The sequence below is a fragment of the Cydia fagiglandana genome, chromosome 19 (genome assembly GCF_963556715.1).
Source record: "Cydia fagiglandana chromosome 19, ilCydFagi1.1, whole genome shotgun sequence".
Lineage (NCBI taxonomy): Eukaryota > Metazoa > Arthropoda > Insecta > Lepidoptera > Tortricidae > Cydia > Cydia fagiglandana.
Window position 1 is genome coordinate 13,999,196 of NC_085950.1, and position 231,039 is coordinate 14,230,234.

Consider the following 231,039-nt stretch of genomic DNA (forward strand, 5'->3'; position numbering starts at 1 on the left):
TTAAGTTTCAAGATACTCAAGAAACTGAGCAACAGAAGTTTACCAGGAGCGTGTGTAGTTTTTCTATTCCTTTCTTTTTTCGTATGCACTCATAGCGACACCTACCGTAAGAATGTTCTATCTTAAAGAGAATATGGAAAAAATCTTGCACTATGCGGTGAAAACGGAAGGAACGGCAGAATTCGCACGCGTCAGGCAAGCTTCGGTAGCTCAGTTGGTTCAGAACGATTGGACCGGTTTTCTGGTAAGGGGTCATCCATTAATTACGTCACACGAATTTCTAGGTTTGTCGACCCCTCCCCCCCTCCTTGTCACGCTTGGTCACATTTGGCAAACCCCTCCCCCCCCTAATGTGACGTCACATTTTTTCTACGAAATCGCCAAATGGAATTATGTAAGTACCTAAGTATTATTAATAGTTTATATAAATATATTTGACGATATAAATATTAGTATTGTAACCCAACACTGCTTAGGAAAGAAAATTAAACGAATAAAAACGATTATCGTTTTAAAAACTTCTTATTTAAATGTACAGCGAATAAAATAATTTAAATAAATTTCCGGTTACTGATGAAGTTAAAGTGACGTCACAAAGTTTGTGTCTGCCCCCTCCCCCATGTCACAATATGTCACATTTTCTTGACCCCCTCCCTCCCCCTAAACGTGTGATGTAATTAATGGATGACCCCTAATTGAGTTACAATATCCTAGTATATACCAAATTTATGAAAAGAGGCTATATTTAAATTTACTATGCATATTAAATTCGAAGTAATGTTTACAAATGTCATTTATTAAAGAATAATAACATTATAGTACATACTTAACGCTATAACTTGTCGGAGCCATTAGCCTCGCCCGTCTCTGATGGCGCCTCGGTCGCCGCTGTCACTTCCATCGCTTCTGATGTCTCTGTCGCGTCGACGTCACCCTCTGGTACATCTGACGCCTTCTTAAACTTATTTACATCTGTAACAAACAGTAATCATTTAAATGTCACCCAATTATCGAAGGTTTAACCCTTTAACCGCCAGAGTCTGATATATAAGACATTACATATCCAGCTCATTTCGCCACAGTCTGATAAATAAGACAAAGATCTGATTTGGTTTTTATAGCACATTTATAACTCCCGTAACTATGCCAACCTTAATCTGCGTGGTACAATTACTGTCGGTGGCGACACGAGCACGCTCGATCAAAAATTGCTGGCGGTTAAAAGGTTAAAGCTGTCAGTTTAATTTTACCTATCAATATTTGTGACAGGATGGCTACGCCAATTATAGTTCGTTTTTTTAGCATTAGAAATTAGCTAAACAATCTTGATGTGTCTTTTAATTGAAAAACACATTTAAAAAATAAGTTACTGCAAATATGTAACAATTATGAATCTAATACGATCATTTATATTCTTCTGCTTTCATAAGTAATAGTTATGAATTTTAAAAAGCGTTTTTCAATTAAATGACATGTCAAGATCGCTTACCTTCTTGCAAGTTCTTTCTAATGCTAAAAAAAACGAACTATAAGTTTGAGTTTTAATCTTATTACTACACGGACTATATTTGATAAATTTGGACCCCCATAAGCTTGAGATCGTGCATGAATTTTCTTTATATCAATGGAGTTGGCAACTGTCAAAGGTTTGCATAGATGGCGCCATCACAGCTTGCCCCTTCTTCTATGAGATTTGGCTTATTATAATCATAATCATTTTATTTACAGACTGCAATGGTCCACACAGTATACATAATATTAAAGGGCTGGCAACCAGGGCATAAAATCCCACTTAAAACAATTGATAAAATTCTAGGGATTGACAGGGCAAGCTATGCTGGCGCCATCTGCTGAATACTTCGACCGGACAACCCCATTCAAATTGGACCTTAATCTTATTTCAACCCGTACCATATTAGGTAAAGTCAGTCCCATAGAACCGCAGTGCACGATGACAGAATTACCCAACAGCTACTGGCCCAATAGTTATAAAGTTCAATAGGAATTAAGAACAAAGAAGAAGAAATACATTTTTGTTAATGCTACAACATAGTACATAAGAAAGTCATGCAGACAATTAAAAAAAAAAACATTTGGACGCTAAAATAGGATCCCACTTAGCCGCGTCAAACCGTGGCGCTGGTTTTCTGTGGGCACCCGACTTAAACTAAAGTTGATACAATACACGTACGCCAACGACACAATATAACATAATAATTAGATGTCACGACCTCTCCAATCAAATGTGAACCTTATCATTATGCCCTTACGTACCATATTTGCTAAAGTCAGCCCCGAGCAGGCGCAGGTAGTGCACGGTGTCGGGCGTGGCGGTGTAGGCGCGCAGCGAGTGCACGCCGCGCCAGCCCACCAGCGCGAGGCGCAGGCTCGACCCCGGGGCCTGGTACTGCAGGATACAACTGCCGGTTGCTGGAAGCATATTATGTTTGGTTTGTTTCATTACATCTTCAAATCACTTAAGTCTAATTCATTCCGATCGGTTGATTTGTTTGTTAGCCACAGAGCGAGCTATTCTGCCTCCACGCATAAGTTTCAATGGTCATTATGCGTGGTAGGGTAGAGTCGACATCACAGTCATATAAGTTTAAATTTAGAATTTAAGGACTCTCAATAAAATTAAATCTATAACAAGAACTTTTCGAAGAAGTATTTTTCGCACAAATATGTCGATCTTACGCGAACTCGACATCAAAACCAGACTCTCAACCAAGGTCAATTGGCATGGTTGATGGCACACGACCTAGAGGCCGTAAGTCCGTTCCACCCTGGACACCCGAATGCATTTCGCGCTTCACGATGCCAAAAACAAACACAGATGGCGGGAGACCGTCAAAGCGAAGCTGATTTCATGACCCTCAGCAATGAGGAACACGACTATATTTCATAGAAAAAAATACTTCATTCGTGTGCAAACTGCTTCTCATCCTAAATGCATAAACTATGCCGGTTTCGTTGTTGGTAGTAGTACCGATGTACAGTCAGCAGCAAAAGTTGCTAAGCGGGTGAGGTGTTCAAAATTACCTTGACATGCATTGACATACTTGACATATTCTCTTAACAATAAAGATAAAGTAGCGTCAAGATCATTTAGAACACCTGGCCCGCTTAGCAACTTCTGCTGCTGACTGTACCATCGTCCCACGCTGTTAACAGAGTTCTTAGATGATAGGTTTACTGATGGAGAATCATCAATGTTAAATGTTGCTGTTAATATTCCCTATAAATAACGATAACTATTTTTTTTTTTATTATGAATGGGTTTACTCATGGCCACAGACTAGCCGAGGCGTAGACGTGGCCTACGATGGAGCGAGCTCGCCCAGGAGGTGCCTGTTCACTCTTAAATATTGAAATGTTATCTCGATATCCTATAGCCATCTAGAGACCTATAAAAAGGTCTCCTGTTCCATTCTAATCTGAACTTTGTGTTGACCAAATAAAATTTCATTTTGCTTTGGCGGCTAGAGGATATAGAATACTCACCGAGATCCTTGAGCTGCGCCTGCGCGTGCTCGCTGAAGAGCTTGAGGTCCGGGGGGCTGCTGGGGTTGTCGTTCTGCAGCACCAGCACCAAGTCCTCCTTGAGGATGCGCACGCGGCGCCGCGGCCCGATGAACGGGGCCACACTGGCCAGCCCTTCCTGGGATAGCCTGGGAAAATGCAAATTAAAATTTAGATCACAGATCATACTAAAGAATTTTTTTTAGGATTCCGTACCCGGTAAAAACGGGACTCTATTACTAAGACTCCACTGTCCACGTCTCCACGTCTGTCACCAGGCTGTATCTCATGAGCCGTGATAATAGTTGATACCGGATACCGGATGTTAAAATAATATCCGGATAGGCCGGATACCGGATAGTAACCGAATATCCGGTGCATCACTAAGTTTACATTAGCTTGCTGGCGCCCGAGACCTTGGCGTGTGAATGACGTTTTTAGGGATCCGTACCCAAAGGGTAAAACGGGACCCTATTACTAAGACTTCGCTGTCCGTCCGTCCGTCCGTCCGTCTGTCACCAGGCTGTATCTCACGAACCGTGATAGCTAGACAGTTGAAATTTTCACAGTTGATATATTTCTGTTGCCGCTATAACAAATAATAAAACCATAATAAAATTGATATTGAAGTGGGCCTCCCATACAATAAACGTGATTTTTTTGCCGTTATTTGTTTAATATTACGGAATGGTACGGAGCCCTTCGTGCGCGAGTGCGACTCGCACTTGGGTGGTTTTTTAAAGCCGATCCAATCTTTGCTCGATGGGATCCCTCGGTTACCACTGACGCTATGAATAAAAAAAAAAAATATTTTATTCAGTAGCTTGAAAAGCAAATTACAGTAGCTGCACTGGTGTCTCTTTTTAAGTGAGAAGACACTTGTGCTAAGAGAACACCGCTCTTCCACGCGGTTAGTTTACAATAAGTATAATTTTTTTACAAAAATTACAAAATATGACTTATTACAAAAAAAAAAAATTACAAAATTAACTACTCCTTATATTATATTAATATAAATTTAATGTGGTATAGGGTACTTAATATAAAAGAGATGTGTGCGTGTGTGTTTGTGTATGTATATGTGTGTGTGTGTGTGTGTGTGTGTGCGCGCGCGTGTGTGTGTGTGTGAGCGCGCGCGTGTGTGTGCTTATATAGCAATGCATAATTAGTTGTATAGTTAGTTGGTGTAGTGCAATGATATTACATACCTATAGATAGGTTATACTCGTACTTGAGGAGCATAAAAAATACTTATTTCTGTACCTACGAAGAAATCTGTTATTTTTGATTAATTTTCGCATTTCATCCATCTTTGTCATACTTGTTGTTAAACATAAGCTTGTCTCTTTCTCTTTCGGTGTGCGGCAGCTCATTACCACGTGCACACGTCTCTCTTGCCCAGGTGCGACTAAAGGCAACTTGTAAAATTTGTCACAAGGTAAGCGCTTCAATTTTGGAACGTCTATAACCTATCTTGGGTTATAAATCATTGGTGTAGTGTGTGTACCTGAAGGCGCAGGTCATGTTCTTATTGTCGCAGCGCACGAAGGTCTTGACGCCGGTGTTGATGATCTTGATGCTGTTCTCGTTGCGGCGCACCACGTCGCGCACTACCGGGGACACCAGGTAGATGTTCTTCTTCTTGCCCACGTGACATCTGTGTTCAATACATAGACAATGTATTATATTAGTTACATTACACTCCAATCATACATAAAACGATAAAAAGTTTGAGAGAGAGCCTTGGAAAATGATTAGAATGGATATATAGAACTGGCGACGCAGCGGCCGAGTGTTATATTACACGAACCATTTGGAGCGACTTTTGAACCCTATGTAACTCAAAATCAAAACATAAGCATATTAAATTTGATTCATTTACCCTTAAGGCTACCTAGGACCCCAGTCTCATGAATATAGCTCAAACAGTTATTAAGGTCGGTAAAATGGAGATTTTTCTGACTGAGTGGCTGACTAACATAAGAATTGAAAAATCCTGTTGAACCTTACCTGGTCAGCAAACACTTGGAATCAAACTCCGCGCTCAGATCATAGAACTCCTTAATCGACGGGAACACATCCTCATCATCCCCCTTGAAGAACACAAACGGGTCCTCCCTGTAGCCGCCCATGCGCCTCCTCTTGGCCGGCGGCTTCTCCTCCTTTCTCTCTCTCTCCTGGGGCTGCTCCGTCTCGCGGTCCTTCTCCCACGGGAGCGGCGCCGTCTTCTCGAGCACGGCCACGAAGAAACCACCCGTGTCTTGGTGGTGGGGCAGGATTCGAATGCTGAAAGGTTTTGACTTGGGTTATTTAGGAAAATGTAACATTTAGTTCGTTGTTTGAGGCGATTGAATAGATAATTTTTTGCGTATTGTCACGTATTACAGTGTACCTAATAACATCAAATATCTCCAGGACCTGAATTGTTGAGGAAAACTGGATACATTTGAGGAGGTTTTTCAAATGTGAAATGTAATGATCCCCATCCGCTTTGGGCTACCGTGGAGAATTCTTACATCCCAAGAACTCTTCTGAAAGGCGCAGCTATCGGGCGCAAGCAGATAATGGAGATTTCTTGAATTTACAGTTTGGTATGACATCTCTAGTTGTAACAAAGTTATCCACCTGAGTTTTCCCAGCCATGGACAAAAACTAAAAACCGGGCTAGTGCGAGTCGGACTCGCGCACGAAGGGTTCCGTACCATAATGCAAAAAACGGCAAATAAAAACCAGTCACCCATCCAAGTACTGACCCCGCCCGACGTTGCTTAACTTTGGTCAAAAATCACGTTTGTTGTATGGGAGCCCCACTTAAATCTTTATTTTATTCTGTTTTTAGTATTTGTTATTATAGCGGCAACAGAAATACATCATCTGTGAAAATTTCAACTGTCTAGCTATCACGGTTCGTGAGATACAGCCTGGTGACAGACGGACGGACGGACGGACGGACAGTGAAGTCTGAGTAATAGGGTCCCGTTTTACCCTTTGGGTACGGAACCCTAAAAACGACACAAAGTACGTAGCAATTTCTACCACACTTAGCAATACACACATTTGTGTGTGATTTTTTAATGAGATTGATGATGTATATTACCATCTGTCCAGGTGGAATTTGTCCAGGTCCTCAGGCTGGGGCGGGAACATCTGCGGGCGCACCACGGTCTGCCACTTCTCCGGGACCTCCTCGTACTTGTCGTAGAACACCATGTCTTTTGACGCCGGCCGCCAATGCGTCATGCCTGAATAAAGTCATTGAAATAATTCAATTTTACGTCACTAATTTCTGCCAAAACCTCGTTAGAGTCACACCAAGAAAAGTGTGCAGCGGATTTGATAGCCCACGCAGTGTATGGGTTATTTATACGTCATAATTTTATAGAAGTTTGACGTTTAAAATGACACTTGCACTGCGTGGGCTATCAAAGTCACTGCAGTCTTTTCACGGTCTGACTTTAGTTAATGACTTGAGCGTGTTAACCTTTTCGACGCCGTGTCAAACACAAAAGCTGTCACTCGGACGCCACGTCACCGAAGTGTCAAAACTGAAATTCAACTTTATGTATATGCACGTAGGTCTATGTTGCTCTGTGGCCTGTGACGGATTAATCAGTCTTTGGCGTTAGACCTGCGGTGCCGATATATCTGTCATTGGCGTTCAAAAGGACCTTGTAAGTCCTAATGTCGTTGGACTAAAGTTTACTAATATTCAGTTAACAGAGACAACGGATTGCGGTCAAAGGAGTAAGAGACAAAGGCTGAATTAAAGTTGAATCTGGCGAATGTTTCATTCGTTCTCAAGAAGATATACAGTATTATGCATGTACTAGCTAGGCATGTAATTTACAAAAATCTGTAGGCATTTCACATTCAGTGCCAGCGCGAGCTACGCGCTACGAGCGTAGCCGATAACACGGGAAAGACCGTAAGTAGCGAAAAGCGACTAGGAACAGTGAACCCTCCTAGCGAGTCGCTGGCACTGAATGTATTAAGAGCTCTTTTACAAGTCAAGGTGAACTAGCAACATAATGACCTGGGTGCGACTTCAGTCCGCTGAGCGAGGCCCGGACGTCCACTAGGGCGATGCTGCCGCCGGCCTCGGCCAGCATCCTGTGTATGACGGCCTCGTTCTCGACGGGGTTGAACGAGCAGGTGGAGTACATGAGGCGCCCGCCCGCGGCCAGCTCACAGAGCCACTTACCTGGGTGCGACTTCAGTCCGGTGAGCGAGGCCCGGACGTCCACTAGGGCGATGCTGCCGCCGGCCTCGGCCAGCATCCTGTGTATGACGGCCTCGTTCTCGACGGGGTTGAACGAGCAGGTGGAGTACATGAGGCGCCCGCCCGCGGCCAGCTCACATAGCTAGGGTTCTAAGTGACAAAAAAAGGTCGAACCTTTTTTTTCTTGATTAAAGCATGAAACTTGGCACAGTTGTTCCTTACATCAAAACAAGCCGATTTCGATCGGTAGCCCGCAGGAGCCTCCCCTCTGGGGCCCGAGAGGGGGGGGGTCAAAGTACCGCTCCGCCCGGCTTCATTCTTAAAATTCTAACAGGCCCCGTTTAGCTAATAAGTCATATTTGGTATCAATTTCGGATAAATCAATAACGTAGAATTCATTTCTGGTATAAAAATTTAGCGATTTGTAGAAAAAAATAAAAAAAAACTCATAGTATCTAATTTTTCAAGTGTAATTTTTGTTTCTTATTTATTGTCAAAATTAAACTGCCTGGTTTTTCTACATTAAAAAAATATGATGATAAAGCCTATTTAATGCAGATTTTAAAAACATAACTTTTACATACCTTTATTTAGAGGAAATCGCATAAAAAAAACTTATATCGTCTCGCGCCGGTGAATATCTTTCTACTGACATCGGCATCGATATAGACAACATCCGAAGTACACACTCTGGAGACCGATTAAAAGTATTGTTTATTGTTGTAGATCCTATTATAGAGATAGAAAAGCGTACAAATATTATTTTATGTGTCGTTCAGTGAAAAAAGGGACCTTGGAACAAATTATCACAGAGCCTCGCGTTTGTATAGAAGCATACTCGTATTTAGTTAGTGCCAACCACTCCATGGACTCCATGGTCGCTGTTCTCAATATGGGATATTACTGCAATGTTCTGCCGCCAGAGTGCAGCACTACCGACTCTAGTAAATTCATAGACTAACTTATACATGTAGATGTAGATGTAGTGTAGGGACGCCCGGTCAGAAGCAGGCGGGCTGTCGATCGCTTGTCGCGTTCATTCAGCCCAGTTCCCTAGAGTTGGAGCTTCAGGTTACTGTCCCGGCGGCATTCCCACACTATTCTCCTCAAATCTTCTTGTTTTCCTGCAGAATAAAAGGACATCTTTGAGTTCGACGTCCTTTAGTTCGTTTTCTTTTAGTGTGTCTCTACCGCATGTATTATATCGCGGTGCCGCGTACATAGTACATTCTGCTAGTAAGTGTAAGCTAGTCTCCTCCTTACCACAATGTGGATAGGAGGCGTCTCTACTAATTTCCATTATCTTGAGGTGTCTGTTGAGAGTATTGTGACCTGTAATGATACCTGTCAATAGTCTCAGACTGCTCTTACCTAGTTTCAGAAGATACCTGGTTCTCCTGTGGTCTATACCTTTGATCATCATCTTCGACTGTCTGCATCCAGTCTCTTCTTCCCATTCTCTCTGTGCTTCCATCTCTTTTACCTTCTCTATGACTCCCTTCGTGACATCCGCTGACATAGGCAGAGCCGGTTCCGGACCTATGTATTCCGTCTCCGCCCTTATCCTCGCCAGCTCGTCAGCTTTCTCGTTTCCCGTTACTCCCTGGTGTCCTGGAACCCATGCCTCCGTGACACTTCTTTGCTTGCCTATCAAGTTGAGCTCCTCTCGATATTCTCTCACGAGAGAGGAGGTAACTGATATTTTCTTTAGTGCCTTTAGTGCTGCCTGGCTGTCTGTGTATATTACGACAGTACCCTCTTGTTTTACGCTCTTCTTGATTATGCTTGCGCAGCGCGTTATAGCACATACCTCGGCTTGGAACACGCTAGCATATCTACCCAGTGGTACTGATGCTCTCCCAGTTTGAGGATCACTATGCCCGCTCCTGCTAGTTTCATCGAGCTTCTTCTTGAGCCATCCGTGAAGCAGATGGTCGTCGGGTGTCCGACTTCCACCTTCCAGTTATCTTTGTCTCCTATGTGTATTCTATATTTCTTGTCAAATATCTCCTGCCTCTTTATAACGTCATTATTGGCCATCAACATTTCAAGTTTTGATAGTGCCTCTCTTTGTATCAGCGCGTGTCTCTTGCCTACGCAGCTTCCTCTCCATTCGTTGCATGCTTTCATTCTGTACCACTGTTCGGTGGCTCTTTTCTCTACCTCAATCCAGAGTGGCTTCAAGCCTAGCATTACCTCCATCCATTGCGTGTGTCGGGGTCATTCTCATAGCCCCCGTCATCATGAGGCACGCTAATCTCTGGACTTTGGTTAGGTCTTAGGTCTCTTTGGTTTTCTTTAATATGTGCTCTATACCACCATGTCACGGCTCCATATAGCACCCTGGGTAGTATTATCGCCTTGTAGATCCAGTGGATCATTCCTGGCTTCAGTCCCCAGTTCTTTCCTACTGCCCTTTTGCATTGGAACAGTGTTCTTATAGCTTTAGCCGTCTGCTCCTTGATGTGAGTTTTGTGCCTGAGTTTACTGTCTAAAGTAACGCCCAGATATTTCAACTCCTCCACCATGTCTAGTTCTATACCTTGTATCTTTATGGGTTTCATCTCCTTTATTCTTCTATTAGTGAATAGCACCAGCTTTGTTTTCGATGGATTGAGATCCAACCCTCTCTCTCTACACCATCTCAGTACCTGTCTGAGACCTCTTATCATTATATCTCTTATCGCAGTGACAACCATTCCTCTCTCTAACAGCACTCCATCATCAGAGTAAGCCTGCATGTACATGCCTCCTCTGTTGAGCTCTTTTACCATTGAGTTTAGAAGTGGGCACCACATCAGGGGGGACAGGCATCCCCCTTGTGGGAACCCTCTTCTTGGACTAATCGTCTTTGTTACTCCTCCCAGCTCCGCCGTAATGGATCTACCTCTTAGCATTTTCCCTATCCATTGCGCTATTGCCGGTCAGATGCCCTCACTCTTCAGACTTTCCTCTACGGCCTCGAAGGTTGCTGTGTCAAAAGCCCCCTCAACGCTCAGTCTGTCTTCTTGGGAATGGAAGCAAAAAGCAAATGACTGTTTCCAAACTGTTCTGACAACCCTACTGTGGCCAGAATATGATTGAAACTGACATATATACTTACAGTTTACTTCTTATTCATTGAGAACAGCGACCATGGAGTCCTTGGAGTGGTTGGCACTAATTAAATACGAGTATGCTTCTATACAAACGCGAGGCTCTGTGATAATTTTTTCCTAGGTCCCTTTTTTCACTGAACGACACATAATAATAATATATGTACGCTTTTCTATCTTTATAATAGGATCTACAACAATAAACAATACATTTAATCGGTCTCCAGAGTGTGTACTTCGGATGTTGTCTATAACGATGCCGATGTCGGTAAAAAGATATTCACCGGCGCGAGACGGTATAAGTTTTTTTATGCAATTTTCTTTTAATAAAGGTAAACAAAAGTTATGTTTATAAAATCTGCATTAAATAGGCTTTATTGTCATATTTTTTATATGTAGAAAAACCAGGCAGTTTAATTTTGACACCAAATAAAACATAAAAATTACACTTGAAAAATTAGATTATTTTTAATTTTTTTTAATTTTGTTCGACAAATTGCAATTTTTTAATAACAGAAATGAATTCTACGTTATTGATTTATCCGAAATTGATACCAAATATGACCTATTACCTAAACGGGGCCTGTTAGATTTTTTAGAATGAAGCCGGGCGGAGCGGTTCTTTGACCCCCCCTCCCTGGCCCCAGAGGGGGGGGTCCTTCGGGCTACCGATCTAAATCGGCTTATTTTGATATAAGGAACTGCTGTGCCAAGTTTCATGCTTTAATCAAACAAAAAAAGGTTGTTGCACTTAACATCCTCACTAACAGAGCCACTTACCTGGGTGCGACTTCAGTCCGGTGAGCGAGGCCCGGACGTCCACTAGGGCGATGCTGCCGCCGGCCTCGGCCAGCATCCTGTGTATGACGGCCTCGTTCTCGACAGGGTTGAACGAGCAGGTGGAGTACACGAGGCGCCCGCCCGCGGCAAGCTCACAGAGCCACTTACCTGGGTGTGACTTCAGTCCGGTGAGCGAGGCCCGGACGTCCACTAGGGCGATGCTGCCGCCGGCCTCGGCCAGCATCCTGTGTATGACGGCCTCGTTCTCGACGGGGTTGAACGAGCAGGTGGAGTACACGAGGCGCCCGCCCGAGGCCAGCAGCTCGCAGCCGCGCTTCAGCACGCGGTATTGGATGCTATGGGGAATGTAATTTGGGATCAAAAACAACGGACCGATAACAAATACGAGTGTTTAACACATCAATATTAGTCATTAGTAAAAGTGGTAGAAACTTACACCGAACATTACTATTTTCTAAACCTCTAATGGGGTTCAAGTTCCTAATATTGGTAAAAATTAACACCAATGAAATTTAAATCATAATGAAATGGAACAGAGATGCTTTTGTTTTGTTTCGTGGGATTTTAAAACATAGCAAATTCAACTCTATTTTCGAATACCTTTGATTGCCAATTTTCCTTGTATGGTGGGCCGCTAAAGGTTAAATTAACCTGGCACTTGTCCCACCAAGAACGTGTAAGCGATTGACTATCGGCGATTTTCTCGCCCAAGAAATGAACAAAAGATTAGGATCCTGTGTTAGTAAAAGAGACACATATATTAATAGTTCATCCCTGGCTGTTCACACTGCCGGCGAGGAAACTCGCTCTACTAGTTTGTCGCCGCGATAAGATAAAACTAGCTCAGCAGTACTCGCTCGGCGATGCTCGCTTCGTAGTTTGAACAAGTCTGCGACGTCTGCGTGTTCGGCTACGCTGCACCGCCCGAGCGAGTGACGCGAGTAATAACCCGTCGCACTCGAACACTCGTCTATAGCCGAGCGACAAAACTATTGGAGCTAACACTCGCTTCTCGCCGCTCGCCCACTCGTTTCTAGTTTATCGTTGTACTCGCGTATCGCTCATCGCCTGCGGTGGGACAAGTGCCTTGAATAGAAACGAGCTCAAACACAATAGAGCTGCGTTTCTTTAGTAGAGATTTCCCGAAGTCACTATCATCAGACAGCAGTTGCGTAGGGCGTAGGTCGACTAAATGTCAGCTCAACCTGACACCAGGAACTGGTTCAAATCTTACTTGCAGATTTTGATAAACATTGCAAGATAAATATAAGCTTGTGAAGACAAAAGAATATATCATTGCGGATTTTAAATTTGACAGACCCGTGTAGGTTGTTCCCGTTGCCCGTGGACCATTTGAGCCAGATGTCGGGATTCTTCCGCAGCGTCGCATCCCCGGAGCACGGCACGTCACACAGGATCCGGTCGAACTTCAGCGGGACAGTGGATTCTGGGTTCTGCAAATAAATAACAACATTCACAACTGTTGGATTTCATTGAACAGACGGTCTCTGAATACTTGCCTCGCCCGAGACATCGTGCAAGCGAGTGTGTTTGCCGGGCGAGGCACGGCTTTAGAAACCGAGTTGCTTCTCGCGGCGATTTGTTCTCAAAGCTGGTCGTTCAGTTTGGACCTGCCTATAAATGAGTCGTACAGGTCAGATGGCGATATATTACGTAAAAATTCGCCAATGGAGATAATTGCCGAGCGTACCCCTATTTAATCGTAACAAAAACTTGGAACATGGATTTAAAAACCGGGCAAGTGCGAGTCGGACTCGCGCACGAAGGGTTCCGTACCATAATGCAAAAAAAAAAACAAAAAAAAAAGCAAAAAAAAAACGGTCACCCATCCAAGTACTGACCACTCCCGACGTTGCTTAACTTTGGTCAAAAATCACGTTTGTTGTATGGGAGCCACATTTAAATCTTTATTTTACTCTGTTTTTAGTATTTGTTGTTATAGCGGCAACAGAAATACATCATCTGTGAAAATTTCAACTGTCTAGCTATCACGGTTCGTGAGATACAGCCTGGTGACAGACAGACGGACGGATAGCGAAGTCTTAGTAATAGGGTCCCGTTTTACCCTTTGGGTACGGAACCCTAAAAATGATGATTACTACCTTGGGGTCCGTGACTTGTATGTTGGGCATGACAGCAGAGTCGTGGTTTGTGATGACGATGCAGGGCGAGTTGAGTCTCTTGGCCTGGTGCACCAGCATGTAGCAGCGGCTGTTGTCCACGTCATTCGCCATCACGAAGCCTGAAGGTAACGCATTATTAGCTTAGTAATATAAAACTAAAAAAAAAGTAATTGACTGTGCCAGAGACAGGCAGATAAAATAGACCTATAGGGAATATTAGGCAAAGCTCTGCGTAGGTGGCGCTAGTTGTACACATACAGTAAACAAATATCAATGACACATGGCCTACCGTGAAACACGACAATCGAGGGTTTGATTTCTGCCTCTCTATGACTCTCGCATATTCAAGCGATAAAGAGGCGGATAGCTAAATTTCGATTTTCGCGTTTACCGGTAGGCCCTTGTTAACAAACCGCCTTGATGCATCAATGTCATATTTTATTGTCTGTGAAAACTTGTCAAAAAACAGTGTAAGGCACAGTATGTATAATAGTCTATGAATTTACTGAGTCAATAGTGCTGCACTCTGGCGGCAGAACATTGCAGTAATATGTGCTATTCTACCATTACCTGTTGGCATCAATGACACATGGCCTACCGTGAAACACGACAATCGAGGGTTTGATTTCTGCCTCTCTATGACTCTCGCATATTCAAGCGATAAAGAGGCGGATAGCTAAATTTCGATTTTCGCGTTTACCGGTAGGCCCTTGTTAACAAACCGCCTTGATGCATCAATGTCATATTTTATTGTCTGTGAAAACTTGTCAAAAAACAGTGTAAGGCACAGTATGTATAATAGTCTATGAATTTACTGAGTCAATAGTGCTGCACTCTGGCGGCAGAACATTGCAGTAATAAATATGTGCTATTCTACCATTACCTGTTGGCATTTTATCCTCATCTGCATGTAGGAACTCAATCAGCTGAGCTGTCTTAGAACCAGGGGCTGCACACATGTCCAGTACCTTGAAACATATATATTTAGATTAATTAGATAGAGTTCTTTTCCTGATCTCTTCATTTCTGACTTATCACTATGAAGAGATCAGGAAAAGAACTAAACTTGTGGATGCCCTAAAACAAACACTGCGTCTAAAATGGCAATGGGCTAGTCATGTGTCAAGATATACAGACAAAAGATGGACTAAGACTGTGACTGAATGGACAGGACCACCTGGAAAAAGACATCAAGGAAGGCCACAGAAGCGCTGGTCAGACGACATAGTTCAAATAGTTGGAAAAACAGGAATAAATTGGATGAAATTAGCTACAGATAGAGAACAATGGAAGGGACTCGAGGAGGCTTTTACCCAATAGGGATCAGTGAAAAGAATTAACAAATAATACAACAACATATAAACAAACATTATATTCGCTGAAATAAATAAAGCTGTAATAATAAAAAAAAAAAAAAGATAGAGTTCAACCAAGATTAGTCTGTAATGATTTTGATAGAACACGAAGTGCAAGTGTTATTAATATGTCATAATATCATATAAGTTTGATGTTTAAAATAACACTTGCGCAATGTGCGCTATCAAAATTGTTGCAGACTTGTCCTGGTCTAACTCTAAGTAATGTGGTAAATCATATTACTACAAGGTCTACAAGTATGTGAGGTGTGCAATAAAGAGTATTGTATTGTATTGTACATATATTAAGATCTTTATAGAATTAGACCAAGAAAAGTCTGCAGAGATTGTGATAGCCCACGCAGTGCAAGTGTTATTTTAAATGTCAAACTTCTATGAAATTATGATGTATAAATAACACTTGCACTGCGTGTTGTCAAAATCGCTGCAGACTTTTCTTGGTCTAACTCTAATTACTTGCTAATATAGTCACTACTCACTTTGTGATGTGGCTGTACATCCAGCACAACAGGTGGTATCATGGAGACAGCTTCCTGACGGGACACACCGCCTGCAGCCGTCTCCGCTACCAGGAAGTTATGCAGCTTGTAGAGGGGCTCGCTGCGACGGATGTCTGTTCTGGACAGGCGCAGCTGCCATGCCAAGCCATTTGGGTACCTAAATAATGATGATATGATAATTGACATAAATTTTGCGCGCTTTATCATAAAAAATGGACTAAGAGTTCCCTAATGAGTCCTTTGCGGACAAAGTTTCACGCAAACAATAAAAATAATGAAAATCCAAAGTTTCTCATTACCAAGGCAAATTCATAGGTTTGATTTCCTCTTCCTCCTCTCCCTCGGTCTTCAGCTTGACATTGAGCAGCTCCGAGAAGTATTCACTCTTCACAATGTTCATCAGTGCGTCAGCCTCACATTTGGAGCCAGTTATCCGGAATGCGGTGGGCAGATTTTCCTTAAGTGCCTTCATGAATGCTGGCCATTCTTCTTCAGGGCATACTTTTTGACCCTGAAAAATATAATCTTATAAGTTTAAGGCTGAATTAGTGAAAGCCTTTGCTATGTAAAAGGTTGAAAAACATACCTTGTAATATTCTTCGAAAGTAGCGTTTTCTCGGACTATATCTTCATAGTGCTTACGTGTATCACCTTCTGGCTTTGCTTGAGGGTTTTTCTCCTGCGAGTTGAAAGCATAATTAAAGTTAACATGAGATTCGGCACAGATGTAAACATAATGTTGTTATTTAATTACCTGTTCCTTCTTGTCCCGTTTTCGCTGTGCGAATTTATTGACATTACGGTTTCGTTTTCTATTCCCCATTCTTCTAAGGAGGGCACTGAGTGTTGTATAGGTTTTGTGTGATAAATATGAAAAATTCAGCATTCAACAAACACACCAAGTAGACGTGACGTTGACAGTTAAAAAGTTAGGTTACTGTTATGAGAGCGTTCATGTTAATCAGTTTTGGCTGTTCACAATGGTTCACAATAAGTAGTTTAGGATTGCATTTATTATTCAATAAAATAGATAAAGGATTAATAAATATGCATTAAAATGCCACATCATATTTTTAATAATTAATTTAAGAACACTTTGGAAAAAAAATTACAATATTTTTATTAAATCTGAACACAGCCCGAGTCTTATTATCACTAATGTCACTGTCAGTCAGCAAAACAACCTCGTAGTTTATCAAAAGTAAACAACATTTATTTAGTTTTAAGCTTAAAGTGAAGAAGTCTGTACGTAAGTAACGGCTTTTCTTTATTCAATACGAGTAATTCATTCTCCCCGTCTAAAGAAGAAGTATGTTAATAATGATTCGTCTTTTAAAAATCTTAGTTTATTTTTTTCCTTCCTCATTTGTGCAAATTGTGCACCTAGTATGTTAAACATTTCACTCTTTGCGAATAGTAATAAAGTTGTATTTCGTGTGGCACAACAACTAATAAGATAATTTTGAGACCCAGACAATATTGGTTTTCATCTCATATCTCCACGGTGGAGGAAGATAAATTATTGCCGTATTCAATTTAGATATTGAAATACAAATAGCTATTTGTTAGAAGGTGAATACTATCAATTGTTTCATTATCTTTAACTTGTTACCATGTACTTAAGTAGTTTTTCTTGAAGGCATTTTTACTGCTGTGTCACATCTTTTATGTATGTTTAGTCCCATTACATTCACAATTTATAGTTATTTATTTTACTATTATCCTCGTAAGTCCCCGTGTACTTGTACAAGTAAAAATTTAATTCGAGTTTTGAACTCTTAGGCCCACTTGCACCATTCCACTAACCCGGGGTTAACCGGTTAAACCTTACGTTACCATGGTTACCAGTACAATTTGACATTAGGTTATCGGTTTAACTGATTAATCCCGGGTTAGCGGAATGGTGCAAGTGGGCCTTAAGGAAATAAAAGAAAGTGCCAAATTCAAAAGCCAAAAATTGCCCTGGGTCTTATGAGGTTAAGCTTACTTTTTTGAAATGCACTAAATTGTTCATTAATAGTTAAAATGTTGCTTTCAGATTATATACAATGAGTCCGCCGGGTTTTCAGTTTGCTATTGATAGAGGAGGCACATTTACAGATGTGTTTGCCCGATGCCCTAATGGCAAAGTGCGGGTTATGAAACTTCTCTCTGTGGACCCACAAAACTATGATGATGCCCCAAGGGAGGCTATTAGAAGGATTCTTCAGGAGGTCTGTAAATAATGTTTCAGTTGTGCTGTAGTTTTATTATGAGCCTGGTTATTTGTCCCTGGTGTTTAGTATCCTCACAAATCGTCAATAGTATAAAAAATGAGTTTTTTTTATAGTCAGGTGACAAACAAAAGTCACTAACTAACACCATTGAAATTATTGGACAATAAAACGTGTTGTTACAAGTGTAATGTTACAAGTGCATTGTTACTTTAATTTTTTGATAGTGACTTTTGCTTGTCACCCGACGAAATATTGAAATGATTTCATTTCATATCACTTCAACTTGGATATAAGTACCTACAGTATTTAACTTTTTTCTCTGTCTGCCAAAGGAAACTGGTAACGCGGTAGATAAAGACGGCAAGGTGAACACCTCCCTCATAGAGTCCATCAGGATGGGTACTACAGTGGCCACCAACGCGCTGCTGGAGCGCAAGGGGGCCAAGATGGCGCTGGTCATCAACAAGGGCTTTAAGGACCTGCTGCTCATTGGCAACCAGGCCAGGCCTAACATTTTCCAATTGGTAAGTTTTGTGACTTTTACCACATTGTTAACTCTTTGAAAGCTACGCCTATCGTGTGCGGTGCGTCATTGTAAACCTTGGCGGAATGCACAAAGGTTGATACCTATTGGCCCGTAGCCGGACAGGTCACTTGACACCTTTGGTGGTCAAATCGTGAAAAGTCTCGAAATGCCCAAAAAGTTTTAAAAACTTGATTAATTGTGCTCTATCATTTTGCACTACGATGAAACACACGTAATAAAAATACAAAGACATTGATAGATTTTTTAAATCATAACCCTTTCTGCTGACTATCCCATAGTTGGGTAATAACTAGCATTGCGGCCAAGGTTCAGATGCTAAAGTCGAATTCGCCAAACAACAACATTCCGTTTCGTTACGCTCCATAATTTTAATTGGCTGACAGTAAATTATCGATTAGATATTTTCTCTTACGACCCGACCCGAAAACCCGCAAAGAGGCACAATCCACCTGATGATGCCGACATGACTCCCTGCTTCAGCTGCCATAAATGCGGTCGCAAATGCCGGTCCCGCATTGGCTTATACAGCCACGAGAGACGTTGTTCCTCGCTAACAGACGCTGCATAAATCATCTGTCAAGATGCTAAAGGCCTGAATGATTTCCTCTAAACATTCTTTATCTAAACTAAAACCGAAATATATTTAATGCCCTTCCGGAAAACATCAAGCCCCTGCCTCTTAATCCATTTAAAGTGCAGCTATATTGTGGCTCAAAAAACAGGTGTTTTACTCTGTGAGTTTTTCGAAATTTAATAGTATTAATTAGAAATATGAGTTAGATTAAGACTATTAAGAGTATGTATAGCTTCAAGACAGCATTTGCATGCCTAACCAGCAAAATATGTTCCTGTACGGGAATATCTTTCTAATAACTCCTTGTTATTACCAAAAAGAATAGATAGTACCTTCGAGCAACACCGGCTTCCGACACGTCGGAAGGGAGGGGCCCAAGCGATATCTCACCGTACAAATCATTCTGCCATTTTTCGCGGGGGGAAGGTGCACACAGTCGCACTTCTCACACACTTACATACAAAATCCAATCAAAGGCCCTACCGCGAACCACGTTCGACGTGTTGCCTCTCTATGGCACTTGTAAATTCATACGTAAGTGTGACAGGGAGGCAACACGTCAAACGTGGTTCGCGGTAGGCCCTCTGTAATGACGACACAAATACATAGAAAATGACACACGTCAAAGACAAATCTTGCAAACCTCGATCTCTTTTTGTGTACGGACGAGTGACTAGTGTCACAACACGCACACTAACACATTTTCGTTGAAGTATGTCATTGTATTCTGAGAGATGAGAAGTCGGATTTGTCGCTCGACCGATCCGCAATTTGTACTGAGCGAGCAAAATCGATAAATCCAACAATTACTTGAGACTAAAATATAATAATTGTATTTAAATGTAATTAAACGTATGATATGTAAAAAAAAATATTACATGTGAAATGTAACACTTTCATTTTGTAAATTTGATGTCCCCGACCTCTTTTTATAACAAAAAACCGAGCAAACAGGCATTTTTGTGCAGCAGTGTTCACGCGCGCGTCTGGACTCGGTCTAGTGAAAAATCCAAGTGCAACTAGTTTTATTACCCGCGCTAGATTATATTGACGTGCTAATCTTGTACCTCGGCAGAGGGGAAATAGTGGGAATGCCGCCTCCCTTCCGTGTTGCTCGAAGGATAGTACAGAGGGGTCCTGTCATAGTAAATTTTGTAGTCACTGTAAATTTACTGCCATCTATCGACACACGACTAAAACTCAAAACGAAAACGTATAAAATTATCAAAAAAATGAATGTATATGGATAAATGTGATGTCCCACGGGTAAAGGTACCTTATGGCGGTTGGCGCTTACGCTATTATTAGCGCCGCTCCAATATTATTGCGGCGCTATGCGACGTAAGCGCCAGCCGCCATAAGGTACCTTTTGCCGTGGAACGTCACAAATGATTTTAGTATTTTTATATCATTTTGATCCGTGTTCATTCACTGATATCCATGTGTTAAAATGGTTAAATATGAAACGGTGTCGTCACGCCATCTAGCCGAGCATAGGCTAAAGGTGTGTGCGGCATCTATCCGAAAATGACTTTTTCTTGATTTCCGAGGCACGTTTTTTTCTTAGCCTTTATTCATGTTATACGAAGTTACATATGTCTTTGTTATTACCATATTTTATGCAAATAAAGAATTTTCATTTTCGTCATACCGCCAGGACATAAAGCGACCCGACGTCCTCTACTCTGACGTTATCGAAGTGGACTGCCGCGTCATCCCCGCTTTATATGACCGCTGCCAGCTCGGAGACCTCAAGAGCCAATGGCGCCCAGTCACCGGCATCACGGGAGAGAAGATGCTCATCATGAAGGAGTTGGACGAGGACGCAGTCAGGCGGGACTTGATGAGGCTGAGGGAGAAGGGGATAGAGAGCGTGGCCGTGGTGCTGGCGCATAGTTACACGTATCATGAGCATGAGATTAGGATTGGGAAGATAGCTGAGGAGATTGGTGAGTTAATGATTTGGTAATTTTAGCTTTATAGTTCGTTTTTTAGGGTTCCGTACCCAAAGGGTAAAACGGGACCCTATTACTAAGACGTCGCTGTCCGTCCGTCCGTCTGTCCGTCTGTCTGTCACCAGGCTGTATCTCACGAACCGTGATAGCTACACAGTTGAAATTTTCACAGATTATGTATTTCTGTTGCCGCTATAAGAACAAATACTAAAAACAGAATAAAATAAAGATTTAAGTGGGGCTCCCATACAACAAACGTGATTTTTGACTGAAGTTAAGCAACGTCGGGCGGAGTCAGTACATGGATGGGTGACCGTTTATTTATTTTTTGCCTTTTTTTGCATTATGGTACGGAACCCTTCGTGCGCGAGTCCGACTCGCACTTGTCCGGTTTTTTAGCATTAAAAAGAACTTGCAAGAAGGTAAGCGATCTTGACATGTCTTTTAATTGAAATACGGTTTTAAAAATCAGTAATTATTACTTATGAAAGCAGAAGAATATAAATGATCGTATTAGATTCATAATTGTTACATATTTGCCGAGACTTATTTTTTAAACGTGTTTTTCAATAAAAAGACACATCAAGATTGTTTACCTTATTTCTAATGCTAAAAAAACGAAGTGTTGGCCAATCAATGAGTTCTTTTGGCACAACCACATCCGATTCTTTAAAAAATTTAAAGATACATAGCTCTTGAGATGCGGCGAATAAATAATAATTAAATATGGATGGAATAACGTACTTGCAATTATACGAGTATATCGCTCAGGCAGCCTTGGAGACGACTAAACGTGTCACATAAGAACCTACCTGAAAAGTACTAAAGTAGGTACTTTGCAGTAGGTACTGCACCTGCTAATTGTATAGAGCTACATACGTAGCAATAATCAAGTCAAGGCTTCACGTACATAATTCTTACAAATAAATTCTTGGTTTTGCTTTGTGTGCCATTAAAAGTTAGTGTAGATTTGTTGACCCTAAAGGCCTGTGCACACCGGCTGCGTGTGCGTGACGTGCACGTGTGCGTGCGGCGTTGTAGTATGCAGATCCTTATGAGAGACGGCACACCGCTTGCGTGACGTGTGCGTGTGCGGCTCCAACATTTTAGCGCACTCACACGCGCACGTCACACACACGCAAGCCGGTGTGCACAGGCCTTAAGGCTTTCCAGTATTCCGCGATTATGGCTATTATCTCTGCATTTGTATAACAATGTACCAGGAGCTCATAGGTACTAAGAAGTTTATCCCCCATAGGGTTCCCTCTCGTCTCTCTCTCGCACGCGGTGACAGCCATGGTGCGTCTCGCTCCGCGTGGCTACACGGCCGCGGCCGATGCGTACCTCACGCCGCACATACAACGCTACCTGCGCGGCTTCGCCCGTGGCTTCAAGGACGAGTTGAAAGGCACCAATGTACTCTTCATGCAGAGCGACGGCGGACTCACTCCTATGGACTTGTGTGTATCTGACTCTCTCTAACACTACACAATAGTTCCTAAGGGTGGTATTCCAAGTTCTTTGTCCAATGTCATGGCGTCTCACTCTCTCATTAAGCAAAATGTGAGATGCAAATACACACTGGACAAAGATATTCGACAGATGGGATACCACCCTAAGGAACCAGCGTAACTCAGCATCATCAGGCCTGATGATGCATGACAAATTAGCTTTTTATGTCAAAAGGCATGTTTGACACCCCGCTACTGGTACTGTTCATTGATCTGACAAGTTGAGAGCTATTTAAATAACTCCAGGTTTAGGTAAGTAAGTAAATACACTTTATTGCACCACCAAAAAAATACAATAACAGATTTACAGTGTAAATAATGGTAGCAACAGGCGGTCTTATCGCTGTAAGCGATCTCTTCCAGACAAATTACAAATTACGTATTACAAATTCTAAAATTTCTAAAATTCTAAAATTCAAATTGTCTGGCGTGATAGTAAAATTGTATGTATATTAAAGCCATTAGTTTACTCTGTGATAACTACATTATGATGATGTCATTTTCACACTACGTTTGCTATTTAATTTGCTAAACGCTCATTTCATTGTTTTGTGTATATCAATAAAACCATGCTATCGAGTTTGTTGCATGCTATTAGTAAATACTAATGTAAATAAAGTCTTTAATAAGTATTTATTTAACATTTTCGTGGAAGTTAGTGCCGGGAATTTCAAATGAGATGGATAATTAGCTATGTGACTTAGGTATTCTATTTTGAAACTCAATGCCTGATGAAACGCCGAATCATTAGGTTGTAGGTATGTAGCTACATCTCGCCTTAGGGCCTACCGCGAACACCGAAGTTTGTAGTTTGAAGTTTGCGGGCCTCTTTCTGTTTTCTTTCAATTAAGGCGTAATTAGAGTGACAGAGAAAGATCCCCTCAATTTGCGAACTTGGGTGTTCGCGGTAGGCCCTCTGGTATTGACACGTTCGTACTAATAACACAACACTTAATTGACGGATCTTATGTCATCGGTATAGGGTTGGAAATGCTTAAATTATCAATTCTATTCATAGGTTCAACGGATCACGAGCAATTTTGTCCGGCCCTGCGGGCGGGGTGGTCGGGTATGCCATGACGTCATACCAGAAGGAGACAGGACTCCCAGTTATAGGTAATGGACAGTATGGTCACGGTCCTAGTACATACGGTCACCTAGAATATATTTATCTTTAACAACGAAGCGCGAAGAAATAACTGACGCAGTGTTTTAGTGCGGCATTAAATAGTAGAAATTAATAAAATGGAACAAAAAAAATCCATACTAAATTGATGCCATGTGTAAGCATTTTACGTCAAAAATGTGACAGTTACGTAGAAAGTGCCGCCCTCAATCATTTTCAACAATTTCTTGTCGGACTATATTTGTAGAGCCATATCAGGGGCATTCCACGAGACTGTCGCTTACATAACGCTTTTGCCTTGTATGGCAGCTACCTCAATAAAATACGTGAATCTCGAGAATATACTGCCAATTTGTTAGCCAAGTCATGAAATATTACCTGACCCAATATCGCTTACTCAGCGTTTCCAGAAGTATTAGAAGAATTGCGTTATGTAAGCGACAGTCTCGTGGAATGCCCCATCAGCGCCCAAGTGAATGTGCCATCTAGCGGTCTAAATCGAAAACTTAAACATGACTTTGACATTTCGCGCCTATACACGGGGTTTCCGTGTTGCCCTTTACAGCTCACACTCGCTTCCTATTGCGCATATTATTCCATTTAACCGCTAGACAGAGAAGCATGGCGTTCCTTAGTGTCAGAGGCCAAGATCCACTTCGGGTCGCTGCGCCACGGCAGTAGTAGTCATCATCATCATCTCAGCCATAAGACGTCCACTGCTGAACATAGGCCTCCCCCTTGGATCTCCATACGTGCCGGTTGGAAGCGACCCGCATCCAGCGTCTTCCGGGGACCTTAACAAGGTCGTCTGTCCATCTTGTGGGTGGACGTCTTACGCTGCGCTTACTAGTCCGTGGTCTCCACTCGAGCACTTTTCGACCCCATCGGCCATCTTCTCTAGCAGTAGTAGTATGTAGTAATATTTGAAAGGAGGGGTTTATGTGTTCAGATGTGGCTATTTGTGGTCCTAACGTTGTAATGTTTTAGGGTTCGACATGGGTGGCACGTCGACGGACGTGTCGCGGTACGCGGGCGCGCTGGAACACGTCCACGAGGCCACGACGGCTGGAGTCACCATCCAGGCACCTCAGCTAGGTGAGTTTATCTATAGACCAGGGATGTTGCGGATATTCGCATCCGCATCCGCGAAACATCCGCATTATTTTCAACATCGGCATCTGCATCCGCATCCGCATAAAATTGGTGCAGAGCATCCGCATGATGCGGATGTCGACCAAGTCGGTAACAGGAACGTATTAGCGGCGGCGCCGGCGGCGTAAGTGCTAGGTAATTTCGTCATTATATATAACGAAATTGTTTAGATTCCGAAAAGTCGGCCAAGTTACTGTTTATTAAATAAAACGCACCTATATTATTGGTCAACTACTTAACGTTTCGTTTTTTAAAAAAAAAAAATGCAAAAAAAAATATATTTGACGTTTTTTAATTACCAAATCTTGACATCCGCATCCGCATCCGCGGATGTGAGGCTTTAAATAGCCGCATCCGCGGATGTCAAAAAATCTGCATCCGCAACATTCCTGCTATAGACCGACCACTTAAATTACGTCCTAAATCCTCGCCTGCACCGTACGTCTGCCGCCCGCACCTTCCCCGCCCTTAATCGTCCCGCCCCGTCGCCCCCGTACCGCGCAGGCGAGGACTCATTTAAGCGGTCGATCTGTAGTAGACGTACGAAGATGGAATTAAAGTTGTTGTTGTTTATATTTTTGTGTGTGACTTATAAGTTACTAGCGACTCGCCCCGGCTTCGCACGGGTTACAAAAAACCATAACAAATTATGCAGCTAAACCTTCTTCAAATATCACTCTATTGAGAGGCGAAAACTGCGTGAAAATTCGTTCAGTAACCGGGGTGCGAAAATCCTCCCTTCGGGCAAAGTCGGCTCCGCTCGGCTCAGCATTGCTCCGAGCAATTATTAGGGTTGACACAACTTGACGTCCCTTTGCGTGCACGACCACAGATAAGATAAAGGCTTAAATTTTGACAACCCTAAATAGCCGAAAGGGATATTGCCATATATTTATATTAGAAAGGGACAGTACCTATGATTCGACACTGAATCACTGTCAAACTTCAGTTTGTAGAAAGTTTCCTTTCTGTACGGTAGTACTATTATTTATTGTGTGTCAGTAGTTAGAAAATACTTACACACAAACAGACAGACGCGGTGGGGGACTTTGTTTTATAAGGTCTAGTGGTTACTATAGTAGACCCAACCAGACCGGGGTCGTAAATCTTTTCATACACACACGCATGGTTGAAGGTGGGGTGAGAGAGATAGAGATATAATCCCAGTCGTCCGTTTGGTTTGGGTCTCTCTTCTTCTTCTCCGTCGAATTACTCTTGGCAGAGCAGTCGTGGTCACGTTGAACGACGAACGATTCTACGCCAGTTCTCCCTGGCAGATGCTTCTCTGGCACATGTGTTAAGTGGGGTGTTGGTAAGGGCTTTTATCTGATCCGTCCAACGCATTTGTCTACTTTTGTTTGGTTTGGGTCTACTATAATTCCATTTGTTTATAGATATAAACACAGTAGCGGCCGGCGGCGGGTCGATGCTGTCGTTCCGCTCGGGACTGTTCGCCGCGGGGCCGGAGTCCGCCTCGGCCCACCCCGGCCCCGCCTGCTACAGGAAGGGCGGCCCGCTCACCGTCACCGACGCCAATCTACTTCTGGGTAAGAATCATGCTTTATTCACTGCTTGGTGGAGGCCTCGTCAGCACCCCATCTTCGTCAAATCTTCTGGTGACTGGCAGGTAGACTCGTTCCCTTTGAATTAGGTAACTTATACATCTATAGTCCGTTTTTTTAGCATTAGAAAGAAGTTCGCAGAAGTTCGCTTGTGGTTCTAAATCTGGCACTTTTAGCGGTAACAATTTGAAGTAAATTATATGTATTGACCATGCTGCATTAGATAATTCAATAATTATTAACAATTAACGAACCTGATAAAAACTGCACGCTTGGTTCTGCGGAGTTCTTTCTAATGAAAAAAAAACGAACTATAAAACTCATAGCAGAATTGGTCCTTCCAAAATGTCTTCACCTTTTGAACGCCAAACGCATCCATTTTCCGTGCCACTGACGCCAGGGGGGTAAAATTTAGTTTTGTGAATAAATAATGTCAACCTAAAAGTGGGGTGTTTTTCAGTAGATTTTCTTCAAAAAACGATCGACGTCAAATGCCGTCTTACGCGTCGTTATCACGATTTTGCGTTGACGTCAATTGCCGTCTGTGGCGTTCAAAAGGTTAAGATAGTATAAAACCCACAAGTTCTCTTACATTTTATTTAGGATTTTTCACCTGCACTTTTTTCTAGACACTTGTAATAATCTGTCTAAATGTTCACAGGTCGTCTTCTGCCTGAATACTTCCCGAAAATCTTTGGTCCGAATGAAAACGAGCCTTTAGACAAGGAAGCAACTATTACGGCTTTCAAAAAGATGACAAACGAAATCAACAGTTTCCTGAAAGCCGATGGCGGAAAAGAGGTAAAACATTTACTACGGAAATTGCTTGTTTATTACTGGAAATACTTCTAGTTTGTTGTTTATTAAAGGTTTTAATTTTTAGATGACCATGGAAGAAGTAGCTATGGGATTCCTGAATGTCGCCAATGAAGCAATGTGCAGACCTATAAAGTAAGTTTATCTATAGGTAGCACTTATATAAGCTTATTGTTTTTGGTGGCACTATCCATATAAAAGATAAGATAAGATAAAAGATTTTTATTCGTGACGATCACAAAACATGTACGAATATGTACAGACAACAACAGCAAGAACAGAAAAGAACAATAAGTGTGCATCGCGAAATGGACCCAACTCAGCATAATGCTAGCTATAAAGCCAGCGCTGGTCTTCCGTAGGGCCCATTCGGTGATGCCACGACAGATAACACAAAAAGATACATATTTAAAACATTGCAAAAAATACACAGAAAAAATAATTAAGAAAACAGAAAATACAAAATACAAGAAAACTAATTAAGAAAAGAAACAAAACAAAATGAAAAGAAAAGCATAAACGGTGCATATGACATGCGGAATACACCCACATTTTGCAATTTAAACCATCGTCGTTTAGAAAACAACTTCATTACATTAAATCTAATCTCTGAAACCGCAAAGAAAAACCGGAAATTCTTCTGAAACCGCAAATAAGTATCATTTGATAATTATCAGTCGCTTCTCGGAGAAGGAAAACATCGTAAGGAAACCGGACTAGTCCCAATAAGGCCTTGTTCCCCTTCTGGGTCAGATGGCAATCGCTTTCGTAAAAACTCTACGCGGTTTGCTTACGCAGTAGCGTAAACACTACAAAAGAATTATCTTTGGATTAGTTGCCAAGCGGACCCCATGCAGCCTTCCATGAGTCGTGGCAAAATGCCGGGATAGCGCGAGGAAGATGATATAATGATTAACCATTCGTTCCATTTAGGCTCTGGGGTGGGGTGCAACTGAGGTGGATTTGTTAAGGTGACAGTCCATTTCCAACGACAGCTGCAGTAACTGTTCATTTTACTACGAAAATTGACAATGACAGCGACGCGTTCAGTACCGCGTCCAGTGCAGCTGCGGTTAGAAATGGAATGTTACCATTATTCCTTGCGTGTCGTGTGCAGCGCGCTGACGACGGCGCGCGGGCACGACGCGGCGCGGCACGCGCTGGCGTGCTTCGGCGGCGCGGGCGGCCAGCACGCCTGCGCCGTGGCGCGCAAGCTCGGCGTCACCACCGTGCTGCTACACAAGTACGCAGGTTAGTCCATAACGCCGTAAACAACTATGTCAATAAAACTCTGAAGATGTATGTATAAATCAAATCTCGAAGTGGCCAGGTTAGTCTAATGTACGATTCCCACCGACCCGCTGGACTCTAATATGTCCTATACATTATGCATGACATACGCGATGGAGTCCGTCCAGAGCCGTCCGCATCCGCAAGGAGTCTACCCGCTAGCGGCCGTACGAATGTGAAATTGCGCTCCGACGCTGCCCGACTCCAGCCGGTCGGTGGGAATCGTAAATAACTTGCCTCCTTGCTTTAGTCCAGCGGTCGGCAACCTGCGGCCCGCGGACCGCATGGGGCTTGTGAACCTGTCACTTGTGGCCCGAGTGCCGCCTTGGCTATTTTGTGTGTAATAGTGACAAACGACAACGTCTCATACAGTCATAAATATTAACAAAGTACGGCCCGCGTCACCTCCGTTAACTACTATGTGGCCCTTGGCTGCTAAAAGGTTGCCGACCGCTGCTTGAGTCCAATCGTTTTTTGTGAATCGCAGGAATCCTGTCAGCTTACGGCATGGCGTTGGCCCATGTAGTACACGAAGCGCAGCAGCCGAGCGGCTGTGTGTACGCGCCGAACAACTTCCAGGACATCGACCGACAGTTGGACGTGCTGGCGGCTGTGTGCAGGGACAAGCTGAGGAAACAGGTATGCCCGCTGTCTAAGAAATCCGTCTTTATAAAGTCACGTATTCACGAATCATGCTAATCCACTCTAATCCACGTTCTCTTTATCATACGCGTTGCCTATCTTAATGAAAAATAACCATTCCCGTTTCGACAACCATAATAATATACACTAGAGATGCACCGGATATCCGGTTACAATCCGGTATCCGGCCTATCCGGCCATGATTTTAATATCCAGCCGGATATCGGATAGTGACTAACTATCCGGCCAGATAACGGATAGTAAAATTGCTTGATTTCGGAGTAAACTAATTGGATTTAAAAAACAGTCTTTGATCATAATCGTACTTGTTTATTATTTTAAAACAATTTAAACATTCCGCTGACTTGCACGTGCACTCACGCGACCCTAGAAATGTGTCCGCGCGAACGTTTACTAGGAAACAGGTCAAACTTGCAGAATGCGCACCTGAAAAACCGAAATGTAGGTATAGTTCCGCTGGCCGAATATTCGGCGAACGGATACCGGATATTCGGCCGATGGTCAGGCCGAATATCCGGTATCTGGTATCCGGCCAAACAACTATCCGTTGCATCTCTAATACACACATGTAAGTGTCAGAGATATACACATACAATTAACGAAAACTGATGCAATACTTTAATTCCTGGCAGGGTTTCTCGGACGCACGCATCCAAACGGAGCCCTACCTGCATCTGCGCTACGTCGGGACAGACTGCGCGCTCATGGTGTCCCCTGTGCCGGCCACCACCAAGCCTGCCACACAACATGGCGACTTCTACAACGCGTTTGTCACTAGGTACTTCTGCTGTAAAATGAGTCGGTGTCCGTGTTCGTCATCCTCATTTTCATTCACATTAGTCTCATTACATATTTCGCAATAGTATGGTATGTGACGGCAAAATTTGACACTTATTGTTGCGGACGCAACCTTTATTTGCAGAGAGCGCAACTTTGGTGCCGATGACGTCATTATGACGTTAAGTCGCATATAGGATGTTTTTTTAAAACAACATTGTAACACCTCAATGATTCTTAATAATGATAATATATATATATCATTGTTTATTTATAAAAATGCTTGGTAATTTACACAAAAAATAATGTAAACATTAAAAAACGATACGAAACGATCTCCTTCTCGTTCAATATGCTTTGTTGTTTTGAAATGTTTCTCTATATTGCTTGCTTTTGCTGTTAAATTTTGGTCACATTTTTTCATTTTTTACAATCAGAAAAGGAAATTTCTGCAAATACGGCTGCAGAGACTCAATAGCGACTTCAAACAATAATATTTCGGTTATATTTTACTAATAAAAAAATAAGTAATCAGTAATTGGTTGTAATTTCCAACAATCTTGTTTTTAATATGACAAAGACAGTTAGTTATGTTTTTATACGTGGCCAGTACGTATAAAAACTCTCAACTCAAGTTTCAATATCAGTAAACTAAAGAGGCCAATAAGTTGTTATTTGTTTAAGTATCTATAATCTAGATAACAACACTCTGTATTTAGCTTCACGTCATACGTCTGTCATCGGCACCAAAGTTGCGCTCTCTGTTTAGTTGTATAAATCTAATGCAGTAGCTAAACGCAGCCGTCGGGCTCGGCTAGTATTTGGAAGCTTTTTCTAAAGCACCAATAGGAGCGCTCCACATACCCGGTATCGTGGCCAATATTATCCTGGCACCTAAACCTAAACCACCATTTTGTACTGTTCAAATTATGCAAATCACTCTTTCCACAGCCTCCATACAATTACCACACCACTTCGACATCTAACCGTTTTGTCAAGAACCCTTGTAAATCAGTACTTTGGAAAATTATTATAGTTTACTTAAAATCGAAGCTTTTTATTTGAGTCGTCGAGATCCTGACCTGCACGGCGGCTACACTTACATATCTCGTAATAGTATGACTTGAGACGGCAAAATCTTACACTTTTTTTCGCCTAGCCCCCATCCGGAAACCGTCCGATAAGGAACTTCCTTCCACTATAATCATACTCCATACCATACAATGTTATATACGTAAATAAAGTGCCCAATATATATACATATATAATTATATATAATATTTTATATACCTAAATAAACTGCATAATAATACATTCATAAAAACTAATGAAACGAAGTAATAATAGTTATAGGCCGCCCGTATTGAAAGCGAGGACCTACAACTATAATAATAGATAAAAAAAAAACTCCATACCAGAAGGTTTCATCATTCCAAGCCCCTCGTCACATGGCGACCTTGCCAGCTGCGAGATGTTCTATAGTAGAAGATAGCTTTGGAAATAATTTGTATTTATACTGCCAAATAAAATGTGAATTGTAAATATATGTATATGTCGGAGCGTGACTCCAGAAGGACGTATTGCAGCGTTACAGTTCATAGTTAAAGAAGCCTGTATAAAGTCGATTAGCAATGTTTGGCTACGTATTACTGGGTTGTAACGAACACCCGCCATCCTGTGTAAACACCCGTGCTGCCTGGTGCCCTCCGTCATATATTTGTGTTTAAAGTTATTGTAAGTGACTTTTGTGATATACAGGTACCAGACTGAGTTCGGGTTCACACTGGCTGACAGAGATGTCATAGTGGATGACATTAGAGTTAGAGGCATTGGATTGAGTGAGGCAAGTAAGACTACATGAATATTAAGACAGTGTAAATATAAAAAGAAACGGGAGGAGCCAGATTATCGCTGGCCAGACTTTAGAGAACGTGTTTCTTTATACATGTAATAAGCAGTTTTTCATCTACAGGTGGTAGAAGAAACAGCGCCACCCAGCGGAAAGGGGACTACACCGGTACCTGAAAAGGTTAGTGAAATATGTGAAAGATCGTCAAGTTCAGAGGACTGAATGATCTGATCTGAATGGTCCCCAAAATTTTGTAATACATTTAAGGATACTTAGGTCATACTGAAAATTCCTGGAACTGGCCACTTAGAAAAAAATAAGTCGTCTCATTTATCAGAATCCAGACACTTTCAGTATGGCCCACGTATTTGTTGTGGTTTCAAGCAAATATTAAAGGCTCTCATCTTCTTCTTCCTCGCGTTATCCCGGCATTTCGCCACGGCTCATGAGAGCCTGGGGTCCGCTTGACAACTAATCCCATGCTTTGACGTAGGCACTAGTTTTTACGAAAGCGACTGCCATCTGACCTTCCAACCCAGAGGGTAAACTAGGCCTTATTGGGATTAGTCCGGTTTCCTCACGATGTTTTCCTTCACCGAAAAGCGATTGGTAAATATCAAATGATATTTCGTACATAAGTTACGAAAAACTCATTGGTACGAGCCGGGGTTTGAACCCGCGACCTCCAGATTGCAAGTTGCACGCTCTCACCGCTAGGCCGCCAGTCGCGCGTCACCATTAAAGGCTCTCATGACACCAATTATTCAATTCAATACCTCAATTCAATTTCGGTCAATTCAATTCAAGGTCAATTTGAATACCTTGGCCGTTTAGCTATTTCTTCTGTTTACTGTACCACGTTTTCAGAGGGTGAAGGTGTACTTCGAAGGCGGGTACCAAGACACGGCCGTGTATCTCCTGGACAAGCTGCGGCCGGAGCAGGTGGTGCCCGGGCCTGCGATCATCATGGACAGCCTGTCCACCGTGCTTGTTGAACCTGGTGAGGAATGTGTTATCTATCTAATTAGGAGATTTATTTGAATTCAGATAGACTGGCCATTTGCACCGACTCGACACCGGTATGGCAGTAAAAATGCATACTTATCTCATAGGTACTTGACATGAAAACTAGGTAAACTTTATCATTACACTTGGACAAAGTACTGTTTGTTGAAGTGAAAACTTCTTTAGCGGCGCTGTGTACTTTTTGAGGTGGGGAAAAAATGTTAAACTCGAGACAGCGTAACGCGTAAGGTGCTTGCGTGACGTCATGTGTGACGGACAATGTCATTGTTTTTTGATTTAAATGCCATCTAGTGAGTTTCCCTCAAACTGGTATTAATATAACTGTAGTAAGTTAAGTCAAGTAAGTCATACATAGTGCTGCAGATATTTTGCACTAGATGGCGATGTTATTAATATTTCGAGTTACAATGTCGTTGAGTTTTCACTTCTGCCGGCACTCCCGGAGTGCACCCCGTTGTTTTTTTTAACTGTACGCCTTCGCTTTTGTGGGCATAGCCTTCTCTTAGCTAATGTTTAATAGCTTGGCTATAATAAGTATGTGTTTTCATTTTGTATTCGATTATCGTATAAATGGAAAACCAGTGAGTGAAAATTGAGATATTCAGAAGCGTGTTCTTACGAGTAGTATACTTTGGCTGTTCCAGACTGCCGCGCGGAGATAACCAAGCTCGGCGACATTAAGATAACCATCGGCTCCGGGCAGCCGAAGCGAATAACCACAGCTCTAGAGCCGATACAGCTCAGCATCTTCTCACACCGCTTCATGTCCATCGCTGAGCAAATGGGCAGGTAGTAAACCTAATATTACAGTCAATACAAAAACTACAGTGGGGGAGAAAAAGGATGATAAGGTTTTTCAAGTAGGATGTTTTTCGATAGATCGATTTTGGAATTGTCTCCGTGCAGGGATTATTAAGAGCCAACAGGAGTGGTCATTTCTCCATACAAACGTACTCGACTATTTCCTCCGTGGGTTTTGATGCTAGAGCAATGATTTTATCAACACAGATTAATATTGTCAATATCTGGGTCGGACCGTTTTGCTTTTTTTGATATCTTTGTTTTTTAAGGCGCTAGAGCTTTTCAAAAATGGCCAAAATTGCCTAATTGATTATGCCGCAATGAGAGGCGTAGTATTCAAAACTGATATCAATTAGCCAAAAAAGCAAAACGGTCCGACACAGATAATTTCATTATCATTTATATTTCCAAGTTTGGTTTGGATTGGTTAAGTTTTGGAGGAGGAAACAGTCGAGTACTAAACCTCGAGTTTTGAGATTTTTACGCGGGATTTTTCGCCTTGTCCTTATCGCACTAGTTTTAGGAGCCGCTTCCGTTAGCGAGACGGGTATATTTACCTAAAATATTTAAAGCTCAGCTCCTGTTTCGTCTTAACTCCCATAATTCCGGAAATTTAGAAGAGTTGTACAATTCCTGAAAATGTTTGTTCCTTTGGTTTAGTGCAGGTTGCACCTTTAGAGTCACTTTTGTGTGGTGTGACTGTTTCTAAAAATAGTTTGATATCCTCAGAATTGATTTTTCAATTTTTTTTTATTAGCTTATGTGTGTGTCCCACTGCTGGGCAAAGGCGTCCCCTCTCCCTTTCCAATCCTCCCTGTGCTGAGCACGATCTCGCCAATCCCACTGGAATGCATCCAGGTCGTCCCGCCATCTCTTTCTCGGTCTGCCTCTGCCTCTATTTGGGTTTTAAAAATATTTTGATTTGTTCGCAGAGTACTGCAAAGAACGTCAATCTCGGTGAACATAAAGGAGCGGCTGGACTTCTCTTGCGCGCTGTTCGGGCCGGACGGTGGGCTGGTGTCCAACGCGCCGCACATCCCCGTGCACCTCGGCGCCATGCAGGAGACCGTGCAGTACCAGGTACGGCCATTCAGATTGTATAGAATATCTATTCTAAATCGCTGCCTCTCCATTGCCTAGTAGTACCTACTTTTAGCCGGGTTCTGAACGTGCCCTAACAGCACAGCTGTCAACTGTCAGCTGGACGATCAAGCGAGCTTCCCGCGCTAACGTTAGCGTCGGCCTGTGCAATGTCATGTACCTACTTAACCCAAAAATAAATCATTAGATCTAGTGATTTTACTGTCTTACTACGTACTGACACAGAACGGGTTATGATTTTACCAGTCTAAGCTTTTTTACGAAACCTAGTTGAGTTAAACATTTCAAGTGTTGCTTGTTTCTAATGTCTCATGGTAACTTGAAAAATGTGCTAAATCTTTTGGTTAACCTTTTCGCCGCTGTGTCAAACACAAAAGTTGTCACCGAAGTATCAAAACTGAAATTGAACTTTGTTCATATGCACGTAGGTCTATGTTGCTCTGAGGTCTGTGACGGATTAATCCGTCTTTGGCGTTGGACCTGCGTTCGGATATATCCGTCGTTGGCGTCGAAAAGTTTAAGACATAGGTATACTATTTACGCCTCTCGGGATGTTGCCATTAACACATATTTCGGTTTGTTTAGATGAAAGTCCGCGGTGATTCCTTGAAGCCGGGTGACGTGCTGCTCGCCAACCATCCCAAGGCAGGCGGTTCCCATCTACCGGACCTTACCGTCATTACTCCCGTTTTCCACAAGTGAGTGTTAGGCCCACCCCACACTAGCGTCTTCCGAGCGTCGGTGTCTAGTCAACCTTGCTCGTGCTCGTTGACGAGACGCCGTCGCTCTGATATAGGGCAGCCTGCGTTGGAGTTTCGAAGAAAACTCTTGAATACAACCCAGTTTATTCAACCAAAATACACTGCACAAACTTACACACTAAAAGATTTAGTATATTACTAGATCTATGTTAAAGAGTAAATTACGAGTAAATTTTATACAGCAATATTGCTGTCAATGCTTCACCTACATTTTAGTTTTACCTGGTAAGCAAAATAATTATGAACGCTTTTGTAAGGCAGGATATGGAGAACATAAATATTTTGTACTATCTTTGTAAACCTTACCCATAACCATACAATTTTTTTTTTGATTTTATAACAGCTCGAAAGACGCTAGTGTAGGGTCTTTTTTAAGGATCGACCACACTGAAACTTATACGCAGTATACGCAGTGGCCTGCGTGCGTTTGTGCATACACTTTGTTGATGATGTTCTTGTAGATAAAAATCGAAGCCAATAATATCTATATCTACCAAAGAAACCATTCCTCACTCACCCCTCTTACAGCGGTCGCGGCCATCCGATATTCTTCGTGGCGTCCCGCGGACACCACGCCGACATCGGCGGACTCACTCCGGGCTCCATGCCGCCCCACTCCGTGTCTCTTAAACAAGAGGGGGCCGCCTTCAAGTCATTCCTGCTGGTGGATGGCGGGAAATTCAATGAGAAAGAGCTTACGGCAGGTTAGACCTTATTGAAGAAGCATTAGAGCTTAGTATAGTAACATGTACTTAGGTAAGACTTTTCAAGTCATATTTGTTTTGATAAATGGAAGGATATTACCATGTGGAAACATGTTTAAGTCATATGGGACTGGCGTGATAGTCAATAGTAATTCTTTTTCTTACCGCATGGTAGAAAACTGTTAAAAGAGTACTGTTCCAGACCTAGCTATTACTTGCCTTAAGTCCTATTTACGAGGGTCGCACTGAAATATTCGGGAATGGGACACTTAGAAATAACATAATAGAAAGAGGCATATAATTTATAAAAATGTAACTCTTTATAAAACTTTTAAGGTATATTTCATTTGGTTGTCATTTGTATTTAAGAATTACTGGCAATTTGAAAATTGTATGTCGAACATTATTTGAATTTTTGGCAAAGTGATTTTTCCGATCAAATTTTTAAACGGTTTTCAATATGCCCTCAGCGAACAAATAAAAGTTACAATGGGCTTCTGTTATTTTTTTATGAACTAGAGTTCATCGTACGCTCGTTTGCGGTTAAAATTAAATATGAAAGTCACTTTCATTTTATCCCATAGATGATCTTAAAGAAGCATGTCATTCCAAAGCGACGTCAAAAATTAAAATCGCATTTGTGCTGTTAATTAAAAAGACTGCCAAAAAAGTTGCATATCGGCAGATTTCGACATTCCTAAATATTCATATGACAACAGTAAAAAAATATTATATATATATATATATGTAAAAAAAACTTCAATTCCGTTGGCTACTCCACGAATTTCATACAAAACCACTAAGGCTCCAAAATCGCCATACAAAAAGGACTTTGGGATTATGAGCCGTGTGCATTACAGAATGATTACTTTCAAAAGAAAATTTATATGCGTGGTCAGTTTGAGATTAAGTATGCATTAAAATAAAGATTGACTGTCTAGATGCGACAGTATTCTCTATTCCCGACATTTTCAGTGCAACCCTCGTAGACGGAGCGCGAACACGCATGCAATTTTAGTTACATTGCGGACTGTTGGTTACGTCCAATTCAACCGACCGATTAAAAACCGCAATGTAATGAAACTCGCATGCGAGTTTTCGCACCGTCTAAATGAACCCTTAATCTAGATGAGTACTGGGCCAGCGTGGGGTCTATACTGCCCTCCTAAGCTAAAAAGCGGTATTTGCATTAAATTTTCATTGAAAATACGACCTTTTAGCTTAGGAGGGAAGGACGTATTTTCAATGAAAATTTTATGCAAATACCGCTTTTTAGCTTAGGAGGGCAGTATAGCCCAAGCCACAGAATAATAGTACTACCGTACAGAAAGGACACTTCCTACAAACCCGAAGTTTGACAGCGATTCAGGGTCGAATCATGCTATCCCTTTCTAATATATAGAACACTATTCCTTTCGGCTATTTAGGGTTGTCAAAATTCAAGTGATTATCTTATCTGTGGTCGTGCACGCACAAGTCAAGTGGTGCCAACCCTAATAATTGCTCGGAGCAATGCTGAGCCGAATGGAGCTCGACCGAAGTCAGGAGTGTCTCCCCACTGCCAAAGCCTTCTCGCGTATGAGAGGGCCTTTGCCCAGCAGTGGGACGTATATATGCTGAATGATTACTGTTCCAGAGCTGATGAAGCCCGGCAAGGAGGAAGGCTGCTCGGGCACGCGGAACCTGGCCGACAACCTGTCCGACCTGAAGGCGCAGGTCGCCGCCAACCAACGGGTAACCTATCTATTTAATTATCCCTTCAAGATGTAAGATATAATAATGTTTTGAAAAGATGTGTGTTCCGCCGAGTTTGTTGCCGGTCCCATATTGGGATACCCTCCTCCAATTGAGGGGGGATTTAAATCTTCTCCAGGCAGAGGTGTAGAGTTGGAGCCGGTATAGCTTTATTTGACGTTCATAAGCGCATTGTAATATGCCTACTTGAATAAACTACTTTTTATCTTTCAAGGTTTATATGAAGTTAAGTAGCCGACACAGTAGAGTACGTCGTTGGTCTTGTAAATTAACTTTTGAGCAAGTGCAAACAACAATTAAGCGCAAAAATGGCGCTGTATAGCCCTTTTTAACTGGATTATCATTATTATCAAACAGTAACAAACCTATATAGTTACCGCATTTACGCTTGGCTGCTCTTCCATACGGGCTATCGGTTTCAAGTAATTTTTAAGTGAATCAATAGCAACCAAATTAAAATGTAATAAAAAATATCTTGCTCCAATAATTTTCGCTTAACCAGGGTATCCAGCTAGTGGGCGAGCTGATAGGCCAGTACGGGCTGGACGTGGTGCAGGCGTACATGGCGCATATACAGAAGAACGCAGAGATCGCCGTGCGGGACATGCTCAAGGTAATTTGGAGTTTGTCGGTACAGGTGTAGGGTTGAAATTATACTGCTCACCCGGGTTATGGTATGGTCCGGGACATGCTCAAGGTAAAGTGGACTTTGTCGTTATAGGTCTAAGGTTGATAGTTGACTACTGCAACTTTTGAATATGCAAAATTCACAAATCTATCGTCCTTGCCACGTAAAACCATGGTTATGTCGCTCACAAACTAGAGTTATTCTACAGGATGTTTGGAACATCGTTTGCCAAATTAAAACGGCAGATAGGTTGAGTCATTCGCTATCTGCTCATGTCTAGAAAAAAAAAATTGGCCATGTTTTTCTTTTACTACTGCTCAAGTAAAAATTTGAAATTTACGAAAAGCTGCCATAGAACTGAAAGAAAAAATGTGCGCAAAATTAAAAATATCTAGGCCTGGGAACATAGCAAATGACTCAACCTATTTGCCGTTTTAATTTGGCAAACGATGTACCAAACACCCTGTATAAGTATAATGTTGATAGACAGGTTTGAGTCGCTAATCCTTATTGTTATCTTTTGCATGAGCTAAAGACTATCTGGAGAACTTCTAATAGCCAAAAAAGCTTTCTCACTTCACTATCCCAATAAAGTCCACGTTCTCTGAGTTAAAACAAGGAATAATACATGTCCCACGTCCACACAAACTTACCTATCATTCGGGAGAAGACTAGATATATCCTTAACTGACATTTCAGGAAATAGCGCACAAGACGTACGCGAATACAGGATCAACTGTATTAAAGGCGGTCGAGTACCTGGACAACGGTACACCTATAGCCCTCAGCGTCACTATTGACAAGGACACGGGCACGGCGCTCTGCGATTTCACGTGAGTACAGCGTATGAAAACTAATAAAACCTTCGAGCAACACGGAAGGGAGGCGGCATTTGCACTATGAGGTACAAGATTAGCGCGTCAATCTAATCTAGTGCGGGTAATAAAACTAGTTGCACTAGGATTTTTCACTAGACCGAGTCCAGACGCGCGCGTGAACACTGCTGCACAAAAATGCCTGTTTGCTCGGTTTTTTGTTATTAAAAGAGGTCGGGGACATCAAATTTACAAAAAGAAAGTGTTACATTTCACATGTTATATTTTTTTACATATCATACGTTAAATTACATTTAAATACAGTTATTATATTTTAGTCTCAAGTAATTGTTGGATTTATCGATTTTGCTCGCTCCGTACAAATTGCGGATCGGTCGAGCGACAAATCCGACTTCTCATCTCTCAGAATACAATGACATACTTCAACGAAAATGTGTTAGTGTGCGTGTTGTGACACTAGTCACTCGTCCGTACACAAAAAGAGATCGAGGTTTGCAAGATTTGTCTTTGACGTGTGTCATTTTCTATGTATTTGTGTCGTCATTACAGATTGGATTTTGTATGTAAGTGTGTGAGAAATGCGACTGTGTGCACCTTTCCCCCCGCGAAAAATGGCAGAAAGATTTGTACGGCGAGATATCGCTTGGGCCCCTCCCTTCCGACGTGTCGGAAGCCGGTGTTGCTCGAAGAATAAAACGCAATGAATTTTAAATCTATGCACACGACATGACGTGATGTAGTTTAAGTCACTTCCAGACACCGCGCTTTGGCAAGAGACTAGCCCGGACCGAGTGTTAGAGTCAGACCGTGAAACGTCTGCAGCGATTTTGATAGCCCACGGCTCTCGATTCTCGGCTCTGTCACTAATTAGATTATTACGTAAATACTCTAGATTATTATGATTAACATATTTGAGAAAACCCAACATTCACATTGCACAAAATAATTGAATGGTTTTAATTTTATAAATATATTTTTCGTCATACTACTATGAAATTATGACGTATAAATAACAGTTACACTGCGTGGGCTATCAAATCCGCTGCAGACTTTTCTTGATGCGACTCTATGCCACTTATGCCATCTATTTAGTTGGACCTACTTTTATTTAAGGGGTAGACCTCGGCGGACTTTCTCTGATCAGATCGGGGAAATCCTGAAGAAAGGCCAGGTCAAGAGCACCCTAAACCGGCGAGCGTGTATGAGAAATGTTATGAATGTGAAGGAAGCGAAAGAGGTATGTCAGGATCGTAGCAAGTGGAAATCCGTAGTCTCTGCCTACCCCTCCGGGAAATAGGCGTGATTATATGTATGTATGTATGTACTTTTATTTTGCAGGGGCACGGGCGTGGAGGTGTGGGGAAACCTGAACTCGCCGCGCGCTATCACGCTGTCAGCGCTCATCTACTGTCTGCGTTGCATGGTGGGCCACGACGTGCCGCTCAACCAGGTACGCTTTCAACAATGTATCAATAAACCCTGATTACTATACTCAAAGACATATGTAACTTCGTATTAGATGAATAAAATCTAAGAAAAAAACGTGCCTCGGAAATCAAGAAAAAGTAATTGTTGGATAGATAGCGCACACACCTTTAGCCTATTCTCGGCTAGATGGCGTGACGACACCGTTTCATATTTAACAATTTTAACACATAGATATCAGTGAATGAACATGGGTCAAAATGATATAAAAATAATAAAATCATTTATCCATATATATTCATCTTTTTGATGACTTTATACGTGTTTATTTTGAGTTAGTCGTGTGTCGATAGATGGCAGTAATTTTACAGTGACCAAAAAATTTACTATGACAGGACCCCTCTATACTATCTATTCTTTTTGGTATACTGAAACACGGCGGGATTATGCCTGAACGCCTCTAAGGCCGAAGCCAGCCTAGCCGAATCGGGCAAGGATATGCTCACTGTGGAGCCCCGAGAGTCGGGAGGCTCTAAACAATGTGACTTTACTAGACTTTACTAGTGTCAAAGGGTATAGAGGTGTCCTGTCATAGTAAATTTTGTAGTCACAGTAAAATTACTGCCATCTATCGACACACGACTAAAACTCAAAATAAACACGTATACAATTATAAACGTTATAATACAACTATAAATATTATCAAACTGCACAACGGGACTTAATCGCGTATTTAAGTCCCGTTGTGCAGTTTGATAATGTTTAATAATCGTGAAAGTTTAAATCAACTATAAATATATAATAAAATCATTTATCCATATATACAATTACGTGTATATATGGATAAATGATTTTATTATTTTTATATAATTTTTACCCATGTTCATTCCCTGATATCTTTGTATTAAAATTGTTAAATATGAAACGGTGTCGTCACGCCATCTAGCCGAGCATAGGCCAAAGGTGTGTGCGCCATCTATCCGAAAATTACTTTTCCTTGATTTCCGGGGCACGTTTTTTCTTAGACTTTATTCATTTATACGAAGTTTTATAATTATGTCTTTGCTAGTGTGTTGTGTATAGTAGAAGAAAACTAGCTTTTGTCCATCGGCCCTTCCGTTGGAGAGCTACGATGCCACAGACAGACATTGGCGTCAAACATATATCACCCCTCTTTTTGCGTCGGTTAATAACTAACCGATTCGTTGCGTGTTCCATTTTCGAAAACTTTTGGCTGTGTCGCGGAACAATCATTTCATGACACGGCAGCCATGCCATGCGCCATAGAATATGATGACACTTCTCCCGTGTCATACGCCACACGTAAAAAACATTGAAGACACGGCAGGCGTGTCATCAGCACCGAATCGGTTAAATAGCTTGATTCACGGGCCGCTGATGTCAGTACGGCCCGATTAATACTGAACTTTATAGTGTAACTACATCTTATCGATGTGCAACTATCGTGGCACTGGCAAATTATATTGTTGGCAGGGTTGCCTGACCCCGGTGCGGGTGATAATCCCCCCGGGCTCCATCCTGGATCCGTCGGAAGGCGCGGCGGTGGTGGGCGGCAACGTGCTCACCTCGCAGCGCATCGTCGACGTCGTGCTCAAGGCCTTCCAGGTAGACTGACATGTTACCATCTTTACAGTTTCATACATACCCGAAGGGTGACAATCACACCGTATTATATACAGGGTAATTTTTGAACCGTTAGCCATATTATGCGAGGTGATTAGGAAGGTCATACTGAACACCTTTTTCTATGGGACCAACCCCGAAATTCCAAAAAAAAACGTCGACATCCTCTCGACCAAAATGTATGAAACGGCCAAAAAATTTTTTGTGATTTGTGGATTCGAAATTTAAAATGTCGCTGACAGTTTTATGTCTTATGATATGCGTGACATCTCTCCAACTTATTTTTTATTTATTTATTTTATATTTTATAGCAGGGGTGCGAAACTCCTCCTTTCGGGCATTCTCGGCTCTGTTCGGCTCAGCATTGCTTCGAGCAATTATTAGGGTTGGCACAACTTGACGTCCCTTTGCATGTATGACCACAGATTAATGACCAAAATTTTGACAACCCTTAATAGCCGAAAGGGGGGTATTGTCCCTTTATATACATAAGAAAGGGACAGCAAGATTCGTCCCTGAATTGCTGTCAAACTTCGGTTTACTAGGAAAATTCCTTTCTGTACGGCAGTTTAGTACTATTACTTGTTTGTTTGTTTGTTTGTTATTCTGTGCATAAAGTGAGAATCGCTTGGTAGTGACGACACAAAGGAAAATCCCAAGTAGACGCGTCTGTTATAGTATGCATGTTTCAGGTGTGTGCCGCGTCTCAGGGCTGCATGAACAACCTGACCCTGGGTGAGGACGACTGGGGCTATTACGAGACCGTGGCGGGAGGCAGTGGGGCAGTAAGTTACCCTTTAAATAGTTGAAATTTCTTAAGACGTTCATGAATTTATTCTTACTACAATCCAAGATGGTTTGTAACAATTTACGTTCAACTTGAATTAGATACTTCTAGTCTAACCATGTATGTAATATGGTATGGCAGTATGTGCATCTTGCCCTTCCTCACCTACGGTGCCCAAACCTGGTGTCTAACTGATGCGCAGAAATTCCGGCTCAAGTTTTGCCAATGGGCAATGGAGCTAAGTATTCTGGATGTCCGTAGATCTGACAGGGGAACACAAGAGCTTCGCTCTAAAACCCGAGTCGTTGTTGTTGGGGTGAAGACCGCCAGGCTAAACTGGGACTGGGCTGGACATGTTTGCCGTTTGCATGATGACAGATGAGCCAAAATAGCCACTTGCTGGCATCCCCAGGGCAGTCGAGGCAGATGTAGACCGAGAAAGAAATGGCGGGACGTACAGCCTATTGTATTTCTCCGTTATGTATTTATTATTAGTGATGCGTAGCCTCTGCTATCAATTTGTTTCCATACAATTATTTTATGTGAGTTGTTCTTGCTTAGGGTCCAGGCTGGCACGGATCAGGCGGCGTGCACACGCACATGACCAACACGCGCATCACGGACGTGGAGATCGTGGAGCGGCGCTACCCCATGCTCGTGGCCGAGTTCTCGCTGCGGCCCCACTCCGGCGGCCGAGGTAACACTAAAAATTGTCATTCTATGGAACTTGCTAACTATGTAAACAAGCTTCCATATTGAAATTGTCTTAATCTAATCTCTATCTAATTATCTTAGGTTTAAATCACGTAGTCAATATCCTCTAGGGAAATTTCGCAATTTTCCTAGCTTAGCGCACGACATTATACTTGTCGTCATAAACATAGATATTGGGATCTATGTGACCTATCTAGATTTGGCGAATTTGGCGATCCGTAGTTTTATTCTCACTAAGGCGATTGGTGCTAGCATTGATTTTATTTGTCATATAAAATCGTAAGAAAATCTTTGACTCGGGCCCTGAGTCGACGGAGCCCCGCCACGCGGGGCTCCTATTTCTGGGTTGTTTGCTATCCTGCCTATCTATTGGTTTAATGTGACTATCGTCAAAACATTATTGTTGTAAAAACTGGGTATTTGTAAAATAATGTAAAAAGAGATGTTTATGACACGAGTGTTTTATTCGAAGTAAGGTAACTAAGCAATTTTAAAATATTTTAAAATATATCAAAAATAGAAAATAGAAGACTTAACGTTTGTCTAATAAAGAAGGTTACAAACTACAACAGCCGCCCTTAATCGAAGTTGTGACAGACAAACACAAACAAAAAAAAAGACTTAAGTCTCTAATCCTAAGTTAAGTATACACCGTTTATGTACTATAGGTCCTAGTGGCTTCGTTAGTACATCAGCAGGCATATCACTACTTTTAATATATTCTAATTTAACAACATTATTAGACACCTTTTCCCTGATAAAGTGAAATCTGGTATCTATATGCTTAGTCCTGTTGTGGTGTACAGGATTTCGAACGAGGTTGATGGCACTCTGACTGTCAGAAGCTAAATTAACTATATGCAATTTACCTGTTATCTCATAGATAAACCGTCGTAAGTAGCATGCTTCCTTCGTGGCAGACGCTAGTGCCATATATTCCGATTCGGCTGAAGATAAAGCCACTGTAGGCTGCTTCTTGGACTCCCAGGATACTGGACCTCCACTTAACTTGAAAGTGTATCCAGTGTACGACCTTCTGTCAATCGGACAATTTGCCCAGTCCGCGTCACTAAAGCCTTTTAAAGGTTCTCCACTCTTCCTGTAAACCAAGGAGTAATTTAAAGTACCCTTCAGGTACTGCAGAACCCTTTTCGCAGCATTCCAGTGTTCCTTAGTAAAACACGTATTAAACTGGTTTAAATAGCTCGTAGCGTAAGCGATATCGGGTCGTGAGTTTACCGTAAGATACATGAGGCATCCTATTAAGTTTTGATACGGATAAGACTCACCTTCTTGACCATCAGTTCTTCTTTCCATATTCTTTTTAACTAGAGGAGTATCCACAGTCTTACAATCCTTCATGTTAAATTTTTCCAGTATGGAAAGAATGTAACTCCGCTGATTTAATTTAACACACTCGGAATCGCATTCAATTTGTAAACCTAAATAACATTTTAATATTCCGAGATCTTTCAAAGAAAAATATTTCGACAAATTCGTTTTGACAGTGTCAAACGTCGAATCAGATTTAAAGAAGACAATTATGTCATCGACAAAAATACCCAATATCACGAGTTCCTTACCAAAAAGTTTCGTATATACACAAGGCTCGGAAGGAGTTCCTGTAAAACCTATTTTCAAAAGTGTTTCATTCAACTTTTTGTTCCATGCTCGCGGTGCCTGTTTAAGGCCGTAAAGGGATTTCTTTAGCAAACAAACCTTGTTTTCTTTGCCCTTTTCGATGAAACCAAGAGGTTGCTCCATGAAAACTTCTTCTTCTAAATCTCCGTTTAGGAACGCGGTATCGACATCCAAGTGCTTCATTTTTAACCCCATCTCTGCAGCTAAAGCAAATAAAGTGCGGAGGGAAGAATGGCGAATCACAGGTGCAAACGTCCCATCGTAGTCTACTCCCTCCACTTGATGAAAGCCTTTCACGACGAGTCTCGCTTTATACTTGGTTATATTACCGTACGCGTCCTTTTTAATTTTGTAAACCCATTTACATGGTATCACCTTTTTATTAGGCTTATCTACTAGGTCCCATGTGTGGAGTTTTTTCAGTGAACTATACTCATCAGCCATAGCATGCCTCCACTTATCTGCATCATCGGCTTGAGTAGCTTCAAGATATGTTGTAGGTTCTCGAGAATCAGCCGTAGACACGTTGTAAGTTAGGAAATCTGGTGGTTTCCTATCTCTTGAGGGGTATCTTGGCTCAGTATGAGATTCCTCTTCCACACTTGCTGGCTCTTCATCCGCACTAGGTAGCCGTGGTTCACTGAAGGGCTCTCGCTCTTCCATAGATACTAAATCTTCGGCACTTTCTAGATTTATCGGCGAAGGCGGTGGTGCAGGGTCGTTGCTCTCGTCACAGTCATAAAATTGACAATCTTGACAGTTTTCAGACTCGGTTTCTCTTTTATCTTCGAACAATAAAATAGAATCTGACTGTACCTTAGGTTCTGGTGACCTCTGCTTCAGCTCTGATGTAAAACAATTCTCAAAAAAGGTTGCATCTCTGGACATAAACATTTTTCGTGGGTAAGCAGGATCCCTAAATATATAAGTACCTGGATTTTCTGAATAACCTACGAAAATCGCTTCCAGTGCCTTGACAACTAATTTCCTTCTGTGACACGAGGGTATATGGACAAGTGCTCTACATCCAAACACTTTCAGGTGACTAAGATCACCTCTACGACCATACCACCTGTCATTTGGAATTTGTCCACCTAAGGCTCGATGAGGAGACCTATTCTTTAGGTATACGGCAACTTGAAAAGCGTCTTCCCAGAATGCTTTTGACAGTGAGCATTCAACTAGCAACGTCCGCGCCTTTTCTGTAATCGAACGATGTGTGCGTTCCGCGACTCCAACCTGTTGAGGACTGTAAGGCGTCGTCGTTTGATGCTCGATACCTTTCGAAGCAAGATAATCAACAAACTCTTTATTAACAACTCTTTACCTCCGTCAGTCCTAACCGCTTTTATTTTCTTATCTAATTGATTTTCAACAAAAGTTTGAAACAGACAGAATTTATTTTTTACCTCTGTTTTGGAAGAAATGAAATAAGCAAACACCTTTCGCGTATAATCGTCTACTATCGTTAGCATATACCTATTTCCTTGAAAAGAGGTTGTAGACACTGGTCCCATGAGATCCATATGGATCAGCTCTAACGGGGAAGTAGCCCTATTAAACGCTACCTTCTTGAAAGGTTTCCTCGCTTGTTTACCTTCCACGCAAGCGATGCAACTATTTTTATCTACTACTGAATACTTTACGCCTACCTCGTGATTCTTCAGTTGGTTCATGCCTATGCGACACAAATGTCCTAGCCTCTTATGCCAAAGTTGATAACTATCCTGACAGTCAGAGTGCACATCCTGTGTCATATAATTATCTGCCACATTCTCGGGAACATTAACAGTACCGTCTAAAACGTACAGTCCACCACAGGGCGAGGCATGAGCAACAGATTCACCTGTAAAACGAAAATTATCAGATTTATAAAAGTTACATCCATTAATATCAAAAACACATATAAAACCCTTTTGAACAGTTTTGTATACAGACAACAAATTAGCTTTTAAATCTGGTACAAAATCAACATCACTGATCTTGTTGACCACGTTCTCGGGTGTGTTTATTGATATGTTTCCAATTCCGCAGCACTTAATCTGTTCTCCGTTTGCGACAGTAACGGTACCTTGATTCTGTATCGTAAGACTCTGAAACCAATCTCGTCTAGAAGTCATGTGTCTAGTACAGCCCGAATCTACATAAATGATGTCCTTACTTGAGCTGCCAGAAGTATTAAGAGCTGTAAATGTCGTATCGTTGACAGTTACCTCATTGGCTTTCTCCTTCTTGCCTCTCATCGGACAGTCCGGACGCTTATGTCCAGGCTTTTTGCAGTTGTAACAAACCAGATCCTTCTTCTTTGACTTCGGCTTCCTTTTCGCATGAAAAACCGATTCTAATGGTATAGCTGCATCCTTGGACATTTCATTTAGCAGTTTTGTCTTAACTAAGTCTGTAGTCACATCGACGTTACAGTTTTCTAAAGCCATAATGAGAGGTTCGTATTTTGGAGTGAGACCTCCCAAAAGTATCGCAGCAATAGACTTATCCTCTAAGACTACATCTATATCCGCCAGATCCTGTGCGGTTGACATAACTGCGTTAATGTACAGTTCCATATTCGAAAAGTCCGACAGGCTCAACCTGTACAATTTTCGTTCTAAAGAAAGTCTTCGTCCCATTCCCTTGTCCTCAAAAGCTTTCTGCAAAGATTTCCATGCTTCGGCTGCGGTTTTCGCACATCTAACATGAATGATTGCCGCACCATCTACTGTCAAACATATCTTTGCCAGGGCTTTCGAATCTTTTCGTACCTTTGTAGAGGCAGGGGTCGTGTCTCCTTCAGGGTAGCCACCGATTGTCTCCCACAGATCCTCGTGCAATAGATAATTGCGCATCTTAAATTTCCACGCAGGGTATCCATCTTTGCTCCTCAGGCAAAACGACGGAATAGATGAGCTTGAATGGGAATTAGAAACACTCGAAGCATCTCCCGATTCGTGTGACATATTTACGATTTTTATTATTTTCATCACACAATCACTACAACTCAATATTTTACAAAAATACACTTTACACTAAACTTTGCGTTATAAATTATAGCATTCGTGCTGATAACGTGTTGTAAAAACTGGGTATTTGTAAAATAATGTAAAAAGAGATGTTTATGACACGAGTGTTTTATTCGAAGTAAAACGTAGTGATTATATGCTCTTTGTTCGAAGTAAGGTAACTAAGCAATTTTAAAATATATCAAAAATAGAAAATAGAAGACTTAACGTTTGTCTAACAAAGAAGGTTACAAACTACAACAATTATACAGGAACATTACGACCTGCCTGATCTTACGATCGGCCGCCGAAATAAACAAACTGTCGTGCTACATGAGACGCTTTTTCTATTATCTTTTATAATTATATTGTGCGTGTGTCTAATACTTGGCTATGTGCAGGACGCTGGCGCGGCGGTGACGGCACTCGCCGCGCGCTGGTGTTCCGGCGGCCGGTGCGCCTCTCCGTGCTCACCGAGCGCCGCGCCTTCCAGCCCTACGGCATGAACGGTATATCTCGTAACTAGATTTCATACACCACACCACACTTTCGATCAGTTCCAGGCAAATTTTAAATGCTAACTCTTACTTTCCATCCATCTACTTATTCAGCATTCCCAAGTAACTCTCTATTTGTTCTACGTGTACCATGTGTACTTATACACGGTGTAACATGAGGAAACCGAATAATTTTAACCACGCATTTCTGAGGTCAAAAGAAGTAAAAAATGTAATACGAGTTTAGGTCAATTTCGTCAAAAAAATTTTTTTTTTTGTATTTTTTTTTCTGTTTTTTGAATGCATTTGTACATAAAAAAATAATGTTATTGGTAAACTTGTCACTTAAAATTGATTTTTACATTTTTTTTCGTAGAGCCTACTTTTTGCAAAGTGTTTCTTGTCACTTTTTGACATCTATCAATAAGGATATTTAGACTACGTCCCATAGCAGCAACATCACCATCAAAAAGGCCTTTTACACTACGTAACAATAAAAACTTGTTTTTTTTTTAATTAATAATATCTCTGAAACTAGGCGGATTTCAAAAAGTTTATAGGACATTTTTGTCTCTAAATATGATCAGGAATACGCTGTTAAAATTATTCGGTTTACTCATGTTACACCGTGTATAGGGAGTACGCGTGACGTGTATGGGACAACGCAGGAATGCTCTGTTTATTGACGTGAAGCTATTAATTCCAGTTATTAGGCCACAAGATTGCAGACCCTGTAACGCGCGCACTTCCTGTATTAAGCATATACATACCTAGTAGTAGCTAAGTAGTGGCATCGTGTTACAGTACTGTATTCTCTGTTTTTGTAGGCGGCGAGCCGGGGGAGCGAGGCTTGAATTTGTTGCAGCGAGTGGACGGACGGGTCATCAACTTAGGAGGAAAGGCCTCAGTTGAAGCCTACCCAGGGGTAAATGTTCACTAAGCTTCGTTACATGAGCCGTTTCCGGACAAAAAATACCACTTCCTCATACTGCCGTACTCGAACTTCAAGATATTCACAAGAGACGACACGTTCTAGATCCATTATAGTTTAGATATCAACTAGTTCTCTTTTGCAGCGCAATTCGGGCAACCAATGTCACTTTTACGTTAGATAGAGTAAGATATCTATTAGATGTGAATTGGATCTCTAAGTCATATTCTGTGGAAATCGTTCAAGAGTATCTCCAGAATCGCGCAAATGTCAAATTTGACAGGTTAGATCTAAAACATATCGTTATCGTATCTTGGTGATGTCTAAAAGATATCTAATAGATGTCTATTTCCAAATCCGAATCGGGCCCATAGTCTTTTTGGTATGATGAAACCTCATATTAATTTGTCAAAAATGTATACTGTAAAATTAACCTTTTGGCCGCCGGACCTAGTCCGCAAAGACGCTCACTCACACGCCAGAGCAAATTTTAAGTAAACAACTAATAAAAAGTTTAGGGATTGCAAATAGTGATATCGATATTTACAATATTATGGTAAAAATCTTTTTAATTTAGCTTTGTTCTTATCCTGTTTTAATTTCATTCCAAATTGCCAAAATTAAACATATGTTTTACACCCGAAAATGTTTAAAATATAGGGATTTAACATAAAAAACAACCACTAAACAATGTCGATTCAAGACGTGATATCGCCGCACTAGGCTGTACGAGAAGTCTTTTATACAAGACAACGGCGCCCATGGACTGCCCGCAATGCAGACCGACAAGGACTGTTTCCGCGCGGATCAAGTAATAATAGTCTCTAGGTCAACGGCGTAAGCGCTTGTCGGAACGTAAACTTTATTGGCGTAACGTTAAAGCTGCGCATCATGTGTCGATAAAGTCAATATACCGGAACTGTTTTAGTGAAAATTACACGTGGGTTGAATTTTTAATGAGTGAAGATATTATTCCGGAATTAGAATCTATCATTATAATTTCAGTTTGGTTTACATTAATCTATAGGTAAACTCTTATCAAAAAAACGTTCAACGACTTGTTACAAAAAAATTACACATTAACTTCAATGTTATAACAATAAAAGTAAAGTCTGATAAACAGGTATGTCCCTGTACCACACTTGTGCGAAGCGGTCGCTGCGGTGTATCCCTTCCCACTAAGCTATAAAATAACATCAATTATTTTTTTTATTTATCTCTTCTGCAATTAAATAGTCCACAATCTACAATGGCAAATTTACTTGTCTGACTCTACTTTATAGAGCTAAAGAAGCTACCTGAACTTTAAATATAGTTATGCCTATCTGACTTTCGTTCTACGTATTCTAGTAAGTAGTTACCTACTATTCGTTGAAAAAAATTGGCGATTAACAAGTGTTCAAATACTTAGATAAAATCATATTTCTGACTTTATATTTACTTTAAAAATTCCCATATCGAGTTAACATTCCCATCCCTAGCTGTCTTTTATACAAGACAACGGCGACGAGGAACATGAAAAATGTTGAAAATTGGAGCAATTTTTTTAAATGCCTTATTATAAAAGAAGGGATTTATATAGCGGCTTAAAAAGCAAATAAATGAAAAAACAAAGACCTTAAATATGAACACGAGTGTAAATGAAATTGCAATTTTTATTATTTTCACATTAACTCAGTGGTTGAATTTGTGTCTTGTATACAAGACGACGGCGCCAGCGTATCGTTCTATCGTTGTCTTCTATACCGGACAACGGCGGTCAAAGGGGGATCTTTCTCACCAATCAACGCCCACTTAATACCATTTTGAGCGTTTTTTAGTGGTCATGACCTGAATTTATTTAACCTTACGTAGTACCTATTTGCTGTACGGCTACGCTAAAAAAACATTGTGTGTGATCGCAAACTAAGTTTGATAGCCATCTATATTTTATAAACAAATCCGCACATTTCTGATCTTGACCCATATTTCAGGATAAGTACATAATGAACTCGCCTGCCGGCGGCGGCTACGGGCCGCCTTCGGAGTCGCCTCCCGCCGACTCCGGCGCCGAACAACGCAGCGGCTTTCTCGAGCGCGGCAGCGTCTACGAGTACCGGAGCGCCCAGGAATCTGTCTAAAGTTTCACAATTGTGAAATTTCCTACTTACCGAAATGGAAACTTCACTTATTTCTCAGTTAACGCCGCTTGCACTTGCTAAGCGGTTAAACCGTTAACCCAGTGTCAAATTGTACTGGTAACCATGGTAACTCCAGGTTTAAGGCCTGTGCACAGCGGCTGCGTGTGCGTGACGTGCGCGTGTGCGTGCGCTGAAATGTTGGAGCCGCACACGCACACGTCACGCAAGCGGTGTGCCGTCTCTCATAAGGATCTGTATACTACAACGCCGTACGCGCACGTGCACATCACGCACACGCAGCCGGTGTGCACAGGCCTTTAATTGGTTGACAGTGCGATGGTGCAAGTGGCCCTTAGTCTATATTTTTATATGAATGTTATTAGCTTTTTGAAAGCGAATTTCAATAAGTAAAGAAACTAACTCCGGGTTTTTTATACATGTTTTTTATGTATCATTGTTATTCTAAATATAGGTATAATGCTTTTGTAATATTAATCGTGTAATATTTACAACAAAAATAAAGAAAGAAGTACAATAAAATCAAAATAATTATGCATTTAATATAATATCAAAGATTTTTCTTTAGGAATAACCCAAGTTTTTATTTACATGTTATTAGTTTTAATTCTATGTTGTTAACTTGTTATTAAATGCTATACAAAGTATTGTTAATGTTGTATGTTTTTAATCAATAAACAGACTATATGAAAGTTTGAGTTTCTGTGGTATCTTAGTAAGATAAGTTTCTTAAAACCAGTTTTTGTTTACTGATCCAACCCGATCTGATAATATTTAGATCACTTTGGATGAAATTTTCTAAAACTCCATACCTAATTTAGATTACAGAGTAGGTATGTACCTTAAATTAAATTACATTAGTCTACTTGAATGTTCTTTCTACATCATTAATTTTGCTGAATTTTTCCAAGTATTTTAGAGTCCTTTTATCATAGAAAAAGAAACTCCTACACCTAAAATCGTCGCAAAATTTGTCTTTTGTGAGCTACATCAGCAGACACTAAATGTAAACCATGTAAAATCTATTCAACTTCACATCCGAATGACACCTTTTGATAAAGTAGAACCGCTTTACAAGAGGTAGAACCTCTCACGAGTACGTAGATTATGTAGAACCACTCTAGATGACGTAGAACCTCTCTAGATGACTTAGCACCTCTCTAGATGAAGTAGAACCTGTCTAGATGACGTAGCACCTCTCTAGATGACGTAGCACCTCTCTAGATGACGTAGAACCTCTCTAGATGACTTAGTACCTCTCTAGATGAAGTAGAACCTGTCTAGATGACGTAGCACCTCTCTAGATGACGTAGAACCTGTCTAGATGACGTAGAACCTCTTCTCGTCGACGACGGGGTGCGCGGCGCCCTGTCAGGAGTGGTCGGGCGCGGCGGCCAGCGCCTCGCGGTTCTCGTACGCCCAGAACCCGTGCAGCTCCAGCAGGATCGATACCGCCGTGTGCCCGTGACCGCTGCAACAATAAGTTTTTGGCAAAAATTTCATTTTTGGTACAAGCTTTTATCGCTGACTGCACTTTTCTTACGACAGACATCTAATACTCATCGAGACAATTCTAAAAACCCCAAACACAATTAGGTTTCGTTGTTTTATCACAGAGTTCCTATGGCCACCTCCAGTTTCCATCATCAGATCAGCTCGATGGTACCGGTCAGGTGAAACTAAATAAAAGCTTGTAATAACAGTAAGATTGTGTTTACCCTTCAAATTCCATTGTTCAAAAATTCAAAGTTGTGACCGCTGCAACGATAACAAGGTCCATCTCTGAAAGCTCTCTCCTCCATCACAGAATAAATAATAGTACTAGGTATAGATGGTTCATTCTCTAACAAAACGTTTATTACGACAGATATGACCGCAAGGTAGCGCAAGCGCTGGTGTCCGTTCCGTAGCGGTGTGCGGCAACTACTACTGCTAGACTCCAAAATTGGTCAGCGAAATCGAAACGGAGTGAGTCACACCTGCCTCCATGTTACCTACGCGTTACTTCCCATCTCCTCAAATAGTTGCTGTTGTGGCAGACTTGATAAACTATAAGACTTCTGGCCGAAGGGTGTGGTGTTTCGGCGGTACCGGGGCAACCTACCGAATCCTATACCAAGTCAGACGACGCAACGGAGCCACGCTGTTACGTCGTCTCCCAAATCTAATGTTTAATTTGTCTTTGATTTTTATTTGTAGTTTCTTTGTACTTATTGTATTTTATTTTGTAGTTTCACAGTGCCTTGGTTTTACTGTAATGCTGTGTTACTTATTTGACAAATAAATAAATAAATAAATAAGTGAAATAGGTTCAATACATGATAAAAGGTGGGCATTCAATTTATCAAAAGTCCTTTGCACACAAATTAAAACAAATTATGACTAAAGAAAATGCGGACAAACAATATATTATAACTTAAAACTTCATGGGAAATAATAGAGACCCTCAGAAGCGGGCAATGAATGACTGAAATGATGATGAATAGGATACAAACCTGCGTATGAGGTCCTGCAGGGTGATGCGCGCGGGGTGGTCCGGGCGGATCATGTCGAAGATCTCGTCCTTCACGTCCTCGAAGTTGACCGGCTCCGCGCCGTGCGCCACCATCTGCTCCTGGATGGCCTGTGCAGAGAATAGTTATCATTGACATACCCTTTTTCAATCGAGACAGAAAACTGACCTTACGTCTGAGTATTTACTCGTACATCTTATACCTTTAAGTCGTCGGAGCGTGGATCCGCGTACGAGGACAATATTAGAAAAAAATAATCACGGCACACGAGAGGTTAAACGAGCAATTCTTGTATATTTATATATTTCGGGGATCTCGGAAACGGCTCTAACGATTTCGATGAAATTTGCTATATGAGGGTTTTCGGAAGCGAAAAATCGATCTAGTTGTCTTATCTCAGGGAAAACGCGCATTTTTGAGATTTTATGTTTTCCGAGCGAAGCTCAGTCTCCCAGATATCTCTTTTTATGGTGACCGGAGTTTGAAACTTCAATAGCGTCCACCACTTGTGAATTGCCCTTTAGTAGACAATAAGAACTGAAAGAGTTTAGGGGAAGGTCAGTAGAGGATTATTGTGCATGAAGAATGTTTATCAGAATGAAGAAAGCATAAGACAGTACCTTGAAGAAGTAGTTGAGCGTGAACTTGTCCAGGTAGCCCTGCGAGTTGATGTCGAGCAGGCGGAACAGGTAGGCGAGCGCGGCGGGCTGCCTCCTGTTCTCTAGAGCCAGCACTAGTTCCAGGTAGGTCTTGTAGTCTAACCTTGAAGAAGTAGTTGAGCGTGAACTTGTCCAGGTAGCCTTGCGAGTTGATGTCGAGCAGGCGGAACAGGTAGGCGAGCGCGGCGGGCTGCCTCCTGTTCTCTAGAGCCAGCACTAGTTCCAGGTAGGTCTTGTAGTCTAACCTTGAAGAAGTAGTTGAGCGTGAACTTGTCCAGGTAGCCTTGCGAGTTGATGTCGAGCAGGCGGAACAGGTAGGCGAGCGCGGCGGGCTGCCTCCTGTTCTCTAGAGCCAGCACTAGTTCCAGGTAGGTCTTGTGGTCTAACCTTGAAGAAGTAGTTGAGCGTGAACTTGTCCAGGTAGCCCTGCGAGTTGATGTCGAGCAGGCGGAACAGGTAGGCGAGCGCGGCGGGCTGCCTCCTGTTCTCTAGAGCCAGCACTAGTTCCAGGTAGGTCTTGTGGTCTAACCTTGAAGAAGTAGTTGAGCGTGAACTTGTCCAGGTAGCCCTGCGAGTTGATGTCGAGCAGGCGGAACAGGTAGGCGAGCGCGGCGGGCTGCCTCCCGTTCTCTAGAGCCAGCACTAGTTCCAGGTAGGTCTTGTAGTCTAACCTTGAAGAAGTAGTTGAGCGTGAACTTGTCCAGGTAGCCCTGCGAGTTGATGTCGAGCAGGCGGAACAGGTAGGCGAGCGCGGCGGGCTGCCTCCTGTTCTCTAGAGCCAGCACTAGTTCCAGGTAGGTCTTGTAGTCTAACCTTGAAGAAGTAATTGAGCGTGAACTTGTCCAGGTAGCCTTGCGAGTTGATGTCGAGCAGGCGGAACAGGTAGGCGAGCGCGGCGGGCTGCCTCCTGTTCTCTAGAGCCAGCACTAGTTCCAGGTAGGTCTTGTAGTCTAACCTTGAAGAAGTAGTTGAGCGTGAACTTGTCCAGGTAGCCCTGCGAGTTGATGTCGAGCAGGCGGAACAGGTAGGCGAGCGCGGCGGGCTGCCTCCTGTTCTCTAGAGCCAGCACTAGTTCCAGGTAGGTCTTGTGGTCTAACCTTGAAGAAGTAGTTGAGCGTGAACTTGTCCAGGTAGCCCTGCGAGTTGATGTCGAGCAGGCGGAACAGGTAGGCGAGCGCGGCGGGCTGCCTCCTGTTCTCTAGAGCTAGCACTAGTTCCAGGTAGGTCTTGTAGTCCATCTCGCCGTCGTACGTGAGGCATTGTTGGAACACGCGCTGGAGGAACGCGCGGGTTAGGGTGCCGGAGCCGTAGCTAGAAGGGACAAAAATATAACGTTGTTTGTATAAGATTCTGTACTGGTAACTTCTTGGACCGCATCATGGCCCGCATGGACACCAGTCCTTTACTCTTTCATGCGACTATCGGCCCGATTCATGGTAACATTCCATTTCTAACCGCAGCTGCACTAGCGGTACCACACCGGTACTGAACGCGTCGCTGTCATTGTCAATTTCCATAGTAAAATTGACAGTAGTGCAGCTGTCGTTGGAAATGGAATGTTACCCTCAAACTATAAGATTCTTCAAACAAAAACGTCACATTTGACACTGACACATCTAATCCATATCGTTTCTAGATCTATTAATTGACGTATCATAAAGTTCGAATCGTTAATCGGGCAGTATGCTTCTATGTACGACCGCGTTTTGGTGCAGATACAGTCAACAGCAGAAGTTGCTAAGCGGGCGAGGTGTTCAAAATTACCTTGAGACGCTCTTATTCTCTTAACAATAAAGTCGCGTCAAGATCATTTTGAACACCTAGCCACTTCTGCTGCTGACTGTACATTTCAGTACCAAAGGTTGTTTGAAAAAATTCGAAGAAATCTTAGAGAAAATAAGAATTCCCAAGCCGGGCACTGGATACCTCGGCGCCCAACTGTCTCTTTCGTATGTGAAATCTATTTCAGTTTTAAGGCGGGATTCCACCAGTGTGCGGCATCTGTGAAAAGGGTCTAGCAGGCTAAGCGAACAAGAAGTGCCCCCAACGACGGATTTGGTCATTCTTTCAGGTGGTGTACTGGCAGGTCCTAAGAACACTCTGTGTTTAATATCAGTCCTCGATCTTCTTTTGTTTACGAGTTATTCAGGATAATGTAAAGTAATCAGTGTATCATTGAAAGTGACATATTTTATTTTGTAAACTGCTATCACGGTTCATGAGATACAGCCTGGTGACAGACAGCCGGACGGACAGTGGAGTCTCAGTAATAGAGCGTTTTTACCCTTTGGGTATGGCACCCTAAAAACGGGACCCTCGGTGGGCGAGTTCGACTCTCACTTGTTACCCTTTGGGTACGGAACCCTAATAGAAGGCCTTACCCGGCCAGCTCCGAGATAGACAGCATGCCGTTGTGGTCGCGGTCCAGGTTGAGGTACTGGCCGTACACGCGCAGGGCGGAGGCCGCGCTGAACCAGTTCTGCTCCTGAAGCTCCATCGGCAGGTCTTCCTCGCGCAACTGCAAAGTCACTTGTTGATTCGCTTTGTTATCCATTTGTAAGAGTATGATAGCATGGAAAAGAATTAGAGTCCGTTTAAGCTAACTTATGGACCTATTTGGAAGTGGAAGTGTCAATATAAACGTAATATTTTTATAGGAACTTGACGTAAATAATAGAAGCAGTAGGTTACTCCGACACTGCAAATTCTATGCAGAATTGGCTTGGCCCGATTATAGCCTGGCCCTGTAGACCACATGCCAATCGCTAACGCTGCGTAGCGAACGAAACGCTGTCTGAAACTGTCACTGTCTTACCATGTAATATGGAAGAGTGATAGAGAGACACAGAGCAATTCGATGGCGAAGCGCAAGCGATTGTCACCTTGCCTTGCCGCCAGTAAAGAGAGAAAATGACTGATATCATACGAGTACCTATCTCATTGCACTTCCATTATTGGGAGGAATCTGATGTTAAGATATGTCAAGAGTCCCAATTTCTTTGTCAGATTAAAATAACCTTACATAATTACTATAATTGAAAAATTTTGTCTCGTTATTACAAAGACAACATTATTGAGTTTTTAGCCATAGTGGTCTAGAAAGTACAGGAAATGTCTCTCTCTCTTACTTCGAGCAAATCGTCTAGAAATGAGCAGGACAACACGTCCCGTATCCTGACGCGGCCCACGCGCAGCCGGTCCAGGAAGAACAGGAACTTGCGCGCCGCCGTGCACACGTAGAAGGAGCTGAACGAGGAGTCTAGGCCGTCTAGTATCTCTCTCTCACCTCCAGCAGGTCGTCCAGGAACGAGCAGGACAGCACGTCCCGTATCCTGACGCGGCCCACGCGCAGCGGGTCCAGGAAGAACAGGAACTTGCGCGCCGCCGTGCACACGTAGAAGGAGCTGAACGAGGAGTCTAGGCCGTCTAGTATCTCTCTCTCACCTCCAGCAGGTCATCCAGGAACGAGCAGGACAGCACGTCCCGTATCCTCACGCGGCCCACGCGCAGCGGGTCCAGGAAGAACAGGAACTTGCGCGCCGCCGTGCACACGTAGAAGGAGCTGAACGAGGAGTCAAGGCCGTCTAGTATCTCTCTCTCACCTCCAGCAGGTCGTCCAGGAACGAGCAGGACAGCACGTCCCGTATCCTGACGCGGCCCACGCGCAGCGGGTCCAGGAAGAACAGGAACTTGCGCGCCGCCGTGCACACGTAGAAGGAGCTGAACGAGGAGTCTAGGCCGTCTAGTATCTCTCTCTCACCTCCAGCAGGTCATCCAGGAACGAGCAGGACAGCACGTCCCGTATCCTCACGCGGCCCACGCGCAGCGGGTCCAGGAAGAACAGGAACTTGCGCGCCGCCGTGCACACGTAGAAGGAGCTGAACGAGGAGTCTAGGCCGTCTAGTATCTCTCTCTCACCTCCAGCAGGTCATCCAGGAACGAGCAGGACAGCACGTCCCGTATCCTTACGCGGCCCACGCGCAGCGGGTCCAGGAAGAACAGGAACTTGCGCGCCGCCGTGCACACGTAGAACGAGCTGAACGAGGAGTCTAGGCCGTCTAGTGCTGCTAGAGATGGGACTAGCTCGGCGATGTAGCTCTCCAGATCCTAGGACAGAATTAAATGTCATAAAATCGAGATGAACACGATTTTAGACTCCATCACGGAGGTCATACATTTTGAAAGTTAAAAGTCATAATGAGAATTACTAGAAAATCGTAATGAGAAGTTCTGGTGTTTGGTGGTCCCACATGTTCGGTGAGGTGAGGACTGTGAGGTAGCCCTGCTCGGTGACGTCGTAGAGCGAGAGGCCGATACGCGTCTGTTGCAGCCACACTTCACATCACGTAGTTGAAGACACTTCCACAGTGAAGTACAGTATGTTACATTACTCAGATGTTCGGTGAGGTAGCCCTGCCCGGAGACGTCGTAGAGCGAGAGGCCGATACGCGTCTGTTGCAACCGCACTTCACATCACGTAGTTGAAGATACTTCCACAGTGAAGTACAGTATGTTACATTACTCACATGTTCGGTGAGGTAGCCCTGCCCGGTGACGTCGTAGAGCGAGAGGCCGATACGCGTCTGTTGCAGCCACACTTCACATCATGTAGTTGAAGATACTTCCACAGTGAAGTACAGTAATTACAGTATACAATATACATTACGAACATGTTCGGTGAGGTAGCCCTGCCCGGTGACGTCGTAGAGCGAGAGGCCGATACGCGTCTGTCGCAGCCACACTTTACATCACGTAGTTGAAGATACTTCCACAGTGCAGTACAGTATACAATATACATTACTCACATGTTCGGTGAGGTAGCCCTGCCCGGTGACGTCGTAGAGCGACAGGCCGATACGAGTCTGTTGCAGCCACACTTCACATCATGTAGTTGAAGATACTTCCACAGTGAAGTACAGTATACAATATACATTACGAACATGTTCGGTGAGGTAGCCCTGCCCGGTGACGTCGTAGAGCGACAGGCCGATACGAGTCTGTTGCAGCCACACTTCACATCATGTAGTTGAAGATACTTCCACAGTGAAGTACAGTATACAATATACATTACGAACATGTTCGGTGAGGTAGCCCTGCCCGGTGACGTCGTAGAGCGACAGGCCGATACGAGTCTGTTGCAGCCACACGCGTCGCATGACGTAGTTGAAGAGCGACACGCCCCGCACGCGCCCCGTGCCGCCCTCTGCTGCCTGCAGACGGCCGAACACTTCCGCTGTGAAGTATGGCCTGCGAAATCAAGATCTTGTATTAAAATCACAAAAAACGCTAAACTAATGTGTAATTTTGTGGGTACATTGTACGAGTAGCAAGAAGTGTTTAGGACCAGACCTAGCAACAAGGACGAATTAAAAGCATTCTTTGTCAGAGGTATAGAAGCCATACCCTGACCGACGTTACGTGCCGCCATGCACAATGTTTTAGTCTGATGCAGAGCTTGAATTAAAGAGCGTGGGCATTGAAAACAAATAATTTTTCAGTAGTAATATTTAAACAATAAATTCCTTAATATCTTTAAACAGATTTATTCATTAGCAACAAGTAAATGTTAAGAAAAATGGATTTATTAAACTTTGTGTAGCTGTATGTATAGGTAATTTTGCTGTCATATGTATTGTGATCATACCTGTACTTGGGCCCAGCCTCATCCCTGATCTTTTTAAACTGGAAGTAGTCTATCATCAGCTCATCATTGTTAGATGTGCTGTAGCTTCCGTTAGACTTCTCCAGCAGACTCCAGAGGTGCTTCAGCTCACTGTTGTCCAACAACTCCTTACTTTTCTTCTGCAGGAACTGCGCCCGAGTCTCCTCTCTCAGCTTTTGAGCCAACACCTCGTCGGGACGAGGCAGTTTGTAGTAAAACTTTGGTATTTTCTTATAAGACTCTTCGTCTCCTTCTAATTTCGGCTTGTATAGCTGTTTGAAAGTTTCTATTTCTATTTTCCTACTTTCCTCCTTAGTGATGCTGGTGTTTGTGTCTGTAATAGTAGTATCACATTTAACACCCAAAAGATTTCTTACATATTGTGTCAAAAACAAAACACCATACCTATGAGTTGCCATATTTTGTAATAAGGTCAGTGTGGGCAAAAACAGTATACATTTATCTTGAATTTGTAGACATAACTCATTTACAGACAGTTGGTAGAGCAGAAGGCGTGAAGCTCTGCCTTTCTTACTGTGTCTGAGTGACGAATGCATACAAATATGAGAGTTCTTGTCCTATGATGGCCTTCGCTGCAATTCTTATTTGTTGGTCTTCCCCACAACGATAGAGAAATATAGTAAGAATTTGTGCTCACTCAAGCAACTTTAAGGTTTCATGATTGTAAGTAATTTGACTGTAAATACTTAATAGCAGTCAATAAAATAAGCATCTAGACACGCGGCAGCGTGTCAAGCCAAGTTCAAGCAAAGGAACTGGCTAGCCAGCGCCGAGTGTAATATTACACGAACCACTTGGTGCCACTTTTGACCCTTCTATAACTCAAAACATCTTTGACGTAAACACATAAAACTACGTGTGTTTAATTATATCCATAAGGATATCTAGAAGCCCAAATTTCATGAAGCTAGCTCAAACGGTTATAAAGATATGAAGGTCAAAAAGTCGTAAATTTTAAGACTGACTTATGACTTATAGTACCTAAACCTAACCTACTTCCAGATGACCTAGAAGGATGAAATTTGGAATCCAGCTTGGTTATTGTGTGTAACAGTAGGAAAAAATCTAAAAATAAAATAAAGTTAAAAAATAGGGGGGGTCCCCATACAAAAAAACCATTTTTTATTGGGACTGACATATAAGTACCTAAACCTAACCTACTTCCAGATGACCTAGAAGGATGAAATTTGGAATCCAGCTCGGTTATTGTGTGTAAGCGTAGGAAAAAATCTAAAAATAAAAAAAAGTTAAAAAATAGGGGGGGTCCCCATACAAAAAAATTTTTTTTTATTTAGCGTTGGAACCGTTACAAGCAGATATTTGAAACTACCCCAATATATGTATTATTATATTTGCTATATTAAAATAAAGTTTAGTCAAAAAATAAGTGGTGTCCCCATACAAAAAACTTGTAATACACTCTAAACAACCGGCCAACGGTGTGTCGTCGGCGGCGCGCGGCACCACATAATTATACAAAGAACAGAAGTAAAAACCATACAGCGGAAACACAAGAAAAAACATTAAATCTCAATACCTGTCTAGTATTCTTTACAAAAAGTATTGATATCCCACCAAAAACATAAATGTAAAAAAGGAGAGCCAAGTTCAATACAAAAACTAATGCTTGGCTGTGGGGCTCGCCGCAAAAAGAATGGAGATCTAAATGAGTGCCACTGCCAAGTTCTATGCAAAATCCAGATATGTATTTATAGGAACAAAATAACATTATAAACAAACAACAAAATGATTGATGTAATGAAAACTGGCCAAGTCAAATCTAACCTACTTTAAGATCTCACATTTATTTAAATAACAGCAATTGTTATAGGTATCCAATAAAGCAAAGAAATAGAGTTTAATACTTGTTTATAATGTTATTTTGTTCCTATAAATACATATCTGGATTTTGCATAGAACTTGGCAGTGGCACTCATTTAGATCTCCATTCTTTTTGCGGCGAGCCCCACAGCCAAGCATAATTTTTGTATTGAACTTGGCTCTCCTTTTTTACATTTATGTTTTTGGTGGTTAAATATACAGAAAGGGAAAGTTTTGAAAAAAAGGTCATCAGCATAAATAAATTGGTGCTGTCAGGAGAGTGAGGAGTGTCTTTTTAAAAGGGCTTATTCCTCTATGACACCATACAATAATTAGTCCTATAGACACTTCACATGTGTAAATAAAACAGAAGACAATAAAACTCAGTCAAATGGCCTGTATTTAGCTTAACTTTCACCATTATTCTGGTTACTTTAGAAGTGCAGTAGCCATTGAAGTAGTTATACCAATATAGTGACATAGGATTTCAGTTTGATTTAATAAAAAGGTGTACTATTTTAGTCAGTTTCTGTAAAGATCGGAATAATAAACCACAAGCTCTCACCGTCCAACTTTTTGATGTACTTCCGTAAGCGATCTTTTAGCATGTTGTTAACTTTGATTTGTGCTTCGTCCAATGGTTTCTCGACCGTCTGTGTATTTTTGGAGTCATCATTTTCACTTTTACTGTCTTTTTCAGACATATTGTATTCAATTTTATCTTGTGTCGTTGCAGAACTAATTCAGAAGTAAATAAATAAATGCACGTACCGTACACACGTACACAACCAACCAACCAACCAACTGTCAAGTGTTGAAGTGTCAGTGTTAATGTCATAGACATAATATATATATAGACGGTGTCTCAGCGAGCTGTCACTGTTGCCACTTTTGTTTAGTGTACGATTAACAATGAGGCCCACGTTGCTGTAGCCATGTCGATAAAGTCATATCGATAAACTATCGACATTTCTTGCAATTTTAATTTTACTTCAAAGGCTTAACGATACCTAAAATGACCAAAAACGCTTTTATTCTTTATTGTGGTTATCAGATCACAATTTCATAGTCACGCCCCAGCAGGGAACCAAGGGAAAGTTCAGATATTTAATTAAAATACATAAATACCTCCTAAAATAGGTGTTCCGCAATAATTGAATTATATTATTATATTATAATATATTCATTATCCATTAGCATTTAAATTATGTTTATGTTTAACGAAGATATTGAAGCTTCAATTAATCGCTATTTCGTTCCGCTGTGTAGCGTTAACGATATATAACATGATTAAAATCGACTTTTCACATCCCTAAAAGAGCACACATATACGCTTTTACGCACACATACACAGCCTGGGCGCATCAAGAAAGGCAACACTTGATTTGAAGTCCACCTTGTCAACAGTATGGTTGTCCTTTTTTGACAAACGGCATTTTAAAAGAGCGAGGAGAGAGAAATGATACTAGTTGCTGCGTCGTGAAAGAGAACAGAAAAGGTTGGGCCCTTGGTTAATGTCAAACGCGTTTCGTTTCATGAATTACTTAAAAAACCAACCACATTATTATGATCAAACTTCCATATAGTCATAACTTTAAAATGTGTATTGATACAAGCTACAAGCACAGTATTAATTTTTTATTAAAGTAATATTAAATAAATGCGTATACTAATGTAGGGCGGTACTTACTTTCATTAAAATAAAATCGTGTAGCGGAACGTTTAGGAAAATTTTATATTTCTATTGGGCAACAGATGGCGCTAGTAAACTTTTAAAATCTCTGATAATAAAGATGTTATAACTGTTATATGGCATAAACATTGTTTTAATACAAGCTTTGCTAACGGTAAGTATTTTTTATCGTATTAAGTGAATACGATCTTACTGATATTCAAGTTAATCCCACGACCGGAAGTGGGCTTAAATCGACTTATAAGATTCCGTTACGTTGCGCTGTTTAGCACAAGTTAACTTAAGGTTTGTAAAAAAAGTAGAGCATGATTAAAAAGCTACAGCTTTTTCATATCTAAATGTGTATGCTAAAGTTAAGTTAGGAGCTAGGTTGTGTAAGTTAGGAGCTAGGTACTTACGTACGACGAAAAGTTAACTCGGCTGATCATTTCTATCAACATTTTCTAATCCTCCCACATTAACCGCTTACAACGTAAGCTAAACCCAATAATTTAATAACTTTTAATAAGGCGCGAATTACAAGTGGTTATCAAGTAACAATAACCGCTGTTTTGGAGCAATCTGCCTATTAGCGGCCTAATACTACACGACGACGCGTTAAATGCGAGTGAAACCCCTTTGCGTGCGCGCACCTAGATTGTATGGATATGGTAACAAAAATATAGATAACTACATCTGCCGGATAGTTAAGTCGTAGAAGCCCTGAATGTTAAATTTAGTAACCTCTTCTATTTCGTCTTAAGGAGTTAGAGTTAACACAGACAGAGTTACTTTCGTATTTATAATATGGCTACAAATATAATGACCACCAAAAAATACTTTGGTACCCTAAATAAAAAAATCACGCTTACCAAAAAAAATTACTGAACACCAAAAAAATAAGGCCTAAAAATACAAAAGTACCACCATTTTAATTACGACTGCACTTCAAATTGTATTCAAATACCAAATATATTGAATGACCACCAAAAATCATTAATGATCACCAAATCTTGAAGACCAAATTAATGCGATATTTTCACCTAAATAAACCACTATGATTACCAAAAAATGTATACATATTACCAAATAAAGTAAACTGATGCCAAAATTACTAGCCCCTCCCGCTCAACCCCCCGTAGCCCGCACCGCATACCTACCTAACCTAATCTAAAACTAAACTAAACTGCCAAACTAAACTGCTAAACTGGTTAAACTGCTATCAGTTAAGTGGGTTAGGTTAGGTTAGCACTGCGACCCTTACAGAAACGAAATGGCACTAGAAAAGTAGGTTAGGTTAAGTTTCAACTGCTACCCATACAGATACGAAATGCTACTAGAAAAGTGGGGTAGGTTAGGTTTCAACTGCGACCGTTGCAGAAAAGAAATGCTACTAGAAAAGTGGGTTAGGTAAGGTTTGAACTGCGACCCTTACAGAAAAGAAATGCTACTAGAGAAGTGGGTTAGGTTAGGTTTGAACTGCGACCCATACAGAAACGAAATGCTACTAGAAAAGTGGGTTAGGTTAGGTAAGAACTGCGACCCTTACAGAAACGAAATGCTACTAGAAAAAGGTGACGAAATGGATTAACTAATTTAATAGGATAACGATAATATATATTAAATATTTGCACATTTTTAATTAAAATGCGGTTACAATTTTTGTGATCATTTACTATTTTTGGGTTTACAATGATTATTTTGGAGTCCTTTGCTTTAAAAGGATAGCAAGATTTAAAAATTTGGTTATCATTTTACATTAAAATGGAGTTCAAATTTTGGTGGTCATTTACTATTTTTGGGTTTACAATGATTATTTTGGTGTCATTTTCTTTAATAGGATAGCAAGATGTAAAAATTTGGTTATCATTTCACATTAAAATGGAGTTTGAAATTTGGTAATCATTGACTATTTTTGGGTTAATAAGTGGACCCCAAGGGGACCCGCAGGACTCTCAGCTCTGGCTTGCCTTCATTGGCCGTCCAGAGAGGAGTCGTTAGAGCTATATGCTCCAGGGGTGGAAGTGAAAGATGCATAAGACGCGAGTTGGCACAGTGGCTGGTAACAGCCACTGGGTAGAAAGCGGCGCACACCTCTCGACACCCCTGAGCCGCTCACATCGATGTTGCTCCTGGTCGTCTTTACGACGGCAGTTTCAGGGGCCCATCTAGTCAGCGGCGAGTCACCGCCTGCCTCGATGACGGTGTTAACATTGTTATGGCAGGTGTCCGGACCTCTTTTACAATAGCCCAGTCTCATTGTCCACCCAAACATCAATCCATAGACCGGAATACTGTTCACTTTTTCTACAATAGTCCCAATGCCTGTTGCGACCGGTTCATGGGTGTCTATTGTTGCGCCTGTGAACGGGTTCCAGCAGGCGTTCTACATGACATTAAAGCTCTCCAAGGGGCCTCTACGTGTTGGATCTGTGTCCCCACGCAAGCCTATCAAAAGACCGGGATTTGTAGGCCCGTGAATTCCAAAATTAGTTTGGTGTCATTTCCTTTAAAAGGATAGTAAAATGTAATAAAATTGGTAATCATTTCACATTAAAATGGTGTTATAATTTTGGTGATCATTCATTATTTTAGGGTGGTAAAATAGATTTTTTTGGTAGTAAATTTTACTAAATCTGGTGATGAGTTAAATAGCAGCCTTATAATATTAGGGTCACGTTCCTATCTTTCCTGGATATCGGATTAAATAATCCTACCACACCACAAAATGGCTTGGCTTGTGGCTTGGGGGCGCCACAAGCCTTCAGTAAGAAGTGCATATACTAGGAAAATTTGACCTATGCCGCTGTGGCCCGGTGGCCGAGTGGTTCAGGCATCTGCCACGATAGCAGAGGACGCTGGTTCGATTCCAACCCTGGGGCACTGGAGGCCTTGGTCACTTTTTCTTAGTATATATATGACATTTATTTCAGTTTAAATAATCCTACTCAGGATATGATTCCCAACAAACATGATCAAGACGTCACTTCGCTCAGTCCATAAAATTAAGTGAAACGTAATCATTAGATGATTTGGATGGTTATTCAATTGGTGAATCAATTTTTCGTCTGGATCACTCTTTAAATCCTGGCATTTAAATTAACCAAATGAACATAAGTACATTTTTACCGAAAAGCCCTCTCCGCAATGGCCCATCTACCAAGCACGATAGCGTAGATAATATAACGTGGTACAAGATCGAATTCTTGTTATAAACTGTGTTACTATTATCGCCTGGCTGATGGGACAAATAACAACAAGAAATAGTTGATTCACCCGAACACAAGTTCACGGAGTTTTGTATTTTCTTGTCTCATCTAGAAACCCTATATCCTAGGCGGCATGCTGTGATATACCTGGAGAGCTCGTGGTTTTATGACGCTTTCTGAACACCCTTCAATCCACGGTTTCACTTGTTTCAACAAATGTCTTGTAAGCCTGTCATTTCGCTTTCCTTTCCTAATAAATCACGCTAATGAGACTGAGATATTTATTTATTTAGGCGACAACACACGTTAGATACCCTATTTAAGTGTCGATGGAGAAACCGTCGGTAACTTTAGTTAGCCCAAAGAAATTTATAAGGAAGTGGAGTCCGACCAAGCTAACTCTGCATGCCATTTGCAATGACAACGTGTAGTACATCATTAATGCGAAAATATGACGTTTATAATGACACCTCCACACTTTATTCTGTTGAAGTCGGTGCAAAGTTAGCTTAGAATTAATTGCCCTTACTTAATACATTAAAGCAATATCGACCTAAATAAGGTGAGCTGTAAAACACTACAAGTGTGATGAAGACGGAAGACTGTTATAAACTACGACAATGAAGTCGAGATCGGGTTAATGAAAATGGTTTTAAAATAGTCGTATATTTTAGTAGATACTTACCTAATAAATTGAAATAATGGCAGAAGCTTGTATACTCGTATTTTACCTCGAAGACACGGAACCCTAAAAATCTAATACTCGTAAATCTACCAATGCCAGCAGTTCTGTGCAGCTCAAAGCTGCTATTAATTAGTCTTCGGGGAACCAAACGCGAGCACAATTCATTACTGCTCTACAACAATAAATTCATTGTTCCAGTTGTTGCACGTTAAATTCAAACATTCTAACATTTCTAACGCCGCTTTCAATCCATTATCGGGTTCGACTCGTGGTCAGTAAACTTGATGGTTACTGCTACGCTAGGCTACTGCTACAAAAATAATGTATATATTCCAATTTAAAATGGAGCTATAGTAAATATGTATGCTTAATAAAAAAAAATCGATATAACAATCTTCCAAAATCACCTTTGTATGAAAACCCCTCTCACCCCAAATACAAGGCACTCTGGGGTGAGGTGGGAGGTGGGTTTTCCTCTTTATCGTCAAAGTTATGAAATGGAACTACCCAAAATAAAGTAAAAACTAAAATACAAACGTCCGGAACACTTATTATACACACCATTTAGTTTTCATATGTAAAAATAAAATGTTATCGAGGTTTGAATTTCAGTTTTGACCCTACTCACCCCATTTTACGGTACCTTACTTTTCTTTATTCTCAAAGTCCGAGTAAGCTACTCGTAACTTTGCATAGCTCGCGCACATAAATTTGACCCATTGCCGCACTTTGACATTGTAAATGCCATGCATAATAGTTCTCTTGGTCAGACTCTAACCCAACGGCGAGGGAAAGGAAGACAAGAGTTTTTAGGGTTCCGTAGCCAAATGACAAAAAACGGAACCCTTATGGATTCGTCATGTCTGTCTGTCTGTCCGTCCGTATGTCACAGCCACTTTTTTCCCAAACTATAAGAACTATACTGTTGAAACTTGGTAAGTAGATGTATTTGTGAACCGCATTAAGATTTTCACAAAAAAAAAACCAATAAATTTTGGGGGTTCCCCATAGTTAGAACTGAAACTAAAATATTTTTTTTCATCTAACCCATAAGTAAGTGTGGGGTATCTATGGATAGGTCTTCAAAAATGATATGGAGGTTTCTAATATTATTTTTTTCTGAATAGTTTGCGCGACAGACACTTAAAATGTGTCCCCCCCCCCTCCTGTAACATCTAAAATAAGATAATGATAAAACTAAAAAAAAAGATGTACATTACCATGCAAACTTCCACCGAAAATTGGTTTGAACGAGATCTAGTAAGTAGTCAATTTTAATACGTTATAAATCGTAAACCGAAATTTTATTATGTTACTTGCTGCTACGGAACCCTTCATGGACGAGTCTTCCCTTCTCGCACTTGGCCGCTTTTTTAAGTTCAGTTGCATTAAAGGTTGGAATGTAGGTACCTACAGGCAAAAATTATGTTCAGATTTTCAGATGTCAACTGCATCTGTATACGCGAAGAAGTATGTAGATAATATAGGAATATTCGAAAACAATTATTTAATTTAACTGATTTTTTCGAGACAGCATAGAAAGTAGTAAGATTCTATGGAGAATTACTTCGAAGAGTTTCATTACATCTTACACGCTATGTTGCGGTAAGAGTGAAATTGAGCGAGTATGAACGCCTGCTACGAGTAAATGAGCCGCGAGCGAAACATATTTGCATCAAACACTTATCATTACAAAAAGTCGTAAAGTGTGCGTTTTCTTTACACGTTAGATCGTTCCGTGCGATCAAGGTTTATCTGCATCATCTGTTCAACATACCGACACCACATAAGATGCTGTCTGAATTAATTACTTTTTAGAGGTCCGTGCCTCGAAACTAAAGCAGTATGCTCAAAATATTCTTACTGTGTTCGCACGTCGGTAAAGGCCGATTCGTATTATTAAACAATAGTCGTATTATTAAACAATACTAGTCAATAGGTTCAGAAAATAAGCTTCCCACCAAAAACATTTTAATTTAAAATGTTCATCATCATCATCATCATCATCATTTTAGCCTTTATACGTCCCACTGCTGAGCACAGGCCTCCTCTCATGCGCGAAAGGGCTTGGGCTATAGTCCCCACGCTAGCCCAATGCGGATTGGGGACGTCACATACACCTTTGAATTTCTTCGCAGATGTATGCAGGTTTCCTCACGATGTTTTTCCTTCACCGAAAAGCTAGTGGTAAATATCAAATGAGATTTCGTACAGAAGTTCCGAAAAACTCATTGGTACGAGTCAGGATTTGAACCCCAGACCTCCGGATTGAAAGTCAGACGTTATGTCCACTCGGCCACCACTGCTTACTTACTTAAAATGTTGCCAAGACGAAACCATCAAGAGGCTCACACTGTTCAAAAGTTATCAGATCTCTTGTAGAGCCAAGCTTCTAACTCTACAAGTCCTAACTTCACAAACTCTACACATTAGTCAAAATATGTGGCTTGGCCGTTTCGTTACCACTTACATGAACTATTAGTGTAATAAAAAATAATGAATACTTAGTGAATTTATAACAGAAAAGTATAAGAGGTTGGCAGAAAGGTACTTTTGGCGCGTAGTTTCTTTCGCTACCTACTATTGATGCTGACTGTACATCTTCTCAGAAAGGAACGAAAACATAAAGTCGTGTAGAGTATAATTATTATATTGAAAATGTCCAAATGCGAGCCGTTTCTCAACAACCGTAGAACGCTACAGTTAGTACAGCAGCCCGATTCTCATATAACAATTCGATATAGAATTAAGTTGGTTTTGATACGACATTGAACATAATTCTCGCTGATAGCTACGCTAGCATACGAAATGAAGATAACCAAGACGATCGTCAATGTCGTATCATAACCAGTTCAAAACCAGCATGAAGCGTAACGCGTGGCGTGACTCTAAAAACAGCGAATTCTTCGCTTCCTAGTTGAACGTGAGACTACGTTAATAGATTTGAATTTTGGAAAATTCAAAAAGTACCTAAGGTAAAGGTCCTAGTCCTCGACATGCTAATGCCATGCTGATGCCCAATAAATTTGCAATAGAGCATTGTTGTGTAACGATGAGAGTCTTTGCGGAAAGAGCAAAGTCAATCATACCTGGAATATATTGGTTTCCTTCCCGTGTAATTCACGATTCTTCTCTTCCCGCATAGACTCTATGTACTGGGACATTGACGATCACTATTAGGACGTCTACCTTGTTGGAATAGAATAACTAGTTAAAACTACGAATAAATACCACGTAGGATTAATTCGAACGATGCATAACGTTAGTTTAAACTAATGATAAGTTATCATTAATGATAAGTTTTTTGTTGGAATATCTATTACTTGTACCACTTGCATTCGTGTGCATCGGGCAGCGTTGAGGATTTCCGCCTTTTCGGCATCATTTAATGCTAAATTATTAACCTCATTATAATCATTATTATGTGAACAAGAACGCAACAACAGCCAGTCATAATCAACTTGTAAACAAATCGCATCTAGATCTTACGTAAAGTGCGATATGAAGGAACGATTCAAAGTTTTTTATTAAACTCTTAATTAGCAGAAGAAATGCATTGCACAATCGACTTGTATTTCTCCTTTCAAACGTAACTTTTGTATGAATCAACTGCAAGCATTAGTGGATGATACACATATTATTGGTATTCATTATTATATTTAGGTAATACCTACGTAAGAGACGTTTATTTTCCTTTCACTGTTTGGTAATAAATAACTACCTATCATAGGTACATTAGGTAATGACGATAGCCCTTTATTACATATAATTCAAAATTGCAATGTTACTATTTATTTTATTCATCATTTCTCTTAGGCTAGGGTTTTTATAATATGAATATAAAAGTAAAATATAAAAACACTTACAAAACAAAAAAAAATACATATAAACACATTATAAAAACCTAACCTAGGGTGCCGCCAGCAGCGGGGCAAGGCCCAAGCTACCGGTGGTCAGGGCTGCAGAGAGAGGAACCGACGTACTATCCGCGCCGTGTCCAAGATCACCGCCTTCTGCATCTGTCCCTTGATCCAACCACCTAGCGAGAGTCTCTCGAGATGTTGGTCGAGACTCTTCGCTATCCGTTCACTGAAACGACTATCGGGACAATGATCGTCGAATCAACATCCCACATGGCGGTTATCTCGTGAGCCAAGTCTAGGTACTTACTGGACTTGTCCTTCTCGGCCTTCACGAGATTCTCATCATGGGGGATGGTGATGTCAACGAGCACGGCCCGACGTTGCGGTCGATCTATTATCACAATATCAGGCTTATTGGCTACAATAGTCCTGTCAGTGATGATAGATCGATCCCAATAGAGCGTGGCACGACCATTCTCGAGAACAGGCGCAGGTGAGTACTTGTAGTACGGTACTTCGCGGTCCACAAGGCCATATAGAAGGGCAAGTTGCTGGTGAATAATCCTGGCTACGAGATTATGTCTGTGCAAGTACTCGCCGTTAGCAAGATGAGAACAACCGGAAATAATATGCCTGAGTGACTCTCCGGGACGGCGGCATGCCCGACAAATGTCGACCGTACCGTCCTTCAGGATATATTTCCGATAGTTGTTCGTCATCATCACTTCGTCTGCAATTGCACAGGCAAAACCCTCGGTTTCTCCGAAGAGGTCCCCGAATCGTAACCAGTTCACCGACGCGAGCAGGTCCACATCGGGTCCCGTGAGGGCCTTGTAGAACCGCCCGTGTAGCACCTTACTCTCCCATGCCGCCTTGCGATCCGCAGTACTTAGTACCACAGGTTTGCGCCAGTTCTCGTTTGCCAAGGAAAGCGGCGTGAGGTTCCTATCTACTGCCACCACATCACGATGCATCCCACACTCGTTGTTAAGGAAATAGTTCCTGAGATTGTACACCTCGCGGTTGTGGAGATCCTTGGCGTTTAGGAAGCCTCGGCCTCCACACTTCCGTGGGATGTACAATCTCATAACTGACGAGCGTGGGTGTAGCATGCGATGTGTGGTGAGCAGTGATCGGACCCTGCGATCTAGGGCGTCCAGCTCGGTCTGAGTCCACCTTAGTATGCCAAAGGAGTATGTGAGTAGAGGCATTACCCAGGCGTTGAAGGCGCGCACTTTGTTGCCTCCTGACAAAAGACTGAAAGACAGAGATGTTACTTATTATTACATACATACATCACTGGCTCAGTGACCCAAAGAGGATCTTGGCCTCTGACACAAGAGAGCGCCATTCTGCCCTATTCTGCGCCACTTCACGCCAGTTGGGTATTCCGAGGGCGGACAGGTCTTTTTGGACTTATTATTAGTATAATTTATTTAACTTAGATAGCCTTTAATTCTCCTAATTTTTAGTCCAATTAGGTTTGTATTTTTTAGCATATAGGTGTTGATATCAACACCTCAAGTGTCAATTGATTAAAAGCAAGAACGACAATTCCTACGACGACTTACACGACGAGATTTCATTATTAATGCATAGTTTTATTAATATGACTTTCAAAAGAATATATGACGGTAGTTTGCAACGTAATAAGGCTGTGTACTCTAAGGGCGTAGTTACACTACACGTTAGTTTTTAGGGTTCCGTACCCAAAGGGTAAAACGGGACCCTATTACTAAGACTTCGCTGTCCGTCCGTCCGTCCGTCCGTCCGTCCGTCCGTCCGTCCGTCCGTCCGTCCGTCTGTCACCAGGCTGTATCTCACGAACCGTGATAGCTAGACAGTTGAAATTTTCACAGATGATGTATTTCTGTTGCCGCTATAACAACAAATACTAAAAACAGAATAAAATAAAGATTTAAATGGGGCTCCCATACAACAAACGTGATTTTTGACCAAAGTTAAGCAACGTCGGGAGTGGTCAGTACTTGGATGGGTGACCGTTTTTTTTTCTTTTGTTTGGTTTTTTTTTTGCATTATGGTACGGAACCCTTCGTGCGCGAGTCCGACTCGCACTTGCCCGGTTTTTTTTCTGCAGCACAGCTAAAATAGCACAGTGCAGTAGTCTCTACAAGGCTCAATTACACGGGTAGAGTGGACCATACCAGCAAGGTAGAGTAGTAGTAGGATTCGACCGCTACTCTAGAAATATTACGCTACGTATGTGGTTTTCATATAGGGAACATATAGCCTATGCCTACCTAACCGCAAAATCATACTTACATCGGTTTGAAATACGGACATCAATTCATAAATTTCAATAGTATTACGATACAATAAAACCAGATCGTTGCACCATCAGAGCTACCGACATATTATAGAGGCATTAGATGAAAAGTGAATTTTATAGCACAGGTACCTAGACTTGTAATGTTAATAACAGCCAAGTAATGTTGTTACATAATTTGGCATAAAAAGATTATTCGTTTGACAAAACAATAAGGTAACGAAACAAACCGGACCATCCGTTGGGTGCGCGCTGCGCGGCGCGGGCGACCCGCCGGGCGAGTTCCGCGCCCCGCGACGCTGCGCCGGAGTCAGCGCCAGCCTCAGTAGTGCCCGGGCCTGCGCGGGGTGTGGACTTACGCCCTACTCCACACACTAATAAGTCGCCGTGCGTTCGGAAACAGTGAATCTGTGCTTAACGTTACCGTGATAACAAAAGTTCCAACTGACATAATAGTGTTTCATTTTCATTCACCTCCTTGGATAAATGCAAGCGAGTTTTATAAAGGTGAGTTTACGCGGCCGAGTTGCGAAGGGCCGAGCCTCTATAAGCTAGTTTACTAGTTAACTTCTCCGCTAAAGGGTTAAGTAGGCAACTTTTGCAAGTCGCATTCTCGGGTAACATTTGTCAACAATAAGTTACGAAATCCAATTTAAATGTTTGATACTTAATTTATTGCGGTGATTGTTTTGACACGCCTAATTTGTGGCCCGCTTTTTTAATTCAATAAGCAATCTCTCCGGCCTTGGTCAGGGAACGGAATGTGGCGAAGAAAAGGTGGCCCGAACGCGGCTAGCACGAGTTATTGAACCACGCAGCCTCCTGGATTGCTCAACGAAAGAACTCACTGACAAACATTCAGTTTAAATTAATTTCATTTCTCTTCAGAGTGTCTTCTAGTCTCTATTTACTAACAATATTTATAGATTAAGATAAAAACAATTGGATGTACACTTTAAAAAGGTTGACAATATCCGAAAAAACAATTGTAGAGTCGGTGCAGTCAACATTCTAATAAGCCTAACAATACATTACCTTGATCAAGCAAAACTGGTTCCTAACCAACTCTGACAGGTAATCCGACTCTATTACAAAACATCTAACTATAACTTTACCTGACTAACTTATCCTTATTAACGCGACAGATAAATTCCAAGCCAATGACTCAAATTCTTATTGGAATTTTAAATGGAATAATTTAACGGAAATGCATTTAGGAGCACTCAGATACCTATTCGTGGGAATCGGTTGTCGTTTTTGCTCCCAAAGTACCGAAATGATGGCTCTATTTTCTGCTTGCTGCAAAGACTAATCGAGTTTTTGCAGAGAAGTAGGCTAATGTCGTTTGGATGTGCTTCACGAGACCTTGGCTCCGGTCAACCCCCTTCTGTTTAAGAATATTGCATTAGCCTACCTATTTGGTGGCAAACTGCACTTTTGGGATATCGCAAATTTGAGATACAATACAAATAAAAGCTAGTGTGAAGATCGATTGTGGTTAAAACTTTTCAGGTATCTTGAAATATTGAGATTCCGAATTGAATCCATCTTGGCTGACTGTTATGCATCCACTGTTAAAGCTAACTACTAAACCAAATTGCTCGTTAAGGTTTCATGGTAAGTGAAAAAAGCTCCAGTTCAAACTGTCCAAAATAGAGGGTTTAGTACAATGTTATTAGAATTCCATGTAATGCACTTTATGCACTGTAATATAAACTAAGTAGGTATTTGTAGATTTATGTAATGGGTACATTGCTGACATCATGAAGGTTAACTTCATCTTTAGTTTAATAGCTGCCTATTTTTTATCAGTAGAACATTAAACTTCCTAGTTGATTTTTGCATGCGGTAGCTTTTTGATCTGGTGGTGCGAGATGACACAAGCTATTAACTACCCTAGCTTTTAGCCTTCTTCTTTCTATAATTGCTTGAAAGTTGTGTCAGTCAAGTCGTCACATCACGACCGTAAGAAGGTGTGTGTGTTTCTTAGAGTAAAATGATACCTAGGTATTAGGGAATGCTCCCGGTGCTGAGTTTGTATGTCGAGAACCGGAAATTCCCGGTTCCGGTACTGTGTTTGTATAGACAACCAGTACCGGGAGCACGTCCTACTAGGTATGTGCCATTCACAGTATATTCAACAAATTATTAGTCCCTTCTGTCTCTTGAAAATGAGCAGCAAAAACCTCGTTGGAACAACTCACATACCCGAAATACGTTGAAGAGTAATATTGGGAGCATTCAGCATAGCAGTCCCCGGACTGACTGAGTTGACGGATTTTCAAACGCTTGAGCAGAACAATCAACCCATCAGAAACTTAATGTGCTTCAAATCATAAGTTTCCAATATGATCTCTATTCCTACTGGCAACAAATAATAGCAAAGGTGCGGCGCTGCGTTGCGTGTCGGGAGGACGTTAACTAGCGCGCCTACATGCACCGAAATCACGTAATGCACTTATTCGACGCGTTGATTACTCATTGATTGATTAACGAGGCTCCTGTTTCCGTTCGCTTTTGCTTTCGAAGATTCAACCTTCGAGCTCGGTGATACCAGCCTAGTAATTCACAAAACATTCTGTATGCTAATGCAAGTTAGCTGCTTGTGTAACGTGACCGCTGGTTTGCAAGAGCAATCCGTCAATTTTATAATGGTTATTCCAGTAGCGAAGTGGTCGATATGCTTTATGAATTTAGCTCACGTACGTTTAGACTGATATTTCTGATCTGGTGCTTGTTTTCTTGGTGTGAACGGAGACAAACATGATCTAGATGAAAATTACGTTGTTAATTACTGCCTTAAGCAATGCAAGATTGCTTCAGAACGTGTTCTTCTTTGGTTACACCTTAGGGGTATTCCACAGCTTGATTATCTTTAGAATGATTGGATTCCTATTATTGGTCTTGTTTTTATGATTTTAAGAGTTTTATGGTATGGTTGAATAACATATGTTTATCTACTGGAATCCTACGATGGTAAATCATTCTTTTCTTTTGTATTATTCATCAGCATGTTTTAATTTGTGGGAACGTTGTTAAAATAATAATGATTGTAGTCTCATATTGACTATACTTATGTACTTTAGTCATCCAAAAATAATCAAGACAAGTAAAAAAGCGGCGCAATTGGTAGGTACCCCGTTACTTTTGCTAGATTTGTTGCATCAGATAAAATTAAATGAAACATTCAAAAGTATAACAGAATATGTTTCACCCTGACCAACAAACATTAGGCACGCATTTCAGCACTGCCGTGCCGAATCGCGCACAAAGCATAATAACTCGAACAATACGCGCATTGATGATCTACGAAAACAAATACAGATGGAGAGATTTGTCTATAGACTCACAAAAAACGAAGATTGGAACGAAATGTGTAGAAAGTATGGTACCGAATTAACTGATCTACTAGCGTGGCTCGTAACCTCTTTAGTATTGTTAATCCCATGAAATGAAATAATTTGAAATAACAGATTTGTTAGGAAGCAATTCAAGCAAATACACTTCAGGTACCTATTTATAATAATATCTACATACTCTACCTTAAAAAATAACTGTTTTACCCCAACGTGTAAACGCCTCTAGTTTTGGAATCAAAGTAGGACCACAACGTAAGACTGATCAAAGCCGCAAGTTTTCTTGGCTCTACTTTATCTAACGCGCCTTGCTTAATTTCTCAATCTGCTTGTGATTACACATGTCAACAATGCCCTTAATCGATCTACTAAAGGGATCGCTGTTAACTGTCAGAACAACCGATCTGTGCTGTCAAAACACTGACCAACCCGTCAAATGGAATTAATGTCATGTCAAAGGGCTAAGTTAAGCTGAACATTTGCCAATAGAGAAACAAAATAAGTCTTCCGGTGATACCTGTTGCACTAGAAAACCTTGTGTAGTTAGAAACTACGCATAATACTCGTATTCATGCTTATAATGATTGACGGCAAAATCATCGATCTTTATTTTTTATATGTTACAGATGATAAAGAGATTTACGTAGTACGCGAGGACATACGTTAAAATAATTGTATCCTCTTTTAATAATTAAAAAGATCAAATAATTTAAGCAATTTATTTTACTCCAATTAAATAGGTATATGTCTTTTGCGGTAACATTTAAGTAGTTCAGCTTCCTTATTGCCCGCTATTATTTATTTAGACATCTCGTAATGGTCGAATTGGATGATGAATAATTTGATCGAACACAAATGTTTTAGTAATTATTTTTAAATTAAGTTTTCTTTGTGACTAGGAATCAAGTGTTTATTCACTGTTGGTCGGATTGATTCGAAAATTCGCAAGAATACGCGAATAGATGACAATGCAATAAGAAATAGAGTGACCAGCTAAGCTAACGGTTAGCAAAACTTTTCTTTTATCTCTTGAATAAATACCTAGTCATTACAATATACTTACTTAAATAAATAATAAATAAATAAATATTATAGGACATTCTTACACAAATTGACTAAGTCCCACAGTAAGCTCAAGAAGGCTTGTGTTGTGGGTACTCAGACAACGATATATATAATATACAAATACTTAAATACATAGAAAACACCCATGACTCAGGAACAAATATCTGTATCATACAAATAAATGCCCTTACTGGGATTCGAACCCAGGACCATCGGCTTCGCAGGCAATAATTTCTAAAAATACGACACGCGTCTATTATTAGCACGTACTTATATCAATTTTATAGCAAAATGCATCAACTTTACGACGAAGCCAATATGCTCACAAAGCTGTAGGCGGGCGTGGGCGGCGCTTAAACCGGGGAATATGCGCCGATTATGATTTTTGATTTGGCAATAAATCCTCTATTGAAGCTTAGTGTCATACAAGTAGGTAGGTAACTGTCGCAGCTTTCCCAATTTGGTGTCAGTGATCGAAAGTCAGATATTTTGCAAGAAATCAGAATGTTCGATCCCAACATACGAAAAGGTCCCCAAATTTAGAAAAATCAAGTTATGTAGAGTCAAGTTTTAGTTTTGTAGGTAGTTTTAATTTTAGGTTACTTTTTAATCTAAGTTTGTTATTAATTATGTTCATGGTTTTAAAAAATAAAAAAATCCTACCAGTTATGTAGATACATTTTGTTTAACCCCTTCTGTATTTGTGTATTAAAGGTGTTTTAAAAAAAAATTACTCGTATTTAAAAACATTATCTTATGATATTTTTCTTCGCTCTGCGTTTGCGTTTACTTACCTCACACTTGTAGCCAGCTGTTTTATAAGTATAACAAATGCTTTAATTTGCGATACCTACCACAATCGCATGTTAAGTAAGCACCGAAGAAGATACATTATCTGTACGCAATTACAACGTATGTGTTACGTCGCTGGGAACGACACGATTGACACGATAACAAATGGAAGCGTTTTTGCTGTCAAATATTTGTGTCTTTCAATTAATGATTCTGATGGTATACATTATACAAGCTTGTGAACGAATCGAGTGTCTCGTTTGTCTTATGAAATTATGACCGAGCGCATACGACGCGTGAGCGAAGCGTCTCCGTTTCAACTTGGGCAAAAATGGTTTCGTATGTCCAGCTGTGCTCTTCTTATGTCATATTTGTCAACCGATTCTCATGAAATTTTGCGAGTATTTAATGGTTCGAGCCATAAAGTTATATATCTGACAGAAGGAATGTCGCTTAAGACAAACTGTGACACTGCAATGGCGGACGGTTTGAAAGTGTGCGTCTAGACGAGTGATATCTACCATGTAACACAAATTCTCCCCTAATGGTGAAACAGTTATTTTCCATATCGTCCTTGTTTTCAAATATTAAAATAGGACAGTTTTACGGTAGACAATAAAAAAGTGTGTACCTAACTGATTTTATAGGTCTTGAAAATGCGCATTGTTGCACAATTAGGTACTTTGTGCAAATATTATTTTCAATACCTAATGATATTTAGCATCGGAATGAAATTATTCTAGGTCCATGGTTCGAGCAATTATAAAACATGAATATTCTATGAACGATATGAAATGATATGAACATTGAGGTAAACGCAGTTTGTGAATGTAAATTTTTAAATAAAATACACCAGGGGGCGCAGCACGGTTCCATTTTTATCGACTATCACTATGCGCGTCCCTTTCGCACTTACATACTTGTTAGAACGTGACAGGCATGGTGACAAGGGATAAAAACGCGACCGTGCTAGGCCGCCAGGGCAAGGTTAAGTACAGAGCAGAGGACACTGTCTTCCCACAGTTTGTGTATAATGTTTCGAGTATTTAATAATGTATATTGCTCTTTTGACCTACTAACGTTCACAGGATGTGCGTATGTAAGGTCTCGTTACAACGGGGCAGGAAACGCAGTCAACGTAACTACAATATTTGAAGCGATAAGGCAAACGAAGGCTGTGTGGTTTTACACTTTGTTTTGTTTTTGCCCATATTTATTAAATAATTAATAATGAGAACCCAAGTGGCTAAGATCCGGGGGCCTAGCCAATCTCGCCCTCGGATGTGATGCATATGAATACAATATCTATACTATTCAGTTAAAATAAGCTTATTGTTGCTTCTAATATCTATACTATAATATAAAGAAAAATGCGCCATCGCAAGTTTTATAGCAAGCGTGTTTGAACAGAGAACCCGTCTAGCGGGTCGCTGGCAATATATATGTTAAAAATAACTACTTAAATCGATTATGTAACAAGCGAAATATCATGTAACATAGGTACTTACAAACGTGCAAAAGTATCTGTCACTTTTTGTTTTTGTTATAGTTTTTCTTGCATACTGTACCTGCTTGTTTGCCAAGTTATGCATGCATGACGATTTAATAATGGAAAGTTAAGGACCTCTTCTTTTTTGGGAATCGATTTATAAAATGTATTTACAGTACATATGGCCCTATTTTCCCGCACTATAGTTCGTTTTTTTTAGCATTAGAAAGAACTCCACAGAAGCAAGCGTGCAGTTTTTATCAGGCTATTTAATTGTTAATAATTATTGAATTATCTAATGTAGCATGGTCAATACATATAATTTACTTCAAATAACCCATACAACCATTTCCAGTCGCCGTTACGACGCGGTGTAGACACATCTTGTGTCGACACCGTCTGTTTCGGTCACAATTCCAGTCGCAGAGTCGTCGCCGTGTCGACACAGTTACCAGAAATGGGGAAGGGTCGACACATGACACAAAGTGACATACGTGCCGCCGTGTGCACACATTGTTACTAGTTTGCGACTACTTTATGCCAAAATCATTCGTTCATTCGTTCATTTCGTTCCTGTCAAATGGAAACTGTCAGATGGAAAAATAGTTAAATAAAAATAAGTGACATTAATACGCCATCTCTAAAACGGATTACAAGACGTAATTATATATTGTTTGCATTTATATTACAATAGGACTTAAATTATTATGGGGAATTAAATTGCTCGAGTGATTTGATAAACTAAGTGTAATATAATCAACGCGCCACCACATCGTTTTAGTTTAGCCGGAAATGAAATTGTTTACTTCTCAGTGCTTGTGTTCATAAATATATTATTTGATGCATTTTTAGTACTTCGATGCGTATACTATACTTAAATAACAGAAATAACGCTTTACATACTACGAAACTTGTTAATTATGATGTATAAATATGGTTTAAGGCTGAGAAATATTGCAGTCACAAAGTAGTCGCAAATGTTTCGACTTTGTGTCGACTCTGTGTAGACACATGACACGCGCTGTCAAAAGTAATAACAAAGTTACTGGATTTGCAAAATGGCTCCTTGTGTTCATTTGTTTTCAGATATTCTCAAAGTGTAAAAATGACGTGGTCAGAGATGGGACTTAGATTAACTGTTTATTCGACTAATTAATGGAATAAAAAAGTTAATCCTCAAATTTTAATCACGATTAGTTTAGTCGACATAACATAGATTGAAATTGAATTAATATGAACATTAATCGAATAAATTAACGATTAAATCTCGGTTGGAAGTTGACAGGGGGCCATTTTTGTACGTAAAAATAATAGAAATGTCTTGCATGCAGATGGTAGCCAAACACTTTGTCATAAAAGTCGAGATGGGTGTCGATTTATAGGTTTTAGGGAGTGACGATTTCGAAAATGATGACCATTTTGGAATCCAAAATGGCGGCCATGCACTATGCCATAAAAGTCGTCAGGGGTGTCGTTTTATAGGTTTTAGGAAGCGCAGAATTCAAAAATGATGACCATTTTGGATTCCAAGATGGCGGCCATGCACTATGTCATAAAAGTCGTCATGGATGTCGTTTTATAGGTTTTAGGGGGCCCCGATTTCGAAAATGATGACCATTTTGAAATCCAAAATGGCGGCCATGCACTATGTCATAAAAGTTGTCATGGGTGTCGTTTTATAGGTTTTGGGGGGCGCAGATTTAGAAAATGATGACCATTTTGGATTCCAAAATGGTGGCCATGCACTATGTCATAAAAGTCGTCATGGGTGTCGTTTTATAGGTTTTGGGGGGCGCAGATTTAGAAAATGATGACCATTTTGGATTCCAAAATGGTGGCCATGCACTATGTCATAAAAGTCGTCATGGGTGTCGTTTTATAGGTTTTGGGGGGCGCAGATTTCGAAAATGATAACCATTTTCGATTCCAAAATGGCGGCCATGCACTATGTCATAAAAGTCGTCATGGATGTCGTTTTATGGGTTTTAGGGGGCCCCGATTTAGAAAAACATGGCCATTTTGAAATCAAAATGGCGGCCATGCACTATGTCATAAAAGTCGTCATGGGTGTCGTTTTATAGATTTTGGGGGGCGCAGATTTCGAAAACGATAACCATTTTCGATTCCAAAATGGCGTCCATGCACTATGTCATAAAAGTCGTCATGGATGTCGTTTTATAGGTTTTGGGGGGCGTAGATTTAGAAAATGATGACCATTTTGGATTCCAAAATGGTGGCCATGCACTATGTCATAAAAGTCGTCATGGGTGTCGTTTTATAGGTTTTGATTTCGAAAACGATGACCATTTTGGATTCCAAGATGGCGGCCATGCACTATGTTATAAAAGTCGTCATGGATGTCGTTTTATAGGTTTTAGGGGGCCCCGCTTTCGAAAATGATGACCATTTTGGAATCCAGAATGGCGGCCATGCACTATGTCATGAAAGTCGTCATGGGTGTCGTTTTATAGGTTTTGGGGGGCGCAGATTTCGAAAACGATAACCATTTTCGATTCCAAAATGGCGGCCATGCACTATGTTATAAAAGTCGTCATGGATGTCGTTTTATAGGATTTAGGGGGCCCCGATTTAGAAAATGATGACCATTTTGAAATCCAAAATGGCGGCCATGCACTGTCATAAAAGTTGTCATGGGTGTCGTTTTATAGGTTTTGGGGGGCTCAGATTTAGAAAATGATGACCATTTTGGATTCCAAAATGGCGGCCATGCACTATGTCATAAAAGTCGTCATGGATGTCGTTTTATGGGTTTTAGGGGGCCCCGATTTAGAAAAACATGGCCATTTTGAAATCAAAATGGCGGCCATGCACTATGTCATAAAAGTCGTCATGGGTGTCGTTTTATAGATTTTGGGGGGCGCAGATTTCGAAAACGATAACCATTTTCGATTCCAAAATGGCGTCCATGCACTATGTCATAAAAGTCGTCATGGATGTCGTTTTATAGGTTTTGGGGGGCGTAGATTTAGAAAATGATGACCATTTTGGATTCCAAAATGGTGGCCATGCACTATGTCATAAAAGTCGTCATGGGTGTCGTTTTATAGGTTTTAGGGGGCGCAGATTTCGAAAACGATGACCATTTTGGATTCCAAGATGGCGGCCATGCACTATGTTATAAAAGTCGTCATGGATGTCGTTTTATAGGTTTTAGGGGGCCCCGCTTTCGAAAATGATGACCATTTTGGAATCCAGAATGGCGGCCATGCACTATGTCATGAAAGTCGTCATGGGTGTCGTTTTATAGGTTTTGGGGGGCGCAGATTTCGAAAACGATAACCATTTTCGATTCCAAAATGGCGGCCATGCACTATGTTATAAAAGTCGTCATGGATGTCGTTTTATAGGATTTAGGGGGCCCCGATTTAGAAAATGATGACCATTTTGAAATCCAAAATGGCGGCCATGCACTGTCATAAAAGTTGTCATGGGTGTCGTTTTATAGGTTTTGGGGGGCTCAGATTTAGAAAATGATGACCATTTTGGATTCCAAAATGGTGGCCATGCACTATGTCATAAAAGTCGTCATGGGTGTCGTTTTATAGGTTTTAGGGGGCGCAGATTTCGAAAACGATGACCATTTTGGATTCCAAGATGGCGTCCATGCACTATGTCATAAAAGTCGTCATGGATGTCGTTTTATAGGTTTTAGGGGACGCAGATTTCGAAAATGATGGCCATTTTGGAATCCAAAATGGCGGCCATGCACTATGTCATAAAAGTTGTCATGGGTGTCGTTTTATAGGTTTTAGGGGGCCCTGATTTCGAAAATGATGACCATTTTGGAATCCAAAATGGCGGCCATGCACTATGTCATAAAAGTTGTCATGGGTGTCGTTTTATAGGTTTTAGGGGGCCCTGATTTCGAAAATGATGACCATTTTGGAATCCAAAATGGCGGCCATGCAGTATGTCATTAAAGTCGTCATGGCTGTCGTTTTATAGGTTTTAGGGAGCGCAGATTTCGAAAATAATAACTATTTTGGAATCCAAGATGGCGGCCATGCACTATGTTAAAAGTCGACATGGATGTCGTTTTGTTGGTCATGGTCATCATTTTCGAAATCTGCTCTTCCTAACAACTATAAATCAACATCTATGACGGCTTATATGACAAAGTGCACGGCAGACATCTTGGAATCCAAAATGGTCATCATTTTCGAATTCTGCACTCCCTAAAATCTATAAAACGATATCCATGACGACTTTTATGACAAAGTGCACGGCACACATCTTGGATTCCAAACTGGTCATCATTTTAGAAATCGGCACTTCCTAAAATCTATAAAACGATATTCATGACGACTTTTATGACAAAATACGTAGCCGCCATCTTGGATTATAAAATGATCATCGTTTTCGAATTCTGCACTCCCTAGAACCTATAAATCGACATCCGTGACGACGCAAGTTATCTTTATTTTCAGATCTAACAAATTGCTACAGAATACAAAGGACAAAAAAAGAAGCGAGGAGGTAATGAAACAAGCAAAAATACAGATGATTCCTCGACGCAATGGGATGCTTTTTAAATTGTGTCCAGATTTTTTTGTCATAAAAGTTTTTATTTTTCACGTATTACTCTCACAAGTTCCGTGACATTTCGACCTTGTAATTTTTTAAGTAAATGTTTTTGTTTATCTGTGAGGATCTCACTAGAATAATATAATCAAGGTATGTTTATATTTGATGATTGAAATAGTAACGCAAAAAAAAAAAATATATTTGTGTCTTATATTCCTGCCGAAGACTTTTATTTTTCCTTTTCCTTCTACACAAGTTTGGTCAAGTAATAAGAATTTAGGGCTCTCAATTTTATTTTGACTTCTACAACAGTAAATCTACGAGGCCATGTTTGGTATCGTTTTCGTATAAATTCGCAGTACCAAATTTAGTTATGGTATCACATTGACACCATTCCAAAGTAAAAACATATAAACTTACTTTCTTTTAAACTCCTCTTCACGCTTAAACTGCTGAACAGTTTTAATTTAAATTTAGTACACATATATTTTGAGTCCCGAGACAGGACATAATAAGTTATCTCAAAAATCATCCTTCAAAAGTGTGAAATGAGGTGTAGGGGGGAATTCAGAATTGACTTCTTGAAGTTAATACTGTTTAAGTTTAGGTTTGAAGTCATGTTTTTTTATCATTTTTAACTAAATCAAACATGTAGACCATCCCAAATATAATATAAATCGGTTCAGCGGTTATTGATTTCCCGTACAAATTTCCACGCCGCTTTTCACACCTTCAAAAGATGATTTTGGTTATAAGATCTATCCTATGTCCTGTTCCGGGACGCAAACTATTTCTATACCAAATTTCAACGAAATCGGTTCAGCGGTTAAGCGTCAAGAGGAGTTTAAAAAAACCGACCAAGTGCGAGTCGGACTCGCGTATTAAGGGTTCCGTACATTAAGTCCGACTCGCGCTTGACTGCACATTTCTAATAGGTTTTCCTGTCATCTATAGGTAAAGAACTATTTTGTGTATTCAGACAGACAGACATACAGACGCACGAGTGATCCTATAAGGATTCCGTTTTTTGCTTTTGAGGTACGGAACCCTAAAAAGATTTTTTTTAATTTTGTGGAATGGTGTCAATGTGATATCTTAAATGGATTCAGCAACCCAGATATATACGAAAACGATACCATACACGGCCTAGCACCTTCACTGATGTAGATATATCAAGATAAAATTGAGAGCCCTAAATAAACTTTCAAGAGCGGATATTTCAAAAACTATTCAACATATCGAAAAAATTGACTGAATAAACTTGTAACAAATTAAATTAACTTTCATTTTGTATAAGTGGCCATGTCGCTAAGATGCATAGTTTCCGAGATATAATCGAAAAACCGGAAAATGGGACCTTCAAAGCCGCCTCTCTTCCCCCCGCTCAAGGGCTACGGCCGGGGACTTTTGATATGTTCACCTCCTAACTTGTCCAAACCAAGTTACAGAGTCAAAAGTTGTGTTCCGAGCATTTCCCTCTACAACTTTTTTGAGCATTCGTTGGCTGACCTAAGTAGCTTATTGCATTTCTTTAAAAACTTTTCTGTAAAAGGTTGACGGGTGTTGGGTGTTTATATGGTTTTGGTCGATTATTATCATTTGCATCGCCCACGATGACTTACTAGAATTACTTACGAGCACACGAGACACTAATAGTAGTTTGACAAACCTTGGTTTTCAAGAGGTATTTTATATTGACATTTGCTGTCACAAATTTGCTGTCAGATTTAGTCGCAAACCGCACGCAAAGTGCACACAAATGTGTCGACACCTTGTTACGGAAAAGTGTACACACGGCGACGACACTTTGTTTCGAAACAATTCTAGACACATTGTGTGGACTCTGTTACGACACATCTGACATTTAGTTACCACTTTGATGATTCTGCGACTGGAATGGTTATATGGGAATTACCGCTAAAAGTGCCGGATTTGGAACCACAAGCTTACTTCTGCGAAGATCTTTCTAATGCTAAAAAAAACGGACTATAGTGCAGAAAACATCCCTTTCCGTTGCGTATATCAAAAGTATAAATGGCCATATGTACTGTAAAACGTTGTACGATACACTTGCGGATAGTTAATTTCCTCTTTTCCGCACTTGTATCGCAGATAACTAGAGTTTATTTAATTGTGGTTAAATATTATATTTAGGTAACTAGTGGAACGTGGAATTATGATGATGGATGATGGAAACCATCCTGTCCTTCTCCGAACTTAACTATCTTCATATTTACTTAACTACATCTCAGTCGGTTCTGCGGTTTAAGCGTGAAGGGGTAACAGACAGACTTAGGCATTATAATTTTAGTAGGGACGACTGGCGCCTCGGCTCTTGTTTAATGATTCTAGAGAATAATTTACACATTTGCATAATAAATGGTTATTGAAAACTTACGTAAGTACCCACTGTACCTACGTACAAATAGGTAATGTTTTAAATCATATTTCACAATAACATAAAGCGACCAATTTGTTATACTCGTAAAATAACACCGTGCGAAAGAGTTTCGCGAGGACTTCTATCGCCAATTATATTTATGTTTCAACATCCAATCAAGAGCCGAGACTACCTGGGGGTCATCCATTAATTACGTCACACGTTTAGGGGGAGGGAGGGGGTCAAGAAAATGTGACATATTGTGACATGGGGGAGGGGGGAGACACAAACTTTGTGATGTCACTTTAACTTCATCAGTAACCGAAAATTTATTTAAATTATTTAGTTCGCTGTACATTTAAATAACAAGTTTTTAAAACGAAAATAGTTTTTAATCGTTTAATTTTCTTTCCTAAGCAGTTTTGGGTTATAAAATTACTAATATTTATATCGTCAAAAATATTTTGATAAAATATTAATAATACTTAGGTACTTATTTAATTCGATTTGGCGATTTCGTAGAAAAAATGTGACGTCACACTAGGGGGGGGGGGTTTGCCAAATGTGACCAAGTGTGACTAGGGGGGGGGGTCAAAAAACCTAGAAATTGGTGTGACGTAATTAATGGATGACCCCCTGGCTCAGATACTCGAATCTTCTATAGAGAATAGTCGTATCTGCTACTAATCTTATGTTAATTCGCGACATTTTTCTAAGAATATAGTTAATCGCGCTTCGTTAACGGTGGGAAAATAATTAATAACCACAATTAAGTTGGCCGGGTTAGCTTGATGATGTCAATGATCCATTACTGAGATTGGTAACTTATGCATTTTTATGCTTAGAAAATGGTTAAAAATATTTTATAAACAATACAATATCTACAATTGTATTTATATTCGCTAGACCATATTTTGCAGAATATTGTATGCTCTTCGATTTTCGGGTAGAGTCAGTAACTTCATTAAAGTATGACGTGTATAAATAACACTTGCACTGCGTGTGCTATTAAAATCGATGCAGACTTGTCTTGCCCCAACTCTACGCCGTTAAGTATTCCATACTTATTTAACGGTTTACTTGACAACTCTTGGCAATAATTTGATCGGGGACACGGTGTATAGCAGCAAGCTTTTTATTGCTCATTTTTCCTCACAATTATGACGTAAATAAAGTGAATTGCTAAAAATAAATGTGTTCTTGGGTGAAAATATCATAAGCAGCCGAATTTACCGCGTCCCAGTTATAACGACGGAATATAACATCAACACCCGTTAAACGGTAGCACTGCGAAGTGTAAAATTATGACAAGCGTAATTTGACAAATGGTAAAAAAACAGATCTGCCGACTAAAGGTACAAGTTGGAACCCGACAGCAAATAGCAGCTGCTCATCTGCGGCTGCTGTCTGCGGTCGGGTTCCTTGAACTTGAACCTTTATTTTTAAGGATCATGAAAGAAAACTATGGGAACAACGTATTATTAAATAGAAACTCTATTAAAAGCAGCTTAACAACATTATCCTAGATCATATTGGGATTACTCAGATGTTTTCCTTTACAAAAAGTAAATGGTTCATTAATAACTTTTCGTACCTACACAAATTCTGAAATCTCATTGATCTGCGTAGACTCGACAACAATGTCACGTTTAGCGTCACATGAAGATAGAGATAGATAGGTTAGAAATGAAAGTTTAATTTAGAAAAAAATATTTAATATTAATTAAAATTAATAACAAGTTAGTTAGGGTCGTGAGTCCGTAAAACTGAGCTGACACAGAGAAATCAATATAGAAACAAATCCTTAAAAGGAGGCACTTTCCTGAGGCTCTACATCGCGGGCGGGCCGTTGTAGTTGTAGATGGCTCCGCAGTACGGCGCAAAAGTCTCAGTTGGTCCTGAGTAGACTAGGATGGCTTCCCGCTGTGCTTCCGGATCCTCAGCTCGGAACGGAAACCTTCCAGATAGCAGAGCTTGCGCATAGCGCAACCCGGGGTAGTGCAGAATAGAGGGTTTTCAGGCAGGGTGCAGGCAATTTTCAACCCCAGACTTGATCCCTAGTATTATTGGTCATATTAGAATATGCACACAACAGTGACTGCGACATCCGGCCCACAAGGAAAGAAATATCAGGAAAGTTAACCTTTCAGCATTATTTTAGTGTTCACGGATGAAGCAGTCAGAAAATAACAAATTAGTTAACAGCATGTTAACAGTATAAAAGAATACAACGTAAAATTATTCCTAGAAGTAACTTAAATGAAATATTCACAACACTTACCCCATCCGGGGAAATGTACCTACACAGCATAATACCAATAAGGCACGATCTAGATAGATTAACATAGGTAAATTATATTATTTTAGAGATATTTAGTATCTTATTTGCAAGAAATTGTCGTAAATGTTCATCAATTTTCTTTAAGTGACAGATTCCAGAAAACTATTTAAAAATGTTTTTAATTTTTTTTTACAACCGGCCAGCACAAAACGCTTAGCGCAAACGAGGTTTTATAGCAAACCGTTACAACAACACAATCGACTCCCACGATTTATAATCAATTATAAATGTATAAAAAGAAATATTCTTGTGGCAAACAGACAGAAAGAGAAACTAGAGTGGTCAAAGTTACTGAACCCTAAAATATTTCCAATACAAAGTCATGTCCCACCGACGTACGTTATTACCATACTTTTATTTTGGCGTCTCAATAAAAATACATGTGACTATTGACAATAAACGTCTCAAAAGTCCGGTTTTGAGTTCGTTGCCCGCGTGACAAGTTACTAAAATCAACTTTTTGGCTGTTTTTAATTCATTGATAATATTACGAGTTCTTTTAATGTCTCCTTTAATGGTTCTACATAACTGTACTCTTTGGTTTGCACTTGTAAAATCTTTACGATCATACCTACTTGGGTTAAGGCTTGTCTCAATTTGACTGCATATAGCATTACAGCAACGGACGCAGTATATCGCGGTAGGAATGTTCCGATGGAGACAATCATTAAAGTCAGCGATTAATTACACTTTTTTACGAGCGTCATCATTTCTTGTTAGCTTACTTTATTTATTCGAGTTCAAGTAAAGTTTTACGAGACGAGATTTGCGCAAATTAAAGGGTATATTTTATAATGGCTACGTTGGTAGGTCTTCACTAAATTATACAACGAGCCGGCGTATTATGGATAGCTTTATCCATCATTTTTATCCAAGTGATAAAATAACTGTTACTGTTTAACACCGCGGGATAGAAAGTGACGGACACCGTTTTATCACGCTGTCACGTAGACAAGGACGACCATCATATCCATACAGATCATAAAACGAGAGGCATATTCCATAGATTAGATCGATTTGTAACTTAACTTGGTGTCCTGTGGTGGGTAATAGTTTTAATAGTCTAGTCTCAGACTTAATGTTCACTTTATGCGCTAAAGTGCAATTTTATGCACAAAAACGAATTTTAGAAGCATGATAATTGAAAAATTAATACTCAAGTATAAAAACCGGCCAAGTGCGAGTCGGACTCGCGTTCCAAGGGTTCCGTATATTAGGTACACAATTTTTAACAAACTAATATAATAATGTATTTTTTATGTGAACGTGAGTGAAATCTCTTTAAAAAATCCGTAGGGGTCGGATCAAAAACTGTAATTAAGTCCGACTCACGCTTGACTGTACATTTCTAATAGGTTTTCCTGTCATCTATAGGTATAGACCAATTTTATGTATTTTTTTTAAATTTTAGACCTAGTAGTTTCGGAGATAAAGGGGGGGGGGAATGGTCATTTTTTGCCTATTTTCTTGAATAACCTCTAAACTGTTTATTCAAAAATTATAAAAAAATATATATATTTGAGATCCTTACAATAAGCTCTTTCATTTAATATGTAACATGATGTAATTTGAAAAAAAAATACTTTTTAATTTTTTCATTTACAGTATGTGTCATTTACAAAAGTGGCCCACATGTTTAAAATTCATTTGTTGACGTTACATGTCCGTATTTGGGTCACAAACTTACATATGAGTACCAAATTTCAACTTGATTGGTCCAGTAGTTCCGGAGAAAATCGGCTGTGACAGACGGACAGACAGACAGACAGACAGACGTACGAGTGATCCTATAAGGGTTCCGTTTTTTCTTTTTGAGGTACGGAACCCTAAAAAAGTACAAAAGTAGGATATTCTTCAAGTGTACAATATTTATAGCAAAAAACGAACAAAAATCCATTCAAATTTATTCTTACATGGCTCGCCGCATCGTTATCGTTACTTAAGGCACGAAGAGACAACGTTATCGTATATTTAATTTGTAGTCGACGCAAATAAAGGAAGACCTAACTGGTGGCATCTAGTTATAAAAAACCGGGCAAGTGCGAGTCGGACTCGCGCACGAAGTGGTCCGTACCATAATGCAAAAAAAGGCAAAATAAAAACGGTCACCCATCCAAGTACTGACCACTCCCGACGTTGCTTAACTTTGGTCAAAAATCACGTTTGTTGTATGGGAGCCCCACTTAAATCTTTATTTTATTCTGTTTTTAGTATTTGTTCTTATAGCGGCAACAGAAATACATCATCTGTGAAAATTTCAACTGTCTAGCTATCACGGTTCGTGAGATACAGCCTGGTGACAGACAGACGGACGGACAGACGGACGGACGGACGGACGAACGGACAGCAGTCTTAGTAATAGGGTACCGTTTTACCCTTTGGGTACGGAACCCTAAAAATATAATAAATGCAATACATATTATACCTACTATGGAAATTATGAATTTTTTCTAGTCCTGCCACTAACATAAGATTTTAAGTCCAGCAAAGGCAAAGATGTATATTTTTTTTGTCTAATTTGCCTTTTAATCGATTTGTAAATGTTTTGAGGCTTAAATTAATCTTTTGTTAGTGCCTGTCCTTAAACTCAGAGTATATCTAACTTTTCTCTTTTATAGACCCCCCACACTAGCGTCCATTGAGCTTAGCGTCTAGTCAGCGCTGCTCATTTGCGCCGACGTTGCGTCGAGCAGCAGCCATAGAGTTCACTAGACCACAGAATAATTAATAGTATGTACTACCGTACAGAAAGGAAACTTCCTACAAAAACGAAGTTGGATAGCGGTTCAGGGTCGAATCATGCTGTCCCTTTCTAATATATGTCACTATCCCTTTCGGCTATTTAGGGTTGTCAAAAACCAAGTGATTATCTTATCTGTGGTCGTGCACGCAAAAGGAAGTCAAGTGGTCCCAACCCTAATAATTGCTCGGAGTAATGCTGAGCCGAGCGGAGCCGAGTTTGACCGAAGTCAGGAGTTTCGCACCCCTGTCTAGACGCTGACGCTCGGGAGATGCTAGTGTGGGGTTTCCCTAAAGTAGAGACAACAACATACTCGTATACTTAGCGCTTGAAATGTATTTTTGGTCTGAAATGAAATTTTTAATGGTTTTCTTTAATTATGATTTTATAGACCTATTCGGGTGTGACCTCTATCTTATAGTGTAATATTGTCCTTAGAATGATGAAACAATTTAATTATGCCTCCCACATTCAAATTTGATACTGAACCCTTCCATTTTCGTTCATTGTTGGCTACTTTTTTTCCCGCCATCATTTATCGTGAGGCAAATATGTTGTGTTCGTTTTGCGCGCTTCCGCGGCCATCTGTGGTCTCTGTGATAATATTTATCCGGTTCAATTTATAGACCATATTTTAACGAGGAGCTTTATTGCGTTGTTTATGGGAAACGCGTTTGCTGCGGTTTGCATGTAAAAGGAAATAAGTTCTTTTTTTACAAGATTACAATTTTTTTACAAGGTTATTGGTTTGGTATAAATCGATTTTCACACGCTGCCTTACGCCAAATTCATTATCAGACACGCTCAAAAGTTTGCAAGCCTTTAAAAAGCTACCGTTCAGGTATAATATGCAAAATATTTTTTTTTTCTATGAACGTACTGGGATCGACAAATAAACGACATCAACGCGTTTCAGATAGTGCACAATTTATCTATTCTCACTAGTTACCACCAAGTTCTTACCAGTGGTAACTACTGGGATTTTTTCCCCACCTTTTACCAGTGGTAACTACTGGGAAAAAAAATTCCCAGAAGTTACCACCAACCACCAAGGCCAGTTGGTGGTAACTATAGGAGGAGTTTTTTCCCAGTAGTTACCAGTGGTAAGAACTTGGTGGTAACTAGTGGGAATAACCCAATATATCAAGGCAATTTTTATGCTTTTGATTTTGGAACTTTATTTTATTTCTATAAAGTTAAAACTTGATTTTAATTGTACGAGCACAAGTTGGGACTTGGTAGTTAAGTGTTATTTATTCTTGTCTTTTTACGTTTTTCCTGCAAAAAACTACTATTTATTCGAGCAGCTTCTACCACGCAATTAGTACGTTGCAACTCCATGATGTATATGATTATATCTATTATACCTGAGCTTGAACCGTCGTTACCATGCCGGGTGTTTGTTGTACGTAAACGTTTTTACTAAACAGGCTAACCACTACGGTTATTTTTAACTAATAAGTATCGCTACAAGGAGCGGCGATCGAGAACACCTCGTGTTCGCTTCGCCATGTCCAATTTGTGGTTTATTCATGACTTGGCTTCTGTTTAGATGGTTTGGTATTGTGGATCTTAATACGCACTTATTGAAAAATATACATAGAATTTTGAGATTTGTTTTTCACAATATTTTAACTCGATATGCGGTTTAGCTGAAAATTTGCATAAGCAAGTACCTGTAACTAAGATTTGGTTATGCAATGTTATGTGTTATGTGCTGTGTTTTAGAAACCTCCCGCATTTCAGATAGAGTTAGACCAAGGTAATTCTGCATGGAAAATGCAATGACAAACTGTGTCAAGGGCATCATAAATCTCCAATTTCCATGATAATTATGACGTTGTAATGTACTCGAAATTATGACCGGTTTAATTTAACGCTAATTCCTATACAATGTTCAGAAAATACTTCGTTACCCACGAACTATTAGTAAGAGGAATATACTTACAGGAATATTGTTTTATGAGTTCTCTAGATCTCCCAGCCCTCGTATTACTTTGTGGGCCCGACTAACGGTCCCTACTTCCTTCTATTACAGGGTTTATGGTTTCTAAATGAACTGTTAGCACTTAGCGGCGCGTGCGCGGGTCACGCAGGAAATTGGGTTATCGAGACCGGGAAGAAAGGAGGCTTTTACTGGCCGCTATCGTGATGCGGACGTCGTACAATGTTTAAATAATTATTTGTAACTGCCAATGATTGTTAAGCAGGTATTCTTTGAAGGACTAAAATTTGATGTAATTTAAGACGTGTTTTAAAAAAGAGGCTCTTATGATATATTATTATACATGTATGCTTTTTTTTCATAAGCTTGTTCCCTTAGTGTTTACACTTTTTCATTTGGTTTATTTACTCTCATTCAAACGGTGTCCAAAAACATTGATAGTTAGGTATCGATTTCTTTCATTGCATCTTTGGAACACCTATTTACTGACATGACATAAAGGACCCCGCAGCAAACATAAGCAAAAAGTGGTTTTAGTTAAATCTCACGAAATTTTAGTATGATTTTAATTTGGCTTTGCTGATTTTTTTTTTGTATGGGCATAACTCTCTCAGAAGTATACTTTCAGAAATAATCAACGTAATTGTTTTATACAAAATATGTGTTGTTGACCATTTTTACGTAATTCCTCCTCCTGACAGTTGGTGGCTGCACCTAATAACGTCAGTAACTGTCAGTGCGTGTCATAACAATATATCGATATTAGAAAACATGTCGCGTAAATAGAAAATTATATACTTGATTATTTCTGAAGTTGTGCCAATACAAAAAAATAATCAGGAGAGCCAAGTTAACATCATACTAAAATCTCGTGAGATTTAACGCAAACCACTTTTTCCCTATGTTTGCTGCGGGGTCCTTTAGAAAGACCGTCTGTTGTTTCTTCTACTTGAGTTGATATTCATTGTATTGTTTTCTGTATCGAGGTGTACAATAAAGAGCATCTTTCTGATGATGAAGCTTGCGCTGTGGCTCTGAAGGTACCTATGCTGTTATTATTATGTTGTTTTTTTTGGGTCAATAAATTGTTTCAATATATTTACGAGCAAGTGTTAATAATTAACACGAGTTTGTAATTCTTGTACCGCCCGTGGCACACACAATGCTTATAAATAGGGTATTGTATCGAATATAATGACTTAATCAGATCCCACTTGGCAAGTGTAAGTGCACACTACGATTTATCAAGCAGATATCAGTGGAGTGTCCTCTGTTACATTTTCCCGAGAATCCAGGCGCTTGATGTTCGTGTTTATCACGTTGGAGGGTGCGGGCGAACAATCAGCCGGCATATGTCCCCCGCAGCCGCTGCCCGAGGCGCATTCCACCACGCGCATTATGCAGATCGGCGCCCGCGCCGCGCCGCGTCCCGACTGCTTTTTGCTGCGCTTAGGCATCGGTCATATGGACAGACCAATTCAAACGTACATCAGAATGACAACTAAATAATGTAATTCAATTATCGTGCATTTCGGTTGCAACCGACAGGGAGAAGTGGAGAGCTGCCATAGGAAGAATTTGCAAGCGGAGTCACGATCCTCAGCAGTGAGGGACCGACTAAGAAGAAGAATCGTGCATTTCGATCTTACTTGTCCGTAGATGTATTGGCGCGAAAAAAATGCACGATATCTAAATGACATCATTTAAAAATCAGTCTGATGTCAGTGTACATTCGAATTAGCCTGAGTGTCTCAGTTACTGAATGAGCGATTGTTGACATATGCTGCTGGATGCATGCTCAATGCTCAGAGTTTAATTTTGGACGATGTATTAGGTGATGAAGCGCAGCATGTGGTAGCTCTTGTATCTAACTATATTCTACAAGGTTTTAGTCTCCTATCGTTAATAGCATATTAATATGGTCTAAGAGATAGCCTCAGAAAAAGTTATACAATTTATAGAGCACCAAAAATCCTTTAGTTCATGTGCCATAATTTGTACTACGAGCATCGCTGGTATTTGGAGTGGCTGGCCAGCAAAGAGTCCGCCTCCATGTTATAGCGCTGTTTGATCGGAAATCATTATTTTTTCCATCCTCAGGGATATGTACTTTGAGATTGTTTTGTGACTTCACCGATTTTGTGACAACTTGTAGAATATTCCACTTGAACTCTACAGCTCTATGATGGAGTAGGCTTAAGCGCTAAATAGATAAGCAGCGGAATGGAATAATGGGCGCAGCGGCGGGGTGACGGCTTGATTTACGCAGGAAGTCGCCGCCGCTGCCCTGATCATTTTGAACCAGCATCTTTGAATGCGTTTTGTTTTGCGAAAACATCCGGAAAGTGTATGAATTAATACACCATTCGTATTACGATGTGACTCAAGTCAATTATTGTGATTGTGACAAAGATGATGGTTTAGTTCACAGTAAAAACCATCGACTGGGAAAATTTAACAATGATTGAAATTTATGGTTGTGTTTTGGTGTTCTTCTGGGAGTCTGTCTTCAGGGAAGGGGTTTGAATGTGTTATTGCCTAGAGAGTGTCGAAAAATTAACGATGTAGGTACCTACCTACCTACTCTTACAAAAGTAATAATACTAATAATCAACTAAGGTCAATGTGGTTACTTCCGTCATAGGGGCTAATCTGTCCACGAGCGTATTTCATTGATTTTTAATCGTAGGAAAAAAAACATTTGCTTTTGATTGCTGAAACAAAAACAATCGCTGCTTTGTCGATAAAATTATCAATTTTGTTCTTTGTTGGGGTAAAACTCTGCTGGACAGAATAGTCCCTATCACAGAATTAGCCCCATTGACCTTAAAATCAAATCATTCAGGAATATATAGACAGCTTATGTCACTTTTCTAGCATCCTAATGTGTGTAATCGATAGCCGCTGGTATATGTTCTAACGCGGCGTAAGTGCGGTAATGGCTCGCGTGCGTGCTGCGGACCGACCGCGCGCGCGATGCGATCTGCGCTTAATTGAAACGCTTTTATTGTCCCAATTATTGCGCCCAACATTAACTTGTTACATTTATCTGCGAAGCAAGACTTTTGTATGTTTTTCTTACGGTGATCTCTTAGACTATATTCTCATTGGATGCACAATTATTAGTTTAAAGTTTTGCTCGTGTGCAACTAGGTAAATTGAGCATCAGCAAACACGTGGCGACCAAAGTGGTCAAATATATCGGGATACATCGTTGTTTTTAAGATGTGTTACGATACATATAAATATTTGGCCTCCTTGGCTGTTCTTTGACATGATATATAATATGTACTTGGCTAAATGGTCGAACTTGTGTTATAGATTATAGTAAATTAATAAATGTATTTATAATGGGGACTAAAAATAAAATTTCATTATTAGTAAACATCAGTAGGTACTCTCTAGTCTAGCGTATTAAAATAATTGCCGGTATGCACTGCTAGACGTGCGCGCCGGTCGAAAAAAATCGGGCGGCGGCGCGCCACGAAAAAATCCACGGCGGCGGCGTAACGCCGGCGGCGTGGGATTTTCAACTTTTGTAATGAATTGAAGTAAAACCTATTTTATATTTTTGGAATAACTTTATAGTTCGTAGGTGGTAAAATTTTACCAGTCATTGACGTCATTTATTTAACATTAAATCAAACAGCGGGTTATCCTAGGAAACAGTAACATCTAAGCAATGGTTTTTACAATAATGCATGCACCTTTATCAAAATTTTCCTATTAAATTTTTCAAATGAAATCGGGTCTGTCTCTTAATGAAAACAAATCCACACACAAACAGGAAACAAACACACACACCACATTCACAGGGAAAAAATCCATAAAAATATATTTTTTATCTATTTGGTTCATTTCCACTAAAATTTCTTTGTAATTTTACATGTATGTAAGATGTATGATTATTGGTGCAATAAAGAATATTTACTTACTTCATTACGTAATACGGCAAGTAATGACTTTTTAAAATTAATTGATTTACTACAAAAACTACCAGAAAATTTAATAATTTTACTCTTTGCATACTTGGCAACGTCTAACATATTGGACTTAACAAAAGTGCCTTGTTGTCGATTACAACGGGCAAAATACTGGACATTACACTTTTTACACTTGTTTTACCCATAAACAAAAAACATTCTTATGTATATCATATTGCCACGTAATAAACAGACCAGTAACTGGTCAGTATTATGATCTATTTTATTTTAACGTTGCTTAATACTGTCATATAAAAAAAATTAAATATGGGTAAAATGTCAGTCTGTCGGATGCTTCCTTGCAAGTTCTGCGTTCTGTAGGACTTTGACAAAAATATTATGTTCACACTGGTTCCCAATATTTTCTTACATACTCATACTTAAAAATAACATATCATTCAAGTAGTATTAGTAGTTTCCTGGTAGTGTAAGTACGCTACCAGAGGAAAGTAACGCTATGCTTTAATATTTAGTGCAGAATTTTTTCTTGGGATGTCCATTATAGTGGACGTTATCGATTTAAGGGTTAAAATAAATCAAGCAATGAATTTAAAAAAAAAAACGGAACAGTCGGAACGCTAAAGCTAGGCACGTCGCACGCGCTTTATGTCAATTGATTTTAAATTTGTACTCTTGCGGGCTTTGTCTCGGCGCGAATTTTAAACTACCGGCGGCGGCGGCGGCGCGCTGACTCCTTATGGCGGCGGCGCGCCGCGGCGGCGCGCACGTCTATGCACTGCCTCACTTACTTGCGTAGTTTAATTATTTTAAGACTTATAAAAAATTCCTATTAGTAAACCTTACCGCCGTTGAAATAGGGGTCACTCCCGCTCTCAATTTAGTAGATACCGTTAGCAGCAGACACCATATTAGCATAATTATAACAAGCATCATTATGTGGGAAACACATAATTTAATGCACATGTCAAGTTTACAAATAAATAACTGCTCTCAGTTTGGACTGACGAGTATTACGGTTATTGACGTTCACCTATTAGTTCATGACCGAACACGACTCTTATATACCAACCTACAGCCGTATTCGAACAATGAGATACGTCAAATACTAGATATTGAAAAGATATGGAATAGATATGTCAGTGTCAAACAAGTGTCAAAAGTGACGTTTTTGTTTGAAGAAATGTCAATTTTGACACTTGTTTGACACTGACATATCTATTCCATATCGTTTCAATATCTAGTATTTGACGTATCTCATTGTTCGAATACGGCTGCTATACATGTATTCGTGTCTCGCGATATTAAGAAACCGTAAGTATACTAAAATATTATGAAACAGTATTTAGTATACTGTTTCATACACAGAAGCGTAAGCCAAAATGCATTATTGCAATAGTAAATTTCCATTCAGTCAAATATGGGAACTAGGGTCTCATACAATACCTTATCCGTTAACCAGCTCGTCTACTCACAATCAGTCTGAAGAATGAATGAAGAAGTATGTAAGGAAAAATAGTTACAAACGCCTACTATTTTGGGATTTGAAATAATAATGTAAATCAAATTGTATTTATAAATACGAGTAGGTAGGTTGTTTGCTTGGTAACTTATATAATTTTACCTACCTATTACCTATGCGATAAAAAATTAAAGAATTGGTAGATTACTTCCCTCATCGAAACCAGTATTTAACATATTTACATATAAAAGACGCCGAAAATCGTAAACTTTAGCATTATCAAACATATGTACCTACTTAGGTAATAAACATTAGATAATTTAACACACTTGACTGCCTAATGATGTATGCCGGTGCTCATAAATAATTTTCCTACTCGTCGACTATAATTCTTGAATTAAGATTTCTTATACCAAACTTCAATTGGGTTTCTTCAATTTCTTATACCCAACTCAACTATAACATTCATTACGATACAGTTTAGTCAACTAATTCAACTATAATGAAATTGACCAATCACAGCTCTCCGCGATCACCAGGACGAAACAAAACCACAGCTCAAATTAATTATTTATTTTAGGTTGTATAGTAGAAACAATTGGTTCATAAGTCAGAAACGCGCATGTGACACCCTTAAAATAGCAACATCCATAGACTACGAAAACCACTTAGTGTTGCTTGTTAGTCTCCATAGGCTACGGTGGCCAAAATCGAGAAAACAACTGTCTAAAAATTTAATTTAGCGCCGAGCAAGTACCAGGGCCTCATGAGTTACGAGAAGATGTCGTTGACTAATAACGCGTCGGGGCGGCGGCGGGGGCGCGTACCAGTATGAAGGTATCGCGGCTGCTTGCGTATCTTAGCTGTGTATACTTTTGGTTTAGTTTGTTTGTATGATTCTAGTTATTAGTTTAAAGTATTATTTTTGTTGGCTCGTAGAAAAAGTATTGTATACAATAGTGATATAATCAAGCTTTTCAATCTCGTACCTGACTTAGGCAACTCAGCAAGCTTCGTTGCCTAAACACGGTACTCGACTGAAAAGCTCTCTATTATATCACGATTGTATAAAATACTATTGGACTACTTCTACTTATATCACAGCATATTATTAATGATCGATGTTTCACCTTGAACTGTGTCAGATACAGATTAACTAAACAGGTTTGATATCGAAAGACAAATTTGCTCCCATTCGAATTAATAAATTGTTGTTTAGTACTATGTATTACGACGCGGTCAGAACGTTTTGCATAACTGATTTTAAGTAAGAAGTAATACTCTTTATACTTTTACCTCGTCTCTATGTTTATAATTTTTCATCGAATATTGTTACTCGAGTCTTTAATTCACTTCAGCCTACGGCTGCCGTAAACGTGAATATAATAGACGCTCGTACAATATTCCAATTACCCCCCACGTTGCACAATGTATATTAAATAGTATAACATAAACATTAGGCGTTCTTTCTGACAATTGAAAAGCCATCATTATCCTCTAGCCGTCCAGAGACCTATAAAAAGGTCTCCTGTTCCATTCTAATTTGAACTTTGTGTTGACAAAATAAAATTTCATTTTGCTTGGCAAGGTTTGACGTATGGGCGGCTAGAGGTTAATGTCAAATTACTCTGAAAATACTCGCTCTCTTTGCTCTATTCAAGTCAGTGCAAAATTAGCTTAGAGGGACTTTAGACTGTAGGTAAAGTCAAAGTCAAAGATATGTTTACACTTTTGCACCTTACTCCCTTATAATACGGTGAAAATGTAAACATATCTTTGACGTCGACGCACTACGTTCCCTGTGCGTTGTGTATCGAGCCGGCTCGACTTGTAGAAAAGCGTTGTTTTGCTTCATAAAACCTTTTACGTTTGTGATTTTTTATTACCCTTTATTTTACTATTTTACATGACGTTTAAGAGTTGCATGCACATGTCGTATCGTATGGTTTTATGGTTAATGGTCGTCGGCATTAAAAATACATTAAGAAACAATTATAAAGGAATACCGATGGTACCAGCGAGGCGGCCTAGGTTATTTAGTGGTTGTACTCCTTTTATGATCCTTTACGGCAGTTAGAAGACCGCTTCTTAGTCTTAAAAGAAAAAGTAAATTTATTAGGTCGTATTCGTTGATTATCGTAGACTTTACTGTATATATAAAATTAACTCACTAATTTGTTTGTATAGGTACTCAGCTCCATAAGTAACCATGAAGAAGAACATCTGTATAGGGTTGAATTCTTTACATATATTAACAACTTCATTATCGTACATACAGAAAAGAAAATATACCTTATTTATTAGTCTATGTATGTGGTTATTGAATCTTTGGATAACCATAACCCTTCCTCTACTTTTCCACTCCTACATGCTGAGCAAAAAGGCAAGCTTTTCACGTGAGTATATGTATCTTGTCACCCACTTCAGATTAGTATGTATATTCAATATAATCTCTATATATAACAGCACAAAATCTTGTAAGATTGTTCTAATTTCAAGTTTGATTGTCTATCAAGAAAAGTCAGAAAAAAATTCGCGATTTCGGGGTTGGTACTTAAAAGTAGCTGTAGAATCTAGCCTTGTATTTAAAGCCCCAAGCAGGCGTGTCTCATTCCGCGATTTCGTCGCTTTGCTACAGGTAGCTAAAAGTACATCCGTTCGACCCCAATTTTGGGTTTTGCCATAAGCCGCGCGTGGCGCTGTCGCCACCTAGCGGCCATATCTGTCCTGATCGTAACAGACGCGTTTTGTTAGAGAGTGAGTCTTCTATACCTAATACTATTGTTTATTTTGTGCCCCAAGGTTTCCAACATACTTGTATACGGCAGGAAAACTTAATTGCCTTTTGAACGCTTAATCATCCAGCAAATAGTTGCGCAACGGTTAGGAAGAGATACGTTATGCGATACAAAAGAAAGGTACCATTTGTCGCGAGAGCAGTGAAAGTCGCTGCTGGCGGCGACTAATTGTTTCATCCGTGCGTATGTAAACAGTTCACACGTATGGCACACTAATAGGGCCTGTTGAAAGGCTCGTGTTTGTGTATCGGATTATAGGGCGAGGTATATGCATGGTAGGAGCGTGAGTATTTTTTTGACTGCTTGTCTACATCCTTAATTTGAGCTTGTAATCTGTTTAGTTCTTGTAATATATTTTTTCGTTCAAAAATCTAGTCTAGTATTGTAAATTATACACACACGGCTTTTAATTTTGACGTTAGTGTTTTGCTGAGTGAGACCCACAGGACACTACAGGTGGCCACAGGAATAAAAGCAGATCAAAAAGAGGATAGCGTTTGCCAAAAGGATAAATATCAGTAATTTTTATTCATCTACATATCTATTACTAAACATAGTTTCTACCTAAATGTATACCGTGTAATATTGATCTCATGATTTTAAAATCCAAATTTTGTTAAATAAAACTTGTATGTACACACTTGCATTTAACGCCTTTCCGTGAACTCGTGAAATTACCGTTGTGACGTTGTGTGCAATTTTAATTACATAATGTGTTATCTCACCCAGATTGCGTCTGATTTCGGTGATAAGAACGTGATTAAAAATAAACACCACTTTCATCGTACCGTTTACCATTATCGTAATATGTAGATCGTAATTAGTTTCTGAGAAAAGTTGACAACAGTGAGTGAAATACTCATTTATGAAGGAACACTATAAACTGAACGCTATTATACATTTGTGTATTTGTTTAAATATTAAATACAATCAGTCTGACATATTCAACTCAGCAAAGGCAACGCAGCAACTCTATCAAAAATTATGAATAAAGAACCTAAAACTATACTAATAAAATAACATAAAATACTTATTAACTTATCGCTAGAAAGTAATATTTTTCAAATAACCTTAATATCTGTAAGGATATAAACCGGGTTAGTTGCATTGAACGCCTAATCATCTGTTAATGCTGCCACTCTCATAAAACATTGTGTTATTTCCAGCCAGCTAATCATCCGAGGCATGAGCCTGCCTCCTTTAATAAGCAAGTTAATGGGTCTCGAATATAAACCGTACAATATAAAGATAATACAGTTACCTGTACGGTTAGGTAATTGCGGGCGTCCTGTAATAAAGGTCGACGGACGACCTCTACGCTAGAAAGCGACTGTTTAAATGCAACTTGTTATTAAATATTTTAGTTCACGTTATTTCGCTTTTATCATTTAAATTTTGCAAAATAAACTTTATTCAAAGCAAACTTTAATTTCTTGATGACGGTTAATTGGGATGAAAAATTGTCATTTTTATTAAAACCTTAAAAGCTTTTTAAATCTTAGTTGTCATTTTAATTGTATATCCATATTTCATTTCAAATATAAATTATAAAATACTTAACACGATGACTTATTATTAGGTATCATACATTCATATCGTGTCAAATAAAACAAAAGTAGAGTCGGCATTGAAATGCATTCTACAATATAAAATCATAATCTAAACTTTTACCTTCGTGTTGCTTAAAGTAACAAGAACGTACTGAAAGTAACAAATGTATGTTTTTAATTTTAAAATATGTCTATGTTTGGGCATGAGTGTAAAGAACCTAAAAAACCGGACAAGTGCGAGTCGGAATCGCCCGCCGAGGGTTCCGTACTTTTTAGTATTTGTTGTTATAGCGGCAACAAAAATACATCATCTGTGAAAATTTCAACTGTCTATCACGGTTCGTGAGGTACAGCCTGGTAACAGACGGACGGACGGACGGACAGCGGAGTCTTAGTAATAGGGTCCCGTTTTACCCTTTGGGTACGGAACCCTAAAAACGACTAAAGATATATATAGATAGACTATTATAAAGGTTCGTCATTTTAGCTAAAGCTAAACCTTGATGCAGCATGCTCAGTAAACAACACTGCCACAAAAAGTGTGTAAAAAAAACAATTGTGTCAAAACCTTTTGTATTTTTTTCCATATAGCACGTGCGTAAGATCACAATGAAACATCTGCAACACACACATGCAGTTGGTTTCTTTAAAAGTTTTGCATTGTCAACTCTCCTACCCTAATAGTAAAATATAAAACCGGGCAAGTGCGAGTCGGACTCGCGCACGAAGGGTTCCGTACCATAATGAAAAAAAAAACAAAAACAAAAAAAAGCAACAAAAAAAAACGGTCATCCAAGTACTGACCCCTCCCGACGTTGCTTAACTTTGGTCAAAAATCACGTTTGTTGTATGGGAGCCCCATTTAAATCTTTATTTTATTCTGTTTTTAGTATTTGTTGTTATAGCGGCAACAGAAATACATCATCTGTGAAAATTTCAACTGTCTAGCTATCATGGTTCGTGAGATACAGCCTGGTGACAGACGGACGGACGGACGGACGGACGGACGGACAGACGGACAGCGAAGTCTTAGTAATAGGGTCCCGTTTTACCCTTTGGGTACGGAACCCTAAAAATAGAACTTCAAAACAGTGTGCGATCGCATTTCGCTGCCTTCTGCTCAAGCCGATAGGATACAAAATTTACGACGCACCGTTTCATGCGTAGGGCGTAGGCCAGTTGCACACAACACAGCCTATTTCTATTGCAAACAAGATTTTCTGACATCTGCTTTGACCTTTAAGGGAGCACCACTTTATCTTACATCTGGTGAAGCTCTTTTTGCTTTACATTAAGGTCTATATTTCTTCATTCTGGTTTTATATAACTTGGTTGCTTTGTAATGGTTTGGCAGATGCGTTTTGTACGTAGTTGATTGTACTGTAGCATGCGCCTCAGCTGTGAGCCCATATGGCTAAAATTGGTATTACTACTATGCTTTTGAAAGGGGGTTGCTAGTAATTGGATGCTTGGATATATACATTTACGGGAACCTTTTCTTGCATATATGTAATTATTAAATAATTCAACAGGTACTTAGGCAACATATGTAGGTAACCAGACTATAAAAAAGTGGACGAAGTATAAAGTGCCCTAAAAATAGGTACAGTCAACTTAGAAGTCTAGGATGGTTTTTCAGATATCGTTCATGAGGTTTGAGGGGTTTATTTATTTTATCGTGTGGCCACAGAATAAATAATAGTACTAGGTACAGAAGACTCACTCCCTAACAAAACGCGTCTGTTACGATCAGCACAGATATTTTTATTTTTTTATTTATTTTTATTTTCTTTATTGGAGAAACAACAGAAGTAAGTACATAATAGTTAATGGTAAGTTATATAATTCAAAAGATGTGCACCTACCTCCTAAAACGCTCTCACTTATGATATGGCCGCTAGGTGGCGACAGCGCCACGCGCGGCTTATGGCAAACCCCAAAATTGGGGCCGAAAGGATGTACTTTTAGCTACCTGTAGCAAAGCGACAAAATCGCGGAGTGAGCCACGTCTGGTGTGGCGTACGTTAAGATTATTATAATTATCATTGTTTTCATACACTAGTTATTCATTATCATAGACAAGCAAGTTTTTATGGTTAGTTAATAGTTATTTAACTATTACGTACGCGTCGATTTTAAACAAATATAGAAAAACAGCAGCGCAACGGCTGAGCAAATAGACAAAATGATTACTTTATCACACAAAAGGTTTTTTTTTACCGTTTACGTACCGCTGTACGTGCGCAGGCAACGGGTTGATGGCTTCATCAAAGCTGTTTGGAGATCCGCAGAAGGGTCTTTCACAGATTACAAGACAAAAGCTATCGGTCCTGTGTACATAGTTAAATTATGAACAGATATGTAATGATTTTACTCGCGTACGAGTAGGTTCAATCAGAAAATTTGGCTTTAACTTTGGGTACGTCTAAACTTCTAAAGGAAAGACGTAGACCTAGCAATGTACAAATTGCAGAACATTCCCAAAAAGCGGAAACGTTCTCCAGAATGTTCTCAGAACATTCCTGCAACATGGAAATTATTGTTTAAACAAGAGAATATACTTGAAATAAAGTTTAAATAGGCATAACTTAAAACTAAATGTTATTATGCATATATTATTGTCTATTACAGTTAGCTATTTTGTTGATGTGATAAATTTACCAATAAGTTGCTTAAATTCTCACTGTATATCAGAGAACATTTCGACTTTCGACAATATTTTCCAAAATTTTTTTTGTGTCATTAGAATCTAGAGGCCTCTATCTCCCGCCATGCCAAATCTCAGCGCGCTCGGACCAACTTGAAAAAAATTAAAAAAAAATTCGGCCATTTTGATTTTTTTTAATGCAGATTGTTTTGTCTCGGAGCCCTCTAGCTATGACATTTGGTCGAGCACGCCCCACCTATCACGCACCGTTTAAAAGTTGCCATACAAAATAAAAGTGGCCAGTTTTCCCGCAATTGTAGCATTTTTCCAAAAAAATTTTTTTATAAGTATCTAGGGGACCCCGAGATTTCGTGACCAAAATTTCAGCGCGCTAGGACAAAATTAAAAAAGTTTTATAAAAAAGTCGGCCATAATATTGAGAAAAAATGGCGGCGTCAAAAACTGCCAGGATCCCTCTATGACATTTGGTCGAGCACCCCCCACCTAAGTCTGACCGTTTGGCCGGGCCGTCATACATTTTTCTGACCGGAAGCGGTCGACCAAAAGTCGGAATTTTCTGGGGGTAAGGACTACACCTAAACTATCGTGAATATTCATGTTATAAACTACGATAAATAAATAAATTCTCGTTCTCGAGAACATTCTCAGAAGTTACCGAGAATTTCTCATGTGGAAAGTTTCGCAACTTTGGAAAGTTCTCGTGCGTGCATTGCTACGTAGACCTAATAGTTATTTCTGCTCAATATAGTGTCTAAAAAAAAGATAAGTCCTGATGGCCGGGGCCAGCTACGTTTTGATCAGTATTTTCAGTTGTTTAAGTAGTTTAATTCAACGGTGGCGTTGTGGCGGATTCTAATGATTGCAACTCCAAAGAGGCAAAACGTGAACGAGTGCTTAGCTTAATGTCAATTCTTAGTTCATTGTAACTTTATCTGCCTACTGACAAGTTGCACAACTGGTCCTATAATTCTAGAAATGAAGGGCTATAAATAAAAAAAAAACCGGATCAGATCATTAATTTAGATCCTTGTGAGTCCTGTAGCTTACACGTTAGATGGATCACTTGCCCGATGCGTGTGGGTAGGCGGTTAGTCTTTAATTTTATGTCGCTTAGGCATATAAGTTATAGTTCAAAAGGGGTTTAACTAATGGTAATATTTATCGTGTGATAAAGACTAATCTTATCTACACTGGTGCATTTGCTTTCATCATAAATGATTAGCTGCTAATAGAGTCAGAGAACAGGTAAATTCTTCTCACCATATTTGTCTTATTATTCATCAACAAACCTTCATTTAACATGAGGGTTTGTTACGTATATTGCTCTCGCTAGCGTATCTATGCAGATTGGAGACTCATACATACTTGAATATCTTCGATGATTTATGCAGATTTTCTCACAATATTTTCGCTTAAAAATATTTAGGTTTTTTTTTTATTATGAATGGGCTTACTCATGGCCACAGACTAGCCGAGGCGTAGACGTGGCCTACGATGGAGCGAGCTCGCCCAGAAGGTGCCTGTTCACTCTTGATTTGAAGGTTGCCGGGTTATAAGAACACGGAAATATAGACGCCGGCAAGGAATTCCATTCCTTGGCAGTGCGCATAAGGAAAGTAGAAGCAAAGCGCTTCGTGCGAATTGGTGGAATATCTACCAAGTAAGGATGGAAACCGGCCGTGCGTCTAAAAGTCCGATGGTAGAATGGGGACGGTGGAATAAGCTCGTGTAGCTCTTGGGCACACTCCCCGAAGTGCAACCTGTAGAATACCGACAGGCTGGCGACTTTCCGCCGATGGGCCAAAGACTGAAGCTTAGCCGTTAGCTTCTTGTCGCCAATCATCCTCCTGGCTCTGCGCTCCACTGAGTCCAAAGCGGCGAGTTGGTATTTAGCTGAGCCATCCCACAGGTGGCTGCAATACTCCATACACGACCGGACTTGAGCTTTGTAAAGTGTTAGAAGCTGTCCAGGTGTGAAGTATCGCTTCACCTTATTTAGGACGCCCAGCTTTCTGGCCGCAGTTTGTGCTTTAGACTCAATGAAGCTGCCGAAGCTGAGGACTGAACTCAGCTCCATGCCGAGGAGTTCCAGGCTGTCGGCAATAGGTACAGATGCACCCCGGAAAGAAGGAGTCAGGTCGAATGGACTCCGTTTTGCGGAAAATAGACACGTCTGCGTTTTGGAGGCATTGAACGTGACCAGATTGTCATCACCCCACTGGGAAACGAGACTAAGGGTCAAGTTCATTCGCTCAACCATGGCCTCTCTCTGTGAACGTATATCCTCCCTGCTGTCCCCTGCACCAGCCAAATATCTCTCAACAACCGTACTGTCATCTGCATAACCTACAATGCTGGGTTGCAGCATGTCGTTAATGTGGAGCAGGAAAAGGGTTGCGGAGAGAACAGACCCCTGAGGAACACCGGCGTCAATGGCCATGAGGTCTGAAGAGCAGCCATCAATAACTACTCTGATCGACCGTTCACTCAAGAAATCAGATAGCCAGCTACAAAAGTCAGCAGGGATGCCGTATGCAGGAAGCTTGCTAAGGAGACTTGCGTGCCAAACCTTGTCAAAGGCCTTCGAGATGTCCAGTGAAACAGCAAGCGCTTCACCGTTCCTCTCGATGGCCTCGCCGCAGCAGTGCGTGACATACGCTAAAAGATCCCCAGTAGACCGACCTCGGCGAAAGCCATATTGACGGTCACTGAGCAGATCATTTGCTTCGAGGTATGCCAGCAGCTTGCCGTTAAGTACCCTTTCCATGACTTTACAGAGCATGGAGGTAATGGCGATTGGTCGGTAATTGCAGGGATCAGCACGACTACCCTTCTTGGGTACTGGCTGCACGTTTGCAAGCCTCCAGGATTTCGGCACCGTTCTTGTTTGGAGAGAGAGGCGGTACAGGCGTGTCAGTACAGAAGACAACTCAGGCGCACACTGCTTTAGTACACGTGCAGGTATACCGTCTGGTCCACTGGCCTTATTCACGTCAAGATTCTGCAGAGCTCGGCGTACCTCTTTTTGATGAATAGCAATTCTCTGCATAGAGGAACTGCATTGAGGTAGCGTAGGTGGAAGTTTTGAGCCTGCGTCTAGACGTGAATTGCTCGCAAACAGAGAAGCAAACAAGTTTGCTTTCTCTGTCGCGGAGTGGGCCAGTGTCCCATCAGGTTTCTGCAGAGGTGGCAATGTGGGTCGGCAGAAGTTGGATTCGACCGCTTTCGACAGGGACCAGAACCGCTTGCTACCAGGAGGGTAGGAGGCGAGTTTGGCCCCTATTCGACTGACGTGGTCGAATCGAGCCTTTCGAAGCACCCGTTTGCAGGACTTGGCAGCTGAGTTAAAGGCTTTTTTCCTCGCGCGAACCCTCTGTGCGCCAGCTTTGGTATCGCGGGCTAATACCCAAGCCTGGTATGCAGACTGCTTAAGGGCCTCGGCTCGAGCACAGTCCGAATTGTACCATGCTCGGGTCTTGTGATCGAGCGATAGGTCGGAGAACGGAATGAAATATTCCATTCCCTGCCGAATCACATCCGCAACAGCCTCAGCAGAACACGAGGGGTCACCCGAAGAAAAACAGACCTGCCGCCAGGGGAAAGACGCAAAGAAATGCCGCATCTCATCCCAGTCCGCTGACTTGTATCGCCATACTCTCCTCGTGCCCCTAGGGCAGAGATCAGGAGGAGAGTGGATCGACACGGATTTCACTAGACAGTGATCGGACGATCCTAGCGGAGCTGAGACCGAAACCGAGTGCCTATCTGGATCAGTTGTCAGCAGAAGGTCAAGGCAATTGGGTGTATGGTCAGTAACATCCGGTATCCGCGTCGCAACATTTACCAGCTGGGTAAGGTTTAGGGATACAGCAAATTTGCGCGCTTCCCTCCCAGCGTGGCAAGTATTCTTGAACGGGAACAGCCACTCCTCGTGGTGGGCGTTAAAGTCCCCAAGGAATACGAGTTGAGCCGCAGGGTACCGCTGTTGGGCTTTATCTGCCATCTCAGTAAGGTGGTCAAAGAGCCTAGTTGTCTCCTGGTTTCCGCTGTGCGATCGGTAGACACAGGCATACAGAGTTTTCTCTGAGCCCGAGTCAACCATAATCCACAAAGTGGAAAACCCGGCAGCCTCAAAGCAACGGAGACGCTTGCAGCAAATGTCATCGCGGACGTACACACAGACCCCAGCACGTGCTCTGAACTTATGTTCCAGTGAGTAGCCTGGGTAGTTGAGGTACGACGCGTCCGCTGGGGTTTTGATTTGCGTCTCCGTCAAAAAGAATAGGTGCGGTTTTTCGGTTTCAAGATGGTGGTGGACCGGATCGATATTTGAGTGCAACCCCCTGATGTTGGTGAGGTGCACTTTCAATGGGAGGAAGTGCAGCCGGTGTTTAACCCTATTCTTTTTTCTTTTCAATTTCATATTTGTGGAGTGTGGGATGGGTTGAAAAAATGCCTGTCGAGGTGTTGCGTTTACCATTTGGATCACTTGAGCTAATCCGGACAATGAGGAGCTCACTTGGAGACTGCGGGGACGCCCGAGCCCCCCTGAAATAACCCACCGGGTCCTCCCGTCCAGTCGCCAACTGGCACGGTGGAGCTATTCCAGGATTTTTCGCTAGGTGGCGGGGCAGCCTCTCGCACGTGGCTGTCGTACAATTGGGCCCCCAACTTCCTGCGGTCGGCCACCGGCAAGACCGTGCCTCGGATCCCGCTACCCTCCAGCGTGAGCCGCTCGGCCCGACGTCACTCAGGAATCCAAAAACCGGCATTATGCAACACAACTGACAGCCAATCATCCCCCAAAGGCACTGGTACTCCCGCACATAGACGAAACGCAGCAAGGCTGCTTGGCGCCTGACTCCGGCGGGAGGGTGGTAGCAAACCAGGCGGCCCCTTGCGGGACCTACCACCGCTGGTTTGGACGTAGTTTAAGGACATACCCGGGTCCAAAAAGCGTAGCGTAAGCGTAGGTACTTGCTTGAATGATGAACATTAACATAATATGGTACGTAAAAGAGTCCAGTTGCTCTCGCTATCATCATAGACGGCATCTAGTTTCGCCCACAGCCACAAAATTCAAATTACATCACATACGTCACAACTACGGAACCGCATTCTCATAAATACGAGAGCCAAACTACACTTCACTCGTTCAACTCTAAATTCTAACCCGATTGCATAAGGTTTGGATTTGATTGCATGTCTCGGTATCCCATCGCTGCAGGCTTTGTCAAGTTCGGGCGTGAGGTCGGCCGGGGTCAGTTGTTTTTTGCTTTGGACTACAGTTAAGACTTGCGGAAACGTTGAGAAACAGGTAAACAGTCCGAGCACGTGCGTGGGCGAATATTCGGGCTTTGGAGTTCAAAAAAGGGCATCGACTGGATCTGTGAAAATATTTTCGAAAGACCTAAGATTTAGCGACGAAGGATGGCCACAAAGAGATCGGACTTGTTTGACCAGGCTAAGGCTCACCCGCGGCTGTAATCGCTCAGATGATGATCAAGATTTAGCGACACCTTACAGTCACAAAAAATACTGGAGGCCTAACCAAGATGACATGGTTAATTAGGAATCGTCGAAACTTGAATAATATATGTAAATAGTCACGTAACTTTTCGTATCATCTGTGGTCCGTATTTTTTTTCTTATTTGGAATTTCGTAGGTAACTAAAATATAGTTTAACCCGGTATGGGAAAAGTGGCTCATAAAATATTAGCCCAGGCCTGGATAGTGTATCGCATTTTTATTGAACTTGGCTGGCACACTTGGTGTATACCAGGGGAGAGTAACATTCAAGGTAACTTCAATCAAACAAATATCTTAATTTTTTGTATAATTTAGTAACATAACCCTACCATTGGTCGATACATTTTTGAAATCGATTGAGCAACCACAGTGTCACGGCGAACGTACTTTTACGCAATTTAAAAACCAAGGTGTCAGATTTCTGAATGGACGAGAGTCATTCATCGACGCGCTAAGTGAGGTAAATTGGAGAAAAAACACGCTCAGTTAGACCCCACACTAACGGTTGTTTTTTTCTTAAATTGCGCCAGGAGCTTTCAGCTAGCATTGGCTGGAACAGTCCAAATGGTTGAATAACTTGTGGGTTGAATCTTTGCATTCGCATTGGCATTCGGACCGACGGTTGGGAGAAACGCGCCGAAATGAGACCGGAATGGCGTCATGAATCGTAACACCAAAGCATGACCATAACTGGCTGGAGAACCTCAAGCAGAAAAGTCTTCGTCGTGGTCTACCACCTCCTGCAGACTTTCGCGTTTTGTGTGCGATAGACGTGGCAAGAAATGTCGCGCTGCTATAGGACTTTATAGCCATCAACGGTGATGCGAGACCCCGTAAACCCACAAGCGCCGCAACAAACATCTACAACAGATGAGTTGGCCAATGATGATGATGAATATTTGCAATATGTTATTTTATATTGTATGCTCCCTTTTAGTTCTCTAGTCGCTTCTAAATATTTTTAGTAATCACTGACAGTTAATTATCGTATTGATGTAAGTTTCTTATTTGAACGAATTGATTTTGCCTTCTAATTCACTTCTTAACAACATCATAACGACTGCTTTCTCTACGTGAAATATACACACGTTAAATTAATCATTGTTATTGATTTTATGCACCCATAGCTATGCATCCCAGTGCCTCCACCATGTTTGCTTAAAAACTGCTCTTCGATAATTTACCAACACAGTCGCGAAGCAAGTTTGCTTCAAACTGCAGTGTCGAGTGGTCCGAGTTCAGTGAACCAAACTAAGTAAATAAATAGGTGTGAGAGAACGCAATCAAAAAACGAGTAGTTACGGTTCCTCCGGCGTGTAATTCTCTAACCGTACTGCACTTGGAGTTCTCCTTAACAACCACCGATTCACCGATAGAATAATCTTAGTGTGTTTCGTAAGATAAAGATGGTTTACTATTCAAGTAGGCATATTACAATGTGCTTATGAACGTTATATAAAGCTACGCCGGCTCCAACCCTATACCTCTGCCTCGAAAAGATTTAAGTCCTCCCTCAATTGGAGAAGGGTATCCCAATATGGGACCGGCAACAAACTCGGCAGGACACATCGTTTCAAAACATTACATATTATAATTAGCATGCATTACGAGTAAATAAGAAAAAATACAATTTAAATTACTATAGAATACATGTAATTACATACCGTAGTCGCTGTCACATATACAAATACTCAAAATCTCAAACTAAACTTCGAAAGCTATATTATAGCTACAAGTAGCTAGAGTACCTAGCCGCCAATTTTCTGCAAAATTTGTCGACGGAACTTTACTTATGAGAAGAGCTGCCTAACATACAGGTGAGGTGTTCCAAGACCCACAAACTATTACAAGAGAGTTGATTCTATGCAGTTATGTGTGTTATCACATCGTCCGCTTGAAATCGCACCATCGCGTCAAATTACGGTATACTTAATCTGGATAATTGTTGCACTCGATTCTGGACTTAATCGCTATTAAAATTAAGGGGTAAATAGTTAAATACGTAATTTATAAGTTAGCCCAATTTAAATAGAACATTGTGCAGCTATTTTGAAGAGATTGTCGAAATGGCGAACATACACCGTTATATCCGCTACTGTGCTATTACGAACTTCCTTTCCTCTGTTTTTAGATAACTAACTGTAAGTATAATATTAATATACAGGTAATTACCTAATGAAGAATCAATTAATCCTCATAACTGTTTATTTAGGTATTTACAAAATGCAATTAGTTACGCGATATACATTAACTTGGTAATTTGAATTCTTATCGCAAAATAAGCTATTAGAGGCATATTTTTAACCTATTAACTCTCTCTAACTGTATAATAATAATATCTGTTAAGATATTTTGTACTAGTAGTTTGTCAAAGCTAGCAGTTACGACAGGACTCCTAAGTAATCCAAAGTAGTATAAGTTCTGCTTTTTAAAGTGTCGTTGCGAACATTATCACTATGATTCATATTGGTAAGACGCTCTACATAGCTATAATATTAAATCCCATGCTTTCATAAGTACGAGAGCGGCGTTAAACCATGTCGCAAGCGCACATCGTATTGTTTCGAATAGTCACCTGATTCCGAGAGTTGCCACACGAGATAACCGCAATGACCAAAAATAGTAGCAGGTACATAAATAAGTATGTGTCACGTATGTGTACATAGGCTGTGCTGAGGTCAGGTCAAGTTGTACTTTTAGTGATAAATAAAATATCAAAATAAAGCGATATATAGCTAGCTAATGGCTATGTTTTGGGTTAGTTTAGTTTCCTTGGATTTTTGTCTTCATTGTCTGAGTGTCACTGAAAATATGACAATTGAAATTATACAATAATTATGGTGATTGACTAGCACACGCCATTTTGTCAAAATAAAAATCGACGTACTATATGGGATGGGTTCATAGATGGTTCAATAGTACATTGTAGGAGAGGACGGAAAACCGCTAAAAGATGGACGAGTGAGTTCGAGGGCCGACACGTTAGTGGAGGCCCTCGAATAATACGAGTCCATCTTTAGCGTTTCCGGCCGAGGCATTACATAGTGCTTTTCACGACTACTGCGAGGAAATAAGAAAACATTTGCATAACTATGAGTACTAGCCCGCGATTTCTCTGGTAGCAAATTACTAGCCACTGCCTGTACTGTCTCTTGAATTTCGGTAGGCGTCAGCGTAAGAATATCATTTTCTTCACTAGAAGAACTCATTTTTATAGCGAGCGTAGACACGCGTTTCTTATACTTTTTAGTCAAACACAATTTACACTATCCAATTCAGTAAGTATTTTCAGATCCCGCCTTTTTTACTTTTTTTACCACTTTTAAGAGGCGTTTTTCTGTTATTTGCTTCAAACCGACTCTAAAATTAGAAGCGTTTTTGCTAAAAAACCACAAACAGCTACAAAAGTCAAAAACGCCTTAAGCGTGAACTGAATGGATCAAGGGCCCAACCTTTTCTGTTCTCTTTCACGACGCAGCAACTAGTATCATTTCTCTCTCCTCGCTCTTTTAAAATGCCGTTTGTCAAAAAAGGACAACCATACTGTTGACAAGGTGGACTTCAAATCAAGTGTTGCCTTTCTTGATGCGCCCAGGCTGTGTATGTGTGCGTAAAAGCGTATATGTGTGCTCTTTTAGGGATGTGAAAAGTCGATTTTAATCATGTTATATATCGATAAACGCTACACAGCGGAACGAAATAGCGATTAATTGAAGTTTCAATATCTTCGTTAAACATAAACATAATTGAAATGCTAATGGATAATGAATATATTATAATATAATAATATAATTCATTTATTGCGGAACACCTATTTTAGGAGGTATTTATGTATTTTAATTAAATATCTGAACTTTCCCTTGGTTCCCTGCTGGGGCGTGACTATAAAATTGTGATCTGATAACCACAATAAAGAATAAAAGCGTTTTTGGTCATTTTAGGTATCGTTAAGCCTTTGAAGTAAAATTAAAATTGCAAGAAATGTCGATAGTTTATCGATATGACTTTATCGACATGGCTACAGCAACGTGGGCCTCATTGTTAATCGTACACTAAACAAAAGTGGCAACAGTGACAGCTCGCTGAGACACCGTCTATATATATATTATGTCTATGGAATGGATAATTGTTAAAAAAAAATGAAGTGAATGGTTTTGGTATTTCTTTTTTTTTTAAACAAGAAATTGGTTCTATAAATAAGCTAATTTTATTTTTGAAGGAAAAAGTTGCGCATAAAAAGACCTTTTATTGTTTTTTTATGTTTTAAATGATACTCATTGCTGTAGCGAACTGTCACCAATGACCATCAGGTCTTAGACCATCTATTACTACATTTCCGAACAGTGGCGTGAAAAGAGATTAGAAATTCACGTTAAGGTTTTTTTTGCCATTTTTAATTTTGAATGACCATTTAATTTAAGATCAGTAACGATTTAAAGTTGGTTAGCAACCATTCTCGCTTAACTAATTACGCTGTCGGGTTTTCTTTATTTTTTAAATTTGCTTGTTACACGTAGCATTACATCTGTGTCGTCATAATTAGGGATGGCAGCGCGTAATCTGATTATACGCGTGGTTTTGCCTTGATATCATTTACGGTAGTTATCCACGCCTATTTTAACTTTTTTCGGTGCGTCGAATGTAGTTCTTTAGCGATAATACTAACTGTAACGTAGTTAGAGCCAGTTGCACCAACCAGTCCAACGTCCAACCACACTTGATGGACTGTTCATCGTCAGATCGTCACACAGTACTGAACTATGAAACGTCACACAAAAATATTTAGCGAATGCTTTAACGGTGACAGACGGTTGTTGCAACTAGCCCTTATTATCGTACCTTACGTGTGCTTGCAAAAGACCTGTGGGCCGATTTTTGAATTTCGACCGCTCGATTTCGTGTATTTCGTTCAATAATATCTCCAGTACCCAGCATTTAAAGTCTACTAATAGAATTGAAAATGAGTGGTCAATACCACTCGATTCCCAATTTCTATCGCTCGTATTTCAAAAATTACCATTTCACTGTTTTCCACCGATCGACGAAATCGAACGCTCGAAATTCAAAAATCGGGCCCTGTTTAATAATACATATAAAGAGCAGGTGGACATCACGCGGGAACTGGCATCATTATTTAAAGTATCTCAACTCCCACGTTACCGTAAAGATTAATTTCAACGAGTCATTTTACTCATTTTGGCGATTAAAATTTGCAAGTGGGTTGTCATTATTGGTGGAGCGGGTCGAGTTCTTGGGGGAACCAAGGGGATCCCCGCCGATTTTACAAGTAATCGAAGAGCGACTTATACTAATTCATCTGAGAGTTATATTTGCCCGAAATCACCCGTGCTTGACTCGGCAAGAGATTTAAATTAAAACACAGGCAAAATTAAAAGTGTTGTTCGTTTGAAGCCGCTCTCACCAAGTTGCGTTTCTTGTACTCCTAAGGTGAATTTATCCTTGGATGAAGATTGTAATGTTTTTATTTTTCTTACAGGTAAATCCCGATGCCACAGCTCAGGATCGCAGTAAGCAAGCCCGTCTGTATAATTATAAGAGTTAAATCCCTTTTCGTTATTTGCTATCCAATCCTACCCCATGTAAGTAACCTATGACCCGTAACGCTTGGTAAGCGTGCGAGACTTCTATGAAAGGCATTAAGTATCTTATACGTAGGCAACTCTGAAAGTTCTTAGAAAAGGCTACTTAGAGATCATATAACAAAAAGAGGCATATTATTTATGAAAATATAACTCTTTATACTTTTTTTGAGGTATATGCAATTTGGTCGTTATCTGTGTTTCAGGATTGATGGCAATTTGGAAATTGTACGTCGAGCGTTATTCCAATTTCGACCTAAGAATTTTTTCGTATTACTATTTATAACGATTTTCATTGTGGGCTCAGCCAACAACAGAGTTACAGTAGGCTTCAGTTATAGTTTCATAATGAAGCCTAGTTCTTGTACGTCTGTTTATTTTTTAAATTACACATTTAATCGCTTTTGTAGTTATTCAACGGATGATCATACAGAAGCATGTCATTCAAGAGTGACGTCAAAAGTTTACATCGCACAGTTGTGCGGTTCATAAAAAATACTGGCAAAAAAATGTATATCAGTAGTTTTTGATATCCCTCAGTATTCATATGACATTGTTAAAAAAATCTTGCTTAAATTATTTTGTGTCAAAAAAGCTTGAATCCCGATGGGTACCTCATGAATTTCATACAAAACCTCCGAGGACCTAAAATCGCCATACAAAAAAGGCATTGGAAGAATGAGCTGTGTGCGCTTCAGGGTAATCCTATCCTAATGAAAATTTGTACGCGTGGTCAGAAAGAGATAAAGCATGCATTAAAATAAAGAGTAACGTCCTAATTACTTCAGCTTTTTCTATTCTAAACACTTTCAGTTTGCCCCTCGTATGTATTGTCAGTGTGTTTTTGCTTGGGATGGTGTACGTTACGTAAGAACGTGGAAACTGTCACGTCCGCGCGTGCTCTATTGTACTGTGCAGGTGCTATGTTACTACTGATTAGCACGGATTTGATATCATTATAAACATTAAATAAATAAAAGGACCTAAGTTGCAAGGGACGCGAAGGGGAAACGGTAAATTATATTAGAGCATCTTGTGATGACCTCAATCCTCGGCCGCTCTTCTCGTAGCTCAACTTACCTTCACAATTTCTTGCTTACACCAATGTTTTCAGTGAAGATTTTCTTTACTTATGTGTAGGAAATAATTTGATCGTGTCAGCGTAGGAAATAAAATGCAGGGTATTCATGCTGACAGGCGACTCTTGAATTTTTGACATGACCTGAACGTAAGTACCAAGAAACCAAAGGTTAAAAACTTTAGTTGTTAAAAATATCACATTTCAGAGCACCAGGAAATAGTACGATACTATAAAGCACTTTCATTAAGTAACAAAAACCCTAAATTAGGTTATACACAATGCTCATCGTGGGATCTTGAGAGTTACGTCAGTTCTTCTTCAGGCTGGGAATTGGCACATGGAAATGTGAAGAAAAGTGGCAGACTGTGTTGCTGATGCGCAATTGTTTTTAGTTGTAAGTTTGTAACACAATGTGATACGTCGCTATCGCTAGGCTTAGTCTGTGACGCAACGCGTGTGTTTGTAAACAAAGTATGCTTATAGGTATATAGTGCAGATCTTGGAGGATATAACCAAATGGAGACGCGTTGTCTGAAATTTTCTGTACAAAATAGTCTGCCGATTTTTGCGGGGGAGAGGTCACGTCAAATGTAAACGTAACGTAAAAATAGCCATGTCAGATAGTCAAGAGTTGGTAGAAGCCAACGCAAGATTTTCAGCTTCATTAAAACGTTTCCTATCACATTGTGTTGCTTATGTCTTTGATACATAAGTATCAAAGTACCTACACTTGTAAAAAGTTACTCCCTGTCTTCTGCTTTTCAAAAATAATTTCGTTGTTCGTAGAATGTGCTACAATGCTTATACTTAGAATACCAACTACGCTAAACATTTCACAATTATGCAATCGAATATTTTTCTTAAACACCTCATTGATTAATAGAAATTGTTTCTGAATGAATAAGGCTGGAATTTCCTAAACACGTGCGTTGCAATGCGGACAATGATATTTGGTGTTGATCGCATGTTCCAATTTGAGTCTTAAGATGTTGGAATGAGGATTGATTTTCCTATGTATCAATAAAATGTCACGTTTTGTGATTCCTAGAACATGATAAGGAAATTAACTTTAAATTTATACTTGCGGGATATGAGATGTCGTATACCTACATCAGAAAGAGGATTGTAATTTTTTTAAATGTATTTGGCAAATTTTTAAATCAAAGTTTTCTTATGATAAAGTTGAAAATTAAAATATAAATTATTCTTGATTTGTATTTCATAAATTTTATACGCGTGTTATATTCTAAATAATCTTTATGTATAAGCATGTTTTTATAAAAAGTCACTTGACACTAATTATGTAAGTAGTTCTAATAGCCCATAAATTAGATAATATCATACCGTTTCATTATCACACCGATTGTACAATATCTTCAGACAAATTGTAACTAAAAACAATCTTAAACAACAGTTTTGAAGTCCAATTTCAATTGTTTGATTACTAGGTTTGTATTAATTACATTTCGTACTTAGTATTACGTCAACGAAATTATGATTCGTAATTGTAACCTGTTTTAACTACGAGCTAAGCTAATTTGAGCTCTATAGAATAAATTTAGGTTTGGTATTTGATTGCACAAGAGCCTAACTCTTAAATTTACGACGACGATTTGATTGCACGTGGTGATAAGTACCTAAGGTTCTGATCGATACAGTTAAATGATTAAGAACTTTATGCTCAAGTAATATAGACGATTTTGGCACGTCTAACACTGTAGGTATGACTTTATCTCTAAAGGTTGATAAGTTAGGGTAACGACTTGGACAAAAAATACTAGTATATATTTAAAAAGACGATGTTCTATTAAATATTGGAGTTTTTGCAGCAGTACATTGACCTGGGACAGGAAAATTAATCTTCTACCATAGAGAAATAATTATTGATGATAGCTTTTACAAACGATAGCCATTAGTAGTAATACTAACATACATAATACATATTATCATTTCATGACTCTGTGTTAAGTTATTTTTTTATAAGTTTTAATAGATGTCTCCGTGTTTTTGGTTTTGTTTTCATTAGGGTGCCACTGCCACCTCCCTCCAACATGTGTTTTCAATATTTCGTCGTCCTCCCCAACTTTGAAAGCAATACAAGCTAGGGAAATCTTCGTAGATTTATTAGGCCTATGCCTCTTTCAGCAAGCCTATTATGGATCGCTTTATCCACATTTATCAACGTGATAAAACAACAGTCACTTTTTAACTCTGCGGGATAGAAAGAGACGGACACCGTTTTATCACGCTGTCACGTAGACAAATACGACCATCATATCCGTACAGGTGTTTTCATATACCTTACATACAGGGTGATTCCGGGGTCGTGGAGCAAGCAAGGAGCATTTAATTTAGTTTCTCCTGAGAATCACGATAGAGTAGGACCAGCAACAATCCTGTGGTTTTTTTTAGTCATCACAAAAAAAAAACAAAATGTCCGGAATGATTTCAGATCATAGTCACCCTACTGTTTCCCAGGAAAACTTATGTCAAGTGCGTGTACTCTAAAAGACTGCAATCGTCACAGATAATGAAATTGTTATGCTATGATTAAATTGATAATCAGATAGGAATAATTGCATCGATACCTACGAAAATTATGATATTTTGTATTTTTGTTCTAAGAAAATAACAATAAAAATTAATACTTTATTTACACAAAATTTACAACACTAAATGTACTTCAAAAGTTGTTCAAAATGTGAACCTTCCTCCTGTATGCACAATTCCGCCCGTCGTCTTAGGTTGCCCCTTAATCTGTTCAGAGCAAAGTGATTTTGCTTAACCGTTTCAAAGGCTAAAATGATTCGCTGGCGTAGCTCTTCTACGGTGTTAGATTCCTGCTCATACACCAACCGTTTCACCTCTCCCCAGAGAAAAAAGTCTAACGGTGTGAGGTCGGGGCTGCGAGGTGGCCATGCAATGGGTCCAAGGCGACCGATCCATCGTTGGGGAAATTGTTCATTTAAATAATCACGAACACGGTTATAAAAATGAGCAGGTGCACCATCATGTTGATAATACAGGTTTTCTAAGTAAAGCTCCGGGACGCCTCGCAATAATTCCGGGACCACTTCTCGTAATAAATCAAGGTAATTCATTCCATTCAATCTGCCTTCGATGAAATGAGGGCCAATAATAACGTTATTAATAACTCCCGCCCAAACATTCAAACTAAATCGTGTTTGATACGCGTTTCTCCGAGTTAAATGCGGATTTTCTTCACTCCAAAAATGCTCGTTGTGGATATTGAACAAACCAACACGTGTAAATGTACTCTCATCAGTCCACAGGACGTTTGTTTCTTCATTGTCTAAAATCCATCGACACAGGTTCATCCGTAAGGGGAAATCAGGGGCGGAGATATCTTGAACGGGTAGAAAATGGTATGCATGCAATCCAGTAGCGTTGAGCAGTTTCCAGACAAACTTTTGGCTGACATTGTACCTTCTAGCAGCTTGTCGGGTACTGCGTTGCGGATCTCGGTAAAAATATCTCAGTATGCGTTGATCCAGGTTTTCGTAATTTCGCCTTCGTGGCCTATCACCACCTCGTGCTTGGGCATGGGCTGTAACGCTGAACTGCCCGTGTTCTCGAAGATTTCGCACCATTGAATCAATCAAACGCCTGGTTGGTATTGGCAAATTGGGATAATGATGGTGAAAAATCTCTCGTGCTCTCACAGTGTTGTTCGTTTGATGGTAAAATTTTACCATATCTGAACGCTCGATATTGGAAAAAGGGTACGCCGGAGGCATAATTAATTAATTATTTTATTAATTTCAGTTTACAATGTTTATTGACACGTGTATTGACTTTGACGTACTGTGACAATAATTACTCATAAATTATTAAGTATTCTATCAGACGTTTTGTTTTCAAAGAGGTTGCAATATGAAAAGTAGGGTAACCACGCATTTTCAGAAATCATGCTTTTTTTAGTTAAAATAAGTAAAAAATGAATCATTAGCATTTCAATTTAAATATATACAGGTAACATCGCAATCGTTTACTGAGTCAGAAAAAAAGGGTTGGGGTCACGACCCCGGAATCACCCTGTATACGAGTGTGTATAGCAGAATTATAGCATTCCTAGACTGTACAAGTAAAAAATGGCAACACTGTAGTGTCGTCCCTTTCAAACCAATACATATAAGAAAACGGGACGACTCTACAGTGTTGCCACTTTTTAATTTCTACTCTTTTTTGCCAAGATGTACGATTATAAATGCTGCCTACCAGGCCCCTATTTCACCACGAGTTTTTTTTATTAGTAGCTTTTTTAATTAACATGTTGGTGGCAAACAAGCACACCGCCCGTCTGATGGTAACCGGTTACCGTAGCCTATGGAGACCTGTGACGTCAGTAACACTGTTGTCGACAATCTGGGTCTGATGTACTGAGCTACCATTCTGGCCCAATACGACTTAGGAATTTAAAAAAAACTGGTTGATACTGATCTGTAAAGTGTACAAAAACATACGTCATGAGCAGGCAAACGCCGGCTTGTCACAAAGCAAACGTTTAAAATCAATGTAGCTGTCAGACAAAACCTGTCACCTTGGCAGCGTAGCCCAACGCGTGAGATCTCACGCAAAAACTGATGTCGCTTCTGGTTGTCATTACATCTGATATCCGCCTGCTACAGTGTAAACATTATAAGTACGTTGACTTGACTTTTCTCTGTCGAACGAAATAAAGTAATTAGTCAGTCACTGACGTGGAGTATATCAAAGTCACGAGTTGTCTTTGTCCATCATTCGCAGCATTCCTTCGATACTCTAAAAGTATTTATTTTAGGTAAGGTTATGTGCTGTATACCTCGTTAGTAGGGATGTTAAAAATCTTATTAAAAAAAACTGTTTCTCAAAACGGATTAAATTAAAATATTCCAATGAATTGAGAACCTCCTGTTTCAGTGCCTGGCCTTGCTTCCTTAATTCGCTAAATTTTAACGTTTTTCCAGGTGCAGGAATCTAGGATCTGCTATTCGACAATTTATCCCAAGAATTGACCGAAAGTGGGCATTTTATTCGCAATCAAATTCGACGAGATAAGTTAAGAAACAGTCGGCCTAGCCAAGGTTACAATCGCTATCGCTTCGACAACGAAAAGCATTATGTTTCTCTATCACTCTTCCATATTAGTGCGACAGTGACAGTTGCGTTTCGATCGCTACGGAGCGTAAGCGATCGCCATTTTGGCTACGCGGCCAGTAATTTTGCACTTCTAGACAAATTGATGATAGATCTGTCCATAGCATATGGTACTGTAAGCTAGTTATACTGTGATAGTAAGCAATTTATTATTGCTCACCTCTGCTGTCTCACGTAGGTCCAAATTGATAGTTTTAAAATGATCGAGGGTACATGACGATATCGACTATGTTGCAGTATGACATATGATTATTTAATGTAGGTACCTCTACACATATTATTATCGAATAAGCAGAACACGATAATATCACTGTCTCTTTTTAATGGATTTAACAAAATTTGTCGAAGGTAAACTACATCGCATACAACTACTATAGTGCCCACCTAAACCTATTTGCGTCTAGTTTTGGCACAACGTTTTTTTAGTAATTAAAAGCCCATAGTATATCTTAGGCTTATTATGTTCATTTAGAAATAAAAAATAATTATTTGGCGTAAAACATACATTAGGTACAACATCAAGTAATTGTAATCATTTATTTTAAGTTTAGTTTTATTTATTTTTAGATATAGTTTAAGTTTTGTAGGTTAGTTATTTAATGCTGTTTTTTTTAAGTATGTACGAGTATATTAAGTTCGTATGCACTTATAAATCACATCAAGTTAAATAAAGAAACATACACCAAATAGGATGCCGCTCAGCATAAGGGCTCGGTTACACGTACCGAGTAGAGTGGCGAGACAGTAAAAGGAAGTATGGAATTTTTACTCGGCCGAGTTGTTAAGGGTGTATATGTAAATAGGTTTTGATACGTTTACACTATTATCTATGTCTAGTCTTAAGTTCTTTTTTAATTCCAATGTTTTAATTCTAATGTTATTTTGACTGTTTATATTTTTGTATGTCAGTTCGCTAATAAAATCCGTTGCATACAGTCGACTGCCTGGTTTATTGATTATTTTCCACTTTAGCTATCGAAATTCCCTCTACTTTACTTGTCTGTCTTCTTTATTTTGGTCCTTCGAGCCGGATGCTGGGAGAGACTGATTCGCACCATCAAAATCGCGCTGAACGCCACATTACGTGAAAGAGAACCTAATCCCGAAGTCCTAGTAACTCTCCTTCTAGAAGCTGAGGCAATTGTAAATTCTCGACCTCTGACCCATGTCCCTGTTGGCCCTGAAGACCAGGAAACCCTAACGCCCTTCCACTTTCTAATTGGCTCATCTTCTAACCAGGTTCTGCCTGCAACCCTTGACGACCGAGACCTTTTAAGACGTGCTGACTGGAGGAAGGCGTTGAGATTGGCCGACCACTTTTGGAACCGATGGGTAAAAGAAATTCTGCCAACCATGCAACCTCGCCAGATAGCGGAGAACAGAGAGCACGTCTTGACTGTTGGCGACTTAGTCATCATTGTAGACCAGAACCTACCCCGAGGAACCTGGCCACGCGGCCGCGTCGTTGCTACATTCCCTGGCAGAGACGGAGTGGTCAGGGTAGTGGACGTAGCCACATCAGGTGGAATTCTTCGTCGACCTTCTAAAAAATTGGTCAGATTAGAGGCATAAAGTCTCAGTTTATATCTAGTCTGGCTAGTTTTGTGTGCTTTCGCACACAAGGGGGTGGGATGTTAAGGGTGTATATGTAAATAGGTTTTGATACGTTTACACTATTATCTATGTCTAGTCTTAAGTTCTTTTTTAATTCCATATTTAAATTCTAATGTTATTTTGACTGTTTATATTTTTGTATGTCAGTTCGCTAATAAAATCCGTTGCATACAGTCGACTGCCTGGTTTATTGATTATTTTCCACTTTAGCTATCGAAATTCCCTCTACTTTACTTGTCTGTCTTCTTTACGAGTAACAATTTCATATTTCGTTTTACTGTCTCGCCACTCTACTTGGTACGTGCGATCCTGGCATAAGCACTTAAGGTGTGTCTGTAAGACACTGCGCTGATTTTCAGGGCAACTGCCCTTACATAGCATAACCTGACATAACTATGTCAAGATATAACTCTGATATCTATTGAAATTCTGTATGCATTTAATAATAATTACTTGTAAAGGAGTTACAATGTTAAGCTTGAAGCTGGCATTGGTCTTTTGAATAGCATTAAAACATTACCGTGTACTACCTAATTAATTAAATTATCAGTACATTAACAGAACAAACCGCCCACGCCGGAACAAAGCGACCCGAACCTATATTTTTTTTTTATTTTTTTTTTTATTTATTTATCATAAAGTACACAACACTTTTATAAACATTATATTCCTCGCCAAACTGCAATTGCAGTTTGTTGGCGAGATCGCGCTCATCTTCACAGACATACATATTATGCTATGCACTAAATACTAAACTTAACTTAACAACTAAATTCAGGTATATTTTAGGTACAGTTTAAATGTTAGGGTATATTATCCAATAACGTATTTTTTAACTCAGTTTTAAATTTAGCCCTACTACATTTATTTTCTTCCCTTAGGTAGTTAATTTCGTTATACAATTTTGGTATCAAAAACAAATCAGTTCTTTTGCCATAATAGTTTTTAGCAGTATTTTGTACAATTTTTTTAAGCCTTATGCTCTTTGTTCTATATCTACTTTGTTTCAACACCTTAAATTTATCATCAAAACAATTTTCTACTGCTATCAAGTATTGCACCTTTTGATGTATAGGAAGTATTTTACATATCTTGTACAATTTGTCGTAATTCCCTTTAAGCCTATTTTTAATTTTTTTATTAACTAGGTATTTCATAGATCTTAACTGTATTTTTTTAATTTCGTCTAAATAAGTATGAAAAGTTCGACCATAAACACTTAGACCATAATTAATGATTGAGTCCACTAACGCGTAATAAACAACGAGCATTGTTTTTTTATTAATTAATCTATTTAAGTGATATAACTTGCTTAGGACTGAACGGAGTTTAGAACAAACTGCAGTAACATGTGTTTTCCAGTTAAAATTGTTATCTACATGCATACCTAAATACTTGTATGTACTAACATATTCTAAAGGTTCACAGCTACAGCTATAGATATTATTTATTCGGTTGTGCAGACATTCGTACCCGTGACCTATAATTCCATACTCATTGTAATTAACAGTTTTCGCCTTACGATTGTATGGGGAATATATATGCATACACTTCGTTTTTGATAAATTATATAATGGCTCCTCTACGCGATGGGCCAACGCCGGCCACTCCAAGGGACGCATTTATGCGTTAGAGGGAGCAAGTGATATTGCTATCTCATTCTACCGCATGGCTGCGTCCCTTGGAGTGGCCGGCGTTGGCCCATCGTGTAGAGGAGCCATAAACAGACGTGACAAATGACAACTTTAATTTGTATGCGCGCTGCAGCGGTTAATGTGAAATGTGCCTTAAATATGTACGATCAGGTGTCATCGCGCCCGAATAGGGAGGCTAAGGACGACGGGTGAGCGGGCGCGAGTCGCAGGCGGTAGCGGGAGCGGTTGGTGACAAAACACACGGGACATTTGTGTAGATTTTCTTCTAAAATTCTGTAACATTACGTTTAAAAAAAAAACAGAACTGATGAAATAAACCCTATTTTACAAATGTTTTTCTTCTGCCAAACTGCAGGGCAGTTTGTTGGCAGAGGGAACTCCCTTGAAACATATATGGGTAGACTTAGCTAATTACCTAATTAGTTGTAATTAGTTTGTTGTTTATACGTTGTAATATATTGCATGTATTACGTTGTAATATGTTACAGAATTTAACCTGCTCAGTTGCATTGGAGTCATTTGAAGATAAGCGATTTATTCAACTGAACTGATTTACGCTATCACTTGTAATATTTTAAAAGGACAACTGATCTTCTTATCGTCGCGAATCGCTGTATCGTATTTATCACTCAGTTTTAATAAGACTCTTATTTAGGATTAAAGTGCATTAAAAAATATGAAATCAACATGCGGTGGCTGCTACACATATAACCGTTGGTAAAACTAAAATATCTACTGAATCCTTTTTAACAAACTACAACAACATGTGTAAAGCGAATCGCCGATCGCTTATTGTTTGCACTACACACAGGGCTGAGGTCGGCGGGCCCATTCCGACGACTTGAGCCAACAACTCACACGATGCCGACGTGACATGCCCAAAAGACAACTTTGGTGCCCAAGGGATTTAAATAATTTGAGGACGTTCGTTCAGATGAGACGTAGCGTTATTTATATGTTATCCAAAAGGAGTAATATCCTTCTTTGTTGAATTACTATGTTTGTTATATGGTAATGATATATGTTAAATCGTATTTCGATCTTTATGCATTTAAATTTTATATATCTGTACTGGCTGCGTACCCAAAATGCCAATCGCTTACGCTCCGTAGCGATCGAAACGCAACTGTCACTGTCGCACTAATAGGGAAGAGTGATAGAGAATAGAGAGAGAGACAAAGCGTTTCGCTGTCGAAGCGATAGCGATTGTAACCTTGGCTAGGCCGGCAGTATTTGTAAAAGCTGGTACAATAAAATCTACCAATTAACAAGACAAAATAACACTTATAAATACAATGCACAATAACATGATAAATAATTGACATGATCGTAGACAATGTTAATGAATGTTTATTTGAATAACCCGATTCAAATTAGCGTTGTCTCACGCGCCTCTCAGCCAATCAAAAGCCGCCGTTGCAAGTAGGGTTGCCATACGTCCGGATTTGTCCGGACATGTCCGTATTTTTGACCCTTTGTCCGGATTGCGGCCGGACTTGGCATGTATCCGGATTTTTAGGAATGACCTTATAAATATAAAATGCGCGCCCGGGGATGGGGCTACGGGATCGGGCGAAGGGAAAGGGGAAAGTAGATCCTCGATACAGTACACCACAGAGAGCAGCGCGCCGCCGGGGCCTCGTTCAAGCTACGCCAAATCTCTGCTACAAGAAATGTCCGGATTTTTAGGGTGATGTCCGGATTTTTATCAGGACATTTAATTCTTCCATATGGCAACCCTAGTTGCAAGGGCCTGACCAGGGTCACGCCAAACCGAAAATGAACTTATCAACCGAATTCTCAGACGTCTTTTAGGGTCACGCTTCCTACTTCGCAATGTAACGCGATTGTTTAAACAGTAGCGAAACAATAAACAATTATACCGAATGGCCAGTTCCCACACGCAATGCTTGTAATTGTATGAAAGTCCTTGGATTTTTAAGTTTTTACACGCTATTGATATGATCTAAAGGCTGCGTAGTTTAAGTGTTACATGTTTGTGTTAAATTGTTACTAATAGTAGGTTAGGGTATCGAAGGTGAGAATGTTATGGTAGGGCAGAGATGATTGCCGCTGATTTGAAACGGTCACGATTCTTGAATGTGTTGCAAAAAAACATTTCGCCAGTAGTAGACGCTTATTATCTTATTAAATACCTTCTTCTTCTTCTTCTTCTTTATTAGGTGCTATATAAGGCTCCAAAGCCTATGTATCACTGCGACCATTCCTGATCTATTGTGATCGCCACCTACTACAACTCTCGATCCAACCCTGCAACTTCAAATAGCTGCAGGATCTTTTTGGTTTCGAGAGACTTTACCTCCTCCGGGCGTAATATGTGTCCGCCCAAGATTAGGTCACGAGTACGCATTAGGCAAGGGCACTCTGTGAGGATGTGTAAGGGCGTCTCCTCTGCCTCCATGCAGAGTCTGCACCGCTATTAAATACCTACATGGGATAGTAGTTTCAAACAATTAATGGGTAGTATACTTTTTAGTGGAGAAAATCTGCGAACCAGGCTTACGAGGAAAAATTCTCTTTTATATTATTTATATCCACGGTGGTGTTCCGTGCTGAGGTCTGCTAACCTTAGGCCTTAATTCACAGAAATATTTTTGGAAAATGCGGTTCACCCCTGAAGCGTAGCAATACTCCAGTCCTGTTATCAGTTCCGCAGGTTGCAAGGCCTTATACTCTAACTCACAAAAAACCGCCTAGGGGTTGGTCCGTGACCCTAACTACGTCTGCCCAACCGCGGTCTTCAGAACTCGTCACCTCCAATGGTGGCCGGTTTTAGTTATGACACACCTGACCAGAGGCACATAATAAATAATAGTACTAAGTACAGAAGACTCACTCTCTAACAAAACGCGTCTGTTACGATCAGCACAGATACGGCGACAGCGCCACGCGCGGCTTATGGCAAACCCCAAAATTGGGGCCGAACGGATGTACTTTTAGCTACCTGTAGCAAAGCGACGCGGAGTGAGACACGCCTGCCAGAGGGTTTACCGCGAACCACGTTCGACGTGTTGCCTCCCTGTCACACTTACGTACGAATTCACAAGTGCGACAGAGAAACAACACGTCCAACGTGGTTTGCGGTAAGCTCTTGGGAGATCTGTTTGAATTACGAAATTAGGACTATCCCATCGCACCGGTCCCAGTTACGCAATTAAGGAACAGTGAGAAACTAAGGAACAGGGGTCGTACATAAAGTGCGGATGACGTCAAACCACTTATAGGATGATTTCAAATAGTATTTTTGATTTTCATAAACAATTATCACTTATCATTTATCAACCTCTTTATTAAACGATATCGCCACTTGAAATGAGTAAGTACGTTTTTGACTGACACATTGTCAATCAGATGAACAATAAATTGACTTCGTTATTGTTTAGCTATTGTATCTTCACGATTATATTTAGCTAAAATTTATATTTACTAATGTTTAAGAAAACGCTCTAAATGTCATCTTTACTCGAATATTGTGGCAATTTTCCGTTTTTGGAGGTACGTGACAAACACGTATACTGCTCTTGCTGTAATCAAGATATACCAACGAAGGTAAGCAATATTAAAAGACATTTATTCGTGAAATTTATTTTATTCACTACATCACCCTACCTGTGTTATTAATTCCATGGATTTATTTACGATTATTTTGTTACTTCATTAATACTACTTTGTTACTACATGTCACACGGAAGTTTAAATACAAACTCAAACATCATCCTGTGTGCAAGATTACGTCATTTTTACGTCATCCGCACTTTTTGTCCGACCCCTGCTAAGGAACCACTATAACCTAAATAATTCGAAATATATCGGTAACTTTCGCTTTGATGCATATGCTCGTTACGTATCCTGTCGTAGCCTTTTAAGTTAGGCGGGAAATACCGTAGAGCGCAAACCTATTGCACCGGACACACACATGGTAGTATCTTATGAATCATACTACACTTTTGATTAACACTTAAATGTCAAAGCAATGATGAAACAATTAGGGAATGCCTACGATACTGTACAGTCACCTTCATATCATATGTTACTCTTCGAAGGCCGCAAAAATATGTGACACGCTCTTAAGGCTCTACATATAAGATCGTGTCAGATATTTTTGCGGCCTTCGTTGTGTAACATATTATTGCTGACTGTACAAGGCAAGTTAAAGACAATACTTGTCAGACACGCCGTCTCTGCCCACGTCGTACGGTTTAGGACATAACGACGAACATGTAAACGAACTTACGAAAACCATTTATTGTGTTGATATTGCGAATTGAACCGAATATGGTGCCGTGAGACTAAGAAGGGAGGGAATAACATACTTTAAAAGGACAAGTTTTTAGGAATCAGTAAACTATGAACTTGTGATTATTTTTTTGAGTTTTTTTAGTCAAATATTATTAAGACTTTCGTAATTAATGTATTAAGCATCGACGCAACATCTACTATAACGTCTATAACTTACTGTGTGGTACTTACTATTTATAAGTCCAATCCAAAAATACGTCACAGAGAAAACTTAAAACTTCATATTGGGCTTATATCATAATAGCGGAGGCAGTTATAAAGATGACCCAAAAATTTTTTATTAAGCTATGAGCTTCATCACATATGTTCCTTGAGTAATTCTAAGCATTTCAAGCCTGGGAGGCAATAAGAAATGTGCGTCTACTCGGATTTGTAATGGATTCAAACTTTCAACCCCTTCTTAACCCTGTTAGGGGATGAATTTTACAAAACGCTGAAATTACTTTTCCTGTCTTTTGATATCCATACAAACTTTCAACCCCTTTTTCACCACCTTAGGGGATGAATTTTCAAAAACGCTGAAATTAGTTTACTTGTATTTTAATAATATATCGTTTTACGAAGTTTCAAATTCCTAGCTTAAAATAAAACTTGAACCCCATACAAACTTTCATCCCCTTTTTAACCCCCTTAGGGGTTGAATTTCTCAAAATCGCTTCTTATCTCTTGTACACTTTATAAATGTAATCTAGTGTGCAAATTTCAACTTTCTATCTTTTGTAGTTTCGGCTCCGCGTAGCAAAAATCTCCAACCAAATTTTTTACCTTTTTACGTTTTTCTTGTAAAATTACTATGAAACTGAAAAAAACAAATATCAGCAATGAATTATTATACGGCTTTGGTTTATACGAAAATGATACCAAACTTGCCCTTGTAGCCACCAGGATCAGAATAGATTTTTTTTTAAAGATCCCACCCTCCCCGACTAGACGCACGCTTCTTTTTGCCTCCCAGGCTAGAAATGCTTAGAATTACTCAAATATCAAATGTGATGAAGCTCATAGCTTAATAAAAAATTTTTGGGTCATGTATGGCAGCGTTACATAACTGACTACAGTATAAGAAAATGTTTCAAACCTGCGGCCCTAGCTCTAAAATTCACCCGACATGGTATTCCAATACAGTGCAATTTATTATACAAGAACCTACTTGGTATATTTCCTCAACAGATAACATTTTAAGTCCAAATTCTTTGTCATCTCATTCAAACAGCAACATATCTTGGACATGAATTAGTAATTTGAGTGCAATACTTGCAGGACAGGAAGAAATACCTGTCCTTCGCTGGACAATTTGGAACCATTCCGCCCACGTGGGCACCTTAACGCGCCTTTGTCCGAGATTGTATCAAATGAGCGCCTTAATCAGAATTAAACCTGTCGATCGTGCTCCGCCGGACACGTACAGTATACACGTATACACGTACCCCACTTGTTTAACGAGGAAGGGGTATTCTAGTTGAATGACATATAACTAATTAACTAGTGAACCTAGAATGTATAAATCAACTTCAGCCTAACAGGAAACCACTTATTTTCAAGTAATCTTCGAATTAAATATAAAAAGAAACAGTCTAAAACAATTTATTGACTGCACGATACCTCGTTTGCCAACTAAATACTTAGTGTGTTCTTTTGGGTGACGATAAAAATAAAATTTACAATTTGTGAGATCAATTGTCGGCTCCCTGTAAAGATATAGAGCCCTTAAATAAACGACAAGATGATGTTAATTCTACTGGTATGCTAAATAGTACGATAATATACAAAGGCTCTTTGTGTTTGTATAATCTTCTCAACCCGATAATTTAATAGATTTCAATAGACGAAATACGGGTGACGCCATTCAAAATAAGACTGACGATTATGACGCTCCACTACTCCATTTTAAGACGGCTGCATAATTTGATGGAAAAAACTTATTTGAATCACAAAAGAGGTCATGAACCCGTCTACCAAAAACTATTCATATAGAACAGGAAATCTAATACATTAGAATAGAAGCTTGCACATAAAAGGACCTTGCACGTGCAAGATAAAGCTTTTGTTGTTATGGTATGCATGGACGAGACGATAAGAGTTAGTCCATTCTTATGAATATCAGTAGTAGTTTGTCTTTAAAATAGGAGCGCTAGATTAAAGCGTAATGGTATTACACAAATATATAATATGAAAGAAAGAGACGTCGTCTTTAATTATAATTTTATAAGAATAAATGTAGCATACCGTAGGACTGTTGTGTAATTACTATGTAAAACCAACATACGTAGTAGTTGAAAGCATATTGTGGAGGTTTTAAAACGAAACAAAAAACTGCAAAAAAGCAATCAAGCAATTTAATTGTCAACTAAGTTGAGCGTACAAATCAAGCCTTTATAGGGCTACAGACAAAAAATTACCTCTTGTGTTTTTTTTTCCACACAGACTTAAGGCCCCTCTTTCTTGTTACGAAACTTTAGCTTACATTCTGTATTTCAGATATAGTTTTCTAAATTCAAAATTATCATTATTGTAGTCCCTTCTAAAATATTAGTAAATAAACAATGCAATTAAGGGCGACCTGCACTATCCCACTAACCCGGGGTTAACCGGTTAAACCTGCAGTTACCATGGTAACCAGTCAAATTTGATACTAGGTTAACGGTTTATTCGGTTAACCCCGGGTTAGTGGGATGGTGCAAGTAGCGCTAAGTCTTACTTCCTTGCTTCAGCATCAAGTTTATTTAGACCAACGCTCTATGATTTCCTTAACAAATTTGAGCTCATAGTCACCGCCAAATCATTATCGATGGATACCCGATCACAACACTAGGCACGTACATGGGCTATTTACATAAATTACATGACTCACACCTGTTCGAGCGAACCTCATTTAAATCAGCTGCGTGTTCGATATTTTGGGGTCCAAGCTGAGGCTAAATACTGACCGTAGATCAAACTGTAAGTACCGTGATTTTTAGAGAACTATAGGTTAATAAGTGTATAACTGTATAAGACACTTAAAGGTTTACGTGTTAGAACGATGACTAAATTACTCAAATAAACTAAAAAAAAAACCATTTATGATCTGTAATCTTGTCAAGTTGTCGTGAATAGTCGTGATTATCACTTGATGAAAATCTAGCTGCAATATTTCACCCTATTTCTAACATGGAGTAAGTGACCATGCTCGTGCTTTTCCTTATCAATTGATTAAACGGACCTATCAATTCAACTTAAAACCGACATTCTGGTGAATAGTGGTATATTTTTGTGAAGTCGACATTTTATCTCATATTATTGTTTTGATTTTTTCATTTTTTTTAACTTTTGTAATTTTTTTTTCTTTTAACTTCAATTTACACGGAACTTTGTGTAGATTATAAAATTATCCACAGAACCCACCTTCTTTAAAGGCAAATCTAATTTCTATGCCTTCAGAGTTTTTGCTGCGATTCTTTATAGCAAGTTTTTTTGCTTGTAATAAAATTTAATAGATCGACCATTTGCGTGATATAACAATACGTAATAACTGGTGTAGGTACTAGTTTGTCGGTATAGACACCTTGACTTAGTTTAAATGCAAAGATGATAATAAATCTCGCTTTATGCGTTGTTTTTGTAGATATTATTTGTGTAACAAGTGTTTTATTTAGTACATACTTAACTCTCGTTATAAATTTTTTTTTAAAGTCTATCAAACTTCCAAAACTCTCATACTTGTGTATCTGTCGGTTTTTCGGTGGTTAGACATACCAATTTAACCTAGTTAGAATTAAATAAGTATTAGTTTCCCAGTGTAATACCCTAATAAGAACAACAGGATAATTTTAATTATGTAAGGCGCTATTCATTTATTACGTAAGACGTTTTTTGCCAGTTTTTACCATCCTTTTGAAAAAATCGCATCTTTGTGATCTTATCTCTCCCCTTGTAAGAAAAAATAAGATATGTTCGAGCCCCCTTCCCCCCTAAATCGTCTTACGTAATAAATGAATGGCGCCTGATTACTTAGATGTCTGAGCAACTGTAACAAGATGTCTATTCATGTAGGGAACACACTCAGAACCTACTAGTACCTACTTGTTACCTTGGACAGTAATGCCACTGCGCATACGCAATGCGGGAGGTCTGATTCTAAGTACATTCGTCTCCAGAGGGCCTACTGCGAACAATGTTCGACGTGTTGCCTCCGTATCACACTTACGTACGAATTTACAAGTGCGACAGAGAGGCAACACGTTGAACGTGGTTCGCGGTAGGCCCGGTAGACCATCAGTTGTAGACTACTAAATAACGTGTCCCAGCACATGTCGACACGTCGTATCACCGTGCGAACATCTAGCTATCGTGGCATAAGAGCTTCTGCGTTACTAAAATGCATATAAACTTGTACTTAAATCTGTGTGTACTGCCTTTATACTTTAATATTTATGTTCTGTAGTATATTTGCAACATTATATATCATGTAATAGTGCGAGGGGTTTGGACTTTGCACTCCGAAGCAGTAGCTGAAAATGCAATCGAGATAGAAATTTAGGTGAAAGAGAGAGAAACAACTTATGGTAATATATTTACCTTATACAGTTATTTAACTACCAAATGTACAAAAACGTCTAATATAATTTTGAAATTCCTACAAAGCATAAAGTTCCCGTGGGTTAAAGAATATTTAGTATGCGGATAAGAGATAATAGTGAGAATGGTATACTGTGGCGGATTTGCAGTCTTTGCCGCCCCTTTGAAGGCACCCATAATATTGACTACATTTTGAGTTATTTCTTGTTACCATCAGCGAATTTTTTGTCACAATTTACCGCCCCTAAATATCTTGCCGCCCTAGGCTCGGGCCTACTGTGCCTTAGGGCAAATCCGCCAATGATGGTATAATTGAAATAAGCATCTATTGTGATTTAACTGATTTATAACTTGTTTGATGCGTTACTTATTGTAATTACATAGGTATGCAGTATGCATCGTTTTTAACTTCGCTAGGGCTTTATTCGAATAAAATTTTATTTTTTAGAGTCAGTCAATTACAATATACACACACACCATCTATAATTATCGCATCGTCTATTGCATCTTATATTATAGAGCAAAAGGTTCCATGGGACTTGTATATATAGATAGAGACATTGAGCTGAAGGCGGTAAGCCTTGGCTAAGGTCTTGACCTTGCCTTTTGCTAGGCTAAATAAAAAATTCTGACATCACAACATGTCCAAATCGCAAAAAAACATATCCTCTATCCCTTCGACCTTGTCAGTCAAGAAGTTTTTATCGCTTTGACATCCCGATCACAATAAAAAAGTATGACCAGTATAAAAATGACCATAATCCCAGCAGCCAACTAAAATGAAATCGGAAGATTCGGTTTAGTTTAAGCTTCTTTCGTATAGAATGTTACATGCAATAAGATAAGTACCAACGAATTTGACAAATTCTGTCTCATTGTTGCAGGTGAAGCGCATCGCATCAATGGCCTGAGAGCATGTTCCGGACGGCGTCAGTGGAAGGCTCCGCGCCGCGGACGCCCCCCGCCTACGCCCCGCACCCCCCCTACGTCCCACCACGCTTCTTCCCCCCTCGCATCCGGCCCCCTCCCCCGCAATACTGCTTCGACGCCGCCCGCTTCGCCTGCGACGCCTCCAAACCTCGCTACCTCGATGTCGAGCGAGAGAGGCTGGTCACGAGATGGCTGGCCGAAGCGAACGAGGCGCTGGTGAGGCGAGACCGACCGCCGAGATACAAGCCGCGAAGCAGCGAGAGGCGGCCGGACTACTTGGAGAGGAGGCCGGCGCCAGAATGGGCCGACAACTTCCTCCTCGGCAGGAGGAACGGGTCGGTGGAGCCCGAAGAGGACTGCAGTGAAGTGATGACGTTGAAGGAGTTTGTGGACAAGTTCTCGCTGCCTAGGGTGGTGCGGTTCGAGGGCGAGGAGCGGCCGGTGCTGCTGTACCGCGTGCTGGAGGCGCACCGGCGCGTGGAGGCCGTGCCGCTCGCCGGCAAGAAGGGCAAGCTGGTGGGCAAGCCGCTCTACATACCCGATTCCTATGATGGTGAGTTGTACTTTAAGACCCTATCACCTCAGCCATAAGACGTCCACTGCTGAACATAGGCCTCCCCCTTGTTATGGGGGGTGAATGCCATAATCGCCACGCTTGGCAGGCGGGTTGACGATCGCAGTCGAGTACACCGAATTTGAGGAACGCTGCTGCCCGTCCACCGGGGGTCTTGGACGTAGTTTAAGGACATACCCGGGTCCCTATCCCGGGGTAAGATCCTATGCTCGGAAGATATCCAAAGTGACTGTCTACGCAGATATTGCTTCATTTTAATCGAAACTTGATGATAATGAAATGAAAATGAATAGCTTTTTATTAACAGTTCTAGTTTCTAAAGGTATTTCATACTTGTGCAAACCTACATTGTGCATTATTAACAAACATCCAGTATTAATTGTCTTGTGAATGTCTAAATAATTAAACTAACAACAATGCCTTAGTATGATGATACTTTTAATTAAGTTGTAATGAAGAAATTACAACGAAATCTAGTGTCAATTGAAGTGTAATTATCTTGCGGAACGACGCACATCTTAGTTCGCGGTAACAATGGAAACTCGTACTACATAGGCACAGTAAATCTAGGTGCAGTATCGGAAGAAAAACTACGGATGTACGTAATAGATAGAGTACATTTTATTAATAGTTTTACACTTAAAATTGAAATTTTTACACAGTTTCGCCAAGACAATAAAGGTATATTTCTAATTACATTATCATCGGAACATGTTCATAAACGGAGAAAATTGCATTTCTTTCCATATGTGATAACTGTCTGATTTCAATGTGAATATCGATACAATTTAAATAATCGTATGGGACGATGGACGATATCGCAATCAATTAATCCAATGATATATTAAGGTTCGTATGTGTGATCAATATGTATGCCGGATAAAGTGCACCATCAAAAGAAATTTCCAGGTGCCTTGGTCTAGGTTACACCTGCACTGCTGCACTGGTTGCACGAAAATTCACAAAAATAAAACATTAATACTCGTATTTGTTTATTATCAAAGAACATCCAGTCTTTAAGTTCGATAGTCTAAATAGCACAGTAAAAAAAATCCTTCTACTTGCTTTTTTTATTTAAAATTTTTTTAGTCGGATGTCCATACTGGTTGGTCCCCGCATACCTGTGGCGACCGTCGGAAACGCCCGCTTTGTGAGACAATGGTGCTCTTACGTAACTAATTGCTGTAAGAGCGCGTACCGGCTTCATTAAGCTCTCATCGGCGCCTGATGATGATGACCATCAATCGATTATCGAATATGTACGGCATTCCATTGCTGTAGAAGATGGAGTCAGTTCAAGTGTATTATTAAATGTTCTTGCACATATAATTATGTCAATTTTATGTCATATTAATGCTTAACTGAAAGGTCTTTAAAATATGCGGTATCTTAATAAATTGTGTAATTGACAGATATGACATAATATATGTAGGTATATCAGCAGCAAGTTTTTGGGTTCCGTAGGCAAAATGCTAGGTCAACCTTAGTTTTTACAGGATATTAAGCAGTAACATCTACAATACATTTTAAAATAACTTTATTTGACTTATTCCATTTCTTAAACCACCGTTTCTTAGCTGCCTTCTCAGATCTCAGCGCGTCTTTAGTTTTTAAGACTTCGCGAATATATCTTCAAAGATATAAGATCTAACGGGCTTAATTAATACGGGCCGGAATGAAGCCGTAAAGCTTTCAATCGCTGGTCGCCCATGCCAAGCCGCAAAAACAAAAACGACGCTCCTCCAATGATCCGTGAACAACAATAGCCGGCCTTGCTGGGAGGCCGAGTCGTAACTCGTTTTAGAGTTAACCATCTTGGGCAGAAAACCAATTAAAAACGTCGAAAGACTTTTGTCTGCACTATTTGTAGTCTTTTGTGACAAATTGTGGTGAAAGTGAAATATCAAGTAGACTGGAATTAAAAAGTTTAAAAAGATGTATTTAACGTTAATGTCCCGTTGACTGACTCTATTCCATTATTTCCATTACTTGTCAACTTTTGTTAGAGTCAGACCGAGAAAAGTTGCAATGATTTTAATAGCCCACGCAGTGCATGTGTCTAACACTTGCACTGCGTGGGAAATTAACGTGGACTTTTCTACTAACTCTATTAATTCGACTTATAATGGCGGCAGAAATACAATAAAGAGATATGTTCCTTTAAAAAAATACCTGCTAATACATACTTTGTTAAATACATAATAATAAATAAATATCACAAAAAAACGTACTTTAATAAAAGGTTAGATAAATTTTCGTGCGATATGGAAGAACACTCCTTCCGGTCACGGTTGTGACTTCGAAGGTGCGGTTACTTAGTCACGGGTGAAGAACAAAGAACTTCGTCACACCCTCGGTGGAACCGACGTGTGGTTAGGCGTTACTTCTGTAATGATACGTTGATAACCGATGGGGCTCTCGCGAGTGCAGCCGAGCCGTACAATCGGTAGTGGAAGTGGTCACATCTCTATAATAATAAATTATTTATTTACGACCATCGAGGATCATTTGTGTTAGTAATATAAATAGTCTTATCCTAGTGTTAGAACATGTAGTGTTAGTTATGTTATGAAGAGTATCAACGGAATGCTATTCCGTCTGTACCTAAATGTATCGATACTATCGATAGGCTGTATTTACATGAAATCTAATAGGTCGCCAAGAAACTGTCATGCAATTTGGCGAAAAAATATGTCTAATATATTGCTGTGTATTTTTAATTGAGTAAATAAATACATAAAAAAGGTAATTAGTTGAAATTATGGCAGTCTATAGTTATGTTGCTCATTTCAACAAACTATAATAATGATCCATCCATTCAGTGTACTCTCATGTAAATGTTCTCACATTTTTTTACTGTTGTAAAAAACGCTAATGAGTTTGGTAAAAAAATAGTGACCATGCATTGGAAAGTTGTTACGCGTTTGACACATTAATAGGGCTATACAGCCCTTGTGCTAAAAGTAAAAGTCCACATTAGGGAGGCCCTTTGACACTAATGGCTTTTTGCGTAATCAAACGAAAGTGTTAAATGTTAGTGACAAAAAATATGGTGCTTTAAAACGATTACGGGTCCGAAAGAAGGTCGTGTGGGTAATTATTATCACACTGCAATGGGCACACATAACTCCATTGTATGTTGTTTGTGTCCACGAAATATGTTTAGAATTTCCTTATTTGTAAATGACAAAGTTTGTTGACAATTGTTCATATATTTTCATTTACGTTCGATACGTCTTTCTGAAAGAGTTCTGTCTTCAGAAATTTGGGTATTGGACTCTTTGAAATATTTATAAATTCTAGAGTTCATTACTCAAATTTTTAACGAATTAAAAATATGTGGACCGCATTCTTGTGCAGGTGTTATATTTATTTATTTAAACTTTATTGCATAAAATATACACAACAATGTACAAATGGCGGAATTAATTCCAAATGGCATTCTTCATTCACATTCATCCATTCATTCATTCATTCTTCAACCACAGGGCCAAACAGTGACACACAGTTTTTTTCTCATTGATATTTCTTATTGGTCCGATTTTAATTATAAGCGTGGACCGTTGCCATGTGCTTGAGGCCTCTTGAGGCCTCTTGACCCCCTTTTGGCTTTGTCGCCAAAACTACACGGAATTACATTAATAATCCCCATACTCGCCTTGAGCGTGGCGTGGGAGACCCGGCCCATTACCGCAGACCTTAGACGGAGGACTACTGACCTCACAATACTCTTACAAACAGTATTTTAACCTCAGTGTGAGTACTCGTATGACAGCATCAACTTGTGGAAGGCAGAGTGAAGTGGCAATTACGGTCAGGCTTCAAAACTACCTCATCATTTCAGCTTGAGAGTGTTCTTCAATAAAAAGTATAGCGAACGTGATCTGTTAAGCAGTTTTTGAGGTTACGCAAAACATCTTTCCTCAGAGAGATAATTTCATAGAAGTTTGACGTTTAAAATAACACTTGCACTGCGTGTCATCAAAATCGTTGCAGACTTATCTCAGTCTAAATCTAGATTTGTTAAACAGACAGCTTTGTTTCATCATTGTAAAAAATACAATGATAAATATTCTCATGTTGACTTGTTTTTCATTCCGTCAGTGTACAAAAATTTGTTTCTGCAATAAAGAGCGAATGAACTAATAATATATTACTCTACAGCTAATAGAGCAAAACTAATACCATACTGATTTTGATAGGTTACTATTGTAAAATTAAATTAATGCATGTCACATTTATATTTAAATTTTTTGAATGAAATTTAATTGAATTGTATAAACAAGTCTTGTCTGAGCAACCATAATGAGGTAATTAATTAGTGGAAACTGTTTTGGCTTATGTAATATTTAATTGTAATTATCTATATGTGTTATTTTTCGCTGTTTGTTTCCCATTATCAATAAATAAATAAATCTCAAGATACTGTTTATAGTTTCCACTGCGGCGAAGTGCGAGCATTTATACGCGTACGTAGATGTTTACCTGTTGATATTGTGCGGTAGGAATAACTAGCGAGCCTGCTTATTGGAATGTTACGGTGTATTTGTAATGTTAATACTATAAGACTGATTAATATGTACATTTTTATCCACGTTGTAATATGATACATTTTTTGTTGTACTTCTTGTATGTGTATCTTAATTATGTTAAGGCTTAAAATATGTTTGACGTATTCTATTTGCCTTACACTGGTATGAGTTGTGTTTATAATTATGAACAGTCAAATGTGACAAGATACGTCATAAATACAGTAGCATTACTGTAGGGAACAATACTGTTACATATACCTACGACCTAGGTACTTATAATTTGTACTCGTATTAGGGTGTATATAAAATTGAACTTTTAGAAAAATATTAAGATAAGTATTTGGTTAAAGCTTAACTTTTTCTTCAATTTCAATCGAATTCTACTGGCACTACAAATAAAGATGAAAATCTTAATTTCTCTCTGCTCGATAACACAATTTTATTACACATTGTAAGAGCATTATCTTAACATCATAAGTCAACTGACTGTAGGTGCAGAAAGTGCAACACGTCTGCCTAGACTGAATGTATCATGGGACGCAATGCTTGTAATTTAAGATCTTATATTACCATATGTTCATTGTGAATAAACGATTTCATTCATTCATTCATTCATTCATTCATAAATACTTAATGCGAAATAATAATGTATTAAAATATTTGATTGTATTTAAGTAGTAGTATTTATTAAATGTTGGGAGTGAGGTAGTATGGAGTTAACCGTTTAAGGTGGCGGAGGCTAGGATCGTGCCCTCTGACCACTACTGTTTTAAAATAATGAACCGGTAGGCTTGATACCTTTCTTAAAGACCTGTGATTATCAATTAAAACCAGTCAGAAAATGAATATTTCTTTAAATTTAACAAAATAATAATTTAGAATTAAAATTAACAAAAATATAATATAATTTCATTTTAGCTAGTTACTGATTTACCTAAACATTTACGATTTTTTAGTTTGTTCTTTAGGAACATAGTGATAATATAGTTTACATCGAAACGAGCAATATACATACACCAATGACAAGTTCTTTTCTTGTGGCTCTATAAATACTTAGGTAAGTAGTTGTAAAAATTAAGACGTGTCATATATTTTTGCCTTAAAGCATTAAGTCCCACATTTGTCCTATCATATATTGTACAATAAATAACAATAGTTATTTGTTTTACAAGGGGGCAAAGTTGTTATTTAACCGCTCGTGCTAATATTGATACCCGAGCAAGCGAAAGATTCCAAAATTGAACCACGAGCGTAGCGAGTGGTTCGAAAAATGGAATCTTGAGCGTCGCGAGGGTTTCAAAGTACGAGGGTTAAACAAAATTTGCCCCCGAGTGAAACACATCATTTCTCACCACACCAACCCGAAGCAAATATTAAATGTAAAATATCAAACAAAATCAAACCAAAACAAATCCAAATTTTATTATTATTATTATGAGCCTATATTGTCCCACTGCTGGGCAAAGGCCTCTCTCTTATTTCTCCACGTATCCCTATCACCTGAAGTCTCCCACCAGTCTCTCTCATAGGTGTCAAGCTCGTCCCGCCATCTCCGACGAGGTCTGCCGTGACGCCTTACAGTCCGTGGGACCCAGCGGGTGGCTGTTTTCGCCCACAGATCATCCGGCATACGGCAGACGTGTCCCGCCCAGTCCCATTTAAGCTTGGCGGCAGTTTCAGCTACGTCAGTGATTCGCGTTTTGGAGCGTAGTATTGTATTTTTAATGCGATCGGTCAATTTCACGCTCAAAATACTACGCTCCATGGCCCGCTGACAAACCCTGAGTTTGGATTTTTGAACTTTTGTCAAAGACCAAGTCTGCGCTCCGTAGGTAAGGATGGGGAGAATGCACATGTCCATGAGTTTTCTTTTTAGCGGTATAGGAAGGTTTCCCTTCATGTACTCCTTCATAGACCAAAAGCTCTTCCAGGCATTCTCGGTCCGTCTTGCGACTTCTTTGTCTTGCCGTGCCTGGAAGGAGACTATTTGGCCAAGGTATATATACTCATGGACATATTCTATTTCTCTCCCATCTATTAGATGGGAGAGAAATCCAAATGAATGTTATTAAATATTTATCATCCCAAATCATCATTTAAAAGTAAATTTTACCAGCAAACGTAAGAAAACAACTCCAAATTTGCATTTGATTACTTTGCCTCACATGTGAATAAAATGCAACTTTGCTATCAGTTTTTGAAGAGCAAAGTATGCCTTTCCGAGCTGGTGTGGTGAAATAGTTATTTGTTTTACAAGGGGGCAAAGTTGTTGTTTAACCGCTCGTGCTAATATTGATACTCGAGCAAGCGAAAGATTTCAAAATTGAACCACGAGCGTAGCGAGTGGTTCGAAAAATGGAATCTTGAGCTTTGCGAGGGTTTCAAAGCACGAGGGTTAAACAAACTTTGCCCTCGAGTGAAACACAAAATTTTTCACCACACCAACCCGAAGCAAATATTAAATGTAAAATACAAACAAAATCAAACGAAATCAAATCCAAATGAATGTTATTAAATATTTATCATCCAATATCGTCATTTAAAAGTGAATTCTTCCAGCTAACATAAGAAAACAACTCAAAATTTGCATTTGATTACTTTGCCTTACATGTGAATAAAATGCAACTTTGCTATCTGTTTTTGAAGTGCAAAGTAAGCCTTTCCGAGCTGGTGTGGTGAAAATAAATATGTATTCGCTTCGTTGTGCAAGCTATTATATAGCAGCTGACTGAAGTTAGGTACTAAAACTCCACCACTCCCCCTCAAACGAGAAACGAGTCGTGATCACACAATCTCCGAAGTTTAAATTTAACCAAAGATTTCAATTCAAACGACCTCTGAACCTGAAATATGAAGCGGGAACGCCGCCTAACGGTCCGAGGTTCGTTCCCAGGCGAGGCCGAATATCTTTGTTAGCGGGGTAATATCGCTAAGTGAATTCCGTTTACTTTAACTGTTTTGTTTATTGTTTACTTGTTCGTTTTACTGAGGAATAGCGGCGAAGTTATTGAATAAGATCCAATAGATATAAAACTTTGTTATTTTCAGATGAACGTAGCGTTGTCTCAAAAGTATACGTTTTAACAAACTAGAATGTCTACCTACTCGTGAAGTCGTGATGTGTACGTACTTTGAAATAATCCTAGTAATCGGGGGGCACGGCAGTGCCCCCGCCAAGTCGAGCGCGAAGCAAACACTGCCGTACCATCCTTTACTGGAACCATTTCGCCGCATTTTCAGGCCCCTATTTGAGAACCTCTGGATAAGACCAAAACGCAGAAATTTTGGTCATCCAGTAAGCTATAATCACATACTTAAAATCCAAACTTTCAAGTCTGTAGGTCATTTAGTTCCGAAGTTAAGCGAAAGCAAAGTTTCGCATTTATGAAACTCACTCATGATCATCAGAATAGAACTAGTACTTCCCATAAACTCAGAGAGCTGAAATTTGGTACAGAGTTAGGGTTTAATGGCCACATAAAGGGAAAACCTAAAAATATTGCAATATCAGTCACGTTTTAAAGATCTAAGAACTGCATAAGTAAGTTTGTAATCCCATATAAATATATGATATTACAAAGTTACTGTTGCAGTTCCTACAAATAGTAGGTAAAGTAAAGGTACACTACGATGTACGATGTGAGTATCAATGAAGATATGTTTAGTTATGATATGTGTATACATAGTATGGGTATGAGGACCCGAAAAGAAGGACTGCCTACAAAAAGAGATGAGATCCCATCAAAAACATTACATGTAAAAAGGTGCAAGTCTCGCAACACTTTTACTACAAAAAAGTTTTGAGATGTAATGTGAAACCAAGTCGGTTATTTTAATCAGTGCCAGGAGGTTTCTACAAAAAGAAGTGAAATCCCACCAAAAACATTCTGTAAAAAACTAGCCAAGTCTCGATGGAGCTGCTTGTTTATCTCTAAAAAGTAATGAAATCTAGACAAAGTCGTGCCAAGTCTAAGGTTCCTTACTGCGATTTCTTTATTATTATAGTTAATGTTGTGTGACTTGGCCGTTGAAGGGTACACAAGGGTACAAAACCAGGTGCTCCATGACACCATTGCACCAATCTGTCGCCAGAACCGCTACCCATTGACGATGGAAAATTGCCACTTGGAAAACGTTGATTCAATAACCCAGTCAATTGTAGGCTTGATAAAGCTGCGTATTTCAATAATACTTATGTATGGGCGAGCCTGAAAAACACTTCTTTTTGGTGCAATGGCAGATTGGTGCAATGATGTCATGGAGCACCTGGTTTTGTACCCTTGTGTACCCTTCAACGGCCAAGTCACACAACATTAACTATAATAATAAAGAAATCGCAGTAAGGAACCTTAGACTTGGCACGACTTTGTCTAGATTTCATTACTTTTTAGAGATAAACAAGCAGCTCCATCGAGACTTGGCTAGTTTTTTACAGAATGTTTTTGGTGGGATATCCTATTTCTTCCCTCAACTTAAGCCAGAAACTAGCCTAGCAATTAAATGCATTTATGAAATGTATTTTTCGGTTATAATTTGTAAGTATGTAATCTTCATCGAATGTATGTTTACCAAAATTTGCATTTGACTTCAAATACATTGAGCTAAAGCTTAAATTTTTAGCGCTCAGTTAAAAACTCTTCTTCTTCTTCTGCCGTGCCTTATCCCTTTATTTGGGGTCGGCCCTCCTCGTTTTACGGCGCCAAGACAGTCGGTCTTGGGTTGTCTGCTTGTCCAGTTGAGCTCGTTCTAGATCGTTAGCAACGGTTGTCCACCACGTGGCGGGCGGTCGCCCTCTACCTCTCTTTTTATCCGGGATAGCCAGGGCCTTCTTTACAGCGTTGTTTTCGTCCCGTCGCATTACATGACCGTACCATCGCATACGACTTTCCACCATCTTATCCACCATGGGGGCAACTTTAAAAGAACCTCGGATATATTCATTCCGCACTCTGTCCAATCTTGTTACTCCGGCTGCCCACCTTAGCATTCTCATTTCAGTCGTGTGCATCTTTTGTTCATGCTGCTTTTTGACGGCCCAACACTCGCTACCATACATCATGGCTGGTCTTACTGCCGTTTTGTAGACTTTGCCCTTCAGCCGAATCGGCATTTTGGCATCACACAACACACCTGTAAGGGTTCTCCATTTTAGCCAGGCTGCATTTGTTCTATGGGTAGCGTCCGCATCGATGTTGGCATCAGAGCTTAGCATCGATCCCAGGTACTTAAATTGATCTACTTTCGGTAATGGCTGTCCGTCAATTGAAATGGCTATATCAGATGATGGTCCATCTTGGAATTTGCAATGCAGGTACTCTGTTTTGTTTCTGCTAATGCGGAGGCCATTATTCTCTAGCGCTTGTTTCCAGTCCTGCAAGGTGTTCTGCAGGTTCTTTCCGCATTTATCGGCTATAACTATATCGTCAGCATATAATAAACACCATGGGAGAGCTGATTGGACATGCTTGGTGAGGTAGTCCATGGACAGGTTGAATAGGAGTGGACTTAGTGCCGAGCCTTGATGCACTCCAACTTTGACCTCAAATGGCTTACTAACTCCAGCCATACTTCTCACTTGTGTACTGATGCGATCGTACATATCTTTTACCAGACAGATGTAGCATTCTGGTATTTCTTGTGCCCTCATAGCTTGCCATACTAATCTACGCGGTATTCTGTCAAAAGCCTTCTCGAGGTCTATGAACACGATGTGAAGGTCCTGTTTGCTAGCACGATGCTTTTCCATGAGAATTCTTACAGTTTGTATCGCATCAGTCGTGGATCTTCCCGGAGTGAAACCGTATTGGTTTTCAGATATGGATATCAGTCGGCTAAGGCGATTATTGAGGATACGTTCCCAAATTTTAAGTGTATGGGATGTGAGCTTGATGCCCCTGTAATTTCCGCAGTCACTAACGTCGCCTTTGTTTTTATAGTATGGTACTATATAGCTACATCGCCATGACTCGGGGATTTTATTGGAGATCAGGATTTCATTAAAGAGTTTTGTTAGCCATTCTATTGCAACAGGTCCCAGCATTTTCCAGAGATCTGCGGGAATGTTGTCAGGACCCACTGCTTTATGGTTCTTCATCCTGCTAACCGCTAACCTAACCTCATCTATACTGATCTTGTGTACGGGCCCAGCTATTTTTGGTATGTCCTCAAGCGGTTGGCTCGGGAACTCTTCATTTAGTAGTTTTTGATAGTATTGAGTCCAACGATCTTTGATTTTATAGTCGTCTGTTAATAAAACTCCTTTATCATCTTTGATACAGTATGTAAACTTACTAAAACCATTCCTCAAGCCCGTTAATGAATGGGTCACACTGAGCAACTTTTACTATGGCACCAACCCAGAAATCGCGAAAAAAAAATTGGCTCTCCCACAGAAAATTTCAATGCTAAACCAGCAAAATGTATGAAATAACCAAATTTTTTTTCGCGATTTCGGAGTCGGTGCCATAGTAAAAGTTGCTCAGTGTGACCCATTCATTAACGGGCTTTAGTAAATGGTTTTAGTAAGTTTACATACTGTATATTTATTGATTTTTATGTCCTGGCCTGCTTTGTGTCGATTTCTTGCCAGCTTAAATATTTCTTTGTCATTTACAGCGTGTTCTAATTTAGAGTAGAAGGCTTCCCGCGATTGTGCCCTGTTTTGTGCCACTTTACGCTTAGCCGACTTTTTGGATATTTTGTATTTCTCATGGTCTTCAATTAGCCCTGTTTCTTGCCATTGCTTGAAGCTCTCTTTTTTGGATCTCAGATAGCCCTTAACTTCTTCAGTCCACCATGTGGGGTCTTTATTGTCATTGAGTCTACCTTTTGATATTCCGAGCGCTACTCCGGCTTCTTTTTTACAGAAAATTTCGAATTTAGACCACATATCCTCTGCGCTCGTGGTGCTATTGTCGTCGACCATATCCTCTGATAGTTTTGTTTGGAGCCTATTTATTAGATCAACCCCCTTCTCAGTATCTAGCAGGTACCATTTAATTCTTGAGGTTTTGCTTTTAGTGTGTTTTAAAGGTCTGGGCAATTTTATACAACTAACTAAGATTCTGTGTTGGGTCGTTAATGCTTCACCTGGTATTACCTTGCAGTCTTTAACGGTTCCGAGTGAAGTCCTATTGGTCAGTATGAAATCAATCTGAGACTGCTTACCTCCGCTTTTATATGTAATCAGGTGTTCTGATTTCTTGTTAAAATATGTATTTACCAAGGCTAGGTTGTGTCTCGTGCAAAAATCTAGTATTTGTTCGCCCTCTTTATTCCTAGTGCCATATCCAAATTGACCCATAATCTCTTTGTACTCAATGTTGTGTTGGCCTACATGCCCATTCAGATCACCTCCAATGTATTTTACTTCTTCTGGTGGAATAGAGTTAAGTAAATCATCGAAATCATCCCAGAATTCTTGCTTTTCTCTGTCAGTGCACCCGGTTTGCGGTGCAGCTCAGTTAAAAACAAACAACAAAAAAGCGGAGATGCACTTAAATTTTTAACTGCAGCTTTAAAATCATTACGGATATTGAGAACCCATATCAAATATCCGCATTGATTGACCTAAGGCCGTCTATAACTATTTCACAACGACAATCGCTTGCGCGTAACATTTTTGTGTACGGTACTATTAAACAAACTGTTGCACGTACGAGTACGAGCGAACAAATAGTGATTGCGCTGTCATGACAGCTGCATTATGCGAACGATCGATTGTCGGAATATGTAGAGGCAAAACAAATCGATTGTATCGAATGATTCATTCGAGATGGGGAATTTGGCAGGGCTGCCACAAACCGTTATGTTACCAATACTTATGGTACATTTTAGTTTTTATCCACAAGAGTAGCAAAGTTATCTGATGCTAATTTTGAATTCTCTATTCATGTTGATGGTAGAATTGACTTTTAGGGTGATGATTTTGAATTATGTATAACGTTTTACAGTCAGTATTTTCTTCGCATTCGTGTGGTGAAAATTTTTGTGTATCACACGGTAGCAAAGTTTGTTCAACCCTCCTGCCTTGCACCACTCAAAATTCCAGCTATCGAACCATGAGCGTAGCGAGTAAATTTTGGTAGGTATCAATATTGGCATCACGAAGGGTTAAACGACAAGTTGTAAAACAAATAACTTTTTCGACTAATAGGTAGTTTTATAATAAAAATAAAGCTACATTGAAAAGCTAATCCGTAAAAGAAACTCCAGAAGTGACATTTTAATATGGTATATCAACCAACCTTAATATTGAAAAGTTAAAGAGAATTGTAGATCATAAGAGTTAGAAAACTGCCAACCCTGCCTTGCCGTGTAACTGATATGAGAAACGCTATATTCCGCACACGTGCCGTGGTGTTTTGCTACCAGCGAGTGAATTCAATAGATCACCACACTAGTTCAATATTTATCAGTTTACTTGAACAACTGAATTTATTTTACATTGGTATTTCCTCACAACTATGTACTTACTTAATGTATGATAGTCAGACATAATTTTTTACCTCGTGTGTATTGCGCCTTAGTCGGTTTTTAACCCCCGACGCAAAAAGAGGGGTGTTATATGTGTAATGCCAATGGCTGTCTGTGGCATCGTAGCTCTCTAACCTGGACTTATCTTGGTGGACATATTTCGTTGCGTTTTTAAGGGTAAGCGAGTTTTCTTGCGGTGGTTCTTGGCTATGTTTAATGAAGAGTAACAGCTCATATCCAAAGTGATGTAAGGCATTTTTGGTATAAAATTGATTTTTTGTCATAAGCCATGATTTCATAGTTATTAATTATCACGTCACCAGAAAAAAAAATTAAAATCAGCTGTTCGGTAAAACCATCTTTGATGTTGTTTGAATGGTGTGCATTGAAACAAAAGAATTTGCAGACCATCAAATTTTACTTCTCTAGTTCTTGCTCCCGAAACGGGATACTTCGAAGCTTCTTATAAGGAACATAATGACAATATTTCATTGCATGTTTGAGAATAGTGCTTTATGTGACTGCTACATAATGAAAGGCATTAAAATACGACTGGGTTTATAAACGAGCGAAGCGAGTTTTATAATAGAATCACTCGACTATTTTAATGTCTAATTATGTGCAGTTACAAACACTGTTTTATCAACACATATATCATAAACCTATGAAACGCTCGTGTTATTATTGACTTCGGTATTGTCATGGTGTGTTATCTTAGTTAATTTTACTACTGTCATTGCAAGTTCCTGTTCAATAATTTTAATGACAGCCAAATTAATTACCAGTAAAACCAACTTTTTGGCGGCAAACATGGCGGTGATATTACCAAATATCTGTGAAGTTATATTATCCATAATACATTATATGTATCACTAGTTGTCAAGCCGTATTGAATAGGGCCCAAATCCGACAGAGACTTTATGTCATAATGTCGCCACAATGGCCCAAGGCCCATCAGCCGTCAGCACCATTGTCTCTATGGGAATCGAAGCTAAGGCCGCGTTATACCGCACTTCCTTATGGCGGTATGACGGGAAATTAAGACATTAAGGCCTTAATCCGACGTGTACAAATGGCTTATGGTAATTGTATCTTTCATTATGGCTCTCAAGTACAAGAGTAGATTCAAGTCTGCTACAATTGGCAGCGAAAAAGTGGTGTAACGCCACTATACGATACGTCATATTAACTACTTTGAAAATATGACGCTAATATTACTGCCTAGTCGTTACAGACACGACTAGATATGGGCTGAATATGGAGTTTGCCGAAAACGAATAGTAGGCCGAAAGTTCGGTTCAGATCTTACCGAATCCGGACGAATTTTCGGTAGATCGGTTCATCTGTACCTATAAACATTTGAAAATGCTTCGATTACATTATCAGGTAAAAATGATTCGCTTCCTAGGCAATTCCCTAGAAACAAACAGGTCAAAAGGCATTGTACTTAGACCATAAGATATATTTGTCAAATATAACGATGCTAGATAATTATAGATCTATTTCAATGCTTAGAGTTGTGACTTTCATCGACAAAGCTGTCATGCATGCTTTAAATATTTACAAGCATTGCATGTAAAGGCGGGATTCCACCAGTGTGCGGCACAAGTATATTTGTGCTGAATATGCTTGTACCGCACAATGCCGCACAGTAGCACACTAGTGGAATCCCGCCCTAAAACTTAACTATTCTACAATTTTAAACAGCGACACATTTACGAAAAATTTCGATTTTAACTAAAAAACAAACTAAAAAAAACATATTTTTGTGTCGGGGGTTAAAAATAAAGAATTTGTAAACCTTACAGTAGAAGTATCTCTCAAATTAGCAAGGCAAGGCAAATTTAAAACACGTTGATTGCGTCTCTGGGAACCAAAGACAATAGACCATAGGACGGTTGCGACATACAATGGTGCAGTGTGACTATGTCCTCCCTTGAGTGATCTATGCTCTATGCAGAGACATGGAAATAAGAGACTGGAAGGTTTTAACCTTAGTTAAAAATCAGTATCTGGGAGGCCGAACTTTGTTCGGGAAACATAAAAACACAAAAATGCGCGTTTTCCCAGCAGGGCCCGTAGCCAAATTACATTCGCTCCGTGTCGATTCGATCTCTACGTTCGCGAGCGACTGGTCGATAATGTTTATAATAACCTAGCCAAGAGGCAATCTTTTTAGTTAACGCTCAAGCTACGCGCCAAGTCGGTAAAAATTAATTTTTGTCTGTGGTTCTCGTTCAAAACCGTCAAGAAACGTCATCTGTCAGCTGTCAAGAGTGTCAAGTGAACAGCGAATCTAATTTTGGAGAAAATAATTGTTTTATCGGTAAGCAAATTAAATATTTTGGTATTTGTCTAACTTAGTTAATCACAATTTCGTGATAAAATAACTCTATATAGTGTAATATTTGAAAAGTGTGTCGTTAATTGCATATAATTTTGACCTAAAGTTTAACAATTTCAGACAGCCGTCGTCCCCGCAGCCCGCAACCAAGGCGGCGGCGCAGCCAGAGCGGGCAAGAGCGGGCTCTTCTTCCACGCTGAGAAGTCCTCGCCAAGTTGGCAGTACAGTACAGTCAAAGCTGCCGCTGCAATCTTCATGACAGTTACCAGTGCTAAGAACATGCACTGCTGGCTTACTTGACCAGAAGAGACAATACTTTAAGCGTTAGTAATTATTCAAACCGTGAAGTGAAATTGTGGACAGGTTTGCCCGAATCAGTGTAACCTCAGTGAAATCATTTACTTCATAGACTTCAAACATTTTCGAAATTAACAAAAGTCAAGCGGACATTGAATACATAGATGTTATGCATTAGATAAGATAAAAGCTGCCTGTGAAACCAAAACTAATAAATCATATTAATTGTTACTTAATATTATTGTTTTATTACCTACTGTCTTTGCTTTTTGTTCATATTTAACCTTTTGTATGCTCCTGTCAAAAATTTGTAATTTATATATCAATCATAATTAAATAAAATAAAATAAATAACTTACACATACTTATATAGACAAATACATACTTATATACATAGAAAACACCCATGACTCAGGAACAAATATTAGTGTTCATCACACAAATAAATGCCCTTACTGGGATTCGAACCCAGGACCATCGGCTTAGCAGGCAGGGTCAATACCCACTAGGCCAGACCGGTCGTTTTTTAAAGACAACTTTTAAAGATTAATGCATTTTTTTAAAGTTGAATATAGGTAAGTATATACATGGGAGCAGATCTGCTCCTAAGCATACCAAAAGTTAAGGTGGTAACCACCATAAATAAATGAAACAATGATTGGGTTAAAAAGTTAATTTATTTTATTGAAAATCTGTTAATGAAAGATGCAGCAGGTATTTTTTGCCGGCAGCATGAAATCAGTAGCCAAGCATTCTTGTTTGTACATAATATGTACAGTGTTTTAAAACAGTAAAACAACACTCAATATATTTTTGTGGTTGTACATGTGACATAGTTTCTTCCCTTGACCCTGGCTTTGGAGGCTGCAATGAATATCCAAGTCACCTGAAACAAAATGAATGCTTAGTTTTTCAACAAACTTTGTAACATTTGGTTATAATACTTATTCTCTACCAGTCACATGACAAAAAAAACTAAATGTTTTGTGTAAGTATATGTTAAGATTATTTTTATATAGTGTGTAGGTACAGTCAGCTGCAGAGAAAAGTTACCACCGCTACATAGAAGTTTGTATGCAGGGTTGGTACCTTTTCTCTTCAGCTGACTGTACCTGTGCCTGCCAAAAGAAGTCATATACAATATGTTTCATAATATGAAAAAGTTTCAATACTATGGTTGATAATTGATATGTATGACAACAGCCCGTCTGGCCTAGTTGGTAGTGACTATAGTGACCCTGCCGGTTAAGCTGATAATCCTGAGTTTGAATCCCCGGTAAGGAAATTTGTGTAATGAGCACAGATATTTTGTACCTGAGTCATGGGTGTTGTCTATGTATTTAAGTATAGTTTGTCAAAGGACTGTCTCATTTCAAACAAAGACGGAGAGAATCATACTAGCTTTGTCATATACTAGTACTAGCACCCAAAAGATAACTATGAGTATAGTTTTCCTGGTTCTTACTGACTGACAAATTGGTTTGACCATCTATATATAGTTATCTAAGTACCCTAAGTACCCACAACACAAGTCTTCTTGAGCTTACTGTACAGTCCGACAAGAAATTGTAGAAATTAAAAAGTAGCAACACTGTAGTCTCGTCCCTTTCAAATCAATTTAAGAAAATGGGATGACACTACAATATTGCTAGTTGTTAGTGACCTTGCCTATGAAGGTGATGGTTTTGCGTCCCGGGAAGGGCATTTATTTGTGTGAAGAACATTTGTTCCCGAGTCTTTATCTATATTTGTAAAGCCTTTACCTATATACCTTTGCCTTTACACATTCAATTCACTTTCCTATTGAAAAACAAGTGCTTGCCATTGTGCATATGGGTACCAAATTTAATCTACACCGTTCATCGGTTTATATTTGATGACGTAACAGGAACACATTTGTTATTTTAGCATTAATAACATATTTTATATACTTTTTAGTAGGTATAGTAGGGATAAGTTATTGACTCACTCTTACCTTTGTAGGGACGTTGTTACGTGTTGCATTTGTGGGTGCATAATCCATTTTTCCATGACGCTGTCACTATAGATAGGTAGATATTCAGCGCCTCGGTCACATTGGATTCTTTGGGTGAAATGCTGCGTACGGCCCACAATCCTTTGATCGTAGCAGTCCTTTCCTAAGCAGTTTCAATAGAGGCGATTTTTCAGACGGCGCCTGCGTCTAAGCGACACTTCCGCGTTGTTCGCCGCCCACAATGATGTTGAAGTATGCTTTTTACTACAAATTCTAATTTACAAACACTATTATTCGGTATTTTCTTGTGCTTTGATAAGTTATCTGCAAGGGGATAGCTCGCGCTACGTAGCTACACCTAGGAGGCGATAACGATTTGATTTCGCTTGTCAAAAGTGTCACTTGGCTAGGCAATGTATGACAGATGGCGAATCCCGGTAACGAAAGTTTTGCGTTTCGTTACAACATTGCAACTTGGCTAACATTTTTGTATTCGTTAATATTTTTCGACAGACTCATCTACGGTACCTGTCATTCCCATACATTTTTTATCGATTCGTTAGCGATATCTTTTTTCGAAATGTGTTTTGGCTAGGCCCCCTGGTTCGATTTTTCGCTCCCGAAAACCCACATATAGCAAATTTCATCGAAATTATTAGAGCCGTTTCCGAGATCCCCGAAATTTATAAATAAATAAATATACAAGAATTGCTCGTTTAAAAGTATAAGATAAGTCTGTGGTCTGTAATACGAGCAAAAATTTTAACTGTAGGCTGTACTCCTCATACTGACCAACATTTGTTCAGCAACTTTTAAAAATAACTTGTGGTTTGATTTTTAATACACTTTAAAGTTTATTCTAAGACGCAATGTATTGCGAATTTTGTTATCTTTAAGGCGTGAGAAGCAACGTCAATCACAATGATATGGCGTGGCGATGGCGTCCATTGAAGATAATATTTATTTTGTATGAAAAATAGGGACTCTAAATAATTCATAAGTTTTAAAAGTTGTTGAACAAAAGTATCATCGTTTGAGGAGTAAGTAAAATCTATGTTTTAATTATTTGCTCGTGTTACTGGCCACACCCGGTATAGTTAGTCAACTTTCTGATAGGTACTGCGCTCAACTGAAAGCGCGCGTGGTTAATGTACTATACATCTGTATTATCAAATGTTTGTCACCTCGCGAAGTGAACAATTTGGTATGGAGGTTTAAATACAGTCTTTGTTGTTCACATGTCTCTGCACTGTGGTAGTATATCTCATAGGATACATAGTATGGTGTAGAATGTGTCATGGACATGGAATAAGGACTTCTCACGCCGAAATGGATAAGATTTAAACAAATCTTTGTAGGTATAAGTATGCATTAGAGTGGTCTCTAGCCTCATAAGGACCAACATAGATACAAATACAAATACAAATACAAAATCCTTTATTTCTTTTAAATACACGTGGCCATGGTTTAGGGGATGGAGCCGCCCGGTAAGCAAAGAATTGCCTGTGTTGGGAGACTTGGGAGGCACCGCTCTTCCCTAGGTTAACAACAAACTTTTTATCTTAACATAAATACCTAAAAATATAATTTCTAAAACTAAAATAACAACAATGACCATTTTTAGCTTACACGTTATATGCTTATAATTAGGTGTTAAATTTTAACAGATTTATTTTATTGTAAGTAGGTAGCTTAAATATAATAATAAATGTAATTGCATGTAAAACGCTCGCGCGTGTGCGTGCGTGTGTGTGTGTGTGTGTGTGTGTGTGTGTGTGTGTGTGTGTGTGTGTGTGTATATATATATGACAGAGACTATTCTGTCCGATTGCCATTTTTTATTTGTGTTATTTAGTATTCTAAGATTAGTAGTTTTTCCGTTTCCTCATATGATTTCGTTTTTAGCCACTGAGTAAGGAGCGTTTTGCAATCTCGGTGTGACTTTGAGTGGATGTCTAATTCTTTATTTATTTTATTATATAAATAGGCAGACTTTGCGTTAAATTGCGACCTTGCAAAGTGCGATCTTGTACGTGAAGTTGTAGCTACATGGATAATACGTCTATTATTTTTGTAGTTAGGGTTATAAGGTAATAATTTGTGTGTTTTTAGTGTTGTTTGTAATATATATAACTTCCTGACCGAAAGTAGGCCACTAGTTTGATATAATAAGTCGGTGGGGAATCTAATTTTTTTGAAAAACATGACTTTTAACAGAGCACGTTGAGCTCGTTCCAGATCAATGAGACGACTTTTTGCTGCGCCTCCCCACACAGGTATACAATACACTATTATAGATTGTACCAAGGACATATAAATTTCATTTAAAACATTGCGGGAGTTGGTTAAAGTTGTGCTCATTTTACATGGAACAATGTACCTCAGCGTCTTAAATATCCAGATCATTTTCCTAACTCTACTAGTGATTTGGTCAATGTGAGAATACCAGTTCAAGTTTTGATCCAAGAGTACACCTAGGTATTTTGTTTCAGCTACTTTTTCTATAACCGGACAATTACAGACAGAAGAGTTAGATCGTTGGCACGAGTGAATTTTAAGGTCCATTTGAAAGGGAGGCTGAGTGGAATTTGTTATACTAAAGCATATATATTTTGTTTTATTCGTGTTCAGTGTTAACAAATTTATCCTTAGCCAATTCGAGATTTTAGCCATACCAATTTCAGCGTTGACCTTCACCTCATCCCATGATTTTCCAGAAAATATAACGGCTGTGTCATCAGCGTAGGAGAATATGTTAGCTTTAGGAATGGTCATGTCACAGAGGTCGTTAATATAGACTAAAAATAAAGTTGGGCCTAAAACACTTCCCTGGGGCACGCCGTACAGCACGTCCTCGTCTTCACTACTATATTCGCCCAGCTTAACCCGTTGCTGCCTACCGTACAGGTAATCTATAAAGAGTGCGAGTGGTGTACCCCTGACACCTTTTTTTTCCAGCTTAGATAGAGTTCGTCTTAAAGCAGGCCACTGACGAGCCTTCCAAATGGATGCCGTTACAATGGATTCATCCAAATGGAAGGCATCCTAATATTAAATATTGTACGTTTTTGACATTCACGGACCGATTTTGGATTGCAGCCACGCTATTTGGACTGTTGGAAGGCTCCTCAGTGGCCACCTTAAGACTCTAAGTTAACTTGGCACACGGCGCGATTCGAGAAATGAATTAGAGATTCACTAGATATAAAATAGTAAAGATATGTGACGTTCCTCGGCAAAAGGTACCATGGCTGAATATTGGAGCGGCGTTAATAATAGCGTAAGCGCCAGCCGCCATAAGGTACCTTTTGCCGTGGAACGTCACATATCTTTACTATTTCATATCTAGTGAATCTCTAATTCATTATCCGAATCGCGCCGACAGACTTGAACAGAGTAAGGCCTTGTCATAAATGATTATGATTATGATTATAATTATAATTAATGACATATTTTCATAGAAATTTTAGGTACATTAATGCCCTACACAGTTAGCTTGGTCTCACTTCATTAAACATAAGTGCCCAAGATACTGTCAAAATTAAATTTTTAATCGCATTGTGATATTTTTATCCAAAAACGTCAAGCAGATGCCATGACCATTGGCAAACGCTAGCGAATACCTTTCTTGAAAGTATTAATGCTTATTTTTGAGATGGCCTATCGGAGATAAATAGCGCTGCGCGTTACCGTTTCGGTTCCAGCTTCAATAAGCCAGTCGGAACCAGTAATGTGTATGTTTTTACCCATTGCTGCATAAAAATGGGGGAAACCCTGCCCGAGAACGATTCTTGGCAGTGGCATATGTAATAGTTGGCTAGCCATCTGCATCGGAACACGCGTCGTATGCAGATGCACTTTCCTTTTCGCGCGCATGCGCGGCGCCTGATTAGATTGCCCACACGGGACGTGGAAATCACTGAAGAGCTTTGATAGCCATAATACATTATATTAGGTACCTATACTCTCCTAAATATGTTTGAATAGTTCACGAGAATATCTCATTCGGTTGTACTAGTTTGATTTTTCGAATGCTATATTATACGAAGCCAACACTTCTTCTTACCTCGCGTTATACCGGCATTTTGCCACGGCTCATGAGATGGGGTCCGCTTGACAACTAATATAGGAAGCCAACACTCTGGTGAAAAATTCCATTTCTATGAATTTGTTTGCACTAATGCAAGTGTCAGTACCTGTGGGCCTAGCCAACAATCATACATCGACAGACGCCAAACATCCCGATGGATGACAGAGGGGCTACCGCGAAAATCGAATATCGCAAATTGCGGGGATTTTTCTCTGTTACTCTAATTACGCCGTCATTAGATAAAAGAGAAAGATCCCCGCAATTTGCGAACTTCGATTTTGGCGGTTATAGCCCAGATGCTACGAATAGTCACGTATCTATTTCCGTGCATTATTTAAGTTTTGATTGGCGATTTTAACAAGCTTTTATCAGGTCGGCCTGTATGTAACTATGTAATGGAAGCAAGCAAAATATATATATGCAAGTTAAATTTGATCCACTTCCCGGTTTCCGATTGAGCTGAAATTTTGCATGCATGTATAAATCGGATGACAATGCTATATTATGGTACCATCGAACTGATCTGATGACATACTTTCAAACATCCCGCCCTACTACGACGAATGTAAACAAGGAAGTGTACTGGTATGTAAATACAATCATTACAAATAAACATAACCGATCCGAGCAGGCACGAATCCATCAAAATAAATTAGTTTGGATCTGTCCTAATGGCGCCTAATACCGTGTAATAAATGCAATTGAAATACGAGCATCCAAATCAAAAGGTTCTCGCGATTGTGTAATGTCAATATACGAATATCAATATGTTAAAATACGATTGCTATTATTTCTAGTTAATAGCTTAAACGCAACTAGTGAAATATTTTCTGCTGATGGATACTTAATTAAATCGATGAAATTACTATTTTAGTAATAATTATCTTTTTACTAAACGTTTTGCTACACTTTTAATGTAAGAGTTTTGCGATAATTCAAGAACTTTTTTAATGGTAATGACTAAAAATGACAACAAAAACTTTATGATAAAACAACGTAATTTTATTGTGTGGCACCGTCTCAATATAGCTTATCATCGATTGATCTGCATTTGGAATATACTAGGAAGAAACTTTAGCTTGTCATTTACTCAATCCATAAAGTTAATCCTACACATGTCACCTAAATTATCTTGTATATTTTATCGATTTATATTTAGAAAATGTAATAGAAGTCAAAGTTGGCTAATTAGACATTTATAGCGCTTCAAAGCAGCTGCAACCCCAGGTTAACCCCCCAATGCCCCCATGGACATAACCACAGGCCGAACAGCGGGTTAAACGGCCAATCATTGCAACAGGCACGGGTCAGGACTGTCATGGTGGATGCAAGAAATAATGACGGATCTGCATTACATCTCATTGGAGTTTCGATCGATCCATAATGAACAGATTATGTGAAGCAACACGCAAATAAGGAACAACCATGTCTGTTTTTACTTGAAACACAAAAGCCGGCAATACAGACTCTAGATAGAGATCTTCACAATGGGTATTACAAACATTCGAATTGGGATTTTCCCCTAAATAGATACATTACCAAATCAAATAAAGACTATAAATACTATACATAAACTTAGTTACACTATAAATTTCACTATAACAATGATACATTGAACGATATCAGCTATTTTTATCCTTAGCCTGAAGTCCAACTGCACTCATTATGCGCGTTCATTCTTCAGGACATGTTTCGGACTCAATCGGGAATTCTTTTTCATGCCAAGTAGTAGAGAAGAGGAAATGAGTGGATCGCACATTAATTTAACTAATAATGATTAAAAATACTGGAGCAAAGTAAATATATACTTTGAGTGTAAAATGTTATGATTCATGATAGTTATGCATCTTATGAAAAGTCAAAATGTTTGGAGCGCGTCCCGGCCTACTGGGCAGCTGCATTATCGCTGGCTTATTTAACTAGCGAACCGTTAGGCGGACGGCGGGGTACGGGCCCGCGACAAGCGATGTGGGACAGTCGACCGAACGAGATTGGATAGGGCGGGCTCATAACCATAGTCTTGAGGTGACTGACTAGTTCACTACTGAAGTAACTAACCAGGAAGTACGTTGTTAACAAAGTGTCAACTTCTACTTTCCCACAGTTAATATCACAGAGGATTATGGTCATCAACTTTTAATGTGGAACAACTGTTTTGAAGAAATATGATTTTTGTTGCATACATCTGCCAATGTTCTTTGCGTAAATTATGCCAAAATGAATACCAGTTGATCAGCCCATCTCGTGGGAGATCGGCCCCGTGCACGTCTACCAGCTACCGGCAGTGTTCTCAATCTAATTTTATGTTAACTTTTTGGCCCAGGTCGCTTTGTAGGTAGTAATGACCCAGAAAGTTAAGGAAGCCAATTGCTCAAATTCACAGTTAAGTTAGCCTTTGAAATGAGATAAACAAATTCTGTGACTGAATTATTGAACTGAGCTACCTTCCTTACCTACATGGGCAACAAAGTAAGCAATCTTACAAAGCGACCTGATTGCAATACGGAACTCCAGGATTTCTTGTGTTACTCTGACAGACATCATCGATTCTCGTACTTGGCAGATACAAAACGTAAGTGTAATCGAAACAAAATTAAATGCACATGCGACGTTTTGTAGTCACATTGTCGGTTACCACATCCGCGCACTCTAACCTCGGCGCGCGCTAAACTGGTTCTCCATTCGATTATTCGTTACGATTCGATCACTCGCGTTTATTCGATTATTTCATATTTGATTGTTGCGTAATGCATTCTTCGAGCGGATGATGTGTGTGGACATCTTTGTTTAGCTGATTCAGTTTTGTTTTTTGTGGACAATCGATTGGTCATTTCGGAATGCTTTTATCACTTTTTGCTGTTTGTGTGTAAGTACATACTTACGTTTGTCAGTTGTCTAAATACATTCCTGTACCTACTTATATATTTTTCACCTTCTTTTGTTATCATTATTAACTTGCGTAGATTTTTATATATAACGCCTGATGGTAAGCGATCACTGTAGCGTATGGACGCCTGCAACTCAAAAGGTGTTACATGCGCGAAGGGTCGGTACACTTTAAAAACTTGTACACTCCTTTTTTGAAGAGGACCATACTTAGAACAGTCCCTCGAGAAACCCTCAGCAGGGAGCTCATTCCACAGTCGGACCGGACGACAGCGTTTATGTCCATGCTTTCGGAGTAACTTTCGTCTACTACGACTCGTATGCGTCTGCCGGACAATCTTGGCATCTTTCCATCCATCTGCACAATCTCTAGGGTTCGAACGCCTTCCGTATATCAAGGCTGACTGGCAATGCCTCTCCTTGACTCTCAGTGGCCTATGCCCAACGGTGAGATACACTAGAAGATCACCAGTCTGGCCACCGTCGCAAAACTCACACTGGCGGTCACTGTAGGTATATGTATTTGACCGTAGTTATGCAGAAAACGACCAACTCAATATCTTTATCATTGCAGAAAACGACCAACGCTACTGAGTTAGGGTGCAAGTCACTTTGACAAAAATAAAAAGTTGGTCGCTTTCTACAGAACTACGGTCATTTATGTATTTATGTTGTGTATGAGAGTAAAAACACTTGACTAAGTCTAAAAGGGCTTGTTTACCTATATGTTACAATGTATACACCTAAGTACCTCCTTTTGTTCGTACCGCGAGCAGAGTCGTGATGAGTGATGATGTCGCCATACAGCACCTCCATTAAGTACTGGCTCCCATTTACGTCACATTTCCACACATTTCGACCCGTTAATGTGTGACTTTATATTTCGTAACGCGTAGAAAGCTGTCACCATTCTATGCTAATTGCTAATTGTTGAATATCTCAAAACGGCTGCCGAGAATGTCCTGTCAAATTACTCTTTGGTCGAGCCGACCTTTGGTGTCAATTAAATATAAACCCTATTTGAAGAACGTTAAGGTTTCTGTTAATGTTTTAGCTATAAGTGGTGCTCCTGTCATATAGTACGCTTGGCTGTGCACTTGCAATGAAAATTGGGCGGTATTTCTTTGGATATATAGTTCATAATTAAGTGTCAGGTTTTGTAGACAGGTCCTGGTCGAGTGGGCTTGTCCTAGAATTAGGTATTGAGGTTAGATACAACTGATTGTAATGCTCAAGGCACAGAAATTAACGGAGTTGAGAGTTTGTGATAAAGGCAGGAAGTGGATTGAATGATAAGTTTTATGTATAGGTACAGTGTTTTGAAATTAATGAATACCTAGATATTTTTGTTAATGAACGAGATTAAAATTGTTTGATGGTGACCATGAGATCAATTATGTGGGTAATAGAGAGGTCTCTAACCATCGGAAACTTATTGTAATTTTAAACCAAGTAGGAGAGGGTTTTAATAATCGTTATTTCATTGAGCACTCATAAATGCGCCAATTTCAGGTTAGTTCTCATTGATACAAAATGAGCCTTTTATGTGTTAACTACTAGTCGGGAAAGTTATAAAATCACTGGTCTAACCTTCGAATATCGGTAAAGAATTATGTACCTAATTAGTATAGTTTGCAATACTTAATGTCAAATCGAGTACAAATTCAGCATATCACCTTAAATACCTTATGGCGCATATGCACTCTAATGATAGGATATCATTAGCTAAATTAGTGTATAGCAGCTGAAGTATGGCTAAAAAAGTTATACTGAAAATGAAATCACCTAGAAATTATAATTTTATACCTACGTGTATCAACGGTATAATTCATTCCCAGTAGTTTCCTGAAATTGATTTTCGTCCGAAGAAATACAAGTACCGTTCTATTTCTTATTATATATCCCACCAAAAACATTCTGTAAAAAACTAGCCAAGTCTCGATGGAGCTGCTTGTTTATCTCTAAAAAGTAATGAAATCTAGACAAAGTCGTGCCAAGTCTAAGGTTCCTTACTGCGATTTCTTTATTATTATAGTTAATGTTGTGTGACTTGGCCGTTGAAGGGTACACAAGGGTACAAAACCAGGTGCTCCGTGACACCATTGCACCAATCTGTCGCCAGAACCGCTACCCATTGACGATGGAAAATTGCCACTTGGAAAACGTTGATTCAATAACCAGTCAATTGTAGGCTTGATAAAGCTGCGTATTTCAATAATACTTATGTATGGGCGAGCCTGAAACAAACACTTCTTTTTGGTGCAATGGCAGATTGGTGCAATGGTGTCATGGAGCCCCTGGTTTTGTACCCTTGTGTACCCTTCAACGGCCAAGTCACACAACATTAACTATAATAATAAAGAAATCGCAGTAAGGAACCTTAGACTAATTGGCACGACTTTGTCTAGATTTCATTACTTTTTAGAGATAAACAAGCAGCTCCATCGAGACTTGGCTAGTTTTTTACAGAATGTTTTTGGTGGGATTTCACTTCTTTTTGTAGAAACGTGGGCATATTGATTTATTTTATTAGATTTTCTTATTTAACACATTTTTTTTCTTTTTAGGAGTAGTTTTTTTTATTATTACAAATCTTTCTTTTCTTTTTTTCCGGTTCTGATTCTTGTACAGTAGCAACAGTTTTTCGTATTGCCCATTCATTAAATCTAATAATTAAATAATAATCAGTAATCCGTCACTAATCATCATATAATGACTTGGCAATCGCACATAATGCTTTACTCGTACCGTACTCGTAAATATGTGTAATGCTCAAACTGCAATTAGCGCTAGCGTTGTGTTCAATTAGAATTATTTTTAATAGGTGACGATGATCCTTTTGTCATTATGCAGCCGTGCGATGGCCAAGTCATTATACGTATTACAAATTAAAGATATCTTATTGATACGGTTTTAACACCCCCTGGCACTGAAACCTTTTGGCCGCCGGACCTAGTCCGCAAAGACGCTCACTCACACGCCAGAGTAAATTCTAAGTAAACAACTAATAAAAAGTTTAGGGATTGCAAAATGTGATATCGATATTTACAATTTATGGTAAAAATCTTCTCAATTTGGCTTTGTTCTTAACCAACTTTAATTTATTTCGAGAATGCCAAAAATTAACATATTTTTTACACACGACAATGTTAAAAATAAAGGTCTTTATCATTAAAAACAACCACTAAACAATATCGATTCATGACGTAATATCACCGCACTAGGCTCTACGAGAAGTCTTGTATACATGACAACGGCGCGCATGGACTGCCCGCAGTGCAGACCGACAAGGACCGTTTCCGCGCGGATTAAGTAATAATAGTCTCTAGGTCAACGGCGTAAGCGCTTGTCGGTACGTAAACTTTATTAGCGTATGGTTAGAGCCGCGCATCGTGTGTCGATAATATAAATGTACCGGAACTGCATTGGGGAAAATGACACGTGGGTTGAATTGTCAATGAGTGAAGAACAATAATATTGGAAAAGGGTGGGGATCAGAAATGTTCGGGAATGCATGTTTCACATTCGACATGTTCCTTAGAAGAGCTTGTCAGTTCCCGTATTACACCCTCCCTACCATAATAATTTTTCGTCAATTTCAAATACATAACATTCTCATAGTTAGGCGACACTGACTAGTCCGAGCGTCCGCCTGTAGGTACCATTCTTGTGCGAAGCGGTCACTGCAGGGTATCACTCCCCACTACACTATCGTCTCAAAATGAATCATTTGTTCTGCAAATAGACCACAAGGACAGATTTACTTGTCTGACTCTACTATGGACAGCTGAACAAGTTCCCTGAACTCCAGCTATAGTTATGCCTGTCTCTCTCTCGTTTAACGTATTCTAGTTACTAGTTATCACCAATTGGCATTTAACAGGTGTTCAAATGCTTAAATAAAACCAGATTGGCCACTTGATATTTATTTTGAATATTCTCTAGAGATGCACCGGATATTCGGTTACTATTCGGTATCCGCCCTATCCGGCCAGTATTTTAATATCCGGCCGGATACCGGATAGTGCCCTACTATCCGGCCGAATACCGGATAGTACCATTGTTTGATTTTGGAGTAAACAAATTGGATTTAAGAAACAGTCACGGTCATAATCGTACTTGTTTATTATTTTAAAACAATTTAGAGATTCAACTAACTTGCACGCGCACTCATTTCGAACCTAGAAATGTGTCCGCGCGAACGTTCACTTAGAAACAGGTCAAAACTGCAGAATGCGCACCTGAAAAACCGAAATGTAGGTGCAGCTCTGCTGGCCGATATTCGGCGGCCGGATACCGGATATTCGGCCGATGGTCAGGCCGAATATCCAGTATCCGGCCAAACAACTATCCGTTGCATCTCTAATATTCTCATATCGAATTAACATTCCCATCCCTAGCTGTCTTGTATACAAGACAACGGCGACGAGGAACATGAAAAACGTTGAAAACTGGAGCAATTTTTTTGATTGCCTTATTATAAAAGAATGGATTTATTTATCTGCTTTAAATGCAATTATTTAAAAAATCAAAGACCTAAAACATTAACACGAGTGTAAAAATATACTACAATTGATGTTTTTTCACATTTACCGAGCGGTTGAATTTGTGTCTTGTATACAAGACAGCGGCGCCAGTGTATCGTTCTATCGTTGTCTTGTATACATGCCAACGGCGGTCAAAGGGTTAAAATAACCGACTTGGTTTCACATTACATCTCAAAACTTTTTTGTAGTAAAAGCGTTGCGAGACTTGCACCTTTTTACATGTAATGTTTTTGATGGGATCTCATCTCTTTTTGTAGGCAGTCCTTCTTTTCGGGTAAACATATCTTCATTCATACTCACATCGTACATCGTAGAGTACCTTTACTTTACTTTACCTACTATTTGTAGGAACTGCAACAGTAACTTTGTAATATCATATATTTATATGGGATTACAAACTTACTTATGCAGTTCTTAGATCTTTAAAACGTGACTGATATTGCAATATTTTTAGGTTTTCCCTTTATGTGGCCACTAAACCCTAACTCTGTACCAAATTTCAGCTCTCTGAGTTTATGGGAAGTACTAGTTCTATTCTGATGATCATGAGTGAGTTTCATAAATGCGAAACTTTGCTTTCGCTTAACTTCGGAACTAAATGACCTACAGACTTGAAATTTTGGATTTTAAGTATGTGATTATAGCTTACTGGATGCCCAAAATTTCTGCGTTCTGGTCTTATCCAGAGGTTCTCAAATAGGGGCCTGAAAATGCGGCGAAATGGTTCCAGTAAATATGGTATATGGTATTATATGGTACGGCAGTGTTTGCTTCGCGCTCGACTTGGCGGGGGCACTGCCGTGCCCCCCGATTTCCATGGAAACTAAAACGCGGTACCCCTAGAATTTATCGGAATGCTTTAGTACATACGTTTAGTGCCCAGCTCTGTGATTAGTTGTATTCATCGTATTGAGCGAGGCTGTACTGACGGGACTATTAAATAAACATAACTTTGTGTCTTAAATGAGACCGTCAGTGTATGATTTATTTTATTTCCTCTCCAGTCTGTCAGTTTTACTGTTCCCAAAGACGTTTGAAATGGATTTTACAGTAAATATTTTGAAGCACTACCGTCTTTATTATATTTCTACACTTCTGTAGGGTTTATTTTGTTACGTAAGCGTGCGCTTGCAGGTACATTATGAACAATTTATGTATGCAAACTACAGTCAACAGTAAACAAAACAGTTATTTGTATGTATTATATTTTCTACTTATACAAAATGTGTATGTTTTTATTGTTTTACCTTGTCTTTATTTGCTAATAGTAGGAAACAAACATCTTCATGTTTGTATTTGAACCAGGTAAACGTGTTTAAATTGAAAAGCTTCTTTAACCTTCCCTCCTGTTGCAGGTACGTACGAGCGAGTAAAATAAGGTAAAACTAGAGATCCTTCAATATAATAACTTAACCTAAATATTCGCCGACCACATCTCCTTTCCGCTTTCGATATGTAAATATTATTAGGAAATCAGGAAACAGCGGCAATTATACACAGTTAAGTTTCCTCCAAAATAATCACGCCAATTGCGCATACAAGGAATTGTACTCCCTACGGAAGAGGGAATAAAGAATAAAGACTATAATTGCGATTCCGATCGGTTGTTTCAGCGTGTGTAATAAGGTACCTACTACATAATTTAGTTACGCTGTATTACATTATGAAGGAAGGGAAAACGATAAACACAGCTGATCGGAACGTTAGATTAGGCATTTTCTATTCAAATTACTAGACAATAAAGTTCAAACTAGAAGCGCGGCTTCCGTTACGGATGATTCGTAACATCATAACATTCGTAACACGCTTCTAATTTATGAAGACCTGGTACTTTCCGTGGGTTTCGCTAATAATTGTTATGTATGTAAATAATGTAACTAGGTAAATTGTGCGCTTATGCCAAGTAGCATAACAATAACAAGTGCCGTTATATGTGATGTAAGAAAAAGCGTAACACGATTTGCAATGATTCGGTAGTCGAGTTCTGAGGTGTGTTTTTCTTTTGCTAGCATTAAAGTCTTTAAATTTAATGTCGTCACGCTCGAATGATGCACTTGTAGTTTAGTTCGTACGTGGTTGTAGTGTAAGTGGAATTGTAAGTCCGAAATATTACATTACACTGAAGCGGCTCTTGCAAGAAAACTTAACATGTGTATTTAGTTATATTGACGTAGGAGGGAAAGCAACATTTAGGTACAGTGAGTTGCGAAATTCCATGGAGAAATTATGTATGAATTCATTGATAAAGTCGCCATGCACTTTTACGGCTGATGGTATACATACATTAACTATATTAAGTATGTAAACGCTGTATGACTTCAGGAATAAAAAAACTAAACTGATAAGGCTGCGTCCTCGCCCATCTCTGATGGAAACGCAGCCTAAAACCCACAAGTTTTATTTTTATTCGTACAAACTACCAAACTATGTTTTTCTGGTCTTTTGTGGCCTTTTCACCTTGAGGGTAAACTAATGTCACTGATGATGAATGTAAACATCTCATGGCGCCTACAAGCTAAAGGTCTCGGGTCCGGCACCGCCCGGCGCGCCCGTGACGGTCGCGGTCTGATTCCGGCGACTTTGAACACTGTGTCGCTTAAACTAAACACATTATTTAATACTCAGTTGCACAAAAAGTAATCGTGAAGTCAGAATCTCTTGAGATCTTTATGAGGCTTGAGGCGACCTATGTATATGATACAGTGAAATAGATCTTATATTATATACCAATGGACCGGTCTCTGCAAGTGGTCAGGGCGTACGGTGAAGACGCCGGTTCAATTCCGGCCTCGGCCACCGGAGGGCTTACTAATTTTTCTTTAGTATATGACATCTATTTCAGTTTATACATACATACATACATACATATAATCACGCCTATTTCCCGGAGGGGTAGCCAGAGACCACGGATTTCCACTTGCTACGATCCTGACATACCTCTTTCGCTTCCTTCACATTCATAACATTCCTCATACACGCTCGCCGGTTTAGGGTGCTCTTGATCTGGCCTTTCTTCAGGATTTCCCCGATCTGATCAGAGAAATTTCAGTTTATAATTTACTTATAATAGTGTGACTATCTAAAAACACAATCCAAAATAATATTTAATTGTTCTCTAATTAATAAATGTCATTTTCAATTCCAACGAAAAGAATTCGAACAGATACAAACGATACATTTAACTTTTTAAATAGACAGAGCCAATTACTGTAACTCACAGATATGATCGTCATTAGATATTAAACGGTGACTTAAATACTTAGTAAAAACCGTCGTTTAAACATTAACAGCAAGCAACACAGTTATGGTACTCGGAAGATTCCTATTATCACCAAAAACTATCAACTTGTAAAAGTTCCACCTGATCTGTGTCGGGCGTCGAACCCGGGACGAGTAGCAATTGAATCTGTTATACCGAGATGGATATCAGCAAGATAATGCTGGAAGATTTTGTTTCAAGAAGCATATTCGGAAACGAAAACTGTGATAACAATTTAATATCAAATATCTATGTGATAATCAAGGTTCAAGGTACCTACTTGAAATATATAGTGTCATATACTAAAGAAAAGTGACCAAGCCCTACATTGGCGAAGCGACTAAATTATTGTCTCTTTTGATAATTTACCTACCAGGCACTCTCCGGTGAAAGAGAAAACATCGTATGGCTAGGTTTTCTTCAAATTGACGTCGTCACCCGGCGGATCACATAAATGATTATAAAGAAGAGAATTCGTCATCATGAAATCGGCTACGATGAAACACACGACATAAACAATATAAACATGCCTATAAGCGTTATTTTTGGTAGTCGGGAAATAATACAGTGGGATGTAGAGGTTCTCGTTACAACTGACGAAAATTCAATTCTGTACATTCTTATCTTCATCTAAATACGACGACGAAAGAACTTAGTTGGGAAGATGCTTCCGTTACCGCCCGTTACAAACGTGGTAACCGCTAATTTCGGGGAACAAAGGCCGATTCAGACTACTGATTATAGATTTTTGATAGCTTTTCTTAAAGCCTCTGTCGAAGCATTCATTGGTTCGCATTATTAACTCACAGTTGCGATTTGGGGCATCAATGATAATGAAACTTCAATGAACCAAACAATTTTAACGGACAGGCAAAAATAAGAAGGGGTTCATAATTCTATTTCTATTTAAACTAATGTAGAAGGGCCGAGGCGAAATACATAGTAGGTAAGCAATAGGTATTTCCTCAAATACGCATTAGCAAAACCCTAGGACGTTTTAATTTTTTTTTTAACTAAAAGTTTTAATTGTAGAATTTAAATAATTACTTAAGTGTCAAGTCATTTGTGCTGCTAATTGGCATTTAATTTCTTTACATAAATAGTTATAGCCAAATTCCGACCTAATGCCCCGCAATGACAAAAATATTGTCACTCCATATTTAGCACCGAACATGCTATCGCTTTTAGTTGGCCAACTAAAACCAATAAGTACTTCTAATAAGTGTTTTGTAACTATAGGTGAAATTCCTGCTGTCTAATCCTGTCCACGCCCTCATTCTACACAAACTTATCTATGTCGCAAAAACTAGGGCGATAACAATCTACATGTAACCCGGCCCGCATAGAGCGGGGCTAGATAAAACTATCGGCACATCCGGGTGTTTTCACCGAGGAACTGAGGTAACAATTACCTAGAGACGTGTGAACGTCCCACCATTCGATGCTTTCCTGGTACATTGGGAACACTTTCTTCGATTACACATATAAATTAGAAAAAGCGGTAAAAATAAATTGATTGATTGGCAAAATTGACAGCATCGTAATGAAGCTAATATGAGCTCTGAGGGGCTACCCCGCAAATTGCGGGGATCTTTCTCTTTTACTCCAATGAAGGCGTAATTAGAGTGACAGAGAAAAATGCCCGCAATTTGCGAATTTCAATTTTCGCGGTTATATGCCTGGGCTCTACGGCTAGGTCGTTGTTGTCTTAGCGTAACGGGGTAGCGAAATGGGCTTAAATTTTACCTAAATGTCATTTGTGATAGTTTTATGGGCAAAATGGTGGAATACTGAGTACTAATCCATTAAAGTTTTATGAATTTAACTCATTAAAGTAAAGCAATTTATGTATGCGATATAAACTGTTGTCAGGGTTATTTCGAGTCGTTATTAAACAAAGTGCCACAGATCCGCTATCAAATTTGTTGTGTAAACCGAAGGCTTGTGTCAAAGGTCTATCTGAATATGTCATAAAAAGCGGCGAATGGGACAGTTTCACGATTGTCCAAAAATGGCGCCGCCGCGCGTGCCTTAGAGTGACGCGTGCGCAGCGGCGTGCGAACCGTACGATACGTGGAAACAGAGATTTACTCTCTACCCGTATCATTAGTAGTTATGTACTTACTCATATAATTCAAATTGTTTTTAACTGGCTTCTCAAACTTACGTCAGGGCTAGGACAGAGTAGTCGGTGCAATTTGGTTGCCACAATTTTTTTGGGTAACTCTTTCTATCATCTGAGGGGTAAATGGTTAGTTAAGCACCAAAGACATCTTTTGTTTGAGGAGTGCCACATGCGTATTTAAGGAAATACCTAGTACTTACCTACTATTTCGCTTCCCTTCTACTAGTAAAATATCCTAGTAAACATAAACATTTATTTATCGAGGCGCAAACTTGACTTATCTGCCTTGAACTGTTTGTCTATGCGCCTTTCACCGTTTTTGAATATCGGCTGCGAGCTCAAATATCGATCTCTTGGGTATATATTCATAAACATTATTCTCCGGGTAATTGCGATGGAAACACTTGGTACTTCAGGACAAGCATATAGGTTGTAGGGCTTTCTTCAAGAGCAATGGTAATGGTTTATTTTGTATTGGAAACTAAATAGTTATAGGTATTAGTTTCCATTGAGTAATAAGTGACATTTTCACTCAGTTTTGATTTATGGTGAAATGTAAAACACCAAACGAGTAGATCAACCTAACGTTAGCATTAGGATATTTTACATGGAAAAACGGCCGAAAAGATCTTTGCTGATCAATCTTCGCTGGCTAACCATATTTATCTGATAGAAATTTATCTTCTCGCACATTACATAAAATGCATATTGAGTCTTCAGTTCTAAGAGCGGATAGTTAACTGAGGTTACTTTTAATCCCGGGGAAACATCGAACTTCGATTTTGAAACTATAAGGAGATACTTTCAGAACGCTTTCACCATGTATTTCTGTTGAAGTAGTCAACCACGTCATAAAATTCTTGTTTGCGTTCCAAAATTCACTTCTCATTTCTTAAAATCGATGATTCATGTTTCGTAATGAACAATTTGTGGACACCGTACACAATAGTCTGCTGAAACGTAACGTAACACGTAACACGAAACGTAACGTAACGTGAAAAATTGTTAACGAAATAAATTATAAATTTAATAGGTAATTCACTCACATTTCTAATAGCTCTAATAGGTGCAGAAATGTCCCTAAAGCAGGACACTGACGAGCCTTCCAAATGGATGCCGATGTTGTTACAATGGCTTCATCCAAATGGACGGCATCCTAATATTAAATATTGTACGTTTTTGACATTCACGGACCGATGGATTGCAGCCACGCTATTTGGACTGTTGGAAGGCTCGTCAGTGGCCACCCTTAAGCAGGCCACTGACGAGCCTTCCAAATGGATGCCGTTGCAATGGATTCATCCAAATGGACGGCATCCTAATATTAAACATTGTACGTTTTTGACATTCACGGACCGATTTTGGATTGCAGCCACGCTAAATATTTGGACTGTTGGAAGGCTGAATTTAAACTGTTGTGAGACATACTAACATTGAATAATTTTACGGTTTAGACTCACTTGTTGTTGTTGTAACATGTCGCGCGAGTGACTAAAAACAAGTGAGTCTAAACCGTAAAATTATTCAATGTTGGAAGGCTCGTCAGTGGCCACCTTAAGATATCAATGTCGCCAGATCATTTATTTTCACACTTGTGTTGTGCAAATCCAGCGTTTGTCGCTTTCGTTTCGCCACAATGCTATCAGATCAGATAGCGGTAAGAGTTGCACTCTGCTAACCCCTGACACGAGCGTAATTAGGTGTTCGCCGGCTAGATACTTACAGTGCATTTACGCAACGCAGTCGCAAAGCTGTCTAAATAATTAGATTTTATGAAAGTTACCCTTACTATTAATAACACACCTTAAAGAATACTTGAAAAACATCTATAAAAACACCTTAATTAGGTAATGCCGACTGTGTTTGGTATCAGATTGTAGTACCAAGTACCAATGTCATTCATTACCCAATTACCCATCCAACCAACACGTAGAGCTAATAGTCCGTTTTGACACTTTATTAGGGGGTAAGGTAAACCAAAGATAATGGAAACATTGAGTAAAGTGTAAACTGAGCCAAACGGCGCGATTCGGGAAATGAATTAGAGATTCACTAGATATGTAATAGTAAAGATATATGACGTTCCACGGCAAAAGGTACCTTATGGCGGCTGGCGCTTACGCTATTATTAACGCCGCTCCAATATTCAGCCGGGGCAATGGTGATAGTCTAATTCATTTCCCGAATCGCGCCGAAAGAGAATTAAGTCTTTGACTGAGCGTATGCTGTACTTGCCTGGGTCATAGAGAGAGACTGCACCCGCAATGGTGTGTAAGGACTATTGAGAATTAATGGAATCTTTATACATATGCACAGAATAAATAATAGTACTAGGTACAGAAGACTCACTCTCTAACAAAACGCGTCTGTCACGATCAGCACAGATGTGGCCGCTAGGTGGCGACAGCGCCACGCGCGGCTTATGGCAAACCCAAAAATTGGGGTCGAACAGACGTACTTTTAGCTACCTGTAGCAAAGCGACGAAATCGCGGAGTGAGCCACGCCTGACATATGTAACTGCTCCAAACTTTCTTATCGGTTAATAAATTAATTCCCATGAGGCTGAATACTGAATACATATTTACCTCAATGTTTATTTTGGATGCAAATACTCGTACTAGTGTGTTTACAGTTTACCTTATCATATCAATCGATATCATTGGATTGACATATCAGGGTCAGCAGTACCGACTTCAATTCAGCTGTCTATTAATGTCAACAGTAGGTGAGATGTAAGAAAATGTCGAGCGCGTACTGCGTTTGATAACAAAGTCTAAGGTTTAGCTTATATCAAATGTCGTCAAATCGTTATCGAAAAAACAAGCTAATGACAGGTGTTATTTTAATTAACGTTTTTTATTTATTCTTCGCTGTAAGTACTTCTTGTCATACGTTTATGGATTGATCTCTTTATCTAATAAGCTCGAAATGTTTAAGAGTACAGGAAACAAGTAAGCGTTAGAGTAGAGGAAATAATTTCAAATTTATTTTATAACATTTGATTGAGTAACTCTGTGAGCTGTAGACATCGGGAACCTCCATAGCTACGCCATTTTCTGTTGGTTTCTGGCATCCAAGCTCCCAAATTGATAAACCGAATTTCGAGCAGTTGTAAATAATACCAGGCCCCTATTTCACCAACGTGACAGGTGCGACAATTCGAAAAGTCTCATTGTTGCTGACATCACAGGCATCCATGGGCTACGGTCATCGCTTACCATCGGGCGGGCCGTATTCCTGTTTGTCACCATCATTGTTTTATATAAAAAAACTTTATTATATCGGCAAAAAACAGGTACTTATTTCTCTTTTGATGTTTATGATGATAATGATGACAATTGTCACAAGATTTCAAAGAACTTTCGGTAATTCTTGACAGCAAATGAGTTCTGTGTCGGAATTTCGTGACAATTGTCGTATTTCTTGTGACAATTGTCATTAGCTTCGCAAAATAAATACTTATTTACTGGCGATATAGTAGAGTTTTTTTTTAATTAACATGTTTGTGGCAAACAACCACACCGCCCGTCTGATGGTAAGCGGTTACCGTAGCCTATGGAGGACTGTGACTTCAGTAACAGTGATGTCGACAAATGCGACATTTGTCACGTTGGTGAAATAGGGCCCAGGTGTGTTAGTTTAGAGACTGAGATAAGTATTTTTATAATATTATTTGGTTTTATTTAATCAACTATAGCGCTGACACGCTAGCGGCGTCCTACGTCCCATCGACCAGCAGGCGTGCTGGCGCGGCGGCGGACACTCGGGAGCGTCTAAAGGTAGCCAAGTACAGCTGTCTCGGCGCCCAATACGAATTCGTCGCATTTGGCGTCGAGACACTTGGTTCGTGGGGCAGAGGCGCACATATGCTCCTTAAGGCGCTTGGGAAAAGGTTGAGGGAGGCAACGGGTGACCCCCGCGCGGGCAGCTTTCTCGCGCAGCGAATTGCCATCGCAATCCAGCGCGGGAACGCTGCCTGCGCATTGGGCACCCTCCCGTCCCGAGGGCACCAAATTTTGAGAGGTATTTTTAATTTTTAATTGTAGTTAGTTTTAGTTTTATTTTCCTATTTATGTCTTTTAGTATTTTATGTAATTTACTATAGTACCGTTGACGCCATCATCACTTACGGTACGACCGCGCTATTTCATTTCTAATTGCCAAATGTTGTAACTTGCTACCATATACAGGCATAACGCTATAGCCATCTCAACCAAGGTGCATAATACTATGTGACTGCGGCAAGCGGGTCAGACCAACTCCCTTGCAACACCTTTGTTTCAATATGTGGGACAAATATGTAGGTATGGATAGTAATTACTGTCTTCTAGGCCCATTTTATGGTCGCATTTTCCACATGATGAAGACATAATTATTGTTGACACTATGAGAAGTGTTTTTGATAACATGGAAATAATTGAATGCTTAATTATCTAATCGCCATTATTCAGACGTAAGTACTTTTTGTCTTAAAAAATAAAAATAATCAAGTAAAAGCTTGGTTTTGTTCTCAAAATTAACAAAATACTTATAATGGAAATGGCATGTCGTATTCCGCAACGGGTCGAGTAAATTTCAGGTTTAATATTTAGTCGTTGTGTTTTATGTAAACAAACAACTTTTCCTTAAATATGTTTCCCTTGTAAGAGAAAAGGATACTTACTACGTTAGTTTGAAACTTGCCAGCTTAATTAACAGGCGAGTGTTAACTAAGCATGTTCTTTTCACACAAACGTTAAATAGCATGTAAACTAGTTCACTAATATGAACAATAGCGAATAATTGTCACCTCATTTATCTGCCGTCCATAAATCGATGGTTACATAAGAATATGAGGCTGTTGTAACGCCGCCGCCCACACCCATTGTGTCGCTGATGGGTATCGGGACGTACGTAAAGCTTGCACAAATCTTCTGTTTGTTTACACGCGATAGGTCGCGAGATAACGGGGTGATGGATCCTGTAACGTAAGATGACTTGGTTGAATTCTTTACTGTATACATATATTGATACGGTTTTGTCATAGAAATGTGTTGTTATGTCACCCTCAAATTTTAGCAACATTACAATGTTAGTTTTGTTTTCAGAAGACTATGTTTTCTATTGACAATGACTTACGTTTCAAGATGACATGTACTGGGACCGCGTCGAGCACCAGTACGTTTACCTTACACCCTACAGCCAAAGTAGTTTTATTTGTCACAAACATAGATTTTAGCTATCTTTACAATCTATAATTAAAATATTAGTGTGAGAAATGTCAAATTAACATTATGAGTATTATGACATACATAATCGAATCGTAAAGTATGATGTTTTTAGATTATAATTTTTAATACTGTCAATAACTGATCTGAACTACAGTTAAAGAACCAGATATCCTAATGTGCGAAGTGGAAGCTGCAATTGCGAAGCTAAAGCTGAAAGCTTGTGGTGGTGATGGTCTTACCGCACAAATGATCAAGCATTTAGGTACTGATGGCATAAAAATTCTCCACAACGTTTGCCTTAAAGTCTGGAGGACGGGTAGCTGGCCAGACGATTGGACGGAATCGATCATAATTCCTCTGCACAAGAAAGGTTCCACCCTTAAATGTGAAAACTATAGGACCATTTCGCTCATTTCTCATGCAGGCAAGGTTTTGCTCAGCATTATCAACAAACGACTGGAGCACTTCATTCAAAAACAAATCGCGAAAGAACAGGCCGGGTTTGTTAAGTGCAAAGGGACGCGTGAGCAAATCTTGAACATTAGGCAGCTCATAGAGAAATGCAGAGAATTGAATGTACCGATGGTGCTCTGCTTCATCGACTACGCAAAAGCCTTCGACTGCATCAGCTGGCACAAAATGTTCGGAGTAATGAAGGAAATGGGTATACCAGAACACCTAGTATTCCTAGTGCAGAACCTCTATTTGAACGGTAGCACTAGAGTGCGGTTAGATGACGACATTTCCCATCCCTTCAAAACAGAAAGAGGCGTCAGGCAAGGCTGCATACTCTCCCCTCAGCTTTTTAATCTGGTCGGAGAACATATAATGCGCCGTGTACTGGACGGCTGGAAGAGAGGTGTAAGGGTTGGCGGCCAATTAATAAGCAACCTTCGGTTTGCCGATGACACCACCATTATTGGCACCAATGAAGCTGAACTCTCGGAGTTATTGCGCAGGATCGAGGATGTCAGCGCAGAATATGGACTTCTCATCAATAGGAGCAAGACCAAACTTATGTTTGTGGACCGAGCGGACCAGATGCAGAGGACTTACGAACTGCGTGACCTGGATACGGTGCAGGAATTTGTGTACCTGGGGTCACTAATTTGTAATAACGGGGACTGCGATAAGGAAGTGATAAGGCGTGGGCAAATGGCCAAATCAGCTGTCAACCGGCTGGGGAAAATATGGAAAAACAGAAACATCAAGCGCAACACAAAAATACGCCTCATGCGCACTCTCGTTTTCTCCATATTTCTCTATGCAGCGGAAACTTGGACCCTAAAAGCTCGCACAAGGGCAAGAATAGACGCGTTCGAAATGTGGTGCTGGCGCAAAATGTTGGGCATCTCATGGACAGCGCATCGCACCAACGTGTCTATTCTGAACGAGCTCAACATAAAAACCCGTCTATCTACTATCTGTCTCAGGAGAATCCTCGGCTTCTTTGGACACTTGGCCCGGCGGGAACCCGACAGTCTAGAGAAGTTGATGATCGGTGGCCAGGTTGAGGGCAGAAGAGGCAGAGGCAGAATACCTACACGCTGGTTTGATGCCATTGAGGCAGTCACACGCGTCAAGTTCCAGGGCTCTATGCGGAAGGCAGAAGATCGGCCAGGTTGGAGAGCAATCCAAGAAAACGCAACTTATGGCGGTCACGACCCTCAGTCATGAGGTTACGACGAAGAAGAAGAAGAATAACTGATCAAGAAACTTTGCTTACAAAATGGCATGATAATTCAAAGTAATAAGACTAATAATCCATTAACAATACCTACGTCTTGAACTATAATCAATAATTAAACCAAGACAAAAGGAACACTGTCCGGCTACAAATGGCAATCATAATTTACTGGACTATCTCCGAAACAATGCCAGCCGAGGCCGCCATGTTTATACAACCTAACGGTATTCTAAATTCATAATTCAACTTATCTTCGATGTTTGATTTTGTGGCCAGTGTCAGGGATAAGCATGGAAAGAATAGAGTTCGTGTATGAGGCCAGAGGGCCTATCGCGAACCACGTTCGACATGTAGCCTTTCTGACGCACTTGTGAATTCGTACGTAAGTGTGACAGGGAGGCAACATGTCGAACCTCAAAGCACATCGGATGCGTGTGCGTAGAGTCGTAGACGTACGCTACGTCACGCAAGCGGTTTGCCGCTTGTCATACCTATGGATCTGTATAAGCCAACACGCACGTGCACTGTGTGACTGATATATGTGACGTCCCACGGGTAAAGGTACCTTATGGCGGGTGGCGCTTACGCTATTATTAACGCCGCTCCAATATTATTGCGGCATTATGGGACGTAAGCGCCGGCCGCCTGCCCGCCATAAGGTACCCTTTTCCGTGGAACGTCACATACATATAGGCCTTTAAGTATACACCGCATTGGTAGGTATGTAGTTACAATGTATTGCCGCGCCAAACTTAGGGTCAGTTGCACCAACCACAGTTAACAGACAGATCAACGTCACGCAGCAGAGATCTATAAAACTTCTTATACTATAAAAAGCGAACTCTTTAACGGTGACAGATGGTTTGGCGTAACCGACCTTTAATGTAGCACTTGATGTGTTTAGCTTAGACGGGGTCTAATAAGACGCATTTTCTTCTTGGATGTTAAATTCTGTGGGTGCGTGACCCTGTGTTATTATTTTTTAGTTACGATGTATCATATCATGACAAGGCCTCGCAAAGTTTTAAATAATACTCTTGTGTAATGTAACAAAAATTAGATCTATTTGTACCTTTCAATGTATGTGCGGATGAATCGACAGACAACTTAATTATTTCCGATCTCTTTTCACTGGACCGAATTATTGATAATAACCTTTATTATACATGGTAATAAAGATCTCAAACCGTGTTTTGATTAAATAATAGATATTACAACGAAATTACAACGTACATTCGGCCGGATAATTTTTGGCCGAAGGCTCCAAACAATGCAACACTGGCCGGTAAGGCTTAGCTGTTTAGAAAAAGATTAATGCTCGCAAATATCTTGAGTTAGTTTAGTATTTTGCACTTTTACGGTAATAAGGTTAGAGTCGGTAGTTGCGTGCGTGATCGCGTTAGATGGAGAAAGCTGCCCTGATGTACGGGCGAGGTATTGATAAGTCGCTTCCCGGTCGGGCGATGCAAATTATTGTTGCGCCGTGCGCATACTGTGATTTGTCATTGTTTGGTTTACTTACATAGCTTATTTTACGACATTTGGTATTTACCAGCGTTCTACATAACGCGTCTGTGAAGTATAAGCAGTTTTGTTTGCGTCTGTATACTTAGTAAGCATATTATTGTAGAATTTCAGCTTAAGGTGGCCACTGACGAGCCTTCCAACAGTCCAAATAGCGTGGCTGTAATCCAAAATCGGTCCGTGAATGTCAAAAACGTACAATGTTTAATATTAGGATGCCGTCCATTTGGATGAATCCATTGTAACGGCATCCATTTGGAAGGCTCGTTAGTGGCCTGCTTTACCCCTTTCTAGTCCCAATATGTTCTCCTAAAATAAAATAAGAAATAAGCGGTTTCGACTTATTTACAATGTTATCAGTGGCAGTTGCTATAATCTGTTTCGAATTGTAGGTATCTGCGTCAAACGGTCGCTGTGAAAAACGCATTTAACCGATTTTCAACAACGAAGTGATCGCATAAGTGCTCCCTGAACAAAGTTTTGTACGTATGCTACTAGTATTAAGAAACAGGGATATAATCTGTTTATAATGGCAAATATCAGTAGCCCAAACAAAATGTAAACACAGAAACAACTCTGCTGTTTGGCGCCAAAGTGAAAGAAGTCCAAGCAGTACAACACTTGTCGAAAGTCAGTGGCAGTGGCGGCCGGTGTAGCGAAATTCGATCAGTGGGTCGCGAGTGTCGCGACACTTGTATGCAAAGAGCGTTCCGTGGTAATAGTGACCTTAATTTTAACTCTTTAGGGACTTCTTGGCATCTGTTTCTTTTTGCTACAATACAGGTTTAAAACGGAAACTCCTCAGCAAGCGGTGACGACGTATGTTATTTAGGTTTTATTAAATCTCTACATTTTAATATAAAAATTTATGAAATTAAGAAAGCGTCATTTGGTGAGTTAATTCTACTAAAGAAACATCGCTAAAATGTGGAATCTCATTACATTCATTCGTATGAACAGTCACAACAAAACTCCGTAGGTTTTTTCGTGCATCTGAATTATTCTCCTGACGCAAAAACCGCTTTGACCGCTATAGGTATAGGTGTATATTTGTCTGAGGCACAATAACTCAACGGATAAACCGATTTGGATGCGTTTTTATTTAAATCAGGATTTCTAGCGCCAGTTCTTAGACTTATTTTTTCAAAATCGGTTCATCCGTTTCATTCAAACGTTCGCGTTTTTTGTGTAATAGGTTATGATATAGTTATGAATGTACCTGAGCCATGTGGACGCAGCGCGGGGTCACCGTTGACCCTTAAGGCGTGGTCCGTTATGCAACAGACCCATTTGTTCTCGGCGTTCAGATTCTGCAAGATTGTCTCGCATTGCGATAAGGTTGTTTGCGAGTCCTCTGCTGATAAAGAGGTATGCATAAATTACTATTAATTGAATAAACTAATTTATCTGTGGTGTATTAACCAACACCAGGCGTGGCTCACTCCGCGATTTCGTCGCTGTACTACAGGTAGCTAAAAGTACATCCGTTCCACCCCAATTTTGGGGAAAGCCATAAGCCGCGCTTGGCGCTGTCGCCACCTAGCGGTCTGTGCGATCGTAACAGACGCGTTTTGTTAGAGAGTATCCAAATGTAAATATTTTGTTAATTTAGTATTTAAGAAAATTTGCTGTGCCCTAACAGGGTATCATGTACTGACTATATTTTATTAACATCTGTATGTAATGAACATGATTGCAATAAATAAATGAAATGAAATGAGTGAGTCTTCTGTACCTAGTGCTGCCAACACAAAAATAGATTAAATAGCTGAAATGGTCGAACTCTGATTCATTTGACTTGGGGGATTATTGGTAGTATATTGAGAATAATTAAGTCGGCAGTAAAAATAAAAGCAATTTCATTATGATTGTATATAATACATACGTTATTTGCTGATTAAATATTACCACTAGATTTTAAATGCGAAAGTATGTGCCTTAATTTATAAATTAAAGTGTAACAAGTTAAATCCCAACTCTTATCTATGAACCGTTGGCCTCACTGTGTCACAAATCCTTCAAAAACTGCGAGTCCTGCAAGTACTTCAAATCCTGCAAAAACTCAAAAAATGTGAGTCTGTGAGCTGTATTTTTAAAACCCTTATGGCCCCACCATTTGAAAAAAGAAATCTATAACAAAATCCATGTGTAATCGAACTAACAAAATTTCACAAAAATCGGAAACAGGAAACCGGACATACAAAAGCAAAAACCCAAACAGAAACGGAGGCTCTTCGCTCGCGGTCCACCCTCGCTCACAGAAAAAACGGTAGTAATTTTCACCGTGTGTAAGCTGTCATGAGGTGTAAAACCTCTATGTAAATGAAGCTTAAAAGCTCCGTTGGACACCGGCAAAGCTTTTGACGGGTAACGCATCAGAACTTGCCCAATCCCATAGCACAGAGTAAACAGTTTCGTAACTTGTGCACAAACAGCGAGCTTTCCACGCCCACGAATAGAAAAGTGATTAGACCATCTGAGAGCCGTAATAATCGTAAGTAGTCATAACGCTCCGATAATTTGAGGCGTAGGACTTAAGTTGCTATTTATTCGGCTCTGACTCCATTCAAACTATAATACCTAATCCTTATTGATGGAGTATTATTACGAGTAGATTCTTTCAGTTCTTAAGGGTTCTGTGTAAAGTGTCATTCTATGGAATTTGCTAACTATGTAAACAAACCGCCATATTGAAATTGTCTCTGAATGATGAATTTGCTAGTGACTTTTGTTTACATAGTTAGTAAGTTCCATAGAATGACACATTATTAAGTTCTCTCTATGTTATAATTTATTGAAAATTGACGCTGAAAATGTTCTTTACTTGACACGTGCATACTTGTACTTAAATAATGAGTGAGCATTTTACGAGTAATAAACAGTGATGGACCAGCGGTGTGGCTTCCAGACCAAAGGTCATTGTATGAACCCAGGCTCGTACAGAATGAGTAGAAACAGGTAGTGAAATTACTAATCTTATTTACGCAAGGGTTAAATGTAGCTGACTTTTGTTGGGTGCCATAATAATGGTTTGGTTTCCATTATCGTCATGGAAAAGACCCAGAAGTATACTGTAAAGTATTGTCGATGACCCAATAACCCGAATTGTGTTCGGAAAGGCACATCCGGCTGGCGGGGTGAACGCCCTGCGCCCGCGCTGATCCGAGCTTATCAACCTACAGAATTGCAGACCATTCCGGTGAAGAAGAAAGCAACGATCATCTGGCACTGGCAATGGGGTTGGCCGATCGAAGTATTTTAAGATGGCGCCAGCGCAGGTTTTACCTGTCAATCCTACGAATAGTGTTGAATTGTTTTTTAATGTTATGATTTGTCAAATTTTTTACATTATGTGTAGGGGGTGGTTTGAAAATGCGATGTCTACTCTACCCCAAACTTTTTCATAGACTTTTCGTCGGGTAGTTGCATAAATATCGTGGTCGTTTTCGTCTGGCTCAATCTATTTAGACGTCGTACGTATAATTGGGAATTGAACAAAGCAACAGACAAACACTTTTACAAAAATTACTTGTGTGTTGTGTGTTTATTTGCATAAAATATCAGTAGGATAAATTAAGTAACAGGAGAGTATTTGATTAATTGGTAGATGTGAAGGATTTAATGAAAATTTTGTGAGACAATTAACGAATATGTGTAGTCTAGAGAATCTAAACATGGACTCAGTATTAAAATCAGGAGGTTATGTTATAGGACAAAGTAAGAAGCAAAATATGATGGAGGATAATAAGTATGATAACTTTTTTTAAGTCGATAGTACATACGTGTTTTTAGTTAAGAATGAATTTGTTAACAAATCGGCATTGAAATGAACGCAACAATAGAGATTGCATAGCTCTTACCACATAATTCAATCGTTGCAGATTTACCTACGCTTATACAGGTCATACAAAATTATTTTGTAGCTAGTAGCTTGAGGTAGAATATATTAGCTCCAGCCAGCATTCAATGCATTAAGAACTAGGAAGAGGAGCAATTTAAAACTCTCGCATTTTGTGCGATATAAATAGTTTCATTGTTTATTATGTTTATACCTTAAATTCCACGTCACGGGACGTCAGTCTTTCCGTGACCACGCTGGTGCAACTCAGCTACATGAAACGTCGGAATTTAAGGAATAAATTTGCTTTATTAATATTTGTTAAATAAACCTTTTCCTCTCTTCCAGTCGAATAAGAAATGAAGCCAAGCGCAGGGCATGTAACACTAGCGTTAGATACTGTAATTGAAGACTGCGCGGGCGATGATTTTGGTCGCGGCATTAGGATGAACCATACTACATCATGATTCCAATCAATGGCGGAGCAAGGAAGTGGAGGCCCTAGGCCGCACTTCCTTGACTGAGAATATCAGGCGTTATAATTCAAATCATTGGATATGAATACCTATCCATGAAATCATATTTTCAGCATTTTTTCAGATTTCATATTTGTGCTTCAAAACGAATGATAATGAGATTCAGACAAATAAATACAATGGTTTGAAGATTGTGTCACGCATGAAGACATAGTTGATATGACAGGAGATAAAATCAACTAAATGTATGGTTGAATATCTATTTTGTTGGATCGGCGTGGATCCCAAATATCACAATTGATGGAGTTACAAAGTTACTCGTTTAATCATAGATTATTTACACATTTCAATCAAGAGTTAGTTAAAATAATGTTACCTACGTTACATTACGTACGTGCACATTTATAAAAATACTTTCAGCTTTTCACAACTACTAAAATGATTATCCGCTAAGCAACTTTCGTTTAACGATGTTGTTGTTTTTATTAGTCTGCTACTTTAAGTAATACTTCAGGTGCATACAAAGGTACCTATACCTACACATTCTTTTAAAAATATGTAGTACTTACCTATACACACAATTTCAGAGCCAGTCACATAAAAATACCGACATAAAACGTTACTTTATGTTTTCTAAACAGCCATTGTACTGTGTACGTGCGAGGGCGATCAAAAAAGGGCCTTAAACTCCACAGCGAGTTTCAACCTCCCATTAATATCCAGCCCGGGTCCCGGCGCGGGAGTGGACGACCTTGGGAAGGTCGGTGCGCGCACGTTTTTTTTTATTTTTACCATAAAATTGCCTGAGACGTAGAACGATCCTTGGCATAGAGTACGACACAAGACAGAGAGCTGAGGCTTTTATGGATTTTTGAAACAAAACTGAGATTATAGTTCGTTTTTTTTAGCATTAGAAAGAACTCCACAGAAGTAAGCGTACAGTTTTTATCAGGCTCTTTAATTGTTAATAATTATTGAATTATCTAATGTAGCACGGTCAATACATATAATTTAATTACTTCAAATTATTACCGCTAAAAGTGCCGGATTTGGAACCACAAGCTTACTTCTGCGAAGTTCTTTCTAACGCTACGTCTTACGTAGGCGAACAACGCGCGAACGCGGCGCGGCGCGGCGCGGCGAAATCAATCCTTTGATGCCCATAGAAGTGTCCTACGTAAGCGATCTCGTTGCGAACGCGGTGCGGCGCGATTTGCACGCGAATGTCAGGCGGCGCGGCGCGGCGCGGCGCGGCGGCGGCCGCTTTCGCCGCGCCGCGCCGCGCCGCGCCGCGCCGCGTTCGCGCGTTGTTCGCCTACGTAAGACGTAGCGTAATGCTAAAAAAAACGAACATTTAAAAACAACGAAATTTTGATGTCGGTTTATGTTAGGTTGGAAGTTTTGGATGGTAGTATGATTTGCAATACGTAAAAATTTCACGATTAAGAAAAAATTGTCGATAGGACCTGATCATTTTATCAGAATCGAAATCGAATTTCGAATAAAAACTAACGTACCTAGTTTACAATGTGGCGCTCAAACTTAACATTTTTGGTACGTTTCACCTGATTATCATAAGTGATCTAGGAATCCTGAAATTATGCGACAGGGTGAAAGTGAACGATTTAGCATCGACTTTCCTGCTTAGATAGAGGTAAGTTCATTTTCGTATCCTGTGGTTTTATGGAGGCTAAAAATAAAATGTGTAAGGTTTATTGTAACAGCATTTTATTACTCTGCGCAGTGAGAGTGTCGGGGGGAACGTCCGCGTTATGACGCGGGCGCGGGCGCATCCCGGCGATGCGACCCGGGGTAGATTCGGGACTCCGGCACGTCCAACTTTTTGTTATGCATTAAAGCACTTTAATTCGTATACATTTTATGACATAGAGCAGGACATTATAAAAATTAAGCACCAATGTGTTTATTAGACTTTCGAGTGTTAGAAGTCTCGGAAACTTTCATTCGCAAGAAATTTCTGGTCGAAGAAAATTTCTAGCATAGAATAAATCAAACCTAATCATCATTAACTTCCTCGCGTCATCCCGCCATTTTTGCCACGGGTCAAGGGAGCCACTTGACAACTAATCCCGAGAATTGGCATAGGCACTAGTTTTTACGTAAGCGACTGCCATCTGACTAGGGCTTCCAAATACCGGACTTCTTTCAATACCGGTATTAATACCGAAACTGTCTTCATCAATACCGGGATCCCGGGATCCCAGCCTGCAGCCTGACGCGTAGTAATCTTCTTGGTACAGCCGAATTTAATCATTTTAATGGACATTAAACCCTATAATCTCACATTTTCCTTGTTATTGAAAATACCGGGATCCCGGTATTGCATAAAAAATACCGGTTTTGATAAATGCGTTAACCAGGATCCCGGGATCCCGGTATATCGGGATCCCGGGATCCTGGTATTGGAAACCCTACATGCCTTCCAACCCAGAGGGTAAACTAGGCATTATTGGTATTAGTCCGGTTTCCACACGATGTTTTCCTTCACCGAAAAGCGACTGGTAAATATCAAATTATTCCGAATAACATGCAAAGATCTACCTACTTAATAAAATGTGTACCTAATATAGATATGTATTTAAAAACATGACATTGTAGTTATAATCTTCAACAAGCTTAGAAGCAAGCTTAACTTGTTCATCTAATCTAAGCAAATGCATGCAGATTAACTTCAGTCCTAGTCAATTATTTCTTATTATCCGCGCGCTGTCATTCGCAAGCAATACACGGAGCAATCTACATTGCAAACGTCGACATTGAATAACAAATAACAATCGAGAGCCATTGATGTCGGCTGTCGTCCGCGAGGTGTCGGCGAGTGCCGACATAAATATGTTTCAACAAAATAAATGTGGCAGACAATTTGCATAAAGGGTGAGTACTATTAAATTGTCGCTAACATATTCCGTTTTTTTTTCTAGACTCTCAACCTTTTTGGTAAAACTTATTATATATATCAAAATTAGAATGTATTGGCATCTTTTATTCTTAAAAAAAAACATTCACTTGTATTTGTCTTTCAAGATGTCGTCAAAAGAAAAAAGCGTGCGCGATTTAATTTTGCAAAAATTTACTATGAATCCCTATATATCTACTTTGGAACTTGCAAAATCGTGCAATACAACTCGGAGAACAGTGCAAAGGACCATAAAAAAGCTAAAACGAGGTAAAACTACTGAAAGAAAGCAGCGAGAGGGTCATCCGACAAGAAAACGGAACAAAAAGTTGGAATCAAAGGTGTGTAAGCTGTTTGATCAAAATCCGGCTATTTCGTCCCGAGATGTGTCCAAAAAAGTTGGAACAAGCCAAAGCAATGTACAAAAAATAAAAAAAAACTGCGGTATTGTTACATACAAAAAACAAAAAGCTCCGAAAAGAACGGTTGATCAGTATAATCGAGCAGTTCGACGTTCTAGATTATTGTACGCCTTGTTTGTTCAAAATACAGCAGGTTGCTTAATCATTGATGACGAAACGTATGTAAAGGCTGATTTCAATTCAATACCAGGCAATCAATACTTTTCTTCCCGCAACGTCTCGGGTCTGCCTGAATCAGAAAAAGTGATTCCAGTCGAGAAATTTGCCAAAAAGTTCCTCGTGTGGCAAGCGATATGCCAGTGCGGTGTGAGAAGTTCGCCTTTTGTAACCACTGGCACAATTAACACAGATATTTATATATCCGAATGCCTAAAGAAAAGGTTGTTGCCACTTATTAAAAAGCACAATTGTTCGACATTATTTTGGCCGGATTTGGCAAGTTGCCATTATTCATCTAGAGCTATGGATTGGTATAATTTGAATTCTGTCGATGTTGTACCAAAGGGATTAAATCCGCCAAATTGCCCAGAATTACGGCCGATAGAAAAATACTGGGCAAATATAAAAACAAAATTGCGGAAAACATGCCAACCGGCCACATCATTGCCCGATTTCAAAAGGAAGTGGATTAAATGTACTAAACTTATCACAAATGATTCCGTGCAAAATTCTATGAGTCGGGTCAAGAGTAAAGTCCCAGAATTCTCACGTCGTGCTTTAGACAAACAATAAAACGGTTTTAGCTCGCCTATTTTATCATAAACTTACCAATAATAAACATTTTTGAATTTTATTGTATATTATTTTATTGTATAAAATTTTATTCAAATTGCGACAATTTAATAGTACTCACCCTTTAGTCTGGTTCGCATTGACCTGCAAACATTTAGTTAAGTATTTTACGATTTTGGTTACTGTTATGGTAAGGATTGATTATGTTGCATTAAGCTAAACGGTACTTTATAAGTGAATTGTTTTCGTGATAACTTAAAGGAGACCACTGACGAGCCTTCGAAATGGATGCGCCGTTACAATGGATTCGTCCAAATGGACGGCATCCTAATATTAAACATTGTACGTTTTTCACGTTCACGGACCGATTTTGGATTGCAGCCACTCTATTTGGACTGTTGGAAGGCTCGTCAGTATTTAAGTAGATATGAGTAAAAAAAAGATAAATGAATATAAGAGAACCGCATAATAATATCTACTTAAGGCCAGTGGTATACACAGTGTAGCGGTATCTATGAACAAACAAGGCAAAATGACGTTACCGTACATTGTTGTTTTGTAAAATGCCTTGCATGGCTTATCTATCCACGTCGTCAATTAATCTACCTCCATCAACTTTTTTCTCTAAAACCTTTCTTAAAGACCTGTTGTTGATCAGAAACAATAAAAACGAAAGGGTTAACACATCGACCTTTACTTAATTACATCAGCTATCGAAGGGTTTCGTCTAGCCCAGGCCAAGTCAAAGGTCATTGTCGAAGGAAATTACGTTTTATTAATGAGACGCAAGGTTGAAAATAACAAATGACGCTGTGAAAGTCGTTATGGTCGCTGGTTTTTGCAGGATCAGTTAGCTGACAAGTCGATTAGGGCTGTCTCTTTTTATCGGCTCGGCTTTTAAGGTAATGTCATTCTGTAAGAAAAATGCATGAGAGTAGTAAAACGGTTTAACAATGTGTGAAATTCAACTTCAATAAATAAACTGTATGAGCCGTAAAGTGGACTTAGTGGCTGGTAATGTGGATTTTATAGTAAGATCACGCCATGCATTGAGCATGATCCTATTGCAGCAGTTACTTCGGACCACGACTGATCTTACAAGCAGCAAAACCACAATAGTATTACCTAAGCCTACTATGCTTGCTAACTGATTGCCGAACGATTACATTACACTCCAGAGCATTTAAAATTTGGCAATTTGCCCCGTAAATTCAACAAAGTTACTTCCTAAGCAAAATGCATGAGCAAACAATAAAACTTATCACTACAAGACCGCTACCAATGCCGGAGCCGTCTGCCTTACGATTTCTAGGCCCATTCAAGAAGACTGGAAGCACGATATTGACCAATATTTTCTCTTGCAGGCTGGTTCTCAGCGTGCGGATGCCGCGGCGGCGCGCTGGCCGCTCCACGCGGCTCCGTGGCCGCGCTGCTGCGTGCGCGCGCCTTCGCGCTCGTCTCCCCCCGCGCGCTCTCCGCCTACCGCGCCCGGCCTGCATCAGGTAACTCTTCTGTTAACTGATATCCTGGTCCTGCAGCCAGCATAACAGCAGAACGTGTCATCACAATTCACAGTCCATGTTTCTGATTATCATTGTTAGCCAACAAATCCACAGGTTACGAGTCCTGGTTGAAGATCTTTTTAAAATTCTATAATATAAGATGTCGGAGTTGGCATAATGGTAATGTGTAGACAACTTTCAGATGCACATCACAAAGAAACAAGCCAGATAAGGGAATTCCTAAGCGCATTTGCGCCTACTCACTTCTCTGTGCTTCCGATGCTTCTGTACCTACATTTTGTTTGACAGCACAGTGGTCTCCAATAATCTTGCTCAACGAAATGGCTCCTACTTCTACGACTGTGCAAGGTATCCTGGGGGCCTCCTAGCTTCCACCTAAGTTCGTACACTGATGGTTTGCTATTGTCCTCAGACAGCGGGCGCGTGGGCGCGCAGTACGAGCGCGCGGCGGCGCGGCCGGGCACGCCGCTGCGACTGGCGGGCGTCTTCGCGGACGGCAGCAAGGCCAAAGCACCCAAGTACGCGCAGCTCATCGACCCGCAGGGCAACGTGAGTTCCTAACATTTCATGATATGCTCCCTCTTGTTTAACCATCTTGCATTTGACATATGACAATGATCATTAAGGTGACATTCGGATGTCAATACAAACGTTGCAGTAGCGTAAGCGTTGCCAAAATATGAATTGCTTCTAGTTTTTAAACTATTAAAATATTAGTGATTTTCAAAATTATCCCGTTTTCGAAGAATCCGAATGCACCACCGTCCTGCATTAGGTTCAACATTAACTATGTTCATTATCTCAATTAATAGATAGTTAACAACACATTCAAGGTATTCCAAATAGGAGCACAGAGACGGCAGCCGCCTTAGCTTTATGGAGTAGCCATGCTGTAAACTAGCTTTGGATGGGAAAAGCTAAAGGAGTCAAGCGAATTGCGAATTTGATGATGCAGTTAACTTGGCTAAAATGTTGTGTTATTAGTATGGTACTTAATTAGGATACATATTTCACAATTGACATTTAGTTTTACGACAGTAACCACATTCTCGATCTAAATCAATAAAGTTTATTTTTTATCTTTGGTCAATTTAACGCTACTGTAATAATACTAATCTTTATCCTGCGATATGACCTATTAGCAGACTGGCACTAAAAAAATTCCATTAGGAGCTTTTTACGATATCGCAGTAAAGTTTTGTTTATTTTCTGATTACTTGGTTATTAGTTGAAACACGTGCTTTTATTTTTTCACACGAAAATATTCTCTCTTCACATTAAGATTTATTTCATTACATTTCTTGTATATAGTTGCGAATTGTGGTAGAATTCGTTCTTACCCTCCATATATTTCCCAAGTCGTCCTTTTTGAATCATCAATAATGTGATGCACTAGTTTACAAGCTCGTCGTTTTCCGTAACTGGTTGCTTCTCCGAACTGGGCATGACTCTGATGCAATGCAATAAATAATCGATTAAACCCTGCTTTTAAGCAGATAAAAACCAGCCGAGCTTCACTTTTATAAACTAAACTCTCATGGTTTAGCGTTATGGATAACCTAGACAGGAAGCGAAGCGCACATTCTTATGAGTCGTACTCGTATGAACGCATTCTTCTGTACGCTTGCAGACTACATAATAGTTGATAGAAAAAACCGACTTAACAAAACAGTTTGAGATGCCATCTAAATTATTTATGTTTATGACCATGATGTACATCATAACAATTACAATAAGCCCCAATATACTCAAAATACTTGGTGTGGAGGAGTTTGGAGTAGCTTAGCATTTCACTACCGCTTGGTTTTTAGATAAAAGATTTGAGGATTTCTTTTGGAAAACTCGAGTAATTACCTAAACCGTAATTTTTACCAATTAGGATGAGTTCTTAGAATTTATTCATTTTGATAAAACAAATGGGAAAAAGTCCACGCGTTACTGATGCCGTGAGGTGTACAGAGTATGTTGCTAGTTGAAATGTCTTACAGTTAGAATACAACTAACGAATTTAATTACACAAACGGGTCTACCGCGATATAATTTCATTGTTTTTACCTTTAATTCCGACGTTTCAGCTGAATTAAATATGTGTACAAAACGCGAGAGTTTAAAGTGTTATAACTAACGAATTTTCTCCGCCACACTCAATGCAACCAAAAAATTTAAAAGGCGCTGTTATGCTATTCTATTTCAGTATCGACAACCCATAGCAACAGGCCAGATCTCAGCAGTAATGATCCACCACGTTAACGTTCGCAAAAATTAACCAAAACAAATGTAACTCCATCGGAATAAGGTCCGCAGACACTGCAAAATGAGGCAACAAAATGCATAGCTCGGAAAATTGTTCTTCTGAAACCGGTTTACGCGATAATAAATCTTAATTCAATGCAGTATAGTCTTGAAAGAATGCACAATGATGTTGGCATTGCGCAGGGGCAGTGCCCGGGGTGAAGCGACGGGACTCAATAGGGGTGTCACGATCTCGAGTTTTGTTTTACTTGTTTCAGCCGAGTATAATGGCTGACTTTGACGTATAGTGAGGATGATTGGTAGGTGTTTACTGCGGTATAAATTATTTTCTATAATGAATTTTGTCTTACTTCTAAGAAGACAGAGATGTTTCTTAGGTATTTTTAATGTCGACCAATTTAGACAAGGGAATTTGCTGAGAAATTGGCGATGCTGGTGGAAAATAGCAGCTGATATAGCAGTTTGTAGTATCAATTTTTTTATGACGTTTTGAAGAATAGACTCTATTCTGAAAGAGAAGAGTCATTAAAATGTATTGGTTCATTATATTCCACGACTCTTCTCTTTACGCACAACCTATTACTCTCTGATACTTCGTAAAAATTAATTAAGTGGCATCTGTGGGACTTTTAAATCATCAAAAAGCCTATTGATTGACTTTATGACATTGCTACAGATTGCATCTCTGAGAGCACCAAGGCTTAAGTAAGTCTGAAAGCTTTGAACTCACCAAAATTGTATAATATGGGGCGAGCAAGAAAAAGACATCATACCCCGACAAGCGTCCTTGGAGCTCAATAGTGGTAATGATTCTGTTTCAGAAAAAAAAAAGCAAAAACACAGTCAAAGAAAATGTGGCTTTTGTGTCCAGTTGTCCATTTAACGGTCAAACTGGGGTTTTAATATGTTCCACAGAAAATAATTGAGCTTTTTACATTGAAACAAAGGTCAGTGCCCATGCAGAAATAGTTAAGGAATTAGAGTCACATTATTTAATTTTAACAAATTGAAGGAAAGATAGACAAGGTCAATATTTTATAGGGTTTTCACGATCTTGAATTTCGCATTGCCGGTACTCAATAATAGCTGACTTTGACGTATGGTGAAGTGAAGATGATGAGTAGCGTTCATAGGCATAGATCACTTTGGACGGAAATAAATCTACGTTGCGCATGAGATATGCGATACACGAGAATTTACTGCGGGGAACTTAATGTCTAAAGAAATAAATAAATTAGTGTATGATTCCTGGAAGTTTGATGATGATTAAGTAGTCTATTGTTATGAATATGTTTTGCCATAAATACGTATATTTTTTGAAAAATAAGGATACGGGAAATTAATATTGGCCATGAATGATATTCACAATCAGAGCTTCCAATAATATAATATGTGGGTTTAATAGACAATATTAGCCATAATGATTATTATAGGCGTATGAAATGAAACGAGAGGACCTCATACCTAGCAATGTACATATTGCGGAACATTCCCAAATTCGCCATCCTGGATTATTCAAAAAAAAATTTCATACTGCGTCATCAACAAATAACCCGCCTTAAGAGAAAATTTTGAAAACTTGGATGAAGTAATTTTCGTTTTTATACGTTGTTATTTACACTTTATTTAACAGAATCTATAAATAAATAGATAAGTACATAATATAGATTACTCATCTGCGCACGTGTGTATAATCTACACACATCCCAATTACAGCGTCGAAACGACCAAATAACTGGGCTGTAAGGGCTGATTTAGACAACTCGCGAACTCGTATGCGATTTTAATTACATTGAGTACTATTGGTTACATCCAATTCAGCCGACCAATCAAATACCGCAATGTAATGAAACTCGCATGCGAGTTCTCGCACCATGTAAATGGGCCTTAATACTTGTCACTACAACACAACAGACGTTTACACTGCCAATTTTCACCGCTAAACATCGAATTATATTCCAATCTCACTTATATCATACATATAATAAGTTGCCATGATGACAACTTATCTGGAACGACAATTGAGTAATTTGCCTCGACAATGGCGGCGGACGTGGTGAAAAGTAATTTCTTATTTCCTAATGACGCGGTAGAGATGGCCATTTCGTCATTAAGTGTGCTTATTAGGTAAGTTTAGTGTGTTTCGACTTTGTTTCTTGTTTATTTTATTTGTTTGCAATAATCTACAGTAACATTTTAAATATATAAATAGGTAACCTGTTTACCGTTTTCAAAAAATAATCTGTAAATAGTCGGGTGACAAGCAAAAGTCACTAACTAACACCATTGAAATTATTGGACAATAAACCGTGTAACAAGTGTAATAAAGTGCATTGTTACTTTAATTTTTTGATAGGACTTAGTGACTTTTGCTTGTCACCTGACGAAATATGTATGAATTGATATTGGCGAATCAAAATAACAATAACATTCGGAGAAGTGGTCTAGGTACCTATATACATATAATATGTCGTGAAATTCCTAGGCATATCGTGAAACGTGAAAATCTTTGTCTCGTTCCAATTGTCTACGTGACGCATAATGTTATCATTTACATAAAATATGTAGTGGATTTACCCCACCGTAACCCCTTTGTAAAAATAACCACTGTCTGCCTATATTCTAGTAGACTTATTAAACAAAGTTACGATGATAAATGTTGTGGTTTCCAGACTGGAAGCTAGTGTTAAGTCACAGGTAAGAAGGTTAAACAGGCGCGTCGAATATCCTCACGACTTTCATAATAAGGCACTGACTACTGTCCCATGCATTGCAGATCTAATGTCCCAATGCCCGCCTCAGGAAAATAAACTTTAATGACCAGCGAGCGCAGCACGGTTCCATTTTTATCGACTATCACTATGCGCGTCCCTTTCGCACTTACATACTTGTTAGAACGTGACAGGTATGGTGACAAGGGATAAAAACGCCACCGTGCTACGCCGCCTGGAGTTAAGAATAGTGACTTACGGCGATAATGATAGCGTTGGCATTCTATGGCGGTTCCTTATGACCGCGCTGTGACCACAGTTCGTCGACTGGCACAATTCTGACTCTTAATATTTCACATGCATCGCACGAACTATTAAACAAAACAAAATATACATTTAAAAAAATAATGTCCATTCAATTGTGAACCTAGCACGAACGTAATAGGGTTGCCCACGAAATATTCTGTCTGTAAATATATATATTGGTATGATCGTGAGTTACACAAACTTATATTTACTTTTGATATCTAAAGTTACGCTTCGCTGAACTTTAAACTCTCAGTCTTTGTTTTAAGGATAACATTCTTAAATTAATTTTGAACGGTAGTATAACTATGTTGGTATAACGCTATTGTTTTCGGTCAACTTTGAACCGTAAAAGGATCGACATTCGCGGAGCAATCACTTTATTTTCATTGCGCCGTTACGAAACCAAATAACAATTTCACCTGTCAAAAGTCATCTTCGTTAATCGTGGACCTTATGGCTGTCAACATAAGAATGTTAACATATATTGAAATTGGGCTGGATTCTATTTGTGTTTTTAGAATGTTTTGTCCCAACTATAAGGATTTTTCTGAGAATAAAAACTTCCTAACGTGGCAAATTGCTTAGAACAGTGCTTGGCAATATTTAAGACACAGTTGTTTGCACAGTTAGATATATGACATATATATATATATCACTTCACTTCTAGTAATATTAAGTAACGGGTAAGCGACAGGTCCGGATTTTTGATTAGTTTTGATGTTTCCGTTAGGTCAAAATGGATTGAACCGTGACTGACAGTTAATGCCTTTTTGTGTCATTGTCTTATTTTTGAAGTTACATGTTTGTTCAAACTTTTTACAGCTGGGATTAATGAGGTCTGAAAAAGTGTCAAAAGTACATACGTTTTGTTTTTTATATAGTTCTATATAGAGGTAAATGAAAATCATCTTCTAACTCCACTGTACCGGCAAACGTATATAATTAACCCTGAAATATCAACTGTAGGTAGATTATAGAACCTATTTTATATAATGGCCGTAATAAGCTGCAACATGTCATAAACGACAGCTATCTGCCAATCAAATCTGTCAAAATATAAACATAATTATTGGCAGCTACAAGGAACTTATTAATCTTATTATAAACGTGATGGATGCTTCGAATCCAACAAAGCTTCCTCCTTACAACTGGATAAAAGACACAAACATTTACAACAAAAATTATTCTTTGATTCCGTCGGAATGGATTCAGGCAAACGCAGATATAGTTGTTGTCCTTTTCATCTCCAAGGGTGTAGACAGGGAGGGAATAGTCCAGAAATTTTATAACATCTACGAAAGTGTCAAACACGCGAATGTGCCTATAGAAGTAATACATGTGCCATTAGACGAGGATAAATCACTAATGACGGAAAGCTTCAAGCAGCAAGCCAACTGGTTCACACTTCTGCACGATGATCCCCAGAAACTCATCCTGACTTATTTATATGAAGTATCATACATTCCGTACTTCGTTGTTATAAAACCCGATGGAACAATTGTTTCTAACACTGCCAATAGAGATTTGGAGCAATATGGTAAAAATGCAATCATAGCTTGGTTGTCTCCATCGGCGTGTGTGAAACATACTAGAAAACTGGAGGATGAAGCTGTTATTTATGGATCTGAGTGGAGGTATTTCATTAAAGAGGAAGCTGAGGAAAAGAAAGAATATCCGAGGAGGTTTGACGTCTCAAAGAATAGCGCACGGATAGGATTGATGCCAGTGAGGCGCAGCGAGCTGAAGGAAAATGCAGTGGCGCAGACGGAGGCCGTGGAGAAACCATCTTCCACTTCCATCCGTTCATCACCATCCAACCATCAACCTACCAACCATCCATCATCAACCAACCATCAATCATCTTCTTAGTGTCCAACTTTGTAGTGATGTACAGGATTTTATCATCGATATACTTACACCATCCAGTGGCCTATTTTATAAAGCTACAAGTTACAATTTACAAGCGGAAGTCTCGTTCTAACACATAGGGTTAGAAAGAGACTTCCGCTCCAAGTCCAAGTCCAGTGTGTCTTTTTCATTAGGTACTTTCTAAGTTCTTCTGGCAGAACATTTATATTTCTTTGGCATGGTTTGCAACCCAAACTGCTTGACAGATTTAATTTATGAGATACTTATTGTATGTTGTTAAACTTAACATAGATCTGTCATATTGACTATAATGTTAATAAATCTTGAAATTATTCGGGTGTATAAATTGTAACTTGTATCCAGTGATCGGGGATTTGGTTGCAACGCCGCGGGATCTAGTAGAATTTTTTGTATGGATACGGGAGTCCTACCCCTAGTGGCAACCATATCATATCCCCGATCACTGCTTGTATTGGCATTTTAATCAAAGTAGGTAATCAATCATTAAGAATTCAACTCTATTGGGTAGAGTATGTAACATTTTTCTTATAACTACTTTGATGCTTTCCCCTAAACATTTCAACGTTTTACATGATGTTAACTATACTGTATTACTGTTTTAAGTAGATATCAGGCCCTTAATAAATTTCTGAGACTGATCTATTTTGTCACCTATTAAAAATCAACTGTTGACCAATAATGCGTTATCAAGTCTTAAACAACTTCCTCTCTGCAACGTCTCTAATCTTCAAAGTTGCATTATCCAACAGTCGGGTCGGGATTATTACGCCACAGCAATAGGATCGTGTTATACCAGAGCTTCGACTGAATTTGGTCAGAGGGACCGGTCCAACAGGTGCTGCGTTTTTTCTTGCCTCGAACTTATGATGCTACTGTAATCTATCGTACGCAGAATTTCCGGCAGCGCAAGCTAGTCTGTCAGTATGGAATCGGTAATATAGTATATATACGGTTTTTATCAGACATAACTTAAAAATAGTTTTCAGATAGTAAGTAGGCAATAGGACTCCTTTCTGTTACTTCATTACCGGTTTTATTGATTAGATCGGAAAGTAATCCCATATGCAATATTCTTCGAGATCTTCAGATTCGTTTTGGCTCATGGAGTAATGAAGGAATAATAAGGTATTTCCACTTGCTAAGTTTGTGTGTGGTTTAGTGTTTAGTATCTTGTATATTTTATTTTGAGATATTGAACATATAAAAACAACTCCTAAATATTTTTTTTTAAATATCTAGGTAGTTAAATAATATTGCGATTACGTACTTACCTATTGTCTAAAAAAACTAACTATCCATACTAGTATCACTTGGTATCACCAAAGACATATGTAACTTATCACTAACTGGAATCATTTATGTAACGCTGCCATACATGACCCAAAAATTTTTTATTAAGCTATGAGCTTCATCACATCTGATATTTGAGTAATTCTAAGCATTTCTAGCCTGGGGTAGGAGGGAGGGTGGGCTACAAAGACGGCCGCCACCCGTCATCTTTAAAAAAAATCTATTCTGATCCTGGTGGGTACTAGGGCAAGTTTAGTACCATTTTCGTATAAACTATAGACGTAGAATTCATTGCTGATATTTGTTTTTTTCAGTTTCATAATAATTTTACAAGAAAAACGTAAAAAGGTGAAAAATTTGGTTGGAGATTTTTGCTACGCGGAGCCGAAACTACAAAAGATAGAAAGTTGAAATTTGCACACTAGATTACATTTATAAAGTGTACAAGAGGTAAGAAGCGATTTTGAGAAATTCAACCCCTAAGGGGGTTAAAAAGGGGATGAAAGTTTGTATGGGGTTCAAGTTTTATTTTAAGCTAGGAATTTGAAACTTCGTAAAACGATATATTATTAAAATACAAGAAAACTGATTTCAGCGTTTTTGAAAATTCATCCCCTAAGGTGGTGAAAAAGGGGTTGAAAGTTTGTATGGATATCAAAAAAATTTTCGAACGCGGGACTTGAATCTTTGTATTTGGGGATATTATTAAAAGACAGGAAAAGTAATTTCAGCGTTTTGTAAAATTCATCCCCTAACAGGGTTAAAAAGGGGTTGAAAGTTTGAATCCATTACAAATCCGAGTAGACACACATTTCTTATTGCCTCCCAGGCTTGAAATGCTTAGAATTACTCAAGGAACATATGTGATGAAGCTCATTGCTTAATAAATTTTTTTTGGGTCAACTTTATAACTGCTTCCGCTATATATGTACAAATTGTACTAGTGTTGTTATAGTACATACATTATGATCAGTAGCGCCATCTTTTATCGAGTAGCGACTCGGAGGAGAGTAGCGACTTTAAGTACTTATAGTAGATGCGCCGTAAATTAAAATATTATATGCATTAAATCTTAATATTATATCCACCTGGAACTAAAGTTTAACGATGCCCTTGGGCGGATTGCGGAAACTTGCAATAGTTTATGACAATTATTACACCTGACTTCGTAGACAATAAATAATCAGTAGGCTATCAATATGGAGTATTACGATTTAGTGAAATTTGATTACCTCTGGTAACCAAGTAAAATGTAAATGTGCAGTATGGTATACAAAATCTTAATTCAACCATTAAAATCAATGAGTAGAAAAAAAAGATTCGCGCTTAGACGTAGACAGACGGATCCTTGCAAGGTTTCCTTTCCTACCGGATTCCTTTTAAAATCGAATTCCTTCTGCGTATCAGAACTGAACTGTAGGTCCGTACACAATAGAGCTTATTTTTGCCGTACACAGTAGGTCTACGATATGTGGAGAATTCATGTAATAATGCCCGTCGTGACCACGCATGCGTCAGTCGCTAAATCTTTCTGGAATCCGTTTACGAGCGGGCGACGGCGGGAGCGCGCAGTAAAGCCTTCTACCGGTACGAGTAACACACAACGCCTTTGATATTGTGACAGGTATACTAGGAAGTTGTCTATAAAAGTATGATTTATGTTTATGAGTGAGTCACGTGTTTCCCTTTCTTTCCTACCCGTTTTGCGGGATGATCTTTCATCTCATTTTAGGAAAACTTAACATTTAACGCGACTTTGTAGGAAGATTTCATTCCCATTTAGTTGAGTGCTAGAGGATTTATCCTTAGACATTCATGTGCATTACACAAAATTTATGAGCCTTTACTAATTTTTTATTTGGGAGTTCATTGAGTACCTACACCTTTTGGGGATTCTGTCGTTGCTTTGCAGCTAACCATTCATTGAACTCTATACTATATCTCTTAAGGCCTCATACAATCACTGCCCGCCAGATGCAGCGATGCCTTAATGCTGAAGTGCAATAAACGGACAATATGATAATATTTAACTTATGCCGAGCTAGAGCAGAAAATTAAACACAGGCACCCATCATGTTTCAGGAGCTGTTCGTCCCGATCAACACGAAGGGCGAGCTGTACGAGGTGTGTCCCGAGGAGCTGTCCCCGGCGGAGTGGGACGCGGCCGAGCCGACGTCGCCGCCGCCGCCGGACGCGGCCGCGCGCGCGCACCGCCTGCCGCACCTGCTGAGCCTGTGGCGGCTGCCGGCCAGGGTCCGGCTCCTGGCCGGGACCGTGCCCATTGAGATGGCGCATGATGTTGGAGGTGAGTTTGTTGAACTTTGCCACTCATCGCTAGTTTATATAGGTGCCGTTCTCAATCAAAAGGGTACCTATTAGGCGCTATTTTCTTCTTCTTCTTCCTCGCATTATCCCGGCAATTCGGCACGGCTCATGGGAGCCTGGATCCGCTTGACTAGGCGCTATTTTCATATTAGCCTAAGCAAATTAGAAAAATCTGCGGAAATAATTCGTGTAGTTTTGAAAATTGGTACAGGCATACCTTGTGGTGTCTAGATAAACATACTAAAAGTCCTGAGGGTAGGGGGTGTGCTGGGGGTGTAGAGGGGGGTTGAAGGTACCTTTTTCATATTTTTGCTCATATCTCGAAAATGTGTACGAATTGCATTATAATTACTTACTTCGGACAAAAGTTTTAACATAAAAAACTACACGAATTATTTCCGCAGCTTGCCCAAATTCGGCTTAATTTGACGTGGCTATATAGGTTCAAATGAAATCAACCTTATCGACAACCGACAATGTGGTACGTACCTTTTGGATGAAAATATGACATGCGTCGCATTACTGGGCACAAAACTCTCTGTGTATCTATACGAGGGTTTGGGCTGTTCTCCAATTATTGCGTATTAACTTTCACACTCCATCTATTCACAACAAATTATACCTACTACTTCAGAACAAAAGTAGGTAGATTTCTCTATTTGGACAGTTACTATTTTCTACCAGTAGGTAAATGCAGTAGCATTTATATATTAACGTGGCAGGAAAGTATCGTGGTACCTATTCACATTACGATTGTCTGAATTTCCAGATGACCTCTTGTTACGGGCGGCGATAACGGAGCCGGTGCTGGTGATGTGCACGCTGCCGGAGTTCGGCGCGCCGGCCAGCCCCACCAAGCCGGCGCCGGGGCTCGGCAAGGAGACGCTGCAGCTGCTCCCGCTCAACTGTGGCGCGCGCCTGCGCCGCACGCAGCTCGGCTTCGACAGCGAGAAGCGCATGTTTCTCTCCGCGCGACTCCAGAAAGCTCTAACCTTCTGTCAACTCAACGTTGACAACTGGATCAGGCAGATCTCATACGCCAACTCGACGGTCGTCGGCAAGAAGACCGCCGAGGACCTCCTCAGGGAGGACCATGAGCCGATCAAGTTTGAGAAAGAACGCAAGTTCACTCTCCAGGGACTCAAGATCGACACGTCCAGGCTTTTCGGGAAGAGCGAGAAGGTCCTTAAAGACATGCCGGACGAGACGGAGGGCTCCATCATATTTTTAAGTAAAAACGAACTCGAGCACATGAACTACGACGTGTATAGCGACGACGAGGGCAAAGACGAAAAGAACGACGAGAAAACAGAGGAACACTTCTCCAACGACAAAATGCAGGTGTTCCGGGAGGACTCCGCGCAGAAGAAGAACAAGTGGTTCAAAAACTTGAAGCTTTTGAAGAGCACGGAGAAATTAACGGACGAAAAGATAACGTCAATAGAGAACCATGAGAGATACAGGGACATTAAAGATCCGTTCGATCCTCTCGGGGAGAAACACAGCTCTATAGAGAGGTACCAGGATATGGCAAAGCTCATTGAAGACAGATTCGGAGCCTCGAGGGCGAAGGGCGATGGAACTGCCGAGAAAAGTCACTCCTATAAAAGTCTGACGACTTCATCGTCGGATATGGGCACGAGTCAGTGCAGTTCGAACCCTAAGAAACCAATTTTGACAAAGTCGGTGTCAGTGCAGACGGGGATCCCGGACAGTCCGTACACTGAAGGTAGCGGGATCAACATGATACATGGCCGCAAGAATCTCAGTGTTGATCAGATCAACTACTGTGGTTCCATGGAAAGCGACACAAGCTCCGGTAGAAAATTAAAATCTTTGGACGAAAATATGCTAAAGAAATCTTCAGCGTCAAAATCATCAACGAATTTAGAGAGGAGGCAGAGAATACAACCAGACTTGATACCGGAAAAGGTAATAGTCAAGTCTGAATCGTATAACCAAATACAAAGCTGTGAAGACATAAACATGTTCGGAGCTGGCTCTCTATACAACGACAGTGAATTCGAAATTAATTCTAAACAACACTCGTTTATAACAGAAAAATTGTGCTCAGAATTCCATGTAAAGACAAAAAAGGTCCTTAGCAAATCTACATCGAATCTACTGCATCCTAAGAAATCCACAGACAAAAAAGACGGTAATAACAGCAACAGTATGCCGACGAAAACTGAACGACTAAGCGACGGTGACAAGCTTAATTTTAGAAAGAAGATCGATAAACCGCGAGCTCCGACTCCCAAACTTGAAATCGATGATGACCTTGTACCAATTGATATCTCGGAAGAGGAACCGCAATCTCAAGTTAAATTAAGGAGATCCATATCTTCTATCCAGAAGAGAAAGCTGCCCGTCATAGAAGACTTACCTTACGGTCAAGTAGCAGACGCGGTACACGTGGAAGAGGAAAAGATTGATTCCGATGCCAGTTCTGACAACATTTATGCAGAAATATGTGCACCTAACAAAGCTAGCGAAGACGAATCCTATGACAATAACGTAGACGTCTTAGCCAACGATCCAGTGATATGCAACGTCAAAAAAGAAGTCATCATTCGTAATGACGAGAGAGCTAGACAGATGATTGAGAACCAAGAAAACCCATTCAGACACATTGAAGTGGTAGTCATAGAGAAAACCACAGACTTCAATTTGGACACTTCGAGTATAGCCTCAAGTGATTTTGATGATATGGGCAGCAAAAATGACGTATCAATAGCCATAGATTCGTGGGAGCGAGACAAGAAGATTGTTGACCAATCAGATTCGAAAACACACGCAATTAGATTAGAAATAACGAGTAATATGGAGGATTATCCTCAAGAAGTTGATCAAAGTTTTGAGAGGACGGAGATTAGATTAAGTAAGAATAATTCTTTAAGTTTTAGCAACAGCATCCATTTGAATGGTACATATCCCAACGAGGCCATTTATGATACTTTAAAATAGTTTTTAAGTGTTTAACGTTATGGTTGACATTCGGTAGTGAGCAGCTGTGTGATTTGTGATTTTTGTTTAGGGAACGCGTAGCGTCGTATTCGGGCATCATACACCAGTACGGTTACCATCAGTTTGTCACTGACATAAACGCCGTCGAGAACGTAATTTACTTTCTATACATCTCGCTCGCACTCGCATATTAGTGCAAACGGGATGTATAGAAAGTAAATTACGTTCTCGACGGCGTTTATGTCAGTGACAAACTGATGGTAACCGTACAGAGAACAAAGTCAGTTAATCTCCATGTCAATTTGCGTATGTACCTACCTATTACCTACCACATCTGTACCTATAGGAATAACTAAGCGTGTGCTTTATATGGAGAGTAACAGTCTTAATTTTTTACTTGTCTCTGATCTTTGATGTCTGATTTACGTTTTGCGAGGATCGTTTTCATACCACGAGCACATAACCTCTATAGCTACCACGGTAGTAAATAAGTTGATGTTGCCATGACAGAATATGATATTACAAATATATGTTTAATATGGTAACTATGGGAAAATACCACAATATTAAAGGCGAATTTCTTCGGCGCTGGTACACACCCAGGTTTATATAATTAATTGAACTGTAAACTCAATTTATTTATTTAATATTTTATATGCACGATTATTATTTGTTACCTACCTACGCAACTCACTACATATCAGTTTAATAGTACATCTAGAAACCTAACAGGAGCCCACATGAACAACTACCTATGATGCAAAATTGTGCAATTTTTCATATTCTAATAAAACATGGTCTTCTCTTCCCAGAGTGACACAAGCCTACGTCACAATAACATGGCCGCTATATATAGCGCTATCGCATATTATCATATAGCGCTGTCGCATGATGACGTAGGCTTGTGTCAGTCACGTGACCACGAAAAGACGGGAAGAGAGTACCAGGCGGAGTATATTATTATGCCATGCAATTTTTGTAAAGTACAGAAATAATCATAGACCCACCCCCTGCGACTTGTACAGTAATAAGATTAGTCATTTATTTCAATAAAATGTATCAACATTTAATTTTCAGCATTCATAAATAGTACATTACGGTACACGTGTGAAAAGTAGGAAATTCGCAATCATCTCAGCCATAAGACGTCCACTGCTGAACATAGGTCTCCCCCTTATGGGGGATGAATGCCATAATCGCCACGCTTGGCAGGCGGGTTGGCGATCGCAGTCGAGTACAACGAATTTGAGGGTCGGTGCTGCCCGTCCACCGGTGGTCTTGGACGTAGTTTAAGGACATACCCGGGTCCTTTACCTTTTCGCACGTATATTGTACGTTTTACAGTACATGTGGCCCTTTACATGTTCGACATAGGGACGTATTGTGCTAATTACCGCCCTAGGGTGGTAAAGTAGCACCATATGTACTGTAAAATATAATTATTCCACTTGGATTATTATTTAAATAAGTATTTTACCAGTCACAAATTTGTTCCACGCACAATATTTTAATTTACTGATACCTAGTTCAATAATAATTGTCTATTGTTTAAAGGTTGTGTTTTGATAATCCAGTGTTTGTTAATTACCTTTGATAAGGCCATATTTTGCAGATCACCCACGAATTTACACGTATAGTCAGTAGCGACATCTATCCATGACTTTAAAATAAGAATGAAATTATGACATTCATTCTCGCAATGAATAAATTGGTGCTATATATATTAGGTGCTCGAAAAAGTAATTTAGGACCCAAAATTAATTATAAGACCACATATCACATGACAATGTAAATTAATTTGTACCATATAGTTATACCTTCGTACCTATTGTAAAATAAAATAAAAATTCGCTTTTAAGCACTCGAATGTTAGAAGAACCTAATCGTGGAATATAAATAAACGAGGAAAATAAATGACTTTTTCGTTTTATTCTTTCCAAGTATGTTACCTAAGAACTTTTACTAGGTATATCAATGCCAAAAATAGCCAAAGTCGGACTACTTTGACCCATAGGAACCATGGAACTTTGGCCCATATGAAATCCCCATTATAGAAAGGTATAACAAAATAAGAATTTGCGCGTAGCCAGCACAAGAGCCCCCTGTTAAATAACAGGGGTACAAACACGGTACAAATCATGCACGCTCTCTATTATGACCTTGGCTAGGCACCCAGATTTAATAGGGAGTATTATTGCAATGTTCTACCGCCAGAGTGCAGCACTAATTTGTTTACTAAACCATAGAGTAACTTATACATACTAGGCCTTAAACTGTTTTTTGACAAGTTTTCACTATGACATTGATGCATCAAAGCGGTTTGTTTACAGTTGGTCTACTGCGAAACACGAAATTCGAAATTTCTTTATAGGCCTCTCTATCGATCGAATAAGCAAGAGTGATAGAGAGGCAGAAACCGAACTATCGATTGTCCTGTTTCACGGTAGGCCATGTGATTGACCTAGTGACTCCTTCTACGCAGAGTGCAGAGTTTTGTGTAATATTCCCTAATCATAACCTGTCATTAAAATCAGTATCGCCTTCTTGAAAAAAAACAACACTATAAGAGACAAATATACTGTATTTCATTTCAAATAAATTACAATTAATTAAAAATAGACCCACTAATTCCTGTAATCCTAGTGGTGGTAAAATAATTTCATACGTCGGTTTAAAAAATGTAACACATAATGAAAACACATACTTGTGCGTCATATTATTCGATACAACGGAATGGAATCTCGAACATCATACACTAAATGCTTGATTTCGTAATTTTATTTTACAATATACAAGAATATAGTTCGTACATTTGAAGATTGAGATTATATTATGCATTTCTGCGCTTACTACTAGATAAAGATGCAACTTTGTAAGCTACAGAGAGACGCACAGTACAACGTTTGTATATACTTTTACAAAACTTGTAGAAAAAAATACAAGTCAAATAGGACCTGTATCCTTAGTTACAAACCGTGTAATAGTGTATAGAAACGCTACTATATATCACATTTACTATGGGATAGTGGCTTGAGCGATTCTTGAATTAAAGTGACAACATATTTCTAGGTTTTTTTGTAACTTGAGAAATAATCACTTACCTAGTCTAGCAAACTCAGTAAAAAATGGAGGTGACAGATGAATGAACATTTAAGTTGGCAAGTGTAATAAATTGGAATGATTAAGTCACCAAGTCAACTCACAACTCGGCTGGTGTAACATTTTCTAATCAGGCCAAATAAGAAATCAGCCGAAGCACCCAAAAAATAACTGGTATTATAATAATATTAACGTGATAAGACCGCCAGATGTCGTTTTAAAGGTGTATTTAGATAAATTCTAGTAAAAATATTAACAAACACCTATATAATAACTCTAGATTGCGATAAAAGCGCCGCCACACATTTGAAAATGTAACTAAAGTTACAGCCACCATCCCATAGCACACAACGACATCTGACGGCGAGTAGAAAAAACTCAAGCCACGTTGGGGAGCCTATGGGTTTAGGCCAATCGAATGGACTGGATTATTTGGAAGACAGCCGAGCCGCATACTACGAAGATGAACAGAGCTAGGAGCCAGGGAGCTACTGGATACTGGTCTTCCTTTTCCTGTAACAAATAAATTAGTTCTGATTAAATTTCAAATACAGGCATTGTACAGGCCTAACTTTATAAACTTCTCATGTTACTTATGAGCTTTTAGATGGACTTGAAATGAAAAAGTGAGATTGACAAAGGTATATAATATAATGGATATATCATAAACAAAAAGTTCATGAAAATAGTAACTCTATATTTTAACAACCACTGGAGTTAGGAAGACAACTATAATTAAAACAATCAGCAAAAAAAACGGGTTAAAAATGTTAAGTAAATAAAACACAAAAGTACTCATATTGAAATGACCATTGAAGTCATAAATTAAGTAGTTAATGCTGTTACTATACAAGTGTCAGGTGATAACAGTGTCAAAGGTGCTGTTATCAAAGCCAGCTAGTGAAATATATTTGGGCATGGTAAAAGGATTTCTTGGTATTTTTCTCTTCACTACCACAAATTTTTATGTAATATAATATATAATTCACAATGTGACAAACTTAAGAATTTCTCTATCTAGCTAACACTATGCCAAATTTTCTGTCAAGAACACACAAATATAGCCAAAATATTATTTGTTAACTTTATAAATTTTATGAAAACAATAATTAGTAATAATATAAGGCATATAAATTTCATACACCTTGTTCGTTTTTATTACTTCATAGACTTTTGACATGGCCATGAAAATACTTTCCTGTTATCAGTTTTGTATAAGTGAAGTAACCAATCGATTTGCAAACCGAACCTAATTATGGCGATAATGAAATTAAGTGATAATATAGAAATGCGCAGTTAACTGTAAAAAATAGTGTATAGAAATAAGCCTTATACCCTAGTAAATAAGATTTGTAAATAGCGATGGAAAAACTCCAATGTCACAGGTGGTTGACAGTGATAAATAGACCAGCGGTGGAACAAAAATGGGTTTTGATAACATTAAAGTTTTTTCTTTTTTGATATGTTATTGTAAGCATGTTAAATAACATTCATGTAAAAAGTTAGAAAATTTTAGGTGGAGCGTTCGGCCATATTTAAATTTTCAATTTTTGCTAAATAACTATGTAAATATAAAATTAAAGTTACAAAAAACTTTAACATATTCAATAACACTTTAATTTATTCACACTATTCGGTTTTTAGAAATCTGGAACAGCTGCTTTCTGGTGAACGTAAAAACAGGAATTATTATGAAAATACAGAATTAGAGTAGCTGATATTGCAAAATTACGATATTATCTATCAACTTAGTATACATGTAAAAAGTTAGAAATGTAGACAATGTGCTTGTCTAGATATTGATTTCTCGTTAAGCAGTATAGCCAATATTGAATTAAAGTTTGTAGAGTTAATATTACACGGTCATAATAAAGATCTTACTTCTCACACAAAAGATTAGAAATATAAAATCACGGCGACACTAAATACTGATACGTAAGTATGCATTCCGAGCTTATATTAAGTTACATTTCAAACGCGCGGCGTTTGCGCGCGCCGCGCTGTGCGCCGTGGCAGGAGGCAGCGATCGACGGTCGCGGGCTAGCGGTTAGCGCGGTGCCCTTAAAAATAATAATAATAATAATAAGTCGGTGTTGCACCTGGCCGTCTTTACGATGGCGCATCAGGTGCCCATCTAACGAGTGGCGAGTCACCACCTGTCTCGATAACTTGTGCAAACAGTGTTAGTGCAGGTGTCCGGACTTCTTTGCAATAGCCCAGTCTTTTTCCACCCAAACTTAAACCATAGACCAGTATTCTGACCATATTCTTTACAATAGCTTCCAATGCCTGCTGAAACCGGTTCACGGATATTTATTGATGTACCCGTGAATGGGTTCCAGCAGGCGTTCTACATGATATCAAATCTCTCCAAACGGCCTCTACGTGTTGGATCCATATCCCCACGCACGCCTTATAAATGACCGGGCTCGAAAGACCCGAGAGTTTTAAAACGGAGATACAAATAATAATAATAATAATATTCTTTATTGTGCACAATGATTGAATACAGCAAATTAACAAACATAAAAAAAAACTAAGCAACAACAGGCGGTCTTATCGCTAAAGAGCGATCTCTTCCAGACAACCTTCGGGTAGTAGAAATTATCGAAGGGAAGAAATAAGTATAAGGGTAGCAAAAAATAAATGAAGTGCAAGAACAGGAAAAAAATAAAACCAGCACAACTAAATATATAACAATATGAATACATACATTAATAAGATATATAGCTAAATAAATAAATATATAAATAAATACATATATACATAAATATATCACACAACACAGAATCAGACAGACAGACATAATCTAATTATTAACGAGTTTGAGGAAGTGACAGATAGTGAATTTTGAGTTGAGCCTTAAAAATGGGAAGCGATTTAGCATGTCTTAGCTCAGACGACAGAGCATTCCACAACCGAATCGCTTGGAAAGTAAAAGAATCGTTATAGAATTTAGAAGAAGAGGAAATTCGGGCAAGCAGATAGTTCTGGGAGCATCTTAAAGAAGAGAGGTATCTGAATCGCTCCTTCAAGTAGATAGGGGTGGAGGGGTTGAAGAGAATACCGTACAGGTGAGCAAGAATGTGAAAATTGCGTCGCAAACGTATGGGGAGCAACTTGAGCTCCGAACGGTAATAGGAGACGTGGTCATATTTTCGCAAGCCATAAATGAACCGGATGCATAGATTTTGAAGCCGTTCGAGTTTATTTAGTTGCTCTACAGAAAGATCGGGATAGCTGATATCCGCATAATCTAAAATGGGGAGAAGCAGAGCATGAGCAAGCGCAATTTTAGTAGCGAGCGGTAGAAAATTACGAAGCCGCCGTAGGGATCCTACAGCTGCAAACATTTTCCTACTAACCTCATTGATCTGGGGAATCCAAGATAGAGTACGGTCCATAATTAAGCCTAAATTTTTAACTTGAAAAGAATAAGGAATCTGTGTGCCGTTAAATAAAATCGTAGGTAAATTAGAAAAATCTAATCGGGAGATTAATTTTGAACTACCTATAATTATTGCTTGCGTTTTAGATGGATTGACAATGAGACCATAGCGATGACTCCAGTCTAAAATGTTTTCTAAATCATTATTTGTAGTATTAATAACGGATGGAAGATCGTCAAGCACACCCTGAGAATAAATCTGTAAATCATCAGCATACAAGTGATAAGAAGAGACAATGTTACTGGTGATGGAATTAATAAATATCGAGAAGAGTAGTGGAGATAGAACACCACCCTGCGGAACGCCGGCCAGAGTGTTGGACCAAGAGGAATGAGAACCTTCTACCTTAATTCTCTGCCGACGACCGACAAGGTAACTTCTAAACCATTGAATAACTGGAGGTGATATATTAAGGGAACATAATACTGAAATGAGAATATCAAAATCGACGGTATTAAACGCGTTACTAAAATCCAACAACGTTAATACCGTCACCATCCTTTTATCCATTCCCTCTCTGATGTCATCAGTGATTTTGATAAGCGATGTGACCGTGCTATAACCGGAACGGAAACCGGATTGGAAAGGGTTCATGAGGTTATATCTATTTAAATAAGAAGTTAATTGTTGATGGACTAAGCGCTCAAGAACCTTGGAAAGAAAAGGAAGAATGGATATGGGGCGGTAGTCAGAAAAGGAAGAAGGTTTAGACTTTTTAGGTAAAGGGATTATGTGAGCTTCTTTCCAAAGCGTTGGGAAAATACTAGAAGAAATAGAACTATTAAGGATGTGGGTAATGATAGGAACAAGGAGATCAAGGAGTGGGAGGATCATATTACGGCTCACATTGTCTACTCCGACAGCATTGGAGGATACTGATAGTATGTTCTTCTTAACATCACATTCGGAAAAATTTGAGAAAGCAAATTGAGAGGAGACAGACGTTGTGAAATTAGAGAGATCGTTGAGAGTCTGAGTCTTGACCGGTCCACTGAAAGTGGCAGAAGCGGAGAAATGCTGGTTGAGCAAATCAAGATCTACATCCTTATTCACAGGGGATTGCTGAGATTTACCTACTCCTAATGTTTTAAGGAATTTCCATGTCTTAGTAGGATCACCATTTTCAATGGAACCGTGGATGTGACGTCTCTGGGCATCACGGCAGACGGTGCTGCATTTGTTACGCAAAGTATGGTACTTTTCCTTATTTCTGTCTGATGGATTTAACCTGTATTTTGCTTTAGCTACGTTTTTCTTAGCAATCAAAGACCGTATGTTGTCGGTTAGCCATGGAGCCGGAAGATGCTTAATTTTAACAGGACGGATTGGAGCATGGGTATCATAAAGCTGTGATAGAAGAGAGTTAAATAAAAGAAGCTTGTCATTGACATCACTAGCCTTAGAAATCACGCTCCAATCAATCTGAAGAGCATCATCGCACAAGTGCTCAACGCTCATTCTACCAAAACTACGCTGTAATAGGATTCTGGGTTTAGATTTAGGTGGTCGAATTTTATATGATAAGAGAAGCAAATCGTGGTAAGAGAATTCTACTGCCGGGTATTGCTTGTATTTAGCAACATGACTTGAAGAGGAAACAAGAGTCAGATCCAGTAAAGATGGAGAACAATTGGGAAAGTGGTGAGTAGGACCAGAAGGGAGAATGGCTAAGTCGCAAGCGCTAGCTAAGGAATTTAATGATTTGGATCGGAAATCATTTTTTAATAAACATGTATTGAAATCACCCATAATAATATGATGATTGAATGAAGGCTTAAGGTCTTCGAGGAGTTTTTCAAGTGAAGAAAAGTAACTTATGTGCATAGAAGGAGAATAAAAAACACCAAGAAGAACCTTTGAATGGGATAAGCAAATGTCAAGAAATAGGTACTCTGCTTCGTTGGAACAAGAGGGTGACATACTAATAATAGAAAAAGGAATGTGAGATCGAATATAGATGGCAACCCCACCACCGCCTCTACCGGAGCGGTCATTCCGCACCAACTGGAATCCAGGCAGGGAGTATGAAGTGGACGGTAAGCAAGGTTTGAGCCAGGATTCAGAAACAAGAATGGCATGTATGTTATTTAAATCAAAGGTTAATAAAAGGTCATTATAGTGGGCGGGAATACTCTGGGCGTTGATATGTACAATATTAAAATTTTTAGGCACGTCGACTAGTTGTTCGTTAAGTATGTCATGAAGGGAGGGCGGAAGGCTGTGGAAGCTGTCGTCATCTCCGCCGGACGATAAAGAAGTAAACTCATCACCACTATCACTGTCGCAAGCTAAACTATGTTGTGTCATAAAAATTAAATGATATAGGTATAAGTATTATATATATATATAAAAAATATATGTGTATGATTAAAATATAAAATGATTAAAATATAAAATGATTAAAATATAAAATGATTAAAATATACGACTAAATTTCATTCTACTACCCGCCAGCAGTACTGCAATTAAAACGTTTCGTCTGAAAAAATAAAAATACAGAAAAAAAAAACGATCTAAAAAACGTTATTAGTAACGTAACGTTACTTTAAACACTGGCAACAATATAAAAATTAAAAAGAAATGTCAGTACTGTCACTGTCAAGTGTCAGATATATAACCACAAAATACCTTAATTTAATTTAACAACAAAATGAGTGATATGCAAGTAATTACAATAGTGAAAAGTGGGTACGAAAAATAACACATTATACGGCTAAGGATGAAAGTAATACAAAAACGAATCAAAAGAAAACTTGTCCGGAGTAATAAATATGGAAGGAAGAAAGTAATATGATTCTGTAATAGGTACTAAGTGCGCAACTTCGCTGCTTGCCTTCGGGGCCTCTTAGCCTCTTTGTCCGACTGGTTCGAAGAAGTCCCGGGCTCTGCCTCCTTAGCATCAGCGTCCACTTGGATTTTATTCACGTCCTCGAGAGATGCCACGCAGCGGCGTTCACCGTTCGCAGCGATGATAAGATAAGATAAAAGATAAGATAAAAAATAGTTTATTCAAGTAGGCATATTACAATGCGCTTATGAACGTCAAATAAACCTTTACCGGCTCCAACCGTACACCTCTGCCCCGAGAAGATTTAAATCCCCCCTCAATTGGAGGAGGGTATCCCAATATGGGACCGGCAACAAACTCGGCGGGACACATCTTTTCAAAACATTATTACATCTTATAATTAACATGCATTACGAGTAATTAATACAATTTAAATTACTATAGAATTCATGCAATTATACTCAGTGAGTACATAACTTTATAGAATTTGATATAAAAAATAAACATATATGCACATGAAATCACAAATACGTAGCTCTTTCAGAAAACAAATCAAATCTTACAAAAGGAAAAGAAAATAAAATCAATAAAAGAAATGAGAATACATATTATATGAATCTAACTGATTGTTATGAGATGTTTTCATACAATTTGATGTGCTTTCTTACCTGAGCTGAGTCACCTTTAACTCTACACATAATACAATGTTTTTAATTGCTACTTGTCGTTATTACAGTTTCTGGTTTGGACCATGCATGTTTGTCTGTCAAGTAGTCCTCGACTCTGTAATAAGCCTTCAACATCAATGACTTTTTTAAGTAATTCTTAAGAGCTGGAAAGGGTAATCTTAAAGCATCCTCAGGTAACTTGTTATAAAAATGAATGCATTGCCCAACGAATGACTTCTGTACTTTACGAACACGAAACTTTCTGATAGCAAGCTTATTTTTATTTCTAGTATTATAGTTATGGACATCAGAATTCTTAGTGAAGGAGTCTAGATTCTTAACAACATAAATAATACTATCATATATGTATTGGGAAGCTACAGTTAAAATATTAATTTCTTTAAAAAGTTCTCTTAATGATTCACGCACCCTTAAATTATATATAGAACGAATGGCTCTCTTTTGTAAGACAAATATAGTCTGTATGTCAGCTGCTTTGCCCCAAACCAGAATACCATATGACATTACACTATGAAAATAACTATAATAAACAAGGCGAGCTGTCTCAACATTAGTCAATTGTCTAATTAAATGACAAAAACACTTCCATCACGAGTGAAGCAGCCACGCACTCCAAAACGATCCCGGGCCGCCATAAACACATCATGCCGGGGCTTCGTTAGGAATTCAGATAGTGTAATACCCGTTCCCTTCAGTGCAGTTTTGGCATACCACACCGTGTCACGGTCAGAGAGGTCACGAAACTTCACAAGAATGCACCGAGATTGGTTGCCTCGCGGCCGGCCCATGCGATGACTGCGGGCAATATCCTTTAGAGCCAGGTCGGACTTCAAGTGCTTCTTGAGTAGTTCAAGCACCCGTTCCGATGTGTTCTCATCTTTGGCCTCAGCCACACCATGGAAGAGGAGCATTTTACGACGAGTCCTCATTTCCTGCTGGTCCACCTGCTTGGCCAGCAGCTTCACCTGAGACTGCAGTGTTTCCAGTGCCTTTATTGTAAAATTTTTAAAGGCACTGAACTCTGCCGCTAGCAATGAAGCGGTGGGGTTCGTCGGAGCAGTCTTCTCAAGCTGGCTCTGGAAGGTCGCCATCTGCTCATTGAAGTTCTTAGTCATTTCATCTATAGACTGCTTGACAGAGTCCATTTTGTGTTGACTTTTAGGTTATGTTGATCTTGAGTGAAGTGGAGGAATTTTATTTGTAAATTGTGAATGGAGATAACTGCTGGTAGGTATAGATGTTAAGTTGACATTAAAAAAATTTACTTATTAGCCCATATAATTCACAGTAATAATAAAATTAATATTTAATTACAGCTGATGTGTTGACAGTTTTATTTGCCTACCCTTTTTTATACTTTGACTCGTATTATATTATATTAAATACGCAAAGCTTTTATAAAATTATTATCAATGGTAAATAGTTATTTTACACAGTACACTAATGGAAACTTACCTTTCCTTATTTATTTCTATATGTACTAGGGATTGCCCGCGGTTTCGTTTACGTAGAATTCGTTATCGTGTTAAGTATAGAAATAATAGATACATTTGAAAATTATTTTAGGTGCATTGTCATACAGATAACTACCCTTGTTAAAGTATTCTTCAAATTCAATACACAGGTGTCATTTCAATATAATTTTGCGTAATTTGGCGCTTTTAGGTTATAAATGACTAGCAACATATATTTTTTAAGAGCGATCATCTCCGATAATATTTACTTTATCATAAAATCAATTTCAAACTGACGTTATTCAATCATTATCATTTTAAAGTCAATATTACCAACCAACTGATCCAATTTACCTACGTAAAAAGAATACCATGCATAACTTTTTCCTATGTAAATAAAAAATAAATCAACTGATATTGGTACAGTTGCAAATGTTGAATTATGAAATTCATTTAATCATTACTTCATTAGGTATAGACTATTCACAATCAAATTAATGTTGAATCCATATTATAAGTATTTTTGTAATGTGTAATTTCGTTAAAAAAAAACTGCTTATCGACTGGGGTTAAAATGGCCGGAGATCTCCATCCATAACAAATATGGGGTACAGAATAATTGACAGAGATCTCTGGCCAAGGTCGATAGAGGCATGCTTTTTTTTGACAGCTTGGTAGACGACAGGTTTACACTAAAATGATGCATACCAACAGAAGGGTTATAGCTTTCTATAAAAAAGTAAAAGAAAAGTGTCTTACCTTGGTTGTTTTGGGTACATTGCCTCGCTGCGTGATGTTTTTGCTGGCAATCTCGTTGGCGATGCGCATCCTCTGTTTTGGAGCCATTTTTATTTATTGTTAGATATATTTGTCCTGTAAGAAAGACAAAATTCCAATAAAGTGCAAGGAAATAAAATGACAGTAAGACCTACAAATCAAATGAAATGTTTTATCATTTAGAACACCTTTTATTGAGATAATTAGTATGGTCATTAAGTAATGACTATTAAAATTCAAACTATTGAATTTATCCTAATAACAAAGTAAATATTTAGTAAATTAACATTAGTATTTACTAATTGTAGTAAGTAAGTATTTAGTAAATTAACTAGTTAGTAACATAAAGGAAAATAATGTATCCCCCTTTAATTTAGAAATTGTCACTTAGTTTATTCAAATCAATTCTGAATTAGAAAGTTCTTGATAGATTGTTGAACAACGCAACGACAATTTACCTATTTGGGTAATCAGTTAAGATTTCCAATTAATGAAGGACTCTGATAACAGAAATAATTACCTTATCAAGTGATACAACGCGTTATTATACTCCGCTAATGCGTTAAAAGAGCTCAGGAAAAACAAATTACTGAGAATAATACCAGAGACGTCATCAAACCGTGTTTATCCAGATGTTTAAGAAACTTAACAAGATATTATTGCCACGGATATTCGACGTTGATTTAAACACAGAAATAAGCATACGGCGCACTTTCACGGTGTTTATCAGTAATTAACACCTAATCAACTGTTACTATCGGTGAAATATCGGAGATTTTAGGTCGGTGCGGTGCAAAACATGGAAAACTCTCGACACTCATTCGACACTTTTGCGCACTCGTCTTATGAATGTTGAAAATGATACCTCCCACAAAAACACTGTTGTAGAAACTAAAATAAAGGGTAGTAGGGTAAAATACTCACAATTAAATCCTAAAATTAAATGTGCCGAAGCGCACAAGGCTCGCTTGTTTGACACGTAAGTAAAAAGTGAAATGGTATGAAAATGTCAACACGTCGACGTCGAACGTCACAAAACGAAGAAGCACGAATAGACACGCGTCAGTTTAATGTTACCACTTTAAAAACATAGACTATATTTATATTGAAACCTTATTTTTATTAAAAATACGTATTTATCATTAAATTAATGATAATGAATTTATAATAAACATATGAAGTATATATGTACTAAATCAAGATTTGGCATGATATGCTTTCATACTTAGCCAGTGACATCTAGCGGTAAATAGATAAACTTTTAAGAAATGCGACATCTATTTGGTACATGCAACAAATCAGTAAACCAGAGCTCTCAGGGACGTTAGTAAAGATGGCGATGTAATCAATCTTGTTCCTCAGTGGAAGCAAGCTGGGCCCATCACCTAAAATAAAACGATCAGTTTTGTTTGAATGATTTTAAATGATTGAGGGTGGTATTCCACCTGTCCAAATTCTTTGATTTATTACAAGTTGAGCATAGATGGCGCTAGTAGTCGCGTAGTTATGCATATTTTGACATTTACAAAATTTTTCATAATCTTGTTAGATGGCGCTTATTGAAATATTGTTAGAAAGAATAGAGGACTGAATATGAGAGCCAATTTTCTATTACATCTCATATAGTTATTAGTTAAGAAGAAGAAGAAGTTATTAGTTATTAAGATAATTTCAAGTATGCACGGTAGCATTAATTGAGCATTAGGTACTTATTAGCACTAGCGGCACCTTTAATATTATCGTATGGAACTGCGGAACTAGCAAACTAGGCATGCCGATGCCGGTGAGAATCAAGTTCTATGGACGCTTCGTCACTGTTAACGCTAGACCGGGCCGGGGATGGGCCGGAGCTTCCGGTGCTTCGTTTCCTATGGAAAGCACTACGTGATCACCGATCAGCCGTTACAGAAAATGACATGTCGGACGGCTCGGCCCGGCCCTGGCCCGGTCTAGCATGAGTCATCCTTAAAGTGGTGGCGCTGTGATTTTTAGACCTTGCGAACGCCCATAGCTTGCGCAAAAATAATTGACAAAAAATCCTACAAATAACAGCTGCAGAGTTAAAGTCGTAGATTTAAAACGCCCCATTTATTGCGTCGGGGGTTACAAAGTGACAATTAAATTAGATTAGTTCAGAGGGTGATGTTTTGCCATATACTTAGATACCTACTTCTGTTCTGTTTCCGTACCCAAAGGGTAAAACGGGACCCTATTACTAAGACTTCGCTGTCCGTCCGTCCGTCCGTCCGTCCATCTGTCTGTCACCAGGCTGTATCTCACGAACCGTAATAGCTAAGACAGTTGAAATTTTCACAGATGATGTATTTCTGTTGCCGCTATAACAACAAATCCTAAAAACAGAATAAAATAAAAATTTAAATGGGGCTCCCATACAACAAACGTGATTTTTGACCAAAGTTAAGCAACGTCGGGCGTGGTCAGTACTTGGATGGGTGACCGTTTTCTTTTTGCATTTTTTCCGTTTTTTTTGCTTTATGGTACGGAACCCTTCGTGCGCGAGTCCGACTCGCACTTGCCCGGTTTTTAAAAAATATAAAATAAATAATAATATAAAAAATTGTGAGGGTAAACTACCCCATGATGGGCAGAGAATAGTACCCCTTGATGGTACTTTTTTTATTGCCTGTAATAAAAGGCTGAAGGCGCCAATCTTCTACTTACTACTACCTACTTAGGTACAGTCAGCCAAGAAAGTGGTCTACCACTTTTCGACTGTATCAATCAGATGATAGAGTCGAAAAGTGGTAGACCACTTTCTTGGCTGACCATTGGTATTGGTTTAACCATCAAGGATTTTATGGCATGATGGCCTATAAAATATACATAATAACTATGTATAATATTTTCAACAGACATTTTAACAAAGAACCACCCACAAACCAATCCTCATAAATCTAATCTGTGATTCCATAAATCAATATCCGTTGATTGATCATCTCCTTTCTCCCTCGACACAACAATGGCATCGTCAACAACTGACAGAGATGAACATAGCTTTCCTATTCTAAAATAAAACAGCTTATGCTCTCTTAAAACGAAGCAAACATAGGACCTTATGAACTAGGTTGCTATCATTCTAAGGAAGTAAGGATGGCAAGGACATGTCATTATATGCACCAATCGCAGCTCCTTGTTATCCTTGGAGGGTAATCCTTCAGCTCTGATTGGTGGAGGGAGATAACGCCTCGCGTAAGCCCCGCCTACCGCAGAATCCATTTAAATTTGAATATCGAAGGGAGAACGTCGAATTCGGTTGAATACCCGTCAGCTCTGTGGCAATCATTTCGTAAATGGATTTCGTTAAGTAATTAATTTCGATAGATACAGATACTAATTTTAGGTTTACGGCGGTTACGGTTTTCGTATTATGTTACAAGCAATTAGAAGTTATTGTTGAAAATAATTGAATTAATATGAAATACCACAATACTGATTTAATTGATGACTTATACCAAAATGAAATAGGTAAAGGTAGAAGTAAAATTGTATGGCTATTAAGGAAACACCTCTCAAGTTTTACAAAAAGAATGGCTTTGTACGTATGTTACCTACAGTTTATTATATATTGAACGATATTAATGACAGTTAAGACATTAGAAAATACATATCTACATGCAAAAAGACATGCGGTTGCTTACAATTATTTGAAAAGGGTTTTGTAAAAGAGACAAACTGATAGAGTCCGTTTAAATCAACATTGCACATAATGGAAAACAGTGTGGGAATGTCTTTATAATGGTAATTCATAGAAATTTTACATTAATGATGACATTTCCACACGTTGTCAGTGCAAGTGAGACCTAGATTAGTCCGAGTCTACCCTATAATGCAGATATCTTAATAGTCTTAATATTAAAAACCGGGCAAGTGCGAGTCGGACTCGCGCACGAAGGGTTCCGTACCATAAAGCAAAAAAAACGGAAAAAATGCAAAAAGAAAACGGTCACTCATCCAAGTACTGACCACGCCCGACGTTGCTTAACTTTGGTCAAAAATCACGTTTGCTGTATGAGAGCCCCACTTAAGTCTTTATTTTATTCTGTTTTTAGTATGTAAGGTTCGGAAAGGATGAGTAATGAAACAAGCGAATGCTGGAATAATACTGACTATATTTCTAATGTTCCTCCTTAAATACACGAAGGTTACAACAAAGATTATTGATGTATAGAGGTGACACCACAAGTATTTGTTGTTATAGCCGCAACAGAAATACATCATCTGTGAAAATTTCAACTGTCTAGCTATCATGGTTCGTGAGATACAGCCTGGTGACAGACAGACGGACGGACGGACGGACGGACGGACGGACGGACGGACGGACAGCGAAGTCTTAGTAATAGGGTCCCGTTTTACCCTTTGGGTACGGAACCCTAACAGCGAAGTCTTACTAATAGGGTCCCGTTTTACCCTTTGGGTACGGAACCCTAACAAACCGACACATTACCAAGCTAAAGCGCAGGAATATCTAAATCCAGAGTAAATTTAATTTTAAATAATGTAATAACGTGTTTTGATTCCAGTCGGTATGTTTTTTTTGCATTTATAGCTACTAAGTGCCAACTGGCCTATTGTTACAGACGCGAGGCGCGTCTTAAATTCATCCCTAAGATCGTCTCACAGATAATCGAGATATTTGAGATAAGCTGTTAAAAAAGTCTTATTAAAAATGGCTTCATTGTAAAGGTACCAATGCAGAAATGTAGCTTGGTGCTTTTGGATATGTATATATAGATACCTATCACGTAATGTTCGTGTCCAACGTGTGACCAAGGAAAGTCTGCAATGATTTTGATAGCACACGCAGTGCGAGTGTTATTTTAGACGTCAAACTTCACTGAAATTATGACGTATAAATAAACACTTTCACTGCGTAGGTATGCTATCAAAATCGTTGCAGACTTGTCTTGGTCTAAGTCTATCCCGATGTCACTTTTAAGTGACACAAAAATGTACAGTTCGCGCGAACACACTAGTTTTCTCTCCTGTGGGCAATAGTTAACAGCTTGTGCCCACAATTACGTGCCCATATAAGTAATGATTTTATCATAAGGACTGTATCGTTTGTTATGAATACAACTTTACTTAGCCGTTTTTCCTGGTATTATATTTTTATTAAAAAATTACACATATAGTTTAATTTGTGCTTTAATAATAAGTAACATTTCGTCCTGGGAGATCACGTAAAGCATATGGTTTGGACAATATTTACCCAATCCTCCCGATTAACTACAACGATTTTGGACAAATACTACAAGAAAATTTACGGTTTACGAACAAGACGAGATATTACACAAAAAAATCGTACTATGTAAACAGCAATTACATATGAATCGTAAAGCGAAACATCTGGGCATAGTCTAATCATTTCTTTTAGTTGGAAAAAAAGTTTTGGATCTGTGCTTGGTGGCCTTTTAGAGAATATGGCATGTTACTTACGACAACCCCGACTTTGGTATACAATATAACCATCATGGAGCGTTTCTATCGACCTGTTCTAGCCATGGTTCAACGCCATGAATGTCCGTTAGGCTTTGGATTTCCGTAGATTCTTTTAGCTGTTTCCCTCATTTCGCTGGCGTCAGAATTTGACGGGAATCCAAAATGTTGCATAAAAAGTCGTTTTCATGTAAAGATAAAAGTTCACCACATTTATTCTGTGGATGTTCAATTGAGCAATCATGAAAAGGACACTTAGATGGCATATTTTGGCAGCATATTAACCTTTTGTTTCTTTAAATCGGACCAAGGAATCGGTGAAATAGTCTCAAATTAAGCTCGATAGGCTTGTCCGAATCTAGACACGCGGCAGCGTGTCAAGCCAAGTTCAAGCAAAGGAACTGGCTAGCCAGCGCCGAGTGTAATATTACACGAACCACTTGGTGCCACTTTTGACCCTTCTATAACTCAAAACATCTTTGACGTTGTGTTTAATTATATCCATAAGGATATCTAGAAGCCCAAATTTCATGAAGCTAGCTCAAACGGTTATAAAGGTATGAAGGTCAAAAAGTCGTAAATTTTAAGACTGACTTATGACTTATAGTACCTAAACCTAACCTACTTCCAGATGACCTAGAAGGATGAAATTTGGAATCCAGCTTGGTTATTGTGTGTAACCGTAGGAAAAAATCTAAAAATAAAATAAAGTTAAAAAATAGGGGGGGTCCCCATACAAAAAAACCACTTTTTATTGGGACTGACATATAAGTACCTAAACCTAACCTACTTCCAGATGACCTAGAAGGATGAAATTTGGAATCCAGCTTGGTTATTGTGTGTAACCGTAGGAAAAAATCTAAAAATAAAATAAAGTTAAAAAATAGGGGGGGTCCCCATACAAAAAAACCACTTTTTATTGGGACTGACATATAAGTACCTAAACCTAACCTACTTCCAGATGACCTAGAAGGATGAAATTTGGAATCCAGCTCGGTTATTGTATGTAACCGTAGGAAAAAATCTAAAAATAAAATAAAGTTTAAAAATAGGGGGGGTCCCCATACAAAAAAAACATTTTTTATTGGGACTGACATATAAGTACCTAAACCTAACCTACTTCCAGATGACCTAGAAGGATGAAATTTGGAATCCAGCTCGGTTATTGTGTGTAAGCGTAGGAAAAAATCTAAAAATAAAAAAAAGTTAAAAAATAGGGGGAGTCCCCATACAAAAAAAAAAAATTATTGTAGCGTTGGAACCGTTACAAGCAGATATTTGAAACTACCCCAATATATGTATTATTATATTTTCTATATTAAAATAAAGTTTAGTCAAAAAATAAGTGGTGTCCCCATACAAAAAACTTGTAATACGCTCTAAACAACCGGCCAACGGTGTGTCGTCGGCGGCGCGCGGCACCACATAATTATACAAAGAACAGAAGTAAAAACCATACAGCGGAAACACAAGAAAATACATTAAATCTCAATACCTGCCTAGTTTTCTTTACAAAAAGTATTGATATCCCACCAAAAACATAAATGTAAAAAAGGAGAGCCAAGTTCAATACAAAAATTATGCTTGGCTGTGGGGCTCGCCGCAAAAAGAATGGAGATCTAAATGAGTGCCACTGCCAAGTTCTATGCAAAATCCAAATATATATTTATAGGAACAAAATAACATTATAAACAAGTATTAAACTCTATTTCTTTGCTTTATTGGATACCTACGTATAACAATTGCTGTTATTTAAAAAAATGTGAGATCTTAAAGTAGGTTAGATTTGGCTTGGCCAGGTTTTATCAGAATTACAATATATATAAAATGATTGATATAATGAAAACTGGCCAAGTCAAATCTAACCTACTTTAAGATCTCACATTTTTTAAATAACAGCAATTGTTATAGGTATCCAATAAAGCAAAGAAATAGAGTTTAATACTTGTTTATAATGTTATTTTGTTCCTATAAATATATATTTGGATTTTGCATAGAACTTGGCAGTGGCACTCATTTAGATCTCCATTCTTTTTGCGGCGAGCCCCACAGCCAAGCATAATTTTTGTATTGAACTTGGCTCTCCTTTTTTACATTTATGTTTTTGGTGGGATTACATTTGCTAGAGGGTATTAAAATCATCATAAAGTCCCTAAAATAAAATAAATGTAAAACCTTCTTATATCACATATGGCTTAAAAATACCTCCAGATTATACCTTAAGAACATAGTAATACAAAATAATACACAGGTCAACAGTTAGACCAGGTTTTATCTGTATTTATAATAAACGATACAGTCCTTAGTTCTCTAAATAAAAGGAGGACCTTTTCACGTGGATAAGGGTTAAATAAGAAAATTAACCTTTATAGTCCTTACCTCTTGTGTATGTCTACAGGAAAGACGTAACACAGTTTTCTGTTGACCCTTAAACGTGTGGAATAGAGCATGTTCACCAAAATCTGCCACATGAAGTTTCGCGAACCTCTTTATTTTCTAAACAGCGCGTGAGTGCCTCCATGTTGACTTTGCGCCGGCATCACTCGCAAAAACCACACTATTTACTTAATCCTAACATAATATTGGAATTGGACAGAAAGTAAAAGTTCTTCGACATTATTTTTTACTGATTTCCAGTTAGCCACGATAGAAGCAACAACTGCGGGGCACTTGATGTCAAGATTTGAAAGAATAAATAGAGTTGAAACTCAAGGTCCATGGGGTCCCAGCGCGCACAAGTTGTTCGCAGAAATCGCGAAGCGTCTGGTTGACGTAACTGGTGACCGAAGAGCTGGCAGCTACCTCGCACAACGTATCAGCGTTGCGATACAGCGAGAAAATGCCGCCAGTATCTTTGGTACAATGCTTCAAGGGCCTATTTTAGACTTAAGCTAGTTATTAATTTCGTTTAGTAATACCACTGTATATATTTTGTTTGTAAATAAATGATTTTTATATGTCAAAATAACTTATAACTTAACTTGCAACACTCGAGGAACACACTAGGTAGGTAGAGTTAGACCAAGACAAGTCTGCAACGATTTTGATAGCATACGCAGTGCAAGTGTTATTTTAAACGTCAAACTTCTATGAAATTATGATGTATAAATAACACTTGCATTGCGTGTGCTATCATAATCGTTGCAGACTGTTCTTGATCTCTATGCAGGTCATTGTAGGTCAGATGTAGGTACATCCGGACATCTTAAGTATTACCTACGAAAGGTTTTTTGCCCACGCCGGTCTCCGTTTCACTAATGCTCGGTCAACTAAGTAAGTAAGAGTTTAATTAAATTTATAATTAGTAGTTACCTATTTATCGTGGCTACATACCTACATCTCAATATAGTATAGGAGCGCCTGTTCTTCTTCTCTGTCGTATCGCTCTTGACAGAGCGGTCGTGGTCACGTTGAGGCGTCCGCATCGGTAGTAGAGGCGGACACAGCTCTTCGCACGATCACCCGCCATCTGTCCCTGTTGGCAGACTGTCCGGCACAGTCAGATACGCGGTTTCCCACTGCGGATTTTATTTGGTCAGTCCAGCGCATTTTAGGTGATCTGCCGCGCGATCTGGTTCTCTCCACTCTTCCTTGTACGACCAGTCGCTCTATGGAGTCGTTATCTCGCCTAGAGACATGGCCAAAGTACTGCAGTATGCGCGACTGTACTACGGTCACTTTTATACGCATCTAAATACATCATCACTTCTGAGTATAATAAAATCAAACACACACTATATAATCAATGGCCCTTATCTAATCCACGCAAGAAAGATTATATTGTACGGATTGTTTATAAAATAGCCAATAGGTACATGTCGCATTTCGGATAGGATTACACGCCATATCACATTCCCTTACAAGTGCCGAACAAAGAATGGGCAATGACGGACACCGGCGCCTAATGTACTAGAAACGAAAAACGAAAGGACATCACTGTTTTTGTATTAAGTATAGATGTCGGCGACCGATCGTAAGATCAGGCATATCGTGAAATTCCTAGGCATATCGTCAAACGTGAAAATCTTTGACTCGTTCCCTGAGTCGACGGAGCCTCGCTACGCGGGGATCCTATTTCTGGGCAGTTTGCCCTTCGGGCATCTGAAGCAACCTAACGGACCTATCTTACCTATATATTGGTTTAATGTGACTATCCTCAAAACAATACACAGGAACATTAGGCAGTTCTTAATTATTAAAAACCAGTAGATAAGGGGCTATTTTTAGGGTTCCGTAGCCAAATGGCAAAAAACGGAACCCTTATAGATTCGTCATGTCTGTCTGTCTGTCTGTCTGTCTGTCCGTCCGTATGTCACAGCCACTTTTTTCCGAAACTATAAGCACTATACTGTTGAAACTTGGTAAGTAGATGTATTTGGTGAACCGCGTTAAGATTTTCATACAAAAATAGAAAAAAAGCAATAAATTTTTAGGGTTCCCCATACATACAACTGAAACTCAAAAATTTTTTTTTCATCAAACCCATACGTGTGGGGTATCTATGGATAGGTCTTCAAAAATGATATTGAGGTTTCTAATATCATTTTCTTCTAAACTGAATAGTTTGCGCGAGAGACACTTCCAAAGTGGTAAAATGTGTCGTCCCCCCCCCCCCCTGTAACTTCTAAAATAAGAGAATGATAAAACTAAAACAAATATATGATGTACATTACCATGCAAACTTCCACCGAAAATTGGTTTGAACAAGATTTGGTAAGTAGTTTTTTTTTAATACGTCATAAACCGTAAACTGCAATTTTATTATGTTACTTGCTGTTACGGAACCCTTCATGGGCGAGTCCGACTCGCACTTGGCCGCTTTTTTTTAAAAGTCAACACACAGACGGAAACGGCTTTGGACAGAGAAGCATGGCGGTCTTATAGGTGTTGGAGGACCCCCGTTCAAAAACAAAATATTGGGAAAAAAAATAAGTGAATAATTTTATAATTATTTAGTTGGTCGTTCTCTCATTATAAAAAAAAAGAGATCCGTGTTGTTTGTAGTTTTATAGTTATAGTTAATTAATTAGTATAATTCTTAGATTTAATTGTATAGTTTTAGGTTAAGTTTGATCTCACTGTAATAATTTATCAATGTTATGTACTCCGTGATTGTCATATGTATCAGTATTTATTACCATGTAAAATGTTTTAGCGTAAGTAATAATATGTATGATGTGGATGTACTTTAATAAATAAATAAAATAAAAAGACCCACTTCGGGTCGTTGCGCCACAACAGTAAGTAAGTAGGTATACTTAAAAGACTTATTATGAAAAGCAAACCATGATTTTATTGGTGACATTCTCAATTTCTACAAAAGTGGCCTTGTTATTACTACTTATGTCACGATTAATCTTGAAACCACGCCGAATTTGCCTCAAAAAAAGGCTCTGACGCAAGTCTTATCACGGACGACAATGGCCAAGCATTTTTTGCTCATGCACACTTGGATAGGCAACAAAATTGGCAAGAAGTCTCCAGCGAAGCGTGCGCCGGCGCCCGCGCAGCCCGCGCTGCTCTTTCGTTTAAATGGGAAGTGACGTATGTGTTAATCATTTTTCAGTAAAAAAACATTTTTAAGACTTTCTCCTTTGCAAAGTCACTTTTACTGCCGTTGAGAAGACTTAATTAATAAGCGTTTAATGCCAAGTACCTACTTTATTTATTTTTTAATCCTTATGATTGAATGAATCATTATGGAATTGTATTTCTTGGTGCTAGAAATGGAAAACAATCGAATGAGGTTTTGAGGCTCCACACTTTGTTCTTCCAAACTCAGTGCAGAATTAGCTTAGACGGACTATATAATAAGTATGGATGGTAGGCAGAACTCGTCGTCGTCGATCTAATGCTGAAACGATAAAAGAATACCTATGAAATATGATACAAAATTATCAATAACGTTTCAAAAAGTTTGTAGAATGAAGATTCATCTTATCGACCACCCTGACTGAAGCAGGCAGTGCATAAAATTGTGCATTATATTTGTGCAATTATTTTCCACACCCACATCGGGACTTACCACAATTACCCGCGTAATTCATCGCCTCGCGGTCTCACACACCACCGCGCCACAATACTTCGTCATATTGCATCAAATCTCATTTGCCAAGCTCGTATCTTGATCGACAGTGGTTACGGGAAACCTGACTTATGCAGTTGTTATAGAACACGTTTCTGCAAGATAACAATATAGTGGAAGCCGTTTTCTATTTATGAGCGAAATGTGTGGTCTGTGACACACTATAAATATTTACGCCAGCACTTTGAGCTGAATGTCTTTATTGACAATATAAATTATACTTAAAAAAATATTTCCTTATAATTCATTAAATTATAACAACATACGCATATTAAAACATTCAACACGCTCCGCGCCATTTACTAATGGTAGGCATGTGGCAGTTAAAACCCAACATTAACTCATTGAAACGACACAGATCATAGCAGCGCCGCAGCGCTTTCTAGAATAAAATTTAAGCTTATTTACTCGTAACACTGAATAGTTGAACGTAACAGTATATAATTGTTATAGCATAGAAAACTATAAAATGTCTCGTACAACCAAATTTTCCAGTGAAAGTACCTACATAGACTGGTGAGATTACAAGATTTGGTATACCAACTCTAATTCAACATGTCGGTCAGCATTTAAAAACTTCAGGTTTTAGGCGAAATTAACTTCCTTTCTCATGCATACGAGTACACATACACAGTGTACACATACATGTCTTTCGTGCCATATTTGAAATTAAAATTTCCCAAACTTGCAGCAGTAGTTAATACACTGCATGAGTTGTGTATATTGTGTTTGTGCGTTAGCTCCTTGCGTTACTCGTCAATACTCGTCAAAACGCCGCTCGGGCGGAAACCACACGACCCGCCAGGCGAGTCTGAAGGATTTGTGGAAAATAAGGGATTTACGATATTCATGGGAGATGTTTTCTTATTTATTGTGCAGTGATCTATTAGATAATTGATGTGAAAGGTGCAATATTAATCATTGTTAGTGGACCCTATACAACAGGTAGGCTATAGGTACCAATGACGCAGCCGCAGTGGGATATATCTACCTACGTGTTGTGTGTGTATCAGCAACACTCCTAACTGGCCATTGGTCGGCCTTGTGCCTTTTGTAATAAGGTTTATGAACTGTCAGTTAACAGTTACTACAGTCAGTGATCTCGGCCCATCCTCAGCTTGGTCTTAGGTTGCCATTCCACTGAGGTAGCCAAAGAGATTCTATCATATAAATCATCAATAATGATAATTATAGCCCAGCACATATTAACATCACATTTATGACTATACCTCCAATCCGATGTCTTAGATTTATAGTAGATTTAGTGTAGTAGATGTATAGCTCCTGTCATAATCTATTTTGAGATGATACCAATTCTTCCTCACTTTACTGTCTTAAAGCATATGCTAATTATAAAGTGTAAATATTTAGAGTATTTTTTGTTACACTCAGAATGAAGCCTGAAGTGTAGCGTGGCGCCGTCGTCAACGGTTTCCGGTCTTCGAACGACGTAATGATGATGTCCCCTGACTAAGTATGTGATTCTCGATTCTCCATCATTGCATTGTGTACAATTGTTACCCACTTGTAGATGTGAAACCCTATATCGATGGGTACAGGGAAGGTAATTCGATATTGCTCGAAATTTACCTTAAATTTACTGCATAAGGCCTTAAATTATCGACAAGGATAAAATGGTTGAGGTATGAACCACAACCATTACTGTTCCGTAGACAATTGCGCAACTAGGTAGGTATATTCAATTACACAAACGGTATTATATGTGTACAAAACGCGAGAGTTTAAAGTGTTATAACTAGGTAGGTACTCAGAAAATTGGTTGGTTAAGTTTTCTCTCACACTTAGACTTAATGAACTCTATGAGATGTAACTAGAGTTACACCATTATAAGTCTGCAGCGATTTTGGTAGCCCACGCAGTGCAACTGTTATTTATACGTCATAAATTCATAGACGTTTGACGTTTATAATAACACCTGCACTGCGTGGGCTATCAAAATCGCTGTAAACTTTTTTCAGTCAGACTCTATACTCGTCCGATACTCGTATTCACAAAACTTTCATTCTGTCGCCTCAAGTATGTATTAAGTGTAGTTACGGTCATCGAGATCAAA

General features: G+C 39.4%; 6 protein-coding genes and 1 long non-coding RNA gene across 7 annotated transcripts; 3 read left to right on the forward strand and 4 right to left on the reverse strand.

The window, feature by feature from the left end:
• Positions 1-775: 775 nt before the first annotated feature.
• LOC134673962 (tRNA (cytosine(34)-C(5))-methyltransferase) lies at positions 776-16,588 on the reverse strand. The gene is made up of 14 exons (XM_063532006.1): positions 16,412-16,588; positions 16,244-16,336; positions 15,957-16,168; positions 15,637-15,814; positions 14,665-14,749; positions 13,761-13,900; positions 12,958-13,091; positions 11,785-11,972; positions 6,620-6,764; positions 5,533-5,808; positions 5,030-5,179; positions 3,505-3,671; positions 2,275-2,430; positions 776-972 (listed from the first exon to the last, which is right to left on the reverse strand). Exons 1-14 carry the CDS (start codon positions 16,541-16,543, stop codon positions 833-835), a joined length of 2,196 nt encoding a protein of 731 aa, XP_063388076.1. The 5' UTR covers positions 16,544-16,588; the 3' UTR covers positions 776-832.
• A 622-nt stretch (positions 16,589-17,210) lies between these two features.
• Positions 17,211-52,198, forward strand: LOC134673963 (5-oxoprolinase). Its single transcript, XM_063532007.1, has 30 exons — positions 17,211-17,229; positions 17,696-17,870; positions 18,206-18,397; positions 20,652-20,943; positions 22,208-22,409; positions 23,479-23,576; positions 24,574-24,681; positions 26,133-26,285; positions 26,962-27,101; positions 27,184-27,251; positions 28,234-28,367; positions 28,894-29,045; positions 29,702-29,847; positions 31,605-31,689; positions 31,819-31,875; positions 32,563-32,695; positions 33,366-33,510; positions 34,455-34,602; positions 35,209-35,321; positions 35,913-36,088; positions 37,725-37,822; positions 38,346-38,456; positions 39,171-39,304; positions 40,646-40,757; positions 42,227-42,358; positions 43,069-43,161; positions 43,725-43,860; positions 48,916-49,023; positions 49,839-49,936; positions 51,916-52,198. The coding sequence occupies exons 2-30, from the start codon at positions 17,706-17,708 to the stop codon at positions 52,060-52,062; spliced, it is 3,876 nt and encodes a 1,291-aa protein (XP_063388077.1). The 5' UTR covers positions 17,211-17,229; positions 17,696-17,705; the 3' UTR covers positions 52,063-52,198.
• Positions 52,199-52,604: 406 nt separating this feature from the next.
• Positions 52,605-63,528, reverse strand: LOC134673808 (serine/threonine-protein phosphatase 2A regulatory subunit B'' subunit gamma-like). The gene is made up of 8 exons (XM_063531834.1): positions 63,322-63,528; positions 60,897-61,248; positions 60,328-60,499; positions 59,171-59,359; positions 57,634-57,770; positions 56,350-56,563; positions 54,576-54,703; positions 52,605-53,551 (listed from the first exon to the last, which is right to left on the reverse strand). Exons 1-8 carry the CDS (start codon positions 63,458-63,460, stop codon positions 53,452-53,454), a joined length of 1,431 nt encoding a protein of 476 aa, XP_063387904.1. The 5' UTR covers positions 63,461-63,528; the 3' UTR covers positions 52,605-53,451.
• A 6,029-nt stretch (positions 63,529-69,557) lies between these two features.
• On the forward strand, positions 69,558-227,623 carry LOC134674245 (uncharacterized). Its single transcript, XR_010099562.1, has 2 exons — positions 69,558-69,589; positions 227,314-227,623. It is a non-coding gene; the product is annotated as an uncharacterized LOC134674245 (long non-coding RNA).
• Positions 74,790-207,082, forward strand: LOC134674242 (uncharacterized). The gene is made up of 6 exons (XM_063532306.1): positions 74,790-74,979; positions 137,943-138,541; positions 191,264-191,401; positions 191,835-191,971; positions 201,958-202,180; positions 202,970-207,082. Exons 2-6 carry the CDS (start codon positions 137,974-137,976, stop codon positions 205,165-205,167), a joined length of 3,264 nt encoding a protein of 1,087 aa, XP_063388376.1. The 5' UTR covers positions 74,790-74,979; positions 137,943-137,973; the 3' UTR covers positions 205,168-207,082.
• On the reverse strand, positions 207,731-218,478 carry LOC134674062 (stress-associated endoplasmic reticulum protein 2). The gene is made up of 3 exons (XM_063532111.1): positions 218,348-218,478; positions 217,406-217,519; positions 207,731-208,779 (listed from the first exon to the last, which is right to left on the reverse strand). Exons 2-3 carry the CDS (start codon positions 217,490-217,492, stop codon positions 208,672-208,674), a joined length of 195 nt encoding a protein of 64 aa, XP_063388181.1. The 5' UTR covers positions 217,493-217,519; positions 218,348-218,478; the 3' UTR covers positions 207,731-208,671.
• On the reverse strand, positions 214,211-217,379 carry LOC134674061 (uncharacterized). The gene has a single exon (XM_063532110.1). It carries the CDS (start codon positions 216,335-216,337, stop codon positions 215,759-215,761), a length of 579 nt encoding a protein of 192 aa, XP_063388180.1. The 5' UTR covers positions 216,338-217,379; the 3' UTR covers positions 214,211-215,758.
• Positions 227,624-231,039: the final 3,416 nt, after the last annotated feature.

What these genes read in the sequence shown, in the direction of transcription:
- LOC134673962 (XM_063532006.1), bottom strand. Translation starts at nt 16,543, where the DNA reads ATGCTGAATTTTTCATATTTATCACACAAAACCTATACAACACTCAGT. An exon ending in TACAAGTCACGGACCCCAAG is followed by an intron (nt 13,092 to 13,760) that starts GTAGTAATCATC and finishes ATTTATTTGCAG; the next exon opens with AACCCAGAATCCACTGTCCC. An exon ending in AACGGGAACAACCTACACGG is followed by an intron (nt 11,973 to 12,957) that starts GTCTGTCAAATT and finishes CATTCCCCATAG; the next exon opens with CATCCAATACCGCGTGCTGA.
- LOC134673963 (XM_063532007.1), top strand. Translation starts at nt 17,706, where the DNA reads ATGAGTCCGCCGGGTTTTCAGTTTGCTATTGATAGAGGAGGCACATTT. An exon ending in GACAGGACTCCCAGTTATAG is followed by an intron (nt 23,577 to 24,573) that starts GTAATGGACAGT and finishes GTAATGTTTTAG; the next exon opens with GGTTCGACATGGGTGGCACG. An exon ending in TCGTGCTCAAGGCCTTCCAG is followed by an intron (nt 42,359 to 43,068) that starts GTAGACTGACAT and finishes TGCATGTTTCAG; the next exon opens with GTGTGTGCCGCGTCTCAGGG.
- LOC134673808 (XM_063531834.1), bottom strand. Translation starts at nt 63,460, where the DNA reads ATGTCTGAAAAAGACAGTAAAAGTGAAAATGATGACTCCAAAAATACA. An exon ending in TCTATCTCGGAGCTGGCCGG is followed by an intron (nt 56,564 to 57,633) that starts GTAAGGCCTTCT and finishes TGTCCCTTCTAG; the next exon opens with CTACGGCTCCGGCACCCTAA. An exon ending in CGCTCAACTACTTCTTCAAG is followed by an intron (nt 54,704 to 56,349) that starts GTTAGACCACAA and finishes TTCTCTGCACAG; the next exon opens with GCCATCCAGGAGCAGATGGT.
- LOC134674242 (XM_063532306.1), top strand. Translation starts at nt 137,974, where the DNA reads ATGTTCCGGACGGCGTCAGTGGAAGGCTCCGCGCCGCGGACGCCCCCC. An exon ending in CATACCCGATTCCTATGATG is followed by an intron (nt 138,542 to 191,263) that starts GTGAGTTGTACT and finishes TTTCTCTTGCAG; the next exon opens with GCTGGTTCTCAGCGTGCGGA. An exon ending in CCGCGCCCGGCCTGCATCAG is followed by an intron (nt 191,402 to 191,834) that starts GTAACTCTTCTG and finishes TATTGTCCTCAG; the next exon opens with ACAGCGGGCGCGTGGGCGCG.
- LOC134674061 (XM_063532110.1), bottom strand. Translation starts at nt 216,337, where the DNA reads ATGGACTCTGTCAAGCAGTCTATAGATGAAATGACTAAGAACTTCAAT.
- LOC134674062 (XM_063532111.1), bottom strand. Translation starts at nt 217,492, where the DNA reads ATGGCTCCAAAACAGAGGATGCGCATCGCCAACGAGATTGCCAGCAAA. An exon ending in ATGTACCCAAAACAACCAAG is followed by an intron (nt 208,780 to 217,405) that starts GTAAGACACTTT and finishes TATTTGTTACAG; the next exon opens with GAAAAGGAAGACCAGTATCC.